Source organism: Macaca thibetana, chromosome 5, assembly GCF_024542745.1.
Source record: "Macaca thibetana thibetana isolate TM-01 chromosome 5, ASM2454274v1, whole genome shotgun sequence".
In the NCBI taxonomy this organism is placed as follows: Eukaryota; Metazoa; Chordata; class Mammalia; order Primates; family Cercopithecidae; genus Macaca; species Macaca thibetana.
Window position 1 is genome coordinate 185,557,014 of NC_065582.1, and position 287,914 is coordinate 185,844,927.

The window sequence follows — 287,914 nt, forward strand, 5'->3', positions numbered from 1 at the left end:
CTTCCACCTATCAATCTCTTCCCCACTGAAAACTTCCACTGAAAACTTCCACCTATCAATCTCTTCCCACAGAATGCAAATGGTTCTTGGACCAAGGAAAATATCTCCTTCCAGCCTCAAAGGCCCATTCTATTCTATCGTCATTTCATAACCTCTTCCATGTAGGTTACAAGCCACTAGCCCGCCTCTTAGAACCTCTCATTTCCTTTCCCTCATGGAAATCTATCCGGAAGGAAATCACTTCTCAGTGTTCCATCTGCTATTCTACTACTCCTCAGGGATTGTTCAGGTCCCCTCCCTTCCCTACACATCAAGCTCAGGGATTTGCCCCCGCCCAGGACTAGCAAATTGACTTTACTCACATGCCTCGAGTCAGGAAACTAAAATACTTCTTGGTCTGGGTAGACACTTTCACTGGATGGGCAGAGGCCTTTCCCACAGGGTCTGAGAAGGCCACCGTGGTCATTTCTTCCCTTTTGTCAGACATGATTCCTCAGTTTGGCCTTCCCACCTCTATATAGTCTGATAACAGATTGACCTTTACTAGTCAAATCACCCAAGCATTTTCTCAGGCTCTTGGTATTCAGTGGAACCTTCATACCCCTTATCATCCTCAATCTTCAGGAAAGGTAGAACGGACTAACGGTCTTTTAAAGACACACCTCACCAAGCTCAGACTCCAACTTAAAAAGGACTGGACAGTACTTTTACCTTTTGCCCTTCTCAGAATTAGAGCCTGTCCTTGAGATGCTATAGGATACAGTCCATTTGAACTTTTATATGGACACACTTTCTTACTCGGCCCCAACCTTGTCCCAGACACCATTCCTCTAGGCAACTATCTTCCAGTCCTCCAGCAGGCTAGATAGGAAATTCGCCAGGCTGCTAATCTTCCCTTGCCTACTCCAGATTCCCCGCCATATAAAGACACCCTAGCTGGACCATCAGTTCTTGTCAAGAATCTGACCCCTCAAACTCTACAGCCTCGATGGACCGGACACTACTTAGTCATCTATAGTACCCCAACTGCTGTCCACCTGCAGGACCCTCCCCCATTGGGTTCACCATTCCAGAATAAAGCTGTGTCCATCAGACAGACAGCCTGATATCTCCTCTTCCTCCTGGAAGTCACAAGTACTCTCCCCTACTTCCCTTAAACTCACTCACATTTCTGAAGAACATAATAACCCTTATGAGCCTAATACATCCCTTCATTCTATTAGGTCTATTAATCCTTACCCTACTCTTTGTGACAGGGCTTTACGCAGTCGCCCCCACTACTTGGACTATACCCCAAAAACTTGTCATCCCTACTTTATTCTGTCTAGTCATACTCCTATTCACCATTCTCAACTATTCATAAATTACCTGCTCTTGTTTTGTTTACAATGCCGGTTTATATTGTTTCTCCAAGCCATCACAGCTGATATCTCCTGGTGCTATCCCCAAACTGTCACTCTTGACTCCCTCTTGGAGTGGACAGATGATCCTTGGTGGCAGGGCACCCTCCAATACTTCCACCCTGATGAAGTTATATTCTTTACTTTTATACTCACTGTTACATTCTTATGCCACTCTCTACCTCTCCCTAGTTACCTCCAGCATACTATCAATCTCACCCACTCTCTCCTCACTGCCTCCAATCCTTCTCTAGCACAGAATTGTTGGCTATGCGTTTCCCTTTCTTCCTGCACTTACACAGCCATCCTTGCTCTACAGGCTGACTGAGCTACCTCTCCCGTCAACCTGCACCCCAGAACCTCCTTTAATAGCCCTCATCTTTACCCGCCTGAGGCACTTCTTTACTTTCTAGACAGATTTGGTGAGAACTCCCCACACATTTCACACCAACAAGCTGCCACACTTCTCCGCACCTACTTACGGCACTTTTCTCCTTATGTCAATTCCACACCCCCCATATTTGGACCCCTAACCACACAAACAACTATCCCTGTTGCCGCTCCTTTATGCATCTCCCAACAACAGCCTGCTGGAATCCCTTTAGGCAACCTTCCACTGTCCAAATGTTCCTTTACTCTTTATCTCCAGAACCCAGCCACACATATTACCAAACACATGGGAGCATTCCAGCTTCACATGACTGATAAGCCCTCTATCATTACTGACAAACTCAAAAACATTGGCAGTCACTATTGTTTAGGAAGACACCTACCCTGCATCTCACTCCATCCTTGGCTACCCTCCCCCTGCTCGTCTCAGTCTCCTTCTGGCCCCTCCTCTTGCTGGCTTATACCCAGCCCCATGAATAGTAGTGAAAGGCTACTCGTAGATACTATGTGCTTTCTTGTACACCATGAGAACCGAACCCCTCCCTCTATGCAGTTGCACCATCAATCCCCATTACAACCTCTAACGGCTGCTGCCCTTGCTGAAGCTCTAGGATTTGGGGTGCAGGACTACTCTGTCAGGACACCCTCTCACCTTTTCACTTTACATTTCCAGTTCTGCCTGACACAAGGTCTCTTCTTTTTATGTGGCTCTTCCACCTACATGTGCCTCCCTGCCAAATGGATGGACACATGTACTCTAGTCTCCTTACCCCCAAAATCCAGTTTACAGACGGGAATGAACAAGTGCCTGTCCCTCTCATGACACCAACATGACAAAAAAGAGTCATCCCACTGATCCCTTTACTTGTGGGTCTAGGGCTTTCTGCCTCCACTATTGCACTCGGAACTGGAATAGCAGGCATCTCAACCACTGCCACAACATTCCGCAGCCTCCCTAATGACTTCTCTGCTAGCGTTACAGACATATCACAAACTTTATCTGTTCTCCAAGCCCTGATTGACTCTTTAGCTGCAGTTGTCCCCCAGAACTACTGAGGCCTCTTCTTCACTGCTGGAAAAGGAGGACTCTGTATATTTTTAAATGAAGAGTGTTGTTTTTACCTAAATCAATCTGGCCTGGTATATGACAACATAAAAAAACCCAAGGATAGAGCCCAAAAACTTGCCAACCAAACAAACAATAACGTTGAACCCCTTGGACACTCTCTAATTGGACATCCTGGGTATTCCCAATTCTTAGTCCTTTAATACCTATTTTTCTCCTTATTTTATTCAGACCTTGTGTCTTTCATTTAGTTTCTCAATTCATACAAAACTGCATCTAGGCCATTACCAATAATTCTATACAACAAATACTCCTTCTAACAACCCCACAATATCACCCCTTACCCCCAAATTTTTCTTCAGTTGAGTATCTCCCACTGTAGGTTCCCACACCGCCCCTAATCCCGCTCGAAGCAGCCCTGAGAAACATCACCCATTATCTCTCCATACCACCCCCAAAATTTTTTGCTGCCCCAACACTTCAACACTATTTTGTTTTGCTTTTCTTATTAATATAAGAAGATAGGAATGTCAGGCCTCTGAGCCCAAGCTAAGCCATCACATCCCCTGTAACCTGCATGTATACATCCAGATGGCCTGAAGCAACTGAAGATCCACAAAAAAAGTGAAAATAGCCTTAACTGATGACATTCCACCATTGTGATTTGTTCCTGCCCCCACCCTGATACATATATTCTCCTCTGCCCTTAAGAAGGTACTTTGTAATATTCTCCCCCACAACCCCCGCCACCCCGCCACCTTTAAGAAGGTAGTTTGTATGCCTATCCCAAACTCATAAGAACTAATGATAATCCCACCACCCTTTGCTGACTCCTTTTTTGGACTCAGCCCACCCATACCCAGGTGAAATAAACAGACTTGTTGCTCACACAAAGCCTGTTGGACTCTATTCACACGGACATGCATGACAATCTTTACCTGTCAAAAATAGTTTATAGAAACTGTAATCCTTGTTAGATTCTTCAAATGTACAGGCACAGGGCTGCTTCAGAGACCACAGCTGAGGCCAAGATCTGCAGGCCTGCCTCCAGGGCCACAGCTTCCTTAACATATTACTGGAAGTTTCTTTCAAAACAATTGGGCAAGGAAAAGGAGAGCAAAGCTCTCCAGCTTGAAAAAGTAGTAAAAATGTTACTGTTTGTAGATAATATGATCATGCATATATATCTATAAAACCCTAGAGTAAAATAACAAAAACTGTTTGAACTAATAAACGCATTCATTAACGTATCAAGATACATAATCAACATACAAATACTTGTGTTTTTTTTTTTTTTTTTTTTTTTTTTTTTTTTTTTTGAGACAGGTCTCACTATGTTGTCCAGACTCATCTCAAACTCCTGTCCTCAAGTGATCCACCTGCCTTGGACTCTGAAAGGGCAGGGATTACAGAAATGAGACACTGCACCTGGCCCAACATACAAATATTTTTTGCATTTCCATATAGTAGCAACAAACTTTCCAAAAAAAGAAACAATTTCCACTTGCAATAGCATAAAAATAAGAAATTTAATTAAAATAAATTTAACCAATAAAAAAATTATACATTAAGTAAAATAAGATTGATGACAGAAATTGAAGTAGACACAAATAAATGGAAACATATTCCATTAGGATAACTAACACTGTCAAGATATCATATTACCCAAAATGATCTATAGATTCAACGTGATCCCTATCGAAGTTTTAGTGGCATTTTTCACAGTAATAGAAAACACAATTGTAAAATTTAAGTGTAACCTTAAAGAACTTTAAATAACCTGAGCAATCTTGAGAAAGAACAATGCTGGGGTATCCTACTCTCTAACTTCAAATTTTATTTAAAAGTTATAATAATCAAGAGTATGGTATATGCATAAAGACAAATACAAAAACCAACGGAACAAAATAGGGGGCCCAGAAACAAAACCAGAATACAAGGTCAACCAATCTTTGACAAGGCCACTAAGAATATCCAATGCAGAAAATACTGTCTTGTCAATACATGGTGCCAGAAAAACTGGGTACCCACCAGTGAAAGAATAAAAGTAGAATATTTTCTTACACCATACCCCAAAATTAACTCAAAATGAAAGACTTAAATGTAAGACATAAAACCTTAAAACTCCTGAATAAAACATATTAAAAAAAAAAAAAAAAAAAAAACCTTTGTTGATATTGGTCTTGGCATTAACTGTTTTGATATGACGTCGAAAGCACAGCAACAAATAATACAAACAAGTGGGACTGCATCAAATCCAACAGCTTCTGCACAGCAAAGAAAAAAAATTTTTAAACACTACAACACAGGAAAATATTTGCAAGCCATATATCTAACAAGACGTTAATAACCAAAACATATAAAAAACTTCTAGAATTCAAAGCAAAACAATAATAACCCATTCAAAAATAGACAAAAGGTTACTTTTTTTCCCACTGAAGACATACATACAAGGGAAATCTGTATGCTGTTGGTGAGATGTAAATAAATAAAGTCATCATAAAAACCAGTAAAAAATAAAAATAGAAATATCATATAATCCAGCAATACCACTTCTGGGCATCCTACCAAAGGAAATAAAATTTGTATCTTGAAGAAATATCTTCAGCCCTATGTTCACTGTAGTATTGTTTACAATAGCCAAAATATGGTGTGTGTGTATATACAGAGTAGAATATTATTTAGCCATAACAGAAGGAAATCTAGCCATTGACAACATGGACAGACCTGGAGGACATTATGCTAAATGAAATAAGCCAAACACAGAAAGACAAAGAAACCGCTTGTTTTAAGGTAGATGAGAAATCGAAAAAATCAACTCATGGAAACAGAGTGTAGAATGGTGGCTGTTAGTGTCTGAGGGTGGAAATATGAGGAGATGTTGTTCAAAGAGTATAAATTTTTAGTTATAAGTTAAGTAAGTCTGAGAAATCTAATGTAAATTAGCATTAGATTAGCCAAATAGCATTGTCTTTAGTTAGTAATACTGTAATGTATGCTTAGAATTTGCTTTTTTTTTTTTTTCTTTCCTGAGATGGAGTCTCACTCTGTTGCCCTGGCTGGAGGTGCAGTGGCATGATCTCAGCTCACTGCAACCTCTGCCTGCCAGGTTCAAGCAATTCTCCTGCCTCAGCCTCCTAAGTAGCTAGGATTACAGGTACATGTCACCACACCCGGCTAATTTTTGTATTTTTAATAGAGACAGGTTTCACCATGTTGGCCAGGCTGGTCTTGAACTTCTGACCTCATGATCCACCCACCTCAGCCTCCCAAAGTAGTAGGATTACAGGCGTGAGCCACTGTGTCCGGCCTACAACAGTAGATCTTTTTTTTTTTTTTTTTTTTTTTGAGACGGAGTCTTGCTCTGTCGCCCAGGCTGGGGTGCAGTGGCTGGATCTCAGCTCACTGCAAGCTCCGCCTCCCGGGTTTACGTCATTCTCCTGCCTCAGCCTCCCGAGTAGCTGGGACTACAGGCGCCCGCCACCACGCCCGGCTAGTTTTTGTTGTATTTTTTAGTAGAGACGGGGTTTCACCGTGTTAGCCAGGATGGTCGCGATCTCCTGACCTTGTGATCCGCCCGTCTCGGCCTCCCAAAGTGCTGGGATTACAGGCGTGAGCCACCGCGCCCGGCCATACAACAGTATATCTTAAGTGTTCTTACTACAAAAAAAATTTGAGGTAATAGATATGTTCATCAACTTGACTGTATTTTGTTTCACAATGTACATGCATATCAAATCATTATATTCTACACATTAAATATATAGTTATACCATTTTTATGTATCAGAAAAATCCATGTCACACAAACACAGATGTACAGTAAGTCCTCACTTAATGTTCAAAATAGGTTCTTGAAAACTGCATCGTTAAATAAAACAATGTTGTCATATGCCATTCAAACATAACCCTTGTTTCTATCAAGTAAACTATGGTAATTCCACCTCCTGGGTTCAAGTGATTCTCCTGCCTCAGCCTCCTGAGTAGCTAGGATTACTAGTGCATGCCACTACGCCCAGCTGATTTTTTGTATTTTTAGTAGAGATGGGGTTTCACCATGTTGGCCAGGCTGATCCTGAACTCCTGACCTTGTGATTTGCCCACCTCAGCCTCCCAAAGTGCTGGGATTACAGGTGTTAGCCACCATGCCCAGCCAAAATTAGTTTTTTTAAACAATATGTTGCTTCATTTACAGTTTCCATGAACCTATCAACAATGTTAAGTGAGAATTTACAATACACATCTATAACTTATATAGATGTGCATATGTGTGAGACCCACATTTTTATATATAGATAGATCTCAATAACAGAATCCCAGTAGGCTTCTTACTAAAATTGTAAGATAATAGTTATTAAAGAATAATATATACTTAACAATGTTCTAAGCTGGTTTATGACAGTACATTTAAGAAATCTAGAAGGTGAGTAGGTACTTTAATCAAGTGGTGTCCAACCCTATGAATGTAAGAACATTTTGCTTATCTGTTGTGGTAGATATCATAAAAATTATTCACGAACTTTTTTTTTTGTAAAGCTCATCAGGTATCATTAGTGTTAATGTATTTTATGTGTGACCCAAGACAATTCTGCTTCTAATGTGGCCCAGGGAAGCCAAAAGGTTGGAAACCCATGCTTTAAACTATATTATAACTTGAAAATTTACACATACAGAGTTTAAATTACAAATCTTAGTTTATACTAAAACAATAACATTTTAAAGTACAATCAACATTACATTTTTCATATTTAAGGAAAATGCTTATTGTTCTGAAAAAATTGCTAGGAAAGAATTTTTGTAGAATTACATTTATAATAGGATTAAAAATCAGTAAGCAGAAAATCTGCAACATCTGTCCCTGGTGTTCCTGGGATTTCTGAACCAAATCCCAATATGTCCACTACTTGCCTTACACATTTAGGCATGAAACAAAATCAATATTTGAAAAAAAATATGTTATTTTAGACATCATGCTAAAACAATGTCTGAAAAAAATAAATTAACATAGGGCTCCTCAATAACACAAATATTCCTATGTCTGCAAAAGCAATGGAACAGCAGTCAGATCGTGCAGCCCTTATAAGTGATAAAGTGGACACTGTCTCTCCATGTAATCTTGAAAGGAGATCACTAAAAAGAGAATTCTTAGAAGATTTAACAGCATGGGACCGAAGATGCCCCTATTTGTGAACATGAGAAGAAAATGCAGCCTTGTCAGAAATTATTTTGATTGGAGAAGAACTTCTCAAACTACATTTTAAGGCCTGGCTTCCTTCTTCACCTTTGGTCCCCTTGCCTGTGTCATCTCCTTCATTCACTCTCACCCACCTGGGGCTTTGGCTACTGTCTCATGAGTCTTCCCATTAAAGGGCTCTTTCCTTTGCTCCAGACAGGTGACCAGGTCTGAGTTAAAGAGAGCAACACCTGTTTTATTAAAAAAAAAAAAAAATTAACATGACTATTGCTGGGGATTCTCCAATTACCAACCTAGTACTATGCTAAGCAGAAAAAATAAATTATGGAAGATTCTAAAAAACTAATCCAAAAATTGTTTCCTTAAAGAATCTTCAGAATATTTAAGTATTTTAAATCTGTGGGTTCTAAGTTCCACTACCCAGTACTACTGAATCAAATATAAGTGATGCAAATTGGATTTTAAGATGTGGAAAACAGGGCCGGGCGCGGTGGCTCAAGCCTGTAATCCCAGCACTTTGGGAGGCCGAGATGGGCGGATCACGAGGTCAGGAGTTCGAGACCATCCTGGCTAACACGGTGAAACCCCGTCTCTACTAAAAAATACAAAAAACTAGCCGGGCGAGGTGGCGGGCGCCTGTAGTCCCGGCTACTCGGGAGGCTGAGGCAGGAGAATGGCGTAAAAACCCGGGAGGCAGAGCTTGCAGTGAGCTGAGATCCGGCCACTGCACTCCAGCCTGGGCGACACAGCGAGACTCCGTCTCAAAAAAAAAAAAAAAAAAAAAAAAAAGATGTGGAAAACAGTATTTAATAAAACTGAATTTCTAGAATTAGCACTAATCTAGAGTGAAGGACACAAAATTAGCTCAAGAGAAGGTTTAGGTAAAGATGAAACATCTTAAAGATTTTATTTTTTACACCAGAAAATTCCCAATTTTTTCATGAAGAAACAAATTAATTCACGCAAAGCAGAAGCTCCCGAGACGTAAAAAGGAAAAAAATAAAACTCTGAGGGAGCGTGAGCAATTATGTATTAAAGTTATCCTCATCCAGGGAATCAGGTTTCTGTAGTTCTTCAACATCACATCTGTATATAAATTCTGCTGGGCAGGGTCCAGACATTTCCACTCTTCTGGGGAGAATTTTATGACCATATCCCTGAATGTTAAGAGTTCCTGAAAACACGTATCAAAGGACAGAGTTCTTAAATTGACTATAGGAGAAATGAGTTATATGAGCTAGTTCTGACTTAATGGGACTGACTGTATTCATCTGATAAAATAACTCTCAAAACAGTAATGTTCTCTAAAGTGTTCCATAACTCTGAGGAAAAAGGATGGCATTTGTCAGGAATGGGTATTCGGTGTCACCAAAAAACAACACTGGGACAAAGGATCTCTTAGCAAGGTTAATTTACTTTCTGTAGATAGGGTGCTGCTCACTAGCAGTCTTGCCTTGAGCGCACACTCGAAAAAAGGAGGCAGGGTTATTTATAACCTGATGCATCCACCCTATGGCTGTGTCCAGTTTCCATTGGCTGGAACAGGACCTTACATTTTGTCCTTGTCCCGACTGGCTAGCAATTTAGAACTTTCCAAAAGAGGGGAAGGCAGAGGAGAATAAAGGAAAAGAGGAAGTAACTTGTGGAATGCTGAGGAAGGCCAAAAACACCTCCAAATAAGGAAGAGGAAGGGGCTATAAACTCATGCTTGCTTGGACCTGCTTAGGTATGGCAGGGCAAATATCTTAGGCTAAAATGTGGGAGCTAAGAATATAAAGTACGTTGATTTCTTTATTATGGTTAGCAGATATTTAAGAATATTAGCACAAGTATTTGAGTAAATTTTGCTTCTAAAAGAGGTTACTATTTATTCTCAATTAGACTGGGAGGAAAGTCCCTTTGAAGAGAAAGCTGTACTTGATTTTCTACAGCATGCCAGCAATTTCTGTTGCTACCGTGGAAATACGGGCTACACTGACCTGCCCTTATGAAAACCAAGCAGAGTAGGTCCTGTGACCTCCTGGAACAAAGGGTGTACTCACCCCTCATTAAAGTGTCTGGAAGCCTTCATGCTTGACCCCGGCAAATCATGTTTTAATTTAAAAAACAGGAATGTTTCCATCCAGGAATGTTTCCATCCAGAATAGACAGGATCTGTGGGGAGGAAACAAGTGACTGTTTCTCTTCAAACAGTCCATGTGATCCTATTAGAAGACTGGGCTGAGAGTCACTTAGCTAAGCACAGGCTTTCAAACTTCAATGTGCGTATAAATTATTTGCTATTCTAGGCCTTACTGTAAGTAACAAAATTCTGCAGGTTTGAAAACGGTCCATGAATTATATAGATTCTTATAGAAGTCTCCTGTTAATGCTGATACTCCTCCCCCTAGATCCATTATAGTACCACTCAGCTAGAGAAAGCAGGCACAGCACACAGGGTCCCTTACCCCAACACAAATACTTTTCATCTGAAGACAAGACCACTAGTTATCTCCTGAAACAGGGCATTCTCTGCAAGCCCTTCAACGGTTACAGAGGCTGGAGATGGTGGCAATGTCTAAGTCTGCATTTGAAAACATGTGCACATGCATTAATGTGATCTTTACGGAGCATGTACTATGTGTGCAGGAGTATGTCACAGAGCACTGTGCTGGAAAGCTCACATTATGTGTGTTAATTCTCATAACATCCTGGGAGGTGGGTACTAAGTGTCCCATAATTCCTAGGATTTAAATGCAGGGCCCGGCATTTCTATTTCTTTTTGTTTTCCTATGATTGATTTTTTTAGAAATGTATAGAATAGTTCAATATAGACAGATGGGAGAGAAACAGAAAGGAAGTGTTAAGTGCGATTCAGAGGAATTTTTTATTTTTGTATTTGTATTTACTTTGAGAATTGTGGAAAAAAAAACAACAAAACTAAAACTATAGGGCTGGAGAACAGATTGCTAGATAAGATGTCTCTGGAAACACTGGTTTTAATTTTATAAAAAAGAAATTAAGGCACAGAAGTATATTGCTTTTCTCTATTTATCTGCTTTTGGGTTTCAGGAAATTGGGAGCACCAGCTCTGCAGAGGCAGCAGGAGTAGCCACCCCAAATTCTGATCTCCTCTAAGCAGTTCTCTTAGAGATTTCAATGTGGGGTCAGATCTGGACAAGATTCAGCAGAGGGTGGATCCGGGCAGGGTTGGGATAGAAGGTGGGCCCTAGGCTTCTGCTCTCTAGGCCACTAAGTATTTTCAGTTTTGTTTTTTCTAAGCCTGCCCAAGAGAAATTTTATTCCCAGAGCTTGTGAAATTTTAATCTGCTTTCACCACTTCCCTGTCTATACTACAACATACAAGAAGAAGGAACTTAACCAAAATCCTTATTTTTTTCTAGACCAATTATATTAGAAGCCAAATACTTATTATTAGCAAGCTAAAAACAATACCAATAATAACAACAACAACAAATTCTCTTCAGTCCATGAATAGCCCTTCAGGTGGAGGCATCAAAACTCACAGAACAATAAAAGGGAAGTAACCCAAATGAAGCTTAAGTCTCCTGTACAGTTTCCGTCTTTGTGCTCCAGACTGCAAGTTACTTGATGGTAGGGACCATGACTGGTTCATCTCTTTTTCTAATGATCATACGAAATAGAAGCAATTACTTTTTTTTTTTTTTTTTTTTTTTTTTTGAGACGGAGTCTCGCTCTGTCGCCCAGGCTGGAGTGCAGTGGCCGATCTCGGCTCACTGCAAGCTCCGCCTCCCGGGTTTACGCCATTCTCCTGCCTCAAGTAGCTGGGACTTCGCCCCCGGCTGATTTTTTTGATTTTTAGTAGAGACGGGGTTTCATTGTGTTAGCCAGGATGGTCTCGATCTCCTGACCTCGTGATTGCCCGTCTCGGCCTCCCAAAGTGCTGGGATTACAGGCTTGAGCCACCGGAACAATTACTTTTTGATCAGTTTGAGTCTCCAGATTGCCTCATTTTCATCAAGGAACCAAAAAAACTGGAACAACTCTTCTCTGTTATGAACCAAGAAGATTCTTTCTGTGAGGGGAGGAACAAACCCTGGATAAGTCATTTCTCTTTCTCTGAAATGGAACCAGAATAAGACCTTGTTGTCAGACTGACCCCAGTCTGCACAGAACATCCTCAAATATCTCAAATAACTCACTGATACTGGTGAGAGTGTCCTCAGTGACCCTGGGCTAAAGCCCCCATAGTGATCTAGACAGGAGAGACTTAGGCTGACTTTGTGGAGTGCAAACAGAAAACGGAACTGCCCTGGCAGAGCTGCAGATTCTGGATCTAGATGTGATATGCACTGTCCCTGATCAGCTAACTCTGAGACAAGAGGAAAGATGAAAGTACTCCAGTACCCCAGTATACAAGATGGCATACTAGTGATTATGGTTGTGATTATGGCTCTGGATATTTTGTGGCCCTGACCTCCCACTGCTAAGGTGCTTGTTTACACTTACAGATTTTGCCACAGGATTCTGTTCACACCAGAAGCCTCTCACATAGTTGTACCAGGTGACTACTAGACAAGACCTGGAAAACTCAAAGGGCTCCATGCTGAAAGTGGGGTTTAAGATGTCTATGTTGACCTCTCATGATGCAGAAAGTAACTTCTGTGAGTTTTCTGTATGTCTTCAACCCGAAGTCTGGCCGTATCTTGTGAATCTTAGGCAGAAGCCAGCTTTTATGTGCAGATTCTAGGTGGGATCAATGTGCCTCTGCATTCTTGGGGATTACAGCAAACAGAGTAAAACCAGAGGCAGCCTTTCACGGAGGCTACTTCAATACATTCTGAAGAATATTTTGACCTGAAAGGAAAAAGCTGGGGTAAACATAAGTAGAGAATTTATTTGGGCCAAACTTGAAGATTACCACCTTGCAGTATAAAGCTGACTTGAATATACATACTCCAATTAGAAGCAGTTACAAGTGTATTTTTAAAGGCAAAAAAGAAAGCAGAGAGGGGACTGATACAAAGTTGTCAGACCTTCCTATTGGTTTATAGAAGTAACATTGGTTAGTGGCTGGCTATATATATTGTTAAGTCATAGAGTGTGGGTTATAGTGTCCACTGTGGTATTATTAGGTTAATTTATAGCCACTGGTGGCAATACCAAGGAATTTCAGAAAACAAATAGTTCAAAGAGGGGAAGAGTAGGACTGCGGTCTCATTTTAACAAGTCTCTGGGTCTGATAATTAAAAGAACTTGTTATCTCTCAGACAAAAGTGCCATTCTTCTCTCAAATCCCAGGACATAAATTCAGAATTTGGAACTGCACATTTAGGTCTTGGAAGGCTGGTAAGCTATGCACATTTGTGGGCATTTGGGCAAGGGGAGAAGAGAGAGAATTGATGTTCTCTGGTTTAATTAATGCACTTATGTGATCCTGGTTGGGTTTATGGACCCCATGATGTCTGAACCAGCATCAAATCTGAAGATGCCAGGAGCACTGAAGGAAATGGAATAACTGATTGCTGTCCTGAAAAGTTATTTTTGTAGAAATCTAGTCTAACTGCTTTAGAAGTGACTGTAGATTCTAAATAGACTCTTTTTTTGTTGGTTTTTTTCTTTTTTGAGATGGTGTCTCACTGTGTCGCCGAGGCTGGAGTGCAGTCGTGTGACCTCGGCTCACTGCAAGCTCCGCCTCCCAGGATCACGCCATTCTCCTGCCTCAGCCTCCTTAGTAGCTGAGACTACAGGCGCCCGCCACCATGCCCAGCTAACTCGTTGTATTTTTAGTAGAGACAGGGTTTCACGGTGTTAGCCAGGATGGTCTCAATCTCCTGACCTCCTGATCTGCCCGCCTCGGCCTCCCAAAGTGCTGGGATTACAGGCGTGAGCCACCGCGACCGGCTAGAGCGACTATTTTGTTTGCAGCTTTGGGGAGCACTTTGCTGCACTTTGTGTACTTTGCCACAAAATTGTGGATCGTGACTGGACTCCTTAGAAAAAAGGTTTTCTCTCAAGTGAAACCTAGTTGGCATCTTGTATATAAATCTGGTCATTCTGAACAGTGTGGTAACTATAACTAAAAGCAAAACCATCTCCAATCCTAAAATACTCTCCACAATAACAGAACAGCAAGAAAATGTTCTGTTATTTAATTATACCAAAATATGGTATGCATCACAGGCAATCAACTAATAGATTGCAAATACAGAAAGAACATCACCATAATTAGTTCTCAAGACATGACAGCACCATTTGTCATACAGTCTATGTCACCTAGTAATTTGGGAGGTCATCTGGGTTTTCTAATTGGTAACATTCAACAACAAAAAAATTTCCTATATCTTCTTGATACGACGTAGTTTTGAAATGTCGCGCCAAGTACCTGCTGAAGGCAGCCCCCTACTCTCCTACAAAAACTGTGTCCTTAGGGTATATATTCTTGCTATTTATATTTCAAGGCAGTAGTTTCTAGGTCCTAGATACAGACAATTTTCAGTCGAAAAAGACAAATGACCTAGTTAACTGATAAAAATGATTTATATGTTTTTCAAAGAAGCACAGAAAATATTTAAATATAAAAGTTTTCCAATTAAATGCTTTAAGAAAAGGAAGAAGAGCAATAATTTGTATTTGGTCCTACAACAGCCTGGTCTAAAGACGTGGTCTTGAAATTACTAACGTCTGAATTCTTGTAGGCACCTGAGGGACGGACTTGGGGACACTGTACACAGCAAAGCGGATTTGTGGGGAAGGAAAGAGCAGGAGTTCTAGAGAAAGGTGCCATCAAGAGCCTCCGGTGGGGGCAAGGCAGGACTGACTAAAGCACTGGTTTGTGTTACAAGTGCAGGCCAAAGCAGGGCTATGCTCTGATTCCTGAGTCCATAAGGGCAGAACGGATTAGGATCAGGTGGTCTAGAAGACTGGGTGGTGAAGAAAACCGATTCCTGCTACAGATTTGGGGTTAACATGAGCTAGGAGTCTTCTGGGCACTTTGTGTGTTCTCAGGAGAAACCTATAGGAGCAAAGCTGCCAATGGGCACAATTTCTCAGGGTAGAACCCTATCCTGGGAGGAGTGTGGCCATGCGAATGCCCGGTGGGCATGCTCAGGAGTGGGTTAGCATTGGGTGGCAGCAGGCAGCAGGGTGCGGGGACGGGATATTTCTCAGAACTCCTTTCCTCCAAGTTCTCAATCCCCTCTCTCCTCCCGAGGAGACCTGGAGGAACAGGACAGTGCCCAGCAGGACCGCGCATGTGCAGAACCCAGTGGCGCCTCCCGCAGACACCAGGCGACTCCCTCCAGGCCAGGCTCAGCCATGTCTTTCTTCTGACAGAAAACCTGCGGAGTTTCCTCAACACCCGTCAATGCTCCAACCTCAACGGGCTGTCCAGCAACTCACTAACGACCCCACCCAGAGTCAGCGCAGACCCACAAGCTCAGCGCTCTTCCCACAACTGCCCCCCTGCAGACGCCAGTCCCTGCCTCTGGACACCCGTCTTCATTTCTGAACGTCTGCAACAAACCAGGGGCGCCCACACCCTCCTCAAGTTCCATAATGTGGCAGAACCACTCACAGAACCCAGCGAAGCGCTGTGCGCACGACACCAGCGTATTCTAAAAGATGCCGCTCAGGAACAGCCACGCGGAGGAGGCGCTCAGGGCAAGGGGACTGGTGGGAAAGTTGGGGCGGGCGGGTGAATGGCTTCCCTTCCTCACACACCTCACAAAAGCCTTTCCTTCAAGACCCGCTGGCAGCCCCCAAACCACGAGCCATGGCCGGCACTGTCCCACTAATGAGTCCCCTTTTCCTCACATGAACTCTGTGTTTTGACGGGGCCTCCATCTCATTCTGAAAAGGGTAAAGAAGGGACAGGACCCCGGACCACAGCTCCTCCCACACGTGCCCGCGCACGCCGCGCCGGCGTCTTCCGGAGAGCTCCTCACCCCACAGCCCGGGGAAGGTGCGGGGCTGCGGGCGCAGAGCTGCACGAGGAGGGCTGCAGGCTGGGCAGAGCCGCCGTGCGGGGACCGACAGGAGCGCGGGTCCCTCACCGGAGGGGACTGAAGACCGAGGGCTGAGCGGGGGCAGCGGGGACTCCGTTCACAGACTCGGTCCCGCCGCCGCCATTTGCCGCCGCTGCCGATGAGGCCCCCCCAGCCTCTGGACGCCCTGCCCAGCACACTCACCATTTCAGGGCTTCAAGGGTGTCGCGAAGTCTTAGCTAGAATCATCCAATACCCGCTGGTCACAGAGCGACGGAGGCTGAGGCTGTGGCAGAATCACCGAAGCCTCCCTGACGGGTGGAAGCAGGACGGCGAAGCCCTAACCCAGCTCTGGCTGAAGCAAGAGGCCAAGGCCGCACTAGATCCCGGATGCCGCCCCTCCTCCCCGGCTGCGCCCCTGATTGGACGGTTCTCAGTCCAGCGCGCTGATTGGATATGGCTCCAGGCCTCACGCCCTCAGGCTTGGAGTGACAGAAATTGCCAAAATACGGTGTGCTGATTGAGGCAAGTGACAGACTCGGGCCTCTAGGCACTTTGAGGCAGGACTTTCTCTCTGTACTAGGCCTGGCTCTGCACAGGGTTCATTTTTAACCTTGTGCGCGCACACACACAGACGCACACTTGTTCACAAATGGAAACAATATAATGACAATTATTTTAATATTTTAAATATCATAACCTTTCTGACCTGTGGTCTTTTGAGTAGGATACCTGAGATTTGAAGAGGAAAGCAAACCTCCAAAAAATAAAATGTTAGCTATTTGCGAATTTTCAATTTTTTGTTAGCCACATCAAAACTAAGAAAAAGAAGCAAGTGAAATTTTTTTGTGATAATTTTAACCTAATGTATCCAAAATATTGACCAGGCCCGGTGGCTCACGGTTGTAATCCCAGCACTTTGGGAGGCCAATGTGGGTTGATCACATGGTCAGGTGATCCAGACCATCCTGGACCACATGGTGAAACTCCATCTCTACTAAAATACAAAAAATTAGCCAGGCATGGTGGTGTGTGCCTGTATTCCCAGCTACTCAGAAGACTGAGGCAGGAAAATTGCTTGAACCCGGGAGGCGGAGGTTGCAAGTGATCTGAGATCATGCGACTGCACTCCAGCCTGGTGACAGAGCAAGACTCCATCTCAAAAAATAAATAAATAAAATTTTAAAACACCAAATATTATTGTTTTAATATGTGAACAATATGTAATTAGAAATAAGGTATATTTCTGATCTGATTCTTCTAAACTCACTGTGTATTTTATGTTTGCAGCACATTTTACCTCAAACCAGCCACATTCCAGGTACCCAGTAGCTAGATATGGCAGGTGGCAGCCACACTGAGTGCAGCCATGAAGGCTCTGACCTCAGGCAAGTGAGGGCCTGAACACCTCTTTTCTGCTGGAAGTGAGGGAACAGCCTCTCTACCAACTTTTCTCCTCAGGCTCAAGGATGGGTAGGACAGTGCTCCTAGAGAGAGCAGGGGCTGCAAGCTGAGTGTCCACGGGAAGACCACGGTCTCCCAGTTACTGTTTGGTGCCAGTGTCTGGTATCCTCAGTTCAGCCAGGTGTGAACTCTCGTTCCATGACCAGGAAGAATAAGGCACATGGACACCAGAGAGTGAATGAAGCAGAATAGGATTTATTAAGCAAAAGGAAAACTCTCAGCAGCAAGAGGGGACATGAAAGCAGGTTGCCAGAAAATGGGGCTGAGTTCTGAGTCTTTTATGTGGCAAGAACAAGGAAATCTTCTGTGGATTCTGCCCAAATGAGAGGAGTAAAGTTCCCCACTAAGGATGTTGTATCTGGGCATGCCTGGGGTTGACCACAGTGACTCCATCTTGGTTGTTACCCATGAGTGCTCAAGCAAAACCCACAGCGGGTGGAAAGAGTGAAGTTAAAACCAAAATAGCTATGTCATGTTAGTAACATTATAAGGAACTGGGTCAAGTTAATGACATTTAGGTTGATTTATTACACCTGGGCCTAAGTTGGGACAGTCCCTTCTGAGTAACATCCTGGCATAAGAGGAAGTTCTTAACCCCATTTCTTCCTGCTAGCTACAGGGGTGGTGCATGTGCAGTCCCGTGGTTGTTTTTCATCTCCCGAGACCTTCCCTCCCTATCTTCCTAACCAGCCTCTGACCACCTCCTCTCTCAGGGGATCCTTTTCCTTTTAAATATCAGACAGTAAACAAAGAATGATGGGGCCACAGGAGGAGAGAGCACCATGTCTTCAGATCTCTTCACAGCCTTGCCCTCCAGAGTTTAGATGTGGAGGGAATAGATTAAAAGCAAACTTCTTGTTTTGCTATTTATCTTTGGACCTAATTACCAGGCTGTAACTGTATGTTTTTCTCCTGTGGTATGGGGCACTGTGTGAGTTTAAGCACCAATCACATGCATTCACATCAACCTGCACTTCTGTTCCCAGAAGGAAGGCAGTTAAGTGTGAGCTGTCCAGGTCCTTGTCATTTTGAACAAAAAAACTGAACAAAACAAAGGAATGAAAAACAGGAAGGATGCAGCGAAAGCAAGAATTTATGAAAATGAGAAAGCACTCCACAGGGTGGGTGTGGGTTCCAGCAGGCAGACTGAGGACCTGGTTACAAAGTTTTCTGGGTTTTAAGTACTCCTTTTGAGGTCCCTATCAGCTACCCCATTATTTGGATGTAGGATTTGGTCCGTGGCTAATCAAAGGCTGAGGCGAATTGGTACTCCATGCAGATGAAGGAATGGCCTGTGCTTGGCCCTCGGCCACTCCAAGGCACTCTCCTTTTCTATCAGAGAACTTGTGCCAGGGGGAGGGCTGTAGCAACAGTTGCCTTTGATCCTTTGCTACTCGGGTGCAGATGAGGTTTCTCCTTTTGGTTTACATGTAGGAAGTTCACGTTAATTGGCCTTAGGTTCCCTGCTCCCAGACCTTGGTGTTTTTTCTTTTAGGAAGTCAGCATGAATTGGCCTTAAGTTCCCTGCCTCCAGACCCTATTCTCCTGCCTCACTTCTGTGTAAGTAAATACCATCTTACAACAAATTTAACTTTAAATAAAGGAAAAAAGAAAATCAATACTTACAGGGTGCCAAGCATTTGCAGGTTATTTGTAATCAATCTGTCCTGGCATCCTGGAATCCTGTCTTTAATGGGTATATATAATACTAAGCCGTAACTGCATAACAAACAATCCCAAAACATACTAGCTCAGCATTGAGCTGTTTAGAAATTTAGGCTGGGCTCAGCTGGACCATTCTTCTGGGTTCAGTTTGGCTCCTACAGGTGTGAGTGGTCAGCTGCTGGTGAATTAGGTGGCTCTGCTTCTGGGAGTGAACTGTCTGTAAACTGAGGCACTTTGGCTTTTCCCAGCATGCTATTTTATCCTCCAGAAAGCTAAAATGGGATTGTTGTCATAAAGATGGAAGAATTCTGAAAAAGATAACAGAAGCATTTAGGGCCTTTAAACCTGGGGCCCAAACTGGCACACTGTGCCAGTGCAAATAAGTCAAGAGAGATTCAAGGTTTGGGAAACAGAATCTGTCTCTGGATAGGAATGACTATAAAAGCCATTTCCAAGGACATGAATAAGAAATTTTTCAAATTGCTGTTTTTGCAATCAATTTTATCATTACTTTTCTTGCAGATGTGTCGTATATAACTATCCCACAGCTACTAAGCAGCTGGCTGGGACTCAGGATCAATGTTAGCCTGACTCTGAAGCCCATGCACCTCCATAGACCACACTACTCAGCCAGGTTTCCTGGTCCTTCAAGGGGCTGAAGAGTGACACTTCTGAAGTAGAAGCAAGTTTTTTTTGTTTTTTTTTTGTTTTTGTTTTTGTTTTTGTTTTCTTTTTGAGAATCTCATGCCATCCACCCCTTACTCTTCACCATTGGAAATAATTCATTCCAGGGAATGGTTCTGAAGTGTCTTGGAAAAGCTGGAAACAATTTGAGAAAATTGCTGAGCATTGGGTTTAGGAAATTAATGCCAAACATTATATTTTTAATTTATCATAGGAGAAATTTGAAAACACCTATAATGCACTCATCATATCTGCAAACTCTTTGTATTTTTTTAATTTGTTGACTATTTATGATTTTTAATATAGACTAAGTCAGATTACTGTTCCTGAAACAACTTTTGCTCCGAAGGCAAGTGACATAGCAATAGGGCTGCTGATATTTTTTCCCTCTGCAATTTAGTCAACCAGCAGAGTATGCTTTGAAGGGCCAAGATGTTTTCTAAGATCCCACTTTTATGAGCAGCTATAGGGCAAATGTCTGGAGCACACATAGAAATCACACACAACCAATACATTTCTGACCCTGAAGCAATGCTTCTTTCCCTTGGATGCATGTTAGCCTGCTGTGCGTGTGGATAGTGGTATTTAAAGTTCCCAAACCCAAGTTGCAAGGGAATAATTAAGCCAGAATCTCTAGAGTGAGATCCAGGCAACAGTGTGATTTAAAGCTCTCCAGGTGATTACAATATGCAACCACACTCACAAATGTCTGCTGTAAACCAACACCTTTCATAGAACTAGTTGAAAATATTTCTCAAAATAATGTAAAAATTGTTTGCTGTTGAGTTGTGGCTTTTCAGTCCTACCTGTATTGTCTACATTCTGTCCTTTGCAAAACTGACCTCTGCTACTTGTTTTGTTCCTAATTCAAACCAGTTCTACAAACACTGAGTGCACACTATGTGCAGCCCACGGTGCTAGATGGCCTGACCGTAGTGAATATTATTATGGAGGAAGGACTTTGCTGTAAGAAATTGCATTCCCCAAAACTAAAACCATGCTGCTTACTCAACTGAGGTAAAAAATGGAAGACTATCACGCCTGTAATCCCAGCACTTTGGGAGGCCAAGGCAAGTGGATCATGAGATCGGATATGGAGACCATCCTGGCTTACATGGTGAAACCCCGTCTCTACTAAAAATACAGAAAATGCCGGGCGCGGTGGCTCAAGCCTGTAATCCCAGCACTTTGGGAGGCCGAGACGGGCGGATCACGAGGTCAGGAGATCGAGACCATCCTGGCTAACACAATGAAACCCCGTCTCCACTAAAAATACAAAAAAATTAGCCGGGCGCGGTGGCGGCGCCTGTAGTCCCAGCTACTCGGGAGGCTGAGGCAGGAGAATGGCGGGAACCCGGGAGGCGGAGCTTGCAGTGAGCCGAGATCGCGCCACTGCACTCCAGCCTGGGCGACAGAGCGAGACTCCGCCTCAAAAAAAAAATAAATAAATAAATAAAAATACAGAAAATTAGCTGGGCATGGTGGTGGGCGCCTGTAGTCCCAACTACTTGGGAGGCTGAGGCTGGAGAGTGGTGTGAACCCGGGAGGCGGAGCTTGCAGTCAGCTGAGATAGCGCCGCTGCACTCCAGCCTGGGTGACAGAGTGAGACTCTGTCTCAAAAAAAAAAAAAAAAAAATTAGCCAGGTGTGCTGGCGTGCGCCTGTAGTCCCAGGTACTCGGAAGATTGAGGCAAGAGAACTGCTTGAACCCAGGAGGTAGAGGTTGCAGTGAGCCGAGATCATGCCACTGCACTCCAGCCTGGTGACAGAGTGAGACTCTGTTTCAAAAAACAAACATTGCTATTATTCTGAAATATTAATTTAGGTTTAAATATGTAATATTTAAATTTTTATTGATATATAACATGCATACAGAAATACTTCTGCAATGAAGTATTAATGTAATGCTCAATAAATTATAACAAAGCCAATACATTTGTGAAACTATAGAACTATGCTTGTTTTTGCCCACAAACTATTTCCTCTTTTCCTCCTCCCCAGATGTAAGTACAAGCTTAAGAGCTAGTGTTATAGATGGGGTTTTTTTGTTTTGTTTTTTGTTTTTTGTTTTTGAGACGGAGTCTCGCTCTGTCACCCAGGCTGGAGTGCAGTGGCCGGATCTCAGCTCACTGCAAGCTCCGCCTCCCGGGTTCACGCCATTCTCCTGCCTCAGCCTCCTGAGTAGCTGGGACTACAGGCACCCGCCACCTCGCTGGGCTAGTTTTTTTGTATTTTTTAGTAGAGACGGGGTTTCACCGTGTTAGCCGGGATAGTCTCGATCTCTTGACCTCGTGATCCGCCCGTCTCGGCCTCCCAAAGTGCTGGGATTACAGGCTTGAGCCACCGCGCCCGGCCGATGGGTTTTTTTTAAATATGTGTTTTATCAGAGAATATTTTAAATTTTTACACGCAATAAACAAAATAGTATAATAGACTGATGCTCAGCCTCAACATCTACTAATTAAGTCTCATTTCTGTTTAATTTCTACTTCAATTCCTTCCCCGTCCCCACTTTATTACTGTTTTTATTTTCTGTAAGATAAGATGTATATGCATTGAAACATAGTCTTTACTGTACCTTTCTGACAAATCAATACATCTTATATACTTTTCCCTTTCAAATATAGAATTACTGCCACTTAACAATTATTAATGTGCATGTGAATCACCTGGAAATACTTGAAGTTTAGATTTTGATACAATATATCTGGGTTTTGCCTGAAAATGTGTATTTCTACCATGTAGAGCACATGATAAGTACAAGATCTCTTTGTCTAAAATGTATAATACTTGAATAAAATTAAGAAAAATTGGGCTGGGCACGGTGGCTCACACATGTAATCCCAGTACTTTGGGAGGCCGAGGTGGGCTAATCACCTAAGGTCAGGAGTTTGAGACCAGCCTGACCAATATAGAGAAACCTCATCTCTACTAATGTAGCAGGATGAGCAGCAGACAAAACTCCTCAGACACCGAGTTAAAGAAGGAAGGGGGCCGGGTGCGGTGGCTCAAGCCTGTAATCCCAGCACTTTGGGAGGCCGAGACAGGTGGATCACGAGGTCAGGAGATCGAGACCATCCTGGCAAACACGGTGAAACCCCGTCTCTACTAAAAAGTACAAAAAAAATATCACTGGGCGAGGTGGCGGGCGCCTGTAGTCCCAGCTACTCAGGAGGCTGAGACAGGAGAATGGCATAAACCCAGGAGGCAGGAGGTTCCAGTGAGCTGAGATCCTGCCACTGCACTCCAGCCTACGCGACAGAGCGAGACTCCGTCTCAAAAAAAAAAAAAAAAAAAAAGAAGGAAGGGGTTTATTCGGCCGGAGGCATCGGCAAGACTCCTGTCTCAAGAGCCGAGCCCCCCGAGTGGGCAATTCCTGTCCCTTTTAAGAGCTCACAACTCTAAGGGGGTGCATGTGAGAGGGTTGTGATCCATTGAGCAAGCAGGGGGTACGTGACTGGGGGCTGCATGCACCGGTAATTAGATCGGAACAAAACAAGATAGGGATTTTCACAGTGCATTTCTATACAATGTCTGTAATCTATAGATAACATAACTGATTATAGGTCAGGGGTCGATCTTTAACTACTAGGCCCAGGGTGCAGCGCCAGGTTATCTGCCCGTGGATTTCATTTCTGCCTTTTAGTTTTAACTTCTTCTTTCTTTGGAGGCAGAAATTGGGCATAACAAGATATGAGGGGTAGTCTCATCCCTTACTAAAAATACAAAAGATGGCCGGGCGCGGTGGCTCAAGCCTGTAATCCCAGCACTTTGGGAGGCCGAGACGGGCGGATCACAAGGTCAGGAGATCGAGACCAGCCTGGCTAAATACGGTGAAACCCCGTCTCTACTAAAAAATACAAAAAACTAGCCGGGTGAGGTGGCGGGCGCCTGTAGTCCCAGCTACTCGGGAGGCTGAGGCAGGAGAATGGCATAGACCCGGGAGGCGGAGCTTGCAGTGAGCTGAGATGCGGCCACTGCACTCCAGCCTGGGCGACAGAGCGAGACTCCGTCTCAAAAAAAAAAAAAAAAAAAAAAAATACAAAAGATTAGCCAGGTGTGGTGGCACATGCCTGTAATCCTAGCTACTCGGGAGGCTGAGGCAGGAGAATTTCTTGAACCGGGAGGTAGAGGTTGCAGTGAGCAGAGATTGTGCCATTGCACTTCAGCCTGGACAAGAAGAGCAAAACTGTATCTCAAAAAAAAAAAAAGAAAAGAAAAAGAAAAATTGACCTCAGGTAAAAGAAGAAATCAAAACGCATGTGCAATATGCTATCTGTAGGAGCGTTTCGTCAACAATGACTCACAGTCATATGTGACCTTCACGCACGTCCATGTAAAGACACCACCAAATAGGCTTTGTGTGAGCAACAAGGCTGTTTATTTCACCTGGCTGCAGGAGGGCTGGGTCTGAAAAGAGAGTCAGCACAGGGAGATAGGGGTGGGGCTATTTTATAGGATTTCGGTGGGTAGTGGAAAATGACAGTCAAAGGGGGTTTTTCTCCTATGGGCAGGGGTGGGGGTCACAAGGTGCTCAGTGGGGGAAGTTCTGAGGCAGGAGAAGGAATTTCACAAGGTTAATCGCTCAGTTAAGGAGGGGCAGGAACAAATCACAATAGTGGAATGTCATCAGTTATGGCAGGAACTGGCCATTTTCAATTCTTTTGTGATTCTTCACTTGCTTCAGGCCATCTGGATGTATACGTACAGGCTTGGGCTCAGAGGCCTGACATGACCTTTACTGAATTGCCGAAAATTCAGTCATTTATACACCAAGTGCACACATATTTCATGGTTTCCTATTAAAATTGCATTTAATACCTTTAGAAAATCAACTCAGTTTTCTTATAAAATTAAGTAACATTTTACATGACAATATAAATTCCATTTATATTAAACTTAATCATACATAATTTTATTAGGCAGTGCCTGTGTGTCTACCACTGAATATTCTTTGAGTTCCAGCATTTGCACAGGCACCACAGCTGAGAAACACAGATTCTGGGTCTTTGTCTGTGTGACTGAGCCAAAGGTGGACGTTATGTTCAACTGTTGAAAGGCATTTTTATTGCCATTCCGACTTGACAATGATACATCTAAAAAGATAATGGAATGGATGTTAACTCCTGTCAAACAGATCACTAGCAATTTCTTCCTTATGCAGAGGTTGCAATGAGCCAAGATCATGCCACTGGATTCCAGCCTGGGCGACAGAGCAAGACTGCCTCAAAAAAAAAAAAAAAAAAAAAAAGAAGAAGAAGAAGAAGAAGAAGAAGAAAATAAAGGAACAAAGATTTGTTTTCTGAAACACAACAGCCAAAAGCGAATAAGTTCAGTTTCAATAAATGGACCAAGATCTTCAAAGACATTTTCTAAAGAAAGCTTTGCAAATGGCCGAGAGGCATTTGAAAAGATAATAAAAATTATTATTATTATTTTTGAGATAGAGTCTTGCTCTGTCACCCAGGCTGGAGTGCAGTGGTGCAGTCTCAGCTCAATGCAAGCTCCACCTCCTGGGTTCACACCACTCTCCTGCCTCAGCCTCCAGAGTAACTGGGACTACAGGCACCTGCCACCACGCCTGACTAATTTTTTGTATTTTTAGTAGAGACGGGGTTTCACCGTGTTAACCAGGAAGATCTTGATCTCCTGACCTTGTGATCCATCCACCTCAGCCTCCCAAAGTGCTGGGATTACAGGTGTGAGCCACTGTGCTTGGCCTCAAAATTACTTGAGAGAAATGCAAAGCACAATCCCAGTGAGCTCTTACCTCTCACCCATTAGCATGGCCACTATTCAACGCACAAAAGGAATCAATGTTGTCAAGGATGCAGAGCATTTAGAACCCCCATGCACTGTGGTGGGAGAGAATAATGCAGCCCCCAAGAAAATTTGGATGGAGATTTCTCAAAATATTAAAAATAAAATGCATCTTGGTGTGACGGCTCCTGCCTGTAATTCCAACACTTTGGGAGGTTGAGGTGGGATAATTACTTGAGCTCAGGAGTTTGAGGCCAGCCTGAGCAACATAGTGAGACCCCATCTCTACAAAAATTAACCAGGTGTGGTGGCATGTTTCTGTAGTTTCAGCTACTGGGATGGCTGAGGTGTGAGGATTGTTTCAGCCCAGGATGTTAAGGCTGCAGTGACCATTATTACACCACAGCACTCTAGCCAGGGTGACAATGTTAAGATGCTATCTCAGAAAAATGAAATTATCCTACAATCCAGCAATTCCATTTCTGGGTATCTATCTATGTATGCAAAGCAGGAGCTGGAATGGACATTTGCACACACATGTGTATAATAACATTCCCCCCCGCAAAAGATGAAAACTACTTAAAAGTTTCTTGATAGATAAATCGATAAAGATGTGGCATATGCATGCAATGGAATATGGCTCTACCTTCTGAAAGCAAATTATGCAGGTGCTACAAAAAGTATAAAACTTTAGGACATTCGGTGAAACATGCCAGAAACAAAGTGACAAAGATCATATAATTCCATTTATATGAGCTATCTCAAGTAGTCAAACTTACAGAAACAGAAATTAGAATGATGTAATTTCATAAGGTGGAGAGAGAGTAAAAGGGGCAGTTAGTGCTTCAGGGGTATTGAGTTTCAGCTTTGTAAGATGTGAAAATTCTTGGCTGGGCACAGTGGCTCACACCTGTAATCCCAGCACATTGGGAGGCTGTGGCAGGTGGATCATGAGGTCAGGAAGTTGAGACCAGCCTGGCCAACATAGTGAAACCCCATCTCTACTAAAAATACAAAAATTAGCCAGGCATGGTGGTGGGTGCCTGTAATCCCAGCTACTCGAGAGGCTTAGGCAGGTGAATCACTTGAACCCAGGAGGCGGAGTTTGCAGTGAGCCAAGATTGAGCCACTGCACTCTAGCCCGGGTGAGAGTGAGACTCTGCCTCAAACTCAAAAAAAAAAAAAAAAGAAAGTTCTGGAGTTTTGTTGCAGAGCAATGTAAATATACTTAGCACTGCTAAACTGTACACATTAAAAATATAAGATGGCCAATATCATGTGTTTTCCTGACAATTAAAAATTTGTGAAAAGTACTTAAAAGAGATTCAGCATAATAAAGTGTTCCTAAATTATCTTCAAATTACAAAAGTGTTTTGCTCCCACAAAATCACTTAGATTCATCCAAAAGCACAGAGTGAAATTAATATTCTTTTCATGACTACTTGACTCAACAGGGTAAAACAACCTTCAGCACAAGCCAAGAACACAAATAGACAAGATAAGCCATGCAGAAAGTTGGGGTTATGATTTTAGAGGAAGACAAATACATGCATAATTTGATTGGTGATGAATATGGCATATTCCTACTAAGCCCCACATTGACTTACAGTGTTTCTAGAGAGTTCCAAATTGACATCCAGAATCACTGACATCCAAAATCACCACTCCCAGGTAAAACCAAACACACCATACACTGACACCAAGAAACCTACCATAAAAAAAAAAAAAAAACATACAAAATTACCAAATAAGAATGAGAAAAGCATTCACCCAAACAATCCTGTATACAACCTAGATATACTACTGAAAAAAAATCCCCATAGATTTTCAAATGGATATGTGTAAATGTGAAGAGCAGATATTTTAAATCATAACTGTTTGAAACAGTTGCCCCAGAGCAAGCACCTCCACTCTCAGGAAGACAGTGACACAATCCTCTGGCTTAATAGACCACAAGGCCACATGGAGCATTGGTGGCACATGGGGTGGGACAGCAGGAGCACTGGTTCTGGAGTTTTGGAGAGCAACTGCAGGCCCCAGTGTAGGCCCCAGCCTCTGGCACACTGGTGCATGCCAAAAAAGGAGCCCTCAGGCCACCACCACTCTCATCAGGGCCCTTGCATCTGTCACTTTGTAATCTGTGCCTGCAGCTCCCTGGTCCCTGAAGGTCCTGTTCTCCAGGAGGCAGATAGCTTTGCTTCCAGCCTCCACACCTTCTTATTTCACCTGTGCAGGATATAAGGATCTGTGCTGTTCCTGTGCCTCTAAGGATCCATGTGCCCAACCATGAGAATAAGAAGGAGGTGTTTTGAGGGAGCCACAGGCAGTGGCTGGCTGAGAGGAGGGGTGACAGGACCACTACGTGCATGATGTCATGGGTGGTAGGGCAGGCAGGGCTGGCTGCTTCCTAGGCAAGGAAGTCAGAAGATCCAATGGTTTCCACCATCTCCACACTCTAACCAGGGTTGCCAGGGGGAGATCTAAATACATTCATGACCGGATGCTACAGAAATGGAAGCAGCAGCAGCTTCATCTTGGAGTTGCATGGCTGTTATCATGACCAAACAATGGGGAAAGGGCTGACTCTCCAACAAAAGATATTAAAAAACTCAATATTGAAACTTTCAAAAATTAACTTAGACCTTTCCTTTGCACAACGTACAAACATTACTTACCTATTTATGTATGCATAGCAGGAACTAGAAATGACATTTGCACACCCATGTTCATAAACAGTATTATTCTAAAACCAAAAGTTGGAAGCTACTTATATAACCCTTGACATATAAATGGATTTGTAAAATGGAATATACATGCAATGGGAAATAATTCTATTTTATAAAATGAAATTAAGTCACACACTATTATAAAGATAAACCTTGAGGGCTAGGTGTGATGACTCATGCCTGTAATCCACATAATTGGGGAGGTAAAATAAAAGAGAGAGAGAGAATCTCTTGAGGCAAACAGTTCAAGATCAACCTGGACAACACAGGGAGACTGCATATCTTCCAAAAAGGAGTAAATCTTTACAACATTAAGTAAAGAGAAATACGCAAAAAAAACAAAGTAACAGGGAGTATATAATTTCATTTATGTGAGATATTTTTAGTAGTCCACTCATAAAAACAGAAAGTAGAATGGTGTTTGTCAAGAGCTGGGGGAGGAGGAACGTGTTACCAAGAAGTGCAAGGTCCTTAATTTTTGTCTTCTTGAGAGAAATAATTTAGCCAAGAGGTAATTTAGTGAAACAAGCAGAGTTTATTAAAGGAAAATAAAGTACACTCCAAGAGGAGTGGGCTTGGCCGGGCGCGGTGGCTCAAGCCTGTAATCCCAGCACTTTGGGAGGCCGAGACGGGCGGATCATGAGGTCAGGAGATCGAGACCATCCTGGCCGACACGGTGAAACCCCGTCTCTACTAAAAAATACAGAAAACTAGCCGGGCGAGGTGGCGGGCGCCTGTAGTCCCAGCTACTCGGGAGGCTGAGGCAGGAGAATGGCGTGAACCCAGGAGGCGGAGCTTGCAGTGAGCTGAGATCCGGCCACTGCATTCCAGCCTGGGCGGCAGAGCGAGACTCCGTCTCAAAAAAAAAAAAAAAAAAAAAAAAAAGGAGTGGGCTGGCCCAATTGAAAACTGCCCTGAGAGTTCCATGTTGCAGTTTTTATTATCTTGCACTTAAAAAAAAAATTTCCTCATCGGTCTTAAGGGGCTGTTTTTTCTGGTCATTTCTAACTATCGGCCTACTCTAACATTCGCTTCTCAATAGATTGCGACTAAAAATCTTCAAGTCTAGGGGCACTGTGGGTCTTCTGTAACTACTTCCTGCTGATATGAGACAAAGAACTCATCAGTGTCTCATTCTCTTGCTCCCTTTCAGGGAAAGATACCTTCTATGTTTCCCCAGAAGGTTCAACTTGCAGTGTCCAGAGGAAATGTGGAGGAACATGGTTGTCCAGAAGGGAAGAAGATAGATCAGTGTTCCTGTTGCAGGACTGCTTGTAGTCTGAGGTGAGAGAAAACAAACCTGGTTACTAGATTTAGTGAACAAGGCCCAAAAAGGATGGGGGAAAAACAAACAAACAAACAAACAAACAGATAAGAACAAGGCCAGAGATCCCAAGAAAATGAGATGTCATGAGAATTGGAACCAGTTGGCATCCTAGGAGAACTAGCTCTCAGTGGCATGTTTAGGATGGCTTAGTTTATAAAATCTCTAACTTAATTCTGGCCTTTCCCTATTCTGTTAACCCAGAAACAGCATTTTTCTCCTAGAATAAGGCAAATTCCTTTGTGAGCTACAGCTGGTATGTCAAGACCTCTACAACTTTGGAGAACTACAACCATGAGAGAACTTGTTGCTGTGACTCACAGTTGGAGCAGTGGTTTCTATTTTGTGAGTCAGTTCCAGAGACAGGTGGTGGTAAGTTGAGGAGGCAATAATAATGCCAGTTATTTCTGTGGTGGCACTTGTGGTGCCAAGCTCATTGCAGAAAGAAATTAGATGAACTGCTCAGTCAATCTGGTGTTGAGTAAATAAGTGTTAAATGGTGTGGTAAATAAGGGTAATAGCAGAGGAGCATCACCTGGGACAATGGAAACTTAAGGGGTGAGGTAAGCCAGAATGTATGTTCTGGTTCAGTTTGCCGGGAGGCAGAGATAAACTTGCATTTCCCAGAGGAATTAAAGTTCTGCAGTTGAGAAACAAGAATGAGGTGAGGTGCAGTGGCTCACGCCTGTAATCCCAGCACTTTGGGAGGCCGAGGCAGGCGGATCACGAGGTCAGGAGATTGAGACCATCCTGGCTAACACAGTGAAACGCTGTTTCTACTAAAAATACAAAAAATTAGCTGAGCACCTGTAATCCCAGCTACTCAGTAGGCTGAGGCAGTTGAATGGCATCAACCTGGGAGGTGGAGCTTGCAGGGAGCCGAGACCGCGCCACTGCACTCCAGGCTGGGCAACAGAGTGAGACGCCATCTCAAAAAAACAAAAACAAACACAAAACCAAGAATGAATGTAGGAGGTAAGGTCAGATCCAAACATTGACCAGTGTGCTTTGTTGGCTACCCAATATATGATATTTTGCCGATAAAGTTGCTGCTATCAGGGAGCTAGACATGGGTGATTAGTTTGAATAGGACAATGGGTCCTATTTTCTCACAAGAGCATGTGTCTAATAGTATCAAGGAGAAGCGGAGCGCGGTTTCTATTTTGTGAGTCAGTTCCAGAGACAGGTGTTGGTAAGTTGAGGAGGCAATAATAATGCCAGCTATTTCTGTGGTAGCACTTGTGGTACCAAGCTCATTGCAGAAAGAAATTAGATGAACTGCTCAAGGAGTATCAAGGAGAAGAGTTTTCTGGAAGGAATTACAGAGTTGAAACCTATTGCATAATCTATACCAGCTTGGTCAATACCATGAGTTAGATTGACTGCAAGAAGGGTGACTGAAGCAGAATTCAGTGGCATCATTTTGGATGAATGGTCCAGGAGTTAAAATATTTGAAGGGCCCAGAGAATCTCATTTGGTTAAAAAAAAAAAGTTTGAGAGGTATCAATAATGGTGCTGTTTGTGTTACATTGTGCTCAGTCAAGTTCACCCACAAGGGTTCTGGAATTTATGGTATCATAGATGTATAGAGGTGTCAGTTCAATAAGGGTAACAGGGGAGAACAAGGGGCTTAAGGCTGTGGAATAAAATCTTTAAAGCCACTTTAGTTTGTGTTAGAAACAGTACATTAGTAGGGGGAAGCTTTTGTATAGTGAGATCTCGATCGTAGTTGAAGCCATGTTGGGACTAAGGAGTTGGCCATTCTTGTATTATGACCAAGTAGGACATTCCTACCATGAATGAAGAGGAATTCATGCGTAGCTAACATGTTGAGACATAGGAAGAACTGGCAGACTTTAGTAGTTGTGGAGCTGCCTATAGAGTGCTAAAAAAAAGACTGTTGACAGTTAGTGCACATGAAGGTGATTTTAGCCAGAAGTAAGATTGATGACTATAGAGAATTAGGTTGCATGGTTCCAAGGAAAGTAGATTAGGGCCAAAGTGAGAAGCTTGCTGATTAAGAGATACTGTGAACACAATGAGTATTAGAAAGAGAGATCAATACTCAGATTATGACTTTGAAGTTTAAATCTAGGTGGGGCATAGCAAACACTTCCCTGGAGAGCGTGATGGTTTACAGTAATAAAGGCCTATTAGTAAGTCTGCATAGAGTATTACAACTTGCAATATAAAGGCCAAAATATTACTAACAATTGCTGATGAACTAAGGCAGTCAAAAGTAAAATAACTAAATCATTAGGCTAAAAAAAATCATACTAAAGATAGCTCTTACTGAAACTTTGGGCAGTGCACAAGTTAGGGTTAAAGTAAGAATAAACAGTATCTTTGAAAATAAGATTGCCAATATTGGGACTACCCTACTGTGAGGTAAAGGAGTGGGAGCATTACTTATCCTCTCTTTTAAAGAGAAATTTTAAATCCTCTAGTGGCTCACAGGAGTAGCTGAGTGTTGGTTCCTTAAAGTCTTGTTGGCCAGGTGTGGTGGCTCACATGTGTAATCCCAACACTTTGGGAGCCTGAGGCGGGCAGATCAGGAGGTCAGGAGTTTGAGACCAGCCTGACCAACATGGTGAAACCCCATCTCTACTAAAAATACAAAAAGTAGCCGGGCCTGGTGGTGTGTGCCTGTAATCCCAGCTACTCAAGAGGCTGAGGCAGGAGAATCACTTGAACACGGGAGGTGGAGGTTGCAGTGAGCTGATTGTGCCACTGCACTCCAGCCTAGGCAACAGAGTAAGATTCCATCTAAAAAAAAAAAAAAAAAAAAAAAAAAAAAAAAAAAAAAAAATCTTTCCAGGGTTTTATTCAGAAGTGATGTATTCAACCAGGGATGCCAGGAACTTTGATAACTATTAGGGTATAAAGTATGATAGTAAAAGGCTTATTTTGTAACCGGGTTAGTTGAGATCCCAGAGACCCATCTCTCCAGATTTTAATGAGGACGTGTGACCCTGCCTATCATAAGGGTTGTTGGTTGTTACAGGAGTCACACTCAGTCAGCATCATTTATCCCAACTCCTGGATGGCCGTGTGAAATTAAGTCATGGATTTTAATTTGGTAACCACTGGGTACATTAGGTTTGCATGTAGAAAGGGTCTCTCACATAGGATTCCAAAGGAACTAAGGCATAGATGTAATTTCGGGGCTGTTCAGATCTGGAGAAGTGCCATGGGCAGTTCTAAACATGGTAAAGAGGTTTCCTGGCATCATTTGCTCAGGGTCCTTTTAATGGCTTCATTAATTCTACCTTCCAGGAAGATTGTGGCCTTAAGGAGAAGTGTAGAATGTATTTTATCCCTAGGGTTTTTTGCCACTAATTGAGTATAGTTATAAAGTAAACATGGACCATTATTACTTTGTGAAGACTGTGAAAGCCCAAACCAGGTGATAATTTCTTTGAGGAGAGCCTTGGCAACTACTTGAGTCTTTTCTTTTTTTTTTTTTTTTGAGACGGAGTCTTGCTCTGTCGCCCGAGCTGGAGTGCAGTGGCCAGATCTCAGCTCACTGCAAGCTCCGCCTCCCGGGTTCACGCCATTCTCCTGCCTCAGCCTCCCGAGTAGCTGGGACTACAGGCGCCCGCCACCTCGCCCGGCTAGTTTTTTGTATTTTTTTTTTTTTAGTAGAGACGGGGTTTCACCATGTTAGCTAGGATGGTCTTGATCTTGTGACCTCGTGATCTGCCCGTCTCGGCCTCCCAAAGTGCTGGGATTACAGGCTTGAGCCACCGCGCCCGGCCTTGAGTCTTTTCTGTTCTAGTATGAAAGGCTTCAACCCAGCCAGTAAATGTATCCGCAAAAATCAGAAGGTATTTATAGCCTCAACAGGCTGGGAATTGAGTAGTCTATCTGCCAGTCTTTCTGCTGGGTAGGTTTCTTATTGCTGAACTGGCTGAATTAAGGGAAGCAGCTTAGGGCCTTGAGGATTATTGCAGACACAGAATGGACAGGCTTTACTAACTTTCCAAAAAAGTTTTTTTATTTTTTTTATTTTTATTTTTTTTTACGTTTGATGGAGATGGTCTCTCCCAAAGTGACGAGAATTATAAAGTGCCCTTATTACTTTCTGTTGGAGGGCCTGGGAGGATAAAGAACCTCGCCCAATTATTACAATTTTTCAAGTTCTAGGGTGTATTTGCATTTGATCGCCATTTCTGTCTTGAGTATATTGCAGGGTGGGTAGGTTGTTAGGCAAAGGTGGAATAAGGGCCACAAAAAGTTCCCAGAGATGGTGGTGGCCCTAGCTGCTTGGTCAGCCCTCCTGTTTCTCTGAGCAATTTCATCTTGACCCTTCTGGTGGCGCCAGCAATGAACTACAGCTACTTTCTATGGTAGGTGGATGGGCTAGACTAGGGTAAAAATCTGTGAGCCATATTTAATAGGGGTATTCTCTGCTGTCAAAAGTCTCCTTTCTTTCCAGATGGCTGCATAAACATGAGTACTAAGAAGGCATGTTTGAGGGCATGGTGCCTCATGCCTGTAATCCCAGCACTTTGGGAGGCTGACCTGGGTGAATCACTTGAGGTCAGGAGTTTGAGACCAGTCTGGCTAACATGGTGAAACCCCGTCTGTACTAAAAATACAAAAATTAGCCAGGCGTGGTGGAGCACACCTGTCAGTCCCAGCTACTAGGGAGGCTGAGGCAGGCAAACTGCATGAACCTGGGAGGTGGAGGTTGCAGTGAGCCAAGATTGCACCACTGCACTCCAGCCTGGGCAACAGAATAAGACTCCGTCAAAAAACAAACAAACAAACAAAAAAAGGCGTATTTGAAGTCTGTATTAATAGTAACTTTTTGGTTCTTTCTTAGTTCTAGGGGTTTGGTCAGAGCTGTGAGTTTTGACTGCTGGGCTAAGGTTCCTAGAGATAATTTAAAGCTTTATAAACAAATAAAAACCTATTTGGGGAGCCAGTGTAAGATAATTGGTAGTATTTAGGCAAAACTGAGAAATAGGCACAAAGGAAACTACATTAATAGAGTGCAATATTTAATTCAAGAAGTAAATTTGTATTTATAAAAGTAATAAAATCATAGTTGTACTATGTGCATTTGTAGTAAATAATATTTATTTATTTATTTACATTTTTATTTTTTGAGATGGAGTCTCACTCTGTCACCCAGGCTGGAGTCCAGTGGCGTGATCTCGGCTCACTGTAAGTTCTGCCTCCCGGGTTCATTCACACCATTTTCCTGCCTCAGCCTCCCGAGTAGCTGGGACTACAGGCACCCACCCTCATGCCCAGCTAATTTTTTGCATTTTTAGTAGAGACAGGGTTTCACCGTGTTAGCCAGGATGGTCTCGGTCTCCTGACCTTGTGATGCGCCCACCTCAGCCTCCCAAAGTGTTGGGATTACAGGCGTGAGCCACCATGCCCAGCTTGAAGTAAATAATATTTAATTACATTACGGCATTTACTGACTACAGATACAGGTAAAAATTATGCTATAAGTATTCTGAATTGCTAAAGGGGTGGGGAAGGACAGTTGAAAGGAAAGTTGTTTCCAAGTACGTCAGTATCAAATGGCCATTTCTAGAGTTTATGTGGTTTAAATACAGGAAGCATTTCTCTTTTCTGTATATTTTATACGTTTTGCACATACAAATATGACAAGAAACATTTAACAATTTTTGTTAAATTTTTATTAAGAATGTGTTGAAGATAATCATGTTTCTGTTTGAAGAGGGATTTTACTGTAATAAGTATTATCTCTAGAGTCAAAGTTGCCTGTGTTGTGAGCAAGTCATTTTTCTCTATGGCTCTGTTTCTTTTTCTGTAAAATGAGGATAATAATAATACCTATGTTATTAATCATCTGTGAAAATTATTATTATTATTTTTTGAGATGGAGTTTTGCTTTTGTCACTCAGGCTGGAGTGCAATGGTGTGATCTCAGCTCACTGCAATCTACACCTCCCAGGTTCAAGCAATTCTACTGCCTCAGCTTCTTGAGTAGCTGGGATTACAGGCTCCCAACATCACACCTGGCTAATTTTTGTATTTTTAGTAGAGACAGGGTTTTACCATGTTGGCCAGGCTGGTCTTGAACTCCTGACCTCATGATCCACCTGCCTTGGGCTCCCAAAGTCCTGGGATTACAGGTGTGAGCCACTGCGCCAGACCAAAAATAAAATTTATTAAAACATATACAGTATAATGGTTAGCATTTAGTAGAAATCAACTATTAATAAAACATGTATAAACTGAATTACAATACATTCTTTAATACAGAAATATCTTCTCATTACATGAGTTTTTCAACCAATAAATGAATGTATTTTTCCAAAAATGTGGTATACACAAGGAACTACAATTCAACATTAAAAGGGAGGAAATCTTTTCATTTGAAACAATGTGGATAAATGTGGAGTACACTATGCTAAGTGAAATAAGCAAGACAGTAGAATGCTGGTTACCAGATTCTTGGGAATTTACAAGAAAGGGGCATCTGGAGACATGTCTGTAAAATAAGACATAGTTGCCTCAGAGGTATAAATTCAAGAAATCTATTGTACAGCATGGTGACTACAGTTAATAATACATTTTTGGAGAATGCTAAGACAGCCAATGTTATGAGCTCTTATCACGAAAGTAATGACTATGTGCAGTGAAGTATTTGTTAAGTAGCTAGAATTAAGCTTTTGACAATCTATATATACTGCAAAACACCATGTTCTACAGGATATTTTATCTGTCAATTAAAAAATGTATTTTAAAAATTACAATGTTGCCAATGCTGTCTCTTTGTCAAACAACTTGAATATTATCAAAAATGTATAGTTTTTGTGCTGTTTTTGTAATACAATAACCATAGATTATGGTTGCTCACACTTATAATTCCAGGACTTTGGGAGGCCGAGGTGGGAGGATCACAAGGTCAGGAGTTCGAGACCAGCCTGGCCAACATGGTGAAACCCATCTCTACTAACAACACAAAAATTAGCCAGGCGTGGTGGTGCACACCTGTAATCTCAGCTACTAAGGAGGCTGATGCAGGAGAATCATCTGAACCCAAGAGGCGGAGGTTGCAGTGACCTGACATTGTACCACTGCACTCCAGCCTGGCGACAGAGCGAGACTCTGTCTCAAAAACAAAATAAAAAAGAAAATAATCATAGGAACTCTAATATTTACTAGCATGTCTTAGACCCAGAACAATATATAATACAAGACAATGCACTCTAGGGCTTTTACTTTTACGCTTGAAGTACCTGGAGTTTCTAGTGCTGATGGAAATCATATATAAGACATGCTATATAAAAGGGCGAGTGATGCTAAAGGTCCCATAATTGGCCACTCTGTGAACACAGTAAATGAATTTTCATCAAAAATCACTAAGAGGCTTAGCACGGTGGCTCACGCCACTAATCCCAGCACTTTGGGAGGCTGACGTGGGTTGATCACGAGGTCAGGAGTTTGAGACTAGACTGGCCAACTTGGTGAAACCCTATCTCTACTAAAAATACAAAAATTAGCTGGGCGTGGTATTGGGCACCTGCATCCCAGCTACTCGGGAGGCTGAGGCAGGAGAATGAATCACTTGAACCCGGGAGGTGGAGGTTGCAATGAGCTGAGATCATACCACTGCACTCCAGCTGGGTGTCAGAGCAAGACTCCATTTCCAAAAAAAAAATAATTAAAAAAAAAAAAATCACTGAGAAAATATTTGAATTCAATAGCTGCCATAATCTTCAAACATTTTGCAGAGAAAGTGACCAAGGACTTGGATAAAGTAAGGTGACTAAAAATGAAAACTGTAGCTCATGAAATGCATCCACTAAAACAAAAAATTGGAAGAGAAATTCCTCAAGATTGTAATATGAATATGGACAAAAAAGATCATTGCAGAGTTTGAATCTACAGAGATAATTCTATTGTTTTTCCACCATTTAACATTCACACTCAAAAATATAAGATTCTGGCCTGGCACGGTGGCTCATGCCTGTAATCCCAGCACTTTGAGAGGCTAAGGCAGGCAGATCATTAGGTCAAAAGATTGAGACCATCCTGGCCAACATGGTGAAACTCCATCTCTATTAAAAATACAAAAATTGCCGGGCGCGGTGCCTCACGCCTGTAATCCCAGCACTTTGGGAGGCCGAGGTGGGCGGATCACGAGGTCAGGAGATCGAGACCATCCTGGCTAACACGGTGAAACCCCCTCTCTACTAAAAATACAAAAAATTAGCCGGGCGTGGTGGTGCGTGCCTGTAGTCCCAGTTACTCGGAGGCTGAGGCAGGAGAATGGCGTGAACCCAGGAGGCGGAGCTTGCAGTGAGCGGAGATCATGCCACTGCACTCCAGCCTGGGCGACAAAGCGAGACTCCGTCTCAAAAACAAAAAACAAAAAACAAAAAACAAAAATTAACCGAGTGTGGTGGCGGGCACTTGTACTCCCAGCTACTCAGGAGGCTGAGGCAGGAGAATCACTTGAACCTGGGAGGCAGAGCTTGCAGTGAGCTGAGATTGAGCCAGTGCACTCCAGCCTGGTGACAGAGTGGGACTCCATCTAAAATAAATAAATAGAAGATTTTGTATGGAAAAATAAGTTTTACTATGTCACAGAAAATTAAATGTAAAATTCTTCACTTACCATTGTCTCCTAAAAATTTTCTTCCTTTTTGTTGTTGTTGAGATGGGGTCTTGCTCTGTTGGCAGGATGCACTGAAGTGGCACAACATCAGCTCACTGCAACCTTCGCATCCTGGGTTCCAGCAATTCTCCTGCCTCAGCCTCCGGAGTGGCTGGGACTACAGGCACGTGCCACCATGCCTGGCTAATTTTTGTATTTTCAGTAGAGATGGGGTTTCACCATGTTTGCCAGGATGATCTTGGCTCTTGACCTCGTGACCTGCCTGTCTCAGCCTCCAAAAGTGCCGGGATTACAGCACTTTTTAGGCCACCACGCCTGGCCTAAAATTTTTATTACTAAGATATATTTCCTCTTAAGAAATTTCAAAATTCTGATGTGTTTCTACATATGGTGGTACAATATACAACCCACTTATATTAATGCTTTCCTTGTTCTAGCTTTTGTTACATTTTACACACTTTGTCATAGAATCTCATACAATTTCTCTTTTACAAACACAGAAAAACAATGCCGACTGACTTAATCCTCTTACCTGTGGACAGTGAATTACTCTTATCTCAATTACGTGATCTAAATGTTGCACTGATAACCTATAAATAACCTCAAACACCCCAGTTAAAAACAATTTACCATAGTAAAAACTTCAAACTTCTCATCAGAACCTAAAATCCACGTGAAATTATGTGGCATGAAGAGAACAGTGAGAAACTAGCCATAATACAAAAATGAAGAAAGGCTCTGGGGCATACATACCTGGGCATAAATACATAAAGACATCACAAAACTGAAGATAAGTAGAAAATAAGAACACAAATCCTCTTTACATTCATAATGAGTTGGTTCTGCAGCCTGGGAACAGATGTCCTCTCCACATGCACAATGAATCTGTTCACCACAATGAATCTGTTCACCACAATGAATCTGTTCACCACAATGAATCTGTTCACCATAGATTATTTTCAATCTCTTACTTGGAGCTACAAATTAACTCCAGGAATATTTATGGCTAATCATGAAGTAACTATTAAACACCCAGAACTTTCTATTTGTTCACTACAATAATACATCAAAACATCCCCATAATTGACAAAGTTTTCCCAGTACTTACCTGAACAAATTGGTAAAATAAACTAATTTATGTCAATTATAAAAACTGAAAGGAACAATAACTAAACAAAACAGCTTATATAGGGTTCTTAAAACAAAATGAAATGTTCTAACTAAAACATAACTTAATACATATATTATGAAATTACATCTAAAAATTTTATGTTCACTACTAAATTTTATAAAAATCATTCTTATAATTTCTGACCAGCTCACATAATAAATACTTCATGAGGTGGAAAAAAAAAAAAAGAGAATCAAAGAAATTATAGCTCTAGCATGAGCATCAAATAAAAACAGAGAATTTATATGGGGAGATTCTCAACAACAATCCATTAGATTTTAATTAATTAAATAAAAATATGAAAATATAAATGTGGTTTCAGAATGTCTGAGGCTTCTAGATTTCCAGTAAATTATCCATGGTATTAACGTAATCTTCTTTGTTCTAATATTGCTATTTTCTTTGGAAAATAGGTACAAACTCACACAAACACAATTGATCGCTCCATAATTTTCTTACACCTAAGGTTTATCTTTAGAGCAACACATTTATATACTTAACTTCATGTAACGGGAACTAACATTTGTATAAGTTTGCAGGAAAAGATGCCACATGTTCAAAGATAAATGTAAAACATTTTAAAAAGTATTCAGGATGCATAAATGTATGAATTATAATTACACTCTAATACTACAATCATAATTGTACAGTTAGAAATAATTAAAGTGTATAATTGGATTGTGTGTAATACAAAGGATGAATGCTTGAGGTGATGAATAACTCATTTACTCTGGTATATTACATGTTGTATACCTGTATAAGAAAATAACCCATATATGCCATAGATAAATATGCATACTACGTACCCACAAAAATTTGAGAAAATAAGAGTAAAAATGCAACAAATGGGAAAGATATTCTTCAATATATTTGCTATTTAAAGCCATTGGAAAAAGAGAATACTAAAAATGTCATTCAACTATGTTACCATTGTTACCATCTTTTACCTACACCCTTGAGTAAGGTGGGATAGGTGTTAAGTTGGTGGCATAATGACACTTCATTCAAGCAACATTTCAAAACGTTAACAATTTTCTTTAGTTAAAAAATTGTTCCCACATAATCTTAAAATAATTTAAAAATGTACTGTATTTTATTACATAAATGTATAATTGGTAAAACAATTTACTAGTAAAATACAGATTGTTTTTCTCTCACTATAATGCAGAAGAATATTACTCTGAACACCTACCTCATGCATCACTCAATATTGTCAACTACAAAAAAGCCTCTCTGCTTAGATTTTCATTATGGATCTTTCATTTATGTTCTTACCCTTTCTTGTAAAAATTCATGAATAATGCCCACTGAATGAAAGAGAATCTCTCTTATCTCTGACGCAGCAACGATTCATCACACACTTTCATATAAACAGGAATGTGTTGAAATAGTATGAAATAATTTGAGTTGAATTAACTATTATATGCTTTTCAAAAAATCTATACTTTTTTCAAGTGAAAAAATATACTTTAAATGTAGTATCTCTTCAAAAATCTTTTCAACTTATATACAAAGAAATTCTCTAACAGGTTAAACTTTGCATTATTTTTTATATTTAATACTCTGATTTACTGCAGTGTCCAAAGTGTTAGTTCCTTAGTTCTTTCTACTGTAAATCATCTGATGTTTACAGTCTTAATTTTAGACAATATTTCTTCACATTTACTGCATCTACAAATTATATTCTAGCAGAAACTCTCTGGTGTTTTTTCAGCTGCAGTTTTTGAACAAATGTTTTTCCACATTTACTACATTTGTAGGATTTCTCGCCAATATAAATTTTCTGATGTTGAAGAAAGTCTCCTTCAGGGTTTTCCCCTATTACAAAATGTGTATAACAAAATCCATGATAGAAGTACAGGTACTACAACCCTCTTTATGTTTGTATTGCTTGTCTTAAGAATACTCTTCTTCACTTTTAAGGCCTATAATTTTCTGAAAGGTCTTTCAACAGAAATTACATTTATAATGTTTTTAATATGTATAAACTTTGCTAGTTAGTAAAATGTGAGTAGATATAACTTTTCTATATATTTTATATTTCTACAACTTTTCTTGAGTATAAAGGCTATCATGTGCAAAAAGATGAGCATTGGTAAAAGTTTTGCCACATTTTTTGTATTTCCAGGGGATTTATTCAATAGGAATTATATATATACAGTAAGATATGACAAGCATTTGAAGGCTTTGCAACATTTTTCATATTTTTATGGCTTCTCACCAGTATCATTTCTCTTATATTTAGAATAGATTGAGGTGTGGTTACAAGCTTTGTCACACTTTTCATGTTTGCATTTTCTCTCCAGTGTGAATTATCTTATGATTAGAAAAGACTTGAGGAAGATTTAAAGACTGCCACATTCTTCACATTTGTAAGACTTTCCTCCAGTATGAGTTCTCGTATGTTTAAGAAGCCTGGAGTATGGATTAAAGGTTTTGCCACATCATTTACATTTCTATGGTTTTATATCTAGTATGAATTTTCTTATATTCATCTTTCATATCTTCTCAAGATAAGCTTGTGGAATGAATCTTCTATGCTCAAATGTGAATTTTCATAAAGGTTTGTGGATGGTCTGAAGGCTCTGCCACATTCTTCACATTTATAGCATGTTTTCCCCAGAATGAATTCTCTTGTGTACAGTAAGGGTTGAGAACCTATCAAAGGCTTTGCCACATTCTTTACATGTGTAGGATTTCACTCTGGTATAAATTCTCTTATGTTTAACAAAGTTTGAGGATGTGGTAAAGACGGTGCAACATTCTTAACATGTCAAGCATTTTGCTCCAGCATGAATTTGCTTATGTTCATTAAGGATTGAGGACCATTTAAAGGCTTTATCACACTGTTCACATATGAAGTTCATCTCCAGTATGAATTATCTTATATTTATTAAGCGTTGAGGACCAATTAAATGCTTTGCCACATTCTGCCACATGTGTAGGGCTTCCCTCCAGCATGATTTTTCTTATATTTATTCACCAGTGAGGACTGTTTAAAGGTTTTGTCACATTCTTTATATTTGCAGGGTTTATCTCCAGTAATAATTTTCTTCTGCTCAATTCAGGTTTGTGGACCATCCACAGGCTTTGCCACATTCTTCACATTTGTACAGTTTCTCTCTGGTATGAATTCTCTTATGTTTAGCAAGTTTTGAGAATGAGGTAAAGAATTTTGCCATGTTCTTCACATTTCCAGGGTTTCTCTCCAGTATAAATTTTCTCATGTTCATTCAGGTTTGTGGACCATCCAAAAGTTTGTCACATGGGTAGGATTTCTCTCAGGTATGAATTTTCTTATGTTTATTCAGGTGTGAGAACCGTTTAAAGGCTTTGTCACAATCTTTACATTTGTAGGGTTTATCTACAGTATGAATTTTCTTATGTTGACTCAGGAGTGAGAACTGTTTAAAGGCTTTGTCACATTCCTTGCATTTGTAGGGTTTAGCTGTGCTATGAATTTTCTTATGTTGACTCCGATCTGTGGACCGTCTAAAGGCTTTGCCACATTCTTCACATTTGTAGGGTTTCTCTCCAGTATGAATTTTTTTATGTTCATTCAGGACCCTGGACCGTCCAAAGGCTTTGCCACATTCATCACATTTGTAGGGCTTCTCTCCAGTATGAACTTTCTTATGTTCATTCAGTTTTGAGGACTGTCTAAAGGATTTGCCACATTCTTCACATGTGTAGGGTTTCTCTCCAGTATGAATTCTCTTATGTTTAGTAAGGGTTGTGGACCTATTAAAGGCTTTGCCACATTCTTCACATTTGTAGGGTTTCTCTCCAGTATGAATTCTCTTATGTTTGGCAAAGTTTGAAGATGAGGTAAAGATTTTCCTGCATTCTTCACACGTGATGGGTTTCTCTCCAGCATGAACTCTCTTATGTTTAGTAAGGGTTGTGAACCTATTAAAGGCTTTGCCACATTCTTCACATTTATAGGGTTTCTCTCCAGTATGAATTATTTTATGCTTAGCAAAGTGTGAGGATGTGGTAAAGATGCTGCCACATTCTTCACAAGTAAAAGGTTTCTCTCCAGTATGAATTCTCTTATGTTCATTAAATATTAAAGACCATTTAAAGGCTTTGCCACATTCTTCACATGTGTAGGGTTTCTCTCCAGCATGAATTACCTTATGTTGAGTTAGGTGTGAAAACTTAGGAAAAGATTTGCCACATTCTTTACATTTAAATTGTTTCTCTCCAGTATGTCTTGTCTTACGTTTGTTTGATTTTGAAAATTTACTAACAACTTTGATGTTTGCTTTACACTGAAATATTTTGCTCTGGGTAGTTGACAAGCATTCATTAAATTCATTGTAACCTCCTTTCTGCAACTTACAGTCATTCAAACTTTTACAGCCTTTTCTTAATTGTAAATTCTCATGTCTACATTTCTCATATCTTCTCAGTATAAGATTGTGGAATGAATCTTCTATGCCCTGCACTGGCCAACGGTCTTGGGTGAAATGAGAACACACAGCTGAAAGGAATAAAAATTACAAATTATCCCACTTAGTATATTCATATAAATATACTTTGTAAATCTTATGAAATTATTCAAACTACATTAGTTAGATGGCATAACAAAATCCCACAGGCCATAATTTCTTTACAGACATATACATGTAGCAAACATGTACTAAAAAAGATGCCTTTCTGTGAAACCTATAAATGAGTTAATTGTATGCAATGCCTCAGGTAAGCAAAATGCCAAGAGCCACATTGAACAGGAAGGAATGTTTGCTACATTTACCCACCAACAGCTCTTCCTCCTCCCCAATAGCACTATGCCATTAGGAATGAAGTATCAACTCCTGGCTTCTTTCTTTAAAGAGAAGAAAAATACTGATACAGATATCCTTACTTCTGGCTTTTGGGTGTCTTTACAGAGCCTGGTTTTTGTCTCCAATACCACAGAGTGCTGAAATGGTGGTATACTTTGGGAGGACAGATTGGGTCTGCTGAAACCAAATGTAAATGTTTCAGGAGCAGACTGCCATGCTAAATACAGGCAAGAGGTGGAACAAGTGATTAGAGACTGTGTTTTTTTTTTGTTTTTAGAGACAGAGTCTCGCTCTGTCACCCAGGCTGGAGTGCGTTAGTGTGATCTCGGCTCACTGCAACCTCCGCCTCCCAGGTTCACGCCATTCTCCTGCCTCAGCCTCCCGAATAGCTGGGACTACAGGTGCCCGCCATCATGCCCGGCTAATTTTTTGTATTTTTAGTGGAGACGGGGTTTCACTGTGTTAGCCAGGAAGGTCTCGATCTTGTGACCTCGTGATCCGCTGGCCTCGGCCTCCCAAAATGCTGAGATTACAGGCGTGAGCCACTGCGCCCGGCCCTAGAGACTGTTAAGAAGGAACATGAACAAACACTTTTAACTGAAAAGTAAACACAAAATTCCAGAGAAGACACATCGTTAGAAGATGTATGAGAGGTTACCATAATCTCCTTCAAGGACAATTGGTTTCAGACCATGTCAAGAAAAACCTACATTGTAAAGATTGTGACAAATAGTTTTTTGTTAATGTTCAAATAACAACCAAACATTACAATGTACACAAAATATTAGAACAACATGGTCCAACAATTTTAAAATTTTCAGAAAAGGGGCCGGGCGTGGTGGCTCACGCCTGTAATCCCAGCACTTTGGCAGGCTGAGGTGGGAGGATCACAAGGTCAGGAGATAAGAGACCGCTTGGCTAACATGGTGTAACTCCGTCCCTACTAAAAATACAAAAAAACTACCCGGACGACCGGGCGCAGTGGCTCACGCCTGTAATCCCAGCACTCTGGGAGGCCGAGGTGGGCGGATCACAAGGTCAGGAGATTGAGATCATCCTGGCTAACACAGTGAAACCCCGTCTCTACTAAAAAATACAAAAAATTAGCTGGGCGCGGTGGTGGGTGCCTGTAGTCCCAGCTAATCAGGAGGCTGAGGCAGGAGAATGGCATGAAGCCAGGAGGCAGAGCTTGCAGTGAGCCGAGATTGCGCCACTGCACTCCAGCCTGGGCGACAGAGCGAGACTCCACCTCAAAAAAAAAAAAAAAAAAAAAAAAAAAAAAAAAACTACCCGGACGTGGTGACGGACACCTGTAGTCCTAGCTACGTGGGAGGCTGAGGCAGGAGCATGGTGTAAACACAGGAGGCAAAGCTTGCAGTGTGCCGAGATCATGCCACTGCACTCCAGCCTGGGCGACAGAGTGAGACTCCGACACACACACACACACACACACACACACACACACACACAAACACACACACACACATTTTCAGAAAAGACCAGGCATAGTGGCTCATGTCTGTAATCCCAGCACTTTGGGAGGCTGGGGCAGGCAGATCACAAGGTCAAGAGATCAAAAACATCCTGGCCAAAATGGTGAAACTCCGTCTCTACTAAAACTACAAAAATTAGCTGGGCATGGTGGCACACACCTGTAGTCCCAGCTAATAAGGAGGCTGAGGCAGAAGAATTGCTTAAACCCTGGAGGTAGAGGTTGCAGTGAGCCAAGATCACACCACTGCACTCCAGCCTGAGTGACAGAATGACACTCCATCTCAAAACAAAACAAAAACAAAAGTTCAGAACAATAATTAAAACTGAAGATAAACAAAGTTTTAAAATTTGACCAGAATAAAGCTCAATGAGCTAAATGGTAACACAACTAAATATAATTTAAAATATATATATAAATGAAAACATTAAAAATATAAAAAATCACAGAAGTGAAAAATACAAAAATAATGACTGAGAAATTTTTTTTTTCTTTTTCTCTTTTTTTTTTTTTTTTTTTTTTTTTTTTTTGAGACGGAGTCTCGCTCTGTCACCCAGGCTGGAGTGCTGTGGCCGGATCTCAGCTCACTGCAAGCTCCGCCTCCCGGGTTCACGCCATTCTCCTGCCTCAGCCTCCTGAGTAGCTGGGACTACAGGCGCCCGCCACCTCACCCGGCTAGTTTTTTTGTATTTTTTTAGTAGAGACAGGGTTTCACCGTGTTAGCCAGGATGGTCTCGATCTCCTGACCTCGTGATCCGCCCGTCTCGGCCTCCCAAAGTGCTGGGATTACAGGCTTGAGCCACCGCGCCCGGCCTCTTTTTTTTTTTTGAGACAGAGTCTCACTCTGTCTCTCAGGCTGCAGTTCAGTGGTGCCATCTCAGCTCACTGCAAGCTCCACCTCCTGGGTTCACACCATTTTCCTGCCTCAGCCTCCCGAGTAGCTGGGACTACAGATGCTTGCCACCACACTTGGCCAATATTTTTTATATTTTTAGCACAGACAGGGTTTCACTGTGTTAGCCAGGATGGTCTCAATCTCCTGACTTTGTGATCCGCCCGCCTCAGCCTCCCAAAGTGCTGGGATTACAGGCATGAGCCATCGCACCCCCCAACTGATGGCACTGTGTAACATGAAATAAGTCAGCCAAGAAGAGACAAAAATTGCATGAGTCAACTTACATGAGACATCTAAAGCAGTCTGACTCTAAAATAGAAAACAGAATTGTTTTTGTAAAGCACCAGAAAACAGAAAAAGTAGGTAGTTGTTTAATGTGTATGAGTGTTAAGACTTGCAAGATAAACATATTCCAGAGATAGAGTGCATAACAATATTGATATAATATGACTAAGGTGAATACTTAAAAGTATTTATGGCACGTATATACCTATGTAACATGTTTTTCACACGTACCCCAGAAGTTAAATTGTAATAACAAAATTTGGAAAAAAATGGTATTTAAGATTGTAAAGTTTTGGCTGGGTGCAGTGGCTCACACCTGTAATCTCAGCATTTTGGGAGGCTGAGGTGGGCAGATAACGAGGTCAGGAGATCAAGACCAGCCTGGTCAATATGGTGAAACCCCATCTCTACCAAAAATACAAAAATTAGCTGGGCGTGGTGGTACACACCTGTAATCCCAGCTGCTCAGGAGGCTGAGGCAAAACAATCACTTGAATCTGGGAGGAGGATGCCGTGAACGGAGATTGCATCGCTACACTCTAGCCTGCATGACAGACTGAGACTCCATGTCAAAAAAAAAAAAAAAAAAGATTGTAAAGTTTATGTGTTTTTGACAATTAAAAATAGTATCTAGCCGGGCGCGGTGGCTCAAGCCTGTAATCCCAGCACTCTGGGAGGCCGAGACGGGCAGATCACGAGGTCAGGAGATCGAGACCATCCTGGCGAACACGGTGAAACCCAGTCTCTACTAAAAAATACAAAAAACTAGCCAGGCGAGGTGGCGGGCGCCTGTAGTCCCAGCTACTCCGGAGGCTGAGGCAGGAGAATGGCGTAAACCTGGGAGGCGGAGCTTGCAGTGAGCTGAGATCCGGCCACTACACTCCAGCCTGGGTGACAGAGCGAGACTCCGCCTCAAAAAGAAAAAAAAAAAAGTATCTAAAATCTGAGATACAGACATATGACAGTTTTTGAACTTATCTTCAAGTCGCAAAAGTGTTTCTCCCACACATAAATATAGATTTACAAATAAATAGAGAGTAAAATTAGGAGGATTTCAATGACTACTCAAAACCACAACTGTATACACAAACAGAACAAGTATACAACTCATAAACAAAACAAAAACAATATGCATACAGATAAATAAACACAGACTCATACTGGAAATAGACATATCAGTGATCCATATTTGACTTGTGCTCCAGTCTTACAGTGTACATGGTCGGATGCTGTCAATTATAGTATAAAATAAAAACATCCTTGTCTTGTTCCAGATCTCAAATAAAAAGTTTTCTGCTCTTTCCTATCCAGTATGGTATCAGCTATTAATCTGATCATTATTAATCATATATGGTCTTTACTGTATTGAGGTACATATAATCTATACCTAATTTGTTGAGTTGCTTAAATCACAAAGGCATGTTCAATTTTGGCAATGTTTCTTCTGTATCTACAATAAAAAATAAAGGTGCTGGCCAGGTGTGGTGGTTTATGCCTGTAATCCTAGCACTCTGGGAGGTTGAGGCATGAGGATCACCTGAGGTTAGGAGTTCAAGACCAGCCTGGTCAACATGGCGAAACCCTGTCTCTACTAAAAATACAAAAATTAGCTGGATGCAGTCCAGCTACTCCCAGCTACTCAGAAGAATTGCTTGAACCTAGGAGGCAGAGGTTGTGGTGAGCCGAGATCACATCAGTGCACTCCGGTCTGGGTGACAAAGCAGGACTCCATCCCAAATAAAATGAAGTAAAATAAAATATGTCTAGCAGCAAACTGAATTGAAAAGATGAACACTCTCTACACTGATAATTTAAAAACATTGATAATGCTGGGCGTGGTGGCTCATGCCTGTAATCCTAGCACTTTGGGAGGCCAAGGTAGGCAGATCACGAGGTCAGGAGTTCGAGAGCAGCTTGACCAACATGGTGAAATCCCATCACTACTAAAAATACAAAAATTAGCAGGTCATGGTGGCATGCGCCTGTCGCCCCAGCCACTCAGGAGGTTGAGGCAAGAGAATCATTTAACCCGAGAAGCAGAGGTTGTGGTGCACTGAGATCACACCATTGCACTCCAGCCTGGGCAACAGAGTGAGACTTCGTCTCAGAAAACAAACAACAACAGAATTGATAAAAAACTGAAAAAGACATAAAAATTGAAAGATATTTTTCCTTATGAACTGAAAAAACATCAGGAAAGTGGCCATACTACCCAAGGTGATACACAGATTCAATGCCATCTGTATCAAAATACCAATGACTTTTTCACAGAAATGGAACAAACAAGCTTAAAATTAACCAGGACCAACCAAAGACCCCCAAATAGCGAAGGTAATCCTTGGCAAAAAGAATCAAGTTGGAGGCATTACACTACCTGACTCCGAAATATCCTATAAAGCTATAATAAGCAATACAACATGATACTGGCATAAAAACAGACATATCAAACTATCCAGTGAGCTCAGTAATAAATTCATGAACCTAGAGGCAAGTGATTTTCAACAAAGATGTCAAGAACACACATTTGGAAAAAGACAGTCTTTTCAATAAATAGTGCTAGGAAAATTGATTATCTACATGATAATCAAAAAATGAAAGTAGGCCCCTAGCTCTTATGATATAAAAAACCCAATCGCACATAAAGATTTAAATGTGAAACCCAAACCTATAAAGCTATTTGGGTAAATACGGAGGAATGCTTTACCACTTATTACAGAGCAAAGAATTTTTAAGTAACACCTCAAAAGCACAGGCAAAAGAAGCAACATTATGCAAATGGGATTACAACAAACTAAAAACGTTTTGCACAGCAAAGAAAACATTAACAAAGTGAAGAGATAATCTACAGAGTGAAAGAAAATATTTGTGAAATGCACACAAAAGTTAGAATATTTAACAAGCTTAACAACAAAAATAACACGCAATTTAAAAATAGAGCAAAGACATCCCAAAATAACACGCAATTTAAAAATAGAGCAAAGACATCCCATTCCAAGATGGCTGAATAGGAATGGCTCCGGTTTGCAGCTTCCAGCGTGATCAACATAGAAGACGGGTGATTTCTGCATTTCCAACTGAGGTACCTGGTTCATCTCACTGGGACTGGTTGGACAATGGGTGCAGTGCAGCCCATAGAGGGTGAGCCAAAACAGGGAGGGGCATCGCCTCACCTGGGAAGCACAAGGGGTTGGGGGATTTCCCTCTCCTAGCCAAGGGAAGCTGTGACTGACTGTATCTGGAAAATCAGGACACTCCTGCCCAAATACTGTGTTTTTCCAATGGTCTTAGCAAACGGCACACCAGGAGATTATATCCTGTGCCTGGCTTGCCAGGTCCCACAACCATGGAGCCTTGCTCACTGCTAGCGCAGCAGTCTGATATTGACCTGCGAGGCAGCAGCCTGACAGGGGGAGAAGCGTCCACCATTGCTGAGGCTTGAGTAAGTAAACAAAGCAGCTGGGGAAGCTCAAACTGGGATGAGCCCACTGCAGCTCAGCAAGGCCAGTTGCCTCTATAGGTTCCACCTCTGGGGACAGGGTATAGCTGAACAAAAGGCAGCAGAAACTTCTGCAGATTTAATCGTCCCTGTCTGACAGCTCTGAAGAGAGCCGTGGTTCTCCCAGGATGGTGTTTGAGATCTGAGAACGGGCAGACTGCCTCCTCAAGTGGGTCCCTGACCCCCGTGTAGCCTAACTGGGAGACACCTCCCAGTAGGAGTCGACTGACACCTAATAGAGGCAGGTGCCCCCTGGGACAAAGCTTCCAGAGGAAGGATCAGGCAGCAATATTTGCTGTTCTGCAGCCTCTGCTGGTGATACCCAGGCAAAGAGGGTCTGGAGTAGACCTCCAGCAAACTCCAACAGACCTGTAGCTGAGGGACCTGTTAGAAGAAAAACACAACAAACAGAAAGGAATAGCATCGACATCAACAAAAAGGACATCCACATCAAAACCCCATCTGTAGGTCACCAACATCAAAAGGTAGATAAAAGGTAGATAAAACCACAAAGATGGGGAGAAAACAGAGCAGAAAAGCTGAACATTCAAAAAACTAGAGCACCTCCTCTCCTCCAAAGGATCACAGCTCCTCACCAGCATCAGAACAAAGCTAGATGGAGAATGACTTTGATGAGCTGACAGAAGTAGGCTTCAGAGGGTCGGTAATAACAAACTTCTCTGAGCTAAAGAAGGATGTTGGACCCCATCACAAGGAAGCTAAAAACCTTGAAAAAAGATTAGACGAATGGGTAACTAGAATAAACAGTGTAGAGAAGACCTTAAATGACCTGAAGGGGCTGAAAACCATGGCACGAGAACTACATGAAACATGAACAAGCTTCAATAGCTGATTTGATCAAGAGGAAGAAAGGGTATCAGAGATTGAAGATCAAATGAGTGAAATAAAGCAAGAAGAGAAGTTTAGAGAAAAAAGAGTAAAAAGAAATGAACAAAGCCTCCAAGAAATATGGGACCATGTGAAAAGACCAAATCTATGTTTGATTAGTGTACCTGAAAGTGATGAGGAGAATGGAACCAAGTTGGAAAACACTCTTCAGGATAATATCCAGAACTTCCCCAACCTAGCAAGGCAGGCCAACATTCAAATTCAGGAAATACAAAGAACACCACAAAGATACTCCTCGAGAAGAGCAACCCCAAGACACATAATTGTCAGATTTACCAAGGTTGAAATGAAGGAAAAATTGTTAAGGGCAGCCAGAGAGAAAGGTCGGGTTACACACAAAGGGAAGCCCATCAGACTAACAGCAGACCTCTTGGCAGAAACTCTACAAGCCAAAGAGAATGGGGGCCAATATTCAACATTCTTAAAGAAAAGAAGTTTCAACCTAGAATTTCATATCCAGTCACACTAAGCTCCATAAGTGAAGGAGAAATAAAATCCTTTACAGACAGGCAAGCAAATGCTGAGAAATTTTGTCACCATCAGACCTGCCTTACAAGACCTCCTGAAGGAAGCATTAAACATGGAAAGGGACAACTTGTACCAGCCACTACAAAAACATGCCAAATTGTAGAGACTATCGATGCTAGGAAGAAACTGCATCAACTAACGGGCAAAATAACCAGCTAACATCATAATGACAGAAGCAAATTCACACATAACAATATTAACCTGACTTCAAACTATACTACAAGGCTACAGTAACCAAAACAGCATCGTACTGGTACCAAAACAGAGATATAGACCAATGGAACAGAACAGAGCCCTCAAAAATAATACCACCCATCTACAAGCATCTGATCTTTGACAAACCTGACAAAAACAAGAAATGGGGAAAGGATTCCCGATTTAATAAATGGTGCTGGGAAAATTGGCTAGTCCTATGTAGAATGATGAAACTGGATCCCTTCCTTACATCTTATACAAAAATTAATTCAAGATGGATTAAAAACTTAAATGTTAGACCTAAAACCATAAAAACCCTAGGAGAAAACCTGGAAATACCATTCAGGACTTGGGCATAGGCAAGGACTTCATGACTGAAACACCAAAAGCAATGGCAAGAAAAGCCAAAATAGACAAATAGGATCTCATTAAACTAAAGAGCTTCTGCACAGCAAAAGAAACTACCATCAGAGTGAACAGGCAACCTACAGAAAGGGAAAAAACTTTTGCAATCTACCCATCTGACAAAGGCTTATATCCAGAATCTATAAAGAACTTAAAGAAATTTTAAAGAAAAAAATAACACCATCAAAAAGTGGGCAAAGGATATGAACAGACATTTCTCAAAAGAAGACACTCTCACCCTAATACTGCGCTTTTCCAATGGTCTTAGCAAACGGCACACCAGGAGATTATATCCTATGCCTGGCTCGGAAGGTCCCACTCCCACAGAGCCTCGCTCACTGCTAGCACAGCAGTCTGAAATCAACTGCAAGGCAGCAGCAAGGCTGGCGGAGGGGTGTCTGCCATTGCTGAGGCTTGAGTAGGTAAACAAAGCAGCCAGGAAGCTCGAACTAGGTGGAGCCCACCGTAGCTCAAGGAGGCCTGCCTGCCTCTGTAGACTCCACCTCTGGGGGAAGGGCATAACTAAACAAAAGGCAGCAGAAACTTCTGCAGACTTAAACATCCCTGTCAGCTTTGAAGAGAGTGGTGGTCCTCCCAGCACAGAGTTTGAGATCTGAGAACGGACAGTCTGCCTCCTCAAGTGGGTCACTGACCCCAGAGTAGCCTAACTGGGAGACACCTCCCAGTAGGGGCTGACTGACACCTCATACAGCCGGGTGCCCCTCTGAGATGAAGTTTCCAGAAGAAGGATCACGCGGCAACATTTGGCGTTGTGCAATATTTGCTGTCCTGCAGCCTCCGCTGGTGATATCCAGGCAAACAGCATCTGGAGTGGACCTCCAGCAAACTCCAACAGATCTGCAGCTGAGGGTCCTGCCTGACTGTTAGAAGGAAAACTAAGAAACACAAAGGACATCCACATCAAACCCCATCTGTATGTCACCATCATCAAAGACCAAAGGTAGATAAAAACAAAGATGGGGAGAAACCAGAGCAGAAAAGTTGAAAATTCTAAAAATCAGAGTGCCTCTTCTCCTCCAAAGGAACGCAGCTCCTCCCCAGCATACAGACCAAAGTTGGATGGAGAATGACTTTGACAAGTTGAGAGACGAGGGCTTCACACAATCGGTAATAACAAACTTCTCCAAGCTAAAGGAGGATGTTCGAATCCATTGCAAAGAAGCTAAAAACCTTGAAAAAAGATTAGACAAATGGCTAACTAGAATAAACGGCATAGAGCAGACCTTAAATAATCTGATGGAGCTGAAAACCATGGCACGAGAACTACGTAATGCATGCACAAGCTTCAGTAGCCAATTCGATCAAGTGGAAGAAAGGGTATCAGAAATTGAAGATCAAGTGAATGAAATGAAGCAAGAAAAGAAGTTTAGAGAAAAAAAAGAAACAAACGAGGCCTCCAAGAAAAATGGGACTATGTGAAAAGACCAAATCTACATTTGATTGGTGTACCTGAAAGTAATGAGGAGAATGGAACCAAGCTGGAAAACACTCTTCAGGAAATTATCCAGGAGAACTTCCCCAACCTAGCATGGCAGGTCAACATTCAAATTCAGGAAATACAGAGAGCACCAGAAAGATACTCCTCGAGAAGAGCAACCCTAAGACACATAATTGTCAGATTCACCAAGGTTGAAATGAAGGAAGAAATGTTAAGAGCAGCCAGAGAGAAAGGTCGGATTATCCACAAAGGGAAGCCCATCAGACTAACAGCAGATCTCTCGGCAGAAACTCTACAAACCAGAAGAGAGTGGGGGCCAATATTCAACATTCTTAAAGAAAAGAATTTTCAACCCAGAATTTCATATGCAGCCAAGCTAAGCTCCATAAGTGAAGGGGAAATAAAATCCTTTACAGACAGGCAAATGCTAAGAGATTTTGTCACCACCAGGCCTGCCTTACAAGAGCTTCTGAAGGAAGCACTAAACATGGAAAGGAACAACTGGTACCAGTCACTGCAAAAACATGCCAATTGTAGTGACCATCAATGCTAGGAAGAAACTGCATCAACTAATGAGCAAAATAACCAGCTAACGTCATAATGACAGGAGCAAATTCACACATAACAATATTAATCTTAAATGTAAATGGGCTAAATGCTCCAATTAAAAGACATAGACTGGCAAACTGGATAGAGTCAAGACCCATCAGTGTGCTGTATTCAGGAGACCCATCTCACGTGCAGAGACACACATAGGCTCAAAATAAAGGGATGGAGGAAGATCTACCAAGCAAATGGGAAGAAAAAAAAAAAAAAGCAGGGGTTGCAATCCTAGTCTTTGATAAAACAGACTTTAAACCAACAAAGATCAAAAGAGAGAAAGAAGGTCATTACATAATGGTAAAGGGATCAATTCAACAAGAAGAGCTAATTATCCTAAATATATATGCATCCAATACAGCAGCACCCAGATTCATAAAGCAAGTCCTTAGAGACATACAAAGAGACTTACACTCCCACACATAATAATGGGAGATTTTAACACCCCACAGTCAACATTAGACAGATCCATGAGACAAAAGTTAACAAAGATATCCAGGAATTGAAATCAGCTCTGCATCAAGCATACCTAATAGACATCTACAGAACTCTCCATCCCAAATCAACAGAATATACATTCTTCTTAGCACCACATCACACTTATTCCAAAATTGACCACATAGTTGGAAGTAAAGCACTCCTCAGCAAATGTAAAAGAACAGAAATTATAACAAACTGTCTCTCAGACCACAGTGCAAACTAGAACTCAGGATTAAGAAACTCACTCAAAACCGCTCTAATACATGGAAACTGAACAACCTGCTCCGGAATGACTACTGGGTACATAACGAAATGAAGGCAGAAATAAAGATGTTCTTTGAAACCAATGAGAACAAAGACACAACATACCAGAATCTCTGGGACACATTTAAAACAGTGTGTAGAGGGAAATTAATGCCCACTAAATGCCCACAAGAGAAAGCTGGAAAGATCTAAAATTGACACCCTAACATCACAATTAAAAGAACTAGAAAAGCAACAGCAAACACATTCGAAAGCTAGTAGAAGGCAAGAAATAACTAAGATCAGAGCAGAATTGAAAGAGATAGAGACACAAAAAACCCTTAAAAAAAAAATCAACGAGGCCGGGCGCGGTGGCTCAAGCCTGTAATCCCAGCACTTTGGGAGGCCAAGACGGGCGGATCACGAGGTCAGGAGATCGAGACCATCCTGGCTAACACGGTGAAACCCCGTCTCTACTAAAAAATACAAAAAACTAGCCGGGCGCAGTGGCGGGCGCCTGTAGTCCCAACTACTCGGGAGGCTGAGGCAGGAGAATGGCGTGAACCCAGGAGGCGGAGCTTGCAGTGAGCTGAGATCCGGCCACTGCACTCCAGCCTGGGCGGCACAGCGAGACTCCGTCTCAAAAAAAAAAAAAAAAAAAAAAAAAAAAAAATCAATGAATCCAGGAGCTGGTTTTTTGAAACGATCAACAAAATTGATAGACGGTTAGCAAGACTAATAAAGAAGAAAAGAGAGAAGAATCAAATAGACAGAATAAAAAGTGATAAAGGGGATATTACCACCAATCCCAAAGAAATACAAACTCCCATCAGAGAATACTATAAAGACCTCCACGCAAATAAATTAGAAAATCCAGAAGAAATGGATAAATTCCTGGACACAATACACCCTCCCAAGACTAAACCAGGAAGAAGTTGAATCCCTGAATAGACCAATAACAGGTTCTGAAATTGAGGCAATAATAAATAGCCTACCCACCAAAAACAGTCCAGGACCAGACGGATTCACAGCTGAATTCTACCAGAGGTACAAAGAGGAGCTGGTACCATTCCTTCTGAAACTATTCCAATCAATAGAGAAATTGGGAATCCTCCCTAACTCATTTTATGAGGCCAGCATCATCCTGATACCAAAGCCTGGCAGAGACATAACAAAAAAAGAGAATTTTAGACCAATATCCCTGATGAACATCGATGCAAAAATCCTCAATAAAATAATGGCAAACCGAATCCAGCAGCACATCAAAAAGCTTATCCACCACGATCGAGTTGGCTTCATCCCTGGGAGGCAAGGCGGGTTCAACATACGCAAATCAATAAACGTAATCCATCATATAAACAGAATCAAACACAAAAACTGTATGATTATCTCAATAGATGCAGAAAAGGCCTCTGACAAAAGTGAACAGTGCTTCATACTAAAAACTCTCAATAAACTAGGTATTGATGGGATGTATCTCAAAATAATAAGAGCTATTTATGACAAACCCATAGCCAATACCATACTGAATGGGCAAAAACTGGAAGCATTCCCCCTGTCCTTTTTTTTTGAGATGGAGTCTCGCTCTGTCACCCAGGCTGGAGTGCAGTGGCATGATCTTGGCTCACTGCAAGCTCTGCCTCCTGGGTTCACGCCATTCTTCTGTCTCAGCCTCCTGAGTAGCTGGGACTACAAGTGCCCACCACCACACCTGGCCAATTTTTTCTTTTTTTTTTTTTTTAGTAGAGACGGGGTTTCACTGTGTTAGCCAGGATGGTCTTGATCTCCTGACCTCATGATCCGCCTGCCTTGGCCTCCCAAAGTGCTGGGATTACAGGCATGAGCCACCGCACCTGGCCAGGAAGCATTCCCTTTGAAAACTGGCACAAGACAGGGATGCCCTCTTTCACCACTCCTATTCAACATAGGGTCAGAAGTTCTGGCCAGGGCAATCAGGTAGGAGACAGAAATAAAGGGTATTCAACTAGGAAAACAGGAAGCCAAATTGTCCCTGTTTGCAGATGACATGATTGTGTATTTAGAAAACCCCATCGCCTCAGCCCAAAATCTCCTTAAGCTGATAAGCAACTTCAGCAAAGTCTCAGGATACAAAATCAACGTGAAAAAATCACAAGCATTCCTATACACCAAAAACAGACAAACAGAGAGCCAAATCATGAGTGAACTCCCATTCACAATTGCTTCAAAGACAATAAAATACCTAGGAATCCAACTTACAAGGGATGTGAAGGACCTCTTCAAGGAGAATTACAAACCACTGCTCAATGACATAAAAGAGGACACAAACAAATGGAACAACATTCCATGCTCATGGATAGGAAGAATCAGTATTGTGAAAATGGCCACACTGCCCAAGGTAATTCATAGATTCAATGCCATCCCCATCAAGCTACCAATGACTTTCTTCACAGAATTGGAAAAAACTACTTTAAAGTTCATATGGAACCAAAAAGGAGTCTCCATTGCCAAGACAATCCTAAGCCAAAAGAACAAAGCTGGAGGTATCACGCTACCTGACTTCAAACTGTACTACAAGGCTATAGTAACCAAAACAGCATGGTACTGGTACCAAAACAGAGATATAGAACAATGGAAGAGAACAAAGCCCTCAGAAATAATACCACACATCTACAAGCATCTGATCTTTGACAAACCTGACAAAAACAAGAAATGGCAAAAGGATTCCTGATTTAATAATTGGTGCTGGGAAAACTGGCTAGCCATATGTAGAAAGCTGAAACTGGATCCCTTCCTTACACCTTAGACAAAAATTAATTCAAGATGGATTAAAGACTTAAATGTTAGACCTAAAACCATAAAAACTCTAGATGAAAACCTAGGCAATACCATTCAGGACATAGGCATGGGCAAGGACTTCATGACTAAAACACCAAAAGCAATGGCAACAAAAGCCAAAATGGACAAATGGGATCTAATTAAACTAAAGAGCTTCTGCGCATCAAAAGAAACTACCATCAGAGTGAACAGGCAACCTACAGAATGGGAGAAAATTTTTACAATCTACACATCTGACAAAGGGCTAACATCCAGAATCTACAAAGAACTTAAACAAATTTACAAGAAAAAAATGAAACAACCCCATCAAAAAGTGGGCACAGGATATCAAAAGAAGACATTTATGCAGTCAACAGACACATGAAAAAATGGTCATCATCATTGGCCATCAGAGAAATGCAAATCAAAACCATAATCAGATACCATCTCACACCAGTTAGAATGGCGATCATTAAAGTCAGGAAAAAACGCCGGGCGCGGTGGCTCAAGCCTGTAATCCCAGCACTTTGGGAGGCCAAGACGGGCGGATCACAAGGTCAGGAGATCGAGACCATCCTGGCTAACACGGTGAAACCCCGTCTCTACTAAAAAATACAAAAAACTAGCTGGGCGAGGTGGCGGGCACCTGTAGTCCCAGCTACTCGGGAGGCTGAGGCAGGAGAATGGCGTAAACCCGGGAGGCGGAGCTTGCAGTGAGCCGAGATCTGGCCACTGCACTCCAGCCTGGGTGGCAGAGCGAGACTCTGTCTCAAAAAAAAAAAAAAAAAAAAAGTCAGGAAAAAACAGGTGCTGGAGAGGATGTGGAGAAATAGGAACACTTTTACACTGTTAGTGGGACTGTAAACTAGTTCAACCATTGTGGAAGACAGTGTGGCGATTCCTCAAGGATCTACAATTAGAAATACCATTTGACCCAGCCATCCCATTACTGGGTATATATCCAAAGGACTATAAATCATCCTCCATTACAGACACATGCACATGTATGTTTATTGCGGCACTATTCACAATAGCAAAGACTTGAAACCAACCCAAATGTCCACAATGATAGACTGGATTAAGCAAATGTGGCGCATATACAACATGGAATACTATACAGCCATAAAAAAGGATGAGTTCATGTCCTTTGCAGTGACATGGATGAAGATGGAAACCATCATTCTGAGCAAACTATCACAAGGACAAAAAACCAAACACCACATGTTCTTACTCATAGGTGGGAACTGAACAATGAGAACACTCGAACACAGGGTGGGGAACATCACACACTGGGGCTTGTCGTGGGGTGGGGGGAGAGATAGCATTAGGAGAAATACCTAATGTAAATGATGGGTTGATGGGTGCAGCAGGCCAGCATGGCACATGTATACCTATGTAACGAGCCTGCATGTTGTACATACGTACCCTAGAACTTAAATTTAAAAAAAAACAAAACCAGAAAGATATTCTGACACAACTTACAAAAACAAAGACTGAGATCATTATGTTAAAAAAAAAACAGTAAAAAAGAAACAGATATTAATTAGTGATACCAATATAAAAATCAGTCAAAAGTATAGAAACAGTAAGTAAAATGGTGTTTTCCAAGAGCTGAAGAAAGAGAGGAAAAGGGCAGTTTGTTTATTGAGTATTACATTTTACTTTTGTAAGATAAAATTAATCTAAAGATCCACTGCAGGCCGGGCACGATGGCTCAAGCCTGTAATCCCAGCACTTTGGGAGGCCGAGACGGGTGGATCACGAGGTCAGGAGATCGAGACCAGCCTGGCTAAGCCGGTGAAACCCCGTCTCTACTAAAAAAATACAAAAAACTAGCCGGGCGAGGTGGCGGGCGCCTGTAGTCCCAGCTACTCAGGAGGCTGAGGCAGGAGAATGGCGTAAACCCGGGAGGTGGAGCTTGCAGTGAGCTGAGATCCGGCCACTGCACTCCAGCCTGGGGGACAGAGCGAGACTCCGTCTCAAAAAAAAAAAAAAAAAAAAAGAAAAGAAAAAAATACTTTGACATAGAGCTCCTCAATAACACAAATATTCCAATGTCTCCAAAAGCAATGGAACAGCAGTCACATCATGCAGCCCCTTATAAGCGATAAAGTGGATGGACATTAGCTCTCCCTGTAAACTTAAAGGGAGATCAATAAAGCAAAAAGAGAATTCTTTGAAGATTTAACAGCATGGGACAGAAAAAATGCAGCTTTTTCAGAAATTATTTTCATTGGAGCAGAGCTTCCCAAACTACCTGTTTTTGTTTTGGTTTTTTTTTGAGATAGAGTCTAGCTCTGTCACCAGCTGGAGTGCAGTGGTGTGATCTTGGCTCACTGAAACCTCCACCTCCCAGGTTCAAGTGATTCTCCTGCTTTAGCCTCCTGAGTAGCTGGGACTCCAGGTGTGCACCACCATACCCAGCTAATTTTTGTATTTTTAGTAGAGACAGGGTTTCACCATGCTGGCCAGCATGATCTCGATCTCCTGACCTCGTGATCCACCCGCCTCAGCCTCTCAAAGTGCTTGGATTACAGCCGTTAGCCACTGCACCCGGCCCCAAACCACATTTTAAGGCCTGGCTTCCTTCTTGACCTTTGGTCCCCTTGCCTGTGTCCTCTGCTTCATTCACTCTCACCTACCTGGGGGTCTGGCTACGATCTTACGTATCTTCACATTGTAGGGCTCTTTTCTTTGTTCCAGGCAGGTGACCAGGTCTGGGTTAGAGATAGCAACACCTGTTTTATTAAAAAAAAAATAAGAATAACATGAATATTGATGGGGATTCTCCAATTACCAACCTAGTATTATGCTAAGCAGAATAGAGAGATATTATGGAAGATTCTAGAAAATTAATCCAAAAATTGTTTCCTGATAGAATCTTTAGAATATTTAAGTATTTTAAATCTGCAGATTCCAAGTTCCACTACCCAGTACTACTGAATAAAAAATAACTAGTGCAAATTGGATTTTAAGATGTGGGAAACAATATTTCATGTCCTTGAATTTCTAGAATTACCACTAATCTAGAGTGAAGGACTCAAATTAGCTCAAGAAAAGAGAAGGTTTATGTAAAGATAAAACATAAAAGTTTCCAGGAGAAATTTTTCAAAGGAATAAAATAAAGCTCTGAGATGAATTAAGAATTATGTATTAAAGTTATCCTCACCCAGGGAGACCAGGTTCCTGTAGTTCTCCAACATCACATCTCTATACAAATTCTGCTGGGCAGGGTCCAGGCATTTCCACTCTTCTGGAGAGAATTCTATGGCCACATCCCTGAATGTTAAGAGTTCCTGAAAATATATACGTATCAAGTGACAGAGGTCTTAATTTGACTACAGGTGAAATGAGTTAAGAGAGCTAGTTCTGACATGTGACTGACTGGGATTATCTGACAAAATAACTTTCAACACAGTAATGTTCTCTAAAGTATTCTATAGCTCTGCAGAAAAAGGAAGGCATTCCAACAGTTTCTGTTGCTGCAATAAAAATAATGGGCTACACTGACACGCCCCTACCAAAACCAAGCAGAGTAGGCCCTGTGACCTCCTGGAACAAAGGGTGAACTCACCTTTCAGTAAAGTATCTGGAAGCCCTCATGTGTGACCCTGGCCTCACTGTAGAATCATGCAAGGAACTGAATTTTAAAAATAAGGATGTTTTCACCCAGAAAAATAGACAGGATCTGTGAAGAGGGCACAGCTGATAGTTTCTCTTCAAACTGTCCATGTGATCCTACTGGAAGACTGGGCTGAGGGTCACTGAGCTAAGCACTGCCTCTCAAGCTTCAATGTACATATAAATTATTTGATATTCTAGGTGTCACTGTAAGTAACAAAATTCTGCAGGTTTGAAAAGGGTCCATGAATTAGCTTTTTACAGCAAGTCTCCTGTTAATGTTGATGCTCCTCTCTCTAGACCCATTATAGTACCACTCAGTTAGAGAAAGCAGACACAGCACACAGAGTCCCTTACCCCAACACCATTATCACAACACAAATACTTTTTATCCCAAGACAAGACCACCAATCATCATTCTGAAACATGGCATTCTCTGTAGACCCCATAAGGTTACAGAAGTTGGAAATGGTGGCAATGTCTGAGTTAAGTCTGCATCTGAAAAACAACATGTGCACCTGCATTAATGCCATCTTTATGGGGCATGTAATATGTGCTCAGACGTATGTCACAGAGCACTGTGATGGGAAGCTCACATTATGTGTGTTAATTCTCATAACATTCTGGGAGGTAGACACTAAGTGTCCCATACTTCCCAGATTTAAATGCAGGGCCCAGAATTTTCATTTCCTTTCTGTTTCCCCTGACTGATTTTTTTTCAATGTATAGAATAATAGCTAAATATAAATAGATGGGAGAGAGCCAGAAAGAAAGTGTTAAGTACAATTCAGAGGAATTTTTTATTTTTGTGTTTGTATTTACTTGGAGACTTGTAAGAAAAAGCCACTGAAACTGCAGGGATGAAGAACAGGTTGCTACGTGGGATGTTTCTAGAAACACTAGTTTTAATTTTATAGAAAAGATTTAAGGCCTCAAGGTAAATAGTTTTTCCCTATTTATTGGCTTTTGGGTTTCAGAAAATTGTGGGCACCAGCTCTGGAGAGAAGGTAGGAGTAGCCACCCGAAACTCTGATCTCCTCTACTAATCAGTTCTTTGAGAGATTTCAGTGTGGCCTCAGACCTGGACGAGGACCAGAAGAGGGTGGATCTCAGCAGGGATGGGACAGAAAGTGGGCCCTAGGCTTCTGCTCTCTATGTCACTAAGTACTTTCGTTTTGTCTTTTCTAAGCCTGCCCAAGACAAATTTGATTCCCAGAATTTGTGAAATTTTAATCTATTTTAGCCACTTCTCTGTCTTTTGTATAACATACAGTAACAAGGAATTTAACCAAAATCCTTATGTTTCTCTAGAGCAATTATATTAGAAGTTAAATATTTACTCTTAGCAAGGTAAACACAATACAAATAATAACAATTTCTCTTCTGTCAATGAATAGCCATTCACGTAGTGGCATCAAAACTCATAAAACAGACTGGGTGCGGTGGCTCACGCCTGTAATCCCAGCACTTTGGGAAGCTGAGATGGGTGGATCACAAGGTCAGGAGTTCGAGACCAGCCTGGCCAATATGGTGAAACCCCATCTCTACTAAAAATACAAAAAAAATTAGCCAATGTGGTGGAGGGCGCCTATAGTCCCAGCTACTCATGAGGTTGAGGCAGGAGAATTGCTTGAACCGGGGAGGTGGAGGTTGCAGAGAGCCGGGATAGCACCACTGCACTCCAGCCTGGGTGACAGAGAGATACTGTCTATTTAAAAAAAAACAAAAACAAAAAACCTCACAAACACAGTAAAGGGGAAGTAGCCCAAAGGAAGCTTAAGTTGCCTGTACAGTTTCCATCTTTGTACTGAACACATGATGCTGAATTCAACCATTTATTCATGTGCTCTAGACTGCAAGTTTGATGGTAGTAACCATGACTGCTTCATGCCTTTTTCTAATGAACATCTGAAATAGAAGCAATTAGCTTATTGATCAGTTTGAGTCTTCAGAGCTCCTCATTTTTCACCAATACCAGAAAACTGGAGCAACTCTTATCTGGGTACAAACCAAGGGGATTCTTTCTGTGAGGGGAGGAACAAACCCTGGATGAATCATTTCTCTTTCTCTGAAATGGAAGCAGAATCAGACCTTGGGGTCAGACTGACCCCAGTCTGCAAAGGACATCGTCAAATGTCTCAAATACTCACAGATGCTGGTGAGAGTGTCCCCAGCGACCCTGGGCAGATGCTGCCCCCATAGTGATCCAGGCAGAAGAGACAGACTGACTGTGGAGTGCAAACAGAAAATGGAACAGCCTTGGTGGAGCTGCAGATCCTGGATCCAGATGTGAAAGCCCTGTCCCTTTTCAACTAACTCTAAGGCAAGGGGAAGGACAAAAGCACTCTACTCCAATAACACAGTCTACAGGGAGGCATAGTTGTGACTATGGCTCTGGAGATTTTGTGGCCCTGAGCTCCCACTGCTAAAGTGCTTGTTTACACTTACAGAATCTGCCACAGGATTCTGTTTACACCAGAAGTCTCGCACACAGCTATACCAGGTAATTGGAGAAGATCTGGAAAACTCAAAGGGCTCCACTCTGAAAGTGGGGCTTATGATGTCTATGTTGACCTCTCGTGATGCAGAAAATGCCTTCTGTGAGTTTTCTGTATGTCTTTCGCCCAAAGTCTGGCCCAGTCTTGGGAATCCTAGGCAGAGGCCAGCTTTTATGTGCAGATTCTAGGTAGGATTAATGTGCCTCAGCATTCCTAGGGGTTATAGCAAGCAGAGTAAAACTAGGAGAGATCCCCTCCCGGAGACTCCTTCAACACTTTCTAAAGAGTATTTTGGCCGAGCGCGGTGGCTCACGTCTGTAATCCCAGGACTTTGGGAGGCAGATCACAAGGTCAGGAGTTTGAGGCCAGCCTGGCCAACATGATGAAACCCCGTCTCTACTACAAAATATAAAAATCAGCTGGGCATGGTGGCATGTGCCTGTTGTCCCAGCAGGAGAATTACTTGAACTTGGGAGGCGGAGGTTGCAGTGAGCTAAGATCGTGCCACTGCACTCCCGCCTGGCGACAGGGTGAGATTCTGTCTCAAAAACAAACAAACAAACAAACAAACAAAAAAACCATTTTGACCTAAAAGGAAAAAGTTGGGGTAAACATAATATAAGAAGAGAGTTTATTTGAGCCAAAGCTTGAAGATTGCAACCCTGGACCATAAAGCTGCCCTGAATATACACTCCAATTAGAAGCCATTACAAGTATATTTTTAAAGGCAAAAAGAAAGGCACGGGGAACTGACAGAAAGCTGTCAGAAATTCTTACTGGTTTATAGAAGTAACTTTGGTTAGTGATTGGCTATATATGTTGTTAAGCTATAAGGTGTGGGTTATAGTGTCCAGTATGGCATTATTAGGTTAATTTATATCCATTTGTGGCAATAGCAAGTAATTTCAAAAGACAAATAGTTCAAGGAGGGGAACAGTAGGACTGTGGTCTCATTTTAACACATCACTGGTTCTCATAATTAAAAGAACTTGTATTTCTCAAATAAAAGTTCTGTTCTTCTCTCAAATCCCAGGACATAAACTCAGAATTTGGAACTGCACATTTAAGACTTGGAGGGCTGGTAAGCTACGCACATTTGTGGGCATTTGGGCAAGGGGAGAAGGGAGAGAATTGAAGTTCTCAGGTTTAATCAATGCACATGTGTGATCCTGGCTGGATTTATGGGCCCCATGATCTCTGACTCAGTGTCAGATCTGAAGATGCCTGGTGCACTGAAAGAGGTGCAAAAACTGATTGCTATCTTAAAAAGTTATTTTTGTAGAAAACTAGTCTAACTGCTATAGAAGGGACTGCAGATCCCAAATAGAGAGATCATTTCGTTTGCAGCTTTGGGGAGCACTTTGCTGCACTTTGTCACACAATTGTGGGTTGTGACCGTAATCCTGAGAAAGAAGATTTTTCTCTAAGATGAAGCCTGGTGGGCACTTTTTGTATAAGATCTAGTAATTCTTGACAGTGTGTGGAAAATATAACTAACAGCAAAATCATCTAGAATCCTAAAATACTCTCCACAAAAATAGAACTGCAAGAAAATGTGTTATAGAATTAAACAAAATGTGATGTGCATTACAGGCAATCTACTAAGAGATTTCCAAAACAAAGAGAAACACCCTAATTAGCTCTCAAGTAGAAGACTTGACAGTACCATGTATCATACACAGTTTATTACACTTTCACTAGTAATGTGGAAGGTCATCTGGGTTTTCTAATTGGTAATATTCAAAGGGAAAATAAACTTTCCACAGCTTAGTGACAGAAGGCAGATTTTGAAACGTGAAGGCAGGTACCTGCTGAAAGCAACCTCCTACTCTTCTACAGAAATTGTGGAATAAGGTGTATATTCTTGCTATTCATATTTCAAAGCAATAGTTCCATGTCCTAGATAAAGACAATTTTGAGTCAAAAAAGACAAATCACCTAGTTAACAGATTAAAATGATTTATATATATTTCAAATAAGCAGAGAAAATATTTAAATATAAAAATTTTCGCCGGGCGCGGTGGCTCACGCCTGTAATCCCAGCACTTTGGGAGGCCGAGACGGGTGGATCACGAGGTCAGGAGATCAAGACCGTCCTGGCTAACACGGTGAAACCCCGTTTCTACCAAAAAAATACAAAAATTAGCCCGGCGCGGTGGCGGGCGCCTGTAGTCCCAGCTACACGGGAGGCTGAGGCAGGAGAATGGCGTAAACCCGGGAGGCGGAGTTTGCAGTGAGCTGAGATCCGGCCACTCACTGCCTGGGCGACAGAGTGAGACTCCGTCTCAAAAAAAAAAAAAAAAAAAAAAAAAAAAAAAAAAAAAATTCAAACTAAATACTTTAAGGGAGAAGACCAAAAATTCTTCCCTCATTCTAAAGAGAAAGCATTAAGCCTCTTCTGATTTGTATTTGGTCCTATAACAGCCAGGTCTAAAGGCATGGTCTTGAATTCACCAACGTCTGAATTCTTGTGGCACATGAGGGATGCACTCGGGCAAACTGTGTGCACAAGAAAGAGGATTTGTGGCGAAGAAAAGCGCGGAGGAAAGGTGCTATCAAGATCCTTGAGTGGGGGCAAGGCAGGATTGACGAAAGTACTGGTTTGTGCTACAAGTTCAGCTCAGCCCAGGCAGGGCTAAGCTCTGACTGATTCCTGAGTCCATAAAGGCAGAGGAGATTAGGATCAGGTGGTCCAGAAGCCTAGGTGGGTGAAGAAAACAGATTCCTGCTACAGATCTGGGGTTGAAATGAACCAGGAGTCTTCTGGGCAGTGTGTGAGTTCTTGGCAGAAAAAGCTAGGAGCAAAGCTGCCATGGCCACAATTCCTGAGGGTAGAACCCTGTCCTGGGATGAGTGTGGCCATTCGAATGCCCAGTGGGCGTGCTCAGGAGTGGGTTAGCATTGGGTGGGGGCCGGCAGCAGGGTGAAGGGAAGGGCCGTTTCTCAGAACTCCTTTCCTCTAAGTTCCCAGTCCCCTCTCCCCGGGAGGAGACCTGGAGGAACAGGACAGTGCCCAGCGGGACCGCGCATGTGCAAAACCCGGCCGCGCCTCCCGCAGACACCAGGCGACTCCCTCCAGCCCAGGCTCAGCCATGTCTTTCTTCTGACAGAAAACCTGCGGAGTTTCCTCAACACCCGTCAATGCTCCAACCTCAACGGGCTGTCCAGCAACTCACTAACGACCCCACCCAGAGTCAGCGCAGACCCACAAGCTCCGCGCTCTTCCCGCAACTGCCCCCCTGCAGACGCCAGTCCCTGCCTCTGGACACCCGTCTTCATTTCTGAACGTCTGCAACAAACCAGGGGCGCCCGCACCCTCCTCAAGTTCCATAATGTGGCAGAACCACTCACAGAACCCAGCGAAGCGCTGTGCACACGACACCAGCGTATTCTAAAAGATGCCGCTCAGGAACAGCCACGCGGAGGCGGCGCTCAGGACAAGGGGACCGGTGGAAAGTTGGGGCGGGCGGGCGATTTGCTTCCCTTCCTCACACACCTCACAAAAGCCTTTCCTTCAAGACCGCTGGCCCAAACCACGAGCCACGGGGGCGCTGTCCCACTAATGAGTCCCCGTTTCCTCACATGAACTCCCTTTTGACGGGGCCTCCATCTCATTCTGAAAAGGGTAAAGAAGGGGCAGGACCCCGGACCACAGCTCCTCCCAGGCAGGCACCGCGCACGCCTCGCCGGCGTCTTCCCGGTAAGCTCCTCACCCCACAGCCCGGGGAAGGTGCGGGGCTGCTCGCAGAGCTGAACGAGGAGGGCTGCAGGCTGGGCAGAGCCGCCGTGCGGGGACCGACAGGAGCCCGGGTCCCTCACCGGAGGGGACTGAGGACGGAGGGCTGAGCGGCAGCAGCGGGGACTCCGTTCGCAGACTCGGTCCCGCCGCCGCCATTTCCCGCCGGTTCCGATGAGACCTCCCCAGCCTTGGGACGCCCTGCCCCGCACACTCACCATTTCCCCACTTCAGGGGTATCCGGGAGTCTTAACTAGGAATCATCCAATACCCGCAGGTCACAGAGCAACGGAGGCTGAGGCTGTGGCCAAATCACTGAGGACTCCCAGAACCGACTAAGCAGAGAGATGAAGCCCCCAACCCAAGGCCTGGCAGGAGCCAGACGCAAAGACCGCGCCACATCCCGGAAGCCACCGCCTCCTCTCTGGCTGCGTGCCTGACTGGGCAGTTCTCATTCCAGCGCCCTGATTGGATATGGCTCCAATCTCCCCGCCCTCAGGCCTTGAGTGACAGAAGTTGCAACCACACACTCCACGGAATGTGGCGAGAGTGACAGCCTGCGTCCTCCAGGCACTTTCAAGCGGGGCTTTCTCTCCCTGCTTGGCCTGGCACAGCCCAGGGGTCATTTTTTAACCTTGTGATGTGTAAGGTGATGTCCACTTAGAAATTATACACGCACGCACACACAGACGTACACACACAGACATATACGCGCGCGCACACACAGTCGCACGCCACGTACACAGTCTCACACACACAGAGTCACACACACACACGCACAGCCCATCCTTCCTCCAGGCTCTCGAACTACCTCTCCAGAAACCCTGCCTCCGGGGCCGCAGCCCGCATGCCGACCTCAGTGGGTCCTCACAGAGCCGAGTTGGGTGCGCAGCCCTCCCTTACCTTGAGGCGCAGGTTCCCGGGAGTCGGTCGCTCATCCCCAGCGCCCTGCGGGCCTCGCACGGGCTGGGGCAGTGACCCGGGTGAGCAGCGCTGTGGTGCGGGTCACCGTTGCTGAGGACACCCTCCTCCCCCGGAAGCGGGTCCTGGGGGTCCTGGGGGTCTGGGGGGCCGGGTCCCTGACCTCTGTAAACAGTAGGTCGGTGGTGTCCATGCAGCAGGCAGCAAATAGGAGTGAGCGTCCGGTCTTTGGCCTCAGCTTCGTGTCTGTAGAATGGGGGTAAGGGACTCCGGACTCGGAGCGCTGTCGGGCGCGGCGAGATGGGCTGAGAGTGTGTCTCCCTCCCCAAGCTCGCTCGGAGCTGTGCGGGGCGGGCGGCCCCAGGACCCTCGGTTCCGAGCAGCCCCCGGGGGCCCCGCCGCCCCCACTCCAGGCTGCGCTGCGCAGCCCCTGTCCCCGCCGGACCCGGCCGCAGTCGGCCAAGACAGGGCCGGGGCGGACTCCGTGGGCGTCGAGGACGAAGCCGGGCCCGCGCCCCTGGGCGACCCCCTGATCCGCGGAGCCCAGAGGCGTGGAGCTGGGTCTGGCCCCGCAGGTAGCTGGCGTCGCGGGTGGGCCAGAGCCCAGAACGCGCCCAGGAGTCCCACCTCATGGCGCTGCATGGGCTGGGGAATGGGGCTGGGGACAGCGCCAGGGCCACCCCGACGCCAGCACCCCGGCAGACCCAGGGGCCGCCTGTGGAGAGACATTGGATAGGTGCATTAAGTGATCAGAAAAGTCACCGGCTGGCTCTGTTGATGAGCAGAACGCTTTCAGAGAAGTGTATGCTCACGCAGTGCTCGGACGGCATTCGCGTAGTTTGACACTTGTCTGCTTGGGCAGATAGATGCTCACGCACGTAAGCTTGTTTTGCAGTTATGCAGGACTGTATTGTGGCTAAGCACACAGACTCTGGGTTCGCATTCCAACTGCCCTGCTATTTCCAGCTGTGTGACCATGGGGAATTTACTTGCCTGTGCTCAGTGTCCTCTGTAAAGTCAAGATAGAAGTATCTGCCTCATGGAGTCCTTTAAGTGAGTTAATAGTGTAATATGTTTTGGTGGCATGCACACAGTCACCATCAGTAAATATAGTCGATTATGCCTGAACTCCAGATGGGCATATGTCCTTGAAAAGTCTAAAATTCAGAACTCTGAAATCTAGCCTGTGAGATCCTGGTATCCTCCAGCAGCATTCTAACATCTCTTGGCTACAGAATTGTATGCTGCTTCCCAGGGCTGGAAGGTGTATTTGTATTAATATAGTGTAATAATACGGCCACGTGTCCACCTAGTTCATCCCTATAGTAGGCAAATAAGGTGATGTCAAAGCCTTGGCTGGGCCCAGCCCTGGTAACCTTCCCTTCTCTCTTTCGTGCATACTCTCTCACTCATATTCATTTCTTTTCTCTTGAACTACACACTTAAGAAGCTCCTATTGATAACCAAATTAATGTTTTTATTTTGAAAATAATTTACCCTTTTTTGTTGAAGGTATTGTAAGAACCCATTTCCAGCCTTAAGGACAATTTTTCTCCGTTCCATTTGTATTTATTTCTCTGGTTTTGGCTCTATACATTTGTGGAAATTTTACTTCCATTTTTGTGAATAATCTTTTTGCTTGTTTGTTTGTTTGTTTGAGATGGGGTCTTGCTCTGTTGCCCAGATTGGAGTGCAATGGCGTGATCTCGGCTCACTGCAGCTTCTGCCTCCCAGGTTCAAGTGATTCTCCTTCCTCAGCCTCTCAAGTAGCTGGGATTACAGGCACGCACCACCACACCTGCCTAATTTTTGTATTTTTAGTAGAGACCAGGTATCACCATTTTGGTCAGATTGGTCTCAAACCCGTGACCTCAGGTGATCTGCCCGCCTTGGCCTTCTGAAGTGCTGGGATTATAGGTGTGAGCCACCATGCCTGGCCTGTTAATTTTATTTCAATTAAAATCTAATTTTTAAAGGTACCAATTTTTTATTCAATAAATATTTAACATATTCACTTTAAACTCTTGGGTGTTAAATCTAAAAATGTTTAATGGCTTAAAATATTGTCTTACATATTGTATGAAGAAATACTGATGACTGTGATGGTCAGATTATCTTTTGTTCATAGCTTTCTTTAAATACAATATTATTATTTTTTATTTGTTCTTATTAAAATTCATTTTGTCTTACTTAAATGTTGATAAATATAGAAGGGAGGCTTGGTTTGCTAGCTTTATGCATTCCAAAGTCAAAAGTCAAATTGCAATATTATTAACTTCATTTCTACTCAGTAACTAATTGGTCTCCCACAGTAAACGTAAGTATTAACTAACACAATTATAGTCATATTCTCCATCTTAATAATGGAGTAAATTTTGTGTTATTTATTGATTAAGTTACGGCCATATATATATATATATATATATATTTTTTTTTTTTTTTTTTTTTTTTTTTTTTTTCTTCTCAAGACAGAGTTTTGCTCTGTTGCCCAGGCTGGAGTGCAGTGGCATGATCTTGGCTCACTGCAACCTCCTTCTCCCTGGTTCAAGCAATTCTCCTGCCTCAGCCTCCTGAGTAGCTGGGATTACAGGCACCTGCCACCATACCCAACTAACTTTTGTATTTTTAGTAGAGACAGGGTTTCACCATATTGGCCAGGATGGTATTGATCTCCTGACCTTGTGATCCTCCCACCTTGGCCTCCCAAAGTGCTAGGATTACAGGCATGAGTGACTGTACCTGGCCTATTTTATATTTTTATTTCATACTATTTCATGTCAAGTACCTAGGATATAAACTTTTGTAAACTAGTATAAAATTTTTTTAAAAAACTGTCTTTTGCTTGAGCTCAGGAGTTCAAGACCAGCCTGGGCTACATGGCAACACCCCATCTCTACCAAAACTACAAAAGTCAGTCCTGTGTGGTGGTGCATGCCTGTGGTCCCTGCTACTCAGGAGGCTGAGGCAGGAGGATCCCTCGAACCCAGGAGGCAGAGGTTGGAGTGAGCCAAGATCATCACACTGCACTGCAGAGTGGGTGACAGAGCAAGACAGTGTCTCAATAAATAAATAAATAAATGTCCAGACGGGCGAGGTGGCTTACCCCTGTAATCCCAGCACTTTGGGAGGCCAAAGCGGGCAGATCACCTGAGGTCAGCAGTTCAAGACCAGCCTGGTCAACATGGCGAAACCCCGTCTCTACTAAAAATACAAAAATTAGCTGGGTGTGATGGTGGGCACTTGTAATCCCAGCTACTTGGGAGGCTGAGGCAGGAGAATCACTTGAACCCAGGAGGCAGAGGTTGCAGTGAGCCAAAATTATGCCAATGTGCTCCAGTCTGGGCAACAAGAGCAAGACACTGTCTTAAAAAAAAAAAAAGCCAAAAAAGCCTCTTGATAGGTAAAGATTATGATAGTAATGTTATAGTTACAATGTTATAGTAATCAAAGAATACAGTACTACTATAGGAATTGATTTATGTAAATTAAAATAATAAAGTTGAAGGTATTAATCTGAGGTAAAAATAATTCTGTCAAAGATGCCACGAAATTCCAATGGGGGAAATTTGTCCAACAAATAATGCTGAGAAATCAGTTTTCAACATGCAAAAATGAAGAATATATACCCACATATATTAAATGAGAGTAAGTGAATACCCACATAAAAGGAGAAAGTATTAATTAAATTATTTTTCCATAGAAAAGTTCAGTGTCAAATTGCATTAATTCTAAATTTCACCAACATTTAATAAAAATGTAATATAATTTTTTTCACAAAAACTTTCATCAATAGCAGAGATAACATTTTTCTATTAATTCACTAGCCAGGGGTACTGTGATACCAAAGCCAGACAAAAGAATCACAAGTAAAGAAGACTATGGACCAAAATTCCATATAAATATAGAATTCCTGATGAAGTTATTAAAAATGTTAGCACATGGCTGGGCATGGTGGCTCATGCCTGTAATCCCAGCACTTTGGGAGTCTGAGGCAGGGGGATCACTAGGTCAAGAGATCAAGGCCATCCTGGCCAACATGGTGAAACCTTGTCTCTACTAAAAATACAAAAATTAGCTGGGTGTGGTGGTGCTCACCTGTAGTCCCAGCTACTTGGGAGGCTGAGGCAGGAGAATCGCATGAACCTGGGACGTGGGCGGAGGTTGCAGTGAGCCAAGATAGTGCCACTGCACTCCAGTTTGGGCAACAGAGCAAGACTCCACCTCAAAAAAAAAAAAAAAAAAAAAAAGACATGTTAGCACACTAAATCCAGCAACATGTAAACCTGATTACATACCATAACCAACTAATAGTTTGTCACAAGTGCAGTGTTGGCTTAATATTTTAAAAATCAACTAAAATATTACAGTGTTACTTGAACAATAGAAAAAAGTGTCAATGTAAATAGACAAAGTATGACAAATCCAGCACCCATTCATGATAAAACACTCAGAAATCTATTAGAAAGGAACATGTAAGACCTGCTAAAAAGCATCTATGAGAAATCAATAGCTGACTGGGCATGGTGGCTCACGTCTGTAATCCCAGAACTTTGGGAGGCAGAGGTGGGCGGATCACGAGGTCGGGAGTTTAAGACCAGCCTGACCAACATGGTGAAACCCCGTCTCTACTGAAAATGCAAAAATTAGCCGGGTGTGGTGGTGTGTGCCTGTAATCCCAGTTACTCAGGAGGCAGAGGCAGGAGAATCACTTGAACCTGGGAGGTGGAGGTTGCAGTGAGCCGAGATTGAGCCACTGCACTCCAGCCTAGGCGACAGAGTAAGACTCCGTCTCAAAAAAAAAAAAAAAAAGAGAGAGAAAAAAAGAAATCAATAGCTTCTAACAATGTACTTAATTGTAAATAACTGCAGGGTGTATCTGTAAGTTTAAAAATGGAATAAGAATATACACTTTTTCCACTCTGTTTTTACACTGTCCTGGAAGCATTAGCCAGAAAAGTATACTAGAAAAATAAATAAAATATTCAGATTAGAAAAGAAGTAGGATACTATTTTCTTGCCACAATATTGGATTAAAAACTATGATAACTTTACCGAAAACACACTTGAGTTAATAAAAAATTTTATTAATGTCACAAAATACAAGATTAATAGACAAGGTTAAATACATCTTTTATATAACAGTATTCAACATACTGAAAATTAAAAACCACATTTAATAATAATATCATAAAAATCATTTAGGTATGTGGGCAGCAAGCCACCCAGGTGCTGAGGCAAGAGACGGAGGGCACGAGATGTTCCAGTATAATAAAATATATAAAATAACAAGAGTTATTCTAGACATGAATTATAGATATGATGATATAGGAATATTATTAATCATTAGTTTGTAGCATTACTCTTTATTCCAATTTTATAATAGTCCTTGCTCTACAATTATAACCTAGGAAAAACCAGGCTATACAGAGATAGGAGCTGAAGGGACAAGGTGAGAAGTGACCAGAAGAGAGTGTGAGCCTCTGTCACGCCCAGACAGGGCCACTAGAGGGCTCCTTGGTCTAGCGGTAACGCCAGCATCTGGGAAGACGCCCGTTACCAAGTGGACCTGTGGTAACGTGATCTAGCTGTGGCATCAGTGCCAAGGAAAAACACCTGCTACTTAGCAGACCGGGAAAGGGAGTCTCTCTTTCCCTGGGGGAGTTTAGAGAAGACTCTGCTCCACCACCTCTTGTGGAAGGCCTGACATCAGTCAGGCCTGCCTGCGGTTATCCGGAGGCCTAACCATCTCCCTGTGATGCTGTGCTTCAGCGGTCACCCTCCTGTTTCACTTTCATGTTCCACTCTGTACACCTGGCTCCGCCCTCTAGATAGCAGTAGCAAAATTAGTGAAAGTATTAAAGTATTTGACCTTTCTGAAAATAACATAGAAGAAATAATGATGTAAGCTGTCCTCTCTCTCTCCGCCTTGGCTACCTAACAGGGAAGGGCCCCCTATCCGGTGGACATGTCACTCACGTGACCTTATCAGTCATTGGAGATGACTCACACTCTTTATCCTGATCCTTTTGCTTTGTATCCAATAAATAACAACACAGCCAGGCATTCGGGGCCATTACTGGTATCTGCGTATTGGTGGTAGTGGTCCCCCAGGCCCAGCTCTCTTCTTTTATCTCTTTGTCTTGTATCTTTATTTCTATGATCTCTTGTCTCTGCACACGGGGAGAAAAACCCACAGACCCTGTGGCCTGGTCCCTACGTAGGTATATTGTATATATATATTTGAAACAGAGTTTCACTTTTGTTGCCCAGGCTGGAGTGCAATTCATGATCTTGGCTCACTGCAACCTCCACCTCCCAGGTTCAAGCGATTCTTCTGCCTCAGCTTCTCAAGTAGCTGGGATTACAGGCATGCACCACCATGCTTGGCTAATTTTTTGTAGTTTTATTATAGACGGGGTTTCACCATGTTGGCCAGGCTGGTCTCAAACTCCTGACCTCAAGTGATCTGCCTGCCTCAGCCTCCCAAAGTGCTGGGATTACAGGCATGAGCCACTGCACCCAGTCTGTTATTTCTGTCTCTTCTGGCTTGTAGGGTTTCCAGTGAGAAATCTTGCAGGGGTCCAACCCGCTGACCCTGACTCTACAATGGATGAACAATGTACACTGACACAGATATTCTGCTTTGCCAGTGCAGCTGAGGGTCCAGGCTGCTTCACAGACTAACAGAGGTGCTGTAGGGAGTAGCAGCAACAGCCCCAACCAGCCAGCGAAACTTACATTTATTCAGTAAAGATTAAATAACAAAACTTTGAGTAAACACCACTAGAAGGTAATTGATATTGCTGACTTCCCGAGTAGAAAGCAATTAGGCACCACCGTAGATCAAAGGTTAGTCTTAGGACTACATGAGTAAATAAGCTAGTTAGATAAACTACTCTACCTCCCTTTGTATTTGCATCCTAAGTTAATAACTTAAGGTAAAGCGACCAGGCTGCCTTCAGCCAGATCTATTACCAAAGTTTTGCAAAACCCTCAGGCCTTCCAAGAGGGTTTATGGCTATTACAACTAAGACTTTTTCCACCAGTCTGTCTGAACCCCTACAAGGTCTGCTCTTAGTCTGCTGAGCTTTTCTTTGTAGGTGGCCTTGCCTTACTCTCTAGCTGCCCTTAAGATATTTTTCTTTCATTTTGACCTTGGAGAATCTGATGATTATGTGTCTTGGGAGTAATCTTCTCATAGAATATCTTAGTAGGGCTTTCTGCATTTCCTGCATTTGAATGTTGGCCTATCTATCTAGGTTGAGGAAGTTCTCCTGGATGACATCCTGAAATATGTTCTCCAACTTGGTTCAATTGTCCCCATTTCTTTCAGGTACCCTCATCAGTTGTATATTCAGTCTCTACACAATCCCGTATGTCTCCAAGGTTTCATTTATTCCTTTTTTTTTCTTTATTTGTGCCTGTCTGTCTGATTTCAGGAAGACAGTCTTCAAGCTCTGAGATGTTTTTTCCTCCACTTGATCTATTCTGCTATTAATACTTGTGATTACATTGTGAAGGTCTTGTAGTGTGTTTTGCAGCTGTATGAGGTCATTTATGTTTCTCTTCATACTGGCTATTTTGGCTGCCAGCTCCTGCATTGTTTTATCATGATTCTTAGCTTCCTTGCATGGAGTTACAATGTGCCTATTTAGCTCAGCCAAGTTTATTTGTATTCACATTATGAAGCCTACTTCTCTCATTTCAGCCATCTCAGACTCAGCTCAGTTCTGAACCCTTGCTGGAGAGGTGTTGCAGTTGGTTGGAGAAAAGGGCGCACTCTGACTTTTGAGTTTTCGTCATTTTTGTGCCATTTCTCATCTTTGTGGGTGTTTGGGTGAGGGAGAAGGGACAAAATGGAGGAAGGTGAACAAGATGGCACAGTCCCGACTGCTTCCAGGTTCTTCATCACCAACTCTCCCATGCCCGGGAAAGTGCAGGACAACCGAGCATGCGCCAGGTGACATCAATCGGAAGAGATTGAAACTTACCTGGCCACGCCTATGGAGATGCCCCTATCACGCCCTTATCCCACCCACTGCCCTCCCACTTCCAGTAACAATGCATAAAAGTCCCTGGAGGCAGGAGCCGGTGTGACTTCTTCGGCCCCCGCATTGGTGGACCGGAGAACCTCACCCGAGAGCCCCAGCGCGACTTCCCTGGCCCCATACTTGAGGACTGGAGAACCTCCCCGGAGAGTGTATGCATATTTGCAATAAAAGGCTGCTGCTTTCTTATGTACTTTGGCCTCATGTTTAATTATTTAGCTCTCCTAAATTAAATTAAGACAGTGGCCTTATCTATTTCAATGTTTGAGGTTGCTGACTTTTGGATAGGGTTATTGTGGTTATTTTTTGTTGTTTGTTTTTCTTTTAACAGTCTGACCACTGTTGTGTAGGGCTGCTGTGGTTTTCTGGAGGTCTGCTCCAGACCCTAGTAACCTTGTTTTTTTCAGTATCTGGAAGTATCACCAGTTAAGGCTGTGAAACAGCAAAGATGGCAGCCTGCCCCTTTCTCTGGAATCTCCATTCCAGAATGCATACTGACCTGTTGCTTGCCTGAACACACCTATAGAAGGTGGCTGACAGCTTTGCTTTGGAGGTCTCACCCAATCAGGAGGAATGGGATCAGATGCCTACTTAAAGAAGCAGTCTGGCTGTGTTCTGGTAGAGCACCTGTGCTGTGTTGTGGATCCCTTCAGCCCTCAAGTGCTTTGGGCTATCCAAAGCCCACAGTCTGCACTAACTTACCTGCCCAAACAGCAAAAATGGTGGCCCACCCCACCCCCTGGGCACTCCATCCCAGGAAGAAATTAGAACTCTATTGGCCTTAGAACCTGGGCAGAAGTAGACGGAGGCCCTGGCTGGGAGGACCCACCAAGGAGGAGTGAATTGGGGTCCCACTTAAAGAAGCAGTAAAGCTATGCTTCAACAAAACAGCCATGGCATGCTGGGGAACCACCTCTGCCCAAGTCTGCTTGGAATCTCCAAACCCTCAGGCTTAAATGACTTAGTCCCCAAACAGCCAAGGTGGCAGCACACCCCTCCTCCCTAGGCATTCCATCCCAGAGAGAAATCAGAACTCTGTTCGTAGAATATGGGTGGGGTGGCTGGAGGCCCCTGCTGGAGAGAACTCAGACACAGTGAGGGAAATGGATTGGGGTCCCATTTAAAGAAGCAATCTGGCAACATTTTGGTAAAGCAGCTGTGCCGTGCTGTGGGGTCGCTTCCTCATTCAGATCATTTGGACTCTCCAAAGCCCACAGGTTGCAAGGACTTTGTCATCCAAATAGCAAATATGGCAGCCCACCCCTCACCCAGAAGCTCTGACCCATCTCAGGCAGGTACTACACTGTCACCAGTAACTGGCTGGAATTCCAAATCAGTGGGTCTTATATTGTGAAGTGCCATGGAAGTGGGATCCACAAACTGATGCTGCACAGCCCCAGGGATTCAACTCCCTTCCTCGGGGTATGCACTTTGCCTGAGTTGCGGTCATCTTTATTGGATGTCCCAAGGCTGAAGTATGTAAAGTTCCTGGGTCTCTGTGTGTGTTCTGTGTGTGTCTGAGCAGCTGCTCTACTGAGACTCCACACAGCTTTGTGTGTGAGACCCAAGACCCTGGGTGGAGTGGGCTCACAAGGGAATCGCCTGATGCAAGGGTTGCAAAGATCTTTGGGAGAAGTGTGGTTTCCTGGGGTTGCACATTCACTCACCATTTTTCTTGGCTGAGGTGGGGGTTCCTATGGCTCTGTATCAATCCTGGGTGGGCCCCCAAAATCAATTCTTATGGTAATGCCATATTGTTTGGTTAGTATAACATTTTAGTAAAAATTAATATCAGAAATACATTTCATTTTTATTTTCAAAATTCTCATGTGTGTTTGATTTTTTTTGCATGTCCATATAGAATTTAGAAAGAGCAGCTTGTCCATTTCCATGAAACTAGCCAGTGCGGTGACTCACACCTGTAATCCCAACACTTTGGAGGCCGAGGCAGGTGGATCATCTGAGGTCGGGAGTTCGAGACTAGCCTGACCAACATGGAGAAACCCTGTGTCTCCTAAAAATACAAAATTAGCCAGGAATGGTGGTGCATGCTTGTAATCCCAGCTACTCAGGAGGTTGAGGTAGGAGAATTGGTTGAACCTAGGAGGCAGAGGTTGCCGTGAGCCTAGATTGCACCACTGCACTCCAGCCTGGGCAACAAGAGCGAAACTCCACCTTAAAAAAAAAAAAAGAAAAATAATTCACTCTGAAATTTGCATTGAATCTGTAGATACATTTGTTGGGTATTTTGATCTTAATATTTCTCATTGATAATCTTGAATACTAGATGTATCTTTAGTTTTAAAAATTTCTTTCAGCATTTTGAATAATTTTCAGTGTAAAGCATGTGTACTTGCTTTTAATATATTCTTAAATGGTTTTTATGTTATTTTTTCATAATTTAATTTTCAGTCTGTTGGTTATGTTATATAACAGTATTATTTAACCTTGTTTATTAATCTTGTATTTTGTGATATTAATAAAATTATTAACTCAGGTACGTTTTTGATAAATTAGTTTTTTATATAACATTTTTGGCAAGAAAACAGTATTCTAATTCTTTTCTAATCTGAAGGTTTTATTTATTTATCCAGTATAGTTTTCTGGCTAATACTTCCAGTACAATGTTAAACAGAGTGGAAAAAGTGTACATTCTTGTTCCATTTTTAAACTTACAGATACAGCCTGCAATCATCTACCATTTTAAGTATACTATTAGCTATTGATTTCTTATAGATGCTTTTTAGCCAGTCTTACAAGTTCCTTTCTAGTAGATTTCTGAGTGTTTTATCACGAATGGGTGCTGGATCTGTTGTACTTTTTGTGTCTATTTAAATTATCACCTCTTTCTATTGTTCAGGTAACATTTTGTAATATGTTGGTTGATTTTTTTTTTTTTTTTTTGAGACATAATCTTGCTCTGTCGCCCAGGCTGGAGTGCAGTGGCGCGATCTCTGCTCACTGCAAACTCCGTCGCCTCCCGGGTTCACGCCATTCTCCTGCCTCAGCCTCCGGAGAAGCTGGGACTATAGGCGCCCGCCACCACGCCCGGCTAATTTTTTTTGCATTTTTAGTAGACACGGGGTTGCACCGTGCTCGCCAGGGTGGTCTCAATCTCCTGAGCTCGTGATCCGCCCGCCTCGGCCTCCCAGAGTGCTGGGATTACAGGCGTGAGCCACCGCGCCCGGCCCTGATTTTTAAAATATTAAGCCAACACTGTATTTATGACAAACTATTACTTGGTCATGGTGTGCCCGGAATTGGTGGCTTCTTGGTCTTGCTGACTTCAAGTATGAAGCCGCGGACCCTCCTGGTGTTACAGTTCTTAAAGACAGTGGGTCGGAGTTTGTTCCTTCAGATGTTCAGATGGGTCTGGAGCTTCTTCCTTCTGGTGTGTTCGTGGTCTTGCTGACAGGAGTGAAGCTGCAAGACTTCCCCGTCAGTGTTACAGCTCTTTTTTTTTTTTTTTTTTTTTTTTTGAGATGGAGTCTCGCTCTGTCACCCAGGCTGGAGTGCAGTGGTGCGATCTCGGCTCACTGCAAGCTCCGCCTCCCGGGTTCACGCCATTCTCCTGCCTCAGCCTCCCGAGTAGCTGGGACTACAGGCGCCCACCACCGTGCCCGGCTAATTTTTTGTATTTTTAGTAGAGACGGGGTTTCACCGCGATCTCAATCCCCTGACCTTGGGATCCGCCCGCCTCGGCCTCCCAAAGTGCTGGGATTACAGGCGTGAGCCACCGTGCCCGGCTGTTACAGCTCTTAAAGGCAGCATGGACCCAGACTCAACAGCAGCAAGATTTATTGCAGAGCAAAGGAACACAGCTCCTACAGTGTGGAAGAAGACCCCAACGGGTTGCCACTGCTGGCTTGGGCAGCCTGCTTTTATTCCCTTATCTGACCGCCCTCCCCACATGCTGCTGATTGGTCCATTTTACAGAGAGCTGATTGGTCTATTTTACAGAGAGCTGATTGGTCCGTTTTGACAGAGTGCTGATTGGTGCGTTTACAATCCTTGAGCTAGACACAGAGTGATAGATGGAAAAGTTCCCCAAGTCCCCACTAGGTTAGCTAGACACAGAGTACCAATTGGTGTATTTACAAACCCTGAGCTAGACACGAGTGCTGATTGGGGCGTTTAGGATCCCTTAGCTAGACATAAAATTTCCCCACGTCGGCTCAGCGTGGTGGCTCACGCCTGTAATCCCAGCACTTTGGGCGGCCGAGGCGGGCGGATCACGAGGTCAGGAAATCGAGACCATCCTGGCTAACATGGTGAAAACCCGCGTCTACTAAAAATGCAAAAAACTAGCCGGGCCTATGGTGGGCGCCTGTAATCCCAGCTGCTCGGTAGGCTGAGGCGGGAGAATGGCGTGAACCCAGGAGGCGGAGCTTGCAGTGAGCTGAGATCGCGCCACTGCACTCCAGCCTGGGCGACAGAGTGAGACTCCGTCTCAAAAAAAAGAAAGAAAGAAAGAAAGAAAAAGTTCCCCAAGTCCCCATCAGACTCAGGATCCCAGCTGGCCTCACCCAGAGGATCCTGCACGGGGGCTGCAGGCGGAGCTGCCCTCCAGTCGGGAGCCGCGCCTGCACTACTCAGCCCTTGGGCAGTCTATAGGACGGGGCGCCACGGAGCAGGGGGCGGTGCCCGTAGGGGAGGCTCGGGCCACGCGGGAGTCCGGGGCGGGGCGGGGCTCGGACCTGGCGGGCTGCAGGTCCTGAGCCCTACCCTGTGGGGAGGCAGCTGAGGCTCGGCGAGAATTCGAGCGCATCGCAGGCCTACCGGCACTGCTGGGGGACCCCGTGCACCCTCTGCAGCTGCTGGCCCGGGTGCTAAGCCCCTCACTGCCCTGGGCCCGCGGCGCCGGCCAGGCTGCTCCGTGTGCTGGGCCTTCCGAACCCGCGCCCGCCGGAACTCACACTGGCCCGCCGGCGCCCACACAGCCCCAGTTCCCGCCCGCACCTCTCCCTCCACACCTTCCCACAAGCGGAGGGAGCCGGCTCCCGCCTCGGCCAGCCCGGAGAGGGGCTCCCACAGTGCAGTGGCAGGCTGAAGGGCTCCTCAAGCGCCACCAGAGTGGATACTGAGGCCGAGGAGGCGCCAAGAGGGCTGTTAGCACATTGTCACCTCTCAGTGGTAAGTAATCAGTTTTACATGTTGCTGGATTTAGTTTGCTAACATTTCTAATAATTTCATCAGTAATTCTGTATTTATATGGAATTTTGGTTCGTAGTCTTCTTTACTTGTGATTGTTTTGTCTGTTTTTTGTTTTGTTTTGTTTTGTTTTTTTTTTTTTTTTTTTTTTTTTGAGACGGAGTCTCGAGACAGAGGATCTCAGCTCACTGCAAACTCCGCCTCCCGGGTTTACGCCATTCTCCTGCCTCAGCCTCCCAAGTAACTGGGACTACAGGCGCCCGCCATCTCGCCCGGCTAGTTTTTTGTATTTTTTAGTAGTTTCACCGCAGTGATCTCCTGACAACCCGTCTCGGCCTCCCAAAGTGCTGGGATTACAGGCTTGAGCACCGCGCCCGGCCTGTTTTTTTTTTTTTTTTGAGACAGAGTCTCACTATGTCGCCCAGGCTGGAGTGCAGTGACGCAATCTTGGGTCACTGCAACCTCTGACTTCCTGGTTCAAGCAGTTCTCCTCCCAAGTAGCAGGGATGACAGGCGCGCACCATCATGCCCAGCTAATTTTTTGTATTTTTAGTAAAGACGGGGTTTTTCCATGTTAGTCAGGATGGTCCTGATCTACTGACCTCGTGATCTGCCCACCTCGGGCTCCCAAAGTGCTGGGATTACAGGCATGAGCCACTGCGCCGGGCCTTGGTATCACAGTACCCCTGGCTAATAGATTAATAGAAAAATGTTATCTCTGCTATTGCCTAAAGTTTCTGTGAAAAAATTATGTATTTATTAAATATTGGTGAAATTTAGAATTTATGCAATTTGACACTGAGCTTTATGTGAAAATAATTTAACACTTTTTTTACTTGTTATATGACTATTCATTTACTCTATTTTATTTAATATGTATGTATGTATATCCATTATTTTTGCATGTTGAAAACTGATATCTCAGCATTATGTTTTGAACAACTTCTCTTATTGGGATTTCCTAGCATGATTAACAGAATTATGTTTACCTAAAATTAATGTGTTTATTACTATACCTTCAATTTCATTGTTTTAATTTACATAATTCTATTCCTATGGTAGTACTATATTATTTGATTACTATGACATTGTAATTATAACATTGCTATCATAATTTGTGCCTATTAAGACGTTTATGTATGTATGTATTTATTATTTTCAAGACAAGTTTTTGCTCTGTCACCCAGGTTGTAGTGCAGTGGCATGATCTTGGCTCACTGCAACCTCTGCCTCCTTGGTTCAAAGGACCCTCCTGCTTAGTCTCCTGAGTAGCTGGGACCACAGGCATACACCACCATTCCTGGCTGTCTGTTGTACTTTTAGTAGAGATGTGGTCTTGCCATGTAGCCCAGACTGGTCTTGAACTCCTGAGCTCGAGCAAAAGACATTTATTTTTATTTCACAGTATTTTATAAAAATTTATATCTTATGTACTTGACATGAAATAACATGAGATAAAAATATAAAATAAGGCTATAACCCAATCAATAAAAGACACAAATTTTACTCCATTATTAAGATGGAGAATATGACTATAATTGTGTTAGTTAATACTTATGTTTACTGTGGGTGACAAATGAATTACTGAATAGAAAGGAAGTTAATAAAATTGCAATTTGACTTTGGAATGTATAAAGCAGGAGAACAAAGCCTCCCTTCTATATTTATCAATATTTAACTAAGACAGAAAATACATTTTAATAAGAACAAATACAAAATAATATTGTCTTTAAAGAAAGCTATGAGCATAAGGTAATCTGACCATTATAGTCGTTAGTATTTTGTGCATGCAATGTGTGAGACATTATTCTAAGCCATTAAACATTTATAGGCTTAACACCTAAGAGTTTAAAGTGAATATGTTAAACATTTATTGAATAAGAAAAACTGGTACCTTTAAAAATTATATTTTTAAATGAAATATTATTGTATATATTTGTTGGGTATGATGTCATATTTTGATATGTTTATGCTGTAAAATGATTAAATTGAGCTAAGTGACAAATTATTTAGCTCACATATGATTTTTTTGTGGTGAAAACTTTTGAAATCTCCATAGCAATTTTGAAATATACAATACATTATTATTTATTATAGTCACCATTCTGTGCAATCACTCATTAATACTTATTCTCTCATCTAAGTGAAACTTGGTATAATTTCCCTTTCTTTTTTTTTTTTTTTTTTTTTTTTTTGAGACGGAGTCTCGCTCTGTCGCCCAGGCTGGAGTGCAGTGGCGCGATCTCGGCTCACTGCAAGCTCCGCCTCCCGGGTTCACGCCATTCTCCTGCCTCAGCCTCCCGAGTAGCTGGGACTACAGGCGCCCACAACCGCGCCCGGCTAATTTTTTGTATTTTTAGTAGAGACGGGGTTTCACCGTGGTCTCGATCTCCTGACCTTGTGATCCGCCCGCCTCGGCCTCCCAAAGTGCTGGGATTACAGGCGTGAGCCACCGCGCCCGGCCATAATTTCCCTTTCTACATCCACCCCCTCTCCTAGCCACTCACATTTTCACTCTGATTAAGTTTTTTAATATATATATAATATATATATATATACATATTTTTTTTTTCTTTTTTTGAGACAGAGTCTCGCTTTGTCACCCAGACTGGAGTGCAGTGTGCAATCTTGGCTCACTCAACCTCTGCCTCCCAGGTTCAAGCGATTCTCCTGCCTCAGCCTCCTGAATAGCTGGGATTACAGGCACGCCAGCACTCCTGGCTAATTTTTGTATTTTTAATAGAAACGGGTTTCACCACGTTGGTCAGGCTGATCTCAAACTCCTGACCTCGTGATCCATCCGCCCACCTCGGCCTCCCAAAGTGCTGGGATTACAGGTGTGAGCCACCGTGCCCGACCTATTAAGTTATATTAAGGCCATTACATCAATTAACTGTTTTGGTATACAACAACTACATGAACATAAATAATGTTAAATGGCTGTATAAGAAAGTTTGACAAATTAGCCATAGAAATAAATGGGAAGAATTTTTTTTTTTTTTTTTTTTTTTTTTTTTTACTTTTAATTTAAAAGTAAACTTTAATGTCGAAAATGCAAACCTGGGGAAGGCAGAAAGATCACAGACAAGGCTGTCGCTTCACACTTGGAGTGTTGCACAGTAGCTGGGCAGAGGCTCTCCTCACTTCCCAGACGGTCTGGTGGCCAGGGAGAGGCGCTTCTCACTTCCCAGACAATGGGGGCACCAGGCAGAGGCACTCCAGTGGGAAGAATTTTTAACCAGTAAACAAAAAATATTCATTAAATGAAAAGGTTTTAGGACTAAAATATGTCATTGAATTTATGAGAGCAGAAACTCAGCAGGTAGTATTTTCTAGGCAATTTAAATAACAGTCGAAGGCATCTACTAAAGTGAGTTCAACAAGTAATATCTATCTACATAAAACTTCTATAAGATTTTAAAAATTAATTTCTGGATTAAATAGAAAATTCAAATAGAATTTGGATTCAGAAAAGTGTTCATGATGAAGCATGGTGATTGACGCCAAAACCCTGAATTTAGGTAAATAATCCTGTGAGTGTTATCTTAGTCATAGAGGAAAGTGGCATTCTGCCCATATTTAGGTATTATTCCTTTCAGTGGGATAGTTTTCAAAATTTTGTGAAAACATAAAATCAGTTTTTCTGTATTAAAAATACACTCTAAGAATTATTGTTACTTTAGTATATTGAGGAAAAGATATATTCTAAATAACTTGAAATTTTTCATGAGATGCTGTTGTCTGCCAAAAAAATTGTGAAATATTTACCTCAGGTATGCATTGTTGATATGTTTGCTGTTTGGGAAAATATATATTCTAGAAACTTTAAATGTAGAAAGCCAAAATTCTCAGGAAATTACAATAACTTTTTTTTTTTGAGATGGAGTTTTACTCTTGTTGTCCAGGCTGGAGTGCAATGGTGCAATCTTGGCTCACTGCAACCTCTGCCTTCCGGGTTCAAGTGATTCTCCTGCCTTAGCCTACTAAGTAGCTGGGATTACAGGCATGCACCACTGTGCCTGACTAATTTTGTATTTTTAGTAGAGATGAGGTTTCTTCAGTTGGTCAGGCTGGTCTTGAACTCCCGACCTCAGGTGATCCACTCGCCTCAACCTCCCAAAGTGCTGGGATTACAGGTGTGAGCCACCGCGCCCAGCCTTTTTTTTTTTTTTTTTTTTTCGAGACAGAGTCTCACTCTGTCACCCAGGCTGGAGTGCAGTGGTGCCATCTCGGCTCACTGCAACCTCCGCCTCCTGAGTTCAAGTGATTCTCCTGCCTCAGCCTCCCGAGTAGCTGGGATTACAGGCATGCGCCACCATGCCCAGCTAATTTTTTGTATTTTTAGTACAGATGGAGTTTCACCACATTGGTCAGGCTGGTCTTGAACTCCTGACCTCAGGTGATCCGCCTGCCTCGGCCTCCCAAAGTGCCGGGATTACAGCACTGCATGAGCGTGAGTCACCACACCTGGCCTACAGAATATATTTTCTTTTTCTTTTTCTTTTTTTTTTTTTGAGACAGAGTCTCGCTCTGTCGCCCAGGCTAGAGTGCAGTGGCCGGATCTCAGCTCACTGCAAGCTCCACCTCCCGGGTTCACGCCGTTCTCCTGCCTCAGCCTCCTGAGTAGCTGGGACTACAGGCGCCCGCCATCTCGCCCGGCTAGTTTTTTGTATTTTTTTAGTAGAGACGGGGTTTCACCGTGTTAGCCAGGATGGTCTCTATCTCCTGACCTCGTGATCCGCCCGTCTCGGCCTCCCAAAGTGCTGGGATTACAGGCTTGAGCCACCGCGCCCGGCCCAGAATATATTTTCAAAATTAAAGTCAATATTCAGACTTGGTGACTTATAGTTTCTAAAATTGAAAACCAGACATAAGTCTTTAAATTCAGAAATGCAGTGTGTCAACAAAATAAATAAATACTGAAAAATAGCCAAGCTGCATGAGACCAGAGTAGAAAAAAACAGTATAAATCAGTGAGAGAAAAAAATAATTTACAAAGATAGAAGTAACATTTCCACAGCTGCATAGAACCAAAACCAGAAAAAGAAATATAAATAAATCTGAGGTAAATGATCTTTGAAGCTAGAAATGAATACTTACCTGCAATACTTTCAACAAAAAAAAGTAAATTAAAATATTTTCAAAAGAAAAACAGGGCCGGGCACAGTGGCTCATGCCTGTAATCCCAGCACTTTGGGAGGCGAAGGCAGGTGTGTTGCCTGAGCTCAGGAGTTCGAGACCAGCCTGGGCAATACGGTGAAACCCTATCTCTACTAAAATACAAAAAATTAGCTGGTTGTAGTGGTATGCACCTGTAGTCACAGCTACTCGGGAGGCTGAGGCAGGAGAATTGCTTGAACCCAGGAGGTGGAGGTTGCAGTGGGCCAAGATTGCACCATTGCACTCCAGCCTGGGTGACAGAGTGAGACTCCATATCAAAAAAAAAAAAAAAGAAAAAAGAGAGGAAAACATTAATTTGGTTATCAGAGCTTCTTAAGCATTTACTTCAAGAAAAAAGAAACATTTTTGTGTCTAAATTTAAAAATAAAAATGAAAACAGATTTGATTTTGGAGCTGACATGTCCTTCTCTCAGGGTTATAAGTACCTGGCAGCCTTTCACCTACATGCAACACTGTAGAGTTTACAAAATTGTCTTCTCTTTAAGCTCTTCTCTGATGTTTATATCCTGTGAAGCTGTGCAAAATAGAGGCTTGAGGCCCATTTTTCAGATAAAAAGCTGAGGCTCAAGCCAGGCGCGGTGGCTCACGCCTATAATCCCAGCACTTTGGGAGGCCGAGGTGGGCGGATCACAAGGTCAGGAGTTCGAGACCAGCCTGGCCAATATAGTGAAACCCTGTCTGTACTAAAAATACAAAAAAAAAAATTAGCCGGGAGTGGTGGTGGACGCCTGTAGTTCCAGCTACTTGGGAGGCTGAGGCAGGAGAATCGCTTAAACCCGGGAGGCGGAGGTTGTAGTGAGCTGAGATTGGGCCACTGCACTCCAGCCTGGGAGACAGAGCGAGACTCCGTCTCAAAAAAAAAAAAACAAAAAAAACCCCTGAGGCTCAGAAAGACAAAATCACACACAAAGTTTGCGACAGAACTGGGACTAGAACACAAGACTGTCATACCAGTGCTTTTCCCATCCTTAATCACTCCTAGGGCTAGGAATACATTAAGACTCCAAAAGATAAAGAATTGCTCAGGCCAGGTGCGGTGGCTCATGCCTGTGATCCCAGCACTTTGGAAGGCCAAAGCAGGCGGATCATGAGGTCAAGAGATTGAGACCATCCTGGCCAACATGGTGAAACTCCCTCTCTACTAAAGATACTAAAATTAGCCAGGTGTGGTGGCGGGCGCCTCTAGTCCCAGCTACTCCGGGGGCTGAGGCAGGAGAATCGCTTGTAACCGGGAGGCAGAGGTTGCAGTGAGCCGAGATTTTGCCACTGCACTTTAGCCTGGCAACAGAGTGAGACTCCATATCAAAAAAAAAAAAAATAAATAAATAAAAAAGGAATTGCTCAATGCATTGCACCAAGATTAGACCTGACCCACCCCAGAAAGCTCTGGGACACTGAAATGGAGAAATCAAAGGAGAGAATGATGCTTACATTTGCACATCTGAGCTCCAATCCAAACTCTGCCACTCAGCTATAGAACCTCACTTTCTGAGCCTCAGCTTTAAAGCACTCATTGGCTTTTAGTTTAAGCACAGGAGCGATGTGTTGTGCTTCATTTCTTCTCCTCCATGGTGTTTGTTTCATGGTTCCAGATCCTGGGGGCTTTTGATCAACCCTTCTGCTAAGTGATGGATGAATAGATGAATGAATGGGTGGATGAAAGTATGGATGGAAGGCCGGGCACAGTGGCTCACGCCTGTAATCCCAGCACTTTGGGAGGCCAAGGTGGGCGAATCACCAGGTCGGGAGTTTGAGACCAGCCTGGCCAACATGGTGAAACCCTGTCTCTACTAAAAATACAAAAATTAGCTGGACATGGTGGTGGGCACCTGTAATCCCAGCTACTTGGGAGGCTGAGGCAGGAGAATGGCTTGAACCCCAGAGGTGGAGGCGGAGGTTGCAGTGAGCCGAGATTGTGCTGCTGTACTCCACACTCCAGCTGGGGTGACAATGCGAGACTCTGTCTTAAAAAAAAAAAAAAAGTATGGATGGAAACATGGATGGATGGATGAATGCTCACGAGAGCAGAAAGAAGTAAACAGAGAGTCAAAATGAGAATGAGGAGATGATTGAAGGATGAAGAGTTGATGCATGAGGTAGAGGCATGGTCTCCAACCCTCCTATCCCTACCCAGCCCCACCAACACCTGTCTTGGGGCAGCAGTGGCACGAGCTTCAGATGATGTCCCCAGTCACCATGACAGAGCTGCAGAAGTTGCCACAGACCTGAGGCTGATCATGGCTCATGAGAAACGTGTTGAGAGTCAGCAGAAAAAACCCCAGCAGCACAATAAAGTTGATGTCGAAGTTCTCATCTGCCATGGCTGCCTGGTCAGGCCATAGACTATGCACTCCTGGCAGAAGGGGTGCATGTCATCCAGCATAAACATCCAGACGGGCTCACAGGGAGTGATGAAGCTCTGCGATTGCTGCCAGTTGAGGCTTAAAGGGAGAGCAAGACCCCAGTCAGGTCCCCAGTCAGTCTTTGGTCGAGCCCTTACTGTGTGGCAGACACTCTGAGGTGTGGGCACTCTGAGAAACACAGGCTTTAGGGATGAATGGCACACTGTCCTTATTTCTGGGGCACCTTCTGGGGCACAATATGGTCAAGGCTGTGCAACATGCATGAGGTCCAGCATGTGCAAGAAGCAAAGAGAGGGATAGAAGAGTTGGGGGCCGACAGGACTGATTCAGAGAAAGACTCAAGTGAGCAATAATTAGCATCTGGGGGAGTAATAGGGGAGATTACTGACTGGGAGGGGCTGGGTTAAGGTGGAATCCTCTAGGGGAAGAGATCACCCATTCACCCAGAAAGGTACCCTTGAGAAGGCAGTTAAAGTTCTTCTCCCAGGGCAGGGAATTACTGCCAGGCACAGAGGCCAGCATGTGCAAAGGCACAGGGGCAAATGCCCACTGACACACAGCTGGAGAGAAAGATCTAAATGCTGTGTACAGGCTGCCCACATTGCATCCTCTTCCCCAGACCTGCTCCTCCCCAAACCCCATCCTTCCAGTTAGTGATCCAGGCCACTGTCCTCACCTCCTCTCTCACACCCACCTCCTGTGGGTCCCACCTTCAAGACATAAGAATCCAATAGCTTCTCATCCTCCATGACTACTCATTGCCTGGTGTGAGTCCCCTTCATCCCTCTCCCCCTAACTGGTCTCCACTTCCATTGTTGACCCCTGAAGTCCCTTTGCAACCCAACACTAGGTGAAATCATATCAGTGCTCTGCACAGAACCATGGACTGGCTTCCGGTCTCATCAGAGTAAAAGCCAAAGGCTTTAAGGTGACTCAGAGGACCTGGAGAATTGGCCCATGTTGCCTGCACATCACCCCCACTGAGCTCACCTCCCACCGCACCTCCTCTCACTTGCTGCCCTTGGCCTTGTGCTGTTCCTGGAACATACAGGCTCCCCAGGCCCCCTGCACCTGCTGTTCCTTTTGCCTGGACTGCCCTTCCTTTAGATAGCTGCACAGCTCCCTCCCTTACCTCCTTCAAGCCTTTGCCTAAATGTCACCTTCACAGTGAGGTCTTCCCTGATCTGCCTCTAAAGTTGCAGAACTGCCTCCCCTGGGGATTTACTGTCTTCCTTTTCCAATCTCTTTTTCTCCACAGTCCTTATCACTACCGATCACACTTATATATTATTTATTCATCTTGTCTCTTATCTGTCTCCCCCAACTAGAACCCCAGCTCCCACAGGATGGGGGAATTTTTTTTGTTCACTGCTATATCCCCAGGGGCTGGAACTGCGTGGGCTCTGGACACATGTGTGTGAATGAATTGATGGAGTCTACATGCCTGGGAGAGGGAGCTGGGAAAGGAAATACAGGCAGGAAACCTCCTGGGTGTAAGGCATCTGACATTTTTCACAGAGGTTACGCGGGGGAGAGAGAGGGATCAGACATTAATTTTCAATTAGGGTGAGAAAGACTCAAGTGAGCAATAATTAGCATCTGGCGGAGTAATAGGGTAGATTACTGACTGGGAGGGGCTAGGTTAAGGTGGAGTCCTCTAGGGGAAGGGATCACCCATTTACCCAGAAAACAACAGAAGCCCAGGAGGAGCCTGATTTGGTTTGGCTGTGTCCCACCCAAATCTCATTTTGAATTCCCACATGTTGTGGGAGGGACCCAGTGGGAGGTAATTGAATCATGGGGGCAGGTCTTTTCCATGCTTTTCTCATGATAGTGAGTAAGTCTCATGAGATCTGATGGCTTACAAAGGGGAGTTTCCCAGCACAAGCTCTCTTCTCTTGTCTGTTGCCATGTGAGATGTGCCTTTCAACTTGCACCATGATTGTGAGGGCTCCCTAGCCCTGTGGAACTGTAAGTCCATTAAACCTCTTTCTTTTGTAAATTGCCCAGTCTTGGATATGTCTTTATCAAAACAGCGTGAAAATGAAAACGGTCTAATACAGTAAATTGGTACCAGTAGAGTGAGACGCTGCTCAAAAGATAACCAAAAATGAAGTTCTGAGTAACAGGCAGAGGTTGGAACAGCTTGGAGGGCTCAGAAGAAGACAGAAAAATGTGGGAAAGTTTTGGAACTCCCAGAAACTTGTTGAATGGCTTTGACCAAAATGCCGAAAATGATATGGACAATAAAATCCAGGCTGTGGTGGTCTCAGATGAAGATGAGGAACTTGTTGGCAACTGGAGCAAAGATGACTCTTGTTATGTTTTAGCTAAGAGACTGGCAGCATTCTGCCCCTGTCCTAGAGATTTGTGAAACTTTGAACTTGAGAGAGATGATTTAGAGTATCTGGTGGAAGAAATTTCTAAGCAACAAAGCGTTTAAGAGGTGACTTGGGTGCTGTTAAAGGCTTTCAGTTTTACAAGGGAAACCGACATAAAAGTTTGGAAAATATGCAGCCTGACAATGTGATAGAAAAGAAAATCCCATTTTCTGAGGAGAAATTGAAGCCAGCTGCAAAAATTTGCTTAAGTAATGAGAAGCCAAAAGTTAATCACCAAGACAATGGAGAAAATTTCTCCAGGGCATGTCAGAGACCTTTGTGACAGCCTGTCCCATTATAGGCCTGGAGGTTTAGGAATAAAAAAATGGTTTGTGGGCCAGGCCCAGGGTACCTCTGCTGTGTGCAGTCTAGGGACTTTGTGCCCTGTGTTTAAGCCACTCCAGCTGTGACTTAAAGGGGCCAAGGTATAGCTTGGGCTATTGCTTCAGAAGGTGGCATCTTCTACCTGGTTTTGAGCCTACAGGTGCACAGAAGTTGAGAATTGTTGTTTGGAAACCTCCGTTTGGATTTCAGATGATGTATGGAAATTTCTGGATGCCCAGGCAGAAGTTTGCTGCAGGGGCAGGGCCCTCATGGAGAACCTCTGCTAGGGCAGTGTGGAAGACAAATATGGGGTTGAAGCCCCTACAAAGAGTCCCCACTGGGGCACCACCTAGTGGAGCTGTGAGAAGAGAGCCACCATCCTCCAGACCCCAGAATTGTAGATCCATTGACAGCTTTTTGGTAGAAAAATTGGGTTTCTTTGGAATAAATACCCAGTAATGGGATTGCCAGATTAAATGGTAGTTCTAAGTTCTTTGAGAAATCTCCATACTGCTTTCTACAGTGGCTGAACTGATTTACATTCTTACCAGGAGTGTATAAGTGTTCCATTTTTTCCACAGCCTCACCAACATCTGCCTTTTTTGACTCTTTAGTAACAGCCATTCTGACTGGTGTGAGATGTTATCTCACTGTGGTTTTGGTTTGCATTGCTCTGATGATTAGTGATGCAGAGCATATTTTCATGTTTGTTGGGTGCCTGTAAGTTCTCCTTTGATAAGTATCTGTTCATGTTTTTGCTCATTTTAAAATAGGCTTATTTTGTTTTTTTGCTTTTTTGGTGGTTTACATTTCTTACAGATTCTGGAAATTAGGCCTCTGTCAGATGCATAGTTTTCAAATATCTTCTTTCATTCTATAAATTTTGTTTACTCTGTGGATAGCTTCTTTTGCTGTGCAGAAGCTTTTTAGTTTAATTAGGTCCCATTTGTCAGTGTTTGTTTTTCTTTCAATTGCTTTTGGGAACTTAGCCAAAAATTCTTTCCCAATTCTTTCCTAATGTCAAGAAAGATATTTTCTAGGTGTTCATGACCAAAAAAAATTCACATATATGTGTGTGCTGCTGATTCTCCTCCTCCTCCTCCTTCTTCTTCCTCTCCTTCTTCTTCTTCCTCTTCTTCCTCTTCTTCTTCTTCCCCTCCTCCTCCTCCTTCTCCTCCTCTTCCTCCTTCTTTTCCTTCTTTTTTTTACTTCCACTTCTGTTTCTTTTTATTTATTGATTATGTGTAAGCCCACCAACAACATGCTAGTGTGAGCATCTCTGTGCAGATGCTCAAGTGTTCTTATGAGATGCCTTTCAACAGGTAGAAACTTTCATACAAGAACATGTAACTCTCAACTTCTTTTTTATTTTTAAATGTGGTTTCACTCTATTGCCCAGGCTGAAGTGCAGTGACACAATCTCAGCTCACTATGACCTTTACCTCCCAAACTTAACTTATCCTCTCACCTCAGCCTCCCAAGTAGCTGGAACTACAGGCTCAGACCACAACACCCAGAAATTTTTTGCTTTTTTTTTCCTGAGACAGAGTCTTGTTCTGTCACCCAGGCTGGAGTGAAGTGGTATAATCTCTGTTCAGTGCAATCTCCACCTCCTGGGTTCAAGGGATTCTCCTGCCTTAGCCTTCTGAGTGACTAGGACTACAGGTCCATGCCACCACGCCCGACTAATTTTTGTATTTTTAGTAGAGTCGGGGTTTCACCATGTTGGCCAAACTGGTCTCGAACTCCTGACCTTGTGATCTTACTGCCTCAGTCTCCCAAAGTGCTAGGATTACAGGTGTGAGCCACCATACCCAGCCATTTTTTTTGCATTTTTTATACATACGAAGTTTTGCCATGTAGCTCAGCCTGATGAACTCCTGGATTCAGGCAATTCACTCACCTTCCCCTCTCAAAGTGCTGAAATTACAGGTGTGAGCTATCATATTTGGCTCCTTTCAACTCTTGATACATATTTTTAAATTATCTTTCAAAAGGTTATTGACCATTTATATACACTTTACAAGTATGAACAGTGTGTTTCTACTGCTCATAAAAAGGGACAATATTAGAAAACATTTAATTTCCCAAAGTGATGGCCAGACAAAACTCATAGATTTTGGAGCTTTTTTCTAACCACCATTGAAGTTGGATGCCTTGTGAAAAACGGCGTGTTTTTTTTTTTTGTTTTTTTTGTTTTTTGTTTTTTTTTTGAGATGGAGTTTCCCTCTTCTTGCCCAGGCTGGAGTGCAATGGCACGATCTCAGTTCACTGCAACCTCCACCTCCGGGGTTCAAATGATTCTCCTGTCTCAGCCTCCTGAGTAGCTGGGACTACAGGCATGTGCCACAAAGCCTGGCTATTTTGTGTTTTTAATAGAGACAGGTTTCTCCATCTTGGCCAGGCTGGTCTCGAACTCCTGATCTCAGGTAATCCGCCCGCCTCAGCCACCCAAAGTGCTGGGATTACAGGCGTGAGCCACCCTGCCTGGCAAAATGGCCATTTTTACTTTTTTTTTTTTTTTTTTTTTTGAGACGGAGTCTCGCTCTGTTGCTTAGGCTGGAGTGCAGTGGCACAATCTTGGCTGACTGCAAGCTCCACCTCCCAGGTTCACGCCATTTTCCCACCTCAACCTCCCAAGCAGCTGGGACCACAGGTGCCCACCACCACGCCCAGCTAATTTTGTTTTTGTCTTTTTAGTAGAGACGGGGTTTTACCGTGTTAGCCAGGATGGTCTTGATCTCCTGACCTTGTGATCCACCCACCTCGGCCTCCCAAGTGCTGGGATTACAGGCGTGAGCCACCGCGCCCGGCCAACTTCTTTTAATGTATAATTTAAAAAATAACTTCTGTGTATTTTTTAATTGAGTTTGTGATTTTTCTCCTTATTGTCAGGAGTTTCTAACACCTTCTATTTTAATGCAATCTGTCCCACATTATCCTAGCAGGGTAATGACTGTTCACATATCCAAGAATAAATTTGTCCCGAATTTGTTCTAATAAGTCAGAAGTCAAGAAATCCAGGGTGTCATCTAAACACCTGGTAGAGCCCCTCCATCAAGACATGAATTGGACTCTTTTTTACCTCATAGACAGCTGAAGGATTGGTGGTGGATTTATTGATTGGCCCCATGCTGCATCTAAGCACTTGGGCTAGGACTCAACCCTGATTGCCAAGCTGCATGTAAACAGTCTTGAAGTTTGCTATCATAAGGTACCCTAGCCTGCCACCAAGACACTTGTCCTGGCCACTTCAACCTCTGACTCACAGCTCTATCGGTATGAATGCAAACCTGGCTCTCTGGCTGCCAAGAATATTTCAATGCAGAACAGCAAATCAAGCATTCAGGCACCAGGCAAGAGTTCTTTCCAGGTTTCCAAAACAGACTTTCCAGAATTTCCCAAAGATATTGAGACTTAGACCCTTCCTGACCCCAACCCTTGAAATAATCATAAATGGAATCTGGGAGCCATGCAAACTCTCTAGCCTACTCTTTAGTGAAAATGGACTTGGGCCTAAAATGGCAACCCATTGTCCTCAAGAACACAAACTCAGATGCTGAGCATTGGCCTCCTACCTTCCCTTGACAGATCTTACCCAAGTTCCATCAAAGCCCATACTGTCTTTTACCTGCCATCATCCAGACATGTTCCAGAACAACCCCTCAGAATTGTCTTAATGAGATGGGACAAGGGGCGATGGAGCTCCAGGTTCAGAATGGCTGCCTCATCTTTCTCTTCTGAGAAGTCTGTACCTGCTGGACAGAATCCTCACTCCTTAGGCAGCTTAGCCCGTGTCCCAGGAACTGCTCCCAGAATAAACTTCTAGTCTCTTTTCCCTCTAAAGAGAGGGTCCATGAGACACTTTACGCTAACAAATACAGGACCTCAGTTCTCACCTGACTTGGTTGACTGATGAACTGAGAGATAAAGACGCAGGGAACATCCTGTGTCTAGTAAATCTGTCCTGTGCTTCTCAGCTGTGGTGCCTGTGCAAATGCTGGAAGCCAAAAGGATATCTAGTGGAAGACACACAGACCCTGTCTAATAAAATTATGTAAGTTTAAGTTTAATATAAATGGAATTTATAATGTCATATCAAATATTGTTACTTAATTTTATAAGAAAACTGTTAGATTTTGTAAAGGCATTAAATATAATTTTAATAGGAAACTATGAAATTTACGTGCACTTGGTATAAATCACTGAATTTTGGGCAGTTCAGTAAAGGTCACATATGACTGTGAGTCATCGTTGACAAAATGCTCCTACAGATGGTGTATTGCACATGTGTTTTGATTTGTTCCTTTATCCGAGGTCAATTTTTCTTAATTTTATTCATCAAGTTTTATACACTTTAGACAAAAGAGACCTTGTAGTTACCATGTGCTCTATGGATCTGTACTTTGTCAGAAATACACATTTCCAGACAAAACCCAGATGTATTGTATCAAAATCTCTATTTCAAATATTTTCAGGTGATTCATATGCACATTAATAATTGCTAAGTGGCAGTAATTCTATGATTAAAAGAGAAAAGCTTATATGGATGTATTGATTTGTCAAAAAGGTACAGTAAAAACTGGATGTTTCGGCCGGGCGCGGTGGCTCAAGCCTGTAATCCCAGCACTTTGGGAGGCCGAGATGGGCGGATCACGAGGTCAGGAGATCGAGACCATCCTGGCGAACACGGTGAAACCCCGTCTCTACTAAAAAATACAAAAAACTAGCCGGGCGAGGCGGCGGGCGCCTGTAGTCCTAGCTACTCGGGAGGCTGAGGCAGGAGAATGGCGTAAACCCGGGGGGCGGAGCTTGCAGTGAGCTGAGATCTGGCCACTGCACTCTAGCCCGGGCGACAGAGCCAGACTCCGTCTCAAAAAAAAAAAAAAAAAAACAAAAAAACTGTATGTTTCAATGCATATACATCTTATCTTACAGAAAATAACTAAAAACAATAATAAAGTGGAGATGGGAGGCCGGGCGCAGTGGCTCACAGCTGTAATCCCAGCACTTTGGGAGGCTGAGGTGGGCCAATCACGAGGTCAGGAGATCGAGACCATCCTGGCTAACATGGTGAAACCCCATCTCTACTAAAAATACAAAAAATTCGCCAGGCATGGTGGTGGGTGCCTGTAGTTCCAGCTACTCGGGAGGCTGAGGGTGGAGAATGGAATGAACCCGGGAGGTGGAGCTTGCAGTGAGCCCAGATCACACCACTGCACTCCAGCCGGGGCAAGGAGAGGGAGACTCCATCTCAAAAAAAAAAAAAAAAAAAAAAAAAGGAAAAAAAAAGTAGGGATGGGGAAGGAATGAAGTAGAAATTAAACATAAATGAGACATAATTAGTAGATGTTGAGGTTGAGCATCAGCCTATATTATACTATTTTGGTTACTGTGTATAAGTTTAAAATATTCTCTAATAAAAGACTTGTCTAAAAAGACAAACCATCTATAACATTAGCTCTAAGATTGTGGCTAGATTTGGGGGGAAGGAAAAGAGGAAGTAGTTTGTGCGCAAAAACAAGGGTAGTTCTATTCTATAGTTACACAAATGTATTAGCTTTGTTGTAAATTATTGAGCATTACACTAATACTTCACTGTGGATGCATTTCTGTATGGATGTTATACATCAATAAAAATGTAAATATTACATATTTAATTCTAACGTAATATTTCAGAATAGTAGCAATGTTTTGTATTGTTTTGTGTGACAGTGGGGCATTGGCCGGGTGTGGTCCACTGCACTCCAACCTGGGCACAGAGTGAGACTGCATGTCAAAAGAAAGAAAAAAGTGGAGCATTTACACTCAGTCATCATGAGATAGATATTAACATTCCAAGGTATGTATACATGTCTTGACCCTTGGGAGTTCCCCTCAGTCTCATTTATTACATCAATTGAGTAAGTAGCATGGTTTTAGTTTTGGGGAATGTAAATTTCTTACAGCAAAGTCCTTCCTCCACAACAATATCCACCTAGCCCATGGGCTGCACATAGTGTGCACTCAGTGTTTGTAGAACTGGTTTGAATCAGGAAGAAAACAAGTAGCAGAGGTCAGTTTTGCAAAGGAAAGAATGTAGATAATACAGGTAAGACTGAAAGGGCACAACTCAACAGCAAACACTTTTTACATTAATTTGAGAAATGTTTTCAACTGGTTCTCCGAAAGATGTTGGTTTACAGTAGACATTTGGGAGTGTGGTTGCATATTGTAATCACCTGGAGAGCTTTAAATCACACCGTTGCCTGGGTCTCACTCTAGATATTCTGGCTTAATTATTCCCTTGCAACTTGGGTTTGGGAACATTAAATACCACCACCCACATGCACAGCAGGCTATTCTAGTATACATCCAAGGGAGAGCAGCATTGATTCAGGGTGAGGGACCACCACCCACACGCACAGCAGGCTATTCTAATATGCATCCAAGGGTGAGAAGCATTGATTCAGGGTGAGGAATGCATTGGTTGTGTGTGATTTCTGTGTGTGCTCTGGACATTTGCCCTATAACTGTTCCTAAATGTAGAGTCTTAGAAAACATCTTGGCCCTTCGAAGCATACTCTGCTAATTGGCTAAATTGCAGCAGGAAAAATATCAGCAGCCCTATTGCTATGTCACTTGCCTTCAGAGCAAAAGTTGTTTCAGGAACAATAATTTGATTTAGTCTATATTAACAATCATAAATAGTCAACAAATACAAAAAATAAAGAGTTTGCCGCTATGTTGAGTGCATTATAGGTGTTTTCAAATTTCTCCTGTAATAAATTAAAAATGTAACGTTGGGCATTACTTTCCTAAACCCAATGCTCAGCAAAATCCTCAAATTATTTACAGTTTTTTCAAGAGACTTCAGAACCATTCCCTGAAGTGAATTATTTCCAATGGTGAAGAGTAAGGGGTGGATGGGATGAGATTCTCAAAAAAAAAAAAAAAAAAAAAAAAATTCTTGCTTCTATTTCAGAAGTGTCACTCTTCAGCCCCTTGATGGACACGAAAAGCTGGCTGAGTAGTATGGTCTATGGAGGTGCATGGGCTTCAGAGTTAGGAAAGCATCAATCCTGAGTCCAAGCCAGCTGCTTGGTACCTGTGGGACAGTTATATGAGCCACATCTACAAGAAAAGTCATGATAAAATTGATTGCAAAAACAGCAATTAAAAAAATTCTTATTGTATTCATGTTCTTGGAAATGGCTTTTATAGTTGTTCCCATCAGAGACAGATTCTGTTTCCCAAACTTGAATCTCTCTTGACTTATTTGCACAGGCCGAAGCTGTGCATGTGATAGTGTGCCAGTTTGGGGCCCAGGTTCAAAAGGTCTTAAATGCTTCTGTTATCTTATTCAGAATTCTTCCATCTCTATGAGAACAAGCCCATTTTAATTTTCTGGAGGATAAAATAGCATGCTGGGAAAAGCCAAAGTGCCTCAGTTTACAGACAGCTCACTCCCAGAAGCAGAGCCACCTAATTCACCAGCAGCTGACCACTCACACTTGTAGGAGCCAAACTGAGCCCAGAAGAATGGCCCAGCTGAGCCCAGTCTAAATTTCTAACCAGCTTAATCCTGAACTAGTATGATTTGGGATTGTTTGTTATGCAGTTATAGCTTAGTATTATATATACCCATTAAAGACAGGATTCCAGGACAGATTGATTACAAATAACCTGCAAATGCTTGGCACCCTGTAAGTATTGATTTTGTGTTTCCTTTATTTAAAGTTAAATTTGTTGTAAGATGGTATTGACTTATAGAGAAGTGAGGCAGGATAATGGGGTCTGGAGGCAGGGAACTTAAGGCCAATTTGTGCTGACTTCCTAAAAGAAAAAACACCAAGGTCTGGGAGCAAGGAACCTAATGCCAATTACCATGAACTTCCTACATCTAAACCAAAAGGAGAAACCTCATCTACACCTGAGTAGCAAAGGATCAAAGGCAACTATCACTACAACCCTCCCCCTGGCACCAGTTCTCTGATAGAAAAGGAGAGTGCCTTGGAGTGGCTGTGGGCCAAGCACAGGCCATGCCTTCATCTGCATAGGGTACCAATTCACCTCAGCCTTTGATTAGCCAGGGACCAAATCTTTCATCCAGATAAGGGGTAGCTGATAGAGATCTCAAAAGGAGTACTTAAAACCCAGAAAACTTTGTAACCAGGTCCTTGAGCTGCTTGCTGGATCCCACACCCACCCTGTGGAGTGATTTCTTGCTTTAATAAACCCCTGCTTTTGCTGTTTCCTTCATGTGTTTTGTTCCATTTTGCATTTTGTTCAATGCTTTGTTCAAAATGTCAAGGACCTGGACAACTCACACTCACGGCCTTCCTTCTGGGAACAGAAGTGCAGGTAGATGTGGATGCATGTGATTGGTGCTTAAACTCACACAGTGCCCCACACCACAGGAGAAAAACACAGTTATAGTCTGACAGTTAGGTACAAAGATAAATAGCAAAACCAGAAGTTTGCCTTTAATCTATTCCCTCCACATCTAAACTCTGGAGGGCAAGGCTGTGAAGAGATCTGAAGACATGGTGCTCTCTCTTCCTGTGGCCCCATCATTCCTTGTTTACTATCTGATATTTAAAAGGAAGAGGATCCCCTGAGAGAGGAGGCAGTCAGAAGCTGGTTAGGAAGATAGGGAGGGAGGGTCTCCCGAGAGGAAAAACACCCATGGGACCACACATGCACCACCCCTGTAGCTAGTGGGAAGAAATGTGGTTAAGAACTTCCTCTTGGCCGGGCGCGGTGGCTCAAGCCTGTAATCCCAGCACTTTGGGAGGCCGAGACGGGTGGATCACGAGGTCAGGAAATCGAGACCATCCTGGCTAACACGGTGAAACCTCCTTCTACTAAAAAATACACACACACACACAAAAACTAGCCGGGCGAGGTGGTGGGCGCCTGTAGTCCCAGCTACTCGGGAGGCTGAGGCAGGAGAATGGCGTGAACCCGGGAGGCGGAGCTTGCAGTGAGCTGAGATCCAGCCACTGCACTCCAGCCTGGGCGACAGAGCGAGACTCCATCTCAAAAAAAAAAAAAAAAAAAGGAACTTCCTCTTATGCCAGGATGTTGATCAGAAGGGACTGTCCCAACTTAGGCCCAGGTGTAATAAATCAACCTCAATGTCTAACTTGACCAAGTTCCTTATAATGTTACCTAACATGACATAAGTATTTTGGTTTTAGCTTCACCCTTTCCACCTGCTATGGGTTTTGCTTGGGCACTCATGGGTAATAACTAAGATGGAGTCATTGTAGTCAATGCCAGGCATGCTCAGATGTAACACTGTTATAGGGGAACTTTACCCCTCCCATTTGGGCAGAACCCACAGAAGTGTTCCTTGTTCTTGCCACATAAAAGACCCAGAACTCAGCCCCATTTCTGGCAACCTGCTTTCATGTCCCCTCTTGCTGCTGAGAGGTTTCCTTTTGCTTAATAAATCCTACTCTGCTTTACTCACTTTCTGGTGTCTGTATGTCTTATTCTTTCTGATCATGGGAAGAGAGCCCAGGCCTGGCTGAACTGAGGAGACCACCACACTGGCACCAGACAGCAACTGGGAGACAGTGATCTTCACGTGGACACTCTCAGCTTGAGCCCAGGCTCTCTTTGGGGGCACTGTCCCACCCATCCTTGAGCCTGAGGAGAAAAGTTGGTAGAGAGGCTGTTCCCTCACTTGCAGCAGAAGAGAGGTGTTCAGTCCCCTTGCTTCCTTGAGGTCAGAGCCGTCATGGCTGCACTCAATGTGGCAGCCACCTGCCATATGTAGGTACTGGGTACCTGGAATGTGGCTGATTTTAAGGAAAATGTGCTGCAAACATAAAATACACAGTGAGTTTAGACGAATGAGATCAGAAATATACTTTATTTCTAATTATATATTGATCACATATTAAAACAATATTTTGTATACAATAGGTTAAAATTATCATAAACAATTTCACTTGTTTCTTTTTATTATTTTTGATGTGGCTAATAAAAAATGGAAAATTCACAAATAGCTAACATTTTATTTTTTAAAGGATTGCTTCCCTCTTAAAATCTCAGGTGTCCTACTCAAAAGACCAAAGGATAGAGAGGTTATGAAATCTAAAATATAATAATTGCCATTATATTGTTTCCATTTGTGAACAAGTGTGTGGCGCGCGCGTGCCTGTACAATTTATAAATGGACGTAACATTACACACCAGAAGGTTAAAAATGAACCCCCAACAGAGCCAAGCCTAGCCGCAGAGAGAAAGCCCTGACTGAAAATACATTAAGTGCACTGTTTGGTGGCAAGTTATGTCACTCAAATTCTGAGGGTGTGGAGCTTGGTGTCCTATCCAATCAGAGCGCTGGACTGAGAAGTGCCCAATCAGGCGCGCAGCGGGAGAGGAGGGGGCGGCATCCGGGATTAAGCGCGATTTTTGCCTCTCGCTCCAGCTTGAGGTCGGTTAGGACCTCACCGTCCGGCTTCCACCAGTCAGGGAGGCCTAGGTGATTCGGGCATAGCTTCAGCCTCCGTCGCTCTGTGACTTGCGCGTATTGGATGATTCGTAGCTGAGACTCCGTGACACCCCTGAAGTGGGGAAATGGTGAGTGTGCGGGGCAGGGAGTCCCAAGGCTGGGGAGGCCTCATCGGAACCGGCGGGAAATGGCGGCGGCGGGACCGAGTCTGTGAGTGGAGTTCCCGCTCAGCCCTCGGTCCTCAGTCCCCTCCGGTGAGGGTCCCGTGCTCCTGTCGGCCCCCGCGCGGCAGCCTGCAGCCCTCCTCGTTCAGCTCTGCGCCCGCAGCCCCGCACCTTCCCCGGGCTGTGGGGTGAGGAGCTCACCGGGAAGACGCCGGCGCGGCGTGCGCGGGCACCGCGTGGGAGGAGCTGTAGTCCGGGGTCCCGTTTCTTCTTTACCCTTTTCGGAATGAGATCGAGGCCCCGTCAAAACATAGAGTTCATGTGAGCAAACAGGACTCATTAATGGGACAGCGCCGGCCATGGCTCGCGGTTTGGGGGCTGCCAGCCGGTCTTGAAGGAAAGGCTTTTGTGAGGTGTGTGAGGAAGGGAAGCCATTCACCCGCCCGCCCCAACTTTCCCACCAGTCCCCTTGCCCTGAGCGCCTCCTCCGCGTGGCTGTTCCTGAGCGGCATCTTTTAGAATACGCTGGTGTCGTGCGCACAGCGCTTCGCTGAGTTCTGTGAGTAGTTCTGCCACATTATGGAACTTGAGGAGGGTGTGGGCGCCCCTGGTTTGTTGCAGACGTTCAGAAATGAAGACGGGTGTCCAGAGGCAGGGACTGGCGTCTGCAGGGGGGCAGTTGAGGGAAGAGCGCGGAGCTTGTGGGTCTGCGCTGACTCTGGGTGGGGTCGTTAGTGAGTGGCTGGACAGCTCGTTGAGGTTGGAGTGTTGAAGGGTGTTGAGGAAACTCCGCAGGTTTTCTGTCAGAAGAAAGACATGGGGAGCCTGGGCTGGAGGGAGGTGTCTGGGGTCTGCCGGAGGCGCTAGTGGGTTCTGCACATGCGCGATCCTGCTGGGCACTGTCGGATTCCTCCAGGTCTCCTCCCGGGGAGAAAGAGAACTGGGAACTTAGAGGAAAGGAATTCTGAGAAACACCCCTTCCCTTCACCCTGCTGCTAGCCCCCACTTAATGCTAACCCACTACCCAGGACGCTCACTGGGCATTCACATTGGCCCACTCCTCCCAGAACAGGGTTCTACCCTCAGGAATTGTGCCCATGACAGCTTCGCTCCTAGGGTGTTGTGGCAAGAACACACACAGTGCCCGGAAGACTCCTGGCTCATTTGAACCCCAGACACTGGATCTGTAGCAGGAACCTGTTTCCTTACCTCACCCAGGCTTCTGGACCACCTGATCCCAATCTCTGGCTTTATAGACCCGGCAATCAGTCAGATGGTAGCCCTGCCTGGGCCTGCACTTGTAGCACAAACCAGTCCTTTAGTCAGTCCTGCCCTGCCCGCACCCATCACTCATGATAGCTCCTTTCTCTCTTCTGCTTTTTTTCTTCCTCACAAATCCTCTTTTCTGTGCCCACAGTGTGCCCAAGTCCATCTGTCACTTGCCTACGAGAATTCAGACGTTAGTGAGTTCAAGACCATGCCTTTAAACCTGGCTGTTGTAGGAGCAAACCCAAGTTAGACGCGGCTTAATGGTCTTTCTTTAGAATGAGGGAAGAATTTTTGCTCTTCTCCCTTTTCTTAAAGCATTTAGTTTGAAAACTTTTTTTGTTTTGTTTTTTTTGAGCCGCAGTCTTACTCTGTTGCCCAGGCTAGAGTGCAGTGCTGTGATCTCAGCTCACTGCAACCTCCACCTCCCGAGTTGAAGCAATTCTCCTGCCTCAGCCTCCTAAGTAGCTGGATTACAGGTCTGCACCATCACCCCGGCTAATTTTTGTATTTTTAGTAGAGAGGGAGTTTCACCATGTTGGCCAGGCTGGTATCGAACTCCTTACCTCAAGTGATTTGTCCGCCTCGGCCTCCCGAAGTGCTGGGATTACAGGCGTGAGCCACTGTGCCTCTCTTGAAAACTTTTATATTTATGTATTTTCTCTGCTTCTTTAAAATTTATATAAATCATTTTTATCAGTTAAGTCATTCGTCTTTTTTGAGTCAAACTTGTCTTTATCTAGGACCTGGAAACTATTGCTTTGAAATGTAAATAGCAACAACATACACCCTATCCCCCAGTTTCTGTAGGCGAGTAGGAGGCTGCCTTCAGCAGGTACCTAGCCTCACATTGCAAATCTACCTCCTGTCATGAAGATGTTGGAAGTTTATTTTTTCTATGAATATTACCAATTAGAAAACCCAGATGAGTTCTCAGATTACTACGTAAAATTACAATAAGCTGTATATGACAAATGGTGCTGTCATGTCTTCTACTTGAGAATTATGGTGAGTTTCTATGTTTGTAGTCTCTTAGTAGATTGCCTATGATGCACATCACATTTTGGTTTAATTATGTAAGAAAACATTTTCTTCTCTGTTGTGGACAGTTTTTTAGGATTGCAGATGATTTTGCTTTTAGTTATATTTTCCACACACTGTCCAGAATCACCAGACATTATACACAAGTGCCCTCTAGGTTTCACTTTAGAGAAAGACCTTTCTCAGGATTCCACTCACAACCCACAATTTGGTGGCAAGGTGCACAAAGTGCAGCAAAGTGCTCCCCAAATCTGGAAACGGTATGGTCTCTCCTTCAATTTGAGATCTACAGTCCCTTCTATAACAGTTATACTGGATTTCTACAAAAATAACTTTTGAGTACTGCAATCAGTTATTCCTCCTTCGTCGGTGTGCCTAGCATCTTCAAATCTGACACTGATTCCCTGATCATGGGGCCCATAATCCCAATCAGGATCCTACATGTGCATTGATTAAACCTGAGAACTTCAACTCCCTTCTCCCTTTGCCCAAATGCCCACAAATGTGCATAGCTCACCAGTCCTCCAAGTCTTAAATGTGCAGTTCCAAATTCTGAATTTATGTCTTGGGATTTGAGAGAAGGACAACTTTTATCTGAGAAATACAAGTTATTTTAATGATCAGACCCAGTAATGTGTTAAAATGAGACCGTAGTCATGTACTGTTCCCCTCTTTGAACTGTCTTTTGAAATTGTGTTCTGTTGCCACAAATGGCTAGACACTTTTTTTTTCTTTTTTTTTTTTTTGAGATGGGGTCTCCGTCGCCCAGGCTGGAGTGCAGTGGTGCGATCTCCGCTTATTGCAACCTGTGCCCCCGGGGCCAAGTGATTCTCCTGCCTCAGCCTCTTGAGTTGCTGAGACTACAGGCACCCACCACCACACCTGGCTAATTTTTTGTATTATTTAGTAGAGATGGGGTGTCACCGTGTTAGCCAGGACGGTCTTGATCTCCTGACCTCTCGATCCCTCCACCTTGGCCTCCCAAAGTGCTGGGATTACAGGTGTGAGTCACCATGCTTGGCCACAAATGGCTATAAATTAACCTAATAATTTCATACTGGACACTATAACCCACACCTTATGTGTTAATTTATATAGCCAGTCACTAACCACTTCTATAAGCCATTAAGAATTTCTGACAACTTTCTATCAGTTCCCTCTCTGCCTCCCTTTTTGCCTTTAAAAATATACTCGTCAGTTGGGTACGGTGGCTCACGCCTGTAATCCTAGCACTTAGGGAGGCGGAGGCGAGTGGATCACCTGAGGTCCGGAGTTCGAGACCAGACTGGCCAATATGGTGAAACCCTGTCTCTACTTAAAAAAAATAAAAATAAAAATAAATTAGCTGGCGTGGTGGCACATGCCTGTAATCCCAGCTACTTGGGAGGTTGAGGCTGGGGAATCGTTTGAATCCAGGTGCCAGAGGTTGCGGTCAGCTTATACCATGCCATTACACTCCAGCCTGGGCAACAAGAGCGAAACTCCGTCTCTTTAAGAAAAAAAAAAAAAAATATATATATATATATATATGTATGTATCTATACATATATACACGTATGCATGTATACACATGTATACATATGTATGTATATATATACACGTGTATATATATGTGTATACTCGTAACTGTTTCTAATTGGAGTGTATATTCAGGGCAGCTTTATATTCCCGTGTTGCATCTTCAAGCTTTGGCCCAAATAAACTCTCTACTTATGTTTACCCCAGGTTTTTCCTTTTAGGTCAAAATATTCTTTAGAATGTGTTGAAGGAGCCTCCATGAGAGAATCTTTCCTCTGGTTTTACTCTGCTTGCTATAATCCCTAAGAATGCTGAGGCACATTGATCCCATCTAGAATATGCACATAAAAGCTGACCTCTGCCTAGGATTCACAAGACAGGACCAGACTTTGGGCTGAAGACATAAAGAAAACTCATAGAAGACATTTTCTGCATCATGAGAGGTCATCCTAGGTGGAGCCCTTTGAGTTTTCCAGATCTTGTCCAGTGTCCTGCTATAGTTGTGTGGGAGGCTTCTGGTATGAACAGAATCCTGTGGCAGAATCTGTTACCTGTAAAAAAGCACCTTAGCAGTGGGAGTTCAGGGCCACAAAATATTCAGAGCCAAAGTCACAACTATGCCTCCCTATAAACTGTGTTACTGGAGAGAGTAGTTTTGTCCTTCCCTTTGCCTCAGAGTTAGCTGATCACGGACAGGGGCTATCACATCTGTATCCAGGATCTGCAGCTTTGCCAGGGCTGTTTCATTTTCTGTTTGCATCCCACTAATTGAGCCTGAATCTCTCCTGCCTGGATCACTATGGGGATATCAGCCCAAGGTCACTGGGGACACACTAGCATCTGTATTTGAGACATCTGAGGATGTCCTGTGCAGACTGGGGTCAGTATGGCAGCATGGTCTAATTCTGCTCCCATTTTAGAGGAAGAGAAATGACTCATTCAGGGTTTGTTCCTCCCCTCACAGAATCTCCTTGGTTTATACCCAGATAAGAGTTGCTCCAGTTTTCTAGGTTTTTTTTTTGGTGAAAAGTGAGATCTGGAGACTCAAACTGATCCATAAGCTAATTGCTTCTATTTCATATGGTCCATTAGAAAAAGAGATGAAATAGTCATGGTCCCTACCCTCAAGGAACTTGCAGTCTGGAGCACATGAATAAATGGTTGAATTCAGCATCATGTGTTCAGTACAAAGACGGAAACTGTACAGGACACTTAAGCTTCATTTGGGTTACTTCCCTTTTATTGTTTTGTGAGTTTTTATGCCACCACCTGAAAAGAGTATTCATTGACAGAAGTTGTTATTGTTAGTATTGTTTTCACCTTGCTAAGAATAAATATTTAGCTTCTAATATAATTGCTCTAGAGAAACATAAGGGATTTGGTTAAATTCCTTGTAGTATGTTATTAAAGACACAGAGAAGTGGCTAAAATAGATTAAAATTTCATAAAATCTGGGAATCAAATTTCTCTTGGGCAGGCTTAGAAAAGACAAAACTGAAAAATCTTAGTGGCATAAGAACAGAAATCTAGGTCCCACTCTCTGTCCTAACCCTGCCCAGATCCACCCTCTGCTAAACCTTGTCCAGGTCTGACCCCACACTGAAATCTCTCGGAATTGCTTAGAGGAGATCAGAGTTTGGAGTGACTACTCCTACTGCTTCTCCAGAGCTGGTGCTCCCAATTTCCTGAAACACAAAAGCAGATAAATGGGGAAAAGCTGTATACTTTTGGGCCTTAAAATCTTTTTTATACAATTAAAGCCAGTGTTTCTGGAGACATCTCATCCAGCAACCTGTCATCTCTGCAGTTTTAGTGTTTTTTTTTTTGTTTTGTTTTGTTTTTCCACAAATCTTAAATACAAACACAAAAATAAATTTCTCTGAATTGCATTTAATACACCCTTTGTTTCTTTGTGATGTATTTATATTGAGTGGTTATTCTATACCTTTAAAAAACAAATCAGTGGTAGGAAAATGGACAGGAAATGGTAATTTTGGGCCCTGCATTTAAATCCTGAGAAGTATTGGACACCTAGTGCCCACCTCCCAGGATGTCCTGAGAATTAACACATAATGTGATTGTCTCAGCACAGTGCTCTGTGACATACTCCTGAGTACATAGTACGTGCTCCATCAATATCGCATTAATACAGGCGCACATGTTTTTTTTTTTCTTTCTTTTTTTTTTTTTTGAGATGGAGTCTCAGTGTGTCGCCCAGGTGGAGTGCGGTGGTGTGATCTCGGCTCACTGCAGCCTCCACCTCCTTGATTCAAGTGACTCTTCTGCCTCAGCCTCCTGAGTAGCTGGGATTACAGGCGCACGCCACTACGCCCGGCTAATTTTTGTATTTCTGGTAGAGACGGGGTTTCACCATATTGGCCAGGCTGGTCTCAAACTCCTGACCTTGTGACCCCCCCGCCTCTGCCTCCTAAAGTGCTGGGATTTACAGGCATGAGCCACTGCGCCTGGACCACATGTTGTTTTTCAAATGCAGACTTACTCAGACATTGACACCATCTCCAGCCTCTGTGAACTTAAACATCCGGCAGAGAATGCTAATGCTTCAGGATGGTGATTTGTGGTCTTGTCTTGGGATGAAAAGTATTTGTGTTGTGATAAGGTTGTTGGGGTAAAGGACTGTGCTGTGCCTGCTTTCTCTAGCCGAGTGGTAATATAATGTGTCTAGGTGGAGGAACATCAGCATTAACAGAAGACTTGCTATAAGAAGCTAATTCATGAACTCTTCAAACCTGCAAAATTTTGTTACAGTGAGGCCTAGAATATCAAATAATTACTATGCGCATTGAAGCTTGAGAGGCAGTGCTTAGCTAAGTGACTCTCAGCACAGTCTTCCAGTAGGATCACATGTACAATTTGAAGAGAAATCACTTGTGCCCTCCCCACAGACCCCGTCTGTTGTTCTGGGTGGAAACATTTCTGATTTTTAAATTAAGTTCCTTGCATATTACAGCGAGGCCAAGGTCAAGCGTGAGGCATTCCAGATACTTTCATGAGAGGTGAGTTCAATCTTTTTTCCAGGAGGTCACAGGGCCTACTCTGCTTGGTTTTGGTAGGGGCAGGTCAGTGTAGCCCATTATTTTTATTGCAGGAACAGGAACTGTTGGAATGCCTTCCTTTTTCCGCGGAGCTATAGGATACTTTAGAGAACATTACTGTGTTGAAAGTTATTTTGTCAGATAATCCCAGTCAGTCACATGTCAGAACTAGTTCTCTTAACTCATTTCACTTGTAGTCAAATTAAGAACTCTGTCACTTGATACATATATATTTTCAGGAACACTTAACATTCAGGGATGTGGCCATAGAATTCTCTCCAGAAGAGTGGAAATGCCTGGATCCTGCACAGCAGAATTTATATAGAGATGTGATGTTGGAGAACTACAGAAACCTGGTCTCCCTGGGTGAGGATAACTTCAATACATAATTCCTAATACTCCCTCAGAGTTTGATTTTCTATTTTTGTAGAATGTCTCTTGGGAGCTTCTGCTTTGTGTGAATTAATTTCAGTTTCTTTCTTTAAGAAACTATTGGGAGTTTTCTGGTGTAAAAAAGAATATTGTTAAGATGTTTTATCTCTATGTAAACCTTCTCTTGAGCTAATTTGTGTCCTCCATTCTAGGTTAGTGGTAATTCTCGAAATTCAATGACATAAAATATTGTTTCCCACATCTTAAAATACAGTTTGCACTGCTTATTTTGATTCAGTAGTACTTGGTAGTGGAACTTAGAACCCACAGATTTAAAATACTTAAATATTTTAAGGATTCTGTCAGGAAACAATTTTTGGATTATCTAGGATCTTCCATAATTTCTCTTTTCTGCTTAGTATAGTATTAGGTAGATAATTGGAGAATCCCTAACAGTAGTCATGTTAATTTTTAAAACTAAAACAGGTGTTGCTATCTCTAACCCAGACCTGGTCACCTTTCTGGAGCAAAGAAAGGAGCCCTACAATGTGAAGATACATGAGACAGTAGCCAAACACCCAGGTAGGTGACAGTGAATGAAGGAGAGGACATAGGCCAGGGGAACAAGGTCAAGAAGGAAGCCAGGCCTTCAAATGTAGTTTGGGAAACTCTGCTCCAATGTAAATAATTTCTGAAAAGGCTGCATTTTTTTCTCATATTCACGAATAGGGACATCTTTTGTCCCACGCTGTTAAATCTTCTAAGAATTCTCTTTTTTCTTTAGTGATCTCCCTTCAAGTTTACAGGGAGAGCCAATGTCTACTTTATTGTTTATAAGGGGCTGCACGATCTGACTGCTGTTCCATTGCTTTTGGAAACATAGAAATATGTGTATATTGAGCTCTATGTCAATGTATTTTTTTCAAATATTCTTTTTGTATCGTGTCTAAAGTGTGTAAGGTGAGTAGTGGACATATTGGAATTTGGTTCAGAAATCCCAGGAACACGAGAGAGAGATGTTGTATCTTTTCTGCTTAGTGATTTTTAATCCTATAGAGGTTGCAAATATAATTCTACAAAAATTCTTACTCAGCAGTTTTATCAGAATAAGCATTTTCCTAAATATGAAAAAAATGTAATGTTACTTCAGAATGTTATTGTTTTAGTATAAACTGAGATTTGTGGTTTAAACTCTGTATGTGCAAATTTTCAAATTATAATATAGTTTAAAGCACAGGTTTCCAATATTTTGGCTTCCTTGGGCCACATTGGAAGAATTGTCTTGAGCCAGACATAAAATACATTAATACTAATGATAGCTGATGAACTTAAAGAAAAAGGTTGGTGAATAATTTTTGTGATATCCACCACCTTAGATAAGCAAAAAAGCCCTCTCATTCAAAGGTTTGGCCCCCACTGGATTAAAATATTTACTCACCTTCTAGATTTCTTAAATGTACTATGACATTAACCAGCTTAGAACATTGCTAATATTAAGCATTCAATCGTTACCTTATTTCTTAGTAACGGTTATAATTTTGTCTTATTTAGTAGGAAGCCTGAGATTCTGTCATTGAGATGTATCTGTCTATCTATAGCTATATAAAAATATGTTTCTCTCACATATACCTAAATAAGTTATATATGTGTATAGTAAATTCTTTTTTTTTTTTTTTTTTTTTTTTTTTTAGGCGGAGTCTGGCTCTCTTGCCCAGGCTGGAGTGCAGTGGCCAGATCTCAGCTCACTGCAAGCTCCGCCTCCTGGGTTCACATCATTCTCCTGCCTCAGCCTCCTGAATAGCTGGGACTACAGGCGCCTCGCCCGGCTAGTTTTTTGTATTTTTTAGTAGAGATGGGGTTTCACCGTGTTAGCCAGGATGGTCTCGATCTCCTGACCTCGTGATCCGCCCGTCTCGGCCTCCCAAAGTGCTGGGATTATAGGCTTGAGCCACCGTGTATAGTAAATTCTTAACATTGTTGATAGATTCTTGGAAACTAAGTGAAGCAACGTATCATTTTAGAAGGCGAATCTTAGGGCTGGGTGCGTTGGCTCACGCCTGTAATCCCAGCACTTTGGGAGGCTGAGGCAGGTGGATCATGAGGGTAGAAATTCAAGACCAGCCTGGCCAACATGGCAAAACCCCATCTCTACTAAAAATAAAAAAAGTTAGCTGGGCATGGTGAGGGGGCGCCTGTAATCCAGCTACTCGAGAGGCTGGGGCCGGAGAATCACTTGAACCTGGGAGGCAGTGGTTGCATTGAGCCGAGATCACACCATTGCACTCCAGTCTAGATGACATGAGCAGAACTCTGTCTCAAACAAACAAATTTTACCAGAGTTTAATTGATATAAACAAGAGTTATGTTTGGTATATAGCAACATTGCTTCATTTATAGTTGCCGTTTTCAAGAACCTGTTTTTTACATTAAGTGAGAACTTACTGTATATCTGTGTATGTGTGATATGGATTTTTCTGGTAAAAATAGTATAACTGTATTTAATGTTTACAATGTAATGATATGCACATATTTTGTAATAATTTGATATGCATATATTTTATTGTAAAATATAGTCAGGTTGATCAGCACATCTATTACCTACATAGATAACCATTTTTTTTTTTTTTGGTAATAAAAACACTTAAGGCCTACTGTTGTAGCAAATTGTAAGTATACATTATAGTATTACTAACTATAAACACAATGCTATTTTGCTAATCTAATGCTATTGTACATTAGATTTCTCAGACTTATTCACCTTATAACTAAAAATTTGTACTCTTTGAACAATATCTCATTATGGTCCCACCCCTAGGCACCAACAACCACCATTCTACTTTCTGCTTTTATGAGTTTACATTTTTAGATTCCCCGTCTAAGTGAGAAGCAGCAGCAGTTTCTTTGTCTGTCTGTGTTTGGCTGATTTAATTTAGCATGATGTCCTCCAGATCTATCCATGTTGTAAATGGCTAGATTTCCTTTTCTTTTATGGCTGAATAGTATTCTACTGTATGTGTGTATATATATATGTGTGTGTGTGTATATACACCCCCACCCCCCATATTTTGGCTATTGTAAATATGCTACAATGAACACGGGGCTGAAGATATTTCTTCAAGGTGCTAATTTCCTTTGGTAGTATACCCAGAAGTGGTATTGCTGGATTATATGATATTTCCATTTTTACTTTTTACTGTTTTTTTTTTTTTTTTTTTTTTTTTGAGTCGGAGTCTTGCTCTGTTGCCCAGGCTGGAGTGCAGTGGGGTGATCTTGGCTTACTGCAACCTCTGCCTCCTGGGTTCACGCCGTTCTCCTGCCTCAGCCTCCCAAGTAGCTGGGGCTACAGGCGCCCACCACCACGGCCATCTAATTTTTTTTTTTTTTTGGTAGAGACGGGGTTTCACCATGTTAGCCAGGACGGTCTCGATCTCCTGACCTCGTGATCCGCCCATCTCAGCCTCCCGAAGTGCTGGGATTACAGATGTGAGCCACTATGCCCGTCCTTTGTGCTGTTTTTTATGATGACGTTATCAATTTATATCTCACCAACAGCATATAGCACTTACCTTGTATGTATGTCTTCTTTGGGGGAAAAAATCTAACCTTTTGCCTATTTTTGAATGGCTTATCATCATCATTATTGTTTTGCTTTGAATTGTAAAAGTTTCTTATACATTTTGGATATGGATATTAACTTTTTTTTAAAGACGGAGTTTCGCTCTTGTTTCCCAGGCTAGAGTGCAGTGGTGCGATCTCAGCTCACTGCAACCTCCGCCTCCTGGGATCAAGTGATTTTTCTGCCTCAGCCTCCCAGATAGCTGAGATTACAGGCATGCCCCACAATGCCTGGCTAATTTTGTATTTTTAATAGAGATGGGGTTTCTTCATGTTGGTCAGGCTGGTCTCAAACTCCTGACCTCAGGTGATCTGCCTGCCTTGGCCTCCCAAATTTTTTATCAGATATATCGCTTGCAAATATTTATATCCTGTAGGGTTTTTAGAAATTTTGTTTTCTTTTTCTTTACTGTGCAGAAGCAGTTTACTTTGATACAGTCCCACTTGTGTTTTCTTTTGTTGCTGTGCTTTTGACGGCATATCAAAAAAGTTATTGCCAAAGCCAGTATCAACAGGGCTTTTCCATATATGTTCTTCAGGAGTTCTAAGGTTTTTTATCTTACATTTAAATGTTTCATTTTGAGTTAATTTTGGGGTATGGTGTAAGAAAATGATCTACTTTTATTCTTTTGCTTGTGGATATCCAGTTTTTCTGGCACCATATATTGACAAGACTATAATTTCTGCATCGTATATTCTTGGTTCCCTTGCCAAAATTAGTTGACCTTGTATGCATGGATTTGTTTCTGGGCTGTCTATTCTGTTCCCTTGGTTTTTATATCTGTATTTATGCACATACCATACTTTTTTGCTTACTATAAGCTTTAAATAAAGTTTAAAATTAGAAGGTATGATGACCCTAGCTTTGTTCTTTCTCAAGATGGCTCAGGTTATTTACAGTTGTTTAAGGTTACACTTAAATTTTACAATTGTGTTTACTATTACTGTGAAAAAGGCCACTAAAATTTGGTAGGGATCTATTTGAATCTACAAATCACTTTCGATAATATACTTTGACAGTATCTGTTATCCTAATGGAATATGTTTTTATTTATTTGTGTCTGCTTCAGTTTTGTCATTATTGTATTTAGTGTCTAAATTTATTGTTATAAACTAGATTTTATATCTTGTATTTAGTATATAAATTTTTTCACTGGTTAAATTTATTTTGAATTAATTTCTTTTTATAGTATTGCAAATTGAATTTTTTCTTTTTTTGGAAATTTTGTTCCTTTATGGACATGAAACAAATATTTGTATGTTGGGCCAGGTATATTGTTCATTTTTGTAATTCCAGCACTTACAGAGGCCAAGGCAAGTGGATCACTTGAGCACTGGAGTTTGAGATGAGCCTGGGCCTTGTAGTAAGACCCTGCCTCATAAACACAAACCAAAAAACTCCACAAATATTTGTATGTTGATTATATATCCTTGTACCTTTATGAATGCCTTTATTCAGTTTTTGTTATTCTAGTCTAGGATTTCAAGTATATGCATGATTATATTATCTACAAACAGTAACATTTTTACTTCTTTTGAAAGCAGGAGAGCCTTGTTCCCCTTTTCCTTGCCTAATTGTTCTGATACAAACTTTTGGTAATATGTTAAGATAGAAGCTGTGGTCCTGGAAGCATGCTTGTAGATCTGGGCCTCAGCTGTGGTCCCTGAAGCAACCCTGTGTCTGTATATTTTAAGGATTTAACAATGATTTACAGTTTCTATGATCTATTTTTTTGGCAGGTAAACATCTCCTTTTGTTGGGTCCCCAGGCTGATGAAATTATCTCTGGGTTTGCAGAGAAGGGTTGTAGCTGGGTCACAAGGGTGATGCTGGGTCTGTTGTGCTTTCTGCGTTTGATGGTTGTGTTGCCAGAGATTTGGACAGTTATGGATTCTTTCTGGGCCCTGGAAAGATTAGATTTCCTTGAGGACATTAATCTATATGGCAGGCAGTAGGCTAGGGTTTTGAAGTTTGTCTGCATATTATGGCCCAAATACCAGGTGTATGAATGGGTTTGGCTTTTGCTGACTACCTGGGAACAGTTTTTACGGGTCTCTCTGTGGGCCTCTGAGTGTGTACGAATGGCCACAGACTGACTACATATGGCTAGAACTGAGTCACAGGGCTGCTTCAGGGACCACAGCTGAGGCCAGGATCTGCAGGCCTGCCTCCAGGGCCATGGCTGGCTGTGTCTTCCTGCAGGTCTCTTGATGGGAAGGACCACTTCTGGACTATAGCTGAGACTGAATTTGAGAGAGGTTACAGAACTGCTTTGGAATCTTCAGTAAGACCAAGCTCCGTGCATCATTTCCTTTTCTGTAGCCATGTCTATGGGCTCTTGAATTGGCCACCTGGTGAGGGCCTGCTTTTTCCTAATAAACCCCCTTGATCTTTGACTCCACTGGGGTTTCACAACCCTAACTATAGGCAAGCAATTTGCTACTTACGTTTTCTAGGAGTTTACTACATAAAATATCTTATATAAGTGGAACCTCATAAACTGTCACTTCGTTAGTGTTTTATTTCACTTAAAATAATGGCTTTAAGATTTATCCATATTGTAGTATCTGACAAGATATTTTCATTTGTGTGTAAATAATTTTTTATTGTATGTGTAAACCACATCTTTTTAAATTATTCAGCTGTTGAAGGATGTTTGAGTTTTTTCATGTTTTGGCTTTTGTAAATAATGTGGTTTGGATCTGTATCCCTATTCAAATCTCACATCAAGTTATAAGCCCTAATATAGGTGGGGCCTGATGGGAGGTGATTGGATTATAGGGTTGGCTTCTCATGAATCGTTTAGCACCATCCACTTTGGTACTGTCTTTGCCATAGTGAATGATTACTCCTGAGATATCATTTTCTTTTTATTTTTGATAGCTTATCCATTGCAGTTCAATCTAAAAGTGAAATTTCTACAGAATCATGAACTATTTTAACAAAGAAAAAAATCCCTCATTCAAACTTCTTTGTAGTGGTAATGGCTTTGCAGCATTTAGAAAACTATGCTATCAACAAGCTTTGCTTTATGAACTGAGATGCACAGAATCTAGAAAGCAGATGAAAGTGAATTATTTCTTCAGCATTTTAGTAAAACTTCTGGTAATCAAAGCAAATATGGCACATAACAACTCAAGCATAAATCAAGATGGAGAGCCTGCAAAGTTTGATTTCTTAAATTTTCCAAAAAGCTATCATTGCAACATGTAGGATTTCTGCCCTATTTTAACCTTACCAGTTTCAAAGGAAAGTAAAGGGAGTAGATTACATGTAGACAGCATGTGTGCAAGTGCACACACATGTAGGGTGGCAGGTAGAGTGTCTAATTCCTTCTTCCCACTACACAAGTCTCACTTCACAGAAATCATTAGGTAAAGGAAAACCAATGAAGAGTTCTGCAGTTTTCTTTTAATAACTAAAGAGATCTCATTTTCTAAAAGCACCTTCTTCCACACTCTCTCTTGCTTCTGCTCCTACTGTGTTAGATGACTCACTCTTGTTTTGCTTCCTACCATGATTGGAAGCTTTTTGGGGCCTCCTGAGAAACAGAAGCTGCTATGCCTCCTGTACAGCCTGCAGATCCGTGAGCCAATTAAACTTCTTTTTAAAAATAAGTTTTCCAGTGTCAGGTATTTATAGCAATACGAGGATAAACTAATACAGTGAATATTGTTGCAATAATATGGATGTACAAATATTTCTTTCAGATATACTTTGGATATTTTGAATAGGTGCTCAGGAGTAGAATTACTGGCTCATATAATAACTTCATTTTTAGTTTTTGGAGGAACCTCCATACATTTTTTTCAGGTGGTTGCATCACTTTTTCCCCACCAGCAGTGCACAAGAGTTTCAGTTTCTCTACATTAATTACAACATTTTTTTTTGCTTGATATTGGCCATCCTAATTAATGAACAATAATAACCTATTGTGTTTTTGCCTTACATTATTCTAAAAATTAGAAATTTTCTCAATAATTGTTATATGTATTTAATCTTTGGAGGAACATTTTAATTTGTTGTCTATTTGTTAATCATGTTACTTATTCTTTGCTGATTTTTTGGAATTGTTTATTCTGAAATGTTAACTTTTGTCAAATACATAATTTTTAATTTTTTGCTTTTGTGCTTCTTACATGGGACTCTTACTAAGTGTTTATGTTAATGTGTGGAGATAAATTTAATATAGTCTCATTTTTCTGTGGTTTTAAATTTGTTGCTCATGTGTTTGATGTTATAGGTAAGTTATTCCTGTATTTTCTTCTAAAAATTGTAGAGTTATAATTCTTACATTTCAATATTTAACTCACTAAAGAGTTTTTGTACATGGTTCAGGGGAAGGATCCAACCTCAATTTTTTCCATGTGGATACAGAGTATTCCGACACCATTTATTGAAGAGACTGTCTTTTTCTTATTGTATGGTTATAGCAACCTTGTTGAGGATCATTTGAGCATATACATGATGGTTTGTTTTTGACTCATGTCTGTAATTTCAGCACTTTGGAAGGCCGAGGTGGGCAGATCATGAGGTCAGATCGAGACCATCCTGGCTAACACGGTGAAACCCTGTCTCTACTGAAAATACAAAAAAATTAGCCGTGTGTGGTGGCAGATGTCTGTAGTCCCAGCTACTCAGGAGGCTGAGGCAGGAGAATGGCGTGAACTTGCAGTGAGCCAAGATTTCACCACTGCACTCCAGCCTGGGGTGACAGAGGGAGGCTCTGTCTTAAAAAATATATATATATATAGTTTTCAAAAAGTATTTGTGTTTTCATCAGGATTACATTGAATTTGAATATCACTGGGTAGTGTTGTCATTTAACAATATTAAATCTCCTGACATAAAGAAGAGTATGTTCAAGAGTGTGTTGGCCAGGCATGGTGGCTCACACCTGTAATCCTAGCACTTTGGGAGGCTGAGGCGGGTGGATCACCAGAGGTCAGGAGTTCGAGACTACCCCGGCCAACATGGCGAAACCCCGTCTCTACTACAAATACAAAAATTAGCTGGACGTGTTGGCACACGCCTCTAATCCCAGCCACTCAGGAGGCTGAGGCAGGAGAATCACCTCAACCTGCGGGGTGGAGGTTGCAGTGAGCCAAGATCACTCCATTGCATTCCAGCCTGGGCAACAAGAGCAAAAGTCCATCTCAAAAAAAAAAAAAAAAAAGTTAAGTTTCATATATTTTTGGATTTGGCAATTTTGCTTCTGCTTTTGATTTCTAGTTTTTGTTTTGCTTTGTTTTGTTTTGAGACAGAGTCTTGCTCTGTCGCCCAGGCTGGAGTGCAGTGGCAGCATCTTGGCTGGGAGTAGCTGGGACTACAGGCATCTGCCACCACACCTGGCTAATTTTTTTTTGTATTTTTAGTAGAAGCAGGGTTTCACCGTGTTAGCCGGGATGGTCTTGATCTCCTGACCTGGTGATTCACCCGCCTTGGCCTCCCAAAGTGCTGGGATTACAGGCGTGAGCCACCGAGCCCTGCCGATTTCTAGTTTTATTCCATGTGGTCTGAAAGGATGTATTGTGTAATTCAATCTTTAATGCATACCAGGCTTAATACCTTGATGACAAATAATCTGTACAACAAACCTTCATGACCCAAGTTTACCTGTATAACAAACCTGCACATGTACCCCCATCCTAAAATAAAGTTAAAAAAAAAGTTGTTTTGCATTCTAGCAGGTTGTCCATTAAACAACTACTCATTTTCTTCTCCACTTAACCCCTGTCACAGTTTAGTCTGTTTCTAAGCGTTTAACTACTTTAGATATCTTACATAAGTGGAATTACATAGTACTTGTCTTCTTGTTCCTGGCTTCCTCCACATAAATAAAGTCTTAAAAATGTATCCTTATTGTGGATATAGAAAAACTTCTGCTTTAAGAAGCTGAATAATAATTATTTGTATATTCAAAATTGTCATTTATTTATTAAGAAAAGTTTTTTTTCACTTTTGTAGATAATACTACAACGAATATGGATGTGTAAGTTACTCTTCCTTTGATAATACACGCAAGGGATTATTTACATGCTCTATTCTGTTCACTGGCATTGTCTTTTTTGAATCTAGTTCTAAACTATTTCATTAACTATAGCTTCATAATAAGTTTTTAAAGTCATGATGTATGATGCTTCTGATGTGTCTCTTTTTGACAATTGTTGAGCACTTCTGGTCTCTTTAATTCTGATACAATTTTAGGATTGCTTCTTTGTAATTTAAAGTATACCACCTTCAGCAGTCTTTGTCAGGGGAGACAAAACTCATCTTCACACAGAGGAAGAAGCATAGAATTGGGAGTTCCTCCTGGTTGCACCATGCCTAAGCAATATGGTGAAATCCCATCTCTACCAAAAAATAGAAAAACATTAGCCGGGCATGGTGGCATGCACCTGTAGTTCCAGCTACTTGGAGGCTGAGGCAGGAGGATCGCCTGAACCCTGGGAGGTCAAGTCTGGCATGAGCTGAGATTGTGCCACTGTACTCTATCCTGGGTGACAAAGTGAGACATTGTCTCAAAAATGTCAACAATGGAGGGAGACTGTGGGTCTGTTGGAGAATGGAGAGTTTAAAATTTTGCACAGAAGCTGTCACACTGTGAATCATCTTGTGATTCTAGGTATCCTCCAGGGGTGAGAGGGGACTGAGGACTCAAAGGGAAGGAGTTCTCACCCCTTTTGCTATAAAGTGATTTCTGCACATTTACACACATGCACGCTAGGCAATGATGTGGCCACACTTCTCTCATGACAAAGCTTCATTCTCAGAAATTGTGCTGAGAGCACCTCTGCTTCTAGAGTTTTCCAATAATAGGAAACATAAGTAAGTGCCCAGAAGACTCGGGTTCTTTCTGCCTCTCAGATCTTGAATCTGCACCAGTAACCTGTTTCCTCCAGTAGCCTAGGCTTCTGGATCACCTGACCATCTTATCTCCCTGCACGCACACATTTATAAGTCAGAGCTGCCCTGCCGGGTCCAGTATCTATAGCAGTAACCAATCCTTTCTCCAACTGTGCACTGACCCTCACTCATGGGTTCTTGATAACATCTTTTCTTATTCTGCATTTTTTCCCTCACAAACACTCTTTCCTGTGAACACAGTATGCCCCAGGTCACCCTGCAGGTGCCTAAATCCAGGCCCTGTTGGAAATCAGATGTCCGTGAGTTCAAGGCAAAATTGTTGGATGTGGTTATTGCAAATATAAATGTAAAACAGAAAAACAGACTTAATCCTCCAGCTGGAAAAAAGGAAACGTATTTACTCCTTCCTTTTCTTAAAATATTTGACTTATAAAACTTTTATATGTAAATTATTTCTCTGCCTTTTATCTTTTTTGATGTTTTTTGTTTGTTTCTTCTTCTTTTTTTTTTTTTTTTTTTTTTTTTTTTTTTTTTTTTGAGACAGAGTCTCACTCTGTGACCCAGGCTGGAGTGCAGTGGTACGATCTTGGCTCACCACAACCTCTGCCTCCTGGGTTCAAGCGATTCTTCTGGCTCAGCCTCCTGAGTAGCTGGGATTACAGGTGCCCACCACAACGCCCAGTGAATTTTTGTATTTTTAGTAGAGACAAGGTTTCACCCTGTTGGCCAGGCAGGTCTCAATTGCCTGATCTTGTGATCCGCCCACCTCAGCCTCCCAAAGAGCTGGGATTACAGGCATGAGCCACTGTGCCCAGCCTTTGTTGTCTTCTATGTCTCTAATTTGTTTCTATTCTATTTTTTATTATTTTCTTTATTATCCTGACATTGAGATTATTCTTTTTCAAGTTATTTAAGAATTAAAGTTACAGTGTTTGAGATCTTGTTTCATATAAAAATATATTACTATAAAATTCTTTCTTAGAATTGCTGTTTTTACATTCTTTTGATATGTCCTGTTTCTATTTTCATTTGTTTCAAGATACTTTTTGATTTTTCTTTTCTTTTTCTTCTTTGACCCATTGGTTGTTCAGAAACATGTTGTCTAATATATACATATTTGTAAGATTTTCAATGTTCACTCTCCTATTGGTTTCTCATTTATAAAACTGTAGTTTTAAAAACTTGATATGATTTCAAGCTGGGCTTGGTGGCTTACACCTGTAATCCCAGCACTTTGGGAGGCTGAGATGGGTGGATCACGAGGTTAGGAGATCAAGACCAGCCTGGCTAACAAGGTGAAACCCTGTCTCTACTAAAAATACCAAAAAATTAGCCGGGTGTGGTGGCGGGTGCCTGTAGTTCCAGCTACTCAGGAGGCTAAGGCAGGAGAATGGCATGAACCTGGGAGGTGGAGCTTGCAGTGAGTCGAGATCATGCCACTGCACTCCAGCCTGGGCAACAGAGCAAGACTCTGTCTCAAAAAAACTAAAAAAACACAAATAACTTGATATGATTTCAGTCTCTGAAAAAATAAAAAGACTTGTATGTCTTTGTTGTGGGCCAGATTTAGGATGTATCCTAGAGAATGTTCCATGTGTGTTTGAGAAGAATATAAATTATTCTTTTGGATGAAATGTTCTATATATGTCTTTTTGGTGCAGTTGTTTTATAGTGCTATGCAAGTAATTGTTTTCTTACTAACTTTCTGTCTGAATGATGTATTAAGTAGGGCAATATAGTCCCCTCATACTATGTTTTTCTGTTTCTCCAGTTCTTTTAATATATGTTTATATATTTATGTGCTTCAATATTGGGTACATATATATTTTTAATTGTTACATTCTTCTGACAGATTAGCCTCTTATGACTATATCATGAAGTTTTTTTTGTGGCAGTTGTTTTTAGAAGTCTATTTTGTCTGATGTAAATATAGCCTTTCCTACACTGTTTTAGTTATTACTGGCATGGAATTTTTTTTCATCCTTGAACCACTAACCTATGTATTTCCTTACATCTAAAGTAAGTCGCTTGTGCGCAGCATGTTGTTGATTTTTTAAATCTATTCAGACATTTCATGAGTGTTTTAGTTTATTTTTTGCATTAATAACAGAATATCCTACAATCGGTAATTTATAAAGAATAGAAGTTTACTTAGCTCACAATCTCGGATGCTGAGAAGTCCAAGAGCATATCATTCCCATCTGATGACAATCATATTTCCACATCACAACATGACCAAAGTGTTGATTCTGATGGAAGGTGTACACCAGAGCTCACTTTTATGATAGACCCACTCATGATGACTAACCCACTCGTGGAATAATGATACTGATCCTCTCATGACCTTATAACTTCTTAAAGGCCTCACTTATTAATTTTCTCACAATGGCAGTTACATTTTAACATGAATTTTGGAGGGGAAACTCAAACCATAGCAGTGTGATTTTATTGGATAACTAAATTTTTTTATATTTAAAGGAATTACTGATTGATAAGAACTTATTACTATCATTTTGTTCATTGTTTTCTGACCATTTAGTAGTTTCTGTTTTTCAGTTCTTTCATGCTAACCTTCCTTGTATGGTATTGAGTTTGTTTCGTTTTTCTTGTTATATGCTTTGGTTTCTTTTGTGTGTGTATCTTCAACATTTTTTTTTTCATAATTTCCAAGAGACATAAAATATCTCATAGTTTAAAAAGTCTAGCTTAAGGTAACAATCTAACTTCTTCTTTACCCACATAGGATCTTACTTTGCTTCTCAGGATGTTGTGCAGCGGTGGAGTCACAGCTCAGTGCAGCCTCGAACTCCCCAATATCAAACAATTTTCCCATCTCAGCCTCCCGAGTAGCTGGGATTACAAGCACATGCCACCATGTCCAGCTAATTTTTTTGGTATTTTTTGTAGAGACGGGGTTTTGCCATGTTGCTCAGGTTGGTCTTGAATTTCTGGGCTCAAGAAATCTACCTGCCTTGGCTTCCCAAAGTGCTAGGTTTACAGGCATGCATTATCAGGCCCAACTACTTTTTTTTTTTTTTGAGACGGAGTCTCACGCTGTTGCCCAGGCTGGAGTGCAGTGGCGCGATCTCGGCTCACTGCAAGCTCCGCCTCCCGGGTTCCCGCCATTCTCCTGCCTCAGCCTCCTGAGTAGCTGGGACTACAGGCGCCCGCCACCGCGCCCGGCTAATTTTTTGTATTTTTTAGTAGAGACGGGGTTTCGCTGTGGTCTCGATCTCCTGACCTTGTGATCCGCCCGCCTCGGCCTCCCAAATTGCTGGGATTACAGGCTTGAGCCACCGCGCCCGGCCCCAACTACTTATTTTTTCAAAAAGAATAAATAGCTTTCTGAAATCTTTATTTTATTTTATTTTATTCAGGTACTTATTTTAGAGACAGGGTCCTGCTATATTGACCAGGCTGGTTTTGAACTCCTGGCCTCAAGCAAAAGTTAACTTCTAGGTATAAAAATAGTAAACAGTTTACTACCTTTAACACACTGTTTATGTCACACTTTACATCTTTTTATATTATATATCATTAACAAATTATTGAAGCTCTATGCTTTATTCACTTTGTGTGTGTGTTTTTTTAAATTCTAATTAGGAACTTTCTTTCTTTTTTTTTTTTTTTTTTTTGAGACGAGTCTCGCTCTGTCGCCCAGGCTGGAGTGCAGTGGCCAGATCTCAGCTCACTACAAGCTCCGCCTCCCGGGTTTACGCCATTCTCCTGCCTCAGCCTCCCGAGTAGCTGGGACTACAGGCGCCCGCCACCTCGCCCGGCTAGGTTTTTGTATTTTTTAGTAGAGACGGGGTTTCACCGTGTTAGCCAGGATGGTCTCTATCTCCTGACCTCGTGATCCGCCCGTCTCGGCCTCCCAAAGTGCTGGGATTACAGGCTTGAGCCACCGCGCCCGGCCACAGGAACTTTCAAATGACTTTTAAGTTTGCTGATTTTTTTCCCCTGTATAACCGAGTCTCCTGTTAAAGCTTTCTGTTAAATATTTTAGTTCTACTATTGTGTAGTGCAGCTCCAGCATATCTTCTTGGTTATTTTTTAATGGTTTTCTTTATTATAATTGGTTTTCTCCATGCGTTGTTGCAAAAAATTTAGTAATCTGTGTACTTTTGCATCTTATCGAGATTTTTAAAGAAAATTATTTTAAATTCTCTGCTGGCCATTTTTTAGTTCTGTGTTTTATTGTTAGTGGTTCCTGGAGCATTTTTAGTTTTCTTTCATGCTGTTATGTTTGCCTGATCCTTCATAATTTGTGAAGCCTTGTTTTGATGTTCTTGCATCTGAAGGAGTAAATACCTGTTTCAGTCATTATAGACTAGTTTGAGGAGGTAAATATCTTCTCTTATTGGATTTCTGGGCAGATGAGATTTCCACTGAGATTGCAATAAAGTGCTTTGGAATCCAGTCACATAACTACTACTGGGTTTGCAGTGAAATTCCTGCTTGCACACCTGTCATCAGGGCATCAGACAGTTCTGGATTCTGTTTTTTGAGTAGACTGAACTTTCTTCAAGATGTTGATCAATATGACTGGCACTGAGGGAAAAAACCCTCCAGTTATACCTGCAGATTAAGGTGCTGATACAATCAATGTGAGCAGGTGTGGCTCCTGCTGTGTCGCCCTTGCGAGGTGTTTGGAAATGCTCTGAGTCGATGGACAGGTTCCTAGATGAGCATTACTGACCCTTGACCACATCTGAGAGGGTGGGAAACTGATTCATAGGGCTGCTTCAGGATACATAACTGAGACCAAAGTCTTCAGGTCTGTTTCTGGGTTCATGGCATTTCTCCCTCTGGATTTCTAGGTGGGTAGGACTTCTTCCAGACTCTAGATGACAGACACCAGAGCTTGGTTATAGGACTGCTTCACAATTCACAGTGGGAATGAAGTCAGCCAGCATGCCTAAAGGAGCACATATACATGTGCTTTTTGGCAGGTCCCAGGTTAGGAAAAACTTCTGGACTTGGTTGCATGGACTTGGAGCCAGGTTATAGTGCCACGTGAAGATCCACTGTCAAATAATTATTGGCAAGCCTACATCCAGGGGCACAGATGGATGTTTCTGTCTGTGAGTGTCTGGGCAGGATTTCTTCCACACCATGACTGACATGTGCAAAGGGTGGATTTGGGGCTAATTCACAGATCACAGATAAAACCAGCTTCTAAAGGCCTTTCACCTGAGGCATAGGACATTATAAATTCTCCTAGGTGTCTTCACAGATGGTGCTAGGGGCAGGAACAAAACCAAATGGTCTACAGCTAAGTCTACAATGAAAATTGGACATATTTTTTCTGTAGCTGGGACCGTGATGGGCAAGCATGCCACTCAAGCAAGGGCATGCCTTTTCAATACAGCCCTTGACATGGATTCCAAAGCTCCTATAAATTTCCTTTTTCAGTACATAACTGCTGCTGCTTTTTTTCTTTTTTCTTTTGGCAGGATTTTTTACTATTGTTGCCCAGGCTGGAGTACAATGGCGCCATCTTAGCTCACTGCAACCTCTGCCTCCTGGGTTCAAACAATTCTCCTGCCTCAGGCTCCCGAGTAGGTGGGATTACAGGCATGCGCTACCACACCGACTAATTTTTTTGTTTTGTATTTTTAGTAGAGATGGTCAGGCTGGTCTTTAACTCCTGACCTCATGATCCACCTGCCTCAGCCTTCCAAAGTGCTGGGATTACAGGTGTGAGCCACTGCGACCATCCATTTTTTTTTTTTTTAAACTGCTGTACATTGCATGTCAAAGATTCAAAATGCTGGATCTTCATAAGTACATAGTCACAGTTGAAAACTGTAGTTGTTTAAAGGATTGTTTTTATGCTACATCTATATTATATTCTGTATTTTATAGGTCAGAATTTTTTATTCAAACTATTTTACTGGGGAGTCTTTCTTTTTTCATGTAGGTTCTCCTCAATTATTTCCTTTTTTTGTTTTTAATCTTCAAATTTCTATAGTAATTTTCAACTCTGTACCTTTTATGACCATGTGGTGGTTAATTCAAATAAAAATCATTGGGTTTCGCTTGGAGCAATTTAAAATATATGTATAATCCAGACATTTCTATAGCCTATAAAAGTTATCTATGTGGTGTTTGCCTGTGTAAATAATGCTTCTACCTGGTTTATAAATTTTTTTTTTGGTGGTCATCACTGTTTTCTTTTATAGGTGAGTAGTCAAGGAAACAGTAAAAAAATTACCACCTATTTATTGTTTGATTATATGTTATTCTGTGAGAGAAACACTTTTTATTTGAAGGTGATTTTTCAAAAATATAACCTTTTTAGGTAGATATAAATATTTAGTTGTGATTAAAAACATAACATTGCTTAAAGGTTTTCAAGTGTACAGTCTAGTGGAGTTAAGTACATTTACATTATTTTGAAATGGATCTCTAGATTAATTTTACCAAAGTAAAGTTTAATACCCTATAGACAATACACTGCCATTTTTTTCTCTTCAGCTCCTGATGAACACCATTTTACTATTTCTATAATTTTGACTGATTTTTATATTCTTATTGGTGTAATTATATAATGTTGTTTTTTGTTTTTTGAGATGGAATCTCGCTGTGTTGCCCAGGCTTGAGTGCAGTGGGGTGATCTCGGCTCACTGAAAGCTCCGCCTCCTGGGTTCATGCCATTCTCCTGCCTCAGCCTCCCTAGTAGCTGGGACTACAGGCACCTGCCACCATGCCCTGCTAATTTTTTTTTTTTTTTGTATCTTTAGTAGAGACAAGGTTTCACCATGTTAGCCAGGATGGTCTCGATCTTCTGACCTCGTGATCCACCCTCCTCGGCCTCCCAAAATGCTGGGATTACAGGCGTGAGCCTCTGTGCCGGGCCCCCATGTCTGTTTTTTTTCACTATCTCATTTTACTTCAGATAATGTTCTTAGGCTTTGTTTTTGTAAGATTGTCCTGCGTGGGAAATGCGTGAGGGGAGAAGAAAAGACACACACACACACAGTACCTTTAAGGGTAAACAGCCTTTATCCCATGTAAATGGCAATGGAGATATATAAGCAAATGATATAATAAACAAATTGCAATGGGAAGGGGAGAAGAAAAAGGAGATACATATATTTACATTCACCAGACTATGGAGGATTCACCACCAGACCAGGAAGCAATAGCCTGGGCTCCAGAGTCAGGCACCATACTCAGACTATGGAAGATTCACCACCAGACCAGGAAGCAACAGCTTGGGCTCCAGAGTTCGCCACCCATCCGTGCACAGATGGAGAGAGGTCTCATTTGCTTCAGTGTGGTCTGGGACCCTAGCTCTTTTTGTAATGAGTTGTTTGGCACGAGGCCCTGGACTCAAGGAACTTTATGACTGGACTCAAGGAACACAGAAAGGTCAATTTGTTTTTGCGATGTCTGTTGTTTTTCAATAACTAACACAAAGGAATAGATTGAAGTAGAAATTTCTTTGAAACAGTGCTAGATGAACATCTCCAGGGGCTCACATAACCCATTCTGGGATTTGGTGACCATTGTTTATGTCATGTTCAGTTGAGTTCAAATTTAATATTTAACTTTTCCTCCACAAAGATGTGTCAGAATATCTGTTTTAAAATAAATATTGTATGTATATGTCACATTTAAAACTGATATTGATCTCTAAATGGACATTTGTGTTGCTTCCAGGAATTGTCTTCTATAAATAATAATTACCATGCATGTGTAAATATGTATTTGAAGTCCTGCCTTGAATATTTTTGGAATATTTTGGATACAGTGATGTGGTACCAGGTGTATGTCTATATTGTTTTTAAGTTGTATACTTATTTTGTTTGTGTGTAACAATGGTGGTTTTACCCTGCTTATGTGAGTAGTCATTGAAATTCTCCTAATTTTACCCTCTATTTATTTGTAAATCTATATTTGTGTGTGTGTGAGAAACACTTTTGTGATTTGAAGATAATTTCCAAAACTCATACCTCTATCTCTTTTAGATGTTTTTGTTTTCAAAAATGTATAACATTTAAAATTTTATATATTTTTAAATATTCATCTTAGTCACATTTTATTAACAGTTTTATGCACTATATTTTTAGAATGTTTATCTTGCAAAGCTAACACTCAATATATCTTAACTATGTACTTTTTCTATTTTCTTGCCCTTTATACAAACAATTCTATTTTTTATTTTTAAAGTCCAACTGCTTTAGATATCTCATGTAAGTTGATTCAATTTGTCTCTCCGTGACTTTTTGTTGTATAATGTCATCAAGATTTATCTTTATTGTACTTGTTTGAATATTTTTTGCTTTTTACAAACTGAGTAATATTATTTTAATAATTGAAATTATATTAATTTAGTGAGAAATCTGCATTGCTTTTATTTGCTTTCAGGAACAATACTGCAATAATTATGAGTGTCTAAATTACTCTTCATGTGACCATGTGTGAGAGTTCATATTTTTTGCCAGATTTTATTTAGTTGATCTAGCTGTTCAGCTTTATACCCATCCTAAATTGTTTTAATTCTTTAGATTTGCATGTGTTTTGAAATCAGGAGCTGTGAAGCCTCTGAGATTGCTTCTGTTTTTGAAGATTGTTGGGTACTTCACTGGTTCTTAATTCCATATAATGTGGGGGTTGCCGTTTCTATTACTATAAGAATTTAATTACAAATTTGCCAGGGATTGCATTTAATATGTAGATTATATTGAGCAGTCTAGACCTCATTATTTCTTTTTTTTTTTTTTTTTTTTTTTTTTTGAGACGGAGTCTTGCTCTGTCGCCCAGGCTGGAGTGCAGTGGCCGGATCTCAGCTCACTGCAAGCTCCGCCTCCCGGGTTTACGCCATTCTCCTGCCTCAGCTTCCCTAGTAGCTGGGACTATAGGTGCCCGCCACCTCGCCCAGCTAGTTTTTTGTATTTTTTCAGTAGAGATGGGGTTTCTCCGCCTTAGCCAGGATGGTCTCGATCTCCTGACCTCGTGATCCGCCCGTCTTGACCTCCCAAAGTGCTGGGATTATAGGCTTGAGCCACCGTGCCTGGCGACCTCATTATTTCAAACTTTGAACAAGAGCATGCTTAAGTGTGTGTTGTTTAAATTATATAAATATGTAAATTGTTTACTTTTCTTTATTTCTACTCTCATTCCAGTTTGGTCATTAAAAGTAATCTGTAAAATTTCAATTTTTTGTGCCCTGACATGCAGTCTATCAAGGAGAATATTCTATGAGCTATTCAGAAGGGTGTGTATTTAGTTGTTGCTGAGCCGTGTTCTCTACAGTTCTGTTAGGCATAATTGTTTGATACTGCTTTCAAGTCTCCTGTTTCCGTATGAATATTTTATCTCATTCCATTATTCCTTACAGAAACTGGGGTATTTAAATATCCTACTATAATTATATTGCTCTCTTTGTGTTGCTTTAATTCTGTCAGTATTGACTTTGTATATTTGGAACTCAGTGTGGGAGAGACACACACACATATTAACATGTGTACACATATTTGTCATTAGTTCCCAGTAAATGAACCTCTTTATTATTATTGTTTAATGTCCTTCTTTCTTAGGACTTTTTAAAGTATATTTTATGAAATAGGACAGTTTTGACTTAAGATGTACTTTGTATTACATAATTTGGACCTCTTATTTGGTTATTTGCATGAAATATCTTTTCATTTTGCCTTTTTCAGTCTTTTTAAAATCATTACATCTCAAGTGACTCCGGTGGAAAAGCAAGTTGGATCTTGTGTTTTAATTTTGGCAATCAATCCCCTTATTTGGTGTATGTATTTTGAATGGAAACTTTATTTCATAAATATTTGAATAATTTGCTGAAATAGACTTACTCGTCTTATTGTTTTACTGGATTATTTTATTTTTGTCCGTTATTTTCTTTTTCTGTCTTCCTTAGTGTCTTTTTTATTTTTGTATTGATACACCTTTACTTCTTATTTTTTGGTGTATCTATACAGATACTTTTTTTCTGGTATATTGAGAATTACATAAAATTTCTTTAAGTTAAAATAATATATTTTAAACTGGTAAAAACTTAAGTTGAATTTGAAAATTCTTCTTCATTATATCTGCCCTCAACTTCATTATTGATGTCAGTAATCATATTGTTGTTATATATTATTAACAGATTATGATGAACAGTTTGATCATTTTTATGCTTTCGGCTTTACAATTTTAGAGATTACAATGTTTTCTGTAATATGATAGTGGTACAGAACTTTGTGTATGTGCGTATTGTTTTCAGAAAGTTATGTATTTTCATATGATTATGTTTGGTTTTCTTGCATTATGTTATTTTCACGGGAAGATACTTCCTTGAGCATTGTTTTGGTAAGACATGTTATGCTAATGTACTTTTTCAGCATTTGGTTATCTTGAAAGGTCTTTATTCTTCATTTTTAGGACAGTTTTGCTGGTTATATGAAGACCACAGTTATAAATGACACATCACTTTTATTTTGCAGCTCCTAAGATGCCCGTTTTGAGTTTGATTTTTGAAACTTTGCTTATGTATGTGCTTTGCTGTAAATCTGTGTGTAACCTAGTTGAAGTTTGTTGAGCTTCTTCCTTTTCTACACGCTTTTTTTTAACTTGAAAATTTCTAAGTCTTTATTTTGCATTTTTCACCTTCATGATTTGTTTTTTGTGTTTTTAACGTTTACATTGATGTTCTCATTTTTCTGATTACATTTTGTTGTATGTTTCCATTTAGCTTATTCAGCATTATTCAGGTTACATTTTAAAAATTTGTACATCTTTGTTTTTATGTTGTTTTCTGAAAAATTTTAAATTGTTTAATTAGACCATGTTCTAATATTTTGTATACATTATAATATTTGCTTGTTATTTGAACATTAACAAAAAGCTATCACAACCTTTATAATGTTGCTTTGTCCTGACATAGTCTGAAGCCAGTTGTCTTTGATACAGATTATGGGAACCTCTCATACATGTTGGAAGGATGTGTCTTGTCTAGAATTTTGTGTTTATTTTTTAGTTAAAAGGGTTTGTTCATGTTTCCTCTTAAGAGTCTTTAATCACTTGCTCTGTTGTCTGTATTTAGCACTTCAGTCTGCTCTTGAAACATGTACATTTGGTCTTAGCAGACCCAAGCTTTCCTTCCAAAGTATATCACCATTTCTTTCAGCACTCTTTTGTTATTGGAGGCAGAAACCAGTTTTTGAAAGATCCCCAAAAGCCAGAAGTAAGGATACGTGTATTTTTCTTCTAAGTAAGAAGACAGGAGTTGACAGTTTACTTCTAATGGCACAGTGCTATATTGGGGAGGAGGAAGAACTGTGGTTGCTAAATGTAACAAACCTTCCTTCCTGTTCTATGTGGCTCTTCGCATTGTGCTTACCTGAGGCATTGCATGTAACTCATTTGTAGATTTCACTAAAAGGAATTTTGATCAGTATATGTTTGTTACATGTGTATGTCTGTGAAGAAATTATGGCCTGTGGTATTTTGTTATGCCATCTTACTAATGTACTTTGTATAAGTTTACATATTAGATTTTTAAAGTATATTCATATGAATCTAGTAAGCAGGATAGTTTTTTTTATTTCTTTCAGCTATGTGTTCTCATTTCACCCAAGACTTTTTGCCAGTGCAGGAGATAGAAGATTCTTTCCACAAACTTATATTGAGAAGATATGAGAAATGTGGACATGAGAATTTACAATTAAGAAAAGGCTGTAAAAAGAAGGTACAGAAAGCAGGTTATAATGAATTTAGTCAATGCTTGTCAACTACCCAGAGCAAAATATTTCAGTGTAATGCACATGTCATAGTGTTTAGTAAATTTTCAAATTCAAACCAACATAAGACAAGACATACTGGAGAGAAACACTTTAAAGAATGTGGCAAGTCATCTCAGAAGTTCTCAGACCTAACTCAGCATAAAGGAATTCATGCTGGAGAGAAACCCTACACATGCGAAGAATGTGGCAAAGACTTTAAATGGTATTTAGTCTTTAATGAATATAAGGTAATTCATACTGGAGAGAAACCCTTCATATGTGAACAATGTGGCAACATCTTTACCACATTCTCAAACTTTGCTAAATGTAAAGTTCACACTGAAGAGAAATCTTTCAAATATGAAGAATGTGGCAAAGCCTTTAATAGGTCCTCAACCCTTACTAAGCATAAGAGAATTCATGCTGAAGAGAAACCCTTCACATGTGAAGAATGTGGCAAAATCATTACCTCATCCTCAAACGTTGCCAAACATAAGAAAATTCATACCAGAGAGAAACTCTACAAATGTCAGGAATGTGGCAAAGCCTTTAATAGGTCCACAACCCTTACTAAACATAAGAGAATTCATACTGGAGAGAAACCCTACACATGTGAAGAATGTGGCAAAGCCTTTAGTAGGTCCTCAGTTCTGAATGAACATAAGAGAATTCATACTGGAGAGAAGCCCTACAAATGTGAACAGTGTGGCAAAGCCTTTAGACAATCTGCAACCCTTAATAAGCATAACAGAATTCATACTGGAGAGAAACCCTACCCATGTGAAGAATGTGGAAAAGCCTTTAGTCGGTTCACTACCCTGAATGAACATAAGAGAATTCATACTGGAGAGAAGCCCCACAAATGTGAAGAGTGTGGCAAAGCCTTTATATGGTCCACAGACCTGAATAAACATAAGATAATTCATACTGGAGAGAAACCTTACAAATGTGAAGAGTGTGGCAAAGCCTTTGGATGGTCCGCATACCTGAGTAAACATAAGAAAATTCATACTGGAGAGAAACCTTATAAATGTGAAGAGTGTGGCAAAGCCTTTATATGTTCCAGAGCCCTGAATAAACATAAGACAATTCATACTGGAGATAAACCTTACAAATGTGAAGAGTGTGGCAAAGCCTTTGGATGGTCCACATACCTGAGTAAACATAAGAAAATTCATACTGGACAGAAACTTTATAAATGCGAAGAGTGTGGCAAAGCCTTTAGACGTTCTAGAGTCCTGAATAAACGTCAGATAATTCATACTGGAGATAAAACCCCCAAATGTAAAGGATGTGGTAAAGCCTTTAAGCGGCCCTTATATCTTAATCAACATAATAAAATTTTTACTGGAGAGAAACTCTAGAAATATGAAGAATGTGGCAAAGCCTTTGAATGATCCACAAACCTGAATGAACATAAGAACATTTATACTGGAAATAAACTCTACAAATGTGAAGAATGTGGCAAAGCTTTTGGATGGTCCACAATCCTGAATGAAAATAAGAGAATTCATACTGGAGAAAAACCCTACAAATGTAAAGAATGTGGGAAAACCTTCAAACAGTCCTCATACCTGAATCAACAGAAGAAAATTCATGCTGGAGAGCAACCCTACAAATGCGAAGAATGTGGCAAAGCTTTTGGATGGTCCACAACCCTGAATGAACATAAGAAAATTCATATGGGAGACAAACCCTACAAATGCAAAGAATGTGGGAAAGCCTATAAACAGCCCTCACTCATGAATAAACATGATAAAATTCATAATGGAGAGAACCCCTACAAATGTAAGGAATGTGGCAAAGTCATTACGTCATCATCAAACTCTGCTAAACATAAGAGATTTCATACTGGCGAGAAACCATATAAATATCTAGAATGTCATAAAACCTTTAATAGCTTCACAACCCTAATTAAACATAGGACGATTCATACTGGAGAGAAACCCTACACATGTGAAGAATGTGGCAAAGCCTTTAGACAGTCTGGAAACCTTTATGTACACAGGAGAATTCATACTAGAGATAAAATCATACAAATGTAAAGGATGTGGAAAAGCCTTTATGCTGTACTCCAGCATTCTTAAACATAAGAGAACTCATACTGGAGGAATGTCTTACCAATATGAAAAATGTGGCAGTCTTTAAATGCTCCTCAATCCTTTCTAATCATAAGATAATTAATAATGGAGAGAAACTCTACAAATGTGAAAAATGTGGGAAAGCTTTTAACCATACCTCTCTGTTCTAAACATAAGATAAATGACATTGGTGAGAAGCCATATGAAAATTTAAAATGTGGCAAAGACTTCAAATTCTTTTTTTTTTTTTTTTTTTTTTGAGATGGAGTCTCACTCTGTTGCCCAGGCTGGAGTGCCCTGGCGCGATCTCGGCTCACTGCAAGCTCCGCCTCCCGGGTTCACGCCATTCTCCTGCCTCAGCCTCCCTAGTAGGTGGGACTACAGGCACCCGCCACCATGCCTGGCAAATTTTTTGTATTTGTAGTAGAGATGGGGTTTCACTGTGTAGCCAGCATGGCCTCGATCTCCTGACCTCGTGATCCACCTGCCCAGCCTCTCAAAGTGCTGGGATTACAGGCATGAGCCACCGTGCCTGGCTTTTTTTTTTTTTTTTTTTTTTTGAGATGGAGTCTCGCTCTTTCCCCCAGGCTGGAGTGCAGTGTCATGATCTCAGCTCACTGCAAGCTCCACCTCCTGGGTTCATGCCATTCTCCTGCCTCAGCCTCCTGAGTAGCTGGGACTACAAGCGCCCGCCACTACACTAGGCTAATTTTTTGTATTTTTAGTAGAGACAAGGATCCACCATGTTAGCCAGGATGGTCTCGATCTCCTGACCTTGTGATCCACCTGTCTTGGCCTCACCAAGTGCTGGGATTACAGGCATGAGCCACTGTGCCCAGCAGACTTCAAATTCTCATCACATCTTACTGTGTGTAATTACTACTAAAGAAAACTAGAAATACAAAAAATGTGGCAGAACTTTTTACCAATGTTCATATCTTTTTGCATGTGATAGCATTTACACGTGAGAGTAATTGTACAAATATAAAAATACAAAAGCCATTAATGTCTACTCACATCTTACCAGACATCAGAATTTATAGTTAACAAAAGCATTATAAATATAATTTCTGTTGAAAGGCCTTTTAGAAAATATAGGCCATTAAAGCGAAGAAGAGTATTCTTAAGACAGACAATACAAATATAAAGAGGGTTGTAGTGCTTGTACTTGTATCTTGGATCTTACTGTGTACATTTTTTTTTTTACTAGTGGAAGACACAGAAGCAGTTGCTCAAACTTTGTTCAACATCAGAGAATTTATATTGGAGCGAAATCTTATAAATGTAGAAAAACATCTGCTCAAAAACTGCAGCTTAAGAAACACTAGAGTTTATATTAGAAGATAATTTGTAGATGCAATAAATGTGGAGAAATATTTAGGCTAAAATTAAGACTATTTAAACATCAGAGGATTTACTGGAGAAAGAACTAAGGAACTAACACTTTACAAGGAATCAGAATTTTTTTTTTTTTTTTTTTTTGAGACGGAGTCTCGCTCTGTCGCCCAGGCTGGAGTGCAGTGGCCGGATCTCAGCTCACTGCAAGCTCCGCCTCCCGGGTTTGGGCCATTCTCCTGTCTCAGCCTCCTGAGTAGCTGGGACTACAGGCGCCCGCCACCTCGCCCGGCTAGTTTTTTGTATTTTTTAGTAGAGACGGGGTTTCACCGTGTTAGCCAGGATGGTCTCGATCTCCTGACCTAGTGATCCGCCCGTCTCGGCCTCCCAAACTGCTGGGATTACAGGCTTGAGCCACGGCGCCCGGCCCGAATCAGAATATTAAGTGTGAAAAAATCCAAAGTTCAACCTGTTAGAAACTTTCTTCATGGGCCGAGCGCGGTGGCTCTCGCCTGTAATCCCAGCACTTTGGGAGGCCAAGGCAGGCGGTTCACGAGTCAGGAGACCGAGACCATCCTGGCTAACACAGTGAAACCCCATCTCTACTAAAAATACAAAAATTAGCCGGTTGTGGTGGCGGGCACGTGTAGTCCCAGCTACTTAGGAGGCTGAGGCAGGAGAATGACTTGAACCCAGGAGGCAGAGCTTGCAGTGAGCTGAGATTACACCACTGCACTCCAGCCTGGGCAACAGAGGAAGACTCTACCTAAAAAAAAAAAAAAAAAAATCTGCGTATGTAAGTTGAAAAGAAGTAGATTTTTGAAGACATTTCATTCAAAGTATTTTTTTACTTGAAAAAAAGTATAGATTTTTTGAAATAAAAACAAATAAAAAATTATTTGTTTTGAAAAACAAGTAATTCAAATCCAAAATTATAGTATTTCAACGTTCTCATTTATGTGAAAGCGTGTGATGAATTATTGCTGTATCAGATATTAGAAATTTCATTAGGTGGGCAGTATTCATGAACTTTTACATGAAAATGAAAGAGAAAGAACAAATGAAAGATGCCTGAGGAAAATCTAAGCAGTGAGGCTTTTTGTGGTTGACTTAAGTGATATGCATGAGGTAGGTGTTCAGAGTAACATTTTGCATTATAGTGAGAAACAATCTGAATTTTAGTAGTAAATTGTTTTACCAATTGTACATTTATGTAATAAATTAATAAAATGCTGTAAATTTTAAAATTCTCTTTTAAGATCATGTGTGAACTTAATTTTTTTTTCGAGACAGAGTCTCACTTATTGCCCAGGTTGGAGTGCAGTGGCATGATCTTGGCTCACTGCAACCTCCACCTCCCAGGTTCAAGTGATTCTCTTGCCTCAGCCTTCTGAGTAGCTGGGATTACAGGTGTACATCACCTAATTTTTGTATTTTTAGTAGAGATCGGGTTTCAGCATATTCACCAGGCTGGTCTTGAGCTCTTGACCTTGTGATCCACCCACCTCAGTTTCCCAACGTGCTGGGATTGCAATCATGAGCCATCGCACCCGGCCTTAGTTTTTTAAATAAAATTGTTAATGTGTAGAAGTTATTGTGCCTTGAATGATGTATTATGCCAGCAACTTTCACCTATCCACCTCACTGAAAGGTGTAGGTAAGAGATGCTAACAATGTACTATCTGATAACATAGCTGAATGACATTTCTGTCTCTTTTTCCAATGGCTTTAAACAGCAAGTAAAATGAATATTGTTCCCATGTTGCATTTTTATTCTTATTTAAATTTTTTAAAATTTTTTGTGGCTACATAGTGTAAGTATATATTTATGGTGTATATGGGTTATTTTGATACAGGCATACAATATGTAATAATGATATTAGAGTAAATGAGTTATTCATCGTCTTAAGCTTTTTTTTTTTTTTTTTTTTTTTGAGACAAAGTTTCGCTCTCGTTGCCCAGGCCAGAGTGCAATGGCGCAATCTTGGCTCACTGCAATCTCCGCCTCCCAGGTTCAAGCAATTCTCCTAAATCAGCCTCCCGAGTAGCTGGGATCACAGGCATGTGCCACCATGCCTGGCTAATTTTGTATTTTTAGTAGAGATGGGGTTTCTCCAGCATTTATCTTTTATATTACCTACAATCTAATTATACACTTCAATTATTTTCAAACGTACAATTTTTTCTACTACAGGTCATTTTATGATTGTAATAGTTATATCAGAATATAATTATTCATACATTCCTGAGTCCTGAATGGTTTTCAAAAATGTTTCCTATTTATCTTTGAACATGCATCATGTTCTGCAAACAGACAGACTTCTAGTTTTAATTTACATGGAGTTAAATATATAAATGTTGTGCTCTAAAGATAAACCTTGGGTGTAAGAAAATTATGAAGCAAGCAATTGTGTTTGCATGAGAGTTTGTACCTATTTTCCAAAGAAAATAGCAATATTGGAACAAAGAAGTTTCTATTAATACTGTGGATAATTTACCAGAAATCTAGAAACCTAAAACATGCTGAATTAAAATCTATATTTTATTTTTACGTAATTACTGTAAATTCTAATGGATCATTGTTGAGAATCTCCCCATGAAAAGTGCCTGTTTTTATGTGGTGCTCATGCTAGAGGTATACTTTTCTTGTTTCTGATTCTTTTTTTTAAAACTTCATAAAGTATGTGAGCTGGTCAGAAATTATAAGATTTTTTTTTAAAAAATTAGTGCACAGAAAATACTTTTTAGATGTAATTTCACAATGTATATAAAGTTATATTTTATTGGAACATTTCATTTTCCATATAGATAGATAGATAGATATATTTTTTTGTGACGGAGTCTCACTTGGTCGCCAGGCTGAAGTGCAATGGGACAATCTTGGCTCACTGCAATCTCCACCTCCCGGGTTCAAGCGATTCTCCTGCCTCAGCCTCCCAAGTAGCTGGGACTACAAGTGCACACTACCATGCCCAGCTAATTTTTGTGGTTTTAGCAGAGGCAGGGTTTCACCATGTTGGCCAGGATGGTCTCAATCTCTTGACCTCGTGATCTACCCACCTCGGCCTCCAAAAGTACTGGGATTACAGGCATCAGCCACTGTGCCTGGCCTGTTTTTATTTTCTAATTATTTTTAGTTTTCTGATGTCTTCATGTGTTGATCCCCAGCTATGTATGCTTCACTCGTCGTCTTTGTGTTATGGCTACAGTTTCCCAGTGTTCTCTTCATGCCATGTAATTTCACTTGGACTTTCTAGGCTCTGATGAGATGTTCGGAATTTTTAATGTAATAAATTGTTTTTAACTGGGGTGTTTGAGATTATAGCTTATCAGTGCAACATTCAGATCACTTAATTGAAGTAAGAGTAATTCACTGTTCATATGTAAGATGATTAAGTGAGCATTGTTTTTCTGTTGAAGAAAAATTGTATGAGATTGGAATACAAAGTGTGTTAAATGTAACATACCTTAATATATATTAAAGCATAAATATAAGTGGGTTGCATATTGTAAGCACCTTATGAAGAAACACATCAGAATTTTGAAATCTCTGAAAACATATCTTCAAAATAAAATTTGTAAGACTTAATGGTAGATGAAGAATTTTACAGTTTTCTATGACTTAGCAAAACTTATTTTTCATGCTGAATCTTCTATTTTTGAGGGTAAATGTTAAGTGTTGGAAAAATATTAGAATGATCTGTGTAGATTCAAAATCTGCAATGATCTTTTTTTGTTGAGATTAATATTGCAATCTTGAGGTATTTGAGATTTGTTTTAGAGGATGCAGTTCATGTGGTACAGTTTTTATTTTCAGTCATCTAACTTTATCCAAGTTCTTGGTCACCTTCTCTGAAAAAAAATTTGGACATTATGGCAGCTATTGAATTCAAACATTCATTAATTACATTAATGTAATTCAGCATACATAAGGTCCTTGTTTCTTGTTTTCTTGAGAGAAACAATTCAGCCCAGAGACAATTAATGAAGCAAGCAGGGAGTTCATTAAAGGAAAATAACACACCGAAGGAGGAGTGGATTGGCCCAGCTGGAAACAGCCTTGAGATTTACATGTTGCAGTTTTTATTATCATAGACTTTCAAAAAATTCCCACCTCTGTCTTAAGTATCTGCCTCTGTCTTTGTGGAGTTTCCTGCTTCCTGGTAAATCTCTTCTTTTATCCTCACCAAGTTTCTGTCTAGGCCTATGAGATGCTTCCTTACTGTCAGTTGATGTACATGTGTGAGTTCCAGTGATCAATGAGTCTTAATGGCAGAATTGCTTATTACCACTACCCTAGGAAAATCATATAGCACTCAAATCTGTACTTACTATGCCAGCATATCTCTTAGGAAGTTTCCTTTTGCCCTTTCCCCCCTTTTTATCAGCATATAGCTAGCTACATTCTGACAGTTTAATCACAGTACGAGCAATTACTGGGTGTCTTAAGGGGTGTTTCTGAGTATTCTTTCTTCATAAGTATTTCCTGTCCTCTCTGCTCAAATTTAGCATACATATTTTGGGTTGTCTTTGGAGCATGAGGTTTTTCTCCCCCAGGGGCTTTTTCTGCTCATGTCTAACTGATTAACATTCCCTCCTCAATAGATTGAGACTCTAAAATATTTGAGTCTAGGGGCACTGTGGGTCTCTTGTAACTACTTCCTGGTAATATGAGATGAAGAATTCATCAGTGTCTCATTCTCTTGCTCTTTGTCAGAAAAAGATTCCCTCCATGTTCTCCCAGAAGGTTGGATTTGCAGTGTGCAGAGGAAATGTGTAGGGATATGGCTGTCCAGATGGGGAAAATAGGTCGATATTCCTGTTGCAGGACCATTTTAAGTCTGAGAGTTTCTAGGTGATAGGAAACAAACCTGGTTACTAGATTCAGTGAGGAAGGCTCACAAAAGAGAGAAAGGAAGACAAAAGCTAGGGATCCCCCCAAAAAATAGGATGTCATGAGAATTGGAACCAGGTGGCATCCCAGGAGAACTAGCTCTCAGTAGCATGTTTCTGATGGTGAGAGGCCTGGTTTGTAAAATCTCTAACATGGTTCTGGACTTTTCCTAATCTGTTAACCCAGAAACAGCATTTTTCTCCTAGCACAAGGCAGATTCTTTCCTGAGCTGCAGCTGGTGTGGCAAGACCTCTACAATTTCGAACTGCATCCACAAGATAATCAACTTGTTGCTGTCACTCTGTAACAGTCTGAGCCGTGGTTTCTATTTTGTGAGTCAGTTCCAGAGACAGGTTGTGGTAAGTTGAGGAGGCAATAATTATGTCAGCGATTCCTGTATTGGCACTTGAAATGCCAAACTCATTCAGGATAAAAAAAGAAAAAAGATAAACTGTTCAGTCGATCTGGTGTGAGGCAGTAAAGGGTAACCTCAAGGAAGCATCACCCGGGACAATGGAAATTTTAGGGGTGAAGGAAGCCAGAGTGCATGTGCTGGTCCAGTTTCCAGAGAGGGAGAGAGAAGCCTGCGTTTCACATAGGAAGTAAAGTTCTGTAGTTGATAAAAATGGATGCAGAAGGTGAGGTCAGTTCCAAACATTGACCAGGGTCCTTGTTGGCTACCCAATATATGAGATCCTGCCACTAAAGTTGCTGCTGCCAGGGGAGCCAGACATGGGTTTTTTTTTTTTTTTTTTTTTTTTTTTTTAAATGTCATGTTTCTAGTAGTATCAAAGAAAAGAGTTTTCTGAAAGAAATTAAAGACTTGAAACCTTTTGCATAATTTATACTAGCTTTGTCAACACCATGGACTGGGTTGACTCCAAGAAGGGTGACTGACGCAGAAGTCGGAGGCATCATTTTGGATGAATAGTCCAGCAGTTAAAACATTTGGGGGAGAATAGAAAATCTCATTTGATATTGAGAATATTTAGTGAAACAAAAAAGTTTGAGAATAATAATGATGCTGGTTGTGTTGCATTGTGCTGGGTCAAAATCACCCACAATGGGTCTGGAATTTACATCGGCACAGATGCATAGGAGTGCCTGGCCAGTGAGGGTAGCAGGGGAGAACAAGGGGCTTGAATCAATGGGGGTGGGTTTAAGAAAATCTTTAAAAGCTGTTTTAGATTGTTTTAAAAATATTATGTTGCCAGGCGCAGTGGCTCATGCTTGTAATCCCAGCACTTTGGGAGGCTGAGGCGAGTGGATCACGAGGTCAGGAGATCGAGACCATCCTGGCTAACACGGTGAAACCCCGTCTCTACTAAAAATACAAGAAATTAGCCGGGCATGGTGGTGGGCGCCTGAAGTCCCAGCTACTCATGAGGCTGAGGCAGGAGAATGGCGTGAACCCAGGAGGCGGAGCTTGCAGTGAGCCGAGATTGCACCACTGCACTCCAGCCTGGGCGACAGAGCGAGACTCTGTCTCAGAAAAAAAAAAAAGTATGTTAACAGAGGGAAGGTTTTTGTATAGAGAGGTCTCTGATAGGTGAAGCTAAGTTGGGCTTGAGAAGTTGCCCGTTCTTGTATTGTGGCCAAGTAGGCTATTCCTACCCTGAATGAAGAGGAATTCATGACTTGCTAATTGAGGCATAGGAAGAATTGGTAGAGTTTAGTAGTTGTGGAGTTGCCTGCAGAGTGCAAAAAAAAAAAAAAAAAAAAAAGTATGAGTAATGACCAGAGAACATTAGGCTGCATGGTTCAGAATAGGGCGAAATTGGGATGCTTGTGGATTAAGAGAGACTGTTAACACAATGACTATTAGAGAGATCACTACTCACTCCTCAGATTTTGGCTTTGATGTTTAAATGTAGGAGGGACATAGGAAATCTTCCTTGGAGAGGGTGTTGGTTTATAGTAACAAGTGTATTAATAAATTTGCAAAGAGTATTATGACTTATAAACACCAAAATGTTACTAATATTGCTGATGGACTAAAGCAGTCAAAAGTAAAACAAATTAGGTTAAAAAACTAGTATTAGATGTCTGGGCGCGGTGGCTCACACCTGTAATCCCAGCACTTTGGGAGTCTGAGGCGGGTGGATCATGAGGTCAGGAGATCGAGACCATCCTCACTAACACAGTGAAACTCATCTCTACTAAAAATACAAAAAAATTAGCTTGGTGTGGTGGCAGGCGCCTGTAGTCCCATCTAGTTGGAGGCTGAGGCAGGAGAATGGTGTGAACCTGGGAGGCAGAGCTTGCAGTGAGCCGAGATAGTGGCACTGTACTCCAAGCTGGGTGACAGAATGAGACTCCCATCTCAAACAAAACAAAACAAAACAAGCTCTTTTTTTTTTTTTTTTTTTTTTTTTTTTTTTTGAGACGGAGTCTCAATCTGTCGCCCAGGCTGGAGTGCAGTGGCGCGATCTCGGCTCACTGCAAGCTCCGCCTCCCGGGCCGACGCCATTCTCCTGCCTCAGCCTCCCGAGTAGCTGGGACCACAGGCGCCTGCCTCCGCGCCCGGCTAATTTTTTGTATTTTTAGTAGAGACGGGGTTTCACCGTTTTAGCCAGGATGGTCTCGATCTCCTGACCTTGTGATCCACCCGCCTCAGCCTCCCAAAGTGCTGGGATTACAGACGTGAGCCACTGCGCCCGGCCACAAAACAAGCTCTTAATGGAACTCCTGGTGGTGCACAATTTAGGGTGAAAGAATCAGTAGTACCACCACAAATAAGATTGCTGTTATTGGGATTACCCTACTTTGAGGTTTAAGGAGGGACAGCATTACTTCTCATTTAGAGAGAAATTTGTAAGTCCTTCTGTGGGTCACAATAGTAACTGAGTGTTGGTTCCATCGTTGGTTCCTTAATGTGTTTTCAGTTGTATTCAAAAGTATTGTGTCCAGCTAGAGATGCCAGGAAACTTGATAGCTATTGGGGTGGAAAGTATGATAGTAACATTGTTCTTTTGTGAGGCGGTTAGTTGAGATCAGAGAGATCCATCTCTCCAGACTTTAATGAGGACTTGTTATCCTGTCTGGTTATAAGGGTTTTGGGAGGGGTGGCGAGTCAGACTCAGAATAGTCTGTCCAAACTCCTGGATGACCTCTTGAAAGTCATCGGGGATTTTATGTACTGGGTTATTTGGTGACCTCTGGGTGTAATATTAGGTTTGCATGTAGAAAGGGTCTCCAATATAGGACTTCAAAGAAACTAAGGCATAGATGTAATTTAGGGGCTGTTCTGATCTGGAGAATTGCCATAGGCAGAAGTTCTACCATGGTAAAGAGGTTTCCTTGGCATCATTTGCTCAAGGTCCTTTTAATAGCTTGATTAGTCCTTTCTACCTTCCTGGGAGATTGTGGCTTTCAGGAGGAGTGTGAAAAGTATTTTATCCTTAGGGCTTTTGCCACTGTTTGAGTAGTTTGTGAAATAAAATATAGGCCATTGTTACTTTGTGAAGACTGTGGAGGCTCAAAGAGAAAATTTCTTTCAGAATGATCTTGGCAACTACCTGAATCTTTTGTATTCTAGTATGAGAGGCTTCAACCCAGGCAGTAAAGGCATCCCCAAGGATCAGGAGGTATTTGTAGCCTCAATAGGCTGGCAATTAATTAAAGTCTACCTACCATTCTTCCCACTGGCTAGGTTTCTTGTTGCTGAACTGGCTAAATTAAGGGGAGTGGTGTAGGGCCTGGAGGATTATTACAGACCCAGATGGACAGGCTTTACAAACTTGTCAAAAAGAGGAGTTTTTTTGGTTGTTTGGTTACAGCTGATGGAGATGGTCTCTCGTAAAGAGACAAGAATTATGGAGTGCCCTTATTGCTTTCTGCTGGAGAACCTGGGGAAAATAAAGAACCTCTCCCAAGTTATACATTCTTTCAGATCCTAGGGTATACTCACATTTGATACCCCATTGCAGGGTGGGCAGGTTGTTAGGCAAAATTGGGATCAAGGCCATAGGGAGTTCCCCAGAAAGGGTGGTGGCCCTTCCTGCTTGGCCAACCCTCTTGTTTCTCTAGGTAATCTCATCTTGGCACTTCTGGCAGCCCCAGCAATGAACTACAGCTTTCTGTGATAGGTGGATAGCCTAGAGTAGGGCAAAAAATCTGTGACCCATATTTAATAGGGGTATCCTTCGTTGTCAACAATCATTTCTTTCCAAATGGTGGCATAATTGTGGAATACTAAAATGGCATATTTGGAATCTGTATAAAAAGTACCTAACTCCATGGTTCTTTTCTAGTTCTAGGGCTCTGGTCAGGGCCATGCACTCTGACTGCTGAGCTGAGGTTCCCAGAGATAATTTAAAGTTTTATAAACAAATAGTTTAAAAGTAAGATAATTGGTAGTATTAGGCAAAACTGAGAAACAGGCACAAAGGATGCTAATATAGAGTGAAATAATTATTGAACTCAAAATTTGTATTAAAGTAATAAAATCACAGTGTACTGCTTGCATTTGTAGTAAATATTTGATTAATTACATTACAGCATTTGCTGACTATGGGGTTACGTATATTCATGCTATAAATATTCTGAAGTGTGGAGGGGTGGGGAAGGACAGTTGAAAGAAAGGTTGTTCCCAAGTACATGTCAGTAGCAAAGAGCAATTTCTAGAGTTTATATAGTTTCGTTAGAGGAAATATTTCTCCTTTAGGTATCGTAATTTATACATTTGCACACACATATAACAAAAAGGTATCAATTGATTTAATTTTGTTAAATATTTACTAAGAATAGGTGTTGAAGATAGTCATTTATTTTCTTTGAAGAGGGTGTTTACTGTAATAAAGTGTTTTCTCTGGAGTCAAAGTTGCCTGTGTTTTAAAACTGGCTGCACTGTTGTGAGCAGGTAATTTTTCTCTGTGGCTCTGTTTCTCTTTAAAATAAGGATAATGATGCCTATGCTATGGAGTAACTGTGAGAATTAAATTAACACATGTATAGTGTTACGATTACTGTCTAGTACAAATTATTAGTAAAATGTGTAGGCTGGGGGTGGGGGGTGGCTCACACCTGTAATCCTAACACTTTGGGAGACTAAGGTGGGCAGATCATGAGGTCAGGAGTTCGAGACCAGCCTAGTCAATATGGTGAAATCCTGTCTCTACTAAAAATACAAAAATTAGCTAGGCTTGGTGGCTTACGCCTATAGTCCCAGCTACTCAGGAGGCTGAGGCAAAAGAATTGCTTGAACCTAGGTGGTGCAGGTTGCAGTGAGCTGAGATTGCACCATTGCACTCCAGCCTGGGTGACAGAGTGAGATTCAGTCTCAAAAATAAAGTGTGTAAAAGCTGAATTTCATTAATACGTGCTTTAACACAAATATCTTTTCATTACATGAATTGCTCAACCAATAAATGGATGCATATTTCAGTTCATTTTTTCAAAATATGGTATACACAAGGAAATGCAATTCAGGATTAAAAGTGAGGAAATCTTGTCGCTTAAAACAATATGAACAAATTTGGAGGACAGTATACTAAATGAAAATAAGCCAGACAATAGAATGCTGCTTACCAGATACTTGGGTATTTAGGAAAAAAGCATTTGGAGAGATGTCTGTAAAATAATACATAATTACAGATGTCTAGGTGGAATAAGTTCAAGAAATCTATTGTATAGCATGGTGACTATAATGAATTGTATTTTTGAAAAATGCTAAGACGGTCAATGTTATGTGCTCTCATCACAAAAATACTATGTGAATTACCTAGAAGTAAGACTTTAACAGCATATATATACTTCAAAACACCATGTTCTACAAGATAAATACATATTTTATCTGTCAATGAAAAATGCATTTTAAAAACCATCGTAGAATAACGTTTCAAATGCTGGTCTGTCTTTGAATGTTATCAAAAATAGGTAGTTTTTGTGCTGTTTTTGTAATATAATAACCACAGAAACTCTTTTACCAGCATGTTTGAGACCCAGAACACTATATAAGACAAAATGATGTACTCTAGGGCTTTTGCTTTAAGTTTGAAGCACCTGGAGTTTCTAGTGCTGATGGTATTTTTTTTTTTTTTTTTTTTTTTTTTTGAGACGGAGTCTTGCTCTGTCCCCCGGGCTGGAGTGCTGTGGCCGGATCTCAGCTCACTGCAAACTCCGCCTCCCGGGTTTAGCCATTCTTCTGCCTCAGCCTCCCGAGTAGCTGGGACTACAGGCGCCCGCCACCTCGCCCGGCTAGTTTTTTGTATTTTTTAGTAGAGACGGGGTTTCACTGTGTTAGCCAGGATGGTCTCGATCTCCTGACCTCGTGATCCCCCCGTCTCGGCCTCCCAAAGTGCTGGGATTACAGGCTTGAGCCACCGCGCCCGGCCATGCTGATGGTAATTATAGGGAAGACATTAAAAGGGTAACTTGCTAAAGGTCCCATAATTGGCCATTCCGTGAACAAAGTAAATGAATTTGCATTAAAAATCACTGAGATTAACAGCTGCCATACTCTCCAGAATTTTTCCAGAGAAGGTGACCAAGGACTTGGTTAAAATTAGGTGACTAAGAATGAAAAGAGAATTTCCTCAGGATTGCAGTATCAATCTGGACAAAAAAGATCATTCCAAATTTTGAATCTACAGAGAGCATTCTATTATTTTCCAACACTTAAGATTCACATTCAAAAATAGAAGATTCTGCATGAAAAAATAAGTTTTGGTATAAGTATGTCATAGAAAACTTCTCTTACCATTAAGTCTCCTACAAAATTTATCTCTAAGGCATATTTTCTCTGAAGAAATTTAAAAATTCTGATATTTTCTTCATAGGGTGCTGACAATATGCAACCCACCCATATTAATGCTTTACCTATTCTAACAGTGTTATGCTTAAGACAGTTTGTGTTAGAACCTCAAAAATTTTCTTTCATAAGCAGAAAAACAATGCTGACTTAAGTCTCTTACCTGTGAACACTAAAAGACTTCTCTCAATTAAGTGATCTAAATGCTGCATGAAGAAGCTATAAATAACCTCAAAAAGTCCAATTAGGAACAATTTACCACATTAAAAAAATTCAAACTTATCAGAACCTAGAAAGTCCATGTGAAATTACATGGCATGAAGAGAACAGTGAGAAAACTGCCATAACAAAAGGAGAGGAGCTGTGAGGCATACATAGCTGTGGAAAAAGGTAAAACAGAAATCCTCTTTAAGGAGCGCCTCTGCCTAGCTCCCTGCACCCTCTGGGAATGAGGAGCGCCTTTGCCCGGCCACTGCACCGTCTGAGGCCACTGCATGGTCTTGGACGTGAGGAGCGCCTCTGCCCGGCTGCCACACCTTCTTGGACATGAGGCGCGCCTCTGCCTGGCGGCCACACTAAAAATTCAGGAGTGCCTCTGCTGGGCGGCCCTACCATCTGGGAAGTGAGGAGCGGCTCTCCCTGGTTGCCCCACCATCTGGGAAGTGAGGAGCATCTCTGTCTGGCTTCTGCACTGTCTGGGAAGTGAGGAGAGCCTTTGCCCAGCTGCTGTGCAACCCTTCAAGTGTGAAGTGGCAGCCTAGTGTGTGATCTTTATGCCCTTCCTAAGTCTGCATCTTTGACATTAATGTTTATTTTTCAGTGAACACAAAACAAAACAAAAAAATCCTCTTTAAATTCAGAACGACTCAGTTTTGTAGCCTGGGAACAAATGTCCTCTCCACATGCAGAATTAATGCCATTTCTTCACTATAGATATTTTCAGTCTCTTACTTGCAACTACAAACTGACTCCAGAAAGAACATAGCTAATTATGGAGCATCTGTTACACACTCGGCACTTTCTTATGTTTGTTCACTACAATTATATATTAAAACATCTCCATGACTTAAAAGATTTCCCAGCACTTACCTGAACAAATTGGCACACAATACATAAACTCATTTGTGTCAAGTAAAAAGTGAAAGCAACTACTAAAGAAAACAGTTCATATAGGTTTCTCCAGTTAAAGCAACAAAATGAAATTTTCTAACCAGATAAAATATAACAATACACAAATTGTGAACTTGCATCTAAAAATTTTCTGTGCACTGCTAAATTTTATAAAAATCATTATAATTCTCACCAGCTCACATCATAAATACTTAATGAAGTAAAAACAAAAGAAATAAGAAACAAGTAAATTATAGCTGTGACATGAGTACCAGACAAATGAAAACAATTTACATGGGGACAGTCTCAACAGTTAGATTTTACAGTAATTAAATCCAAAGAAATATAGATTTGATTTCAGAATGTTTTAGGTTTCTAAATTTCTAGTAAATTATCCACCTTAGAATCTTCTTTGTTCCAATATTGATCTTTTCTTTGGAAAATAGGTACAAACTCTTAAACACTATTGCTTGCTCCATAATTTTTTTTATACCTAAAGGTTTATTTTTAGAGCAATACATTTATATATTTTACGTGATGTAAATAAAAATGAAAAGTCCGTATGTGTTTGCAGGACAAGACGCTACATGTTCAAAGATAAATATGAGACATTTTTTAAAGTATTCATTCAGGACTCAGAAATGGATAAATTATACTTTGATATATTACAATCATAAAACGATCTGTAGTAAAAAATAATTGTACATTTAAAAATAAAGTGTATAACTGGACTGTGTGTAATACAAAGGATAAATACTTAAGGTGATTAATAACTCATTTACTCTGATGGATTTTTTTTTTTTTTTTTTTGAGATGAAGTCTTGCTGTGTCGCCCAGGCTAGAGTGCAGTGGTGCTATCTCGGCTCACTGCAAGCTCCACCTCCTGGGTTCACACCATCCTCCTGCCTCAGCCTCCTGAGTAGCTGGGACTACAGGCGTCCACCACCACGCCCAGCTGATTTTTTGTATTTTTAGTAGAGATGGGGTTTCACCGTGCTAGCCAGGATGGTCTTGATCTCCTGAACTCGTGATCCTCCTGCCTCGGCCTCCCATAGTGCTGGGATTACAGGCATGAGCCACCATGCCCAGCCTATTCTGATGGATTATTACATAGTGTATGCCTGTATTCAAATAACTGATATATGCCAGAAATATATACACATACTATGTGCCTACAAAAATTTTAAGAAATTTAAATAAAAAGAACATGGAACAATATTCTTCAATGTATTTGCTGTTCAAAGCCAAAGGAAACATATTACTAGAAATGTCATTCAACTATGTTATCAACTATGTTTCTCACCTGTATGAATTCTCTGGGGGTACAGTAAGGGTTGAGGACCAAGTAAAATCTTTGCCACATTCTTCACATGTGTAGGGTTTCTCCCCAGTATGAATATTTGTATATTCATTCAGGCTTCTGGACCGTCTAAAGGCTTTGCATATTTACATTTGTAGGGGTTCTCTCCAGTATGAGTTTTCTTATGTTCATTCAGTGCAGAGTACTGTCTAAAGGCTTTGCCACATTCTTCACATGTGTAGGGTTTTTGCCCAGAATGAATTCTCTTATGTTTAGTAAGGTGTGAATATCTATAAAAGGCCTTGCCACATTCTTCACATTTGTAGGATTTCTCTCCAGTATGAATTTTCTTATGTTCAGTGTTGCAGACCGTCTAAAGGCTTTGCCACATTGTTCACATGTGTAGAGTTTCTCTCCAGTATGATTTCTCTTATGTTTAGTAAGGGTTGTGGACCTATTGAAGGCTTTGCCACATTCTTCACATGTGTAGGGTTTCTCTCTGGTATGAATCATTATGTTTGTCAAAGTTTGAGGATGAGGTAAAGATTTTGCCACATTCTTCACATTTGTATCCCTCCAGCATGTATTCCGTTATGTTAATTTAGTTGGAGGAACTTGGGAAATTATCTGCCACATTTTTTACATTTAAATGATTTCTTATGTTTATGTCTTATGTTTGTTTGAATTTGAAAATTTATGAAAAACTTTGACACATGTATTACATTGAATTATTTTGCTTTGGGTAGTTGACAAGCATTGGTAAAGTCCATTATAACCTCCTTTCTGCACCTTACTCTTATTCACACTTTTACAGCCCTTCCTTAATTGTAAATTCTTCTGTCCACATTTCTCATATCTTCTCAGTAGAAACTTGTGAATGAATCTTCTTTGCCCTGTGCTGGCCAAAGGTCTCAGGTAAAATGAGAACACACACCTGAAAGAAAAATAACAAATTATCCCACTTACTAGATTCATATGAATATACTTTGCATATGAATATACTTACTTTACAAATCTAATATATAAACTTATACAAAGTACATTAGTAAGATGGTACAACAAAATACCACAGGCCATACTTCCTTCACAGACATATACATGTAACAAACATATACTGATCAAAATGCTTTTGTGCAAAATCTCTAAATAAGATAATTTTATGTAATGCCTCAGGTAAGAACAACGCCAAGAGCCCACATAGAACAGAAAGGAAAATTTGTTACATTTACACAGCTCTTCCTCCTCCCCAATATAGCATTATGTCTTTAGGAGTAAACTGCCAATTACCGGTTTCTGTCTTTAAAAAGAAGAAAAATACTAATGCACATATTCTTAACTTCTGGCTTTTGGTGGTCTTTACAAAATCTAGTTCCTGTCTCCAGTAATACAGTGCTGAAAGAAACAGTGGTATACTTGGAAAGGACAGCTTGGGTTTGCTGAGACAAACTGTAAATGTTTCAGGAGCAGACTGCAGTGTTAAATACAGAAAGTAGGTAGAGCAAGTGATTACACACTGTTAAGAAGAAATATGAACAAACCCTTTTAACTGAAAAACATGAAATTCCAGACAAGACACATCCATAAAACATGTATGGGCGGCTCCCATAATTTCTATCAAAGACAATTGGTTTCAGACTATGGCAGGACAAAGCAACATTGTAAAGATTGTGACAAATAGCTTTTTGTTAATCTTCAAATAACAAGCAAATATTACAATGCATACAAAATATTAGGGTGACATGGCCAAATGAAAAAATTTAAAGGTTTTCAGAAAACAACCATAAAAAATGAAGATGTGCAAATTTTTAAAATTTAACCTGAATAATTCTCAGTGAACTAAATGGGAATACATAAAACTAAATAAAATCAGAAAAATGAGAATCAATGAAAACATTAAAAACATAAATAACAGACATCATGGAGGTGAAAAATACAAAAATAATGACAGAAATTTTCAGAAGTAAAAAAAGGATGTAAGAAATTAAGAAGCTCAACAGACTTCAACTAGGATACACACACACAGATTTATAGCAAGGCACATATATAAGCAAAGTTTCCAAAGTCAAAGACAGGAAGAGAATCTTAGGAGCTGCGAGATAAAAGTGATGTGTCATTTATAAGTGTGGTCTTATGAGATAACCAGTAAATCTGTCAATAAATTTTTTTCAGACCAGAAGGAATTGTGATAAATAGTGCTGAAAGAAAAATAGCTTCTAAGTGGGAATAATACAACCAGCAAAACTGTCTTAAAAATGAAAAAAAGGTAAAGACCTTTCAAAATAACCAAATGCTGAAAAAGTGTATTAGCACATCTCCCTTAAAAAAAAATGTCTGAAGAAAGTATCTTCCACTGGAAATAACAATGCAAGAAAACAAAACATGATCATATGAAAATATATAACTTTCTGAAAAAGATATGCACATATACAAATATAAGGTTCTGTACCATTATAATATTGCAGAAAACATTTTAATTCTCTAAAGTTTTAAAGATAAAAGCATAAAAATAATCAAACTTAATAATCTGTTAATATACAACATAAAATATGATACATCAGTAACAAAGTTGAGGGCAAATGTATGAAGAAGAATGTTCAAATGCAAATGAAGTTCTTACCAGTTTAAGATATATGATTTTAACTTTATGAAATTTTATGTAATTCCCAAGATACCACAAAGTATCTGTATAGATACACAAAAGTATAAGAAGTCCTATCAATATAAAAATAGAAAAGACACAAAGGAAGACAGAGAAAGGAAATAATCAAGTAAAACAATTAAAAGATGACTACGTCTTTCTAATTAAGCAAATTATTTAAGTATTTTTGAAGTAAACTTTCGATTCAAAATAGATGCCACCAAATAAAGGGATTTAAAAAATTAAAAAGCAAGATCCAACTTGCTTTTCAACAAGAATCACTTGAGATCTAATGATTAAAGGAGACTGAAAAAGGCAAGATGAAAGAAAACATTTCATGCAAATAACCAAAAAAAAGAGGTCAAGATTATCTTATGCAAAGTACATCTTAAGTCAAAACTGTAATATTTCATAAAATATACTTTAAAAGCACAAGAGACCAAGAAGGACATTAAACAACAATAAAAAGGTTCATTTACTGTGAACCCATGACAAATGTGTATATACATATATAAATTGTGTATGTGTGTGTGTCAGTGTCACATTAGGGTTCCAAATATAAAAATCAAACACTGACAGAGCAAGACAGAGAAAGAAATATAGTAGATTTTTTTTTTTTTTGAGATGGAGTCTCACGCTCTGTCACCTAGGCTGGAGTGCAGTGTCGTGATCCTGGCTCACTGCAAGCTCTGCGTCCCGGGTTCTCACCATTCTCCTGCCTCAGCCTCCCGAGTAGCTGACACTACAGGCGCCTGCCAACATGCCTGGCTAATTTTTTGTATTTTTAGTAGAGATGGAGTTTCACCATGTTAGCCAGGATGGTCTCAATCTCCTGACCTCGTGATCCGCCCACCTCGGCCTCCCAGAGTGCTGGGATTACAGGTGTGAGCCACCGCGCTTGGCCTGTAGTAGAATATTTCAATACCCCAATTTCTGTAATGAATAATCAAAAAAGAATATTCATAAGAAAACAGAAGACATGAAGCAGCATGTGGCAGTTATGCGTAAGAGAACCGTAGAGAATACTCCTCAACAACAGCAGGATATACACACTTCTCAACAGCTCATACAATGTTCTCCTTGATAAACCACCTGTTAGGCCACAAAAAATGTCTTAAAATTTGTTTTTAAATAGAAATTTTACAGATAGCTTTTAATGACCAAACTGGAATGAGAGTAGAAATTAATAAAAGAAAACTAACACTGACATATTTATAGAAATTAAAAAATACAGTCTTCAGCATGCTCTTGTTCAAATTTTGAAATATTATGAAGATGTCTAGACTGCTCAATGTAATCTACAGATTAAACGAAATCCCTGTCAAATTTCTAATCAATTTCTTGCAGAAATAGAAACAGCAACCCCAAAGTTATATAGAATTTCAAGGGACAATAAAGCACCCAACAATTAAAAAAAACGTTGGAGGCACTACAGCTCATGATTTCAAAGCACATACAAAGCAAAAGAATTAAAACAATTTGATATGGGTATAAAGCTGAACAGCTAGATTAATAAAATAAAATCCGGCATAAATATACACTATCACACATCATAATTATTGTAGTACTGTTACTGAAAGCAAATAAATGAAAGCAATGCAAATTTCTCACCAAATGAATGGATAAATTTGTAATATTAAAATAATGAAATACTACTCAGTTTGTAAAAAGCAAAAAACTCAGATAAATCTTGATGACATTGTGTGACATGAAATGTCAGCCATAAAGACACAAACTGTGTGAATCAACTCACATGAGATATCTAAAGCAGTTTGACTCTAAAATAGAAAACAGAATTGTTTTTGTAAAGGACCAGAAAACAAAATGTAGTTAGTTGTTTAATGTGTTTTGAGTGTTGGCTTTGCAAGATAAACATATTCTAAAGATATAGTACATAACAATGTCAATATAATTAATATGACTGAACTCAATATTTAAAAAGATTTAAGATGGTAAAGTTTGTGTTTTGACAATTAAAATATCTAAAATAGACACAGAAGTATGACAGTTTTTGAAATCTTCAAATCACAAGTGTTTCTCCCCCACACACAAAAACATAGATTTACAAATAAATAGAGGATAAAATTAGGAGAATTTCAAGGACTACTCAGCTAGGCAGGGTAAAACCACCATTGTATACACATAAACTGAACAAGTATATAACTCATAAACACTACAGGAACAATATGCATATAGATAAACACAGAGATTCTTATAATAGAAATAGACATATAACTGATCCATATTTGACTTGTGCTCCATAGTCTTTTTATTTTTTATTTTTAGTTTTTGAGATGATGTCTTGCTCTGTCACCCAGGCTGGAGTGCCGTGGCAGGATCTTGGCTCACTGCAACCTTCGCCTCCCGGGTTCAAGTTATTCTCCTGCCTCAGCCTCCTGACTAGCTGGGATTACAGGTGCTCACCATCACACCCGGCTAATTTTTGTATTTTTAGTAGAGACAGGATTTCACCATGTTGGCCAGGGTGGTCTTGAACTCCTAACGTCAAGTGATCCACCCACTGCAGCATTCCAAAGCGCTGGGATTACAAGTGTGAGCCACCATGCCCAGCCATGCTCCACAGTCTTATGGCGTACACAGCTGAATATTGTCATACACAATGAAAACATCCTTGTCTTGTCCGAGATGTCAGAAAAAAAGTGCTCTGCTCTTTCCTGTTTAGGATGATATCAGTCATTGATTTGTCATACATGGACTTTATTGTGTTGAGGTACATACCATCTATACCTAATTTGTTGAGTTTCTTAAAGGCATGTTGAACGTTGAATTTTGCCAAATACTCCTTCTGCATACACAATAAAAATAAAGATGTCTAGATGTCTAGCAGCAAACCTAATTAAAAAGGTAAACACTCTCTACACTGAAAATTATTATAATACCTATAAAAAACTGAAAAAGACATGAGAAATTGAGATTTTTTTGCTTATGAATTGAAAAAATATAAAAGTGGCTATATTATCCAAGGTGATCTACAGATTATGTAATCTCTACCAAAATACCAGAGTTTTTTCACAGAAATGGAAAAAAAAAAAAAGCTTAAAATTTATGGGGAACCACCAAAGACCCACAAATGGCAAAAGTAATCCTGAGCAAAAAGAACAAAGCTGGAAGCATCTCATTACCTGGCTGCAAAACATACTATAAAATTATAATGAGCAAAACAGGATGATACTGACATAAAAACAGATAAACAGGTCAAAGTATCCAGTGAGCCCAGTAATAAATTCGTGAACCTAGAGCCACGTGATTTTCAACAAAGATGTCAAGAACACGCATTTGGAATAAGACTGTCTTTTCAATAAATGGTGCTAGAAAAATCGATTATCTACATATAAAAAAAAAAAAGAAACTAAGCCCCTACCTCTTATGATATAAACTCAATCACAAATTTAAATAGGAAACCTAAACCTATAAAGCTATTTGAAGTAAACATAGAGGAATGCTTTACGACATATTGCAGAACAAAGAATTTTTAAGTAAGACTTCAAAACATACACAAAAATATGCAAATGGGATTACAACAAACTAAGAATGCTTTGCACAGCAAAGAAAACAACAGAGCGAAGAGAGAATCTATAGAATGAAAGAAAATATTTGCAAAATATACATGACGAGAGGAAAACTTACAGAATATATAACAGACTTAACAACAAATATAACACATAATTTGAAAATAGGGAAGAGACATTAAGAGACATTTTTCTTTCTTTTGAGATGGAGTTTCACTCTTGTTGCCCAGGCTGGAGTGCAATGATGCTGTCTAGGCTCACTGTTGCAGGAAGTCAGGGACCCCGAACGGAGGGACTGGCTGAAGCCATGGCAGAATAATATAAATTGTGAAGATTTCATGGAAATTTATTAGTTCCCCAAATTAATACTTTTATAATTTCTTACTCCCGTCTTTACTGCAGTCTCTAAACATAAATTGTGAAGATTTCATGGATATTTATCACTTCCCCAATCAATACTCCTATAATTTCCTATGCCTGTCTTTAATCTCTTAATCCTGTCATCTTTGTAAGCTGAGGATGTGTGTCAACTCAGGACCCTGTGATGATTGCGTTAACTGCACAAATGTTCATAAAGCATGTGTGTTTGAAAAATATGAAATCTGGGCACCTTGAAAAAAGAACAGGTAACAGTGATGTTCAGGGAACAAGGGAGATAACCATGCCTGGGAGCCGGGCATGATAGAGTCGTATTTCTCTTATTGCTGAAAACGGGCAAGAGAAATATTGCTGAATTCTTTCCCCAGTAAGGAATATTAATTAACAGTCCTGGAAAAAGAATGCATTCCCAGGGGGAGGCCTCTAAAATGGCCACTAGCAGTGTCTGCCTTATGCAGTTGTAGATAGGGATGAAACATGCCCTGGTCTCCCACAGCACCCCCAGGCTTGCTAGGATTAGGAAATTCCAGCCCTGCGAATTCTAGTCAAGACTGGTTCTCTGCTCTTGAACCCTGATTCCTGTTAAGATGTTAATCAATGACAACACGTGCACAGTGGGACAAGAAACTTCATCAGCAATTCTAGTTTTGCCCCGGCCTTGTGACCTTGCCTTGCCCATCTGCCTTGTGATATTTTATTGCCTTTGAAGCATGTGATCTCTGTGACCCACACCCTATTTGTACATTCCCTCCCCTTTGAAAATCGCTAATAAAAACTTGCTAGTTTTGCGGCTTGCAGGGGGCATCATGCAACCTGCCGACATGTGATGTCTCCCCTGGACACCCAGCTTTAAAATTTCTCTCTTTTGTACTCTTTCCTTTTATTTCTCAGACTGGCTGACACTTAGGGAAAACAGAAAAGAACCTATGTTGAAATATTGGGGGCTGGTTCCCCGATAGCTCACTGCAACCTTCGCCTCCTGGGTACAAGCGATTCTCCTGCCTCAGCCCCCTGAGTAGGTGGGATTACAGGTGCCTGCCACCATGCATAGCTAGTAGAGAAGGGGTTTCACCATGTTGGCCAGGCTGCTCTTGAACTCCTGACCTCAGGTGATCCGCCCAACTCAGCCTCCCAAAGTGCTGGGATTACAGGCATGAGCCACTGTGCCTGGACTAAGAGGCATTTTTCAAAACAAGAAATACAAAAGGCCAAGAAGAACATGCAAAGATGCTCAACATCACTAATTATCAGAGATATGCAAATCAAAGCCACAATAAGATACGACTTCACTGCAGTTAGAATGACTGTAATTAGAAAGGCAAAAAAAATTGTTAGTGAGAATGTACAGAAAAGTTAACATATAAGGCTGGTAAGATTGTAAGTTAGTACAGCTATTATAGAAAAAAATGTATCATAGGGTGACATATTTAAGCAATAAACATCATAAGATTTTTTTTTAATTCTAAGACAATAAAATGTTGATGACCATGTAAGAAAAAAAGAATTCAAATTGCTAGGTCATATGTTACAGAAATAAACCAGATACACTGAGACAAATTCCACATGATCTTACACATATGTGGAATGTAATAAAAACATAGATGGTGAGGGTTTCATGCAACTGTTCTTAGCAATCGCTTTTTGGATATGACATCAAAGGCTCAGGAAACAAAAATATGGACATACACATAGTACTACATCACTGTATCCAAACTATTCCAAGAATATTTAAAGCAGGACTTTAAATAGATATTTACATATGCATTTTCTTCATTATTATTTACACAGGACAATTCCTGGAAACAACACAAATGTCCCTTTAGAGATCAGTATTAGATTTTTAAAATGTGACATATACATACAATGAAATATTTCATTTTAAAACAGAAAGATATTCTGACACATTTTACAAAACCAAAGCCTGAGAACATTACATTATATAAAATAGTCAAAAAGAAACAGACATTATATAATTACACTAACAAGAATATGGAAATCAGCCAAAATTATAGAAACAGGAAGTAAAACGGTGTTCTTCGGTAGTTGAAAAAAGGAAAAAAGGGCAGTTTATTGTTTATAACGTATTAAATTTTACTTTTGTAAGATAATATATAATCTAGAGATCCATTGCAAAAAAAAGTAAACGTACTTAATACCACTAGACTGTACACTTGAAAATGTTTAATGTAGGGAAAAGTAAGAGAGATCATACTGTTAACTGTGTCTATGTAGAAAAGGAAGACGTAAGAAACTGCATTTTGATCTGCATTTTGAACAATGATGTCTGTTGGAGAATGTGCAGTAGCAAAAATCAAAAGTTGGAGTGGGGCCAAGTGATCTATTTACTTGTGCTGACCGAATTTTTTCTTCAACTAATTTTTTAAGTTGCCTCTGGAGTTAATGTTCTTTTACTATTCAATTTCGGATCCCCTCTTAAGATAGAGAACAAATTTGACATGGCATAAATAGGGATGCCTAGAGTTGGCCGAAATTAATATCTCCTAGCAACTTTTTGAAAGTCATTTAATGTTTTTGCAGTGAGCCAAGATCATGCCACTGCACTCCAGCCTGGGTGACAAGAGCGAGACTCCATCTCAAAAAAAAAAAAAAAAAAAAAGGAAACCCTTTTAATGTTTTAGTGTGTCTTTTCTTATTTCTATTTTTTTGTGGTTTAATTTTCCTTTTCTCTACCTGCATCCCCAAAGGAATAGAGGTTTGAATCTTACCAGATGCTACTGTCAGTCCTGGGTTGGCAACCTCTGTCTGCAGAAATGTGTAACAGTCAATTAATTTGTCTCTCGTTTCTGCAGCACACAAAATATCATCAACATAATGAATGACATAATAGTCTGAAAACCCGTCTCTAACTGGTTGAAGAGCTTGAGCTGCAAAAGTCTGACAAATAGTTGGACTATTAAGCGTTCCCTGAGGCAACACTTTCCACTGAAACCTGGTGGCTGGTTCTTTATTATTTGTGGCTGGTATAGTAAAAGCAAATTTTTCAAAATCCTGTTTTGCCAGAGGAATGGTAAAAAAGCAATCCTTCAGATCAATTATAATTAAAGGCCAACCTTTGGGGATCATGGCTGGATAGGGCAACCTGGGTTGGAGAGCCCCCATGGGTTGAATTACAGTATTAACAGCTGTTAAGTCGGTCAGCATGCACCATCTGCTGGATTTTTTCTAAATTACAACCAGGAGAATTCCAAGGCAGAAATGAAGGCTCAATATGTCCCTTTTCTAATTGTTCCTTTGCTAATAAGTGTAAAGCCTCCAGCTTTTGTTTCGGTAGCGACCACTGATTTATCCATACATGTTTTTCTGTTTTCCAAGTTAATGGAATGGGTTTTGGAGGCTCTACAGTGGCCACTCCTAAAAATGATACCCTATTCCTTTTCTTTCTTGATTTCTCTCAGCCTCAATTGGGACTTTAATGGCATCTCCATTCTTCCCTAGTCCCTTTTTAGGGAGATATCCCATTTTACTCATTATTTTTTGACTCACGGGGCTGTATAGGGAGACTGGGATAGTAATCTCTGCATAGCATTGTTGTAACAAGTCTCGGCCCCATAAATTGATTGGAATAGAAATGATCATAGGTTAAACTGTACTTTCTTATCAGGTCCTAGACAAGGTAAAATCATGGTACTTTGATACACTTCTGAGGTGGTGCCTTGTGGGGAAAAGAGAGATCAGACTGTTACTGGGTCTATAGAGAAAGAAGTAGACATAAGAGACTCCATTTTGTTCTGTATTTGAGATGCTGTTAATCTGTGACCCTACCCCCAACCTTGTCCTTGTAAGAGACATGTGCTGTGGTGACTCAAGGTTCAACAGATTTGGGCTGTGCAGGGTGTGCTTTGTTAAACAAGTGCCTGAAGGCAGCTTGCTGGTTAAAAGTCATCACCATTCTCTTAATCTCAACTACCCAGGGACACATACACTGCAGAAGGTCACAGGGACCTCTGCCCAGGAAAACTAGGTATTGTCCAAGGTCTCTCCCCATGTGATAGTCTGAAACATGGCCTCGTGGGAAGGGAAAGATCATTCCCCAGCCTGACACCCATGAAGGGTCTGTGCTGAGGAGGACTAGTATAAGAGGAAAGAAGGCCTCTTGGCAGTTGAGATAGAGAAAAGCATCTGTCTCCTTCCGGTCCGTGGGCGATGGAAGTATGTTCTGTTTACTGAGAAAGGAGAAAACCGCCTTACGGCTGAAGGTGGGATGTGCTAGCGGCAATGCTGCTCTTTATGCACTAAAAAGGTTTATGGAGATGTTTGCATATGCATATCAAGGCACAGCACTTTTCCTTAAACTTACTCATGTCACAGAGATCTTTATTCATATGTCTTACTGCTGACCTTCTCCCTACGATGATCCTATTATCTTGCCACTTCCCTTTTTCTAAGATGGTAAAGATAATGGTCAGTGGAACTCAAGAGACCAGTGCTGGTGTGGGGCCTCTGTATGCTGAGCTCCGGTCCCCTGGGCCCACCTTTTCTTTCTCTATACTTTGTCTCTGTGTCTCATTTCTTTTCTCAAGTCTCTTGTTCCACCTAACGAGAAACACCCACAGGTGTGGAGGGGCAGGCCACCCCTTCAGTGCCTATGCCAACAAATCCTGTAACAGGGTTTTGTTTAGGCCAATTTTTTGGCCATCCATTGATTTTAGGTGATTATAGAGACATCAGCCCTGGTATCCACTAATCCTTCAAACTGCTTTTCCTGAATAGTGACTGTACACATGGGTCTATCCTCTGAGATGGGATTATCCCAAGAAGCAGCTTTTCCAGCAGGGTTGATACTTCTAAACCCTCCTGTTCTTTCTGTTTTCTTTTTCCCAATTGTAATATAAGGCAAAGGCAGTGTTTGAGCAATTCTATCACTTGGATCGTCACTCCAGGGAACAGTGGAGCTGATCACTAACTTAATTTCCCCTTTATAATCTGAATCAATTACCCCAGTATGAATTTGGACTCCCTTCAAATTTAGACTCGATCTCCCTAAAATAAGGTCTACCGTCCCTTCTGGCAGTGGGCCATATACTCCTGTAGGAATCTTTCGTTGGAGCTCTCCAGGGAGTGAAGAGACCATTTGAGTGGAACATAAATCTACTGCTGTGCGGGGGGGTGGGGTGGGGGGGTTGTTGTCCCTGAAAACCCTGAGGAACAAACGGCTGAATTGGGAATGCACCGGTTTGTTGTGGGGCCTGAAACTGGCCCCTCTTCCTGTTTCCCAACAATGGTTGCTGATTTTTATCAAACTTATCTGTCATTGATTAGCCCAATGGTTTTCTTTTCCACATCTTGGACACAGGCCAGGTGGCTCTTTATTTTTTGCTGTAATAGCTTGACATACTATATTCTGTTCATTTAGGACTGGGCAGTTCCTTTTTAGATGACCGATTTGACCACAATTATAACACTTTCCCCAAATGTTCTAACTTGTCCTGCTAAAGTGACCCCCCGTCATTGCTTGAGCCATTAGCATTGCCTTATGCATAGCTTCTCCAACCCCATCACAAGCCTTCACAAATTCTGTAATTACATCAACTTCTGCTGGAACTTTTCCTTTTAATGGCTTTATGGCCGATTGACACTCTGGATTTGCATTTGATAGGCCATTAATTCTACAATAACTTTTTGGGCATTATCTTCTGTAATAGATTTTTGAGCAGCATTTTGCAATCTTGCCACAAAGTCAGGATATGGCTCTTTAGAGCCTTGTCTAATTGAATTAAAAGAAGAGCAGGCGGTTCCTGGGTCCTGAATTTTTTCCTAGGCCCTGAGGCGAATAGCCCTTACTTGTTCAATAGCCTCATTCTGCATTACTGATTTTTGGTTAATGGTACTCCAATTTGGACCTGTTCCTAATAATTGGTCTACATCTATATTAACAGTGGGATTAGTAGCCTGATTTTTTCATACCTGTTCTTGTACTCCACTCCATCAATCCACCAGGTTTTAAACTGTAGAAACTGAGAGGGTGAAATGGAAGATTTAGTCAAAATTTCCCAATCATAAGGAATAAATCTATTTCCATGAGCAATGGAATCTAATAATGTTCTCATGTAAGGTGAGTTGGGTCCATATTGTTTGTAATTCCTTTCTTCATATTTTTTAACATTTTCATGGTGAAAGATTTATATCTAGCCTCAGCTCGGGTAGGCGCTCCTACTTGAGTCTCTTCCCCGGGCGGTACCGGTTGTTAACTTACCAGGAACTGGCATGCCTCAAGATCTCCCTGTTTTCTGGCTTTATCAATGATTTCATGCAGTGTGCTATATTATCCACGAGGTGGTGCTGTAGGATCAAGCGCCACCGTCATGGGTTGCTGGTATGGTGCCATGCTATTTGGCATGGGACACACTGCTTGAGGTCTGTATTGAACCTCTGGAGGCGGCCAATACTGAAGCTTGGCTGGCGGCCGATATTGATAAACTACCAGCAGTCAGGTCTTATTTTCTACTGGCTGATATTGTGGATACTGTGTCTGGATTGGCATTGCTGGGATAGAGACTATCCTTTTCTACTTGATATTCTCTTGGAGTTTGTACTTGTCTAACCTGCATTTGAGGTTGTAATGTTACAGACATCTGAACCATGGGAGGAGGAGTTGATGGCCATTGTCGTTTAGGATCTGATGGCCCCAATGATTCTGGATCTCCTTCCCCCGGTTTTGATGATTTGATGATTCAGGATATATTACCTCCTGTAATTGACTGTAGTCAACATTTTGCATTGACTGGCCCATTACAGACTCTGCTACATTTTTACAATGTGAACTTTTCATTCCTTTCTTGAACTCTGTCCCTGCCTCTTCTTCACAATCTATTACACAGCTTTCAGGGGCATCAGAAACTGAAACGCTATCTTCTCTTGTTTGAAACAGTTCTAAACCTGCTTTAATAATGGCCCAATCATTCCATACTGCAAGTGGGATTTTACCTTCCCTATTTGCTTGTTTTAATTTTTTGCCATCTTTTCCCCCAATCTTTTAGATCTAAAGTTCCCTGTTCTGGAAACCATGGGCAGAATTGTTCTATTGTTTGAAATAGCATAATTAGATTTTCTGTAGAAGCTCTAACTCCCCCTCTTCTTAAAAGAATTTTAATGAAGCTGAGATAAGATGCGTATTTACTTTCAGTTTGTCCCATTGTTACCCTGGGTTCCTCCACGCACCAGCTTACCGCAAGGCTGACAGTGGATGTCCTCAGGAATCTCTCCTTGACTTGTCCTCAATGGTCACATTCTTAGCATACCTTCACCCTAGAGAAAGGCACCCATGTTGGGCGGCAGGCGAAGGGGTGGCCTGCCCCTCCACACCTGTGGGTATTTCTCATCAGGTGGTAAGAGAGACTGAGAAAAGAAATAAGACAGAGACAAAGTATAGAGAAAGAACGGTGGGCCCAGGAGACCGGTGCTCAGCATACGGAGGACCTGCACTGGCACTGGTCTCCGAGTTTCCTCAGTATTTATAAATTACTATTTTCACTATCTCGGTGAGGGGAATGTGGCAGGAAAACAGGGTGACAGTTGGGAGAAGGTCAGCAAGAAAACATTTGAGCAAAGGAATCTGTGTCACAAGTAAGTTCAAGGGGAGGTACTATGCCTGGATGTGCACATAGGACAGATTTATGCTTCTCTCCACCCAAACATCTCAGTGTAGCAAAGAATAACAGAGCAGCATTGCTGCCAGCATCTCTCGCCTCCAGCCACAGGGCGGTTTTCTCCTATCTCAGAATAGAACAAATGTATGATTGGGTTTTACACTGAAACATTCCGTTCCTGGGGCATGCAGGAGATGGAGGCCTTCCTCTTTTACTAATCCTCCTCAGCACAGACCCTTTATGGGTGTCGGGCTGGGGGATGGTCAGGTCTTTCCCTTCCCACCAAGCCATATCTCAGGCTGTCTCAGTGGGGGAAACCTTGAACAATACCCAGGCTTTCTTGAGCAGAGGTCCTTGCAGCTTTCTGCAATGCACTGTGCCCTTGGTTAATTGAGAATGGAGAATGGTGATGACTTTTACCAAGCACATGGCCTGTAAAATACTGTTAACAAGGCACAGCCTGCGCAGCCCGAGATCCTTTAAACCTTGATTCCATACAGCATGTTTTTGTGAGCACAGGGTTGGGGCTAAAGTTACAGATTAACAGCATCTCAAGGCAAAACAATTGTTCAAAATACAGATCAAAATGGAGTTTCTTATGTCTTCCTTTACTATATAGACACAGTAACAGTCTGATCTCTCTTTTCCCTGGCATTTTCATGTTTTTCATCACAATTAATATTTAGATCTACCTAAAAAGGTTAGTCTTTAAAAATCACCTTCAAGTAAGAAAAGTGTTTCTCTCACAGAATAACATAATCAAACAATAAATAGATCGTAATTTTACACTGTTTCTTTGATTACTCACCTACACAAGAAAACAATGAGGAACACCCAAGTAAATAAATAAATATTTATTTTTTTCGAGATGGAGTCTTGCTCTGTCACCCAGGCTGGAGTGCAGTGGCGTGATCTTGGCGCAGTGCAAGCTCCACCTCCCGGGTTCACGCCATTCTCCTGCTTCAGCCTCCTGAGTAGCTGGGACTACAGGTGCCCGCCATCACGCCTGGCCAATTTTGTTTTTGTATTTTTAGTAGAAATGGGGTTTCGCTGTGTTAGCCAGGATGGTCTTGATCTCCTGACCTTGTGATGCGCCCGCCTCGGCCTCCCAAAGTGCTGGGATTAGAGGCGTGAGCCACCGTGCCCAGCCAAGAAATAACTTATAAACAGCATAGGGACAATATTTATACAGGCAAATACCACATATATAACTTTCTTGGCAAGAGAAATGTCTGATTTATATATATGTTTTTTAATTTGCTCGAGGTGAAACCCAATGATGTTTATTCAAATTAAACACCACATGGTCATAAAAGGTACAGAGGTTGTTGCTGTTGTTTTGAGATGTTGTTTCACTCTTGTTGCCCAGGCTCGTGTGTGATGGCACAATCTCAGCTCACTGAAACCTCTGCCTCCTGGGTTCAAGTGATTCTCCTGCCTCAGCCTCCCAAGTAGATGGGATTACAGGCATGCGCCACTATGCCTGGCTAATTTTGTATTTTTAGTAGAGGTTTCTCCACGTTGGTCAGGCTGGTCTTGAACTCCTGGCCTTATGATCTGCCTGCCTTGGGTTCCCAAAGTGCTGGGATTACAGGCATGAGCCACTATGCCTGGCGAAGGTACAGGGTTTAAAATTACCATACAAATATGAAGATTAAAAACAAACCACTAAAATGGGGTCGAAAACAAGAATAAAAAATTCTGACCTTTAAAATATTGAATGTCATAAAAACAATCTTTTACAGTTTTCAACTGTGACTATGTACTTATGAAGGGCTGGCATTTTGAATCTTTGGCATTCAAGGTACAGCAGTAAAAGAAAATTTATCTCAATAATTAATAAAATGCTGTGATGAGAATGAGGCATTTCATTACATTTACTTATTCCACAATTTGAAAATTTAAGCATTTTATTTCAGACGCTTTGAATTTGAAATAAAAAATATTTGACATAGAACATATCAAAGTAAAACATACAAGGGGAGTGACATAGCCAGATGGCAGAATAGGAGGTTCTCTACCTAAATCTTCTATGGTTATAAAAAAAATGCAGCAGTTATGCCCTGGAAAAAAGAACCTTTATGGGAACTTTGGAATCCATGTCAAAGGGTGTAAACCCAAGACAGGAGAGCTGTATTGAGAGGGCATGACCTTGCTTGAGTGGCATGCTTGCCCATCATACTCCCAGCTACAAAATAAAGTATGATTAATTCTCATTGTAAATATAGCTGTAGGACATTTGGTTTTGTTTATGCCACTAGCACCATCTGCCAAGACACCAAGGAGGATTCATAATGTCCTGTGTCTCAGGTGAAAGGACTTTAGATGCTGATCCTCTCTGTGATCTCTGAATTAGCCCCTTGCACACATCTATCATGGTGTGGAAGAAATCCTGCACATGCAGGAACCCACAGACAGAAACATGCATCTGTGCCCCTGGATGTAGGCTTGCCAATATTTATTTGATAGTGGATCTTGATATGGCACTATAACCTGGCTCCAAGTTCATGAAACCAAAGTCCAGAAGTTTTTGCTAACCTGGGACCTGCCAAAAAACACACTATATGTGCCCCTCTAGGCATGCTGGCTGACTTTATTCCCACTGTGAATCTTGAAGCTGTCTTAAAACCTATCTCCAGTCCCTGTCGGCTAAAGTCTGGGAGCAGTCCTGCTCACCCAGGAATCTAGAGGGAGAAATGTCATGAACCTGGAAACAAACCTGAAGACTTTGATCTCAGCTGTGTATGCTGAAGCAGCCCTGTGAATCAGTTCCACACCCTCTCAGCCATGCTCAAGGGTCAGTACTGCTCATCTAGGAACCTAATGACTGGGTTAGATTTCCAAAAACCCAGCAAGAGCCACACAGCAGAAGCCACACCTGCTCACATGGATTCTATCAGCTCTGTCATCTGCATATATAACTGGAGACTTTTTTTCCTCAGCACCAGTCTTACTGATCAAGATCCTGAAGAAAGTTCAGTCTTCCCAGAAAATAGACAGAATCCACAATGCTCTGATGCCTTAATAACAGGTTTGCCAAGCATGAACTTCACTGTGATCCGGATCCAATGCACCTTACTGCAAACTCACTGGAAATCTCATCAGCACAGAGATCCAATAGGAGAAAATATTTACCACCCCAAACTAATCTATAATGACTGAAAGAGATACTTACTCCTTCAGATGCAAGGACATAAAAACAAGGAATCACAGATTATGAGGAATCAGGCAAATGTAACATCAACAAAAGAAACTAAACATGCTTTAGTAACCACTTACAATAAAACACATATCTAAAAAATGGCTAAAAATTCAAAATAATTATCTTAAAGAATCTCAATGAGATGCAAAAAAAAAAACTGAATTTTTTTGCAACAATGTATGAACAAAATCACAATTGTAATAAAGAGAAACCATTAAAACAGAACCAATTAGATATGCTGGAGCTGAAGTACACAATAGGAGATCTAAAATATTTAAGAAAAAGCTTTAACAGGAGACTCCGATGTTATACCCAGACCGTTTGTTCCCCAAAGAAGACCACCAGAGTCCAGAGTCAAAGCCAAGTGGCAAGGATCCTTTACTACAAGTTCGAATTTGGTCCCTCTATTCCACAGCATACAAGAGGGCCTCGAACAATGCGAGTGTTTGCTTTTTATAGCCCGATGTAAACAGGATACGTAAAGTTACAGAGGAACAAAGGAATTCTTTTGGTTACAGCATTACAATTGGTTTACATTTTAAGTTATACATTTAGCAGTTTTCTATTGGTTCCTGCGCTTTCTGTAAAACCACAAACGGCTGTGTCCTTATCGGGGACTTTCCAGGTGGTGTTTTTCTAAAGTTGAGATATATGGTATTCTCTGAGTTGAGAGATGTGTTTGTACTGGGCTCAGGAAGTTGAGAGATATATGGTGGGATGTGTTTGTACTGGGCCTGTTGAGCCCGGGGCTGAGGAATGTGCCTGATTTGTTTCACCATTACACAGGAAAAAAAAAAATCAGCAAATGTAAAAGTAAGTTATTTGAAAGTTCCTAGTTAGAATTTAAAAAAAGAATGTAAGAGTGAATAAAGCATTTGGCCCCCATATTTTATAATAAATGGTAAGCATGTACATATTTTAGGAGGTTCATGAGTAAGAAATTTTTAAAAAATTGTTTAAAGATATAATGTCTTAAATTCTTCCCAACCTTAGAAGGAATCTAGACATTAAATTTAAAAGCTCAAAATGTCTATAGCAAGAAGAATCTAACAAAAATTGCCAAGAACACATTATAATTAAACTGCCAAAATTCAAAGACAAAGAGAGATTCTTAAAAGAAACAAGAGAAAAGAGATTCTTCACATACAAGGGAACTCCTACAAGGTTATCAGCAGATTGCCCAGCAAAAGCCATGCAAGCCACATAGGAGTAAAACCATATATGTAAAGTGCAAATGAAGAAAGATTAAGAAAAAACCTTGACAACTAAGAAGACTATACCTGACAGAGTTGTTCTTTAGAAATGAAGTTTCAGCGGGGCGCGGTGGCTCAAGCCTGTAATCCCAGCACTTTGGGAGGCCAAGACGGGCGGATCACGAGGTCCGGAGATCAAGACCATCCTGGCTAACACAGTGAAACCCCATCTCTACTAAAAAATACAAAAAACTGGCCGGGTGAGGTGGCTGGCGCCTGTAGTCCCAGCTGCTCGGGAGGCTGAGGCAGGAGAATGGCGTAAACCTGGGAGACGGAGCTTGCAGTGAGCTGAGATCCGGCCACTGCACTCCAGCCTGGGCGACAGAGCGAAACTCTGTCTCAAAAAAAAGAAAGAAAGAAAGAAATGAAGTTTCAAAATCTCCTCTGATTAAAAAAAAAGTTGAAATTTTAATCACTAGACCTGACTTACAACAATTGCTAATGAGAATTTAAGTTGTAATGGAATCCTAACTTACAACAAAAATATAAATCTTATGGAAAATCATATATACATAGTCAAATTTAGAAGCTATAAACTATAATTATGGTGAATGAATTAATCACATTTAACTCTGGTATAAAAGCTACAAGAAAAATTTATTAAAACTACATATAGCTTCAATAATTTGTTAAAGGGTATACAATATAAAAAGATGTAGAATGTGACATAAATACTATGTTGAAGGGAGTAAAATTATTTAATTTTTCTATACATAGACACTAACTTTTGCTTGAGGCCAGGAGTTCAAAACTAGTCTGCTCAATATAGCAGGACCCTATCTCTTAAAATAAGTACATAAATAAAATTAAATAAAGATCTCAGAAAGCTATTTAGTCTTTTTAAAAAAAGAAGTGGAATAGACCTGGCACAGTGGCTCACACCTTTAATCCCAGCACTTTGGGAGGCCAAGGTGGGTGGATCACCTGAGGTCAGGAGGTCGAGACCATCTTGGCTAACACAGTGAAACCCCGTCTCTACTAAAATACAAAAAATTAGCCGGGCATGGTGGCGCATACCTGTAGCCCCAGCTACTTGGGAGGCTGAGGCAGGGCAATTCTTTGAACCCAGGAGGTGGAGGTTGCAGTGAGGTGAAATCATCCCACTGCACTCCAGCCTGGGCAGCAGAGCAAGACTGTCTCAAAAAAAAAAAAAAAAAAAAAAAAAGAAAAAAAAAAAAAGAAAATAATGCCACAAGGATGTGGCTTTTTGAATGAAGCGTAAACCATGAGAGTGCTCTGAGCACCAGGGCACCCAGCTGCTTCCGAGAGGGTCCACCCCACCCCTCAGGCTGTCCACTATGAGGAGATGCTGCAGTAACTCTTATACCCTAACCACTCCAAAAGACATGGCTGCCGTGGACATCTGGGATCTTCCCCAGAGAGTTCTGAAGCCTAGGACCAGGAAAAGACAACAGTATGGCTGAGGACAAGTTACCTCATAAAGTTGGGAACCTAAACCCAAAAACATTCTGATAAGGTGTCTGCATCTGAAGAAGACAAAAGAAAAAAGAAGAGGCACAAAGGATACACACTTTCACCAATGTTATTCAACATAATACTAGAAGTGTTAGCTAGAGCAATGAGAAAGAGGGGAAAAAAAGGCATCCAAATTGGAAAGGAAGAAGTCAAATTACCTTTGTTTGCAGATGATGTGGTCTTATATATGGAAAAACATATTTCACTAAAACACTACTAGAATTGGTCAAGATATAAGATTAAAAGTCAGTTGGACGCAGTGGCTCATGCCTGTAACCCCAGCACTTTGGGAGGCTGAAGCGGGCGGATCACCTGAGGTCAGGAGTTGGAGACCAGCCTGGCCAACATGGTGAAACCTCGTCTCTGCTAAAAAACTACAAAAATTAGCCGGGTGTGGTGGCTCATGCCTGTAGTCCCAGCTACATGGGAGGCTGAGGCAGAAGAATTGCTTGAACCCAGGAGGCAGAAGTTGCAGTCATCGGAGATTGCACCAATGTACTCCAGCCTGGGTGACAGAGCGAGACCGTCTCAAAAAAAAAAAAAAGTGTGTCTATATGCTAACAGTGAACAATGTAAAAACAAATCAAGAGAACATAGTCACAAATTAAAATTAAATACCTAGGAATTAAGCAAAGAAGTGAAAAATCTCTACAATTAGTACTATAAAACACTGATGCAAGAAATTTAAAAAGACAAACAACTGAGCAATGTTTTATGTTCATGAATAGGAAGAATCAACATTTTAAAAATGTCCATACTACCCAAAGCAATCTACAGATTTAATACAACCTCTAGAAAAACATCAATGACATTCTTCACAGAAATAGAAAAAACAATCCTACAATATAGACAGAACCACAAAAGAATCAGAACACCCAAAGCCATTGTAAGAAAAAATAAACTAGAGGAATCACGGTATTTGACTTTGAATGATACCGAGCTACAGTAATTAAAACAGCATGAAACTGATCAGTGAAACAGTAGAGAGAATGCAGACACATATCCATGTATCTACAACCAACTTATTTTTGACAAAGGTGTCAAGAATATATACTGGGAAAAGGAGTCTTCAATAAATTGTGCTACAAAAACTGAATATCCATATTCAGAAGAATGAAACTAGACCCCATCTCTTGCCATATAAAAAAATTAAATCAAAATGGATTAGAGACAAATCTAAAACCTCAAGCTATGAAACTCCTACAAGAAAACATTGGTGAAGCTCTACAGGTGAAGCCCAGGAAACTGGGCAAAGATGTCACAAGCACAGGCAACCAAAGCAAAAATGAAATGGAATCACATCAAGTTAAAGGGCTTTTAAACAGCAAATGAAACAATTAACAAAGTTGAGAGAGCACATAAAACGAGAGAAAATATGTGTAAACTGCCCATCAGAAAAAAAAATTAATAATGAAAATACTTAAGTTCACAAACAGCTCTATAGGATAAAACTGAATAATCTGATTATAAATGGGCACAAATTTGAATAGAGATTTCTCAAAAGACGGCATACAAATGACAAAAAGGCATATGACGAGGTGCTCAACATCATTTATCATCAGATAAATGCAAAACAAATGACAATGAGATATTATCTTACTCCAATTACAACGGCTCTTACCCAAGTTGGGCAATAAAAAATGCCGATGAGGATGTGGAGAAAAGTGAACTCTGGCATTGTCTTGGTGGGAATGTAAATTAGTACAATCACTGTGAAGAACAGTTTAGAGGTTCCTCAAGAAATGAAAAATAGAGCTACTATATTATCCAGCAATCCCAATCCTAAGTAGCTACATAAAAGAAAGGGAATCAGGGCATCAAAGAGATATTTGTACCTCCATTTTTATTGCAGCAGTGTTCACATTATCCAAGATTTAGAAGCAACCTAAGTGTCTATTAACACATGAATGGATAAAGCAAATGTGGTACATATACACTATGGAGTACTTTTCTTTCTTTTTTTGTTTGAGTTGGAGTCTCGCGCTCTCTCTCCCAGGCTGGAGTGCAGTGGGGCAATCTCGGCTAACTGCAAGATCTCGGCTAACGGCATTCTCCGTCTCAGCCTCCCAAGTAGCTGGGACTACAGGCACCAGTCACCACACCTAGCTAATTTTTTTTGCTCACTTCAAGCTCCTCCTCCAGAGTTCATGCCATTCTCCTGCCTCAGCCTCACGAGTAGCTGGGACTACAGGTGCCCGCCACCTCGCCCGGTTAATTTTTTATATTTTTAGTAGAGACGGGGTTTCACCATGTTAGCCAGGATGGTCTCCATCTCCTGACCTCGTGATCCACCTGCCTCGGCCTCCCAAAGTGCTGGGATTGCAGGCGTGAGCCACTGCGCCCGGTCTTGTTTTTGTATTTTTAGTAGAGACGGGGGTTTCACCATGTTGGCCAGGGTGGTCTTGAACGCCTGACTTCAGGTGATCTGCCCGCCTGAGCCTCCCAAAGTGCTGGGATTAGAGGTGTGAACCACCACGTCCGGCCAATGGAGTACTTTTCAACCGTAAAAAAAGAATAAGATTCTGTGATTTGCAACAACATGTATGGAACTAGAGATCATTATGTTTAGAGAAATAATCCAGGCATATAAAGGCAAACTTTGCATGTTCTCACACATTTGCTGGAGCTAAAAATTAAATTAATTTCATGAAGAAGGATTGTTACAGAGGTTGGAAAATATAGTAGGGGGCTGGGAAGAAGTGAGGAAAGTTAATGGGTTCAAAAAAATTGGAAAGAGTAAGATTTAGTAGTTACTAGGACAACAGAGTGACTATAGTCAAAAGCAATTTAATTGTACATTTTAAAATAACTAAAAGAATGAAATCAGATCGTCTGTAAAACAAAGGACAAATAGTTGAGATAATGAATACTTATTCACCTTGATGTGATTTTTATGCATTTCTTGCCTGTATAAAAAATCTCATGTAAAAGAGAGAGAGAGAGGCCAGGCACAGTGGCTCATGCCTGTAATCCCAGCACTATGGGAGGCCGAGGCGGGTAGATCACGAGGTCAGGAGATCGAGACCAATGCTAACATGGTGAAACCTCATCTCTACTAAAAAAAAATTAGAAAATTAGCTGGACATGGTGGCGGGCACCTGTAGTCCCAGCTACTTGGGAGGCTGAGGCAGGAGAATGGCGTGAACCCGGGAGGCGGAGCTTGCAGTGAGCTGAGATTGCGCCACTGCACTCCAGCCTGGGCGACAGAGCAAGACTCCATCTCAAAAAAAAAAAAAAAAAAAAAAAAAGAAATATATATATATATATATAAAAAATATATTATATATAGAGAGAGCGCTACTGTGTATTCACAAAAATTAAAAATTAAAATAATAAATAAAAATATCAATTTAAATTGCAAGGCTTAAAAATAAAAATCACTGGTCCTCATTTCTTCATAGATATATGACCTTAACATCATATTGATCACATTGCCTTTGTGGGAATTCCAAAACATAGTTAAGAATGTGTACTACTTCACTTTAGCAAAATGCCAAAAACATGTAGAAGAGAAGAAAAATTTTATTAAAATTTTATTATGTCCGGCACAGCCTTACCTTCTGCCAGTACAGCATGGTCAACAATGAGAAACTCCCAACTCTATGCTTCCTCAGGAGAGAAAGATAAACGCAGAATATCTGCCCACATTTTTGGTTTTTGGCAGGCTGTCAAAGATGGGTTTTGTCTCCCCTGACACAGAGTGCTGAAGAAAAAGGTTGTATACTTTGGATGACAGCAGCTATGCATATTTTACATTACTGAAAGAAGCAATCCTAAATACATATGAGAATGAAGGAGGCCAGAAGTGCTCAAAAAATGTCAAAAAGAGAAACAACAACAGAAGCATCATACATCCTGATTTTGAAAACCTATTATAAAGTTATGGTAATTGAAATACTTTATAACCGGATCAAAAAAAAGACAATGCCAGTGAAACAGAATAGAGCACATAAATAATCCCTTGCATATGTTATCAAATGAAGAATAATTTACACATCCATCATCCATATTCATTGTAGCATCATTTACAAAAGCAAATATGTGGGAAGAATCAAGTTTTCTTTTTTTTTTTTTTTTTTTTTTTGAGATGGAGTCTCGCTCTGTCGCCCAGGCTGGAGTGCAGTGGCATGATCTCGGCTCACTGAAAGCTCCGCCTCCTGGGTTGATGCCATTCTCCTGCCTCAGCCTCACGAGTAGCTGGGACTACAGGCACCTGCCACCACACCCGGCTAATTTTTTGTATTTTTACTAGAGATGGGGTTTCACCGTGTTAGCCAGGATGGTCTCGATCTGACCTCATGATCCGCCCACCTCGGCCTCCCAAACTGCTGGGAATACAGGCTTGAGCCACAGCGCCTGGCCAAGTTTTCTTAATAAATGAATAAAAACAATTTGGAATGTACTAATAATTAAACATTATTCAGCTTCTTAAAAGCAGAAAAATTTGTTATATCCACAATAAGGATGCACTTTTTATTTTTTTTTTTTTTTGAGACAAAGTCTCGCTCTTGTCCCCCAGGATGGAGTGCAATGGCACAATCTCGGCTCACTGCAACCTCCACCTCCCAGGTTTAAGCAATTCTCCTGCCTCAGCCTCCTGAGTAACTGGGATTACAGGTGCCTGCCACCATGCCCGGCTAATTTTTGTGGTTTAAGTAGAGACAGGGTTTCAACATGTTGGCCAGGCTGGTCTCGAACTCCTGACCTCAGGTGATCTGCCCACCCAGGCCTCCCAAAGTGCTAGGATTACAGGCGTGAGCCACCACGCCTGGCCTAAGGATGCGTTTTTGAGACTTTATTTATGTGCAAGAAGCCAGGCACAAAAAGATAAATACTATATAATTCTACTTACGTAAGATACCTAAAGTAGTTAAGCTCCTAGAAACAGAAAGTAGACTAAACTGCGTCAGGGGCTAAGTGGAGAAGAAAATGAGTAGTTGTTGTTTCACAGACAACCTGTTAGAACACAAAATAACTCTTATTTTTTAAAACTGTAAGATCTGGGTATATGTGCAGGTTTGTTATATACGTAAACTTGTGTCACGAAGGTTTGTTGTACAGATTATTTTGTCATCAAGGTATTAAGCCTGGTACATATTAAAGATTGAATTACACAATGCATCCTTTCATACTACTTGGAATCAAACTAGAAATCAAAAGCAGAATCAAAATTGCCAAATCCAAAAATATGTGAAACTTAACAGAAGATTTAATATTTTTAAATGACAATACTACCCACAGTGATACTCAAATTCAATGTAATCCTGATGAAAATCCAAATGATGCTTTTTAAAGACATCTTTTTTAAAATTCTTACATTTACATGGAATATCAAAGGACCACTGATAGCCCGAACATTCTTAGAAAACAAGAACAAAGTTAGAGGCACAATGCTTCCTTTGTTTAGAACAGATTACAAAGCTACATAAATAAAAACAGTGTGGTACTTGCAAGAAGACAAATAGTGATGGAACAGAACCCAGAACTTAAAGGCAAACCATGTTTGTGTATATGCTCAAATGATCTTCAACAGGGTTGCTATGACCGCACAACAAGAAAAAGACAGTCTCTTCAATAAATGGTGTTGGAAAACTCTGTAACTACATGGGAAAAACTGAGGTTGGGTCCTTCCCCCAACCATATACAAAAACTGTCCTGAATGAGTTAAATATTTAAATGTCAGAATTATACCTATACGATTTCTAGAAGAAAATATAGTAAGTTTATGACCTTGGTCTCAGCAGTGTTTCCTTGCATACAACATCAAATATCTGAGCAACAAATTAAAAGAAACTCAGAGAAATGGGACTACATTAAATTTACCTCTGCATATGAAACATTTTGTAAGAGTCCCATCTAAGAAGAAAACAAATTAAAAAGCATATATTTGACAGAAGCTAACATCCAGAACAACTTCAAAAAAATCAACAAATACTAAGTAACATGATTAACAAATGAACAAGATAAAAATGGTTCTCCAAAGATGAAATGCACACAGCAAACAATTACTGAAAAAAATTTCCAATCTTTAGCAAAATGTAAAGCAAAACCACAATAAGGTATTATTGTGCATTAATTAGGATGGCCAATATCAAGCAAACAATGACAAATGTTGTCATTTGTACCTGAAAAATGTATAAAGGTTCCTCCAAAAATTAAAAATGAAGTTATTATATGACCCAGTAAGCCCACTCCTCTTTCTTTGTTTTTTTTGAGACAGAGACTTGCTCTGTTGCCCAGACTGGAGTGCAGTGGCGTGATCTTGGTTCACTGCAACCTCAGCCTCCTGGGTTCAAGTGATTGTTGTGGCTCAGCCTCCCAAGTAGCTGGGATTACAGGTGCACACTACCAACTCCTGGCTAATGTTTGTATTTTTAATAGAGACAGGGTTTCACCATGTTGGCCAGGCTGGTCTTGAACTCCTGACATCAAGTGATCCACCTGCCTTGGCCTCCCAAAGTGCTGGGATTACAGGTGTGAGCCATGGTGCCCGGCCCCACTTCTGAGCATCTGTTCAAAATATGCAAAGTATACCTGAAAGAAATATTTGCATATTCATGTTTACTGCAGCAATATTCACTGTATTAGTTTATTCCGGCATTGATAAAGAGATACCTGAGACTGGGCAATTTATTTTAAAAAGGAGGTTTAATTGGGTCATGGTTCTATAGCCTGTACAGAAAGTGCAGCAGCTTCTGCTTCTGGGAAGACCTCAAAAAGCTTCCAATCATAGCACAAAGCAAAGGGACGGTGAGTCATCTTACATGGTGGGAGCAGGAGTAAGAGAGATTGAGAGAAGTGGTGCCACATACTTTTGAAAAATGAGATCTCAGGAGAACTCACTCGCTATGGCAGACAGTACCAAAGGGGCTAAGCTAAACCATTCATGAGAAGCCAACCCTATGACCCAACCACCTCTCACCAAGCCCCTCTCCAACACTAGGGATGGAAATTTGACATGAGATTTGAATGAAAACGCAGATCCATGCCGGGCGTGGTGGCTCACGCCTGTAATCCCAGCACTTTGGGAGGCCGAGGCGGGCGGATCACGAGGTCAGGAGATCGAGACCATCCTGGCTAACACAGTGAAACCCCGTCTCTACTAAAAATACAAAAAAATTAGCCGGGCGAGGTGGCGGCGCCTGTAGTCCCAGCTACTCGGGAGGCTGAGGCAGGAGAATGGCGGGAATCTGGGAGGCGGAGCTTGCAGTGAGCTGAGATCTGGCCACTGCACTCCAGCCCGGGCGACAGAGCGAGACTCCGTCTCAAAAAAAAAAAAAAAAAAGAAAACGCAGATCCGAACCATATCATTTTCAAAATCCAAAAACAAAAAACTCAAACACCCTTCAATGGATGAATGATTTAAAAAGATGTGCTTTATACATACGATGAAATCTTCTTTAGCCTCCAATGAAAATATCTTGTGACATGCTACAATAAGGATAAATCTCAAAGCCATTATTTAAAGTGTTTGTTAAGACACCAACAAAGTGATAGTGTATGATTCCACTTTTATACAATATCTTGTGTAGTAAACTAGGAAACAGAAGTAGAAACACGCTTGCCTATGGTTAGGGTTGTGAAGCCTCAGTGGAGCCAGAGATCAAGGAGGGTTATTTAGAAAAAACAGGCCCTCACCCAGGTGGCTAACTCAAGGGCCCATAGACATGGCTACAGACAAGGAAATGGCACACAAGCTTGGTGTTACTGAAGATTATGAAGCACTTCTGCAACCTTTCTCAAACTCCTCTCAGCTACAGTCCACAAGTGGTCCTTCGTTAAGAGACCTGCAGGGAGACACACCCAGCCATAACCCTGGAGGCAGCCTTGTATATCTTGGCCTCAGTTGTGCTCCCTGAAGCAGCCCTGTGACTCAGTTCTAGCCCTCACAGTCACAGTCTGTGGCCAGTTGTACACACTCAGGGACCCACATAGAGACTTGTGAAAACTGTTCCCAGGTAGTCAGCAGAAGCCAAACCCATTCATACACCTGATATTTGGCCCGACACATGCAGAAAAACTTCAAACCCTACCCTACTGCCTGCCATATAGATTAATGTCCTCAAGGATATTTAATCTTTCCATGGCCCAGAAAGAATCCATGACTGTCCAAATCTCTGGTAACACAACCATCAAAGGCAGACCCCACAGCAGACTCAGCATCACCCTTGTAACCCAGCTACAATCCTTCTTCTCTGCAACCCCAGAGGTAATCTCATCAGCCTGTGGACCAAACAAATGAGAGATCTTTACCTGTCAAAAATAGTTTACAGAAACTAATTATTGTTAGATCCTTCAAATGTACAGACACAGGGCTGCTTCAGAGACCACAGCTGAGGCCAAGATACGCAGGCCCGCCTGCAGGGCCACAGCTTCTATCTTAACATATTCCTGGAAGTTTCTTTCAGAGAAATTGGGTAAGGAAAAGGACAACAAAGCTCTCCAGCTTGGAAAAGAAGTAAAAATGTTACTGTTTGTAGATAATATGATGATGCATACATATATAAAACCCACTGCATCTTTAAATAAAACAATGTTGCTACATATACCATTCAAACATAACCCTTGTTTCTATCAATTCAACTATGGTAATTCCACCTCTGGGTTTAAGCGATTCTCCTGCCTCAGCCTCCTGAGTAGCTGGGATTACAGGTGCGTGCCACCACAGCCAGCTAATTTTTTGTATCTTTAGTACAGATGGGGTTTCACCACATTGGCCATGCTGGTCTCAAACTCCTGACCTCATGATCCACCTGCCTTGGTCTCCCAAAGTTCTGGGATTACAGGTGTGAGCCACCGCGCCCAGCCAATATTAGTTTTCTTAAACAATATGTTGCTTCACTTACAGTTTCCATGAAACTATCAACAATGTTAAGTGAGAATTTACAATACACACATATAACTTATATAGGTGTGTGTATGTGTGAGACCCACATTTTTACATAGATATAGATAGATCTCAATGACAGAATCCCAGTAGGCTTTTTTTTTTTTTTTTTTTTTTGAAACAGAGTCTCACTCTGTAGCCCAGGCTGGAGTGCAATGGTGCCATCTCAGCTCACTGCAACCTCGGCCTCTCGGGTTCAGCAATTCTCCCACCTCAGCCTCCTGAGTACCTGGGATTACAGGTGCCTGCCAACATACCCAGCTAATTTTTGTAATTTTAGTAGAGACGGGGTTTCACCATGTTGGCCAGGTTGGTCTCAAACTTCTGACCTCAGGTGATCCACCCACTTCGGCCTCCCAAAGTACTGGGATTACAGGCGTGAGCCACTGTGCCCGGTCCCCAGTAGGCTTCTTACTAAAATTATAAGATAATAGTTATTAGGAAATAATAATATACACTTAGCAATCTTCTTGTTAATGACAGTGCATTTAAGAAATCTTAGCAGGGCGCGGTAGCTCACGCTTGTAATCCCAGCACTTTGGGAGGCAGAGGCGGGTGGATCACAAGGTCAGGAGATCGAGATCATCCTGGCTAACACGGTGAAACCCTGTCTCCACTAAAAATGCAAAAAAATTAGCTGGGCGTGGTGGCGGGCGCCTGTAGTCCCAGCTACTCTGGAGGCTTGAGGCAGAAGAATGACGTCAACCAGGGAGGTGGAGCTTGCAGTGAGCTGAGATCGCGCCACTGTACTCCTGCCTGGGCGACAGAGCGAGACTCCCTCTTGGGGGGGGAAAAAAAGAAATCTTGAAGGTGAGTAGATACTTTAATCAACTGGTGTTCAATCCTATGAATGTAAGAACATTTTGCTTATCTGTTGTGGTAGATATCATAAAAATTATTCATGAACTTTTTTTTGTAAAGCTCATCAGGTATCATTAGTGTTAGTGTTTTTTATGTGTGGCCCAAGACAATTCTGCTTCCAATGTGGCCCAGGGAAGCTAAAAGATTGGAAAACTATGCTTTAAACTATATTATAATTTGAAAATTTACACATGTAGAGTTTAAATTACAAATCTGAGTTTATACTAAAACAATAACATTTTGAAGTACAATCAGCAATACATTTTTCGTATTTAGGAAAATGCTTATCGTTCTTATAAAATTGCTAAGAAAGAATTTTTGTAGAATTACATTTGCAATAAGATTAAAAATCACTAAGCAGAAAAGGTGCAACATCTGTCCCTAGTGTTCCTGGGATTTCTGAACCAAATTCCAATATGTCCACTACTTGCCTTACATATTTAGGCATGAAACAAAATCAATATTTGAAAAAAATACGTTAACATAGAGGTCCTCAATAACACAAGAATTCCTATGTCTCCAAAAGCAATGGAACAGCAGTCAGATCATGCAGCCCCTTATAAGTGATAAAGTGGACATTGGCTCTCCCTGTAAACTTGAAGGGAGATCGCTAAAGAAAAGAGAGGGCTTGGTGTGGTGGCTCACACCTGTAATCCCAGCACTTTGGGAGGCCGAGGCAGGTGGATCACCTAAAGTCAGGAGTTTGAGACCAGTCTGGCCAACATGGCAAAACCCTGTCTCTACTAAAAATACAAAAATTAGCTAGGTGTATTGGCAGATGCCTGTAATCCCAGTTACCCACGAGGCTGAGGTAAGAGAATCGCTGGAACCTGGGAGGCACAGGCTGCAGTGAGCTGAGATCGCACCACTGCACTCCAGCCTGGGCGACAGAGCAAGACTCCATCTCAAAAAAAAGAAAAAAGAGAATTCTTAGAAGACTTAACAGCATGGGCTGCGGATGCCCCTATTTGTGAACATGAGAAAAAATGCAGCCTCTTCAGAAATTATTTGCATTGAAGAAGAGCTTTCCAAACTACATTTTAAGGCCTGGCTTTCTTTTTTGCCTTTGGTACCCTTGCCTGTGTCCTCTCCTTCATTCACTCTCACCTACCTGGGGCTCTGGCTACTGTCTCATGTGTCTTCCCATTAAAGGGCTCTTTTCTTTGCTCCAAACAAGTGATCAGGTCTGAGTTAAAGAGAGCAACACTTGTTTTACTAAAAAAAAAAAAAAAAAAAAAAAGTAACATGACTATTGCCGAGGATTCGCCAATTACCAGCCTAGCCCTATGCTAAGAAGAAAAGACAAATAATGGAAGATTCTAAAAAAATTAATCCAAAAATTGTTTCCTGATAGGCTCTTTAGAATATTTAAGTATTTTAAATCTGTGGTTTCTAAGTTCCACTACCCAGTACTACTGAATCAAAAAAAATTGGTGCAAATTGGATTTTAAGATGTGGAAAACAATATTTTACAACATTGAATTTCTAGATTTACCAGTAATCTAGAGTGAAGGACACAAATTACCTCAAGAAAAGAGAAGGTTTAGGTAAAGATGAAACATCTTAAAGATTTTTTTTTACACCAGCAAACTCCCAATTTTTTCATGAAGAAACAAACTGAAACTAATTCACGCAAAGCAGAAGCTCCCAAGAAACATTCTACAAAGAGAAAAAATAAAACTCTGAGGGAATATTAGGAATTATATATGAAAGTTATCCTCACCCAGGGAGACCAGATTTCTATAGTTCTCCAACACACATCTCTATATACATTCTGCTGGGCAGGATCCAGACATTTCCACTCTTCTGGGGAGAATTCTATAGCCACATCCTTGAATGTGACAGAGTTCTTTTTTTTTTTTTTTTTTTTGAGACAGTCTTGTTTGTTGCCCAGGCTGGAGTGCAGTGGCGCCATCTCAGCTCACTGCAAGCTCCGCTTTTTGAGTTCATGCCATTCTCCTGCCTCAGCCTCCAGAGCAGCTGGGACTACAGGCACCCGCCAGCACGCCTGGCTAATTTTTTTTTTTTTTTTGTATTTTTAGTAGAGACAAAGTTTCACCTTGTTAGCCAGGATGGTCTCGATCTCCTGACCTTGTGATCCGCCTGCCTCGGCCTCCCAAAGTGCTGGATTACAGGTGTGAGCCACCGCGCCCGGCCAGTGACAGAGGTCTCAATTTGACCACAGGAGAAATGAGTTAAGGGAGCTAGTTCTGACTGTAATTATCTGATAAAATAACTTTCAACACAGTAATGTTCTCTAAAGTATTCTATAACTTAGGAAAAAGGATGGCATGCGAGCAATTACTGTTGCTGCAATGGAAATATGGGCAACACTGACCTGCTACCAAAACCAAGCAGAGTAGGCCCTGTGACTTCCTCGAACAAAGGGTAAACTCACCACTCATTAGAGTATCTGGAAACCCTCATGCTTGACCCTGGCCTCGCTGTAGAATCATGTTTTAATTTAAAAAAACAGGGATGTTTCCACCCAGAAAAACAGACAGAATCTGTGGGGAGGGAACAAGTGACTGCTTCTCTTCAAACAGTCCATGTGATCCTATTAGAAGACTGGGCTGAGAGTCAGCTAAGCACTGGCTTTCAAGCTTCAATGTGCATATAAATTACTTGCTGTTCTAGGCCTCATTGTAAATAACAAAATTCTGCAGGTTTGAAAAGTGTCCATGAAAAGGAGCTTCTTATAGCAAGTCTCCTGTTGATGCTGATATTCCTCCCCCTAAATCCATTATAGTACCACTCAGCTAGAGTAAGAAGGCACAGCACACAGGGTCCCTTACCCCAACACAAATACTTTTCATCTGAAGACAAGACCACCAGTCATCATCCTGAAACAGGGCATTCTCTGCAGGCCCTTCAGTGGTTACAGAGGCTGGAGATGGTGGCAATATCTGAATATCTGCATTTGAAAAAACACGTGCACATGCATTACTGTGATCTTTAAGGAGCATGTACTGTGTGTGCAGGAGTATGTCACAGAGCACTGTGCTGGGAAGATCACATTATGTGTGTTAATTCTCATAACATCCTGGGAGGTGGGTACTAAGTGTCCCATAATTCCCAGGATTTAAATGCAGGGCCCAGCATTTCTATTTTTTTTTTCTGTTTCCCTATGATTGATTTTTTTTTAAAAAAAGTTCAGAATAGCCGGGCGCGGTGGCTCAAGCCTGTAATCCCAGCACTTTGGGAGGCCGAGACGGGCGGATCACTAGGTCAGGAGATCGAGACCATCCTGGCGAACACGGTGAAACCCCGTCTCTACTAAAAAATACAAAAAACTAGCCGGGCGAGGCGGCGGGCGCCGGTAGTCCCAGCTACTCGGGAGGCTGAGGCAGGAGAATGGCGTAAACCCGCGGGGCGGAGCTTGCAGTGAGTTGAGATCCAGCCACTGCACTCCAGCCCGGGCGACAGAGCCAGACTCCGTCTCAAAAAAAAAAAAAGTTCAGAATAATAGTTCAATATAAATAGATGGGAGAGAAACAGAATGGAAGTGTTAAGTGCAATTCAGAGGAATTTATTTTTGTATTTGTATTTACTTTGAGAATTGTTAAAAAAAAAATAAAACTGTAGGGATGGAGAACAGATTGCTGGGTGTCTCTAGAAACACTGGTTTTAATTTTATAAAAAGAATTTAAAGCACAAAAGTATATTGCTTTTCCCCATTTATCTGCTTTTGTGTTTCAGGAAATTGGAAGCACCAGCTCTGAAGAGGCAGTAGGAGTAGCCACCCCAAACTCAGATCTCCTCTAGCAGTTCTGTGAGAGATTTCAATGTGGATTAGACCTGGACAAGATTCAGCAGAGGGTGGATCTGGGCAGGGTTGGGATAGAAGGTGGGCCCTAGGCTTCTGCTCTCTGGGCCACTAAGTATTTTCAGTTTTGTTTTTTCTAAGCCTGAGCAAGAGAAATTTGATTCTCAGAGTTTGTGTAATTTTAATCTATTTTAGACACTTCCCTGTCTATATTACAACATACAATAAGGAGGAATTTAGCCAAAACCCTTATGTTTTTCTGGACCAATTATATTAGAAGCTAAATACTTATTCTTAGCAAGCTAAAAACAATACAAATAATAAGAACTTCTCTTCTATCCATGAATAGCCCTTCAGGTAGAGGCATCAAAACTCACAAAACAATAAAAGGGAAGTAACCCAAATGAAGCTTAAGCTTCCCATGCAGTTTCTGTCTTTGTACTGAACACATGATGCTGAATTCAACCATTTATTCATGTGCTCTAGACTGCAAGTTCCTTCATGGGAGGGACCGTGACTTCTTCGTCTCTTTTTCTAATGACCATACAAAATAGAAACAATTAGTTTATTGATCAGTTTGAGTCTCCAGAACCAGAAAACTGGAACAACTCTTATCTGGTTATGAATCAATGAGATTCTTTCTGTGAGGGGAGGAACAAACCCTTGATAAGTCATTTCTCTTTCTCTGAAATGGAACCAGAATTAGTCTGCACAAGACATCCTCAAATGTCTCAAATACTCACTGAGTGTCCTCAGTGACCCTGGCTGAAGCCCCCATAGTGATCCAGGCAAGAGAGACTGAGACTGACTTCATGGAGTGCAAATAGAAAATAGAACTGCCCAGGCAGAGCTGCAGATTCTAGATCCGGATGTGATATGCACTGTCCCTGATCAGCTAACTCTGAGACAAGAGGAAAGACGAAAGTTCTCCAGTATGCCAGTATACAGGATGGCATACTTGTGATTATGGTTGTGATTATGGCTCTGGATATTTTGTGGCCCTAACCTCCCACTGCTAAGGTGCTTGTTATACACTTACAGATTCTGCCACAGGATTCTATTCACACCAGAAGCTTCTCACACAGCTGTAGCAGGTGACAAGACCTGGAAAACTCAAAGGGCTCCACGCTGAAAGTGGGGTTTAAGTTGTCTATGTTGACTTCTCATGATGCAGAAAATGCCTTCTGTGAGTTTTCTGTATGTCTTCAACCCAAAGTCTGGCCCTATCTTGTGAATCCTAGGCAGAAGCCAGCTTTTATGTGCAGATTCTAGGTGGGATCAATGTGCCTCTGCATTCCTGGGGATTACAGCAAACAGAGTAAAACCAGAGACAGCCTTTCATGGAGGCTCCTTCAACACATTCTGAAGAACATTTTGACCTAAAAGGAAAAAACTGGGGTAAACATAAGTAGAGAGTTTATTTGGGCCAAAGCTTGAAGATTGCGACCTTGCAGTATAAAGCTGCCCTGAATATATACTCCAATTAGAAGCAGTTACAAGTGTATTTTTAAAGGCAAAAAAGAAAGCAGAGAGGGGACTGATACAAAGTTGTTAGACATTCCTATTGATTTACAGAAGTAAAATTGGTTAGTGGCTGGCTATATATTGTTAAGCCATAGAGTGTGGGTTACAGTGCCCACTGTGGTATTATTAGGTTACTTTATAGCCACTGATGGCAATAGCAAGGAATTTCAAAAAACAAATAGTTCAAAGAGGGGAACAGTAGGACTGTGGTCTCATTTTAACAAGTCTCTGGGTCTGATAATTAAAAGAACCTGTATTTCTCAGATAAAAGTGTCATTTTTCTCTCAAATCCCAGGACATAAATTCAGAATTTGGGAATGCACATTTAGGTCCTGGAGGGCTGGTGAGCTATGGACATTTGTGGGCATTTGGACAAGGGGAGAAGGGACAGAATTGAAGTTCTCAGGTTTAATCAATGCACATGTGTGATCCTGGTTGGGTGTATGGGCCCCACGATGTCTGAACCAGTGTCAGATCTGAAGATGTCAGGAGCATGGAGGGAAGTGGAATAACTGATGGCTGTCCTGAAAGGTTATTTTTGTAGAAATCTAGTCTAACTGCTCTAGAAGTGATTGTAGATCCCAAATAAAGAGAACTTTTGGTTTGCAGATTTGTGGAGCACTTTGCTGCACTTTGTGTACTTTGCCACAAAATTGTGGATTGTGACTGGAATCCCTAGAAGGAAGGTTTTTTCTAAAGAGAAGCCTGGTGGGCACTTTGTGTATACCATGTGGTAATTCTGGACAGTGTTTGGAAAATATAACTAAAAGCAAAATAATCTCCAATCCTATGATACTCTCCACAATAATAGAACAGCAAGATAATGATTTGTTATTTAATTAAACCAAAATACGATGTGCATCACAGGCAATCTAATAGATTGCAAATACAGAAAAAACGTCGCCATTAGTACTCAAGTACAAGACATGACAGCACCATTTGTCATACACAGTTTATAATAACGTCAACTAGTAATTTGGGAGGTCATCTGGGTTTTCTAATTGGTAACATTAAAAACAAACAAACCAAAAAACCACTTTCCATATCTTCATGATAGGACGTAGTTTTGAAATGTGGAGGCACGTATGGGCTGAAGGCAGCCTCCTACTTGCCTACAGAAATTGTGGCATAGGGTGTATATTCTTGCTATTTGCATTTCAACGCAATAGTTCCCAGGTCCTAAAGACAGTTTTGTGTCAAAAAAGACAAATGACCTAGTTAACTGACAAAAATGATTTACATATTTTTCAAAGCAGCAGAGAAAATATTTAAATATAAAAGTTTTCAAACTAAATGCTTTAAGGGAGAAGAGCAAAAAGTCTTCCCTCATTCTAAAGAGAAAGCATTAAGCCTTTTCTAATTTGTATTTGGTCCTACAACAGGCAGGTCTAAAGGTCTGGTCTTGAACTCACTAACGTTGGAATTCTTGTAGCACATGAGGGATGCACTTGAGCAAACTGTGTGCACCGGAAAGAGGATGTGTGGGGAAGAAAAGAGCATAAGAGAGAAAGGTGCTATCAAGAGCCTTGGGTGGGGGCAAGGCAGGATTGATGAAATGACTGGTTTGTGCTACAAGTTCAGGCCCAGGCAGGGCTAAGCTCTGACTGATTCCTGAGTCCATAAAGGCAGAGGAGATTAAGATCAGGTGGTCCAGAAGCCTAGGTAGGTGAAGAAAACAGATTCCTGCTACAGATCTGGGGTTGACATGAGCCAGGAGTCTTCTGGGCATTGTGTGTGTTCTTAGGAGAAAACTGTAGGAGCAAAGCTGCCATGGGCACAATTCCTGAGGGTAGAACCCTGTCCTGGGATGAGTGTGGCCATTCGAATACCCAGTGGGCGTGCTCAGGAGTGGGTTAGCATTGGGTGGGGGCCGGCAGCAGGGTGCGGGGAAGGGATGTTTCTCAGAACTCCTTTCCTCCAAGTTCTCAGTCCCCTCTCTCCCTGCAAGGAGACCTGGAGGAACAGGACAGTGCCCAGCAGGACCGCGCATGTGCAGAATCCAGTCGCGCCTCTGGCAGACACCAGCGACTCCCTCCAGCCCAGGCTCAGCCATGTCTCCATGTGTTTCTTCTGACAGAAAACCTGCGGAGTTTCCTCAACACCGGTCAATGCTCCAGCCCCAACGGGCTGTCCTGCAACTCACTAACGACCCCACCCAGAGTCAGTGCAGACCCCACAAGCTCAGCGCTCTTCCCTCAACTGCCCCACTGCAGACGCCAGTCCCTGCGTCTGGACACCCGTTTTCATTTCTGAAGGCCTGCAAACCAGGGGTACCCACACCTTCCTCAAGTTCCATAATGTGGCAGAACCACTCACAGAACCCAGCGAAGCGCTGTGCACACGACACCAGCGTATTCTAAAAGACGCCGCTCAGGAACGGCCACGCGGAGGAGGCGCTCAGGGCAAGGGGACTGGTGGGAAAGTTGGGGCGGGCGGGTGAATGGCTTCCCTTCCTCACACACTTCACAAAAGCTTTTCCTTCAAGACCCGCTGGCAGCCCCCAAACCAAGAGCCACGGGGGGCGCTGTCCCATTAATGAGTCCCCATTTGCTCACATGAACTCTGTGTTTTGAGGGGGCCTCCATCTCATTTGGAACAGGGTAAAGTAAGGACGGGACCCCGGACCACAGCTCCTCCCACGCGGTGCCGGCGCACGGCGTCTTCCCGGTGAGCTCCTCACCCCACAGCCCGCGGAAGGCGCGGGGCTGCGGGCACAGAGCTGAAGGAGGAGGGCTGCAGGCTGGGCAGAGCCGCCGTACGGGGACCGACAGGAGTGGGGTCCCTCACCGGAGGGGACTGAGGACGGAGGGCTGAGCGGCGGCAGCAGGGACTCAGTAGATTCGGTCCTGCCGCCGCCATTTCCCGCCGGTGCCGATGAAGCCCCCCCCCTTCAGCCTCGGGATGCCCTGCCCCGCACACTCACCATTTCAGGGCTTCAAGGGTGTCGTGAAGTCTTAGCTAGAATCACCCAATACCCGCTGGTCACAGAGCAAGAGAGGCTGAGGCTGTGGCGGAATCACCGAAGCCTCCCGGAGGGGTGGAAGCAGGACAGTGAGCCCCTAACCCAGCTCTGGCTGAAGGGAAAGGTAAAAGCCGCGCCAGATCCCGGATGCCGCCCCCTCCTTTGCCTGATTGGGCAGTTCCCAGTCCAGCGCCCTCATTGGATACTGCTACTAGCTCTACGCCCTCAAGCTTTGAGTGACAGAATTCGAGTGCCAGGAATTCGACCACACACTTAACGAGGCAAGAGTGACAGACTCGTGTCTCCAGGTATTTTCAGTCAGGGCTTGCTTTCTGTGCTAGGCCTGGCTCTGTTGGGGGTTCATTTTTAACCTTCTGATGTGTAATGTTACGTCCATTTATCAATTGTGCATGCCCGCGCGCCCACACACACAGACACCCGCTTGCTCACAAATGGAAACAATATAATCACAATTATTTTAATGTTTTAGGTTTCATAACCTTTCTAGCCTCTGGTCTTTTGAGTAGGACACCTGAGATTGGAAGAGGAAACAAGTCTCTAAAAAATAAAATGTTAGTTGTGAATTTAGTTTTTTATTAGCCACATCCAAACTAATAAAAAGAAACAAGTGAAATTGTTTATAATTGTAACCTATTGTATCCAAAATAGTTTTAATACATGATCAATATATAATTAGAAATAAAGTATATTTCTGGTCTAATTCTTCTACACTCACTGTGCATTTTTTTGTTCGCAGCACATACTACTTCAAACCAGCCACATTCCAGGTACCCAGTAGCTACATATGGCAGGTGGCTGCCACATTGAGTGCAGCCATGAAGGCTCTGACTTCAGGGAAGTGACGGCCTGAACACCTCTTTTCTGCTGGAAGTGAGGGAACAGCCTCTCTATCAACTTTTCTCCTCAGGCTCAAGGGTGGGTGGGACAGTGCCCCCTAGAGAAAGCAGAGGTGCAAGCTGAGAGTGTCCACGTGAATATCACGGTCTCCTAGTTGCTGTTTGGTGCCAGTGTGGTGGTCTCAGTTCAGCCAGGTTCAGGCTCTCCTCCCATGACCTGGAAAAATGAGGCATGTGTACACCAGAATGAGAAAGCAGAGTAGGATTTATTAAGCAATAGGAAAGCTCTCAGCAGCCAGAGGGGACCTGAAAGCATGTTGCCAGAAATGGGGCTGACTTCTGGGTCTTTTATGTGGCAAGAATGAGGAAGTCTTCTGTGGGTTCTACCCAAATGGGAGGGGTCAAGTTCCCCACCAAGGGTGTTGCATCTGCGCATGCCTGTGGTTGGCCACAGTGATTCCATTTTGGTTATTACCCATGAGTGCCTAAGGGAAACTTACAGGGGAGAAGCTAAAACCACAATACTTATATCATGTTAATGACTTTACAATGAGCTGGGTGAAAACAAGGAAATTTAGGTTGATTTATTTTGCCTATGCCTAAGCTGGGATAGGGATAGTCCCATCTGAGCAACATCCTGGCATAAGAGGAAGTTCTTAACCACATTTCTTCCCACTAGCTACAGGGGCGGGGCAGGTGCAGTCCCGAGGGTGGTTTTCCTCTCCCGAGACCCTCCCTCCCTATCTTCCTAACCAGCCTCTGACTGTCTCCTCTCTCAGGGGTTGAGGTGGTTAGAAATTTAGACTGGGCTCAGCTGGGCCATTCTTCTGGGCTCAGTTTGGCTCCTACAGGTGTGAGTGTTCAGCTGCTGGTGAATTAGGTGGCTCTGCTTCTGGGAGTGAGCTGTCTGTAAACTAAGGCTCTATGGCTTTTCTCAGCATGTTACTTTATCCTACAGAAAGCTAAAATGGGCTTGTTTTCATGGATATGGAAAAATTCTGAAAAAGATAACAGAACTATTTAAGACCTTTTGAGCCTAGGCACCAAACTGACCCACTGTCACATGCACAGCTTTGGCCTGTGCAAATTAAGCAAGAAAGTTCAAGGTTTAGGAAACAGATTCTGTCTGTTGATGGGAACCAGCATAAAAGCCATTGCCAAGAACATGAATACAATAAGAAAATTTTTTAAATTTCTGTTTTTGCAATCAATTTTGTTTTGTTTTTTTTGCAGGTAAGGCTTATAAAACTGTCCCACATCTACTAAGCAGCTGGCTTGGACTCAGGATCATCGTTGGCCTGTCTCTGAAGCCCATGCACCTCCATAGACCACACCACTCAGCCAGGTTTCCTGGTCCTTCAAGGGGTGGAAGAGTGACACTTCTGAAGTAGAAGCAAGATTTTTTTTTTGAGAATCTCATCCCATCTATCCAGTACTCTTCACCATTAGAAATAATTCACTCCAGGGAATGCTTCTGAAGTCTCTTGGAAAAACTGGAAATGATTTGAGGGAATGGCTAAGCATTGGTTTAGGAAATTAACGCCCACCATTACATTTGTAATTTCTTATAGGATAAATACGAAAACACCTATAATGCACTCCACATATCTGGAAACCTTTGTATCCTTATTCTGTATTGGTAGGATACTTATGATTTTTAATATAGACTAAATCAACTTACTGTGCCTGAAACAACTTTTGCTCGACGGCAAGTGACATAGAGATAAAGCTGCTGATATTTTTCCCTGTTGCAATTTAGCCAACCAGCAGAGTATGTTTTCAAGGGCCAAGATGTTTTCTAAGACCCCCATCCAGGAGCAGCTATAGGGCAAATGCCTAGAGCACACATAGAAATCACACACAACCAATGCATTCCTGACCCTGAATCAATGCTTCTTACCCTTGTGTGCACATTAGAATAACCTGCTGTGCATGTGGGAGGTGGTGTTTAATGTTCCCAAACCCAAGTTGCAAGGGAATAATTAAGACAATCTCTAGAGTGAGACCCAGGCAGCAGTGTGATTTAAAGCTCTCCAGGTGATTACAATATGCAACCATACTCCCAAATGTCTGCTGTAAACCAACATCTTTCAGAGAATCAGTTGAAAGTATTTCTCAAATTAATGTAAGAAGTATTTGCTGTTGAGTTGTGGCCTTTCAATCTTACTCGTATTACCCACATTCTATCCTTTGCAAAACTAACCTCTGCTGAAGGGGTGGCCTGCCCCTCCACACCTGTGGGTGTTTCTCATTAGGTGGAACGAGAGACTTGAGAAAAGAAATAAGACACAGAGACAAAGTATAGAGAAAGAAAAGCGGGGGCCCAGGGGACCGGCCCTCAGCTTACAGAGGACCCACGCCGGCACCAGCAGGACAATAGGATCGTTTTTAGGGAGGAAATCAGCACTAAGCCATAAGAACAAGGATCTCTGTGACATGAATAAGTTTAAAGGAAAATCCTGTGCCTAGAGATAAACCTTTTAGCAGCATTGTTTCATCCTATCACATGGGGATAAACCTTGGACAATACCTAGCTTTTCCTAGGAACAAAGACACACCCTGCAAGCCCAAAATCCATTAAACCTTGAGTTACCACAGCACATGTCTCTTGCAAGGACAAGGTTGGGGGTAGGGTCACAGATTAACAGCATCTCAAATACAGAACAAAATGGACTCTCTTATGTCTACTTCTTTCTATATAGACACAGTAACAGGCTGATCTCTTTCTTTTCCCCACACTCTGCTACTTGTTTTCTTCCTGATTCAAACCAGTTCCACACACACTGGGTGCACACTATGTGCAGCCCACGGTGCTAGGTGGCCTGGCCGTGGGGAATATTGTTGTGGAGGAAGGACTTTGCTGTAAGAAATTTACATTCCCCAAAACTAAAACCATGCTGTTTACTCAATTGAAATAAAAAATGAAAGACTGAGGGGGATGCCCAAAGGTCAGGACATGAATAAATACCTTGGAATATTAATATCCATCTCATGATACCTGAGTGTAAATGCCCCACTTTGAAACAAAACAATGCCAAGCACTGCTATTATTCTGAAATATTGTTAGGATTAAATAATAAATATTTAAAATTTTATTGATGTATAACATGCATACAGAAACATATGCACAATAAAATATTAATGTAACGCTCAATAACTTGTAACAAAGCTAATACATTTGTGTAACTATAGAACTATCCCTGTTTTTGCCCACAAACCACTTCCTTCCTCTTTTCCTCCTCCCCAAACCTAACCACGATCTTAAGAGCTAATGTTATAGTTTTTCTTTTTATACAAGTGTTTTATTAGAGAATATTTTAACCTATACACAATAACCAAAATAGTATGAGCTGATGCTCAGCCTCAATATCTACTAATTATGCCCTATTTGTTTAATTTCTACTTCAACTCATTCCCTATCCCCTTTATTATTGTTTTTAGTTATTTTTTGTAAGATAAGATGTATATGCCTTGAAATATACAGTCTTTACTGTACCTTTTTGACAAGTCAATATATCTATATATTCTTTTCCCTTTCAATTATAGAATTACTGCCAGTTAAAATTATCAATGTGCATGCAAATCACCTGAAAACATTATTTGAAATCCAGATTTTGATACAATATATCTGGGCTTTGCCTGACAAACCCAGTTTCCTGGGTTGAAGCAGGGCCTGAAGAGTGTGCTAGCAACATCACCCTGCCCATGCCTAACACCACCCTCACCCACCTGTGACTCACCTCTGGGGCCAGAGGCAGGGAAGGGAGGGTCATTTTGGCAAACCAGGCGTCTGTGCCATGCAAAGATTCCTGCCCCTTTAGAAATGGGTGAGGGTGAAAGCATCATGGCCTCCAGCTTTTTCATGCACATCTCCCCTGAGCCCACATGGCCACCAAGAGGGCTGCTGATGGCCTCTGGTCCCCCAACAAATTGCCCCACCTCCAGATGGACTAGAGCAAAGTCAAGGGAAAGTCTGTCTGGTCCTTGTTTCTGCTCAGGCACTTCTGAGTTCTGTAGCCTTGCACAGGCCTTTGCCTCTCTCTGAGCCTAAGTTTTCCACCATACGATGGGTACATTTACACAAACCACACACACAATGAAGGTGAAAGGAGAGAATGGGCAAAATGACCTCACCTGCCAGGGAGTCAGCGCTCAGATAACTTTCATGCTCTGGGGTGGAATATTTCTTCAGAAACAAAGAGCTTGCGGATCCAGGACCTGGGCCTGCCACTGATCTGCTCTGTGACTCTGAGACAGTGGCTTCCCCTCTCTGAGCTCAAATCCCCACTGGACAGGCTGCTCTAACCTTCTGTGTCCCTGGGCTAAGAAGGGAGTTAGTCCTCCCCAGCTTGTAGGGGAGCCCTTGACCATGGTTGAGTGCAATCTGGCCCCACTGTCCTGCCTCACTGGAGCATTGAGAAAAGGCGAACACAAAACCCAGACCCCAGCTGATCTGGGAACAGGTTCTCCTTGAATTTGTCAGGCACCTTCAGGAATTTGTCACCAGTTAACCAGCCTGTGACTCTGTCCACAAGCTGCTCCTTCTGCATGGATGCCGCTGTCCACTGCCACTCTACTAAAACACCTTTGATGCCCTCCTGATGCGCGCTGTCGGGCACGGCGAGATGGGCTGAGAGTGTATCTCCCTCCCCAAACTCGCTTGGAGCTGTGCGGGGCGGGCGGCCCCAGGACCCGCGGTTCTGAGCAGCTCCTGGGGGCCCCGCTGCCCGCACCCCAGGCCGCGCTGCGCAGCCCCAGTCTGCCCGGAGATGGCGACGCTGTAGCCTCTGGAGCCAGGGCCACCGGGGGTCTCGGCGGGGCCCAACAGCGGCGAGGATGCGGACCCTGCAGAGATGGGAGGGGCGCGCCCCGAGCCCGAGCCACACCCGGACCAGTAGCCGTCGGTCAAGCCAGGGCTGGAGCGGACACCGTGGGCGGCGAAGAGGAAGCTGGGCCCAGCGCCCTGGGCGAGCCCTGAGCCGCGGAGCCCCGAGGGGTGGAGCTGGGTCTGGCACTGCAGGCAGCTGGTGTCGCAGGTGGGCCACAGCCCAGGACACGCCCAGGCATCCCACCTCATGGGGCTGCACGGGCTGGAGAATGGGGCTAGGGACAGCGCCAGGGCCACCCCGACGCCAGCACCCCTGGCAGACCCAGGGTCCGCCTGTGGAGAGACTGGATAGGTGCATTAAGCGATCAGAAAAGTCACTGGCTGGCTCTGTTGATGAGCAGAACGCTTTCAGAGAAGTGTATGCTCACGCAGTGCTCGGACGGCATTCGCGGAGTTTGACACTTGTCTGCTTGGGCAGATGCTCATATGCTTCCACAGAATGGATATTGTGATGGTGGAAGGTCAGTTGATGCTACAAGTAAAAATTCCAGAATCACAAGTTACTTTTAACAAGCAGAGGTGAAGGATCTCCTTCTGCAAGTTGGCCGGTACTTGAGGTATATTCATTCGATGTCTTTGATTCACATGGACATGTAACCTGGTAATATTTCCATGTCTCAAACCTCAATCCCCAAGGCAGCCTCTGAAGAAGGGGATGAAGATGACTGGGGGTACTGGTCCATTTTCAGGCTCCTGATAAAGACATACCCAAGACTGGGTAATGTATAAAGAAAAAGAGGTTTAATGGACTCACAGTTCCACATGGCTGGGGAGGCCTCACAACCCTGGCAGAAGACAAAAGGCACATCTTACAGGGCAGCAGACAAGAGAGAATGAGGGAAACTAGTGAAAGGGATTTGCCATTATGAAACCATCAGAGCTCTCAGGAGGACTTATTCACTACCAGAAAAGTATTGGGGAAACTGCCCCCATGATTCAATTAACTCCCCCCAGGTTCCTCTCACAACACATGAGAATTATGGGAACTATAGTTCAAGATGAGATTTGGGTGGGGAAACAGCCAAATCATATTATTCCACCTCTGGCCCCTCCTAAATCTCATGTCCTCACATTTCAAAACCAATCAAGCCTTCCCAACAGTCCCCCAAAGTCTTAACTCGTTTCAGCATTAACTCAAAAGACCACAGTCCAGGCTGGGTGTGGTGGCTCATGCCTGTAATCCCAGCACCTTGGGTGACCGAGGCAGGCAGATCACTTGAGGCTGGGAGTTCAAGACCAGCGTGACCAACATGGAGAAACCCTGTCTCTACTAAAAATACAAAATTAGCTGGGTGTGGTGGCACATGCCTGTAATCCCAGCTACTTGGGAGGCTGAGGCAGAAGACTCCCTTAAACCCAGGAGGCGGAGGTTGTGGTAAGCCGAGATCATGCCACTGAACTCCAGCGTGGGCAACAAGAGTGAAGTTCAGTCAAAAAAACAAAACAACAAAAACAAAAACAAAAACCACACAGTCTAAAGTCTCATCTGAGACAAGGCAAGTCCCTTCTGCGCATGAGCCTGTAAAATCAAAAGCAAGTTAGTTACTTCCTAGACACAGTGGGGGTACAGGCATTGGGTAAATATAGCTGTTCCAAATGGGAGACACTGGCCCCAAAATAGGGGCTACAGGCCCCATGCAAGTTCACAATCCAGTGGGTCAAATCTTAAAGCTCCAAAATAATCTCCTTTGACTCCATGTCTCACATCCAGGTCATGCTGATGTAAGAGGTGGGTTCCTATGGTCTTGGGCAGCTCCACCCTTGTGGCTTTGCAGGGTACAGCCTCCCTCCTGGCTATGTTCTTGTGCTGGTATTGAGTGTCTGCAGCTTTTCCAGGTACATGGTGCAAGCTGTTAGTGGAGCTACCATTCTGGGGTCTGGAGGACGATGGCCCTCTTCTCACAGCTCCACTAGGTGGTACCCCGGTAGGGATTCTGTGTAGGGGCTCTGACCCTATATTTCCCTTCCACATTGCCCTAGCAGAGTTTCTCCATGAGGGCCTTGCCCCTGCAGTAAACTTCTCCCTGGACATCCAGGCATTTCCATACATCTTCTGAAATCTAGACAGAGGTTCCCAAACCTCAATTCTTGACTTCTGTGCAGCTGCAGGCTCAACACCATGTGGAAGCTCCCAAGGTTTGGGTCTTGCACCCTCTGAAGCCACAACCCAAGCTGTACCTTGGCCCCTTTTAGCCACAGCCGTAGTGGCTGGGACATAAGACACCAAGTCTCTAGGATGCACAAAGCAGGAGGGCTCAGGGCCTGGCCCACTAAACCATTTTGTCCTCCTAGACCTTCTGGCCTGTGATGGGAGGGGCTGCCATGAAGACCTCTGACATGCTCTGGAGACATTTTCCCCATTGTCTTGGTGATTCACATTTGGCTACTCTACTTATACAAATTTCTGCAGCTGGTTTGAATTTCTCCTCAGAAAATGGGTTTTTCTTTTTTCTTTTTTTTTTTTTTTTTTTTGAGACGGAGTCTCACGCTGTTGCCCAGGCTGGAGTGCAGTGGCGCGATCTCGGCTCACTGCAAGCTCCGCCTCCTGGGTTCACGCCATTCTCCTGCCTCAGCCTCCTGAGCAGCTAGGACTACAGGCGCCCGCCACCGCGCCCGGCTAATTTTTTGTATTTTTAGTAGAGACGGGGTTTCACTGTGGTCTCGATCTCCTGACCTTGTGATCCGCCCGCCTCGGCCTCCCAAAGTGCTGGGATTACAGGCTTGAGCCACCGCGCCCGGCCTTGGGTTTTTCTTTTCTATCACATTGTCAGGCTGCAAATTTTTTGAACTTTATGTTCTCTTGTCTCTTTTTTGAAACGAAATGCTTTTAACAGCATCCAAGTCACCTTTTCAATGCTTTGGTGCTTAGAAATTTCTTCCACTAGATGCCCTAAATCATCTCCCTCAGGTCCTAAGTTCCACAAATCTCTAGGACAGGGCCAAAAAGTCACCAGTCTCTTTGCTAAAACATAACAGGAGTCACCTTTACTCCAGTTCTCAACAAGTTCCTCATCTCTGTCCGAGACCACCTCAGCCTGGATTTCATTGTTCATATCATCATCAGCATTTTGATCAAGGCCATTCAACTAGTTTCTAGGAAGTTCCAAACTTTCCCACATTTTCCTGTCTTCTTCTGAGCCCTCCAAACTGTTCCAACCTCAGCCTGTTACCCAGTTCCAAAGTTGCTTCCACATTTTTGGGTAACTTTAAGGGAGCACTCGACTTTAACTGTACCAGTTTAGTGTATTAGTCCATTTTTACACTGCTGGTAAAGAGATACTCAAGACAGGGTAATGTATAAAGAAAAAGAGGTTTAATGGACTCACATTCCACATCGCTGGGGAGGCCTCTCACTCATGTCGGAAGACGAAAGGCATATCTTATGTGGTGGCAGATAAGAGAGAATGAGAGAACCAAATGAAACAGGTTTCCCCTTATAAAACCATCAGATCTATTGAGACTTATTCACTGCCAGGAGAACAATATTGGGGAAACTGCCCCATGATTCAATTATCTCCCACCAGGTCCTTCTCATAACATATGGGAATTATGGGAGCTATAATTAAAGATGAGATTTGGGTGGAGACACAGCCAAAGCATGTCACTGGGCATCCAACGAAGTTATACTTAAAACAGGTAATTCTGGGTATGTAACAAGGATCTCTAGCCCACAGATTGAAAAGGATGATAGTCCTTTTTTTGGAAATGAAGTTTTACAGAAGAACTATATCAGCTACTAAAAGCAGATATCTTGTACTTGCCCTCACAGTGGCATGTGCTGCTGGTGCAGAATCTCTTCCCAGGAATGGAGACCAATGGCATGGAATCAGATAGAATAGATTACCTCAGATACTACACAGGCTTTTCCAAGAATTTACAGAGTTGCTCAAATTTATGATTCGTCCAGATCCAGAGAGAAGACCTTCAGCAATTGCCCTGATAAAGCATTCAATGTTGCTGCCTGCTTCTAGAGAGAGGAGAACAGTTATGTATAGAACTGAATGTTGAGAAGTCCAAAAATACACTTTTACCTAAAGAAATCATGAAAGCACAGACAGAGAAGGCTGCAGCTGAGGAAGGAGCACTCTTCACTGATCAGAGGCCACTAGGTCCACCATGCAGAGGAACACAACATCTTGACTTCTTAGAAAGAAAATGAAGTGCCCTATCAGCCTTCCAGTATACTAAGCTACTCATTTCCTACCTAACCACCCCACCAAAATAACACTGTGACAAAAGCAAGCTAGGTTGAAATCACTGCTAGAATTCAATTTGCAATTAATCTCTCTTTGGTGTCAGTAGTTTTACTGATTAGGACTTATACTTGTGAATTACAATTGAAAGCTGTACTTTGACCACAGCTTTTTCAGGCTTTCGTGTACTTACCAATCTGTCTTCTGTTAAATGTCAGTCACTAGTGGAGGTTACAGCAGCCTTTCCAAAATTAACCGCTGTGGTGGTGTGTTGCTCTCAGTGTGCTGATGCACTTTAGTGAAAATATCTTTTCCTGTAGTGACCTGGGGAAAGGATTCAAGTGCTTGATGACAAACATATTCTCCTCTCAAAAAGGCAAATGCTAAAACCACTCATTACTACTCAGCCTTTAATGTATCTGTGTGTCACATTTACATTTCTTCTCTTTTTTTTTAATGTGAATTATACTTGTATATCCAATTGAGAGCATCTTTTAGGCACTGCATGAGACATGGGATGATAGTTCTGTGGAAGTATTGCCTTGTGAATTTGCTATTTAGTTTTGTCTTTGCTGTAAACTTGCAGCATTAAACAGACACTGTTGTTAATAGTCTTTCTTTTGAAACAATTATGTGAAATGTACAGCTGCTCTTGATGAAAACAACTATTGGCCTTTTTTCCTTTGAACTTTAAAGCTGGTGAATTTTTAAAAAATGCATCTTCCCCTCGCCTTTGGAATTTTGTATTAACGCCAAATAATAATTACTGAGTTTGTTAATTTTTTCTGGTATTGTACTTGTCTGACTCTAAAAAAAAAAAAGAAAGAAAGAAAGAAAGAAAAACACTAGCTGGGTACGGTGACTCATACCTGTAATCCCAGCACTTTGGGAGGCCAAGGCGGGTGGATCATGAGGTCAGGAGTTCAAGACCAGCCTGGCCAACAGGCTGTCTCTACTGAAAAGACAAAAATTAGCTGGGCATGGTGGCACACGCCTGTAATCCCAGCTACGTGGGATGCTGAGGCACAAGAATTGCTTGAATCAGGACCCAGGAGACAGAGGTTGCAGTGAGCCAAGATCGCACCACTGTACTCCAGCCTGGGCTAGAGTGAGACTCTGTCTCAAAAACAAACAACAACAACAACAACAACAACAACAGCAACAAAAACCCTCCTCCCTCCTCCCCAATTTTGTATACGATTGTACTGTTATTCTGATGTTTAAGGTCTTGCCAGGTTCATCTGCAGTGTTTGTGTATATAAACTGATCTTGGTAATCTGCTACATAGCTGTTTGAAATGCTAGAATTACTTCGGACATTCTAAGTCTTTCACAAAATACATTGTATCTATGATTAGCCATTTGACTAGTAATACTGGCAAGCAGATTTTGCAAAAAGAAATAGAATTTGTCCATTGTTTTCTCACAATTTTGATCTAAAATATGTTTGCTCTTGTCTTTGACTTGTGTTTTATTAATATTGACTGGCATATTAAAGATCACTCTGAGCTTGCCTAGGAAAAGAAAAAACAAAACAGGTCTGTGGGTAGGACTACCAGGCAGAAGGCATGGTGTTAGCACAGGTGTGGGGTTAGGGGAACAAGCACCACAATGCAGGGGCAGGAGGCAGGAGGTGATGACCAAGAAGAGGAAAATCCCCAAACCCAGCAAGTCACTGAGCCAAATGAAAGCCTTTTATCCTGCATCAGCCATTTAACCCCATCAACACTCCAAGTGAACATTCTGTTTTAGAGACACGGATAGTTCTTATTTTCCTGTAATCCTGTAAACGAATCTTATTGCTCTTATCAGCCTGTCCCCAGGACTAAAATCCCAAGTTAGAATACTATTCTTAGGAAGGCATCTTTCTGGATTAGGCTGCAAGGAAATTGAGTTATTTGCTATCAGTCATTCACATGCTGCACAGACATTAATTTACCAGAGCTGTGCTGGGGAATGGGAGGAGCTCATTAAAACCAGGCCTGGATGGTGCACAGAATGTGAAGGGTATAGGGGAACACAAAAAGGCTAGGCCCAAAGACAGTTCCAAATCTAGGAGGCACTGTTATTATGCCTATTTTACAGAGGAGGAAAATGAAGCACAGCAGGTCACTTGATCAACCATTCTGCCCCAGAGTAGAGGAGCCAGGATCTAGACCAGCCAGCTTGCCTTGCCATCAGAGCTCACACACAGAAGCTTGTTCTGCAATGAAGCAGGACTGCGCTATGTCTAAGTACACAAACTCTGGTTTCACATCCCAGCTGCTCTGCTATTTCCAGCTGTGTGACCACGTGCAAGTTACTTGCCCGTGCTCAGTGTCCTCTGTAAAGTCAAGATAGCGGTATCTACCTCATGGAGTCCTTTAAGTGAGTTAATAGTGTAACATGGTATGGTGGCATGCACACAGTCACCATCAGTAAATATAGTCTATTATGCCTGAACCCCAGATGGGCACATGTCCTTGAAAAGTCTAAAACCCAGGACTCTGAAATACAGTCTGTGAGATCCTGGAATCCTCCAGCAGCATTCTAACATCTCTTGGCTACAGAATTGTATGCTGCTTCCCAGGGCTGGAAGGTGTATTTGTATTAATATAGTGTAATAATACGGACATGTGTCCACCTAGTTCATCCCTATAGTAGGCAAATAAGGTGATGTCAAAACCTTGGCTGGGCCCAGCCCTGGTAACCTTCCTTTCTCTCTTTCCTGCATGCTCTCTCACTCATATTCATACATTCCTTACAGGACTGCTTAGACCACAGAAAAGGCAGGAGGGTGAGGAGAGAAGGAGAGTGGGTGGGTGGGTGCAATTGTTCATTGAAGTGTGCTGCCTCTTGCCATGCTGAACTTGTGGGCCCAGGCACTGGGTTTGGACCTGAGGGGGTCTTGTTCTCCCTTTAAGCCTCGGCTGGGTGTGGTGGTTCACGCCTGTAATCCCAGCACTTTTGGAGGCCAAGGTGGGTGGATCACCTGAGGTAAGGAGTTCGAGACCAGCCTGACCAACATGGAGAAACTCCGTCTCTACTAAAAATACAAAAAAATTAGCTGGGCATGGTGGCCCATGCTTGTAATCCCAGCTACTCAGGAGGCTGATGCAGGAGAATCGCTTGAACCCAGGAGGTGGAGGTTGCAGTGAGCTGAGATCAAGCCACTGCACTCCAGCCTGGGCAACAAAAGCGAAACTCTGTCTCAAAAAATAAAAAAAAAACCCAAACAAACCCAAAAAACACTTTAAGCCTCAATTGGCAGCAATCACAGAGCTTTGTCCTTCCCTGTGAGCCTGTCTGGGTGTTTATGCTGGATGACATGCATCCCCTCTGCCAGGGGTGCAGAGTCTATGGCCTGGCCAGGCAGCCATGGCAGATGAGAAGAGCTTCAACATCGACTTTATTGTGCTGCTGGGTTTTTTTTCTGCTCTCTCTCAGCACGTTTCTCATGAGCCATGATCAGCCTCAGGTCTATGGCACCTTCTGTAGCTCTGTCATGGTGACTGGGGACATCATCTGAAGCACATGCCACTGCTACCCCAAGGCAGGTGTTGGTGGGGCTGGGTGGGGATAGGAGGATTGCAGACCATGCCTCTGTCTCATAAATCAACTCTTGATCCTTCAGTCATCTTCTCATTCTCATTTTGACTCTCTGTTTACTTCTTTCTGGTCTCCTGAGCATTCATCCATCCATCCATGTTTCCATCTGTACTTTCATCCACCCATCCATTCATCTAGTCATCCATCACTTAGCAGAAGGATTGATCAGAAGCCCCCAGGATCTGGAGCCATGAATGAAACACCACGGAGGAGACACAGTGAAACACAACATATTACTCATGTGCTTAAACTAAAAGTCAATGAGTGCTTTCCACCTGCCAGGCACTCCTGCATTTAGAGTGCAGTTCTGCCCTTATCCTGATCTTTTTGGTGCCTTCCGTAGTTCCATTTTATAGCAGAAAAAGCTGAGGCTCAGAAAGTGAGGTTCTATAACTGGCCGAGTTTGGATTGGAGCTCAGATGTGCAGATGTAGGCATCATTCTCTTTCTTGAGTTCTCCACCCCAGGGCCCCAGAGCAGCTTAGCTTTCTGGGGTGGGTCAGGTCTAATCTTGGTGGAATGCATTGAGCAATTCTCTATCTTTTGGAGTCTTAATGTATTCTTAGCCCTACATGTGATTTAGTGATGAGAAAAACACTGGTTTGAGAGTCCTATGTTCTAGTTCCGGTTCTGACTGAAGCTTTGTGTGTTATCTTTGTCTTTCTGAGCCTCAGCGTTTTTATATGAAAAATGGGATGCAAGCCTCTATTTTGCACCACCTCACAGGGTATAAAGATCAAAGAAGAGATGGAATATAGTAATTTTTTGTAAACTCTAGAGTGTTGTATGTGGGTGAAAGGCTCCCAGGTGCTGATACCTCGGAGAAAAGGACATGTCAGCTCCCAAATGAAGTCTCTCACTCTTTCATTTTTATTTTTAACTTCAAACACAAAAATGTTTTTCTTGAAGTACATGCTTAAAAAGCTCCTATTGTTATGGGCGGGTCTTTGTTCTTAGTGCTCCCAAGATGTGGCCCGCCTCCATTGGGAGCTCTAAGAAAAAAGACCCGCGCGTAACATTTAGTGGCCTCATATGGGGATTCTCCAAAGCAGTGAGTAATATCGGACCACTTTCACTTGCTATTCTGCCCTATCCTTCCTTAGAATTGGAGGAAAATACCGGGCACCTGTCAGCCGGTTAAAAATGATTAGCATGGCTGCCGGACTAAAGACTCAGGTGTTAGGCTTCCTGGGAAGGGCTAACAACCCCCAACGCTTCTGGGCTGGTAGTGTTGGTCTGCCGGGAACCAGCTTCCACTTTCACAATTTTCCTGGGGAAGCTGAGGGCTGACTATAGGCAGAAAACTGTATCCCAAACTCCCAGCATTAGCCAGTTGAGACTATGGTGCAGCCAGAAGTCTCTACCCAACAGTCGCCCATGCATGTGCCCTTACCTTTCCTTCTGACCCATACCTCCTGGGTCCTGACCATGACGTTTTTGAAAGTGTAGCCCCAAAATTCTCCTTACCTCTGAATCTACTTCCTCCGATCCCTGCTTCCTAGGTCCTTATGGTTCAGACTTTCATTTCCTCTAGCAAGTTATATCTCCAAAGGAATCTAAGGAAGCTCTATGCTGCATCTTTAGGCCCCTAGGCTATGAACCCAGAGCGTCTTGTCCCTGGTATCCCTCCCAATTTAGGCATACAGCTCTTGACATGGGCAGTTATGTGGGACCCGTTCCTCACCACCCTTGCCAGGTTCCCAAGTTTGTAAATGGCTAGGAAGATTGCTCTCCCATTGTGTAAGATGCTCTCCTTCCCCAATTTCTACTCCGCTTACCCCTCCACAATGCAATCTCCAAGCCTTGGTTCCTTGGCCAGGGCCTTAGAACTGATGGCCCAGTACTTTAACAACTGGAACTGAGTCTATGACAACATAATAGATCAGGATGAAAGCAAATTGAGTAAGTCAGAGAGAGAGAGACAGAGAGGAAAGAGAGAGAGAGAGAAAGAGACAGTGGAAAGAGAAGCAGAGAGAGAAGGGAAAGAGGCAGAGAGACAAAGAGGGAGTCAAAGAGAGAAAGAAAAAGAAGTAGTAAAGAAAAAAGTGTGCCCTATTCCTTTAAAAGCCAGGGTAAATTTAAAACCTATAATTGATAATTGAAGGTCTTCTCCATGACCCTATAACATTCTAATACTACCTTGTTGTCAGTGTAAACAAGAGCGTAGCCTGAAAACACTGAGACCACCGACAGCCCGTAGACTTCCTATCAAAAATTCGTAACCCAGTAACCCGCGGATGGGTCAAATGCATTCAATCTGTAGTGGCAACTTCTTTGCTAACAGAAGATAGTAAAACAATAGCTTAGAGGAAACCTCACTGTGAGCACACCTCACCAGTTCAGAGCTATCCTAAGTAAAAAAAAAAAAAAAGCAAAAAGGTAGCTTACTAACTCAAAAATCTTAAAGTGTAGCCCTATTCTGTTAGAAATAGGCGATTTAGGCCGGGCGCGGTGGCTCAAGCCTGTAATCCCAGCACTTTGGGAGGCCGAGACGGGCGGATCACGAGGTCAGGAGATCGAGACCATCCTGGCTAACACGGTGAAACCCCGTCTCTACTAAAAAATACAAGAAAACTAGCCGGGCGAGGCGGCGGGCGCCTGTAGTCCCAGCTACTCGGGAGGCTGAGGCAGGAGAATGGCGTGAACCCGGGGGGGCGGAGCTTGCAGTGAGCCGAGATCGGGCCACTGCACTCCAGCCTGGGACACAGAGCAAGACTCCGTCTCAAAAAAAAAAAAAAAAAAAAAGAAAAAGGCGATTTAACATTAATAGCTGAAAATTCCCTTAACCCAGCAGATTTCCTAACAGGGGATTTAAATCTTAATTACCATACAGAGGTCCGACCAGACCTAGGAGGAACTCCCTTCAGGACAGGATGATTAGATGGTTCCTCCCAGGTGACTGAGAAAAAAACCCCAGTGGGTATGCTATAATTGACAGGGAGACTCTTGTGGAAGCAGAGTTAGGAGAATTGCTTAATAATTGGTCTGCTCAAACGTGTGAGCTGTTTGCACTCAGCCAAAGCCTTAAAGTACTTACAGAATCAAAAAACGATCTCAATCCTGACTCAAAAGATTACCGACACCCTCTCTAAATGAATTTGCATAAGAACTGTTGTTTATGGGGATGCATCTTGATGGGGCAGCTGGGTTGTTATGAAATACTCAGGAACCCAGCCCAGCTCTAGGACTCACCCCTGAGCACAAAGGCAATGTTGGGTGTGCTGGTAGAGGACCACTAGAATCCAGCAGCCCGGACCCCTTTCTTGTGGTCAAGAAAGGTGGGAAAAGGGGTGCAGGACTGCTACATTGGTGAGCATAATTAATCTGATAAGCAGTGGTCCACATGTGGTTATGCACCCTGGAAAGGAATAAGCATGAGGACCATAGAGGATGCTCTAGGACTCATGCTCATTGGGGTACTGGCATCCCTATGTTCTTTTTTCAGATGGGAAACGTTCCCCCAAGGCAAAAACGCCCCTAAGATGTATTCTGGAGAATTCGGCCCAGTCAGAGCGCATGTATCTTTTTCCCTCTCAGATTTGAAGCAAATTAAAATAGATCTCCGTAAATTCTCCGATAACCCTTATGGCTATGTTGATGTTTTACAAGGGTTAGGACAATCCTTTGATCTCACATGGAGAGATATAATGTTACTGCTAGATCAGACACTAACCCTAAATAAGAGAAGGGCCGCCATAACTGCAGTCCGAGAGTTTGGCGATCTCTGATACCTCAGTCAGGTCAAAGACTGGATGACAACAGAGGAAAAAGAACAATTCCTCACAGGTAAGCAGGCAGTTCCCAGTGTAGACCCTCATTGGGATGCAGAATCAGAACACGGAGATTGGTGCCACAGACATTTACTAACTTGTATGACAGAAGGACTAAGGAAAACTAGGAAGAAGCCTATAAATTATTCAATGATGTCCACTGATGGATGTTAATGATGTCAATAACACAGGCAAAGGAAGAAAATCCTACTGCCTTTCTGGAGAGACTAAGAGAGGCATTGAGGAAGCATACCTTTCTGTCACCTGACTCTGTTGAAGGCCAACTATCTTAAAGGATAAGTTTATCACTCAGTCAGCTGCAGACATTAGAAAAAAACTTCAAAAGCCTGCCTTGGGCCCGGAGCAAAACTTAGAAACCCTATTGAACTTGGCAGCCTTAGTTTTTTATAATAGAGATCAGGAGGAGCAGGCAGAATGGGATAAATGGGATAAGAAAAAGGCCACTGCTTTAGTCATGGCCCTCAGGCAAGTGGACTTTGGAGCCTCTGGAACAGGGAAAGGCTGGGCAAATCAAATGCCTAATAGGGCTTAAGGACACTTTAAAAAAGACTGTCTGAATAAAAATAATCCCCCCCCTTGTCCATGCCCCTTAAGTCAAGGGAATCACTGGAAGGCCCACTGCTCCAGGGGACGAAGGTTCTCTTAGTCAGAAGCCACTAACTAGATGGTCCAGCAGCAGGACTGAGGGTGCCTGGGGCAAGCACCAGCCCATGCCATCACCCTCATTATGCCCCGGGTATGCTTGACCATTGAGGGCCAGGAGGTTAACTGCCTCCTGGACACTGGCGCAGCCTTCTCAGTCTTACTCTCCTGTCCCGGACAACTGTCCTCCAAATCTGTCACTATCTGAGGGGTCCTAGGACAGGCAGTCACTAGATACTTCTCCCAGCCACTAAGTTGTGACTGGGGAACTTTACTCTTTTCACATGCCTTTCTAATTATGCCAGAAAGCCCCACTCCTTTGTTAGGGAGAGACATTCTAGCAAAAGCAGGGGCCATTACACACTAGAATTAGGAGAAGGAAAAAGGGTAAATATATATATAGACTCTAAGTATGCTTACCTAGTTCTCTGTGCCCACGCAGCAATATGGAGAGAAAGGGAACTCCTAACTTCCAAGGGAACACCTATCAAACACCAGGAAGCCATCAGGAGATTATTATTGGCTGTACTGAAACCTAAAGAGGTGGCAGTCTAACACTGCCCGGGTCATCAGAAAGGAAAGGAAAGGGAAATAGAAGGGAATCGCCAAGCGGATACTGAAGCCGAAAGAGCCGCAAGGTGGGACCCTCCATTCGAAATGCTCATAGAAGGACCCCTAGTATGGGATAATCTCCTCCGGGAAACCAAGCCCCAGTACTCAGCAGAAGAAATAGAATGGGGAACCTCATGAGGACATAGTTTCCTCTCCTCAGGATGGCTAGCCACTGAAGAAGGAAAAATACTTTTGTCTGCAGCTAACCAATGGAAATTACTTAAAACCCTTCACCAAACCTTTCACTTACGCATTGATAGCACCCATCAGATGGCCAAATCATTATTTACTGGACCAGGCCTTTTCAAAACTATCAAGCAGATAGTCAGGACCTGTGAAGTGTGCCAAAGAAATAATTCCCTGCTCTTTAGGCCATACATTTCAATCCCTGTATCTTTAACCTCCTTGTTAAGTTCATCTCTTCCAGAATCAAAGCTGTAAAACTACAAATAGTTCTTCAAATGGAGCCCTAGATGCAGTCCATGACTAAGATCTACTGAGGACCCCTGGACTGGCCTGCTAGTCCATGCTCTGATGTTAATGATGTTGAAGGCACCCCTCCCGAGGAAATCTCAACTGCACTACCCCTACTATGCCCCAATTCAACAGGAAGCAGTTAGAGCGGTCATCGGCCAACCTCCCCAACAGCACTTGGGTTTTCCTGTTGGGGGGGGGAGGGACTAAGAGACAGGACTAGCTGGATTTCTTGGGTCGACTAAGAATTCCTAAGCCTAGCTGGGGAAGGTGACCACACCTACCTTTAAACACAGGGCTTGTAACTCAGCTCACACCCAACCAATCAGGTAGTAAAGAGGGCTCACTAAAATACAAATTAAGCTAAAAGCAGGAGGTAAAGAAATAGTCAAATCATGTATCACCTAGGAGCACAGGGGGAGGGACAATGATTGGGATATAAACCCAGGCATGCGAGCAGAGAGTGGTAACTCCCTTTGGGTCCCCTCCCATCATATGGGAGCTCTGTTTTCACTCTATTAAATCTTGCAACTGCACTCTTCTGGTCCGTGTTTGTTCCAGCTTGAGCTGAGCTATATCGCTCACCATCCACCACTGCTGATCACCACTGTCACAGACCTGCCACTGACTTCCACCCCTCCAGATCCAGCAGGGTGTCCACTGCACTTCTGATCCAGCAAGGCACCCATTGCCACTCCCGATTGGGCTAGAGGCTCGCCATTGTTCCTGTGTGGCTAAGTGCCCGGGTTCATCCTAATCGAGCTAAACACTAGTCCCTGGGTTCCACGGTTCTCTTCTGTGACCCATGGCTTCTAATAGAGCTGTAACACTCACTGCATGGCCCAAGGTTCAATTCCTTGTAATCCATGAGGCCAAGAACCCCAGATCAGAGAACAAAAGTCTTGCCACCATCTTGGGAGTGGCCCACTCCATCTTGGGAGCTCTAAGAACAAAGACCATAACGCTGTTGATGACTAAATTAATATTTTTCTTATCAAAATATTTTAACTTACCCATTTTGATGAAGGTATTGCTGGTAAGTATCCATTTCCAGCTTTAAGAATAATTTTTCACATTTCCATTTATATTTATTATTCTGGTTTTGGTTCTATACAAGTTATGGACATTTTACTTCCATCCTTGTAAAGTATATATTTTTTCTCTCACTGATTTATAGTGTTTTTTCTCCTCTTTGATGTTAGGTGGCTTGACTATTTTTGGTATTTAATTTATTTTTTGACCCACTGTGTTTCTTCTTTTAAAGACTTAGGCTGGGCACGGTGGCTCACACTTGAAATCCCAGCACTTTGGGGAGCCGAGGCAGGTGGATCACCTAAGGTCAGGAGTTCAAGACCAGCCTGACCAATATGGTGAAACCCCGTCTCTACTAAAACAAATACAAAAATTAGCCAGGCGTGGTGGTGTGCTCCTGTAGTTCCAGCTACTCAGGAGGCTGAGACAGGAGAATCGCCTGAACCCAGAAAGCGGAGGTTGCAGTGAGCCGAGATGGCACCACTGCCCTCCAGCCTGGGGCAACTAGAGTGAGACTCCATCTCAAAAAAAAAAAAAAAAAAAAAAAAGACATGTCTGGTTTTCACTTTTAGAAACTTAGAAGACACCAACTCTGAATATTGACTTTACTTTTGAAAATATGTTCTGAGAAAAAAATAGATCTTTTTTTTTTTTTTTGAGATGGAGTATTGCTCTGTCACCAGGTTGGAGTGCAGTGGCATGATCTTGGCTCACTGCAACCTCTGCCTCCTGGGTCCGAGCGATTCTCCTGCCTCAGCCTCCCAAGTAGCTGGGATTACAGTCACCCACCACCACGTCCAGCTAATTTTTGTATTTTTAGTAGAGACAGGGCTTCCCTATGTTAGTCAGGCTGGTCTCAAACTCCTGACCTTGTGATCTGCCAGCCTCGGCCTCCTAAAGTGCTGGGATTACAAGTGTGAGCCACACGCCCAGCTGAAAAAAATAGATTTATTTCTTCTCATTCTACTTTTCATAAATGTGTATTTGTGGTTATATAACTTCTCCTTTTCTGCTTTTACACTAATTCTGCTCGGTATTATAGTTCCCTAATTTTCTCATTAGCTCAGACTAATTTAATGTTTCACTCAAATGTTGTAAATTAAATAGACTGATTAATTTTTAATTGTTTACTTTATATTTGACTTTTTTCCAAATAAGATTTGTCACCCTTATAGCTTCTTTTTTCTTCCACATTATTAATATATTTACTATTTTCCTCACTATATTGACTTAAAACTTTTTCTTTTTTTTTTTTGAGACAGAGTCTCACTCTATCGTACAGGCTGGAGTGCAGTGGCGCGATCTCAGCTCACTGCAAGCTCCACTTCCTGGGTTCACGCCATTCTCCTGCCTCAGCCTCCTGAGTAGCTGGGACTACAGGCACCCATCACCACACCTGGCTAATTTTTTTTATTTTTAGTTGAGACAGCGTTTCACTGTGTTAGCCAGGATGGTCTCGATCTCCTGACCTTATGATCTGCCTGCCTTGGCCTCCCAAAGTGTTGGGATTACAGGCAAGAGCCACCATGCCCGGCCTAGAACAGGTAAGATTTTTCTATTTATCTATTAGCCAGGAGTACTGGGATACCAAAACTAGATAAAAGGATCACAAATAAAGATGACCGTGGACCAAAATCCTATATAAATACAGAATTCCTGATGAAATTCTCAGAAATGTTAGCAAACTAAATTTAGCAATATGTAAAACTGATTACATACAATGACCAAAGTAATAGTTTTTCACAAATGCAGTGTTGCCTTAATATTTTAAAAATCAACATATTACAAAATGTTACTTGAACAATAGAAAAAAGTGACAACTTAAATAGATGCAAAAGTTTGACAAATCCAGCACCTATTTATGATAAAACACTCAGAAAACGACTAGAATGGAACTTCTAAGACCTGCTAGAAAGCATGTATAAAAAAATAACAGCTAATAGTATACTTAATGGTGGATGACTGCAGACTTTATTTGTAAGTTCAAAAAATGGAACAAGAATGTACATTTCTTCCACTCTGTTTAACATTGTACTGGAAGCACTAACCAGAAAACTATACTAGAAAAATAAATAAAACTTTCGGATTAGAAAAAAGTAGAATACTATTTTCTTGCCATAATGTTGTATAAAAATCTATTATAAATTTACCAAAAACTTAATTGAACTAATAAAAAAAGTTTATTAATGTCACAAAATACAAGATTAATATACAATATTAAATAATACTTTTATATAACAGTAATTGACATACTAAAAATTAAGTCAAGAAAACATTTATTAATAATAACATTGGAAAAACCATTTAGGAATATATTTTTAAAAGCAAATACACATACTTTACAGTGAAAATTTTCTTAAATGCTGAAAGAAATTTTTTTAAGTTTTTTTTTTTTTTTTTTTTTTTTTTTTGAGACGGAGTCTCGCTCTGTCACCCAGGCTGGAGTGCAGTGGCCAGATCTCAGCTCACTGCAAGCTCCGCCTCCCAGGTTCATGCCATTCTCCTGCCTCAGCCTCCCGAGTGGCTGGGACTACAGGCGCCCGCCACCTCGCCCGGCTAGTTTTTTTGTATTTTTTTTTTTAGTAGAGACGGGTTTTCACCCTGTTCTCCAGGATGGTCTCAATCTCCTGACCTCGTGATCCGTCCGTCTCGGCCTCCCAAAGTGCTGGGATTACAGGCTTGAGCCACCGCGCCCGGCCAGAAATTTTTTGAACTATAAGGAAAGATACATCTAATATTCAAGATTATCAATAAGAAATGTTAATATCAAAATACCCAAAGAAAACATTTACAGTAGCTGGGCGCGGTGGTGCACACCTGTAATCCCAGCTTCTTGGGAGGCTGAGGCAGGAGAATTGCTTGAACCCAGGAGGCAGAGGTTGAAGTGGGCCAAGATTGCACCATTGCACTCCAGCCTGGGTGACAAGAGCAAAACTCTGTCTCCCCCCCCCCAAAAAAAACAACAACAACAAAAAAAAACCAAAAAAAAATTTACAGATTCAATGCAAATTTCAAAGTAAATTATTTTCAATGTAAGTTGACAAGCTGATCTTTGAAAATTCTATATAGATGTGCAAAAAAATCAAACACACCTGAGAATTTTGAAAATAAAAACAAAATTAACTTCCAATATCAGTTCTTACTAAAATGTTATCATAACCAAACAGTATGGTACTACTATAAGGGTAGATTTTGGGGACCTATCCACGAGTGACACAGAGCCAACAAAACTCCCACCCCCAGCCAAGAATAGGGGTGAGAAAATCTGCAACCCTAGGAAACCACACTTCTCCCACAGATCTTTGCAACCTTGGATCAACCCTTGTGAGCCCACTTGACCAGGGCCTTGGGCCTGACACACAGAGTTGTGTGGAGTCTCAGTAGAGCAGCTGCTCAGACACACACAGAGACCCAGGAGCTTTACATACTTCAGCCCTGGGATTTCAAACAAAGGTGACTGCAAGGTGGGAGTCGGTGGGTGCCTCCAGGAAGGGGCTGAATCCAGGGGGCGGAGCGGCATCAGTCTGTGGGCCCCACTTCCCCCGCACCTCACATGACAAGCCCCACTGGCTTGGAATTCCAGCCAGCCTGCCAGCAACAGCCTAGCACCTGACTGAGATGGGTCTGAGGCCCTGGGGGAGAGCCAGGCCGCCATCTTTGCTGCTTGGATGATGGCTTTGTAGAGTCCAAACAATCCGAATGAGGAAGGGACCCCACAGCACGGCGCAGCTGTTTTACCAAAATATGGCCAGGCTGCTTCTTCAAATAAAAACCCAATCCATTATCCTCGTTGGATAAGTCTTCCCAGCAGGGGCCTCCAGCCAGCCCCACCCATATTCTATGAACAGAGTTCTGATTTCTCCCTAAGATGGAATGCTCAGAAAGGGGAAGATGGGCTGCTACCTTAGCTGTTTGGGTGACTCGGCCATTCCAGCCTGTGGCTTTGGAGAGTTCAAGCTGACTGGGACAAAGGTGGTTCCCCAGCATGGAACAGCTGTTTTGTGGAGGCATGGCCTGACTGCTTCTCTAAATGGGACCCCAATCCATTTTTCCTTGCTGGGCAGGTCCTCCCAGCCAGGGCTTCCTGCCACCCATGCCCATGTTCTGAGGCCACCAGAGTTCTAATTTCTCTCTGGGATAGAGTGCCCAGGAAGCAGAGTGGGTCACCATCTTTGCTGTTTGAGCATCTCAGCCAGTGTAGTCTGTGGGCCTTGGAGAGCCCAAGACAATTGGGGGCTGAACAAATCCCCAACACAGTACAGTCGTTCTACCAAAACAGGGCCAGACTCCTTCTTTAATTGGTTGCTCATCCCCTTTCTCCTCATTGGGTGAGACCTCCAAACTGTGGTCTCCAGCCACCTCCTACAGTTGTGTTCAGGCAGTCAACAGGTCAGTAACCCCTGGGATGGAGACCCCAGAGGAATGTTCAGGCTGCCATCCTTGCTGTATTGCAGCCTTACCTGGTGATACTTCCAGGTACTTAAAAAACCAAGGTGACTGCTGGGCCTGGTGGCTCACGTGGCTCACGCCAGTGATCCCAGCGCTTTGAGAGGCTGAGGTGGGTGGATCACGAGGTCAGGAGTTTGAGACCAGCCTGGCCAATATGGTGAAATCCTGTCTCTACTAAAAATACAAAAATTAGCTGAGCATGGTGATGTGCACCTGTAGTCCCAGCCACTCAGGAGGCTGAGGAAGAAGAATCGCTTGAACCCTGGAGGTGGAGGTTGCAGTGAGCTGAGATTGCACCACTGCACTCCAGCTTGGGCTACAGAGCGAGACTCTGTCTCAAAGAAACAGAATAACAAAAAAACAAACAAACAAAAAACCAAGTCTGGAGTGGACTCCCAGCAAACAACAGTAGCCCTACAAAAGAGCAACCAAATGATTAAAAGAAAAACAGACAAACAACAACAAAAACTCCCCACAATAACCCCATCCAAAGGTCAGCAACCTGAAAGATTGAAAATAGATAAGCCCACAAAGATAAGAAGTGGCACAAACATGATGAAAACTCAAAAAGTAAGGGTGCACCCTGTTCTCCAAATGACTGCAACACCTCTCCAACAAGGGTTCAGAACTGGGCTGAGGCTGAAATGGCTGAAATGATAGACGTAGGCTTCAGAATGTGAATACAAATGAGCTTTGCTGAGCTAAAGGGGCATATTGTAATCAAATGCAAGTAAGCTAAGAATCATGTTAAAACAATGCAGGAACTGACAGCCAAAATGGCCAGTATACATAGAAACATAAATGACCCAATAAAGTTGAAAAAACACACTGCAAGACATTCACAATATAATCACAAGTATTAATAGCAGAATAGACCAAGTGGAGGAAAAACATCACAGAGCTTGAAGACTGTCTTTCTCAAATAAGACAGGCAGACATGAATAGAGAAAAAAATGAAAAGGAATGAACAAAACCTCTGAGATGTATGAACATATTTCAGGATATCATCCGGGAGAACTTCCTCAACCTAGCTAGACAGGCCAACATTCAAATTCGGGAAATGCAGAGAACCCTAGTAAGACACTCCATGAAAAGACCACTCCCAAGTCATATAATCATCAGATTCTCCAAGGTCAAAATGAAAGAAAAAATGTTAAGGGCAGCCAGAGAGAATGGTCAGGTCACCTACAAACAGAAGCCCATCAGACTAACAGCAGACCTCTCAGTGGAAACCCTACAAGCCAGAAGAGATTGGGGGCCAATATTCAACATTCTAAAAGAAAAGAAATTCCAACCCAGAATTTCATATCTGGCCAAACTAAGCTTCATAAGTGAAGGAGAAATAAGATTTTTTTTTTTTTTTTTTTCAGACAAGCAAATACTGAGGGAATTTATTACCAGCAGACTTGCCTGACAAGACCTCCTGAAGGAAGCACTAAATATGGAAAGTTACCATTACCAGCCACTACAAAAACATACTGAAGTATACAGACCAGTGACACTATGAAGCAACCACATAAAGAAGTCTACAAAATAACCAGCTAGCATCATGATGACAGGATCAAAACCACACACAACAATACTAACCTTAAATATGAACGGGATAAGTGCCCTGGTTAAAAGACACGGCATGGTAAGCTGGATAAAGTACCAAGAACCATTGGTATGTTGTCTTCAAAAGACCCATCTCACATGCAAAGACACACATAGGCTCAAAATAAAAGGATAGATGAAAATTTACCAAGCAAATAGATAACAGAAAAAAGCAGAGGTTGCAATCCTAGTTTCTGATAAAACAGACTTTAAACCAACAAAGATCAAAAACACAAAGAAAGGCATTAAATAAGCGTAAAGGTTTCAATTCAACAAAGAGTGAACTATCCTAAATATATACGTACCCAACACAGGAGCACCCTGATTCATAAAGCAAGTTCTTAGCAACCTTCAAAGAGACTTAGACTCCCACATAATAGTAGTGGGGTACTTTAACAACTCACTGATAATATTAGACTTCAAGATAGAAAATTAACAAAGATTTCAGGATGTGAACCCAGCCCTAAATTAAGTGAAACTGATAGATACTTACAGAACTCTCCACCCCAAAATAACAGAATATGCATTGTTCTCATCACCACATACAACTTACTCTAAAATTGACCACATAATCAGAAGTAAAACATGCCTCAACAAGTGCAAAAGAACTGAAATCATAACAGTGTCTCAAACCACAGTGCAAGCAAATTAGAACTCAAGAGTAAGAAATTCACTCAAAACCATGCAACTACATGGAACTTGAACAACCTGCTCCTTAAGGATTCGGGGTAAATAATGAAATTAAGGCAAACATCAAGAAGTTCTTTTAAACTAATGAGCACAAAGAGACAATGTACCAGAATCTCTGACGTGCAGCTAAAGCAGTGTTAAGAGAAAAACGTGTAGCACTAAATGTCCACATTAAAAAGCTAAAAAGATCTCAAGTTATCAACCTAACATTACAACTAAAAGAACTAGAGAAACAAGAGCAAATAAACCCCAAAGCTAGCATAAGACAAAAAATAACCAAGATAAGAGCTGAACAGAAGGTAATAGAGACACAAAAGAACCCCTTCAAAATATCAACAAATTCAGGAGCTATTTTTTGAAAAAATTAATAAAATAGACTTCTAGCTAGACTAATAAAGAAGAGGAACGATTCAAATAAACACAATCAGAAATAAGAAAAGAGATATTACCACTGACTCCACAGAAATACAGATAACAAACAGAGAATATGATAAACACTTCTACATACATAAACTAGAAAATCTAGAATAAATAAATACATTCTTGGACATATAACCCTCCCAAGACTGAACTAGGAAGAAACTGAACCCCTAAATAGGCCAATTATGAGTTCTGAATTTGAGACAGTAATAGAAAACCTACTGACCCAAAAAAAGCCCAGGATCTGACAGATTCAAAGCTGAATTCCACCAGAGGTACAAAGAAGAGCTGGTACCATTCTTACTGAAACTACCCCCCAAAAAGTGAAAATGATGGACTCTTCCCTAAGGCATTCTATGAGGCCAGCATTATTCTGATACCAAAACCTGACAGAGATACAACAACAAAAAAAGAAAACTTTAGGCCAATATTCTTGATAAACATCGATGCAAAAATCCTCAACAAAATACTGGCAAACTGAACCCAGCAGCCCATAGAAAAGCTTATCCACCACCACCAAGTAGGTTTCATCCCTGGTTGGCTGAACATACAGAAATCGATATATGTGGTTCATCACATAAACACAACTAAGGACAAAAACCACATGATATTTCTCAATAGATGCAGAAGTGGCCTTTGATAAAATTCAACATCCCTTCATGTTAAACACTGTCAATAAACTAGGTATTGAAGGAACATACCTCAAAATAATAAGAGGCACCTATGACAAACCCACAGCCAATATTATACTGAATGGGCAAAAGGTAGAAGCATTTGCCTTGAAAATCAGCACAAGACAAGGATGCCCACTCTCACCACTTTTATTCAACACAATATTGGAAATTGTGGCCACAACAATCAGGCAAGAGAAGGAAATAAAGTGTATTCACATAAAAAGAGAGGAAATTAAACTATGTTTTCTGCAGACGACATGATCCTATATCTAGAAAACCCCACTGTCTCAGCCCAAAAGCTTCTTATGCTGACAAGCAACTTCAGCAGTGTCTCAGGATACAAAATCAACGAAAAAAAAAAAAACTCTAACATTCCTATGTACCAAAAACAAGCCAGTTGAGATCCAAATCAAGAATGAACTCCCATTCATAATTGCCACAAAAGGAATACAATACCTAGGAATACCGCTAACAAGGGAAGTGAAGGATCTCTTCAAGAACTAAAAGCCATGGCTCAAATAAATCAGACTTGACACAAACAAATGGAAATACATTTCATGCCCATACATAGGAAGAATCAATATCATGAAAATGGCCATACTACCCAAAGAAATTTAGAGATTCAATGCTATTCCCATTAAACTACCATTGACATTCTTCACAGAACTAGAAAGAAACTATTTTAAAATTCATATGGAACCAAAAAATAGTCCAAATAGCCAAGGCAATTCTAAGCAAAAAGAATAAAGCTGGAGGCATCACGCTACCTGACTTGAAACGATACTACAGGGCTACAGTAACCAAAACAGTCTGGTACTGGTACAAGAACAGATAGATAGACCAATGGAACAGAATAGAAAACCTATAAATAAGTCTGTACATCTACAGCCACCTGGTCTTCAACAAACCTGACAAAAACAAGCAATGGGAAAAGAATGTCCTATTTAATAAATGGTGTTGGGAGAACTGGCTAGCCATATGCAGAAAATTGAAACTGGATCCCTTTCTTACACCATATACAAAAATCAACTCAAAATGGTTTTAAGACTTAAATGTAAAACCAAAAACTATAAAAACCCTAAAAGAAAACCAAGGCAATATCATTCAGGACATAGGCATGGGCAAAGATTTCATGACAAAGATGCAAAAAGCCATTTCAAGAAAAAAATTTAGGCCGGGCGCAGTGGCTCAAGCCTGTAATCCCAGCACTTTGGGAGGTCGAGACGGGTGGATCACGAGGTCAGGAGATCGAGACCATCCTGGCTAACACGGTGAAAACCCGTCTCCACTAAAAAATACAAAAAACTAGCCAGGCGAGGTGGCGGGCGCCTGTATTCCCAGCTACTCGCGAGGCTGAGGCAGGAGAATGGCGTGAACCTGGGAGGCGGAGCTTGCAGTGAGCTGAGATCCGGCCACGGCACTCCAGCCTGGGCGACAGAGCGAGACTCCGTCTCAAAAAAAAAAAAAAAAAAAAAAAAAAAAAAAAAGAAAAAAATTTAAAAATGGGATCTAATTAAACTAAAGAGCTTCTGCACAGAAAAAGAAACTGTCAACAGAGTAAACAGATAACCTACAAAATGAAAAAAATTGCAATCTATACATCTGACAAAGGTCTAATATCCAGCACCTATAAAAACTTTGAACAAATTTACAAGAAAACAAACATTCCCCCTTAAAAGTGGGCAAAGGATATTAACAGACACTTCTCAAAAGAAGACATACATGTGGCAAAACAACATATGAAAAAAAGCTCAACATCACTGATCATTAGAAAAATGCAGGCCAAATGCAGTGGCTCACACCTGTAATCTCAGCACTTTGGGAGGCTGAGGTGGGTGGATCACTTGAGGTGAAGAGTTCAACACCAGCATGGCCAACATGGTGAAACCCCATTTGTACTAAAAATACAAAAAATTAGCCAGGCATGGTGGTGGTGGTTGTAATCCCAGCTACTCAGAAGGCTAAGGCAGAAGAATCACTTAAACCTGGGCGGTGGAGGTTGCAGTAAACCAATATCATGCCACTGCACTCCAGCCTTGGCAACAGAGTAAGTCTCTGTCTCAAAAATAAATAAATATAAATTCAAATCAAAACTAAAATGAGATATCATCTCACACGAGTCAGAATGGCTATAACAAAAAAGTCACAAAACAACAGATGCAGGTAAGGTTGTGGAAAAAAAGGAATGCTCTTACACCATGGGTGAGAGTGTAAATTAGTTCAACCATTGTGGAAGACAGTGTGACGATTCCTCAGAGACCTAGAGGAAGAAATACCATTTGACCCAGAAATCCCATAACTGGGTATATACCTAAAGGATTATAAATTGTTTCATTATAAAGGCACATACACGCGTATGCTCATTGCAGCACTATTCATAATAGCAAAGACATGGGATGAATCTAAATGCCCATCAATGACAGGCCAGATAAAGAAAATGTGATATATAAACACCATGAAATTCTATGCATCCATAAAAAGGAACGAGATCATGTCCTTTGCAGTGACATGGATAGATCTAGAGGCCATTATTTTTAGCAAATTAACGCAGGAACCAAAAACCAAATACTGCATATTCTCACTTATAGGTGGGAACTAAGTAAAGAGAACACATGTACACACAGGGGGAACAACACACACTGGGGCCTGAGTATGGAACCTGAGAGGAGGTAGAGGATTAGGAAGAACAGCTAGCACATGCTGGGCTTAATACCTGGGTGACTGGATGATCTGTGCAGCCAACCACCATGGCACACGTTTACCCATGTAACAAACCCACACATCCTGCACATGTACTCCTGGACTTAAGAGTTGGAAATACAGTGAAAAAAATAGATTTTTATGGATTAAAGGAATATAATTGATGGTATATTAATAAATACATTAATTTGTGGTAAAATTGATTTTGTCAAAGATGCCAAGAAATTTTAATAGCAGAAGTTTCTTCAACAAATGATGCTGAGAAATCAGTTGTCAACACACAAACAAGTAAAGCTGAACCCCTAACTCAAACCACACAAAAGAAAATATTAAAAATTGATTATCTCTTAATTATAAAAGTTAAAAGTATCATATTCACTGGACAAAAATTAGAGTAAATTTTTATAATGTTGGGTTAGGAAAAAATATCTTAGATATTACACAAAATTACACAAAAGCAAAATCCAGAATAAGAAAAACTTAGGCCAGGATCAATGGCTTATGCCTGTAATCCTAGCTCTTAGAGAGGCTGAGGTGGGAGAATTACCTGATCCCAGGAGTTCGAGACCAGCCTGGGCAACATAGTGAGACTTCATGTCTGTGAAAAATTAAGGAAAAAAAATAAATAAAGCTGGGCATTGGGGCACAGGCCTGTAGTCCCAGCTCCTCAGGAGAGGAGATTGAGGCTGCAGTGAGCCACAATTGTGCCACTGCACTCCAGACTGGGTGCAGAGACCCTGTCTCAAAACGAGAGAAAAATAAAGAATATTACTTCATGAAAGAGAAAAACATTTGCTTTTTGAACAGAAGCATAATGAATACAAAAGACAAACTACCTAATGGCAAAACATATTTTAAGTTTTAAAACTGATTTGGGTCTAGGAATAAATATATTAAGAGAATTCTTATGATTTAATAATAATACAATAATTTACCAATGCAACGCAAATAAAGCGTTTGAATAGACAAATTCTAAGTGGCATGTAAAATGTTTCAATGTTATTACTCGTTAGGAAATGCTACTAAAACCACAATAATATCATCACATTCCCCAGAATGGCAACAGCAAATGCAGGCCTTCAGAGGCACCCAATGTGTTTCCAGAAGGGTGGATATGCATTATGCGTTTTTATTTAACTTTCATTGCCCTAAACACAGGGTGATGCACATAATTTTACATCAGTAATGCTTTCTTGGTAAATGAATGAATATCTGGAAGGTCCTGGTTTGATTCCCCCAAAGTTGGGCTCTTTTTCCACACTGCCAGCCAGAGTCTCATCTGGTCAGAGTGAAATTGCTTGTGATTGTCACTGCAACCGACCAAGAATTTTTCTCATACTGAGATCCCTGGTTCCTTTCTGGAGAATTCCTTCTCTTGGCCAGGATCCCTGTTCAGAATGCTAATAAATGATTCTTGTCTAGACTGATCATTCTGCCTAATTTACAAAGAAACAACCAGCCTAGAAAACACTTTCATTTTTATTCTTTGAATCTGGATTATAATAAAGTGAAATATTGTTAGACAACTGGAATTAGTTTCAGCTGACAAAAAAAGTGTAGTAACTTACACAATGAATGAAAAGCGATAAAAATGGAAAATGTTTAGGAATGATTTGCAGTCTCCAGTATCTCTGTCTTTCCCAGGAGGCCCTGCTGGCTTGGGCCTTGTATAGCAAAACAGTGATTACACTATCCAGATGCTTTCTTGGCTCTAATTTATAGCACTTTTAAAATTTTATTTTTTTCTCTGCTTCCTTTCTTCCTGTCTTTCATTTTTTAAATTCTTACTTTTTGTTTCTTTTTTCTCCCTTTCTTTTGTTCTTTCTTTCTTACTTCTTTTAACATGTATATACAAATAAAGGCAAGGTTAAAACATATATGATGTTTTATTTTAATTAAAAGACACAATGCCAAAAATTAGGAAGTAAAAAACTATTCAATAAAGCAAATTAAAATAACCTACAATTCCACCACTGAGAATTTACCTTCCTTAACACACATAGAGTTTTGGTTAGTGTTTGGTACAAATTAGCTATGATTAATAAAATTTTACACGCTGAATTACATTAACCGCATATGTATTTTCATTACATGAGTTTTTCAAGCAATAAATGATTACTTATTTAAATTTTTAAAAATGTGTTACAATGAAATACTATTCAGCAATAAAAGAGAAAAAATCTTGTCATTTGAAACAATATGGATAAATTTGGAGGACATTATGCTAAGTGAAATAAGCCAGACAGCAAATGCTGGTTACTGGATGCTTGGTTATTTAGAAAAAAAGAGGCATTTGGAGAGATGTCCGTAAAATAATACATAAGTACAGTTGACTAGGAGAAGTTCAGAAAATTTATTGTACAACATGGTGACTACAGTCACCATGTACAGTATATACTTTACAATAAATATAGAATATAGACTATTCTGCATAACAAAATAAGTTTTGCTATGTCATAGAAAATTAATGTAAAATATTTCACATATCACTAAGTCGCCAATAAATTTCTTTCTTTTGAGATTGAGTCTCAGTCTGTCACCCAGGCTGGAGTGCAGTGTTGCCATCTCAGTTCACTGCAACCTCCACCTCCCAGGTTCAAGCAATTCTCCGGCCTCAGCCTTCCAAGTAGCTGGGATTACAGGCACCTGCCATCGCAACTGGCTAATTTTTGTATTTTTAGTAGAAACGGGGTTTCTCCATGTTAGTCAGGCTGGTCTTGAACTCCTGACCTCAGGTGATCCATCTGTCTCAGCCTCCCAAAGTGCTGGGATTACAGGCGTGAGCCACTTTGCCCGGCCTAGAAATTTATTTCTAAGACATATTTTCTTCTAAGAGATTTCAAAATTTGGATGAGTTTCTTCATATGGTAGTTATAATATGCAATCCACCCATATTAATGATTTACCTATTCTAGCTTATGTTTCATTTAACACACTTTGTTTAGAATCTCATAAAATTTTTCTTTTACAGAGAAAAACAATGCTGACTGACTGAATCCTTTTACATGTGAACAGTAAATGACTCTTAAGTAATATAAATGTTGCATTGATAAACTATACAAACACCCCACTTAAAAACAATAATTTACCACATTAAAAACAATCCAAACTTTTCATGAGAACCTAGAAAATCCATGTGAAATTACATGGCATGAAGAGAAGAGTGAAAAAACTGTAGCCATAACACAAACCAGGAGAAGGGCTGTGAGGTACACACAGCTGAGGATGAACACATAAAGACATCAAAAAAAAAAAAAAAAAAAAAAAAAAAAAAAAAAAACTGAAGATAATTAGAATATAAACACCGAAATCTTATTTAAATTCAGAATGAGTCACTTTTACAGCCTGTCCTCTTAACATGCAGAATAAATACCATTTCTTCACCACAGATATTTTCCATCTCTTACTTGGACCTACAAATAAACTCCAGAAAAATATTTGTACCTAATTATGGAGCATCTATTACACACCCTTCACTTTCTTATGTTTGTTCACTGCAATTATGTATCAAAACATCCTCATAACTTATAAAGTGTTCCCAGTACTTACTTGAATTGGCCCAATAAACTCAATTATGTCAATTATAAAAAGTGAAAGGAACAATAACTAAACAGCTTATATATGGTTCCCCAATTAAACAAAATGTTCTAACTAAATATTACTTAATACACACATTGTGAACATCTTAAATTTATTTTGTGTGCTCTACTAAATTTTATAAAAATCATTCTTACAATTTCTGACCAGCTCACACAATAAATACTTAATGAAGTTAAAACAAAAAACTATGAGAAACAAGTGAATTGTATCACTAGCATGAGTACCAGACAAAACAGGTAATTTGCACAAGGAGATTCTCAACAATGATCCATTAGATTTTACAGTAATTAATTAAATACAAAGAAGATAGTATAGATTTGTTTCCAGAATATTTTAGGTTTTTATGTTTCTAATCAGTTATACATATTATTAAAAGAATATTTTTTGTCCCAACGTTGCTATTTTCTTTGGAAAATAGGTACAAATTTCCAAACACAATTGCTTGTTCTATAATTTTTTATACCTAAGGTTTATCTTAGAGCAATACATTTATATATTTATCTCCATGTAAATCAAAACTAAAAGTCTGTATGTGTTTGCCAGAAGAGAAGCCACATGTCCAAAGAAAAATATGGAACATTTAAAAAAATATGTATTCAGGACACAGAAATGTCTACATTATATTCTGATATAATACTGAATACAACCATAAAATTACTTGTAATAAAAAATAATTTAATTGTACATTTAAAAATAAAGTGTATAATTGGATTGTTTGTAATACAAAGGATAAATGCTTGAGGTGATGAATAACTCATTTACACTGATGTGATTACATGTTGTATGCCTGTATCAAAGTAACCCATATATGCCATGAATATATACACATACCATGTACCCACATAAATTTTTAAAAATAAATTTAAATAAGAAAAATAATAAAAATTTAACATGAGAACAATATTCTTCAATTTATTTGCTGTTTAAAGCCACTGGAAAAAGAGATTGCTAGAAATATCATTAAACTATGTTACTAAAAGTATACTGTTACCATTTTTTACCTATACCCTTGAGTAAGGTGGGATAGGTGAAAGTTGTGGCATAATAACACTTCACTCCAGACACAGTAATTTCAACACATTAGCAATTTTGTTGAATTAAAAAATTAAGTTCACACACAATCTTAAAAGATAATTTTAAAATTTACTGTATTTTATTACCTAAATGTACAATTGGTAAAACAATTTATTACTAAAATTCAGATTTTCTCTCACTATAATGCAGAAGAATATTAGTTTGAACATGTACCTCACGAATCATGCAATGATATAAGTCAACCACAAAGATGCAAACATCATCTCATGCATCTTTCAATGTCCCTACTCATTCATGGAAAACTTCATGAATGATGCCCACCTAAAAAGAATCACTCATACCTTTGATGCAACAACTCATCACACGCTTTCATATAAACAATAAGTTGAATCAGTATGAATAAATTTTAGAGTTGAATTTGCTTTTCAAAAAATCTATAACTTTTTCAAGTAAAAAAGTATAATTTCAATGGAGTAACTTCAAAAATCTACTCCTTTTCAACTTATATACAAATAAATTATCTAACAGTTTCGGCTTTGGAATTTTTTTATACTTAACACTCTGATTTACTGTAATGTTTCAAGTGTTAATGCCTTCTTCTTTCTACTGTAAATATTCTGACATTTAGTCTTAATTTTAGACTGAATATCTTTTCATATTTAACGCATCTACAAAACATCTTCTAGTATAAACCCTCTGGTATTTTTTAAGCTACAGTTTTTGAACAAATGCTTTTCCAAATTTATTATATTTGTAAAATTTCTTTCCAATATAAATTCTCCAATGTTGAAGAAATTTTGGGCAAGTGCTTCAGGGTTTTCTTCTAGTACGAAATATGCACAATAAGACCCATGATGCAAATATAGGTACAACAACCATCTTACTATTTGTATTGTCCGTCTTCAGAATACTCTTCTTCACTTTTAAGACCTGTATTTTCTAATAGGTCTTTCAACAAACATTACGTTTATAATGCTTTTATTAAGTACAGACTCTCTGATATTTAGTAACACGTGAGTAGGCATTAGTGGCTCTTCTACTGTTGGGGTCCGTGCCGGGGGTGGTGGAGAATGAAAGAACACACAAAAGACAAAGACACACAGAGAACATGGCGGCCGCGCTCAGAGCGTCCGCCTCACTTTATTTATACTCCATAAACCCCACATCAGCAGAAAGAATGCAATGCAAAACAAACTTTCTTTTCCCAGATGTAACCTTCTACTCAGTTCTTTGTTTCTATGCTCTTCCTTATCTGCCTGCCTTCTTGGCGCCTACGGGAGTTCATTAAAAGTTCAATTGGAGATACTGTCCTTGAGCCCTATCTATTCTCAGCATACTGTTTTCAAAGGCCCCTGCATTTCCCCCCTTTTTTTTTTGTTTTGCCTCAATCCCAAAAAGGTAGCCCATATTTGTTCTTGTGTTTTCTTTTGTTTTTGGAGGCGATGGAGGGAGCATCGAATCACCAAAAGAAGTAGACCCGATCCAAGTGCCCAAAGCAATATACTTCCAGAGATTGTAGAAATCCATGTCTTCATCTGGGTCCATGGGTTAAAGGCAGCAAGGCGCTGACCCAGCTCCTGAAGGGTTACAGTTCCAGACAACACATGTAATTGTTGTCGAAATGCTTCAGAAATGTTCTGAGTGAGCTCTTGGATGTCCAAACTAATATTTTTATGGCCTATTAATAATTTTTGGATTACGGTCCAATTTTGAGAGATGTTAAAAAGCACAGGCGTTACACAAAATTGAGTGGAGTTCCAATCACATTGTAATGTTATCTGAGTACTGAGGACAGTGAGCTGATCTCCAAGCCATGTCAAGGCTTGTTCCATGTTGTCCAATCTTTCAGCAAGTTGAGAATCAATGTTTCGTTGTTGAAGCCATAACCGGTGAGATTGTTCGTGCCATTGCTGCACAAATTCAGCATTTTGTATACTTTGATGAAGAGTGAGCCCTGCTATGGCCGCAGTGGAGACGATGGCGACAAGGCTCATCACCGAGGCAATTATAAGTCCAAGGACATGGAGGGTTCGCTGGAGAGAAGTCCAAATATAAGTCTCAAGAGGTGATGCCCCCCACGGTCGCGTAAGGTTAACAGGTAGCCAAATTTCCTTACGAGCCCTGAGGATATAAATATCCTCAGTAAAGTTGTGCCACCAGGAATGATTGAGGCAAGACAAAAATGTACACGTATCTGTACAATTAACAATCCCTGTATCATTATCCCATGTCAAATTCCCTGCTAATAATAGGTAGGGCTTACGGACACAAGCAATAATATATCAGGAGGTATTTCAATATAACTGAATATGAAAGGAGTTATTCGGGTTAGAAAGATTAAGGGGCATATTCCCCACAAAAGTGCTAATGGCATCGCCTGCAGCTAACAACTTCCAAAAATAACTCTGTACTTCAGGCCTCCTTCACGCCATACCAAGGTTTCATTACTGTTAGCAGCAATACTTTTATTTACCCAGTGTCATTTCAAAGGTATGTGACTAAATTTTGTTTGAAAATCACCGTGCACACTTCAATCAGTTATTTGCATCCCATTGTATTCTAATAAAATCCGGGGTTTAGTTCCCCGACATTGTTGTCACTCCAGCACCTCAATATTAGGAGAAACCTCTAGAATAGGACAAAAAAGTAAAGAACTAGGAATAGTTTCATTACTATATACAGTATGATTATATTAAAAACTTCTAGTTACAATAATAACAGTATTAGCAGCCACATGACTATGATTATAACGAACAGCCCAGGCTTCATGCGATCTTCGGAGACAATGAGAACTATTTCCCATACATATTGGAACTCCTTCCACTCTAAATTGATATGTGTTGTTTATAATTCCCATTTCCCGTTCTATATTGTCCTTGTCTATATAGGGGGACGGCATCCAAGTAGTGTCATTGGTGAAAACCTTAATTTCCGCCTCCCCCCAGGTGACTCCCTGATACAAGGGCGGAAAGGGAATATAAGTCCAATATTCATACAAAGCCTCACTAAGAGAAATAAGTCCCCCGCCGAGGCACATCCAACAAAGGAAGAAATGCATGCTGAATCCAGTTTTCTTTTCAACAGGGTTTCAATCATCTTGTAGGAAACCACTCAGGTCCACTCCCTGTAAGGACAAGAGCATAGCCCCGTCCTGTTTTAGAACTTGCCCTTGAACATACTTACCTTCTTCATTAGGATACCAAACCTTTAAACTGTCAGCGGGGACTATCACCGAGGGAGGTGAGGAAAGATGGGTTACGGCAGCGGAATCTTGCAATTGTCTCCATTGATTCAAAAAAATTAAGGTAAAAAGAACCTTCAAAATCTGGTTTCAAAATCTGGTTTCTGGGGGGCTCATTTCCCCCTTTTAGTTTTAATAGTTAAGTTTTTAAAGTTAAATTTGCGCGCTCAATGATGGCTTGACCTTGACTGTTGCCCGGGATACCGGTGATATGTTGAATATTGTATTGCTGTAAGAAAACTTGTAATTTATGAGAGACATAAGCAGGGGCATTATCAGTTTTAAGTATAAGAGGAATGCCCATGATGGCGAAACAAACTAAGAGATGAGTAATAACAGAAATGAGAAAAGGTATCAATGGTATGATGAACATTTTAATCGTCCAAAAGAAGGGACATCTCGTGGATTAACCCCAGGATGGAAGGATGGAATGCTCAAAGGAGCACAGGAAGGACAAGCTCAAATAAGAGAACGAGCTTGTTTATGAGTTAAATGAAACCATCGTTGAAGGCCAGAACTATTAGTGTGATGTAGAGTATATTTTTGTTCTGCAGCATGTAGGTGGCCGATTAAAAGCAAATCAATCTGAGTATTACCATGAACTAATGGTCCAGAAAGTTGAGAATGAGAACGAAGATGAGTGATGAATAAAGGAGCTCGACGTTGGCTCAAAGTAAAGGATAACAAATAAAAGAATTTCTGAAGAGAAGAAGTAGCACAAAGAGGTAAAGTGGCCTGAGAAATAGAAGTAACATAAACGGCGGATTGAGAATCACTAACAATGTTACAACCAGTAGTAGGGAAATCAAGTAAGACCATGAGAATAGCAAACAACTCTCCCTATTGCACCAAGGGATAAGGATAAACTGTAACTCAAGATTGATGAAGCTTCTTGCCAAGAATCAGAAGTTGCAAGAAGATAAGTGATCTGACTATGAGTGAATTGAGAGATAATTAAGGAAGGATCTCCTCCCCAAAGTTGTCGACAGTGATGCCGTCCTTTGATGATCAGTTCAGCTAAACGATCAATATAAGTAGCCAAGCGTTTAGATATTTTATTGGACAAAAAGATCCATTTTAGTGGTCGACTAGTTTGATGAATCATTCCTGTGGGAGAAGGTAAAGTATGAAATAAACAAAAGGAAGGGCCTTTTGAAGTTGCTCTTCAACAAGCTGGAGTTCCTGTAAAGCCAAAGGAGTTAAATGGCGTGAGTTGTCCAAGTGACTGTCTCCTTCTAGAATAGAAAAAAGATGTTATAACTGATATGTTGGTATTCCTAAAACAGGACGCATCCAATTAATGTCTCCTAGAAGCTTTTGAAAATCATTTAATGTTTTTAAATGATCACGTCGAATTTGAATTTTTTGGGGTCGAATATTTTGTGCCCCCAAGGTATAACCTAAATATTGATAAGAAAATCCAGTTAAATTTTTTCTGTGGCAATATTAAGTGAGTAGAAAGAAAGCTGAGTTTGTAATGATACAAAAGCATCTTGCTGATTTTCTCTGGTTTTAACTTTGTGGGATAAGGACAGGATTAGGAAGACCAGGCTGTAAACTTTCCCTAGGTTTAATATAAACATTTATAGTTTTAAGAGAAGACAAAGACGGGAATTCCATGCAGAAATACGTGGCTTTATATTCCTCTTGGCCATTTGTTTTTTGACTTACTCTTTTAGAGTCCTAAGTATTTCTTTAAATAATGGTCACTGTTTCACCTAAATAGGAGTGGTGGCTATGAGTTTAAAGGATTGTAGCCCATTTTGAACATCATATTTTTGGCAGCTGAGGAAATATGAGGAATGTTTAAAAAAGCAGCAAATTGTTGTGAAAGATCTTGTTCCCAAAAATTAATATTGATAGGAACAATATAAAAATAAAAAAAAAAAAACACTTGACCTTGTTGACCTTTAGGACCGACACAGGTTAAAGGTTCTACGTCTTGATAAATCACAGAAGCAGCACCCAAGCCAGTGAGTATAACTGAAACTTGTCTTTTTTCCCATTGTATAGGCCACTAATTTAAACAAATAATAGACATATTCACCCCCGTATCAATTAACTCTTTTAAAACTATCCCATTAATGTGCAATGAACATAAGGGCTTTTGATTAGAAACTAAAGTTTCCCAAAAAACAGTTTTTTCTGTGCTACGAAACCCTCTCTACTGAGAATACGTTCCCCTGCCTCTAGGTGTATAAATTGTGAAACTTGTACCAAAATAAAAATTTTATTAGTAATATCATGTCCTTTTGGCAAAGGGCCACACACCCTAATAACTAATTTATATACTCCTCTATTAGGAGACAAAGTATAAGGCTGAGTAATAGCTAAGTCAGCAGCGGCGCTCTGCTTAGTTGCCACATAAAGCTGAGAAACTGGGGTAAGGTGTGGGATCCTTAAGGAGGACTTGAATTTATTCCTTAATGTTGTAGGCCATTGCTCACTGAATATTGTAGTAGACTTGTAATTGTTGGGGCCCCAAGCCTGTGGGCCCTGGCTCCCGTTTCCCAGGAGAGGAGACAGTAAATTTCCACTTTTATCAGTTTTGGAACGACATTTATTTGTCCAATGTCGACCTTTACCACAATATTTGTACACCTCTGAAGGCAGCTTTCTGCCTTGAGGGATAAAAGTGTTCAATTTTTATGACATTCTTTTTTGAAATGTCTAGGTTTACCACACTGAAAGCAAACACCTTGTTTGTTATTTCCTTTTAAGGCTTTAGACAAAGCTCTAGCAAATAATTGAGCATTATAAATAGCCCCTCCAACACTAACACAAGTTTTAATATATTTATCTAAATTGGCCCCATTGGCCTTTAATGATTTTAACAATTTTTAACAGTCAGCATAAGCATTTTTAAAAGACAATGTTTGTAACAAAATTTTTGAAGCAAGGCCAGCACCCACAATTTTGAAGACAGCATCCTGAAGACGGGCTACGAAATCTGGATATAGTTCATTTGTGCCCTGTAAAATCTTCACAGAGGAAAGGGAACATTTTCCTGTTATCTCTACCTTATTTCAGGCCCTTAAAAACAAAGTCTTGATTTGAGTAAGGGCAACATCATCTAAACCAGCCTGAGCATTAAGAGTAGCATATTGGCCCGTGCCTGTGAGTTGTTCCTCAGTGGGTCCAGGGGGATCACACATAATATTTTTCCTAGCCTATACATGTGCCTTGTTCATTTACCAGCTGTGCAATTGTAACCACTGAGAACGATCAAGAAAAGCCTTCCCCAAAGTCTTCCAGTCTATAGGAATTATCAAATTTTCTGATGAAAAATATCAAGAAGACCAAGGATAAAAGGAGATTGAGGTCCATAGTTAGAAATGGCAGCTTTCATTTCTTTTTAAAAATTTAATTTGTAAGGCATTAAATTGGACATTATTGCCACCATTTGAAAACTGAGCATTAGGAGCAAAAGAAGCACAAATAATTGGAAACAGATCCAGCTCCTTAAATTTTTTTTTAATTAAAAGTATATATAATATATAATAATACTCATATCCCCAAATATAAAGAATCTCAACATATTAATAAGAAAAGGCAAATAACCCAACCAAAAGTAGCAGAACAAGGAAATGACAATAAACCTATATGTCCAACATCATTACTCACTAGGAAATATGTATATTAATACCAAATTGAGAATCATTACATACACAATACAATGGTTAAAATTTAAAAACACAAAAAATATCAAGAGGTAGTTAATGTGTTAAGCAGCTCGAATACTCAACTTCTGTTTGGAGTGTAAATTGATGGAACCTATGCACCCCTATAACATAACAATTTCCTAGCTGGGGTTATTAATACTATATTAATATTAATAGTTAATATTAATGTGCTTATTTATTAACTATTGAAATACTCATAATATTTTAACAAACAACAAGATATACATATACACTGGTTTTGACATATTAAACAGGTGTTTAGTATAAATTTAAAGTATGTCTGATGTGAACAGGGCTTCAACTTTGCCAAACAAAGGTAAAGATAAGGAAGCCGGGGGGTTGGAGGCACTGGAAAATCCTCTTTTAACAGGGCAGAAGGAAAAGAAACAGGGAAAGCTCACAAAGGTGAATTAGAAGAATGTATCTGTAATATTTGTTGAAGCATTTCCATAATACACTGCATGTCAGAATTTCCCTTAGAAGAAGGAAGAGCTGGCTTTTTCTCTTCTCCCCTTTTTGCTACCCCCACCATCCTCTGTTATCCTGGCACAAATGGGCTCCATTTCAGATTTTTTTTTTTTTCCAAATCCTCAGATACCTTTCCTCCTGTGGCTACATTACCACACTCTGAATCAGTCTCAAGTAACTCTAATGTCTGAGTGATAGAGTCACACAAGGTCCACAATTTTAGAGGCATAATATCCCCTAACTGGAGAGCTCTAAGCAGAGTTTTTACTACCTGTAACCATTCTCTGTGATTCAGCTGCACTTTAGTCTGATACTGAAACCAGTAACAATGTTGTTCAACATGGGCAAACAATCACTTCAAAGTCTTTTTCTTTCACTTCTACTCCTATAGACAGCAATAGTCCTTGAAACAGCCATAAATATTCTGAGACCAGAGAGATGGAATTCCCCATAATGAAAGCTTAAGAAGGTTCCCCTTAACAATATCTGGGCCTTACCCGCCCCTAGGGGGTTCCCCTTCTTGTTCTCCCCTACTCACCCGTGCTGACCCTGCTCACTGCGCCACTTGTTGGGGTCCGTGCCGGGGGTGGTGGAGAATGAAAGAACACACAAAAGACAAAGACACACAGAGAATATGACGGCCGCGCTCAGAGCGTCCGCCTCACTTTATTTATACTCCATAAACCCCACATCAGCAGAAAGAATGCAATGCAAAACAAACTTTCTTTTCCCAGATGTAACCTTCTACTCAGTTCTTTGTTTCTATGCTCTTCCTTATCTGCCCGCCTTCTTGGCGCCTACGGGAGTTCATTAAAAGTTCAATTGGAGATACTGTCCTTGAGCCCTATCTATTCTCAGCATACTGTTTTCAAAGGCCCCTGCATCTACATTTTCCATATTTGTACAATTTTTCTCAAGCATAAATGCTATCATGTGCTAAGAGATATGAGCATTGGTTAAAAGTTTTGCCAACACTTTTAATATTCCTAGGGGTTTTCTTCTGTAGGAATTATAAATAGTAAGATGTGACAAGCATTTGAAGGCTTTTCTACACTTTTCATATTTTTATGGCTTCTCACCAATACCATTTCTCTTATGTTTAGAACAGATTGAGTTGTGGTTAAAAGCTTTGTCAAATTTTTCACATATGTAGAGTTTCTCTCCAGTATGAATTATGATTATAAAAGATTGAGGAAGACTTAAAAGCTCCCACATGCTTTACATTTCTAAAATTTTCCTCCAGTATGAGTTCTCTTATGTTGAGGAAGGTTGGAATACTGCTTAAAAGTACTCCCACATTCTTTACATTTGTAGGGTTTATCTACAGTGCGAATTTTCTTATGTTTATTCAGGTGTGAGGACTATTTAAAGGCTTTGCCACATTGTGTACATACATAGGGTTTCTCTCCAGTATGAATTTTTTTATTATTATGCAGGTTTGCAAACACTTTAAAGGCTTTGCCACAATCTTCACATTTGTAGGGATTTTTTCCAGAGTGAATTCTCTTGTGTACATTAAGGGTTGAGGACCAATTAAAGGCTTTACCACATTCTCCACGTGTAGGGTTTCTCTCCAGTATGGATTCTCTTATGTGTCATAAGGGTTGTGGACCTATTAAAGGATTTGCCACATTCTTCACATTTGTGGGGTTTCTCTCCTGTATGAATTCTCTTATGTTTAGCAAAGTCTGAGGATGTAGTAAAGACATTGCCACATTCTTCGCATGAGAAGGATTTCTCTCCAGCATGAATTCTCTTATGTTCATTAAGGGATCAGGACCACTTAAAGGCTTTACCACATTCTTCACATTTGTAACATTTTTGTCCAGAATGAATTCTCTTACGTAAATTAAGGGTTGAGGATTGGTTAAAAGCTTTACCACATTCTTCACATATGTATGGTTTCTCTCCAGTATGAATTCTCTTGTGTTTAGTAAGGTGTGAGGACCGAGTAAAGCCTTTACCACATTCCTCACACTTGTAGGGTTTCTCTCTGGCATGAATTCTCTTATGTTTAGTAAGAATTGAGGACCGATTAAAGGCTTTGCCACATTCCTAATATGTGTGGGAGTTCTCTCCAGTATGAATTCTTTTGTGTTGAATTAGGTGTCAGAGCACGTGAAATGATTTGCCACATTCTTTACATTTAAAGGTTTTCTCTCCAGTTTATCTTATGTTTGTTTGAATTTGAAAATTTATGAAAAACTTCAACACATATACTACATTGAATTATTTTGCTCCGGGTAGTTAATAAACATTGGCTAATTCCATTTTATACCCACCTTTCTGCACCTTACACTCATTCACACTTCTACAAGTTTTTCTTAATTTTAAATTCTCATGTCCACATTTCTCATGTCCTTTTTGTATAAGTTTGTGGAATGAATCTTCTATGCCCTGCACTGTCTAAAGGTCTTGGGTGAAATGAGAACACACAGCTGAAAGAAATAAAAATAACAAATTATCCCACTTACTAGATTCGTGTAAATATACTATAAAGGCCAAGCGTGGTGACTCATGCCTGTAATTCCAGAAGTTTCCAAGGCCGAGGTGGACAAATAACAAGGTCAGGAGTTCGAGACCAGCCTGGCCAACATGGTGAAACCCCATCTGTATTAAAAATACAAAAAAAAAAAAATGTGCTGGGAATGATGGTGCATGCCTATAATCCCAGCTACTTGGGAGGCTGAGGCAGGAAAATCCCTTGAACCCGGGAGGTAGAGGTTTCCATCAGCCGAGATCACATCACTGCACTCCAGGCAAGGTGACGGTGCGAGACCCCGTCTCAATACATAAATAAACAAGTAAGTAAATAAATATACTTTACAAATCTAATATATAAAATTACAAATCTAATATATAAAATTATACAAAGTACATCAGTAAGATGCTCAGTAAATACCACAGGACATAATTTCTTTACAGACACACATAACAAAAATACACTGACGAAAACACCTTTGTGTGAAATCTATAAATGAGTTAACTGTGTGCAATGCCTCAGGTAAGCACAATGCCAAAAGCCACATAAAACACGAAGAAAAAGTATGTTACATTTACCCACTGCAGCTCTTCCTCCCCACAAATACAGCATTGTGCCCTTAGGAGTAAACTGCCAACACCTGGCTTAATAGAGGAAAAACAGTGACATACATAGTCCTTCTTCTGGCTTTTGGAAATTATTACAAAAACTAGTTTCTGGCTGGGCGCGGTGGCTCAAGCCTGTGATCCTAGCACTTTGGGAGGCCGAGACGGGCGGATCACGAGGTCAGGAGATGGAGACCATCCTGGCTAACACAGTGAAACCCCGTCTCTACTACAAAATGCAAAAAACTAGCCGGGCGAGGTGGCGGGCGCCTGTAGTCTCAGCTACTCGGGAGGCTGAGGCAGGAGAATGGCGTAAACCCGCGAGGCGGAGCTTGCAGTGAGCTGAGATCCGGCCACTGCACTCCAGCCGGGGCGACAGAGCCAGACTCCGTCCCAAAAAAAAAAAAAAAAAAAAAAAAAAAAAAAAAAAAAAAAAACTAGTTTCTGTCTCCAATACTACAGGGTGCTGAAAGAAATGGTGGAGAGTCTGCTGAGATCAAAGGTAAATGTTTCATGAGCAGACAGCAGTGCTAAACACAGGGAACAGGTAGAGCAAGTGATTAGAGACCATAAGAAGAAACGAGTGAACTCTTTTAACTGAAGAATAAACACAGAATTCTAGACAAGACACATCCTTACAACATGTATGGGAGGCTCCCATAATCTCTATCAAAGACAACTGGTTTCAGACTATGTCAGGACAAGGCAACATTGTAAAGACTGTGACAAATAGCTTTTAGTTAATGTTCAAATAACAATGTTACAATGTAAGCAAAAAGGGCAACATGGCCCAATTTAAAAATTTGAAAATTTTCAGAAAACAACTATAAATAATGAAGATATTCAAATTTTAAAATTTTAACCTGAATAATGCTCAATGAGTGAAATAGAAACACATACAATTTATAAAATCAGAAAAATAAGAGTATCAATGAAAACATTAAAAATATAAAAAACAAAAGTCATGAAGGTGAAAAATATAACAATAATGACTGAGACATTTTCAAAAGTAAAAAAAGGATGTAAAAACTGAAGATGCTCCACAAACTTATTAACTAGGATACACACAGAGATTTATGACAAGACACATATAAGCAAAGTTTCAAAAGTCAAAGACAAGAAGAGAATCTTAGGAGTTATAAAAGTGATGTGTCATTTATAAGTGTAGTCTTATAAGATAAACAGTGAATCTGTTAAAAAAAAATTTTCAGATGTCAGGGAATTTGTAATATAAAGTGCTGAAAAAAAAAATAGCTTCAGCCAGGCATGGTGGCTCACACTTGTAATCCCAGCACTTTGGGAGGCTGAGGCGGGCAGATCACGAGACCATCCTGGCCAACATGGTAAAATACCAAAAAAAAAAAAAGCCGGGTGTGGTGGCATGTGCCTGTAGTCCCAGCTACTTGGGAGGCTGAGGCAGCAGAATCACTTGAACCCGGGAGGCAGAGGTGGCAGTGAGCTGAGATTGTGCCCCTGGGCGACAAAGCAAGACTCCATCTCGGAAAAAAAAAAGAAAAGAAAAGAAAAATAGCTTCTAAGGGGAATAATATTACTAGCAAAACTGTCCTAAAAATGAAGAAAAAGTAAAGACCTTTCAAGATAACCAAATGCTGAAAAAGTATATTAGCACTACATCTGCCTTGCAAAATAAATAAATAAATAAAATTTTAAAAAAGCTAAAGCAAGTATCTTTCACTGAAAATAATATAATGCAAGAAAACAAAACATAATCATATGAAAACATAATTTTCTGGGAAAGATACGCACATACAAAAATATAAAGTTCTATGCCATTATCATGATAGCACAGAAAACATTTTAATTATTCTCCAAAATGTGAAAGATAAAAGCAAAAAAAAAAGTAATCATAAACTGTTAATATGCAAAATGAAAAATATGGTTAGTGACATCAATAATAAAGTTGAGGGCAGATGTAATGAGGAAGAATTTCGACGTGCAAGTAAAGTTAAATTTTTACTAGTTTAAAATATATTATTTTAAATTTAAGAAATTTTATGTAATTCCCAAGATACCAAATAAAAAAGGATCTGTAGAGATACTGAAAAAGTAGGAAGGGCCTGTCAATACAAAAATCAAAAAGACACAAAGGAAGACAGAAAATAAGGGATGAAGATAAAATTATCAAGTAAAACAATAAAATAACATTAGTAAGCCTTTCTATTTCAGCAAATTATTTAAATATTTATGAAGTAAACTTTCCATTCAAAATACATGCATCGAATAAAAAAATTTTAACAATTAAAAAAAAGATCCAACCTGCTTTTCTACAAGTCACTTAAAATCTAATGATTAAAGGAGACAAGATGAAAAAAGACATTTCATGCAAATGACCAAATAAGAGGTCAAAATTATATTACACAAAGTACATCTTAAGTGAAAAACTGTCCTATTTCATAAAATATGCCTTAACTAAAAGCTTATAAGAGACAAAGGACATTAAACAGTAATAAAAATGTTCATTTACTGGAAACCTATGACAAATGCATGTGTATATATATATATAAATGTGTGTGTGTAACTCACATTAGCGTTTCAAATATATAAAGCAAATACTAACAAAAGTAAAGCAAGATATACAAAGCAATACAATTATACTAGGATATTTTGATATCCCAATTTTGGTAATGAATAAAACAAAAAGACAAGATTCATAAGGGAACAGAAGACTTGAAAGCAGTATTAAAAAATTATGCCTTACAGAATTGTAGAAAACACTGCTCAACAACAGCAGAATACACAACCTTCTCAATAGCTCATACAAAAGTCTTCTTGATAAACCATGGGTTAGACCACAAAAAGACCCTTAACAAATTTTTTTTAAATTAAAATTTTACAGATTACTTTTTATGACCAAACTGGAAAGACAGTAGAATAAAAAAAAAAAAAAACAACGGAAAATCTTACATAATTATAGAAAGTAAAAAATATACTCTTTAGCTTGCTCTTGTTCAACGTTTAAAATATTTAATATTATGAAGCTGTCTGGACTGCTGAATGTAATATTCAGATTAAATGCAATCTCTGTCAAATTTCAAATTGAGTTTTTCCAGAAATAGAAACAGCAACCCTAAAATTAGATAAAATTTCAAGAGACAATATAGCGCCAAGCGATCTTCAATAAGAAAAACAACAAGGCTCGGTGCGGTGGCTCACACCTGTAATACCAGCACTTTGGGAGACTGAGGTGGGTGGATCACCTGAGGTTGGGAGTTCAAGACCAACCTGACCAACATGGAGAAATCCCATCTCTACTAAAAGATACAAAATTAGCTGGGCATGGTGGCACATGCCTGTAATCCCAGCCACTCAGGAGGCTGAGGCAGGACAACCACTTGAACCTGGGAGGCAGAGGTTGCGGTGAGCCGAGATTGCACCACTGCACTCCAGCATGGGCAACAAGCGTGAAACTGTCTTAAAAAAAAAAAAAAAGAAAAGAAAAAGAAAAACAACAATGTTGGAGGCATCACAGCTCCTGATTTCAAAACACGTATAAAGCTAAAAATTAAAACAATTTAGTATGGGTATAAGCTGAACAGCTAGATCCATAAGATTAAATCCAGCACAAATATAAACTCTCATATACATGGTCAAGAGGAGCAATTTGTACACTTATAGTTATTGCAGCATTGTTAATGAAGCAAAAAAATGAAAGTAATGCAAATGTCTCATCAGATGGATAAATGTAATTTGAAATATTAATATTAGTTTTTTAGAAGAAAAAGAAATCTAATGAAATAAAAATAAATCTTAATGAAATTGTGCAACATGAAATAAGTCAGCCACAGAGACAGAAACTATATGAATCAACTTACATAAGATATCTAAAACAGTCTGAATCTGAAATAGAATGCAGTTGTTTTTGTAAAGTGCCAGAAAACAGAAATACATAGTTGCTTAATGTGTAGAGTTTTAGCTTTGCTAGATACATTCTAGAGATACAGTGCACAACAATGTCAATATAATATGACTAAACTGAGTATTAAAAATTTTTAAGATTGTAAAGTTTGTTTTTTTGACAATTAAAAATAGTGATATCTAAAACAGATACAGAGGTAGGATAGCTTTTGAAATTATCCTCTAATCACAAAAATGCTTCCCCCACACATAAAAATAAAATTTACTAGAAGTATTTCAATGACAACTCACCTAGACAGGGTAAAACGACCACTGTATACACACAAACAGAACAAGTATACAACTTACAAGCAATGCAGGAACAATACAAATACAGATAAACAAACACAGAGACTTATATTGGAAATAGATATATCACTGATGCATATTTGACTTGTGCTCCACACTGTATTATTCTATTTTCATACTACTGATAAACATACCCAAAGAAAGAAAGGTTTAATGGACTCACAGTCACATGTGGCTGGGGTGGCCTCAAAATCATTGTGGGAGGTAGAAAGTGAAAGGCACATCTTACATGGTGGTAGACAAAAGAGAATAAGAACCAAACAAATGGGGAAACCCCTTATAAAAACCATCAGGTCTCATGAGAGTCATTCACTACTGTAAAAACGGTATGGCACAAACCACCACGATTCAATTCTCTCTCTCTGGGTCCCTCCCACAACACATGGGAATTATGGGAGCTACAATTCAGAATGAGATTTGGGTGAAGACACAGCCAAACCCTATCATTCCACCCCTGGCCCTTTCCAAATCTCATGTCCTCACACTTCAAAACAAATTATGCCTTCCCAACAGGCCTCCAAAGTCTTAACTCATTTCAGGTTAAACTCGTAAGTCCACAGTCAAGTCTCATTTGAGAGAAAGTAAGTCCCTTCTACCTATGAGCCTGTAAAATCAAAAGCAAGTTAGTTATTTCCTAGACACAATGGGGGTGCAGGCATTGGGTAAATACACCCATACCAAATAAGAGAAATTGGCCAAAACAAGGAAGCTAGAGGCCCCATGCAAGGCCAAAATTCAGCAGGGCAGTTAAATCTTAAAGCTCCAAAATGATCTCCTTTGACTCCATGTCTCACATCCAGGTCACATTGATGCAAGAAATGGGTTCCCATGATCTTGAGCAGCTCCACCCCTGAGGTTTTGCAGGGTACAACCAGCCTTCTGGCTGCTTTCATGGGCTGGTGTTGAGGGCCTGTGGGTTTTACAGGTGCATGGTGCAAGCTGACAGTGGATCTACCATTCTGGGGTCTGGAGAACAGTAGTCCTGCTTCTCACAGCTTCACTAGGCAGTGCCCCAGTGGGGACTTTCTGTGGGGGCTCCAACCCCACATTTCCCTTCTGCACTGCCCTAGCAGAAGGTCTCCATGAGGGCTGCATCCCTCCAGCAAACTTCTGCCTGGACAGTCAGGCATTTCCATACATATTCTGAAATGTAGGCAGAGGTTTCCAAACCTCGATTTTTGACTTCTGTGTACCTGCAGGCTCAATACCACATGGAACCTGCCAAGCCTTGGGGCTTGGACCCTCTGAAGCCAAGGTCTAAGCTGTACCTTGAGCTTTTTTATCTATGGGTAGAGTAGCTGGGACATAGGGAACCAACACCCTAGGAAAGGCGGGGCTAGGCCCAACCCATAAAATTATTTTCTCTCTTAGGCCTCTGGGCCTGTGATGGGAGAAGCTATCACAAAGTTCTCTGAAATGCCCTAGAGACATTTTCCCCAGTGTCTTGGTGATTAACATTTGGCTCCTCATTACTTATGTGAATTTCTGCAGTGAGCTTGAATTTCACTTCAGAAAATAGGTTTTTCTTGTCTATCACATCATCAGGCTATAAAACTTCTGAACGTTTATGCTGTTTCCCTTTTAAAACTGAATGCTTTTAACAGCACCCAAGTCACCTCATTAATGCTTTATGGGTTAGGAATTTCTTCTACCAGATACTCTAAGTCATCTCCCTCAAGTTCAAAGTTCCACAGATGTCTAGTGCAGGGGCAAAATGCCACCAGTCTTTCTGTTAAAACATAGCAAGAGACACCTTTACTGCATTTCCCAAGTTCCTCATCTCCACCTGAGAGCACCTTGGACTGGATTTCATTGTCCATATCATTATTAGCATTTTGGTTAAACACATCTCTAGGAAGTTCCAAACTTTCCCACATTTTCCTGTCTCCTTCTCAGCCCTCCAAACTGTTCCAACCTCTGCCTGTTATCCAGTTCCAGTGTCACTTCCACATTTTTGGGTGAAGTTCCTGACTCTACTGGTACCAATTTACTGCAGAAGTCCATTTTCACACTGCTGATAAAGACATACCTGAGATTGGGTAATCTATGAAGAAAAAGAGGTTTAATGGACTCACAGTTTCATGTGGCTAGGGAGGCCTCAAAATCATGGCAGAAGCCAAAAGTCATGTCATATATGGTGGGAGGCAAGACAGAATGAGAGCCAAACAAAAGGGGAAACCTTATAAAATTATCAGATCTCCTGAGACTTATTCACCACCATGAGAACAGTATGGGGGAGACTGCCCCCATGACTTAATTATCTCCCACAACACATGGGAATTATGAAAGCTGTAATTCAATATGAGATTTGGGTGGGGACACAATCAAACCATCTTACAGTCACTGTCTTACAGTGTACACAGTTGGATATTGTCATACACAATTACAATATCAAATAACATCCTTATCTTGTCCCAAATTTCAAATAAAACATTTTCTGCTTTTTTTTTTCTGTTTAGTATATAGATTTGTCAGTATATAGATTTCTGTTCAGTATACAGATTTGTTCAGTCATAGGTTTGTCAAATGTGGCCTTTATTGTGTTGAGCTACATACCATCTATACCTAATTTATTGAGTTTCTTAAGTCACAAACACATGTTGAGTTTTGCCAAATGCTGCTTTGCATCCACAATAAAAAAGAGATGTCTAGCAGCAAACGTCATTAAAAAGCTGAACACTACAATGAAAATGATAAATCACTGATAAAAATCTGAAAAAGACATGAAAAACTGAAAGATTTTTATGCTCATGAATTGAAAAAAATATTAAGAAATTCGCTATACTACCCAAGGTGATCTACAGATTCGATGCAATCTCTATCAAAATACCAATGACTTTTTTCAAAGAAATGGAAAAAACAAGCTTAAACTTTATAGGGAACCATCAAAGACCCCCACATAGCTAAAGAAATCCTGAGTAAAAAGAATAAAGCTGGAGACATCACACTACCCGACTCCATAATATGCTATAAAGCTACAGTAAGCAAAGGAGCATGGTTCTGGCATAAAAATAGACAGAGGACAGTATCCAGTGAGCCCAATAATAAATTCATGAGCCTAGAGCCAAATGATTTTTAACAAACTTAAAACAAAAATAACACACAACTTAAAAACAAGCAAGAGACCTTAACAGACATTTTTCAAAAGAAGAAATGCAAATGGTCAAAAAGTACATGCAAATATGCTCAATATCACTAATTCTCAGAGAAATTAAAATCAAAACCACAATAAAATACCACATCACAGCCAGGTACGGTGGCTCACGCCTGTAATCCCAGCACTTTGGGAGGCTGAGGTGGGTGGATTACCTGAGGTTAGGAGTTCAAGACCAGCCTGGCCAACATGGTGAAACCTCATCTCTACTAAAAAGGCAGAATGAGCACAGTATGGGCCACCTGTAGTCCCAGCTACTTAGGAGGCTGAGGCAGGAGAATCACTTGAACCTGGGAGGCAGAGGTTGCAGTGAGCTGAGATCACGTCACTGCATTCCAGCCTTGGCAACTAGAGCAAAACTCTGTCTCAAACAAAACAAAACAAACAAAACAAAACAATACAAAAAACAACAATAACAACAACAACAATAAAAAACATCACTCCAGTGAGAACAACTGTTATTGAAAAGACTGTAATTGAAAAGACTGTAATTGAAAAGACTGGCTGGGCGTGGTGGCTCACACCTGTAATCCTAGGACTTTGGGAGGCCAAAATGGGCAGGTTGCCTGAGCTCAGGAGTTCGAGACCAGCCTGAGCAACATGATGAAACCCCGTCTTTACTAAAATACAAAAAAAAATTAGCCGGACATGGCAGTATACACCTGTAGTTCCAGCTACTTGGGAGGCTGAGGCAGGAGAACTACCTGAACCCAGGAGGCAGAGGTTGCAGGGAGCCAAGATCACACCACTGCACTCCAGCCTGGGTGACAGAGTAAGACTCCATCTCAAATAAATAAATAAATAAATAAATAAATAAAGACTAACAATTGTTAGTGAGAATGTATAGAAAAGGAAACAAATACAGTTGTAAAACTGTAAGTTAGTAGAGCCATTACAGGAAAAAAAAGCATCACAGGATAACATATTTAAATAATCAATATATGATAATTTAGACTGTTTCTTTGACTCATCACCTAGACAATAAAACATTGATGACTACACACAAACACACACACACAAAATTCAAATTGTTGGGTCATGTTAGTTCTATTTTTTTTTAATAAAACAGGACTGCTGAAGCATGTTAGTTCTATTTTTAGTTTTTTAATTAAACACAATTGCTGGAGCATATAAAAGTTCTATTTTCTTTGTAGCTAAAAAAAAAACAACATCAGTATGTCAAAGAGACTCCCAATACTATTTATAATAGCTAAGATATGGAATCAATCCAATTATTGAAAACCAGATGATAAAGAAAATCTAGTACAGATACACAACAAAATACTATTCAGTTACAAAAGACAATAAAAGTTTGATATTTGCAAGGGTGTGGATGAACCTGGAGGCCATTACATTAAGTGAAATAAACCAGATTCACCAAGACAAGTACCACATGATCTTACACATATATGAAATCTAACAGTATATGATAAAGGCTTCACACACTGGTCTTGGCAATCATTTTTTGGAAGGCTCAGGAAACAAACATCTGAAAATATACATGGTACTACATCATTGTATCCAAAATATCCCAAAAATATTTAAAGCAGGACTTTAAATAGATATTTACACACACATGTTCATTTATTATTATCTACAAAAGACAATTCCTGGAAACAACACAAATGTCCCTTTACAGATTAGTATCAGATTTTTAAAATGTGACATATATATACAATATTATTTCATTTTAAAATAGATATTCTGATATATCTTATAAAAACAATATATAAATTATAATGGTTTTTTGTATTATAATTGTGATTTTGTTCATGCATTGTTGCAAAAAAAATTGGTAATCTGTGTACTTTTGCATCTTACTGAGCTTTTATTTTTTTTTTTAGACAGTCTCACTCTGTTGCTCAGGCTAGAGTGCGGTGTGGGGTGATCTCAACTCACTGCAACCTCCACCCTCCAGATTCAAGCGATTCTTTTGCCTCAGCCTCCAAAGTAGCTGTGACTACAGGTGTGCACCACCACACCTGGCTAATTTTTGTATTTTTAGTAGAAAGAGGGTTTCACCATGTTGGTCAGGCTGGTAAGATGCTTTAAGATTATCTGGAATTCTTTGTTAGTCATTTTTTAGATCTGTGTTTTATTGTAACTGGTTACTGGAGCATTTTTAGTTTCCTTTGGTAGTGTTATATTTGCCTGATCCTTCATGATCCATTAAGGATGTCCTTGCATCTGAAGGAGCAAATACCTCTTTCAGTCATTAGAAACTAATTTGGGGAGGTAAATATCTTCTTCTATTGGATCTCTGGACTGATGAGATTTCTGCTGATATTGCAGTTAAGTGCATCAGAGCCAGGAAACAACAGGTGCTGGAAAGGATGTGGAGAAATAGGAACACTTTTACACTGTTGGTGGGACTGTAAACTAGTTCAACCATTGTGGAAAACAGTGTGGCAATTCCTCAAGGATCTATAACTAGAAATACCATTTGACCCAGCCATCCCATTACTGGGGATATACCCAAACGATTATAAGTCATGCTGCTATAAAGACACATGCACACGTATGTTTATTACGGCACTATTCATAATAGCAAAGACTTGGAATCAACCCAAATGTCCATCAGTGACAGACTGGATTAAGAAAATGTGACACATATACACCATGGAATACTATGCAGCCATAAAAAAGGATGAGTTCGTGTCCTTTGTAGGGACATGGATGCAGCTGGAAACCATCATTCTCAGCAAACTATCACAAGAACAGAAAACCAAACACTGCATGTTCTCACTCATAGGTGGGAATTGAACAATGAGATCACTTGGACACAGGAAGGGGAACATCACACACCGGGTCCTATTGTGGGGAGGGGGGAGGCGGGAGGGATAGCATTAGGAGATACACCTAATGTAAATGACGAGTTAATGGGTGCAGCACACCGACATGGCACATGTAATACATATGTAACAAACCTGCACATTGTGTACATGTACCCTAGAACTTAATGTATAATAAAAAAAAAAAAAAAACAATTTAAGAGAAAGTTTTAACAGGAGACTCAGCTATACAAAAAAAAAAAACCCCAGCAAACTTAAGTCATTTGGAAGTTTCTTATTAGAATTTTTTAAAAAATAAAAGTGTGAATAAAGCATTTGGGATCCACACTATATAATAAACCATAAAAAGGTACATATTTTAGGAGGTTCAAAAGAGAGAAAACTTTTTTTTAATTGTTTAAAGATATAATGTGTTAAATTTTTCCCAATCTTGGAAGACATTCAGTTTTCTGAGGCTCAAAATATCTGTAGCAAGAAGAACCTAATAAAAAATTGCCCAGGACACAATTGCCAAAAATTCAAAGACAATGGGAGATTCTTAAAAGAAGCAAGAAAAAGAGATTCTTCTCATACAAGGGAACATCCATAAAGTTATCCGTAAATTGCTCAGCAGAAACAATGCAAGCCACATAGAAGTGAGACCATATATTTAAAGTGCAAATGAACAGAGAAAAAGAAAAAACTCTGACAAATAAGGAGACTACACCTGACGAAGCTGTCGTTGACAAATGAAGTATCAATCAAGATATTCTCAGATCAAAAAATAAGTTGAGGGAATTTATAATCACTAGACCTGTCTTACAAAAAAAAGTTAAAGAGAATTTTTCAAGTTGTAAGGATGGAATCCTAACTTACAGCAAGAAAACATAAAAGTACAAATCTTACTGGAAAACATATATACATAGAAGGCTATATAACTAATTATGGAGCATAAATCACTTTTAACTCTGACATAAAAGTCACAAAAAAAGCATTAGAACACATACAGCTTCAGTATATTTGTTAACAGGTACACAATATAAAAAAATGTAAAGGGTGACATAAATAGTGTTTTAAAGGAAGGAAAATTATTTAATATTTCTACACATAGAAGTTAACTTTTGCTTGAGATCTGGAGTTCAAAACCAGCCTGGTCAATATAGCAGGACTCTGTCTCTAAAATAAATACAAGAATAAAATAAAATAAGGATCTCACAAAGCTAGTTTTTGTTTTTGTTTTGTTTTTTTTAAAGCAGCACTGGGTGTGATGTCTCATTCATGTAATCCTAGCACTTTGAGAGGCCAAGGCAGGTGGAGTGTTTGAGCCCAGGAGTTCAAGACCAACCTGAGCAACATGGCAAAACCCTGTCTCTACATAGAGTACCAAAAAAAGTAGCCAGACTTGCGCTTGTAGTCCCAGCTGCTCAGGAGGGTAACATGGGAAGATTGCTTGAGTTCGGGGAGGTCAAGGCTGCATTGAGCTGTGAATGTACTGCACTACAGCCTGAGTAACAAAGGAAGACCCTATCTGTACAAAAAAAGAAGTTACATTGTTATCTCAAACTAGACTTTTATAACTATGAGAAGTTTTACGTAAGTGTCTTGGAAATTAAAATAAAAACAGTAGTAAATACACGCAAAAGAAAAAGAATTAAAGCATATAACAAAAACAAAAACAAAAACAAAAATTCAAGAAAATGCAAGGGAAGAAAGCATGAAAGAATTAAAACATAGAAACTACTAAATGGTCAGAAAACAATGAACAAAATAGCAGTAATAATTCTTGTCAATAATTACTTTAAACAGAAAAACATTTACTTATCCAATAAACACACACTGCTATTGTTTGAGTGTCCCTCCAAAATTTATGTTAATATTTAACTGCCATGGTGAGAAAATGAAGAAGTCAGCCCCTTAAGAAGCTATTAGGTTATGAGAGCTCTATTCTCATGAAAGGATTGGTATCATTATTCCCACACTGGGAATTAGTGGTGCAAAGATGAAAAAGAATATTCCATGCCAATAACTAAAAAAGTGTAGGAGTGGCTATATTTGTGGGGAAAAGAAAGAGAGATCAGACTGTTACTGTGTCTATGTAGAAAGAAGTAGACATAAGAAACTCCATTTTGTTCTGTACTAAGAGAAATTCTTCTGCCTTGATATGCTGTTCATCTGTAACCCTAGCCCCAACCCTGTGCTTGCAGAGATGTGCTGTGTTGACTCGAGGTTTAATGGATTTAGGGCTATGCAGGATGTGCTTTGTTTAAAAAAAATGCTTGAAGGCAGTATGCTTGTTAAAAGTCATTGCCATTCTCTAATCTCAAGTACCCAGGGACACAATACACTGCAGAAGGCCACAGGGACCTCTGCCCAGGAAAGCCAGGTATTGTCCAAGGTTTCTCCCCATGCGATAGCCTGAGATATGGCCTCATGGGAAGGGAAAGACCTGACCGTCCCCCAGCCCGACACCCGTAAAGGGTCTGTGCTGAGGAGGATTAGTGAAAGAGGAAGGCCTCTTTGCGGCTGAGATAAGAGGAAGGCATATGTCTCCTGCTCGTCCCTGGGAATACAAAGTCTTGGTGTAAAACCCGATTGTCTGTTCTATTTACTGAGATAGGAGAAAACCACCTTAGGACTGAAGGTGAGACATGCTGGCGGCAATACTGCTTTTTATTGCACCGAGATGTTGGTGTGTGTGCACATCAAGGCATAGCACCTTTCCTTAAACTTATTTATGACACAGAGACCTTTGTTCACATGTTTTCCTGCTGACCCTCTCCCCACTATTACCGTATTGTCCTGCCACATCCCCCTCTCCGAGATGGTAGAGATAAATAATGATCACTAAATACTGAGGGAACTCAGAGGCCAGTGCCAGCACAGGTCCTCCGTATGCTGAGCGCCGGTCCCTTGGGCCCACTTTTCTTTCTCTATACTTTGTCTCTGTCTCTTATTTCTTTTCTCAGTCTCTCGTCCCACCTGAGGAGAAACACCCACAGGTTGTGGAGGGGCTGGCCCCCTTCAATATCAGACAAAAGAGACATATAGAAACAAAAAATCTGTCACAAAAAAAGAACTTTGCATATGATGCGGTCTTATATTTGAAAAACCTACTTCACTAAAACACCATTAGAACTCATACATTTAGTCAAGATACAGGATTAAAAAATTAGTGTTTCTACATGCCAACAGTGAACAATGTGAAAATCAAACCAAGAGAGTAATCCCATTTACAATAGCCACAAATTAAATACCAGGAATGAACTTAACCAAAGACGTGAAGGATCTCTATGATGAATACTATAAAACATCAATGCAAGAAATTAAGCAAGAGAAAAAAAAGGAAAGATATTTTATGTTTATGAATAGGAAAGATCAGCGTTATTAAAATTTTCATACTACCCAAAACAATCTACAGATTTAATGCAATTCCTGTCAAAGCATGAATGACATTCTTCACAGAAATAGGAAAAACAATCTTATAATGTAGACAGAACCATAAATGACTCAAAATAGCCAAAGCCGTTGTACGAAAAAAGAAACTGGAGGAATCATAGTATTTGAATTTAAATGATACAACAGAGCTACCATAATTAAAACAGCATAAAACTGATCAGTAAAACAGTAGAGAGAACGCAGAGATAAATCCATACTACAGCAAACTTCTTTTTGACAAAGCTGTCAGGAATATATTGTTACTGGTAGAAAGTGTCCAGGTTCTTGGCATCTTGAACAAAGAATTGGACAAAATGCACAAAGCAAGGAAGGAATAAAAGAATTTACTGAAAATGAAAGTACACTCCAAAGTGCAAGCCCTAGCATAGGGGCTCAAAGGCCCGGTTACAGAATTTTTGGGAGCTTAAATACCACCTAGAGGATTCCATTGGTTACTTTGGGTATGCCCTATGTAAATGGAGAGGGTGAAGTAAAGTTAGTTATTTACAGTGCCTGTGGAGAGCATATTTCCTGTTATAGCTAAAGTGTGAATTGGCCTTATGGTCCCTGCCTCCAGACCCTGTTTTCCTGCCTCATCTCCCCCAAGATATGTGATCCTCATAAATCTTTATAGGAGGCAGTGGGATCAATGGTCTTTTTCTTTCTGTAACTGCTTTATGCTGGCTTGGGATGTAGTCCCCGCCTATCGGAGATCACAGTACTCCTGCTCTGTTCTGTCTAGTGGAGACAGGGTAGTTTCTTGATTGCCAGGGGTGTGTTTTTACCTGGAACTGGCTGGAGCTTTCATTGCATGATCATCTGAAACTTGATGGTCTCTATGCAACAGCAAATGTATTTGATTAAAAGATATAATGGGGGTGGATACCTATGCTGTTAGGAATGTTTGTTACAGAGATTTGCAGGACAAAAAAAAACCTGGTTTGTTCTAGAATTTATGTGTTTCCTTAAAGTCTTGGCACAAACAACTCCATTTTGGTTTGGTCTGTTGGGGCCTAGTGTATGAGCTTAGTCCAAAACAATGGCATCCCAGAATTTTGTTTAAAAACTTCCCCCTTGGCCATGCACAGTGGCTTAAGCCTGTAACCCCGGCACTTTGGGAGGCTGAGGCAGGTGGATCACGAGGTCAGGAGTTCAAGATCAGCCTGGGCAAAACGGTGAAACCCCATCTCTACTAAAAATAAAAAAATTGGCCGGGCATGGTGGCAGGCGCCTGTAATCCCCGTCTCTTGGGAGGCTGAGGCAAAGAACTGCTTGAACCTGGGAGGTGCAGGTTGCCGTGAGCCAAGATTACACCACTGCACGCCAGTCTGGGTGACAGAGTGAGACTCCATCTCAAAACAAAACAAAACAAAATTCCCCCTTTTTGGTTAGGTTCTCACTTAGATTACAGTGTGTCCAAAATTTAGGGCCTTTGAGCCACTCTCAGTTACCATCATTTTGGATTTCTGGTCTCAGCACATTATTTATAGGTTACGGTGTTCTCATGGTTGCACATTTCTTTTAGCTCCTGTTATTATAGTTGAAGAGAGACCGTATGACATCCTAGAGATGGCTGCATGCAAGCATTTAAACCTTTGAGAGAATACAGCACACAGGGAGACTACTATTATGACTATTGGGAGGAAAACACCAAGAGTTCACAGTATGCTCCTTACTCAAGGTTTCCATTAACCAAACCTTGTAAAATTAAATAAATCAAAGAATGAGCCAGATAAAGAGTTTACTTACTTAACTAAGCAATTTGTTAATCCCCTACCAGTGAATGTCTATAATCTTCATCTGATGTATTTCTCCATAAGCCACAACAAGTGCCAGCAGCTGCACAGGTACTTCTCTGTTTAGTCAATTCTATTATAACTTTCACAAAAGAATTTAAAGTCTACTGCATAACTGTAGCCTTTACAGTAGAATTTGCTATAGAGCCTATCATGAGGGATACCTTTTTAACCATTGCTTCTTTTACTTTAAACCACGGAAAAGGACCTAACAAATGATGCTCCTCTAGAAGAGTGAAGGCCTCCTGGCAATGTTCTCTTTAACCCATGGTGTGGGTTAACAGGAATGAACCAACGTTTTGTTTTTGGACTGATTATGAGGCAGTGTATGTATCACTGAAGTTTCTTACTTACGCTGACTGGGCTTTCATCTTTTATTTATCAAAGTATAAGCTTATCCATGTATAAGGCTGGCTGCAAACTCCTTCACAAATAGAAGTATACCCCATAAATGCACTTAACAGACCCCTTTTCTACTTTTAATGTTTGTAGAGGCATAAGAAAGAAAAAAAATTCAAAGGCAAGAGTTTTATGATAGAAGTTTTAATTTGTGAACTTGGGAAAAGCTGTTTACATCAAGGATGCCCTCTTCTTGGGAGAAATTTCCCTGGTTAGCTTCACCTCAAGGGTTCCAGTGGGTGCACGGTTCCAAAAATGTGGAGGGGCCCTTCTCAAAACCCATTAACCCAAAGCCCAAAGTCCTGACATTTTGTTGTAGTGTGGGTGGCAAGGACAGTTTTTCTCCAATGTTCTCATAAGATTTAAACCATAAAAAGCTTTTTTACCTGGTGGAAGTATATGTAGCATAATAATCTCAGCCTCCTTGCATAGGAAAGCTTTTATACAACCAGAAAACATGCATTGAAAATAACAACGGAATGAAATCCCTTTATAAAATGTTTAAATGGCCCACCAGGTGACCAAATGTACCTTAAACTTTAATTGTATTCCTAGGAATATGGGATTAAGTTTTGGTTATAAACTATTTTAAACAATTTTAGTATCACCTGGTTTAACGTGAAAATTTGACAAAGTTTTTTTTTGGTATTTAATTTTTGTTTTACTTGGGTTAGTAGGTTAGTAGCTTTATACAAAGAAATTTGATTATTTCTGCAGTTTACAATAACATAATAACCATAATTATAATTGATAGCATATACTACTTTAGAAAGCTCATACAATTTTGGAACATATATTAGTATTATTCACAAAAATATAACCTAAAGAAGATTGAACATCATTTTAGCAATCACATGTACCCAAACATGTCAAATAATCCCCTTTACCTCCTTTCTGAATGTTTTCAGGGGCCCTCTGATCCATCCAAAAAGCCAGGCATTAGGAAACAAGCATGTATGTGAAATTTGCCTTTACATTATATCCAGGTTCATGCTTAACTATATTTTTTTTAAAAATTGCCAAACTGCTGATGCATTTTTACAATACTTTTTATTTTACTTTAATCAAAACTAACAGCTTTATGAAAATGTTCAATTAGCCAAATGTCTCCAATTCTTTATCAGGTTTTAAAAAATATTTTATTATTTAAACTTTTTCCACATTTTTCGTCTAATGATTCCTTACTACATTGTTTTATGAATAACCTTTTTAAATCTGTAATTTGAACCAACTTTTAGGTAACTATTGAATTAGACAAAATTATTCTCTTTTTTTCATGAATAACATAACCCTTTCTGGTACATTTGGTATACAGAATTACATGTTAAATAGAAACCTAAAACTTTAATGAAACCCTAAAATACAAAAAATCCTAAACTATTGGATATGGACAATTCCACAATTTTAGAAACATATTTCCCATATCATAGCCCTTTTCTTAATTGGAAATGACACAGCTATTAAGTGAGCATTAAAAATAACTTTATGGTTTTAATTTAAACAAAAAGTTTACCTAAAACAATTATCTTATTCACTGTTCTTAGTTATTTACTTTTAACACGGGAGAAATGAGATATTAATTGACATATGTAAAATGAACATTGGTTTGGTCCACAAAGGCAGGACAAGTCAACATGAGGAGGAGGCTTGGGGGCTTTCAGATTACAGCTAGGTGGGAGGCAAACAGTTGCATTCTTTAGAGTTTCCGATTATCCTTTCCAAAGGAAGCAATCAGATACGCATTTATCTCAGTAAGACTTCGGATAGAATAGAAGGCAGGCTCAACCTAAGCAGCTCCCAGCTTGAATTAACACTGACATTTAAAAATATTTAGCAAAGACAAACATAAAATTCAGACAAAATGTATGCTGACAATTATGAAGGCATTTCTATTTTTAGTCCACCAATACTTTTAAAGCTAGCTTGTTTAGTAAAGTTGTACTTTAAGTCACATGAACTTGAAAATTGCTCAGACTTATTAATTTATGAGCGTTCTTTTACTTGTAAGCCAATTTGGTAGACATAACATATAACAGTAAGTGTGCATGCAAATAAAGACATCTAGACATGTATGAACACACATAAATGAAGACTCAATAGCTTGGAACCTTAGCCATGAGACAGAAATAGAAACTTGCTGGTTTTACTTTGCCCCAGTATATAATCCAGTGAAGGCTGTGAACCAAAATTCTGGGTAAAGCAGTCTCCATGGTAGTTTGATTTTTAAAGGCCAAACCTCCCCAGAATCCAAAGAGCACTGTGACCAAACCATACCAAAGGAGGGTATCACATTAACCAGGCCCCCGCTTGGAATCACAGTACAAAAGCCTCCATACATACAATGCCATTCCACTTTTCCATTCAACAGTAAACTCCAGATTCCAAACAATGTTGGGGCCAAACAGCATTGCAACTATAAGAAAATTCTAAGGAGGGTTTAGTACTTGACCTCAGAACATCTGCCGAGAACGTCCCCTTTGGGTAGGTTGAGGTCTGCAGGACCCACAGAGTATCCTCCTGTGGATCCGATCTTAGTGTTAGATGTCTCTGACCTTAGGTGGGCACCTCCAGAGCATACTATAAGCGTTATAAAAATAGCCATGAACTGTAATGAGAACTGGATTCTGGGTGGGCCTTTTTGTTCCTTAGCCAGTTGAGTACTATAAGGGAAGAATTTAGCATAAGAAGGTTTAAGTCTCTTGAAACATGTGCAAGTTTGCTCTGAACTGCGTCATACATAGGGATCGGGGACCACATTCAGAAAAGATAAAGAAAAAGTCATTCCCTCTTCTGGGCAGGGCAATTATAAACAGCCACTTAAAGACTGAGAAAGAAATAAAGGAAAAAAAAAAAAAAAAAGAAAAAGACCCAGATTCCTTAAATCTGGATTCCTTAAATCCTGGATTCCTTAAATCTGGATTCCTTAAATCCTGGATTCCTTAAATCCAGGAGGTGGCAGTCAGGCTTCTCCTCATGGAAACCCATTAGTTTCACAGGCCATGGCCAGAAACCCGCAGTTGCCTCCATGTTTAGGTGCTTCCCACCAAGGGTTCCAAGTTGGAAAGGAAAAGAGAAAGCCCCTGTATGGAGCAGAAAGGAAAGGGAGAAAAATGAAACCCAAACATTGGGCTTACTTCTTCCTCCTGGCTGGCTTGCCAAAATACATGTTACCAGCTGTACATGTCTTTAACAAGGAATTGGACAAAACACACAAACAAAGCAAGGAAGGCATGAAGGGATTTATTGAAAATGAAAGTAAAATCCACAGTGTGGGAAAAAGCCCAAGCGTAGGGCTCAAAGGCTCCATTACACAATTTTTGGGAGTTTAAATACCCCCTAGAAGATTCCACTGGTTACTTCGGGTATGCCCTATGTAAATGGAGAGGATTAAATAAAATTACAAAGTTATTTATGGCCTACACCCTATGGAAAGGCTATTTCCTGTCATAGCTGAAGTGTGAATGTAATGCCCAGACCGTTTGCTCCCCAAAGAAGACCACCAGAGTCCAGAGTCAAAGCCAAGCAGCAAGGATCGTTTACTGCAAGTTCGAACTTGGTCCCTCCATTCCACAGCATACAAGAGGGCCCCGAACAATGCGAGTGCTTGCTTTTTATAGCCCGATGTAAATAGGTTACGTAAAGTTACAGAGGAACAAGGGAATTCTTTTGGTTACAGCATTACAATTGGTTTACATTTTAAGTTACACATTTAGTAGTTTTTCTATTGGTTCCCGCGCTTTCTGTAAAACCACAAACGGCTGTGTCCTTATCGGGGATTTTCCAGGTGGTGTTTGAACTGGGCTCAGGAAGTTGAGAGATATATGGTGGGATGTGTTTGTACTGGGCTCAGGAAGTTGAGAGATATATGGTGGGATGTGTTTGTACTGGGCCTGTTTGTGTTGAGCCCAGGGCTGAGGAATGTGCCTGATTTCTTTCATGAATTGGTCTTATGTTCCCTGCCTCCAGATCCTATTTTCCTGCCTCAATATAATGGGGGAATCTCTTCAACAAATTGTGTTACAAAAACTGAATATCCATATTCAGAGGAATGAAACTAGACCCATATCTCTTGCCATCTAAAAAGAAAAAATAAATCAAAATGGATTAGAGACAAATCTAAGACATGAAACTATGAAACTACTACAAAAAAAAATTGATGAAACTCTCCAGGAAATTAAACCGGACAAAGATGTCTTGAATAATACCCCGCAAGCACAGGCAGCCAATGCAAAAATGAACAAATGGAATCACATCAGTTAAAGAGCTTCTAAACAGCAAATGAAACATCAACAGGCCCCGCGCGATGGCTCACGCCTGTAATCCCAGCTCTTTGAGAGGCCAAAGTGGGCGGATCACAAGGTCGGGAGATTAAGACCATCCTGGCTAACACAATAAAACCCCATCTCTACTAAAAATACAAAAAATTAGCCGGTCGCGGTGGCGGGTGCCTGTAGTCCCAGCTACTCAGGAGACTGAGGCAGGAAAATGGCGTGAACCCAGGAGGCAGAGCTTGCAGTGAGCTGAGAACGCGCCACTGCACTCTAGCCCGGGCGAAAGAGCAAGACTCTGTCTCAAAAAAAAGAAAAAAAAAAAGAAAAGAAACAATCAACAAAGCGAAGAGACAACACACAAAATGGGAGTAAATATCTGGAAACTGCCCATAAGAAAAGGAATGAATGGCCGGGCGCGGTGGCTCAAGCCTGTAATCCCAGCACTTTGGGAGGCCGAGACGGGCGGATCACGAGGTCAGGAGATCAAGACCATCCTGGCTAACAGGGTGAAACCCCATCTCTACTAAAAAATACAAAAAACTAGCAGGGCGAGGTGGCGGGCGCCTGTAGTCCCAGCTACTCGGGAGGCTGCGGCAGGAGAATGGCGTGAACCCGGGAGGCGGAGCTTGCAGTGAGCCGAGATCGGGCCACTGCACTCCAGCCCGGGCGACAGAGCGAGACTCCGTCTCAAAAAAAAAAAAAAAAAGAAAAGAAAAGGAATTAATAACAAGAATGCATAAGGCACACAAACAGCTCTATAGGTTAAAATCTGATGATAAATTAGAAAAAATTTGGATAGACATTTCTCAAAAGAGAGCATATAAATAACAAAAAGCCATATGACACTGTGCTCAACATCATTTATCTCAGAGAAGTGCAAATCAAAACGACAATGAGATATTATCTCACCCCAGTTACAATGGCTTTTATCCAAAAGTCAGGCAATTAACAAATACTGGTGAGGATGTGGAGAAAAGTGAAAGTGAACTCTAGCACTCTCTTGGTGGGAATGTAAATTAGTACAATGACTATGGAGAACAGTTTAGAGTTCCTCAAAAAATGAAAAATAAAGCTACTATATTATCCAGCAATCCCATTCATAGGTATGTACATAAAAGAAAAGAAATCAGGACATCAGAGAGATATTTGCACCTCCATTTTTACTGCAGCAGTGTTCACATTATCCAAAATTTAGAAGCAACCTAAGTGTCTATCATTACATGAATGGACAACGTAAATGTGGTGCACATACATAACAAAGTACTTTTCAATAATAAAAAAGAACAAGATCCCATCATCTTCAACAACATGGATGGAACTAGAGGCCATTATGTTAAGAAAAATAAGCCAGGCACATGAAGGTAAATGTTGCATGTTCTCACACATTTGCTGGAGCAAAAATTAAATTAATTCATAGAGACAGAGAACAGAAGGATTGTTACCAGAGGCTGGAAAGTGTAGTGGGGTTTGGGGGAAGTGGGGAAGATTAATGGGTAGAAAAATAATTAGAAAGAGTAAGATTTAGTAGTTGCTAGTACACAGAGTGACTATAGTCAAAAGCAACTTAATTGTACATTTTTAAATAACTAAAAGAATGTAGTTAGGTTGTCTATAAAACAAAGAATAAACACTTGAGGTAATGAATACCCATTTATCCTGATATAATTTTTATGCATTTCATGCCTACATCAAAATATCTCATGTAACCCATAGATACATAAAGCTACTGTGTACTCATAAAAATTTAAAATCCTGAACCATATACAAAAACTATCTTGAATAAATTAAATATTTAAATGTAAGAAGCATAACTCTACAATTTTTAGAAGAAAATACAGGAAGAAAGATTATGACATTGGTCTTGGCAATGTTTTCTTGCATATAACATCAACTACATGAGTAACACATTTAAAAACACAGAAAAATGGGACTACATTAAATTTATCTCTGCACATTAAAATTAACATTTAGTCAGAGTCCCAACTAAGAAAAAAAAAGTAAAAAGTATACATTTGACAGACATTAACACCCAGAATAGACTCTAAAAAATCAACAGAGTAACATGATTAACAAATGAACAGATGAAAATGTTTCTCCAAAGAATAAATACACATAGCAAGCAATTATTGAAAAATTTTTAATCTTTAGAAAAATGTAAAGCAAAACCACAATGAGGTATTATCATGTATTAATTAGAATGGCCAACATCAAGCGAACAAAAGATGACAAATGTAAAGAATGTAGATGAATTGAAACCCTTGTGCATTGTTGGTAGGAAGAAAGTGATACAGCCCCCTAAAAAATGTAAGGGGATTCCTCCAAAAAAAAAAAATGAAGTTATTCTATGACCCACTAATTCTACTTCTGAGCATCTTACTCAAAATATGCAAAGCGTATCTGACAGAAATATTTGCACATCTATGTTTACTGCAGCAATATTCACTGTTTTAGTTTATTCTTGCATTGCTATAAATACCTGAGACTAGGTAATTTTTTTTTTTTTTTAAAGAAAAAGGTTTAACTGGCTCATGGTTCTGCAGGCTGTACAGGAAGCATAGCAGCTTCTGTTTCTGGTGAGGCCTCAAAAAGCTTCCAATTATGGTAGAAAGCAAGTAAGGAGTGAGTCACCTCACATGGTGGGAGCAGGAGCAAGAGACAGTGAAAGGAGAGGTGCCACATGCTTTTAAAAAGTGAGATCTCAGGAGAACAAACTCATTATGGCAAAGACAGTACCAAAGGGGCTGGTGCTAAACCATTCGTGAAAAGTCAACCTTATCATCCCATCACCTCCCACCAGGCCCCACCTCCAACATTAGGGATTGCAATTTGACATGAGATTTGAATGAGGACACAGATCCAAACCATATCATTTACAAAAGTAAAAAAGGAAAAAAAAAATTGAAATGTCCCTTAACAGATGAATGATTTAAAAAGATGTGGCTTATACATCAATGAAATATTCTTTAGCTTCAGATGAAAATATCTTGTCAGGGGCTACAATAAGGATAAATCTTAAAGCCATTATTTTAAGTGAAGACACTAACAAAGTGACAGTGTATGATTCCACTTAGGTAAGATATGTTAAGTAGTAAACTCACAGAATAAATAAGATATGTTAAGTAGTAAACTCACAGAAAACCTAAGTAGAAAGGTACTTGCCTTTGGTTAGGATTGTGAAACCTCAGTGGAGCCAAAAATCAAGTAGGGGTATTTGGAAAAAGCAGGCCCTCACCCAGGTGGCCAACTCAAGAGCCCATAGACATGGCTGCAGACAAAACATGGTACACTAAGCTTGGTCTTATTAAGGATGCTGAAGCAGTTCTGCAACCTGTCTCAAACTCCTCTCAGCTAGAGTACACAAGTGGTCCTTCCTATCAAGAGACTGCCAGGAGACACACGCAGCCATGGCCCTGGAGGCAGGCCTACAGATCTTGGCCTTAGCTATGGTCCCTGCAGCAGCCATGTGACTCAGTTCTAGCCCTCACAGTCACAGTCCATGGCCAGTTGTACATACTCACGGACTCAGAGAGACCTGTGAAAACTGTTCCCCAGTAGTCAGTAGAAGCCAAACCCATTCATACACCTGGTACTTGGCCTATCATATGCAGACAAACTTCAAAACCCTACCTTACTGCCTGCCATACAGATAATGTCCTCAAGGAAATTTAATCTTTCCAGGGCCTAGAAAGAATCCATGACTGTCCAAATCTCTGGTAACACAACCATCAAAAGCAGAGGTAATCTCATCAGCATGAGGACAGAAAAAAAGGAGTTCTTTACCTGCCAAATTGTAATCATTGTTAGATCCTTCAAATGTACAGACACAGGGGTGCTTCAGAGACCACAGCTGAGGCCAAGATCTGCAGGCCTGCTCCAGGGCCACAACTTCTATCTTAGCGTATTACTAAAAACTTGTATGAGAACAATTAGGCAAGGAAAAGGATTGAACAAAGCTCTCCAGCTTTGGGAAAGAAATAAAAACATTACTGCTGTTTGGAGATTATATAATCATGCCTATATATGTGTGTATATATATACATATAACTCTAGAGTAAATAAACAAAAACTCAATAAATGTATTCATTAAAGCATCAGGATACATAATCTTGTGAAAGGAAAATAAATCTTGGAACTCTTAGGGCCCCCAAAATCACTAAGCTAAACCGTCAAGCTGGGAACTGCCTAGGGCAAACCTGCCTCCCATTCTATTCAAAGTCATCCCTCTGCTCACTGAGATAAATGGACTTCTGATTGCCTCCTTTGGACAGGCAAATCAGAAACTCAAAAGAATACAGCAGTCTCTCTCTCATGTACTGTGACCTAGAAACCCCATCCCTTGCTTGAGTTGTCCTGCCTTTCAGGATGGAACCAATGTACATCTTATATAGATTGACTTATGTCTCATGTCTCCTTAAAATGTATAAAACCAAGCTGTGCCCAAACCACCTTGGGTACATGTCATCAAGACTTCCTAAGGCTGTGTCAGGGGCATGTATCCTCAACCTTGACAAAATAAACTTTTTTTCTTTCTTTTTCTTTTCCCTTTTTTTTTGAGACAGAGTCTTGCTCTGTCGCCAGGCTGGAGTGCAGTGGTGCAATCTCAGTTCACTGTAATTTCCACCTCCTGGGATCAAGCAATTCTCCTGCCTCAGCCTCCCAAGTAGCTGGGACTATAGGTGCGTGCCACCACGCCCCGCTATTTTTTGTGTTTTTAGTAGAGATGGGGTTTCACCATGTTGGCCAGGATGGTCTCGATCTCTTGATCCACCCGCCTCGGCCTCCCAAAGTCCTGGGATTACGGTCATGAGCCACCGTGCCTGGCCAGCAAAATAAACTTTCCACATTAACTGAGACCCATCTCAGATTTTTGGAGTTAATACTCTGTTGCCCAGGTTCATCTTAAACTCCTATGCTCAAGTGATCCACCAGCCTTGGCCTCTGAAAGTACTGGGATTACAGAAATGAGTCACTGGACCTGGCCCAACATAAAAATATTTGTTGCATTTCCAAATAGTAACAACAAACCTTCCCAAAAAAGGAAGAAACAATTTTCATTTGCAATAGTATAAATATAAAAAATGTAATCAAAGTAAATTTAACCAATGAAATATGTATACACTAAATACAATAAGATATTAATGACAGAAATTGCAGTAGACACAAATAAATAGAAACCTATTTCATTAGAATAACTAATATTGTCAAAGTACCATATTATCATAAGTTATCTATATTCAATGTGAAAATTTTAGTGTCATCTTTCACAGTAATAGAAAACACAATTGTAAAACTTAAGTATAACCTTAAACAACTTTAACATTGATTGGCTGGGCACGGTGGCTCACACCTGTAATCCCAGCACTTTGGGAGGCCGAGGTGGGTGGATCACGAGGTCAGATAGAGACCATCCTGGCTAACATGGTGAAACCCTGTCTCTACTAAAAATATAAAAACAAAATTAGCCGGGCATGGTGGCGAGTGCCTGTAGTCCCAGCTACTCGGGAGGCTGAGGCAGGAGAATGGGGTGAACCCGAGATGCGGAGCTTGCAGTGAGTGGATATCACGCCACTGCACTCCAGCCTGGGTGACAGTGAGGCTCCCCGTCTCAAAAACAAAATAAAACAAACAAAAAAAAACTTTAACATTGATTGATGGTGATTGTTAGTGCCTGAGGGTGGAAAATAAGGAGATGTTCAAAGAATACCAATTTTTAGTTATAAGTTGAGTAACTCTGAAAAATCTAAAGTACATCAGCATTAGATCAGCAAAATAGCATTGTTTATAGTTAGTAACACTGTAATGTATGCTTACAATTTGCTACAACAGTAGACTTTAAGTGTTCTTACTACAAAAAAATTGGTTATCTACCTGAGGTAATAGATGTGTTCATCAACTTGACTATATTTTATTTTACAACGTATAAACATATCAAATCATTACACTGTACACATTAATAGTTATACAATTTTTATTTATCAGAAAAATCCAGGTCGCACAGAGATGTACAGTAAGCCCTCACTTTATGTTCAAAATAGGTTCTTGAAAACTGCATCTTTGGCCGGGCGCGGTGGCTCAAGCCTGTAATCCCAGCACTTTGGGAGGCCGAGACGGGCGGATCATGAGGTCAGGAGATCGAGACCATCCTGGCTAATACGGTGAAACCCCGTCTCTACTAAAAAAATACAAAAAACTAGCCGGGCGAAGTGGCGGGTGCCTGTAGTCCCAGCTACTCGGGAGGCTGAGGCGGGAGAATTGCGCGAACCCGAGAGGAGGAGCTTGCAGTGAGCTGAGATCCAGCCACTGCACTCCAGCCTGGGTGACAGAGCAAGACTCCGTCTCAAAAAAAAAAAAAAAAAAAAAAAAAACTGCATCTTTAAATGAACAATGTTGCTATATGTCATGCAAACATATCTCTTGTATTAACTAAACTCTGGTAAAATTAGTTTTAATATGTTGCTTTGCTTACTGTTTCCAAGAACCTATCAGCAAAGTTAAGTAAGAATTTATTATACACATATAAAACTTACATAGGTGTTTGTGTGTGTGAAACACACATTTTTATATATAGATAGATTTCAATAACAGAATTCCAGTAGGCTTCCTACTAAATAAGACAAAATTAAAAGATAATAGTTATTAAGAAATAATGTAACAATTGAGAGTTTAATATACACTTAGCAATGTTCTAAGCTGGTTAATGACACAGCACATTTAAGAAATTCAGTGCTGGCCAACCCTTTGAATGTGAGGACATTTTTACTTATCTGTGGTGGTGGATATCACAAAAATTATTTGCAAATTTTTTTTTTTTTTTTAAATGTTCATCAGCTATTATTGGTGTTAGCATAATTTTTATTATTTTTATTATTTTTATTTGTTTTTAGACGGAGTGTTGCTCTGTTGCCCAGGCTGGAGTGCCTGTGGCACGATCTCAGCTCACTGCAACTTCCACCTCCCGGGGTCAAGCAATTCTCCTACCTTAGCCTCCCAAGTAGCTGGGATTACAGGCATGCACCACCATGCCCAGATAATTTTTGTATTTTTAGTAGAGATGGGGTTTCACCATGCTTGCCAGGCTGGTCTCTAACTCCTGACCTCATGATCTGCCCGCCTCGGTCTCCCAAAGTGCTGGGATTACAGGTGTGAGCCACCATGCCCAGCCATGTTACTGTATTTTATGTGTGGCCGAGACAATTTTTCTTCCAATGTGGTGGTCCAAGGAAGCCAAAGGTTGGAAACCCATGCTTTAAATAATTTGAAAACTTGCAAAAGTAGAGTTTAAATTAGAAATCTCAGTTTATATTAAAACAATAACATTTTGAAGTAAAATAAAATTACATTTTTTCATATTTAGGAAAATGCTTATTGTTCTGATAAAATTGCTGAGTAAGAATTTTTTTGTAGAATTACATTTGCAACCTCTATAGGATTAAAAATCACCAAGCAGAAAAGATGCAACATCTGTCCCTGGTGTTCCTGGGATTTCTGAACCAAATCCCAATATGTCCACTACTCACCTTACACATTTTAGACATGATGCAAAAACAGTATTTGGAAAAAAACAAAAAACAAAAAAAAACTTTAACATAGAGCTCTTCAATCATACAAATATTCCCAGGTCCCCAAAAGCAATGAACAGCAGTCAGACCATGCAGCCCTTTGTAAGTGATAAAGTGGACACCGGCTCTCCCTGTAAACTTGAAGGGAGATACGAAAGGAAAAACAGAACTCTTGGATTTAAGAGCATGGGACATAAGATGACCCTATGAGAAAAAATGCAGCCTTTTTGGAAATTATTTTGTCACAGAGCTTCCCAAACTACATTTATTTACTTATTTATTTTTTGCAATGGAGTCTAGCTCGATACTGCCCAGGCTGGAGTGCAGTGGCGTGATGTCAGCTGAGCATAACCTCTGCCTCCTGGGTTTTTAAGCAATTCTCTCTGCCTCAGCATCCTGAGTAGCTGGGATTACAGGCACAAGCCACCACACCCAGCTAATTTTTGTATTTTTAGCAGAGACAGGGTTTCACTATATTGGTTAGGCTGGTCTTGAACTCCTGATCTCAGGTGATCCACCTGCCTCAGCCTCCCAAAGTGCTGGGATTACAGGCATGAGCCACAGTGCTCAGCCTCCCAAACTACATTTTAAGGCCTGGCTTCCTTCTTGACTTTTGGCCTCCTTGCCTGTGTCCTCTCCTCCATTCACTCTCACCTACCTGAGGGTCTGGCTGCTGTCTCATGTATCTTGAAATTGTAGAGCTCTTTTCTTTGCTCCAGACAGGTGACCAGGTCTGGGTTAGAGATAGTAACACCTGTTTTATTTTTAAAAAATTAACATGACTATTGCTGGGGATACTCCAATTACCAACCTAGTACTATGCTAAGTAGAATAGAGAAATTAGGGAAGATTCTAGAAAATTAATCCAAAAATTGTTTTCTGACAGAATCTTTAGAATATTTAAGTATTTTAAATCTGTGGGCTTTAAGTTCCACTACCAAGTACTACTGAATCAAAAATAAGTAGTGCAAATTGCATGTTAAGATGTGAAAGACAATTATTTTATATCATTAATTTATAGAATTACCACTAGCCTAGAGTGAAGGAAACAAATTAGCTCAAAAGAAGGTTTACGTAAAGATGAAACATCCTAAAGATTTTATTTTTTATACCACCAAACTCCCAAACTTTTCATGAAGGAACTGAAATTAATTCATGCAAAGCAAAAGCTCCTAAGAGATGTTATACAAGGGAAGAAAATGAAATTCTGAAAAAGTATTAGGAATTACATATTAAAGTTATCCTCACCCAGGGAGACCAAGTTTCTGTTCTCCAACATCACATCTCTATATAAATTCTGCTGAGAAGGGTCCAGACATTTCCACTCTTCTGGAGAGAATTCTATGGCCATATCCCTGAATGTTAAGAGCTCCTGAAAATACATATTTATCAAGTGACAGAATTCTTCTTTTTTTTAATATGGAGTCCTGCTCTGTTGCCCAGGCTGGAGTGCAGCGGCGCGGTCTCGGCTCACTGCAACCTTCACCTCCCAGGCTCAAGTGATTTTCCTGCGTCAGCCTCCTGACTAGCTGGGATTACAGGCACCCACCACCATGCCCGGCTAATTTTTGTATTTTTGTTAGAGACAGGGTTTCACCATGTTGGCCAGGCTGGTCTTCAACTTCTGACCTCAGGTGATTCGCCTGCCTCAGCCTCCCAAAGTGCTGGGATTACAGGCATGAGCCACCGCACCCGGCTGTGAGGCCTTAATTTGACTACAGGTGAAATGAGTTAAGAGAACTAGTTCTGGCTTACAAGACTGAATGGAGTTATCTGATAAAATAACTTTCAACACAGTAATGTTCTCTAAATTATTCTATAACTCTTGAGGAAAAAGGAGGGCATGCCAGCAATTTCTGTTGCTGCAGTGGAAATATGGGCTACACTGACATGCCCTACCAAAACCAAGCAGAGCAGGCCCTGTGACTTCCTAGAACAAAGGATGAACTGACTTCTCATTAAAGTATCTGGAAGCCCTCATGCTTGACCCTGGCCTTGTGGTAGAATCATGTGAGGAATTCAATTTAAAAACCAGGAATTCTTTTTTGCGACGGAGTCTTGCTCTGTTGCCCAGGCTGGAATGCAGTGGCATAATCTCAGCTCACTGCAAGTTCTGCCTCCCAGGTTCACGCCATTCTCCTACCTCAGCCTCCTGAATAGCTGGGACCACAGGTGCCTGCCACCATGCCCGGCTAATTTTTTTTGTATTTTTAGTAGAGATGGGGTTTCACTGTGTTAGCCAGGGTAGTCTTGATCTCCTGACCTCGTGATCCGCCCGCCTCGGCCTCCCAAAGTGCTGATATTACAGGCATGAGCCACAGCGCCTGGCCAAAAACAGAAATTTTTCCACCTAGTAAAACAGACAGGATCTGTGGGGAGGGCACAGGTTATGGTTTCTCTTCAGACTGTCCACGTGATTCTACAGCAAGACTGGGCTGAGAGTCACTCGGCCAAGCATTGCCTCTAAGGTTCAATGTGCATATAAATTATTTGGTATTCAAAACCTCACTGTAAGTAACAAAATTCTGCAGGTTTGAGAAGGGTCCATGAATTAGCTTCTTATTGCAAGTCTCCTGTTATTGCAAGTCTTCTTATTGCTGACGCTTCTGCTCCTACACCCATTATACCACTCAGCTAGAAAAAGCAATCACAGTATGAGTCCCTCACTGCAACACCCTTATCATAACACAAATACTTTACATCCGAAGACAGGACCACCAATCATCATCTTGAAATATGGCATTCTCTGCAGGCCCTTTAATGTTTACAGAGGCGGAAGATGGTGGCAAGTCTGAGTAAGTCTGCATTTGAAAAATGTGTATATGCATTAATGCAATCTTTATGGAGCATGTAGTATGTGCTCAGAAGTATGTCACAGAGCAGTGTGCTGGGAAGTTCACATTACGTGTGTTAATACTATAACATCCTGAAAAGTAGTCCTATACTTCCCAGGATTTAAATGCAGGGCCCCAGCATTTCTATTTCCTCTTCTGTTTACTTATTGGTTTTGTTTTTTTGTTTTTTAAATGCGTAAAATAATAGCTCAATATAGATAGATGGGACATATACAGAAAGAAAGAGTTAAGTGCAATTCAGAGGAATTTTTTATTTTTGTGTTTGTAGTTACTTTGAAACTTGTGAAAAAACCACTGAAACTGTAGAGATGGGGAACAGGTTGCTGGATAGGATGTCTCTAGAAACACTAATTTTAATTTTATAAAAAACAATTTAAGGCACAAAAGTATATCGCTTTTCCCCATTTATCTGCTTTTGGGTTTCAGGAAATTGTGAGCACCAGCTCCGGAGAGGCAGTAGGGTTAGCCACCCCAAACTCTGATCTTCTCTAAGCAGTTCTGTGAGAGATTTCAGTGTGGGGTCAGACCTGGAAAAGGTTCAGCAGAGGGTGGATCTGGACAGAGATGGGACAGAAGGTGGGCCCTAGGCATCTGCTCTCTATGCCTGTAAGTATTTTCAGTTTTGTCTTTTCTAAGCCTGCCGAAGAGAAATTTGATTCCCAGAGTTTCTGTATCTTTTTTTTTTTTTTTTTTTTTTTGAGACGGAGTCTTGCTCTGTCCCCCAGGCTGGAGTGCAGTGGCCGGATCTCAGCTCACTGCAAGCTCCGCCTCCCGGGTTTACGCCATTCTCCTGCCTCAGCCTCCCGAGTAGCTGTGATTACAGGCGCCCGCCACCTCGCCCAGCTAGTTTTTTTGTACTTTTTAGTAGAGACTGGGTTTCACCGTGTTCGCCAGGATGGTCTCGATCTCCTGACCTCGTGATCCGCCCGTCTCGGCCTCCCAAAGTGCTGGGATTACAGGCTTGAGCCACCGTGCCCGGCCGAGTTTCTGTATCTTAATCTATTTTAGCTAATTCCCTATTTTATAACACACAATAGCAAGGAATTCAACCAAAACCCTTATGTTTTTCTAGACCAATTATATTAGAAACTAATTATTTATTCTTAGCAAGGTAAAAACAATATGAATAGTAATAACAACAATTTCTCTTCTGCCAATGAACAGCTGATCAGGTGGTGGCATCAAAACTCACAAAACAATAAAAGGGAAGTAACCCAAATGAAGCTTAAGTCTCCTGTACAGTGTCCATCTTTGTACTGAACACACAATGCTGAATTCAACCATTTATTCATGTGCTCCAGACTGCAAGTTCCTTGATAGTAGGGACCATGACTGCTTTATGTCTTTTTCTAATGACCATATGAAATAGAAGCAATTAGGTTATTGATCAGTTTGGGTCTCCAGATCTCCTCATTTTTCACCAAAGAACCAGAAAACTGGAGCAATTCTTATCTGGGTAAAAACCAAGGAGATTCTTTCTGTGAGGGGAGGCACAAACCCTGGATGAGTCACTTAATCTTCCTCTGAAATGGGAGCAGAATTAGACCTTCTTGTCAGACTGACCCCAGTCTGCACAGGACATCCTCAAATGTCTCATTACTCAAAGATGCTGGTGAGAGTGTCCCCAGTGACCTTTGGTTGATGCCCCCATAGTGATCCATGGAGGAGACACTCAGGCTGACTTTGTGGGGTGCAAATAGAAAATGGAGCTGTCCTAGTGGACCTGCATATCTTGGCTCCAGATGTGATATCCCCTGCCCGTGATCAGCTAACTCTGAGGTAAGGAAAAGGACAAAAGTACTCTACTCCCATAACACAGTATACAGGAGGAAGGCATACTTGTGATTATGGTTGTCATTAAGGCTCCGGATATTTTGTGGCCTTACCTCCCACTGCTAAGATGCTTGTTACACTTACAGATTCTGCCACAGGATTTTGTTCCCATCAGAAGCCTCTCACACAGCTGTAGCAGGTCACTGAATAAGATCTGGAAAACTCAAAGGGCTCCACTCTAAAAACGGGGCTTAAGATGTCTATGTTGGCCTCTCATGATGCAGAAAATGTCTTCCGTGAGTTTTTCGTATGTCTTCAACCCAAAGTCTGGTCCAGTGTTGGGAATCCTAGGCAGAGGCCAACTTTTATATGCAGATTCTAGGTGGGATCAATGTGCTTCTGCATTCTTAGGGATTAGAGCAAGCACAGTAAAACCAGAGGAGAGATCCCCTCAGTGAGGTTCCTTCAACACATTCTAAAGAATATTTTGACCTAAAAGGAAATACTAGGGTAAACATAATATAAGTAGAGAGTTTTGGGGCCAAAGCTTGAATATTGCAATCCTGGAGTATAAAGCTGCCCTGAATATACACTCCAGTTACAAGTATATTTGTAAAGGAAAAAGGAAGGCAGAGAGGGAACTGATAGAAAGTTGTCAGGAATTCTTATTGGTTTACAATAGTAACATTGGTTAGTGATTGGTTATATACATTTTTAAGCTATTGGGTGTGGGTTATGGTGTCCAGTGTGGCATTATTAGGTTAATTTATAGCCACTTGTGCCAACAGCAAGCAATTTCAAAAGACCAACAGTTCAAAGATGGGAACAGTATATCACTGTGGTCTCATTTTAACAAGACTCTGGGTCTGATCATTAAAAGAACATGTATTTCTCAAATAAAAGTTCTTTTCTTCTCTCAAATCCCAGAAAATAAATTCAAAATTTGGAACTGCACATTTAGGTCTTGGAGGGCTGGTGAGCTATGCACATTTGTGGGCATTGGGCCAAGGGGAGGAGGGAGAGAACTGAAGTTCTCAAGTTTAATCAATGCATATGTATGATCCTGGTTGGGTTTATGGGCCCCATGATCTCTGAATCTGTGTCAGATCTGAAGATGACAGGAGCACTGAAGGAGGTGAAATAACTGATTGCTGTTCTGAAGTTATTTTTGTAGAAATCTAGTCTAACTGCTCTAGAAGGGACTGTAGATCCCAAATAGAGAGACTATTTTGTTTGCAGATTTGGGGAGCACCTTGCTGCACTTTGTCGTACAATTGTGGGTTGTGGCTGGAATCCTGAGAATGAAGGTTTTTCTCTCAAGTGAAGCCTGATAGGCACTTTGTATATAACATCTGGTACTTCTAAACAATGTATGGAAAACATGACTAAAATAAAAATTTTCAGCCAGGCACGGTGGCTCACGCCTATAATCCCAACACTTCGGGAGGCCGAGGTGGGTGGATCATGAATTCAGAAGATGGAGACCATCCTGGCCAACATGGTGAAACCCCATCTCTACTAAAAATATAAAAAACTTAGCTGAGTGTGGTGGCGCGCCTGTAGTCCCAGCTACTCGGGAGGCTGAGGCAGGAGAATCACTTGAACCTGGGAGGTGGAGACCGCAGTGAGCTGAGATCGCACTACTGCACTCCAGCCTGGCAACAGAGCAAGACTCCATCTTAAAAAAAAAAAAAAGAGAGAGAAAAGAAAAATTATCTCCAATCCCCAAAAAAATTTCCACCATAATAGAACAGCAAGAAAATGTTTTGTTATATAATTAAACCAAAATGTGATGTGCATTAAAGGCAATCTACTAAGAGACTACAAACACAGAAAAAAAGTCACCATTATTAGTTTTCAAGTGGAAGACTTGAAAGCACCATTTACAGTTTATTATTTCACCTAGTAATTTGGGAGGTAATCTGGGTTTTCTAATTGGTAATATTCAAAGGAAAAATAAACTTCCCACATCTTCATGACAGGATGTAGATTCGCAATGTGGAGCCAGTTACCTGCTAAAGGCAGCCTCCCACCCTCCTACAGAAACTGTGGTATATATTCTTGCTATTCACATTTCAAAGCAATAGTTTCCAGGTCCTAGATAAAGACAAGTCTGAGTCAAAAAAAGACAAATGACTTATTTAACTGATAAAAATGATTTACATATATTTCAAAAACCAGTGAAAATAATTATAAAAATATTCCACCTAAATGCTTTAAGAAAAGGGAGAAGAACAAAAATTCTTCCCTCATTCAAAAGAGAAATCATTAAGCCTCTTCTTTCTAATTTCTATTTGTTCCTACAACAGCCAGGTGTAAAGGCATGGTCTTGAATTCCCTAACGTCTGAATTATTGTAGGCACGTAAGGGATGAACTTGGGCACACTGTGTGCACAGAAGAGGATTTTTGGGGAAGGAAAAAGCAGAAGACAGAAAGGAGCTATCAAGAGCCATGGGGTGGGGACAGGGCACAACTGATGAAAGGACTGGTTTGTGCTACAGGTACAGGCTGAGGCAGGGCTATGCTCTGATTCCTGAGTCCATAAAGGCAGAGGAGATTAGGATCAGATGGTCCAGAAGCTTGGATTGGAGAAGCAAACAGATTCCTGCTACAGATCTGGGGTTGAGATGACCCAGGAGTCCTCTGGGCACTGCGTGTGTTTTTGACAGAAAACTATAGGAGCAAAGCTGCCATGGCCACAATTCCTGAGGGTAGAACCCTGTCCTAGGACGGGTGTGGCCGTGCGAATGCCCAGTGGGCGTGCTCAGGAGTGGGTTAGCATTGGGTGGGGGCTGGCAGCAGGGTGCAGGGAAAGGACATTTCTCAGAACTCCTCCTTTCCTCTTAAGTTCCCAGTCCCCTTTCCCCGGGAGGAGACCTGGAGGAACCCGACAGTGCCCAGCGGGACCGCGCATGTGCAAAACCCACTCGCGCCTCCCGCAGACACTAGGCGACTCCCTCCAGCCCAGGCTCAGCCACGTCTTTCTTCTGACAGAAAACGTGCGGAGTTTCCTCAACACCTGTCAATGCTCCAACCCCAACGGGGTGTCCAGCAACTCACTAACGACCCTACCCAGAGTCAGCGCAGACCCACAAGCTCCGCGCTCTTCCCGCAACTGCCCCCCTGCAGACGCCAGTCCCTGCCTCTGGACACCCGTCTTCATTTCTGAACGTCTCCAACAAACCAGGGCCGCCCACACCCTCCTCAAGTTCCATAATGTGGCAGAACCACTCACAGAACCCAGCGAAGCGCTGTGCGCACGACACCAGCGTATTCTAAAAGATACCGCTCAGGAACAGCCACGCGGAGGAGGCGCTCAGGGCAAGGGGACTGGTGGGAAAGTTGGGGCGGGCGGGTGAATGGCTTCCCTTCCTCACACACCTCACAAAAGCCTTTCCTTCAAGACCGGCTGGCAGCCCCCAAACCGCGAGCCATGGCCGGCGCTGTCCCATTAATGAGTCCCGTTTGCTCACATGAACTCTGTGTTTTGACGGGGCCTCCATCTCATTCGGAACCGGGTAAAGTAGGGACAGGACCCCGGACCACAGCTCCTGCCACGCGGGCACCGCGCACGCTCCGCCGGCGTCTTCCCGGTGAGCTCCTCACCCTACAGCCCGGGGAAGGTGCGGGGCTGCGGGCGCAGAGCTGCACCAGGAGGGCTGCAGGCTGGGCAGAGCCGCTGTGCGGGGACTGACAGGAGCCCGCGTCCCTCACGGGAGGGGACTGAGGACCGAGGGCTGAGCGCGAACTCCACTCACAGACTCGGTCCTGCCGCCGCTATTTCCCGCCGGTTCCCATGAGGCCTCCCCAGCCTCGGGACGCCCTGCCCCCTGCCCCTCACACTCACCACTTCCCGACTTCAGGAGTGTCCCAGAGTCTTAGATAGGAATCATGCAATACCCGCAGGTCACAGAGCGACAGAGGCTGAGGCTGTGGCAGAATCACCGACGCCTCCCCAAGGAGCTGAAGCAGAGCGATGAGGCCCTAACGGAGCTCTGGCTGGAGCTACAGGCAAAGGCCCCGCCAGATCCCGGATGCCGCCCCCTCCTCTCCACTGCGCTCCTGATTTGGCAGTTGTCAATCCAGCGGCCTAATTGGATAGGCTATAAGCCCCCCCCCCCCCCAGGCCTTGAGTGACAGAAGTTGCAACCATACACTACACTGAATGAGGCGAGAGTGATAGGCTCTGGCCTCCAGGCACTTTGAGGCAGGTTTTTGCGTTTGTGTTTGGAGAGGGAGTCTGGCTCTTCTCGCCCAGGCTGGAGTGCAGTGGCGAGAAGTCGGCTTTCTGCAACCTCTGCCTCCCGGGTTTAAGCGATTGTCCTGCCTCAGCCTCCCAAGTAGCTTGGATTACGGGTGCCTGCCAGCACACCTGGCCAATTTTTGTATTTTTAGTAGAGACAGGGTTTCACCATGTTGGCCAGGCTGGTCTTGAACCAGGTTATCTGTTTGCCTGGGCCTCCCAAAATGCTGGGATTAAAGGTGTGAGGCACCGCGTCTGGCCCAGGCTGGGTTTTATCTCTGTGCTTCGCTTGGTCATTTTTTAACCTTGTGGTGTGTAAGGTTAAGTCCATTTATAATATAAATTGTACACACATGCATGCACACACACGCCCATGTACTCACACACAGGTACACATGCACACATGTTCACAAATGGAAACAATATAATGACAATTATTTTAATGTTTTATAACCTTTCTGGCCTCTGGTCTTTTGTGTAGGACACTGAGATTTTTAAGAAGGAATTAATCCGGCCGGGCGCGGTGGCTCAAGCCTGTAATCCCAGCACTTTGGGAGGCCGAGACGGGCGGATCACGAGGTCAGGAGATCGAGACCATCCGGGCGAACACGGTGAAACCCCGTCTCTACTAAAAAAAAAAAATACAAAAAACTAGCCGGGCGAGGCGGCGGGCGCCTGTAGTCCCAGCTACTCGGGAGGCTGAGGCAGGAGAATGGCATAAACCCGGGGGGCGGAGCTTGCAGTGAGCTGAGATCCGGCCACTGCACTCCAGCCCGGGCGACAGAGCCAGACTCCGTCTCAAAAAAAAAAAAAAAAAAAAGAAGGAATTAATCCTCTAAAAACTAAAATGTTAGCTATTAGTGAATTTTTAATTTTTTATTAGCCACATCAAAAATAATAAGAAGAAGAAGTGAAATTGTTTGTGTTAATTTTAGCCTGCTATCTCCAAAATATTACTGTTTTAATATGTGATCAATATAGAATTGAGAGGTGAAGCCAGCTGGACTTCCTGGGTCAAGTGGGGACTTGGAGAACTTTTCCGTCTTGCAAGAGGATTATAAAATGCACCAATCAACACTCTGTAAAAATGCACCAATCAGTGCTCTGTAGCGAACAAGGGGGTTGTAAAATGCACCAATCAACAGGATACTAAAAGTAGCCAATCGCAGGGAGGATTGAAAAAAGGGCACTCTGATAGGACAAAAACGGAACATGGGAGGGGACAATTAAGGGGAAATGGGAGGGGGAATAAAAGCTGGCTACCTCAGGGAGCAGTGGCAACCCACTGGGGTCCCCTTCTATGCTGTGGAAGCTTTATTATTTCCCTCTTCACAATAAACCTTGCTACTGCTCACTCTTGGGGTCCATGCCATCTTTAAAAGCTGTAACACTCACCGTGAAGGTCCGCGGCTTCATTCTTGGTCAGCGAGAGGAGGAACCCACGGGAAGGAACCAACTCCGGACACATAATTAGAAATAAAATATATTTTACCAGGCGCTGTGGCTCAGGCCTGTAATCCCAGCACTTTGGGAGGCTGAGGCGGGTGGATCACGAGGTCGGGAGATACAGACCACCCTGGCTAACATGGTGAAACCCCATTTCTACTAAAAATACAAAAAAAATTCGGCAGGCGTTGTGGCGGGTGCCTGTAGTCCCAGCTACTCGGGAGACTGAGGAAGAATGGCATGAACCTGGGAGGCAGAGCTTGCAGTGAGCCATGATCGCACCACTGCATTCCATCCTGGGCGACAGAGCGAGACTCGTCTCAAAAAAATAAAAAAGAAAGTATATTTCTGGTATAATTCTTCTAAACTCACTGTGCATTTTTTGTTTGCAGCACATTTTACTTCAAACCAGCCACATTCCAGGTACCCAGTAGCTACATATGGCAGGTGTCTGCCACATTGAGTGCAGGCATGAGGGCTCTGACCTCAGGGAAGTGAGGGCCTGAACACGTCTTTTCTGCTAGAAGTGAGGGAACAGCCTCTCTACCAACTTTTCTCCTCAGGCTCAAGGGTGGGTGGAACAGTGCCCCCTAGAGAGAGCAGGGGCTGCAAGCTGAGAGTGTCCACGTGAAGACCACAGTCTCACAGTTGCTGTTTTGTAGAGGTGTGGTGGTCTCAGTTTAGCCAGGTCTGGGCTCTGGTCCACGACCAAGGAGAATGAAGCAGGGCAACACCAGACAGTGAGTTTGGCAGAGTAGGATTTATTAAGCAAAAGGAAAGCTCTCCACAGCAGGAGGGGACCTGAAAGCAGGTTGCCAGAAATGGGCCTAATTTCTTTCTTTCTTTTCTTTTTTTTTTTGAGATGGAGTATTGCTCTGTTGCCCATGCTGGAGTGCAGTGGCTTGATCTTAGCTCACTGCAACCTCTGCCTTCCCAGTTCAAGTGATTCTCCAGCCTCAGCCTCCTGAGTAGCAGGGATTACAGGCACCCACCATCATGCCTGGCTAATTTTTTGTATTTTTGTAGAGATGGGGTTTCACTATGTTGTTGGCCAGGCTGGTTTTCAATTCCTGACCTCAGGTGATCTGCCTGCCCCTGCCTCCCAAAGTGCTGGGATTACAGGCATGCGCCACCTCACCCATCTGAGTTATGGGTCTTTTATGAGGCAAGAAAAAAGGAGTCTTCTGTGGGTTCTGCCCAAATGAGAGGGGTAAGTTCCCCACTAAGGGTGCTGCATCTGTGCATGCCTGGGGTTGGCCACAGTGACTCCATGTTGGTTATTACCCATGAGTGCCTAAGCAAAAACTTGGAGAAAGGGGGGTAGGGGAGTGCTAAAACAACAATGCTAATGTCATGTGTATGATATTCTAATAAGCTGGGTCAAGTTTAGGACATCTGAGTTGATTTATTGCGCCTGCACCTAAGTTGAAAAAAAATCCCTTCTGAACAACATCCTGGCATAAGGAAGTTCTTAACCACATTTCTTCCTGCTAGCTACAGGGGCAGTGCTGGTGCGGTCCTGTGGGTGTTTTTTCTCTCCCCAAACCCTCCCTCTCTATCTGCCTCTGACTCCCTCCTCTCTCAGAGATTTGTTTTCCTTTTAAATATCAGACAGTAAACAAAGAATGATGGGGCTCCAGTAGGAGAGAACACAATGTCTTCAGGTCTCTTCACAGCCTTGACCTCCAAAGATTAGATGTAGAGAGAATAGATTAAAGGCAAACTTCTTGTTTTCCTATTTATCTTTGGACCTAATTGTCAGACTGAAACTGTGTGTTTTTCTCCTGTGGTGGGGGGCACTGTGTGAGTTTAAGCACCAATCACAGGCCTCCACATCTTCCTGCACTTCTGTTCCCAGAAGGAAGACCGTGAGTGTGAGTTGTCCAGATCCTTGACATTTTGAACAAAGAATTGAACAAAATGCACAAAGTAACAAAGGAACAAAACACAGGAGGAAGCAGCAAAAGTAGAAATTTATTAAAGTGAGAAAGCACTCACAGGGTGGGTGTTGGCTCAAGCAAATGGCTCAAGGACCTGGTTACAAAGTTTTCTGGGTTTTAAGTACAGTTTTTGGGGTCCCTATTGGCTACCCCTTATTTGGATGAAGGATTTTGTCTGTGGCTAATTAAAAACTGAGAGGAATTGACATTCTATGCAGATGAAGGGATGGCCTGTGCTTAGCCTGTGGCCACTCCAAGGCACTCTCTCTTTACATCTGAGGAGTGGTGGAATGGGGAGCGTTGTAGGGAGAGTAGCCTTTGATCCTTTGCCACTCCGGTGTGGGGGGATGGGTTCTTTCTCTTTTGGTTTAGCTGTTGAAAGTTGGCCTTAACTGGTCTTAGGTTCCCTACCCCTAGACCTTGGGGTGTGTGTGTGTGTGTGTGTGTGTGTGTGTTTTTTTTTAGGAAGTCAGCACAAATTGGCCTGAAGTTCCCTGCCTCCACACCCTATTCTCCTACCTCACTTCTGAATAACCCAATACCATCTTACAACAAATCTATTAAATAAAGGAAAAAGAAAATCAATACTTATAGGGTGCTGAGCATTTGCAGGTTATTTATAATCAATCTGTCCTGGCATCCTGTCTTTAATGGGTATATACATTAGTAAGCTATAACTGCATAACAAACAATCTAAAAACATACTAGCTCATGATTGAGTTGGTTAAAAATTTAGGCTGGGCTCAGCTGGGCCATTCTGCTGGGCTCAGTTTGGCTCCTTCAGGTGTGAGTGGTCAGCTGCTGGTGAATTAGGTGGCTCTGCTTCTGGGAGTGAATTGTCTGTAAACTGAGGCACTTTGGCTTTTCCTTTTCTCAGCATGCTATTTTATCCTCCAGAAAGTTAAAATGGGCTTGTTCTAATAGAGATGAAAGGGTTCTGAAAAAGAAAACAGAAGCATTTAAAACCGTTTTAACCTAGGTACCAAACTGACACACTGGGCCGGGCGCGGTGGCTCAAGCCTGTAATCCCAGCACTTTGGGAGGCCGAGACGGGCGGATCATGAGGTCAGGAGATCGAGACCATCCTGGCTAATACGGTGAAACCCCGTCTCTACTAAAAAAATACAAAAAACTAGCCGGGCGAAGTGGCGGGTGCCTGTAGTCCCAGCTACTCGGGAGGCTGAGGCGGGAGAATTGCGCGAACCTGAGAGGAGGAGCTTGCAGTGAGCTGAGATCCGGCCACTGCACTCCAGCCTGGGTGACAGAGCAAGACTCCATCTCAAAAAAAAAAAAAAAAAAAAAAAAAAAAAACTGACACACTGTCATATGCACAGCTTTGGCCTGTGCAAATAAGGCAAGAAAAATTCAAGGTTTGGGAAGCAGAATCTGTCTCTTGATGGGAACCACTATAAAATAGTGGTTTTAAAATAAAAAAGACAAATATTTTAAAATTTCTTCTTGTATAAGACACAGTTTTGCTCTTGTCACCCAGGTTGGAGAGCAATGGCATGACCTGAGCTCGCTGCAACCTCTGCTTTCCAGGTTCAAACGATTCTCCTTCTTCAGCCTCCAGAGTAGCTGGGATTATAGGCACATACCACCATGCCTGGCTAATTTTTTCTATTTTTAGTAGAGACGTGTTTCCCCATGTTGGCCAGGCTGGTCTCGAACTTCTGACCTCAGGTGATCCACCCACCTTCGCCTCCCAAAGTGCTGGGATTACAGGTGTGAGCCACTGTGCCTGGCCAAAAAAAAAAATGTGTGACTTATGCAGTCAATTTTATTATGCCTTTTCTAGCAGATGAGGCTTATATAACTGCCCCAAAGCCACTAAGAAGTTGGCTGGGACTCAAGATCAATTTTGCCTGAAAGCAAGAAACAATGGTACCAACCATGTGCCATAAAACTTATACTTCCACAAAAAATATATATAAAGCATCTTGGTTTAAAAATCTATAAACTTATACAGTTGGAAGCTAAAAAATAAACAGTTGGAAGACTTAATGCATATTCTATCTTTTATATAATATGGTAAATGTTAATTTCCACAAAGCAAATGGCTATAACAAAATCCAAGCACCCTTTTCCTCTGAGTCATGGCTTCTGGAAGATGAGGCTGTGCATAAAGATGGGGCTGCATACCTCTCCTGAGTCCCAAAACAGATCCATCAACACAGCCACTTTCAGCTCCCCAGGGGGTACCCCAAGAATCACATTCTGCTGCTATTACACTGCCACAACTGAGGAGCCCACTGCATAGCCAGCCCCAGGACTAAGGCAGAGTCAGTGAGCCCTGAGGGACATGAAAAACACAACGTGTGTGATAAGATATTAACAACTTAGACTTTACCAAAAAATTTTAAAACTTTAAATTTTCAAAATACAAGCCATAGACTGGGAGGAAATACTCGCAAAACATGTATTTGATAAGAGACATGTTTCCAGAGTGTATAAGAAAAAAACTGATTTTAAAAACTGACAAAAGATTTGAACAGGCCTCACCAAGGTGTTACAGGAAAGGGGTCCTGATATGGACCCCAAAAGAAGGTTCTTGGTTTTCCAGCAAGAATATGGGGCGAGTCCATAGAGTAAAGTGAGAGCAAGTTTATTAGAAAAGTAAAGGAATGAAGACTGGCTGTACCACAGGCGGAGATGTGACATGAGTTGTTCTACTGACTATACTTATTTCTTGATTGTATGCTCAATGGAAGGCGGATTATTTGTGAGTTTACCTGAATGAGGAAGGTTCCTCCCCCTTTTAGATTATATAGAGTAACTTGGCATTTGCAAACTGTCATGGTGCTGCTGGGAGTGTCTTTTAGCATGCTAATGTATTATAATTAGCATATAATGAGCAGTGAGGATGACCAGAGGCCACTTTCATCACCATCTTGTTTTTGGTGGGTTTTGGCCAACTTCTTTACTGCATGGTGTCTTATCAGAAAGGTCTTCATGACCTGTATCTTATGCTGACCTCCTGTCTGATCCTGTGAGTAAGAATGCCTCACTTCCTGGAAATGCAGCTCAGTAGGTTTCAGCCTCAATCTACCTAGCCCCATTCAAGATGGAGTTGCTCTTGTTCAAATGTCTTTGACACAAGAAGATATACAAATGGCAAATGCGCACATAAAAAGATGCCCAACATAAACAGTAGTCTGTATTTGGAAGTAACAAAAATAAGGAAAATGCAAACTAAAACAAAAATGAGAAATTGCTATCCACTTATTAAAATGGCTAAAATGAAGACGGCTAACCATACCAAGTTTATATTATCATGTGGAACAACTGGAACACTCACGCTGTTGGTGGGAATGTAAAATGGTAAAACTACTTTGAGAAAAAAATTGGGAACTTCCTAAACAGGTAACCTACCATATAATCTAGCCATTCCACTACCAAATATTTACCCAAGAGAAAGGGAGAAGAGAAAGCATATGTCCACACAAAGATTGCTTACAAACGTTTCATTTTCTTTGTAATAACTCCAAACTGGAACCAGTGAAAATGTCCACCATCAGCTGAATGAATAAGCAAACTGTGACATATCCACACAATGGAATATGACTCAGCAGTGAAACAGAATGTGCTATTGATACATGCTTCAACACGGATGAATCTCAAAATAATTATGCTGAGTGAAAGAAGCCAAAGAGAGAGTGTTATGATTCCATTTATATAAAACTCTAAAAACAAACTGACCTGACATGACAGAAAAAAGATCATTGCTTGCCTAACGATGTGAGGGGAAGAGGCAGGGAGGGTTGAGGAAGATATTACCAAGGAAGACAGGAAATTTGGGGGTGGGATGGGCATATTCATTGTTATTATTGCGGTAATGGCTTTATGGGTGCACATGTATTTTGGAACTTATTAAACTTCATGCTTTATTTTTTTGATACAGGGTCTTGTTTTGTCACCCAGGCTGGAGTGGAGTGTTGGGATCATACCTCACCACAGCTTCGAACTCCAGGGCTTAAGCAATATCCTGCCTTAGCTGCCTGAAAATCAAGTGAAGTGCAGCACTGCTCTCCAGGCTGTATGACAGAGTGATACCCTCTCTCAAAAACAGAAGAGAGAAAGAAAAAAAGAAAGAAAGAGAAAGATAAAAAGAAAGAAGAAAGAGAACAGTGATACAATCTTTTGCTTTGTTTTGTATCTTTAATTGTATTGAAGATGACATCTTTTTTTTTTTTTTTTTTTTTTTTTGCCAGGTTTCAAGTAGAATGGCTAGATGGACCAAATAATATGCACATTTGTAAGGCTATTAAGTCAGTGGGTCTCCAGGAAGCTTGCAACAAGACCCACACCTTCCAGCCACCTTTGTTACCCATTTTCTTTTTTTTTGAGGGGGGTGGAGATGGAGTCTCACTCTGCCACCCAGGCTGGAGTGCAGTGGCATGATCTCGGCTCACTGCAACCTCCGCCTCCTGGGTTCAAGTGATTCTCTTGCCTCAGCCTCCCAAGTAGCTGGGACTACAGGCTTGTGTCACTACACCCAGCTAATTTTTTGTATTTTAGTAGAGACAGGATTTCACATGTTGTCCATACTGGTCTCAAGCTCCTGAGCTCAGGCAATCCACCCGCCTTGGCCTCCCAAAGTGCTAGGATTACAGGCATGAGTCACTGTGTCCGGTCTTGTAACCCATTTTCTTACCAGCACACTTCTTTATCAGAAAAGTATAAGTAGGATTTCTATCTCTCATCTTTGCCTGTGATTTCCCCATTCCTGAGTTTCTGTGGCAATGCAGACAATCAAAGGGTCCCCCCTAAGCTCTGTCAGGGAGGCTGTGAGGATTGGATATAATGGATATCAATGGCTCATGGCAGGTCCAGGGCAGCAGCTAGTGTAGCTGCCCCCCTACTTCCTGCCCACAGTGAACCCTACAGTTTAGTTGAGATTAGGAAGTCCTCACTAGGCTGCTTGGACCCAGGGCCTATGGCCCATGGGTGAGTCAGATAAGTCCCTGTCTTCCAGGAGCTGGCAGTCTGTTGGGGAAGACAAGTAGGTAAATGGAGAATCTGAACTTGTAAAAAGAGCTGAGAAAGGGGGTGTAAGGGAGGAGACCACCCTTCATATTGTCTTTTGCCCAATTTCTGCCCCAAAGAAAGAAGCAAAAACTAAAAGGCAGAAATGGAATCCACAGGCAGACAGCCCAGGACTGCACCTGGGCCTGTAGTTAAAAATCCATCCCTGGCCTAACTGCTTGTGTTATCTATAGATTTCAGACATTGTATGGAAAAGCATTGTGAAAATCCTTGTCCTGTTCTGTTCTATTCTGATTGCTGGTGCATGCAGCCCCCAGTCATGTACCCCCTGCTTGCTCAATCCATCGTGACCCTCTCCTGTGGACCCCCTTAGAGTTGTGAGCCCTTAAAAGGGACAGGAATTGCTCACTTGGGAAGCTCGGGTTTTTGAGACGTGAGTCTTTCCAACACTCCTGGCCAAATAAAACCCTTCCTTCTTTAACTCGGTGTCTGAGGGGTTTTGTCTGTGGCTCATCCTGCTACAGGTGCAGGTGGGGAGGGGGGGTAGGCAGGACTCTGGAGTTGTGACCCTGACCAGCAGAATCCAGGGTACCAGGACAAAGCACTTCCAGGTGCTGCATTCTTTTACCAGATCTGAATTCTCATCCCTCTTAAAGGTGGCTCTCAGCATCCATCCTCAGGCCCTTGCTACAGGACCCTGCGTGGTGCTCACAGAATACTGAGGCTGCCACACCTGTGGGAGGGTGGCAGCAGGAAATAGAAGCTTTATGAAACCTGATGCCAGTAAGAGGAACAGAAGGAGGGGCAGAGGGAGCCAAGAAACTGCCCAGGCCAGCCCTGGATGTGGAGGAGGCTCCACTGTGAGCCACAGCAGGATCCCTAACTTTCTGGGTACAGGGATAAGAGAGAGTGTCAGAGGGACTGGGAGATGGAGCAATGGCCTCTGTTGAAGAGTGAGCCCTCCTCACCAGAGGCCGTGAGGCTCCTCCCTTGGGGTTCCAGGCTGGATTCTACCTTCTCTCTTTAGTCCTCTATTCTAAACCCATCAGAAGTGCTTTGCTGCTACAAAATAAACTCCAGACTGGAACGTGGCATCAAGGGCTCTCACCAGCCTAACTCCAAATTGGCTTTCCAACCATCTCCCCCTCCTGCCCTACACTTTTAACCTTCCTGTTCTTTGCTCACACAAGTCCATCCACCTGACACACCTTCCCCTAAATATTTTCCCCATTTCCCAATCTCCAGGCCCACCTCTGCCTCCCAGAAGCCTTTCATCCTGAGACCTCCTGGGACTGGAGATTTACCAAAGTATTGTGCATTTTCCCAATCGTAGGATTGTTTACGTCCCCCCAGGTACCCACACATGCCCCACACACAGTGGCACTGCATGTCATGGGGCAATGTTTCACTCCCCCATTGCCTTTGTTCTGTTCCCTCCGAACCCCCCACATTTGAGACAGTTAATTTAAAAACTTTATTTTGCCAAGGTTGTGGATGCATGTCTGTAACACAGCCTTAGGAGGTCCTAACATGTGCCTAAGGTGGTCAGAGCACAGCTGGGTTTCATACATTTTGGGGGGCATAAGACATCAATCAACATATGTAAGATGAACATTGGATCGGTCCAGAAAAGTGGGACAAATCCAAGCAAAAATGAGACAGCTGGAAGTGGGAGGGGGTTTCCAGGTCATAGGTAGGTGAGAGACAATCCATTGCCTTCTTTTGAGTTTCTGATTAGCTTTTTTAAAGGAGGAAATAAGATATGCATTTATCTCAGTGAGCAGAGGGATGACTTTGAATTGAATGGAAGGCAGGTTTGCCCTAAGCAGTTGCCAGCTTGAATTTTCCCTTTAGCCTAGTGACTTTGGGGCCCAAGATATTTTCCTTGAATGGGCCAGGTCCTCTGCCACTGGGTCTTCCTCAAAGATGCTCTGCAACAGGTGGTGGTGTCCTCATTTGATGGGTGAGAAAACTGCCTTGGAGATGTGAAAATCCAGGGAACAAAGCCAACGTCACTGTGGGTCCTCCCACCTAGGCCTGCATCACTGTCACAGTAGCCCTGGCACGCAGCGTGAGGGGCCAGAATCAGTCTCCCTGCTTCTGCCCAAGGACCCTGGAGTCTATTCTCAGCTCAGATACTGGGCCAAATTGAGTTGTTGGAAACCAGTATCACAGCCCTCTGGGACTCTGAATAGTGACAACCTTCACACTGGTCTAAGGAGAAAGGGGCCTTGAGGTTTGATCTGGGCCTTCCCTTCCTTTCTAACTTTCTCACCTCTTCCACTCCCTCCCCTGTGCCCTCTGCTCTGGCCAGTGTCACTGGGGCCCCTGCACTGCCTTCCCTCTCTTAATCTCTTCCCTGGGCTAACTCCTCACCTCCAGGATCTTTTGTGACCCTCTCCCTCTCCCATCACCAAACTGCAGATCGATCCCCTTTTGTGCCTCCTCCTTTCCTCTCTTTCTCTCCTGTCATTGCTTCTCCCTCCTGTCCCAGTATTAACCCAGGGTGATCTAGGGGTCTGGAGGTGTAGGCTTGAAGGGATCCTGAAATGGCCACACACAGATTTATTAGACCCTCTGCAATTCCTAAAGGGTTAATAATGGAACCTCCTATCCCCAAGGTGAGGAATTTCCCCCTGGAAAGGTGACTTAATGAGTAGCAGGTGTGACCAAGAGGCACCACTGTATCAGGCAGGCACTGAAGGGGCAGGAAGCACAGAAACACCTCTCTCTCTGTCTCTGTCTCTCACTCATCCACTGATCTATGTCCTAACTGAAAGCTCACAGCAGGGACGATGACTTGCTCAAGGTCACCAGCACCTTAGAGAACACTGAGCCACAGAGGGAGACAGTCTCCTGACCAGTGTGAGCCACTGTCTGCTTCCAAGTGGCAGTGGCCTCACTGAATGGGGCTCCTTGTTCCCCAGGGTGCCTAACCAAGGAGCCACATGAGTGCCAGCTCTGCCACTCTGTAGCCTCCAGTAGGCTCCATTTTGCTTCCTGGTCTTTTTCCTCTTGGGTCCAACTGTCCAGTTTCCTCACCCACTGTTCAGACCCCATCTTGCACCAGCCACTAGAGGCTCGGCTGTCAGGGACCCTCACAACTCAGGCCTCTTCTGTGCTTTCCTCGGCCCCCCCTGGGCTTCTGTTAGCCTCTGAGTGGGCTGGCAAACCATTCCCGTGGAGGTCTTTACATTAACCCAGCCCCTCTCAGTCAGCAGTCTCCCCTGCCACTCACCCAGATGCTAATTATTTCTCCGTTGAGTCTTTCTCTACCTAACTGAAAATTAACATCTGATTCCTCTCTCTCTCCCTTGCGTAACCTCCGTGAAAAATGTCAGATGCCTTAACCCCAGGACGTTTTCTGCCTGTATTTCCTTTCCCACCTCCTTCTCCCAGGCATTTAGACTCCGTTTTTCCATTCACATATATGTCCAGAGCCTACCATGTTGTAGTCCCTGGGGTTATAGCAGTGAACCAAACAATGTCCCCACCCTGTGGAAGCTTGAGTTCTAGTTGGGGGAGACAGAAAACAGACAAAACGAATAAATAATGTTCATAGTGTGACAGATGGTGATGAGGACTATGGAGTAAAAGAGATTGGGAAAGGAAGACAGGGAACCCCTGGGGGAGGAGGTTCTGCAATTTTAGAGGCAGCTATGCCGCTCTCTGGAAGAAGGGCAGTCCAAGCAGAAAAAACAGCAGGTGCAGGGGGCCTGGGGAGTCCCTGTGTTCCAGGAACAGCACAGGGTCAGGGTGGCCAGAGGGAAGCAAGTGAGAGGAGGTGCGGTGGGAGGCAAACTCAGAGGGGTGATGCTCAGACAGCATGGGCCAATTCTCCAGGACCTTGTGGGTCATCTTAAAGCCTTTGGCTTTTACTCTGATGAGACAGGAAGCCAGTCCATGGTTCTGTGCAGAGCACTGATATGATTTCACCTAATGTTGGGTTGCAAAGGGACTTCGGGGTCAACAATGGAAGTGGAGATCTGTTAGGGGGAGAGGGATGAAGGGGGTTGACACCAGGCAATGAGTAGTCATGGGGGATGAGAAGCAATTGGATTCTTATGTCTTGAAGGTGGGGCCCACAGGAGGTGGCCCACAGGAGGTGGGGGTTCTGCATCTGTCAAATCGGTGTGCGCTTTCCCCTTCCCTCGCGAGGGTCCTGTGGGGATGGTCCCACTCCAAGGATCCTGAAAACACTGGTTAGCATGCCCTGTGCTGGGAGACGACAGGCTCTTCTCGTCTGTTCCCTGCTTTGCGCTGGAGGGAGACGAAAGAGCTGGGCAGAGGGAACCGGAGGGAACCTGCCGACGATCCATCATTTCCAATGCACTTTACACACGTTTCCCCAGTAATCCGCTGAACTCTCAAGTGCAGCCGGGACTGAGCTGAGGGCTGGCGATGGCGGCTGTGAGTGAAGGAGAGCCTGCCCTTGGAACGGGAGGGAGAACCCGGCCGCCCAGCCTGTGCGGCCCGTCCCGCCGCCGCCCGCATCCCGCGCGCCCGGAGCGCAGCGCAGCGCAGCGCAGAGCAACCGTCAGGGACCTGCACGCCGCGGACCGCCCCTGGACCTCAGGGTCCCGACCTCGCAGTCGGGCTCTCCTGTCCTCGCCCCGAACCCAGGGCCATGCGTTTCCTGAGCCGCCGCCGCAGCCCGGGCCGCCTGCACCTTGCGGCACAAGTTGGTCTCGCCCTCGTCGACGGCGCGGAGGAGGAGCAGGAGGAGGGAAGGGAGGACTCGGCCCTGCAGGGGACCGCTGGCCGCTGCCACCCGCGTGGAGCCCCGCGGAGCCCGGGAGCTGGAGGACAAGCGGCTGGAGCCCTGCCCAGCGCGGAGGGGCGGGCGGAGGGCCAGGGGCGACTCACGGGACAGGGCGGGTCGGCCCCTCGTCGCAAGTCGAAGCCCGGCGGCCGCCTGCTTCCTGGGCGGCTCTTCCCGGCCGGGGCGCTGAGGCCCTGGGAAAGCCTCGTGCGGGCCTGCGGGGCGCGCCGGGCACGGAGGGGGCGTCCGCTGGTCCCTGTGGGACCCCGGTGCCCCGCGCAGGCCTCCCGCAAGCGCCACACACCCAGAGTCTGTTCACCTCTGCTTAGTTCCTTCTTGAGAGACACAGAAATATCAGGAAAAAGGGTTTGATCCACGACACATTCCTCCAGTGAATACTCACCTTTTCTCTCCGGATTCTGTGTCGCGTCATTGCTGGGACAGCGTCGTGGTAGAGCGAGCAGGTACTGGGATTGACTCCTGTGGTGAAGACATGGAACCCGGTGGTGATGAGTTTGAAGACGAAACACCTGCTTAGAGAATTGCAGTTACTGAAAGCAATGTGAACTCTCGGCCTACGACAGAATTTCATGAGCCAGAGAAAATGGGCTCTGCAGAATTTGATTCTGTGTTTTAACAGCGTGGAGAGGCTGGATTTATGCCATTAAGCGATCAGAAAAGTCACTGACCGGCTCTGTTGATGAGCAGAACCCTTTGAGAGAAGTGACAGAAGAGCTCACACAGTGCTCGGACCGCATTCGGGTAGTTTGACACTCGTCTGCTTGGGCAGATGCTCGTATGCTTCCATAGAATGGATATCGTGATGGTGGAAGCTTAGTTGATGCTATAAGTGAAAATTACCGAATCATGAGTTACTTTAAAGAAGGAGAGTTGAAGGATCTCCTTCTGCGTGTTGGCCGGGGCTTGAGGTATATTCATTCAATGTCTTTGATTCACATGGCTAAGAAATCTTGTAGTATTTCCATGTCTCAAACCTCAATCCCCAGTGCTGCCTCTGAAGGAGATCAAGGTGACTGGGCATAATTCGTGATTGTGGGCATGTAACAACGATCCCTAACCCACAAGTTGAAGAGACTGATGGTCTTTTTTTTTTTTTTTTTTTTTTTTAGATATCTTGCACTTGCCCTCACAGTTGTCTGTGCTGCTGGTCTGTGCTCTTCCCAGGAATGGAGACCAGTGCCATGGAATCAGAGAGAATAGATTACCTCGGATACCACAAGTGCTTTCCCAAGAATTTACAGAGTTGTTCAAAGTTATGATTCATCCAGATTCAGAGAGAAGACCTTCAGCAATGGCCGTCATAAAGCATTCACTGCTGCTGTCCGCTTCTAGGAAGAGTAGAGAACCGCTATGTATAGGATTGAATGTTGAAACGTTCAAAAATACACTTTTACAAAAAGAACTCATGAGAGCATAGATGGTAAAAGCTGCAGCTGAGGAAGGAGCACTCTTCACTGATCAGAGGCCACTAGGTCCACCACACAGAGGAACAGAACATCTTATTAGAAAGAAAACAAAGTGCTCTGAGAGCCTTCCAGTGTACTAAACTACTCATTTCCCACCTACTCGCCCCACAAAAAACACTATGAGAAAAGCAAGCTAGGTCGAAATCACTGCTAGAATCCAATTTGCAATTACTCTTTCTATTGGTGTCAGTGGTTTTACTGATTAGGACTTTTATTTGTGAATTACAGTTGAAAACCGTATTTTGACCATAACTTTTTCCGGCTTTTCTATAGTCTTACCAGTCTGTCTTCTGTAAAATGTCAGTCACTGGTGGATATTAACGCAGCCTTTCCAAAATTAACCGCTGTGGTGGTGTGTTGCTCTCAGTGTGCTGTCGCACTGTAATGAAGGTATCTTTTCCCTTGGTGACCTGAAGAAAGGACTCAAGGGAATGATGACAAACATATTCTCTCAATAAGGCAAATGCTAAAACCACTCATTCCTACTCAGCCTTCAATGTATCTGTGTATGAAATTTCTCTCTCTTTCTCTCTCTATACACACACAAACACACACTCATATATATATATTATATATATATATTTAAGTGAATTATACTTGTATATCCAACTGGGAGCAGTTTGTAGGCATTGCATGAGACATGGGATAATTCTAAAGCCTTATGAATTTGCTATTTCAGTTTTGTCTTTGCTGTAAACTTGTAGCATTAAACAATCACTGTTGTTAATAGGCTTCTTTTTGAAACAAATATGTAAAGTGTACAGCTGGTCCTGATGAAAAGCAGCTATTGGCCTTTTTTTTTTCTTTGAACTTTAAAGCTTTGGAATTTTGTATTAATCCAGTACAATAATTATTGAGTTTTCTAATTTTGTTCTGGTGATATACTTCTCTGACTCGTAGAAAAATACCTCTTCCTTCCTTCCCAGTTTTCTATTTGATCGTATTGTTAGTCTGCTGTTCAATGTTTTGCCTGGTTTCTCTCATGTGTATGTGTTTATAAACTCATCTTGGTGATCCTCTACACAGCTGTTTGTAATGCCAGAATTATTTCTGACATTCCAAGTTTCTTACAAAATAGATTTTTTTGTCTGTGATTAGCCATTTGAGTACTAATACTGGCTAATGTATTTTGCAAAAAAAAAAAAAAAAAGAATTTGTCCATTTTTTCTCACTGATTTTGACGTAAAATGTTTGCATTTGTCTTTGACTTGTGTTTTATTAATATTGACTGGCATATTAAAAGTCACCATGAGCTCAACTTAATTGTCTAGAAAAAAAGAATGAAAAAGGGTCTGTGGGTTGGACTACCAGGCAGAAGGCCTGGTGTGAGCACAGGTGTGGGGTTAGGGAACAAGCACAGCCATGCTGAGGAGGAGAGAGAAAGTGATGACCAAAAACAGGAAAATCCAAAAACCCAGAAAGTCAAGGAGCCAAATGAAAGTCTTTTATCCTGCATCAGACATTTAACCTCATAAACACTGCAAGTGAACATTGTCTTTTAGAGATAGTGATAGTTCTTATTTTCTTGTAATCCTGTAAAGGAAATGGATTTTTTACATTAGACTGTCCCCAGGAAATTTTTTCACCAGCCTGTCCCCAGGAATTAATTACAATTAAAATTTATCCCAAATTAGAATATTATTTTTAGTAAGGCATCCTTCTGGATTAGGCTGCTAGGAAATTGAGTTAGTTACTGTCAGTCATTCACACCCTGCACAGACATTAATTTACCAGAGCCTTGGTGTGGAATGGGAGGAGCTTATTATAAGCAGGACTGGATGGTGGCCAGAGTGTGAAGGGGACAGAAAAACACAGAGAGGCTAAACCTGGGGACAGCTCCAAACCTAGAAGGCACTGTTATTATGCTCATTTTACAGAGGAGGAAACTGAAGCACAGCCAGGTCAAGACCACACTGCCCAGAGTCGAGGAGCCAGGATCTAAACCCAGTCAGCTTGCCTTGTTATCAGAGCTCACACATATAAGCTTGTTCTGTAGTTATGCAGGATTGCACTGTGGTTAAGCACACAGACTCTGGGTTCACATTCCAGCTGCTCTGCTATTTCCAGCTGTGTGACCATGGGGAAGTTACTATCCTGTGCTCAGTGTCCTCTGTAAAGTCAAGATAGTAGTACCTACCTCATGGAGTCCCTTAAGTGAGCTAATGGTGTAACATGTTATGGTGGCATGCACACAGTCACCATCAGTAAATATAGTCGATTATGCCTGAACCCCAGATGGGCACATGTCCTTGAAAAGTCTAAAATTCAGAACTCTGAAATCTAGCCTGTGAGATCCTGGAATCCTCCAGCAGCATTCTAACATCTCTTGGCTACAGAATTGTATGCTGCTTCCTAGGGCTGGAAGGTGTATTTGTATTAATATAGTGTAATAATACGGCCATGTGTCCACCTAGTTCATCCCTATAGTAGGCAAATAAGGTGATGTCAAAGCCTTGCCTGGGTCCAGCCCTGGTGACCTTCCCTTCTCTCTTTCCTGCATACTCTCTCACTCATATTCATACATGCCTTACAGGACTGGTTAGCCTGCAGAAAAGGCAGGAGGGTGAGGAGAGAAGGTGAGTGGGTAGGTGGGTGCACTTGTCCACTCAATTGTTCTGCCTCTTGCTGTGCTGAACTTGTGGGTCCAGGGACTGTGTCTGGACCTGAAGGGATCTTACTCTCCCTTTAATTTTTTTTTTTTTTTTTTTTTTTTTTTTTGAGACGGAGTCTAGCTCTGCCACCCAGGCTGGAGTGCAGTGGCCGGATCTCAGCTCACTGCAAGCTCCGCCTCCCGGGTTTACGCCATTCTCCTGCCTCAGCCTCCCGAGTAGCTGGGACTACAGGCGCCCGCCACCTCGCCCGGCTAGTTTTTTGTATTTTTTTAGTAGAGACGGGGTTTCACCATGTTAGCCAGGATGGTCTCGATCTCCCGACCTCGTGATCCGCCCGTCTCGGCCTCCCAAAGTGCTGGGATTACAGGCTTGAGCCACCGCGCCCGGCCTCTCCCTTTAATTTTAAGCCTCAATTTGCTTATTCCGGAGCTTTGTCCCCCACCTGTGAGCCTGTCTCGGTGTGTATCCTGGATGACATGCACCCCCTCGGCCAGCATTGAATAGACTAGGGCCTGATCAAGAAGCCATAGCAGATGAGAAGAGCTTCAAAATGCACTTTATCATGCTGGGTGTTTTTCTGCTGGCTGTCTGCGCCTTTCTTATGAGCTATGATTGGCTCCAGATCTATGGCACCTTCTGAAGCTGTCAT

The 287,914-nt window shown here is 41.5% G+C and overlaps 3 protein-coding genes, 3 long non-coding RNA genes and 2 pseudogenes across 12 annotated transcripts; 3 read left to right on the forward strand and 5 right to left on the reverse strand.

Moving 5' to 3' along the window:
* Positions 1-6,353: 6,353 nt before the first annotated feature.
* On the reverse strand, positions 6,354-184,193 carry LOC126955174 (uncharacterized). 4 transcript variants are annotated; one of them, XR_007725822.1, is made up of 5 exons: positions 16,200-16,385; positions 12,520-12,867; positions 11,989-12,085; positions 10,092-10,203; positions 6,354-8,279 (listed from the first exon to the last, which is right to left on the reverse strand). It is a non-coding gene; the product is annotated as an uncharacterized LOC126955174 (long non-coding RNA). The 4 variants fall into 4 exon arrangements; XR_007725825.1 differs by lacking the exons at positions 12,520-12,867; positions 16,200-16,385 and adding an exon at positions 184,090-184,193 and having other exon boundaries at positions 11,989-12,207; XR_007725824.1 differs by lacking the exon at positions 11,989-12,085.
* LOC126955172 (zinc finger protein 141) lies at positions 17,641-68,254 on the reverse strand. 3 transcript variants are annotated; one of them, XM_050791466.1, is made up of 5 exons: positions 68,047-68,248; positions 61,143-61,269; positions 60,616-60,711; positions 43,537-43,886; positions 17,641-19,432 (listed from the first exon to the last, which is right to left on the reverse strand). In XM_050791466.1, exons 1-5 carry the CDS (start codon positions 68,047-68,049, stop codon positions 19,397-19,399), a joined length of 612 nt encoding a protein of 203 aa, XP_050647423.1. In that variant the 5' UTR covers positions 68,050-68,248; the 3' UTR covers positions 17,641-19,396. The 3 variants fall into 3 exon arrangements, with proteins under 3 accessions (XP_050647423.1, XP_050647422.1, XP_050647424.1); XM_050791465.1 differs by lacking the exon at positions 17,641-19,432 and having other exon boundaries at positions 39,108-43,886; positions 68,047-68,254; XM_050791467.1 differs by lacking the exons at positions 17,641-19,432; positions 43,537-43,886 and adding an exon at positions 49,818-55,653 and having other exon boundaries at positions 68,047-68,254.
* LOC126955175 (uncharacterized) lies at positions 24,204-32,399 on the reverse strand. Of its 2 annotated transcripts, XR_007725827.1 has the most exons (4): positions 30,425-32,399; positions 29,457-29,572; positions 27,175-27,275; positions 24,204-24,903 (listed from the first exon to the last, which is right to left on the reverse strand). It is a non-coding gene; the product is annotated as an uncharacterized LOC126955175 (long non-coding RNA). The 2 variants fall into 2 exon arrangements; XR_007725826.1 differs by having other exon boundaries at positions 29,457-32,397.
* LOC126955170 (zinc finger protein 732-like) lies at positions 131,370-134,841 on the forward strand. The gene is given in 2 exon segments (XM_050791463.1): positions 131,370-134,308; positions 134,310-134,841. Coding segments are annotated over 2 exon segments (2,313 nt in total). The 5' UTR covers positions 131,370-132,115; the 3' UTR covers positions 134,430-134,841.
* A 2,451-nt stretch (positions 184,194-186,644) lies between the features above and the next one.
* Positions 186,645-187,715, forward strand: LOC126954474 (uncharacterized; annotated as a pseudogene).
* A 6,305-nt stretch (positions 187,716-194,020) lies between these two features.
* On the forward strand, positions 194,021-198,715 carry LOC126954475 (wee1-like protein kinase; annotated as a pseudogene).
* Positions 198,716-230,065: 31,350 nt separating this feature from the next.
* On the reverse strand, positions 230,066-233,662 carry LOC126955173 (zinc finger protein 781). Its single transcript, XM_050791469.1, is given in 2 exon segments — positions 230,066-232,026; positions 232,028-233,662. Coding segments are annotated over 2 exon segments (651 nt in total). The 5' UTR covers positions 232,465-233,662; the 3' UTR covers positions 230,066-231,812.
* Positions 233,663-265,092: 31,430 nt separating this feature from the next.
* LOC126955176 (uncharacterized) lies at positions 265,093-269,808 on the reverse strand. The gene is made up of 2 exons (XR_007725828.1): positions 269,637-269,808; positions 265,093-267,466 (listed from the first exon to the last, which is right to left on the reverse strand). It is a non-coding gene; the product is annotated as an uncharacterized LOC126955176 (long non-coding RNA).
* Positions 269,809-287,914: the final 18,106 nt, after the last annotated feature.

Coding starts and splice junctions, on each gene's coding strand:
- LOC126955172 (XM_050791465.1), bottom strand. Junction 60,712..61,142: donor CAGGAACCTGGTCTCCCTGG/GTGAGGATAACT, acceptor TTAATAAAACAG/GTGTTGCTATCTCTAACCCA. Junction 43,887..60,615: donor GATCGTAGCCAGACCCCCAG/GTAGGTGAGAGT, acceptor TATTCCTTTCAG/CTGTGTGTTCTCATTTCACC.